Source organism: Elgaria multicarinata, chromosome 2 (genome assembly GCF_023053635.1).
Source record: "Elgaria multicarinata webbii isolate HBS135686 ecotype San Diego chromosome 2, rElgMul1.1.pri, whole genome shotgun sequence".
Classification (NCBI taxonomy): domain Eukaryota; kingdom Metazoa; phylum Chordata; class Lepidosauria; order Squamata; family Anguidae; genus Elgaria; species Elgaria multicarinata.
In genome coordinates, this window is record NC_086172.1 from 179,655,501 (window position 1) to 179,886,583 (window position 231,083).

The 231,083-nt window shown below is 47.9% G+C and overlaps 3 protein-coding genes across 23 annotated transcripts; 2 read left to right on the top strand and 1 right to left on the bottom strand.

Annotated features, from left to right (window-relative positions):
• The first annotated feature begins 1,309 nt into the window (after nucleotides 1-1,309).
• TRIM9 (tripartite motif containing 9) lies at nucleotides 1,310-89,144 on the top strand. 20 transcript variants are annotated; one of them, XM_063118260.1, is made up of 13 exons: nucleotides 1,310-2,200; nucleotides 41,043-41,138; nucleotides 45,792-45,914; nucleotides 59,736-59,846; nucleotides 62,555-62,708; nucleotides 68,106-68,263; nucleotides 72,330-72,468; nucleotides 74,784-74,789; nucleotides 81,963-81,998; nucleotides 84,816-84,839; nucleotides 86,618-86,921; nucleotides 88,254-88,416; nucleotides 88,942-89,144. In XM_063118260.1, exons 1-13 carry the CDS (start codon nucleotides 1,310-1,312, stop codon nucleotides 89,002-89,004), a joined length of 2,268 nt encoding a protein of 755 aa, XP_062974330.1. In that variant the 3' UTR covers nucleotides 89,005-89,144. The 20 variants fall into 20 exon arrangements, with proteins under 20 accessions (XP_062974330.1, XP_062974321.1, XP_062974328.1 ...); XM_063118251.1 differs by lacking the exon at nucleotides 74,784-74,789 and adding an exon at nucleotides 79,026-79,214; XM_063118258.1 differs by lacking the exon at nucleotides 74,784-74,789 and adding an exon at nucleotides 79,026-79,214 and having other exon boundaries at nucleotides 86,618-86,867.
• A 25,569-nt stretch (nucleotides 89,145-114,713) lies between these two features.
• On the top strand, nucleotides 114,714-177,234 carry PYGL (glycogen phosphorylase L). 2 transcript variants are annotated; one of them, XM_063118273.1, is made up of 21 exons: nucleotides 114,714-114,810; nucleotides 118,375-118,635; nucleotides 124,528-124,629; nucleotides 126,394-126,472; nucleotides 128,221-128,324; nucleotides 134,587-134,718; nucleotides 136,940-137,051; nucleotides 139,939-140,021; nucleotides 144,254-144,397; nucleotides 145,094-145,186; nucleotides 149,339-149,485; nucleotides 150,230-150,393; nucleotides 153,572-153,686; nucleotides 154,146-154,247; nucleotides 155,385-155,532; nucleotides 160,387-160,445; nucleotides 161,587-161,728; nucleotides 163,279-163,486; nucleotides 168,950-169,084; nucleotides 172,054-172,120; nucleotides 176,114-177,234. In XM_063118273.1, exons 2-21 carry the CDS (start codon nucleotides 118,393-118,395, stop codon nucleotides 176,312-176,314), a joined length of 2,580 nt encoding a protein of 859 aa, XP_062974343.1. In that variant the 5' UTR covers nucleotides 114,714-114,810; nucleotides 118,375-118,392; the 3' UTR covers nucleotides 176,315-177,234. The 2 variants fall into 2 exon arrangements, with proteins under 2 accessions (XP_062974343.1, XP_062974342.1); XM_063118272.1 differs by having other exon boundaries at nucleotides 114,715-114,810; nucleotides 118,382-118,635.
• A 2-nt stretch (nucleotides 177,235-177,236) lies between these two features.
• ABHD12B (abhydrolase domain containing 12B) lies at nucleotides 177,237-212,187 on the bottom strand. The gene is made up of 13 exons (XM_063118274.1): nucleotides 211,962-212,187; nucleotides 202,220-202,353; nucleotides 198,442-198,544; nucleotides 197,987-198,106; nucleotides 192,322-192,352; nucleotides 190,619-190,664; nucleotides 190,077-190,206; nucleotides 186,881-186,918; nucleotides 184,320-184,402; nucleotides 183,593-183,675; nucleotides 180,762-180,840; nucleotides 179,682-179,806; nucleotides 177,237-177,369 (listed from the first exon to the last, which is right to left on the bottom strand). Exons 1-13 carry the CDS (start codon nucleotides 212,072-212,074, stop codon nucleotides 177,345-177,347), a joined length of 1,110 nt encoding a protein of 369 aa, XP_062974344.1. The 5' UTR covers nucleotides 212,075-212,187; the 3' UTR covers nucleotides 177,237-177,344.
• Nucleotides 212,188-231,083: the final 18,896 nt, after the last annotated feature.

Here is a 231,083-nt window from a genome sequence, read left to right on the forward strand (position 1 = left end):
GTTTTTCTAGTCTTAGAATTATCTGCACTCTGCACATGCATAAATGCCTTGTTTACCATTGGTTACTGTATTGCAAAACTGTCTTATGATTGGTTTATTATATGAGGAAGTTCTGTTGTTGCTTCCGAAGATGTTACCCTATAAGTATCTTAGCGTTGCCTACAACTAGTGGGTAGTCCTTCAGATCCTCTAGGGCAGTGGTTCCCAAACTTTTTCAGGTAACTGCCCCCTTGGTTCTACAAACTCATGCCCAGTGCCCCCATCCTACACTATAAAAATCATTATTCAGAATGCCCTTTAAATGGGAAGCACCTGCCACAGGCTTGCCGAGGGAGGGAGGGAAAAGAGAGCGACCGCCTCTGTTTTGCAGCCGGCGTGGCGGGGCACACCAAGCAGGGTATGTCTCTTCATTAGTGTTTTGGTGCTTTTGAAACATTTCAATTCACCTTTAAAAGGACTCTTCTTAAATGCTATTAATACATGCGTGGATTCTTCCCCTATATGGCTTGGGACCAAACTACCTTCTCCCATAAAAGAATGTCCCTGGGTTTTAAGACCTTCTGGAGAGGCGCTTCTCGGAAAAGACCACCTCAACCGCCCCTCTGCCACCCCCTTGCCTCTTAACGGGGGATTGCCCCTTGCCTATGCAATCCCACCGCCCCCAAGGGTGGTTCCATTTTGGTTCCACTTTGGGACCCACTGCTCTAGGGTTTGCCGCCTTGCAGCACTGCAGGCTGCTCATAATAAAACTTTTCCAAGACGAGAGAAATCGTGCCTTGAGAGTCTTTGACCGCCACTCCGCGAACCAAGGGAACCTGCCCTTTCGCTTCCTCCCCACCGCCCCCGAGCTGCCTCCATCAGCCCAGATCCGAGGCTCTCTGCAGCTGCAGCAACCGAGCCGCCTGCCTGCCTGCCTGCCTTCTTCGGCACAGCCCGGGGAAGCGCGTGGGAAGCAGCAGCAGCCAGCTCGAGGAGGGGCGGGGCCTGGGAGCTGGCCTTCGCCCAATGGCGGCCGGGCACCGTGCGCGGGCGACCAATGGCGCGCGGGGCGGGCGGGGCGGGCGGGGCCGGGGCGCTGCGCGTCCGACGGCCGGGGCGGCGCTGCTGACTCGCTGGCTGGCTGGCTGGAGGCAGGCAGGCAGGCAGGCAGCAGGCAGCAGGCGCACCCCGCCGCCGACCCCGCCGCCGCCGCCGCGCGCTGTCCTCGGTGCTGGAGGCGCGCCCGCCCGCCGGCTCGCTGGCTGCCTCGCTGGCCGCCGTGCTGCTGGGCGCCGCCGAGGGCCCGCGCCCGCCGCGCCGCGCCAGCGCCATGGAGGAGATGGAGGAGGAGCTGAAGTGCCCCGTGTGCGGCTCCTTCTTCCGCGAGCCGCTGATCCTGCCCTGCTCGCACAACCTGTGCCAGGCCTGCGCCCGCCACATCCTGGTGCAGACGCCCGAGGCCGAGTCGCCGCGCAGCCGGCGCGCCTCGGGCTCGGCCGGCTCGGCCTCCGACTACGACTACCTGGACCTGGACAAGATGAGCCTGTACAGCGAGGCGGACAGCGGCTACGGCTCGTACGGCGGCGGCTTCGCGAGCGCGCCCACCACGCCCTGCCAGAAGTCGCCCAACGGCGTGCGCGTCTTCCCGCCGGCCGGGCCGCCGCCGCACCCGCACCCGCACCCGCCGCACCCGCACCACCTGCCGCCGCCCGCCAACGCCGCCGCCGCCGCGGCCTCCTCCTCCTCGCTGGCGCCCGTGCCGCGCAACGCGTGCCTGACGTGCCCGCAGTGCCACCGCAGCCTGATCCTGGACGAGCGGGGCCTGCGCGGCTTCCCCAAGAACCGCGTGCTGGAGGGCGTGATCGAGCGCTACCAGCAGAGCAAGGCGGCGGCGCTGCGCTGCCAGCTGTGCGAGAAGGCGCCCAAGGAGGCCACGGCCATGTGCGAGCAGTGCGACGTCTTCTACTGCGAGCCCTGCCGCCTGCGCTGCCACCCGCCGCGGGGCCCGCTGGCCAAGCACCGGCTGCTGCCGCCCGCCCAGGGCCGCGTCAGCCGCCGGCTCAGCCCGCGCAAGATCTCCACCTGCACCGACCACGAGCTCGAGAACCACAGCATGTACTGCGTCCAGTGCAAGGCGCCCGTCTGCTACCAGTGCCTGGAGGAGGGCAAGCACTCCAGCCACGAGGTCAAGGCGCTGGGGGCCATGTGGAAGCTGCACAAGGTCAGGCCCGGGGGGGGGGGGGCTGGGGGAGAGGCCGCCGGCGGGGGGGGGCGCTCTGCAGGGGCGCAGGGTTGGGGGGGGGGGACACGACCCGTGGGCTGGAGGGGAGAGGCCGGCGGCGGGGGGGGGCGCTCTGCAGGGGCGCAGGGCTGGGGGGGACACGACCCGGGGGCTGGAGGGGAGAGGCCGGCGGCGGTGGGGAGGCGCTCTGCAGGGGCGCAGGGCTGGGGGGGGACACGACCCGGGGGCTGGAGGGGAGAGGCCGGCTGCGGGGGGGAGGCGCTCTGCAGGGGCGCAGGGCTGGGGGACACACACACACGACCCGGGGGCTGGGGGGGAGAGGCCGGCTGCGGGGGGAGGGGCTCTGCAGGGCTGGGGGGGGACACACGACCCGGGCGCTGCTCCCCCCTCTCGCCCCGTCTCCTTGCTCGTCTTGCTTCCAAACAGCCTCCCCCAACCCAGCGCCGTGCAGATGTGTTGGGACTACAACTCCCAGAATCCACTAGCCTGGGAGATTCTGGCCCTTACAAGTCCAACACATCTGCTCCGTGCCGGGTTGGGGGAATGCTGCTCTTTAAAACAATCTCCACCAGCCCAGATGTTTTGGACTACAACTCCCAGCATTCCTGCCACACTGGCTGGTCTGATGGGCATGGAAGCCCAAAACTTCTGGAGGGCACAAGGTGGGCAAAGGTTGCTCTAAAGCCCTCTCCAGCCCTTCTTCCTTGGTCCTCCCATCTGCCTGACTCCCTCGAGCCGTTCCCCAACTTGGCTTCCCAGACATTGTAGGGAACTACAATTCCCAACATCCCCCTGCCAACATAGCCAAGGGTAGGTGTGATGAGGGTTGTAGCCCAGCGGTGCACCCAGGGGTGGGAGAAGGCTGCACCAGTGGTTCCTCTCTTCCTCCCTCCCTCCCTGCATCACTTGACTTCCTACCTTCCTATCTACACCCGCCATCCCCAACCTGGTGTTGTTTTTATCTGGTTGAGCGTTTATATTGTATTTTATATTATGGTTTTATACTGTTGTTTTATACTTTGAATGGTTTTAAAGTACAGAGCTCCGGCTATTGAGCAGTATAGAAATGCAATAAATAAATAAATGTGTAGGACCACAACTCCCACCATTCCCAACCAGCATGGGGATGATGGGAGGCCGAGTGCAGCACATCTGGAGGGCATCAGGTTGGGGGAGGCAGGTCTGCCTCCCCTTTCTCTGCTACTTCTCTCTCTCTCTGTCTCTGAGCATTTTATCCATCCAGGCAATCCGTACCTTTCCTACTCATCAGCCCGTTCCGCCTCTGCCCCTCCGGTCCTCTTGCTCACCTCAGCTGCCCGCCATCTCATTCTCCCTCCCCACCTCTAATGCTTCCGTTAATGCCACCCCCAGTCTTTGCTTCTCTATGGGCTTGCAGTGCCCCCCACTTTCCGAGGGGTCCAGCTGCTCATTCGGCCACCAGGGTATCCTTCTGCCTGGGTTCCCTCTGCCCCCCCCTCCTGCCACCACTGTCCTTTGTTGGCTGCCATTCAAGTCTTTGCACCAAGCTGCCTGCAGTAGCAAGCAGCACAGCGTTGTAGGTGGGGGCAGGGTGAATTTTACGTTGACAGATGAGTGCTGTGGGGGCCGACGGTCCAGGAGCAGGGCTGGCATGGGACAGACTGGGCTGCTGCCCCCTCTGCCCCCTCCCTTAAATCACCCCTAGCATCGCCCAGGCTTCTGTTGCCTTCAAATGCTCCCTGGCAGTGCCAGCACAGACGTCTCGTTTGCCAAGGATGCAGAGATGGAGGCTGCAGAGGCCGTGCCGGAGATCTGAACTCATAGAGGAGCGGCGGGGGCGGTGGGGGGCTCACGTTTGGCTCCGCTCCTCTCCTAGGGTCTGATCTGGAAACTGTGCTGCCTCCTTCCAGATAACAAAGGGATGTGTCATCTTTATTCTGTGCTGGGGGCAGGGAACACACTTTGCATATGCTCAGAGACGGTCTTCTGATGCTGGGACTGAACACAGGCATTGGGGGTGGGGGTGGGAGAATGTTCTGGGGTTCTGCCTGGCTCAAATTAAGCCCTTGGGTGACTGGCTGGTAAGGAGGGACCTTAGGGGTGAGGGGTGTTGAGCCAGTGAGAGATCTGGAGAACACTGGAGGCGGATGGATTTTTGGATTGTATGGGGAAGGCAACACTAGAGCAGATTTCTCTTCAGAATGCTAATCATCCTCTCTGCCGCTTTATAACGCACGTACCTTGGCAAAGCGAGCGCCTGAAATGGAACTGAAGAGATTTCGAGGCAAGAGCGGAGATTAAGGCTGCAGTTCCTTCCCACCCCCCAGCACCAAATCCACCCTCCCTCTGCCTAGCCCCACACCACCCACCTCCATCTAGCTTTCATCTGGGATCCGTTTGCACGATGGCGACCCTGTCTCTGAGGTAACTAGGGCAGAGGACTGACTGTGATGTGGCTGGATGTCCCCTCCTCCCCCACCTACCCTGATGGAACACGTAAGCTGCAGCGCATGGGTGCACATTGACACAATTGATTGCCCCATCCCCCATCCCTTCCCTGCGCTGTCCAGGCACGGAGCCAGGATGTGGCGCATACAACATGGCAGGGGGCGGGTGGTGGTGGCAGGGACCACTCAGGGACACGTTATCCCCGGAGTGGCTACAAAACTTCACAGAAGTGTAAGGATGATCAATATATGCACAATATATAAATGCACAGTTACAAGATGGGGGACGCTTGTCTCAGCAATACTACAAATGAGAAGGATCGTGGAGTGGTTGTTGGAGTTCACAAGCTGAATAGGAGCCAACAGTGTGATGTGGCTGCAAAAAAGGCAAATGCTATTTTGGGCTGCATTAATAGAAGTATAGCTTCCAAATCACGTGAGGTACTGGTTCCTCTCTATTCGGCCCTGGTTAGGCCTCATCTAGAGTATTGCGTCCAGTTCTGGGCTCCACAATTCAAGAAGGACGCAGACAAGCTGGAGCGTGTTCAGAGGAGGGCAACCAGGATGATCAGGGGTCTGGAAACAAAGCCCTATGAAGAGAGACTGAAAGAACTGGGCATGTTTAGCCTGGAGAAGTGAAGATGGAGGGGAGACGTGATAGCACTCTTCAAATACCATATTTCTTCGATTGTAAGACGCCATCGATTGTAAGACGCACACTAATTCCAGTACCACCAACAGAAAAAAAAACCTAAGACACACCCGCGATTCTAAGACGCACCCCATTTTTAGAGATGTTTATATGGGGAAAAGTGTGTGTCTTAGAATCAAAGAAATTGGGTGCTTGAAAGGTTGTCACACAGAGGGCCAGGATCTCTTCTCGATCATCCGAGTTCTTTCAGTCTCTCCTCATAGGGCTTTGTTTCCAGAGCCCTGATCATCCTCGTTGCCCTCCTCTGAACCTCCTCCAGCTTGTCTGCATCCTTCTTGAAGTGTGGTGCCCAGAACTGGACAAGATGAGGCCTAACCAGTGCCAAACAGATAGGAACCAGTACTTTGTGCAATTTGGAGGCTATACTTCTATTAATGCAGCCCAAAACAGCATTTGCTTCCCCCCCCTTTTTTTTTTTTTTTGCAGCCACACCGCACTGTTGACTCATATTCAGCTTGTGATCTGCAACAATTCCAAGATCCTTCTCACTTGTAATATTGTTGAGCCAAGGGTCCCCAAGGTAGTTTGTCCCCTAGGAGGCTGCAGGGTCTTGTCTGGGGCCACCCAGCAATTTTTTTTTCACTGCAAATAATGTTGTCAGCTTGCTCCAAGTTGCTCTTGGCAGTGTGAGTGGTTCTCTCCCCTTCTGTATCCTCACAACGACATTTTGAGGTAGGCTTAGGCTGAAGTATAGCAACGGGCCCAAGCTTATTGAGTGAGTTTCATGGCTGAGCAGCAAAACTGACCCCAGACCTCCCCAGTCCCAGCCGGTTCTCCCAACACACCCGAGTGGCATCACTTATCATAGAATCATAGCATAGCAGAGTTGGAAGGGGCCTACAAGGCCATCGAGTCCAACCCCCTGCTTAATGCAGGAATCCACCTTAAAGCATCCCTGGGAGATGGTTGTCCAGCTGCCTCTTGAAGGCCTCTAGTGTGGGAGAGCCCACCACCTCCCTAGGTCACTGATTCCATTGTCGTACTGCTCTAAAAGTACTGCTCTAACAGTACTTCACCGAGAGTAATGTCTCCAGCTAAGTAACGTCAACAGCAATGTGAGTAAAAGCCGCCTCTTGAAGTATGCTTTAGTTCTTCATTGCAAGTGGATTCTAAAGATCTTAGGAGATGTACTGAATTGCATTATTCTTGAGACCATCACTCATAATTTATAGATATATGAATGCTTGAATGGCCAAGTAATTGCTATTAAATGAAGTGTTTTTCGTCGGCAAGGGACCAAGCAAAAGTCTTGAGAGAGCGCTTTGGACGTGACCCAGGATCGTCATGCTTGCAGGGCCGGTGGTTTGAGGGATCAGAATTGCCAGGCACCTGCCAAGGCCAACCAGCCCCCAGTACCCACCCCCCACTCTGACACCACTGCTGAATCCTGAATGCTCCTGGCCCTGCTGTGGCTGCTCCTTCTTGCTGTCTTAGCTTGTTCTTGTGTTCTCTCAGAACGTGCAAGCAGTGGCAAGAGCCATGAGGGCTAGTAGCATCCTCTGGCCAGTTGTATGGACCAGGTCTCAACTGTAGGCTGACCCTATGAAAAGGAGGGCAGGGCCCCTGTATCTTTAACAGTTGTATTGAAAAGGGAATTTCCGCAGGTGTCATTTGTATATATGGGGAACCTGGTGAAATTCCCTCTTCATCACAACAGTTAAATCTGCAGGTGCCCTGCCATCTTTAAATATGGTCACTCTAGTATAGCTCCTGCACCTTTAACTGTTGTGATGAAGAGGGGATTTCACCAGGTTCTCCATATATACCAATGACACCTGCTGAAATTCCCTTTTCTATGCAACTGTTAAAAGATACAGGAGCCCTGTCCTCCTTTTCATAGGGTCACCCTACTCAAGGGAGAGGGAAGGTGAGTGGGCGATAGTAGAGTGACCATATGTAGGCTGACCCTATGAAAAGGAGGACCGGGCTCCTGTATCTTTAACAGTTGTATTGAAAAGGGAATTTCAGCAGGTGTCATTTGTATATATGGAGAACCTGGTGAAATTCCCTCTTCATCACACCAGTTAAAGCTGCAGGTGCTCTGCCCTCTTTTAAATCTGGTCACTATAGTATAGCTCCTGCACCTTGAACTGTTGTGATGAAGAAAGAATTTAACCAGGTTCCCCATATATACAAATGACACCTGCTTAAATTCCCTTTTCTATGCAACTCTTAAAGATACAGGAGCCCTGTCCTTTTCATATAGTCACCCTACTCAAGGAAGAGGGAAGGCGAATGGGCGATAGTAGAGTGACCCTATGGAAAGGAGGACTGGGCTCCTGTATCTTTAACAGTGGCATAGAAAAGGGAATCCGAACAGGTGTCACTTGTATGCGTGAAGCACCTGGTGAAATCCCCTCTTCATCACAACAGTTAAGGCTGCAGGAGTCCTGTCCTCTATTGCATCTGGTCAAGAGGGCAGGGTTCCTGCAGCTTTAACTGTTGTGATGAAGAGAGTATTTCAGAAAGTGCTGCCTGCATACAAATGGCACCTGCTGAAATTCCCTTTTCAATACAACTGTTAAAGATACAGGAGGCCTGGCCTCCTTTTCACATGGTCACCTTAGTGATGGTGAGGAGGAGGAGGAGGTGGAAGAGGTGGGCCCACTCCAAGGTGCACCAAGAGTACTCCATCAAGGGGCTCCCCAACACCTGGCCCTGCAGATAAAAATGTGAACTTCTCAGCCACTACACCCTGGTCCCACCCAGACTTTCCCATCAGTTGGAGAACTCAAAGGCCCCTAGGATGGCTCTTGGCAAAAATGCAGCTCAGTATTTTCTAGGCCTCGTTGACATGCTCTTAGAGTCGGCTTTTGCAGAATCCTGTTAGCATGCTTTACCCATGGGAATCTTCACGGAGCCAACGCAGGAACAAAGCTGTGTTTGCCTTGGCGAAGGACAATATTTGCTGCTAAGACAAGGCAGCTGGAAAAAAATATCCCTGTAATTTGCATCTGTCACCCCCCAGCCCAAGTCTTCTCCCAAGTAACGAACACTTTGCTCAGCTCCACCTTTGTCAAGTCTGGAGCATCTCTGCAATTCCCACAGCCTCGTATAATGTTTGTACATCACGCAAGGCTGAAATTGGTTACTAGTTCCCAGTTCCCTGTTCCCACTATGGGGTAGCTTGTTTTGGAGTACAGGAGCATATAAGCGTTGAGTGCACTAGCAAATAGTCCAAGCTCTGTTAAAAAGAAGGAAGGAAGAGAAAGAGGGTAGGAGGGAAAGGAAAGGAAAGGAAAGGAAGTGTTGAATATTTCTGTTCATCTTTCCACAGAAGTGCTCAGGGGAGCTTACATAAAAGTCATAAAGGAACTTAATGCAGAATTTTAAAATGCTCTCCAAAATGACAGTGCATAATCCAACAGCATCAAAGAGACAGGCAGAGCAATAACAAATAAAGAATACAGGAGAATGGTGCCTAACAGATCAGTGTGATGGCCAATGGAACTCTTCTAGGAAGGGAAGTCCAAAGGCAGGGTGCCACCATCGAAAAGGCCCTGTCTCCAGCCACCGCCCTCCTAATCTTTGAGGACTTTGTGTCACACACGGCAGGGTTTCTACAGGTAAGGCTATATGGGAGGAGTGGTCTTCCAGTTATTCCAGTCTCAAGCTGTTTCAGGTTCAGTAGATTAAAACCAGCACTTCCGATTGCAACTGGATACGTACTGGAAGGGGCTATGGCTCTTCATTTGCATGTGGAAAGTGCCAGGTTCAGTCTCCTGGGAAAGTCTCCTGCCTGAAACTCTGAATAGCTGCTGCCAGTCAGTGTCGACAATGCTGGGCTAGAAAGACCAAGGGTCTGACTCAGTAGAAGACTGGTAAAATCCTGTATTTAAAGTTCTCATGGCCATTGAAGTGGGTGTTTGTTAGCAATTTCACCACTATGCTCAAACCCTACAGCAGTATTATTATCCCTATATTCCAGAGAAGGCGGGATGGGGCCTGGAAGAAGAGCCACATTACTACTACTACTACTACTACTACTACTTCTCCTCCTCCTCCTCCTCCTCCTCCTCCTCCTCCTCCTCCTCCTCCTCCTTCTTCTTCTCGCTCACCCCAGAGTGCAGGACACGGAATAACAGGCTCAAGTGAAAGGAAGCCAGATTCCAGCTGGACATCAGGAAAAACCTCCTGACTATTAGAGCAGTACGACAATGGAATCAGTTCCCTAGGGAGGTTGTGGGCTCTCCCACACTAGAGGCCTTCAAGAGGCAGCTGGACAAGCATCTGTCAGGGATGCTTTAGGGTGGATTCCTGCATTGAGCAGGGGGTTGGACTCGATGGCCTTGTAGGCCCCTTCCAGCTCTGCTATTCTATGATTCTATGATTCTATTATTTCTTACCTGCCTCTCCCTCTGGATAGAGGTGGGGAACAATATTAAATACAATATAATACATGATAGAACTAGTTAAAAGAGCATATACAACCAATACAGTATTAAAATAACAATCACAACATCTTAAAAGTCTTAGGTTTAAAATTCATCTGGGTAGGCCTTAGACAGTGTATGTGATTGGAGCGGAAGACCATGATGGTGGCAAAGCTATAAAGTTCCCTTCAAGGTGATATTCTTGTAAGGATCCATCCTGCCCATAAAACTGCTGCTCACAGAAGCGCCTTTTGGTTTACAGCTTCCAGTTTATATGAAACCAGATCACGCAGGGGGCAAAGCAAACACTGCCCAGGGGAATATGCAGAAGTTGATAAAGTGCTAAAAAAAAACCGTTGGCGACTCAGCTTTGCGTGGCACTTGGCGAAAAGAAACAAAAACTCCCCGGGTGAAATTTAGCCAAGAAATCATTTTGCTTATGATGGAATGGCATCTCACATTTCAGGCTGGAACAAAATGCAGCGTAGGCACGGCAGCCCCCGTGGGCCTTCCTCCGTTCTCCCCCAGGACATCTGGTGCTACAAGAGACCAACATCACCACCCACCTGCTTCCTTACCCGCTCCCACACGGGTTGTCATTTCTCTGAGCGTGATGAGATCACGCCGTGCACTGTATGTGCTGCACTAGCATCGCAGTGTGGTTTAGTGGTTAGAGCAAGAGGAGGCCATGTGATGCCCACGGACACCAAGGCAACCCCAGACACCTTGCTTGGCACCCACCAAAGGGCTCTACCCCTCCCACTTTTTTTAAAAAAAAAATTGACACATTTTGCCACCTTTGGCTGGGATGGTTGTGAAACAGGTTTCTGTGGGTGCTGAAAACTAATAACCTAAGAACATCAGAAGAGCCCTGATGCGGGATCAGACTGAGGGTCCATCTAGTCCAGCACTCTCTTCACACAGCGGCCAACCAGCCATCGGCCAGGGACCAACAAGCAGGACATGGTGCAACAGCACTCTTCCACCCATGTTCCCCAGCAACTGGTGCACACAGGCTTACTGCCTCAGATACTGGAGATAGCACACGACCATCAGGACTAGCAGCCATGGATAGCCTTCTCCTCCAGGAATTTATCCAATCCCCTTTTAAAGCCATCCGAATTGGTGGCTGTCGCTACATCCTGTGGTAGTGAGTTCCATAATTTAACTCTGTGCTGTGTGAAGAAGTCCTTCCTTTTATTTGTCCTGGATCTCCCACCAATCAACTTTATGGGATGACCCCACTGGGTTCTAGTATTTTGAGAGAGGGAGAAAAATGTCTTCCTATCCACATTCTCCAGACCAGGCATAATTTTGTACACCTCTATCATGTCCCCCCCTTAGCCTCCTTTTTTCCAAGCTAATGCAAGCGGGCCAGAGTGGGTCTTATATGTTTGAACCTTCTGATTCCAGTTATCAATCTGGCCACTGCACTTTGCACAAATTGTAGCTTCCGAACCATCTTCAAAGGCAGCCCCACGTAGAGCGCATTGCAGTAATCTAACTTGGAGGTTACTAGACATTACCAGGGATGATGATGTCATCCTCCCCCCATTGTTCTGAGCTCTCCCTGTTGTAATGGAAAGTGTTTTGGGGTGTCTTCTTCTTGAATGGGCAGTTAAGACACATTTGCTTAACCAAAGGCCTGCTTCTGATGGCGAGGAAAACTGCTATAACTGGTTTGTTGAATAAAGGAACTATCCAAAGTATTGTGAAGCACCTTGGATAGCTCCTTTAGCGTTCACCACCCCACTGACATTGGAGCCACCAGCCTCCACTGCTTAGATGGCTTCAAAAGGGGATTTTACACATTCATGGAAGGAAAAGAGGAAGAGGTCTGTCCATGATGGCTGTACGAAATCTCCAGGTTCAGAGGCCCTTTCCCAGTGAATGCCAGTTGTTGGGGCGCTAAGAGCAGGCAATGGCTACTGTATTGTATTCATGTTTCGGCTATTGGGCGGTATAAAAATGTAATAAATAAATGCCCTTTTTGCAGAGGCATCTGATAGTCCACCGTGGGAAACAGGACACTGGATTAGATGGACCTATTGTCTGATCCAGCAGGGATCCAACAGCAAAAAGCTCCCCTCCCCACTTCAGTTGATTTTCAGGGAGTACTCTGTACTGGCATAAAAGCCTGAAATGGTGTGCACATTCAGAGTGAAGGCACTGTTGTCACTCTGAGTTGGCTTAATTTGTCATGCAGCCAAATCCGGCCGCATTGTGTCATGTTCGCCATATGTCATCTGATTGGCTGGGATTATGATTCCGAGAAGAAGATTGAGAGGTCTTTATTTGTTTGAGCATCTGCCAAAGCTGCAGCAGATCAAGAAACGAACAGGCAGGGAACACTATAGTGCTGGTGTGTGTGTGTGTGTTTGGGTTAGATTTTAGTTGCCCCCCCCATCTCTGTGTGAACTCCCTGTGGCTTTTGGTCAGCTGCCATTGGAAAAAGTAGGTTGTAGTAGGGAGACCTTTAATCTGATCTAGTAATGCAGTTCAGTAATGCAGTCCTTATCCTGGGAGGATTTATTCCATTCTTTCATTACTTCCCATCCCTCCTCTTCCCCTATCCCATCACCCACTAACTACCTGGCATAGCTTTTGACTTTCAAGTTCCTATACAGACTGGCCATCCCCAACTGGTGCCTTCTAAATTTATTGGACTGCAATGCCTATCATCCCCAGCAGCACGGACATTGGCTGCTAGTGGTACCCAAAACTGCTCTCTTCCTCCAGCACTTGCCTGGTTGGTGTTTATATTGTGAGTCAAATAATAATAATAATAATAATAATAATAATAATAATATTTCTTACCCGCCTCTCCATTTTGATCGAGGTGGGGACCAATAATAAGCAATAAAATACATAAAACTGAATTAAAACATAATATACATTGTTAAAAACATCCTAAAAACATCCTAAAACATTCTAAAAAAAAAGTAGAGTTGGAAGGGGCCTCTAAGGCCATCGAGTCCAACCCCCTGCTCATTGCAGGAATCCACCCGAAAGCATCCCTGACAGATGGTTGTCCAGCTGCCTCTTGAAGGCCTCTAGCCAAGCTGTGTGAAAGGGAACTCTCCTTTGGCACAGGTATCTTTCTTTAATTAATGCTGGATTCATCGCTTGGCAGTGTAGCCCACCCTGGACGCCAGAAGAAAAGCAGTTTCCAAGGGCTCTCTGGTCAGACCTGCTTGACCTTTTTGCACTTAGAATCAGTTCCAACTCTGAGCAGTTGAGACAAATCATCAGTAGGATGAATAAAATCACAGTTCATAGAGTTAGCGTGATCCTGGTTGCCCTCCTCTGAACACGCTCCAGCTTGTCTGCATCCTTCTTGAATTCTGGGCTCCACAATTTTGGGCTGAATTAATAGAAGTATAGCTTCCAAATCACGTGAGGTACTGGTTCCTCTCTATTCGGCCCTGGTTAGGCCTCATCTTGAGTATTAATAGAAGTATAGCTTCCAAATCGTATGAGGTACTGGTTCCTCTCTATTCGGCCCTGGTCAGGCCTCATCTTGAGTATTAATAGAAGTATAGCTTCCAAATCGTATGAGGTACTGGTTCCTCTCTATTCGGCCCTGGTTAGGCCTCATCTTGAGTATTAATAGAAGTATAGCTTCCAAATCGTATGAGGTACTGGTTCCTCTCTATTTGGCCCTGGTCAGGCCTCATCTTGAGTATTAATAGAAGTATAGCTTCCAAATCGTATGAGGTACTGGTTCCTCTCTATTCGGCCCTGGTTAGGCCTCATCTTGAGTATTAATAGAAGTATAGCTTCCAAATCGTATGAGGTACTGGTTCCTCTCTATTCGGCCCTGGTTAGGCCTCATCTTGAGTATTAATAGAAGTATAGCTTCCAAATCACGTGAGGTACTGGTTCCCCTCTATTCGGCCCCATTTAGGCCTCATCTTGAGTATTGTGTCCGGTTCTGGGCTCCACAATTCAAGAAGGACGCAGACAAGCTGGAGCGTGTTCAGAGGAGGGCAACCAGGATGATCAGGGGTCTGGAAACAAAGGCCTATGAAGAGAGACTGAAAGAACTGGGCAGGTTTAGCCTGGAGAAGAGAAGATGGAGGGGAGACATGATAGTTTTCTTTTGAAAAACCAAATGGCTACTTTGCACAAGCCCAGGATGGGTCACCACATAGAATCATAGAATAGCAGAGTTGGAAGGGTTAAAGATACAGGAGCCCTGTCCTCCTTTTCACATGGTCTTTCTCCCCCATTCAATTTTTTTTAAAAAAATCTTAATTACTTTCTCTCCTGCAAATGAAGAACTTTGCAAATTTGGTTAAATCCTTATTTATTTTAAAAAGCCTCTGCTCTTGGTAGAAGATAATATAACCCCCACTGCAAGATGCCATCTAGAGGAAAGCCTCATCGACAGTTCAGAAGTGCTGGTATTGGTAGGAACAGATTGACTTTTCTAGCTCTAGGACAGGGGTGCATTGGTTTTCATCTTGTGTAGTCTACTATATATTTTTACTTGCCTCCCTGTGGTCCACTGTTTCCTCTGTGTTAAATTGACCACAAAGCAAGATTGTATAGGCTCAGAATCACTTAATGATGAAATAACCCCCGTTCGGTAAAACAGAGTCTGCACTCTGGGTTAAGAAGTGTTGTGCTGGGTCAGACCAGGATACAGCCAGACCAGCATTCTTTGCAAGAAGTCCAGGAACTTGGAGGACCGTCAGAAATTAGCCCTTGATCCATCAGTGGAACATCATCCACCCTGTGCCCATCCCTGCTCTAAGCAGTATCATTGTCATGACTGACTGCCATTTTCCTTGATAGGAAGGTGGAATACAAATCAAACCAATCAATGCATTTGCAGTGGGACCTGGCCAGCATTGGGTCAGCCTTCTTCAATCTGATGCCTCCCAGATGTTGTGGAAGCGAAGGCTATCAATGGCTACTAGCCCTGATGGTTGTATGCTATCTCCAGTATTGAAGGCAGTAAGCCTGTGTGCACCAGTTGCTAGGGATCGTGGGTGGGAGGGTGCTGTTGCACTATGTCATGCTTGTTCATTGCTGGCCGATGGCTGGTCGGCCACTGTGTGAACAGAAGGCTGGACTAGATGGACCCTTGGTCTGATCCAGCATCAGGGCTCTTCTGATGTTCTGATGTTCTTAATTCCCAGCATTCCTCCCCATTACTAGATTTCCCTGTAACAAGTATGCACAATGGTCATATGAAAAAGACTGTTATTATTATTATTATTATTATTATTATTATTATTATTATTTATTTATATAGCACCATCAATGTACATGGTGCTGTACAGAGTAAAACAGTAAATAGCAAGACCCTGCCGCATAGGCTTACAATCTAATAAAATCATAGTAAAACAATAAGGAGGGGAAGAGAATGCAAACAGGTACAGGGAAGGGTAAGCAGGCACAGGGTAGAGAAAAACTAACAGTAGAAAGTAACAGTAGAAGTCTGCACAACATCAAGTTTTAAAAGCTTTAGGAAAAAGAAAAGTTTTTAGCTGAGCTTTAAAAGCTGCGGTTGAACTTGTAGTTCTCAAATGTTCTGGAAGAGCGTTCCAGGCGTAAGGGGCAGCAGAAGAAAATGGACGAAGCCGAGCAAGGGAAGTAGAGGCCCTTGGGCAGGCGAGAAACATGGCATCAGAGGAGCGAAGAGCACGAGCAGGGCAATAGTGTGAGATGAGAGAGGAGAGATAGGAAGGAGCTAGACCGTGAAAAGCTTTGAAGGTTAACAGGAGAAGTTTATATTGGATTCTGAAGTGAATTGGAAGCCAATGAAGAGATTTCAGAAGCGGAGTAACATGGTCGGAGCGGCGAGCCAAGAAGATGATCTTTGCGGCAGAGTGGTGAACAGAAACCAACGGACTGATGTGAGAAGAAGGAAGGCCAGAGAGAAGAAGGTTGCAGTAGTCCAACCGTGAAATAACCAGTGCATGAACAAGCGTCTTGGCAGAAGAGACAGACAAAAATGATCGAATCCTGGCAATATTATACAGGAAAAATCGACAAGATTTAGCTACTGCCTCAATATGAGGAATAAAGGAGAGCGAGGAGTCGAAGATAAAGCCAAGGTTACGAGCTTCCTTGACCGGAGTAAGCGTAACATCATTGACAGTAAGAGAGAATGAGAGATGAGGAGAAGGTTTAGGAGGAAAAACAAGCAATTCAGTCTTTGCCATGTTAAGCTTCAAGCGACGATGAAGCAGCCAAGCTGAGATATCTGAAAGACATGCCGAGATACGATCGTGAACATCAGGAGAAAGTTCCGGAGATGACAGATATAGTTGTGTATCATCGGCGTACAGATGATATTGGAGGCCATGAGATTGAATAAGCTTGCCCAAGGGCAACATGTATAAGGAAAACAACAACGGGCCAAGCACCGAGCCTTGCGGAACCCCTACTGAAAGGGGAAAGGAGGAAGACGAGCTGCCATTAGTCAACACGCTGAAAGAGCGACCCGCTAGATAGGAGGCAAACCAGTTATAGACAGAGCCACAAAATCCAAGGTCATGAAGGGAATCTAAGAGAAGATCATGATCAACCGTGTCAAAGGCTGCAGTTAGATCAAGGAGAATAAGAACGGAATAATGGCCTTTAGACTTGGCAGTAAGGAGATCATTGGTGATCTTAGTAAGGGCTGTTTCGGTGGAATGCAGAGGACGGAATCCAGATTGAAATGGATCCAAAGCAGAGTTACTAGAAAGAAAGTCAAGACAGCGAGAGTAGACCGCACGCTCCAGGATCTTTGAAACAAACGGCAACAAAGAGACAGGTCGGTAGTTAGACAGAGATAGCCTATCAAGAGTAGGTTTCTTGAGAATGGGAGAGACTGTAGCATGTTTAAAAGCAGAAGGAAATGAACCAGAGGACAGAGAAAGATTAATAATATGTAGCAAGGAAGGGAGGATAGCAGGAATAAGATTAATAAAGACGCGAGAAGGAATCGGATCACGAGAACAAGTGGAAGGCTTCGAAGAGCGCAGTATTGTAGACAGTTCATCCGCAGAGACCGAAGGAAACGCAGAGAAATTTGCAGGAGGAGCTGACAGATGAGGAACAGGAACTGGAAGAGGGAACAGGACTGTCCTGAGGAATCCATCCAAGTTGTGACCTTCTGTTGTGTGGCTATTGTGTGTATGTTTTTAAGTTCTTCCTTGAGTTCCTCTATCATTTGAGAGTCTGCTCTAGTCAAGGAAACACTCCTTAGGCATACAATCCAGCTGTGAGGGACACCTGTGGGTTATTATCTCATGAAGCTGTTCCATAGTCGATTCAGGACTGGCACCAAGCAAGGATTTCCTCAATCTGGTGCTCTCCAGATATGTTGGACTACAAATCCCAACATCCCTGGCCATGATGGGAGTTGCAGTCTAACACATCTGGAAGAAGGGCAACCCAGAGCATCATTAACCTGCAGAATCCCTCACTACGGGAGGTGGTGGCAGCCGTCCTCTTAGACTGTGTGAATGTGTGTTTTTAAAGCGTTAGACAAATTTATAGAGCTTTGGTCTATCAAGAGCTGTACTGTATGTGCTGAACGTCCATGTTCATTAAAAGCAGTATATCCTGAGTAATAGCCAAAAGATGCGGGAGACAAGCACCAAGCTATGAGGCCCTTCTTCTAAGCTCTGAGAAGCATCTCATCAGCTCTGGTGGAAATGTCCTGGTGGTACGTCCTAGCAAAGCATTTCTTATTTGCCCCATCTGGGGAGATATTGAAGGTGAAGCGCTCTCTCTCTCTCTCTCTCTCTCTCTCTCTGTGTGTGTGTAACTGAAAAGGCTCCCCTGATGTTATCTTCAGGGTCTAGATGTTTTTTCTCAAGAATCCCATCTACAGGGCTGCAATGTGCAACGGTAAATAGTTCTATTGGAAATAGCCCTGGATGTACAAACACTGGCAAGATTGATAAAGCTTATCACCCTGCACTTGCGAAGATGCTCACGAGTGTCTAACCGGTCAATAAATTTGTGGCTGAGAGTGCTGGCGAGATTCACTATTGATCTTCCTGCACAGTTGATGATTTAGGTATCCTATTGCATATGGGATTTGTGTGAGCATTCAGACCGTAAATTCAGCCCAACCCCCTCTCTCTCACATACACTTTGTCCTTTGTTTTGCTCAATTTCACTTGTGTTCACGTTTTCTTAAATAACGGTATTAACAGTTTCTTTTCCAGGCGCTGGGCTTACTAGATAAGAGCTAGTCCTTTGTTAAGACAGTTGCTCTTCAGTGGAACTGAGCCTTGCAAAACCTGAGCTCCTAGAGCACAGCACACACCCCTTGAAAGACCTCAACTGATTGGCAATTAAGAGAAACCGTGCTAAATATGAGCAAATAGATAGCTCAGATCTAAGCTCCTGGAAGCAATTGAGACTCAGTTCAACCAGCCTTACAGCACAGTTTCCAGGATGCATGTAGGAATATGATGTGAATGGATGCAAGTATTTTAAAATATACCCATAGTTTTTCTTTGGAGTTTTATTGTGAAGCCTTTATTTTCAGCATGGATCAAAAGACAGGGCAGAGTAGAAGGATTTCAACGTTGGAGAGAGATAAATCTTTCAGTGTCTTAAAAATTGGCAAATGCACAGAATGAGGTGCCTTTGTGCAATGCTGCTGTAGGTACTTTTGATTTTTTACAAAGAGGAATTTTGCGCCCAGAGAATCCAAATCAGAGCTGCAAACTTGCCCAGTGGGAAAAAGCACGGCCTCCTCTGCTCTGATTTGATAGTCCACCAAACATTCCACGCACATTTTTGCTGCAATGATGAGGACTAGGAACTTGTTTCTTTTAAAAACATTTTCAGTGCATTCCATTCTGCATCTCACACCGTTTTCTGTGCTTACAGAATATGTACAGGATTCTGCCCAGAGCAAATCTGTCTGTCTCTGAGCCCCTTGGTCAAATATCTTAAAACTCCCTCGCCACTCAGTGATGGGCCAATAAACTGAAGCTGAAACCTGGCAAGAATCTGAGGGCATGCTGAGATCAATTAGGTCTCCAACAGGAGGTTCTCTGCTAGGTGCATTGACAAGGCTTGTACCTCTTCTCAAACCTCTTAAGTGGAAAGCCGGGATGGTGTTAACAAAGTGTCTATTTACAATTACATCCTTATTGAGTAGTACCTCTCTGGCACTTAGGATTTTTGCAGCTATGTCACAGGAATCAAAGGTTACAATAGCACGGGCATTAGTATAGTTATAGAAAACAATCCTAGAATCCTAGAATAGCAGAGTTGGAAGGGGCCTACAAGGCCATTGAGTCCAACCCCCTGCTCAAAACAAGAATCCACCCTAAAGCATCCCTGACAGATGGTTGTCCAGCTGCCTCTTGAAGGCCTCTAGGGTGGGAGAGCCCACAACCTCACCAGGCAACTGATTCCATTGTCGTACTGCTCTAACAGCCAGGACGTTTTTCCTGATGTCCAGATGGAATCTGGCTTCCTTTAACTTGAGCCCATTATTCCGTGTCCTGCACTCTGGGAGGATCGAGAAGAGATCCCTCCTCTGTCTCCCCTCCATCTTCTCTTCTCCAGGCTAAACAGGCCCAGTTCTTTCAGTCTCTCTTCATAGGGCTTTGTTTCCAGACCCCTGATCATCCTGGTTGCCCTCGTCTGAACACGCTCCAGCTTGTCTGCGTCCTTCTTGAATTGTGGAGCCCAGAACTGGACAAAATACTCTAGATGAGGCCTAACCAGGGCCGAATAGAGAGGAACCAGTACCTCATGTGATTTGGAAGCTATAAATCTATTAATGCAGCCCAAAATAGCACCCAAAAGATATTCAGTTCTTTGAATCACACGTGTTACTGTTCTGTAGATTTTACCAAGGGGCTAGGAATGATCTTCTGAACCCCATTTTACAATCTTTTCCTGGTCACCCAACTGAATTCTTAATGTCTCTTTTACTTTGCAACTCAGACAAATCAATCACCGAGCAAGCGGCCAAGTTTTTGAACTTGGCCATTTCTATTAGATCCTCTATGATTACTTGTCTTTTTAATAGCTAACTGTATGCTCAGTCCTTTTGTATGTGATTTTTGTTGGAATGGTCTATTGACTGCAATAAACTGTTGTTGCTGAAACCTCGCAAGACAGAGGCCCTGGGGGTGAGTGGTTCCTTAGTGTGGAAGATAGGCTCATTGCCTCTTCTGGATGGAGTTGCACTCCCTCTAAAAGATCAGGTCTGTAGGTCGGAGGTACTCTTAGATCCACTTCTGTCCCTGGAGGCCCAAGTGGCCACGGTAGCTTGTAGTGCTTTTTATTAGCTTTGGTTGGTTCACCAGCCTCTCCAGGTCAGGGATAGCTTGGGCGCAATGGTACAGCCATTACTAACCTCAAGCCTGGATTACTGCAATGTGCTCTATGTGGGGCTGCCCTTAAGACTGCTCCAGAAGATGGAGCTAGTGCGGAACTCAGCAACTCTGCTGAGGGAACTGCACTGGCTGCCTATTCACTATTTGGCTTTGGTACTAGTCTACAAAGCCCTAAACAATGTGGAACCAGGGTACCTGAGAAAATGTCTTCTCCATTACCAACCTGACCGGTCACTGAGGTCATCTGAGGGCCTGCTCCTGGTGCTTCCACATAGACCTATGGCCTGTTTAAAGTCCACCACCAGGAGAAGAGCCTTCAGTGTGGTGGCCCCATTCCTATGAAATTCTTTGCCTTTGGATGTCAGGCAAGTGCCAACATTATGCTTCTTCCGCCTCCTCCTGAAACCATTGTTATTTTAGGAAGCCTCCCTTTAGTGATGGGCCGCGGTTTATCAAAACTCCATTTTATCAAAACTGTTTTTGTTTCCTTTTAAAAAATATTGATCATTTCAACATGGTTGTTTGTATTCTGCTGTTCATCCCTCCAAAATCTTTGGATACGGAGTAAATAAATGAATAAATAAATAAATACGAGATTTCACCGTGCCTCCTACGGGGCCTGTTCACAAAACCAAGATGAGATTCAGAGATTGTGATTGCCAGGCATTATTCCGGGATTGTCTGAGGACTCGGAGAGATTTCTGAGGCTTTGAGATTTCTACCCAATATGCGAAGAAAAGGCCATATAATTCACTAGGAGTACAAAAACCACCCAGGTGACCTCTTTAGGAATGGCTCTTTTAAAGGGGGCTGAGAGAGAGGCAAATACAATCTCCAGAGTTCTGTTGTGAACCACAGTTGGAGGCCTTTGATGCCGAAGAAAACCCATCTCCCCAGCTTCTCTCCTTTCCGTCTTCTTTTTGATTGAAAGAAAAATAGAGCTTTTGAATTTGACGGAACCATAGTTATCGCAGCTGCTCTGCAACATTTGCTAGTTCCACTTTCCCCGGGACACATACAGCAAGGACTGCCAAAGTTCTGTAATGTTGCATGTGTACCAATTTACCTTTTGCCATCCATAGAATCATAGAGTAGCAGAGTTGGAAGGGGCCTACAAGGCCATCGAGTCCAACCCCCTGCTCAATGCTGGAATCCACCCTAAAGCATCCAATAATGTATGAGTCTGAACGCCCACGTAAATTTATGTCCAGAACTCGCCTTCGAAATATGCACACACGATGCACTGGGTCTCTGATCCTAGCATGTTAGCCTTTAACATCCGGGCACTGCAAAACTAACTGCTGTACATTGACTGGGATTTCTGCATGATCACTTGCCATGCTGTTGTGAATTGATTTGGGAGCTCAGGACAGCGTCGGGAAGGAGAGCAGCTTTGGGGCACTCACATCCGCTTTGGAGGTTTCTGGATGCAGAAAGAAATTCCCACATTGTGCAATTAGTTCAAAGCTTTGATCCCTGTGGATTTTGACTGTGTCCTAATTAAGCTTTTAAAAAATGTTTTGGCAACACAAAGGCACGAGGGAGGGGCAGGGAGAATAGTTAATTCATGCATTCTCTTCCCCTCCTTATTGTTTTATTATGATTTTATTAGAATGTAAGCCTATGCGGCAGGGTCTTGCTATTTACTGTTTTACTCTGTACAGCACCATGCACATTGATGGTGCTATATATATAAATAAATAAATAATAATAATAATAATAATAATAATAATAATAATGAGAACAAGCTATGCCTGCATTAACTGGTGTTTGCCAGACATATATCACATATAGGGATGGATCCAGGCTTAGTCATGCTTAGGGTAGACCCACTGAAATCAGTGGGGCAAGTTAGTTATGACTACCTTAAATGCCAATGATTTCAATGAGTCTACTCAAAGCTTGGCTAAGCCTGGATCCAATCCGTACGGTTGCGTGCCCAAAATGTTTATGGACTTTTTGAATTTGGAGAAGTTCTTAACAATAATAATAATAATACTCTATGAACATTTATTTATTTATTTATTTATTTTCTATACCGCCCAATTGCTGAAGCTCTCTGGGCGGTTCACAAAAATTAAAACCATGAAGAGCATAATAAAACAACCAACAATTTAAAAACACAAATACAAAATACAATATAAAAGCACGACCAGGATAAAACCACACAGCAAAAATTGATATAGGTTAAAATATGAGATTAAAACATATTTAATGTTTTAAATTTAAGTTAAATTAGGTGTTAAAATAGTGAGAAAATGAAAAGGTCTTCAGCTGGCGACGAAAGGAAAACAATGTGAACCTCTCTGGGGAGCTCGTTCCACAGCCGGGGTGCCACAGCAGAGAAGGCCCTCCTCCTGGTAGCCACCTGTATCTCTTCCTTTGGCAGGGGCTTGCGGAGAAGGACCTCTGAGGATGACCTTAGGGTCCGCGCAGGTACATATGGTAGAAGGCGTTCCTTCAGATAGCCTGGCCGTTTAGGGCTTTAAATGTTAATACCAGCACTTTGAATCCGGCCCGGACCTGGACTGGCAGCCAATGAAGCTGGAAAAGGACTGGCGTGATGTGGTCTCATTGGCCAGTCCCTGTTAGTAATCGCGCTGCCCTGTTTTGTACCAGTTGAAGTTTCCGGACCGTTTTCAAAGGCAGCCCCACGTATAACGCATTGCAGTAATCCAAACGATTGGTTATCAGAGCATGGATCACTGTACTAGGCTATCTCTGTCCAGATAAGGGCGCAGTTGATATATCAGGCTAAGCCGATAAAAGGTGTTCTTTGCCACTGAGTTCACCTGTGCCTCAAGTGACAGTTCTGGATCCAAGAGCACCCCCAAACTACAAACCCGATCCTTTAGGGAGAGTGCAACCCCGTCCAGGACAGGGCAAACATCACCTCGCTGGACAAATGAACCACCCGCTAACAGTACCTCCGTCTTGTGTGGATTGAGTCTCAGTTTGTTAGCCCTCATCCAGTCCATTACCATGCCCAGGCACTGGTTCAGAACAGCCACTGCCTCACCCGCCTTCTAATATGTCAGAGCATTTGTCCTGCTAGACCAATATTATCTGCTCTGACTGCTAACAGCTGTCCAAGGTCTCAGTAAGAAATTTCTCCCCTGATCCATTTCTAGCGTGCCCCAAATACCGTGGCCCACTGCCTTTTTGGTGCCTCCAGGTAGAATTCTTTATTTCCTCTGGCTGCCTCCACTGCTGGGTACATCTTTAGGCAGTGGAGGGGAATGGTTTGGCTTTTAGTTGTGGGCTGGGTCACCCAACAAAAAGAGAGATCACAAATTTTAAACAACAATTTTTTAAAAGTGCACTGAAAGGTATTATTGTTATTTTTATTATTGAAAAGGTTTTAACATCTGAATGGTTACATCACACAAACACAAAACTAAAATCATAAGAGCAAAATGGTAAAAGAAAGTAATTAGGGTTTAATGCATCCAGCTAAATTTAACTAAACTGTCCCTGTTTTCTCTAAATCCTTCCCTACAGTATCTTACCATGTGAGTTCTCAGCTGTCTCAAAGCACTCAGCTTCTCCCCAGGAGCCCTCTGTTTTTTCTCTCTTTCTGATTCTTCATTCCTTCCAATCATTCTCTCTAACAATTCTCTTTTGGGCCTCCAGTTTTTATGTGTTAAAGCTAGCCTATGTTCTTGTAACTCTGACCAATCAAGAGGGCTCACCTTTAAGCTGAATTTCTTCGGCTGAGCTCTTTGCACACATTTCTGCAAAACTGAAACTACAAACCTTTCAGTGCCACAAACCCTTCCAACAGGCTCTTTATCATAGAATCATAGAATAGTAGAGTTGGAAGGGGCCTACAAGGCCATCGAGTCCAACCCCCTGCTCAGTGCAGTAATCCACCTTAAAGCATACCTGACAGATGGCTGTCCAGCTGCCTCTTGAAGGCCTCTAGGGTGGGAGAGCCCACAACCTCCCTAGGGAATTGGTTCCATTGTCATACTGCTCTAACAGTCAGGAAGTTTTTCCTGATGTCCAGCTGGAATCTGGCTTCCTGTCATTTGAGCCCATTATTCCATGTCCTGCACTCTGGGAGGATCGAGAAGAGATCCTGGCCTTCCTCTGTGTGACAACCTTTTAAGTATTTGAAGAGTGCTATCCTGTCTCCCCTCAATCTTCTCTTCTCCAGGCTAAACATGACCAGTTCTTTCAGTCTCTCCTTATAGGGCTTTGTTTCCAGACCCCTGATCATCCTGGTTGCCCTCCTCTGAATACGCTCCAGCTTGTCTGTGTCCTTCTTGAATTGTGGTGCCCAGAACTGGACGCAATACTCTAGATGAGGCCTAACCAGGGCCAAATAGAGAGGAACCAGTACCTCACGCGATTTGGAAGCTATACTTCTCTTAATGCAGCCCAAAATAGCATTTGCCTTTCTTGCAGCCACATCACACTGTTGGCTCATATTCAGCTTGTGATCTACAAAAATTCCAAGATCTCTCTGGCCATGTGTTCAACTCCTGCTCACTTCCTTTACCTCTTCAGCTTTTGAACACTTAGAAGCACCAAGGCCTGACCTTTTGACCTTTTGTTTTAGTACACACAGAAAGGAAATTTAACCCTATGATATCCAAACTTAATTATATACAAAATTAGGAGACGTTTCTATTCCTTCATCTCCCCCAGCTCCAAGATCTTCTGGGTGAGATCCTTTTAACAGAAGATACCCAGGGTTTGAAACTGGGTCCTTCTGCATGCAAAGCACGTGCTCTACTGTCAACTTATTTGCCCACATTTTGTCTTTGGAGTGATTTTTCACAGTGGCAAGCATTTTATATGACCGACAAATTGCAGATGAATTTATTCACCAGTTTGGAATATTTCTGAGTATGAATAGTCTTGTTTACATCCTTTCCCTTTAGGCACACAACAGGAAACTCTTACAGGGAGAAACGTCACACGTGTCCTTCCAGATCCAAGACATGAATGCCTCGTTTCTTCTATCTGCATCATTTCTTTGACCGTTGCTTCCATCAGGCCTGTTGCCAAATTTGGTGGCCTCTGAATTTCACTACTGATTTGGGTCTTCCATCAAAAGAAGAGCCCTGACTGAAATAGAACCCAGGCTTATTGGAATGTGCTGAACCCAAGAAAAGGGCCACTTAGTCCAGAATCCTGTTTCAAAAAGAGACCAGACGGGTGCGTTTAGGAAGCCCACAGATAGGGCATAAAAGAAATCGCCTTTCTCCTGCTGTGGCTACCAGGCAAGTGATCCTGTTGCCAGAGCACAGAATACGGTTCCTATATCCTCCTAACACCACCCCTGGTCGGACTGTTGCATGCATGATGGAGATTGCACTCTTGCTTTCATCCTGACTGCCCCATGGAATCAATGAGGCGGAGCAAGCAGAGTGTGCGGGTACTGTTTGGATGCTATCACAGAGGCACAGACTTCTTGACACCATGAGAAATGTGTTCCCCATGTGCTGAGAGGTCACCAGGCCCCTAAGTGGGCTGTCACTTGCACTGTGGGGATTACCCCCACTGTGCTGCCACATCAGCTAGGGCACCATAGAAGACGTGGTGCTCACCCACCTGTTTGGATGCTTCTATTACAAAGTGGAAGCCATAATTTATTCAAATTACAAATCTGTTACAGGGTGGAACAGGCAGGTCCTGCCCCTTCTGTGTCCCCAATTCTAGTGCCTTCTTGATAGCAGAAATGTGATGCCAAGGACATTTCACAACTTGTCTCAGCGCAGAGTGTTCCTACATTGACACAAATGATCTTGGCCACATTCCTTGCAATGCGAGAAGACGAGATGTGACCCATGAGTTGCTTGTGCAATGATTGTAGCTGGGTGCTAATTGCTGCAAATTACCTCCTCCAGTGTCAATGCCCCCCCAGCCCCCAAAATCTCTGGAGATTTCAAAGATAAAAGCAACAACAATGCAGCTCCATGAAAACAGCCTACATCCCAGTGTGGAATTAAGAATACAAAGGAAATTAGACCTGGCTGGTGACAGAGGCCTAGCTCTCATGGAGGTGGAAAACCTGTGCCTAGGGCATTTCAGGTTGCAAGTGTTGGCTCATATGTGTGAATGCTGGACTAGATAGACTTATGGACTGGTCCAGCGAGGCAATTCTTACATTTAAACAAGTGATGGAAGGGAAAGAGACAGGCTGCTAAAGAACAGGGTTGTGCCATATTCTCCAGTGTTACAAATACGCTTGTCCTGTTCTGTCTGAGAAATAGAAACCAAAGGCACAGTTACAAGATGGAGGATACTTGGCTCAGCAATACTACAAATGAGAAGGATCTTGGAATTGTTGTAGATCGCAAGCTGAATATGAGCCAACAGTGCGATATGGCTGCAAGAAAGGCAAATGCTATTTTGGGCTGCATTAATAGAAGTATAGCTTCCAAATCATGTGAGGTACTGGTTCCTCTCTATTCGGCCCTGGCTAGGCCTCATCTAGAGTATTGCGTCCAGTTCTGGGATCCACAATTCAAGAAGGATGCAGACGAGCTGGAGCGTGTTCAGAGGAGGGCAACCAGGATGATCAGGGGTCTGGAAACAAAGCCCTATGAAGAGAGACTGAAAGAACTGGGCATGTTTAGCCTGGAGAAGAGAAGATGGAGGGGAGACAGGATAGCACTCTTCAAAGACTTAAAAGGTTGTCACACAGAGGAGGGCCAGGATCTCTTCTTGATCCTCCCAGAGTGCAGGACACAGAATAACGGGCTCAAGTTAAAGGAAGCCAGATTCCAGCTGGACATCAGGAAAAACATCCTGATTGTTAGAGCAGTACGACAATAAAACCAGTTCCCTATGGAGGTTGTGGGCTCTCCCACACTAGAGGCCTTCAAGAGGCAGCTGGACAACCATCTGTCAAGGATGCTTTTGGGTGGATTCCCACACTGAGCAGGGGGTTGGACTCGATGGCCTTGTAGGCCACTTCCAACTCTGCTATTCTATGATGCTATGATCTGCAAATGAGTCAAGCAAAAAGGCACAACACGAACAGGCAACTTCATTAGGAGTAGTTTTAGTTTCCAGGGCCTGCACCCACAGACCAGACCAGGACTTGGAGTTGGTTTCAGGACCCTGGAGAGCAGCCCTGCAGCAATTCTACAGGGAAGTTACCCAGCATTGGCTGGGAGCAACAGGCAGGGATTTCGAGCCCTCTGCCTGGCCAGCTGCCTTCTTCTGTGGGCTTCTCCTGGGGTGTAAAGGTTGGATGAGTGAGGAGCCAGTTTGGGGGTGGCTCCTCATGGCCTGCCTGTTCACTAAAGGAGTTGTTGGTCCACTCCTCCGAGTCATGGGGCAGTGGCACCTCCTGGGATTAGCATGGATAGAGTATGAGATCTGAGGTAGTGGGCCCCAGTTCAGAAGGACCAGGGACTGGCTCTGGTGCCTCCTCAGAGTCACAACCGCTAGAAGCTTCCATTTCCCAGACCTCCCAATCCTGGGCCACAACAATGAGAAAGAGGCAGGTACAGACGGCATGCGTGTCAACGACTAACCAAATCCCATAATGAGCAGCCAACTCCATCAGCCAGCACCCCTCCATTGTGAAAGGCGCCAGCTGTCCACAGCGTTGCCTCTTTCTCTTGCTCTCGCTACCAGGTATTACAGCGTATCTCTGCAGGCAAAAGTCACCTGCCTGGGTAAGCTGGCTTCTTTTCAGCCTGTGCCCCGTGTTGGGTAAATATTTTGACAGCTCCGTTGACGAGGCCTCCCTGGGGAAGAAGTTCATCCCTGGCAAGCTGTGCTGCATCGGCTGCCCTTCTGCCCTGAAGTTGCTCGGGTGAGACCCGAGAACTGGCAGAACAGTTTGCATGTTGTCAGATCGATTCCTTTCCACTTCCTGAACTTAGGTGAGATGAACCCGCAAAGAAACAGAAGCAAAAAGAGAAGGAGGAGGCGGAGGAGGAGGCAAAACGTGGGACTTCAGGTTCCTGCACAATTTGATGAGGCTGGTACAGGCGAACTCCTTGGTGGAATGTGCCCAGCCTTCTGGAACTGTGGGATCTTTGAAGAAATTATTACTCATGCTGAATTTAGTAGGGCTGTTTTTTCCCCCTGGAGTGTATGGGAAGAGCACAATACCGGCCCCCTTTAAATAAACCAATATTAAATGTGCAGGTTTGTGTAGCTGAGAGCAATAATCACTGACACAGAACAACTTTTATTGTTGTTATTGAGGTCTTGAGCAACTGAGTTTTAATAAATCTGACTCTGCTAAGCTAAGATGCTTCCAGCTTCCTACCCCAATGACGGGCCTAATAAAATATTTTATTTACTTATTTATTTATTTATTTATTTATTACATTTATATATCGCCCCACAGCCGAAGCTCTCTGGGCAGTTTACAACAGTTAAAAATGGTAAACATTAAAAAGTATTGAGGGGAGACCTGATAGCACTCTTCAAATACTTGAAAGGTTGTTACACAGAGGAGGGCCAGGATCTCTTCACCATCCTCCCAGAGTGCAGGACACGGAATAACGGGCTCAAGTGAAAGGAAGCCAGATTCCATGTGGACATCAGGAAAAACTTAGAGCAGTACAACAATGAAACCAATTCCCTAGGGAGGTTGTGGGCTCTCCCACCCTGGAGGCCTTCAAGAGGCAACTGGACAGCCTTCTGTCAAGGATGCTTTAGGGTGGATTCCTGCATTGAGCAGGGGGTTGGACTCAATGGCCTTAGAGGCCCCTTCCAACTCTACTATTCTATGAATCTATGATATTACAACCCTTCTTGTATTGATACAGATGATAACAAGAAACATGCAGTGTGTTATTTACCCAGAGAACACATACCCAGATGCACCTGCTCGTTGTTCATGGCTCATCTCACTTCGATTACCAAAAGGTTGCACTTTTGGGGGTCGTTTCCATTTGGAAGATGGTCTTTGAAACCCCACTGGTTTAGCTTTTCCCAACCTGAGCTAGGGAAAGGAGGGGTCAAGGAAGAAAGAAGGGGGAGGGGGAACTTCCACAACCTCTGTGCTGCTGATGGGACCGGGAATATCAAAGCCATGTCTGGGTTGTGGGTAGGGTGGTCATTTCCACATTGCCAAAAAACCAGGAAGATCACCTCTGAAAAGAAGGCAGAAAAAAAGAGATAGATTTGCGTAATGTTTGCATGTGCGAATGTATAGATGCCGCTTTAGAAATCATTACTGTAATTTTAAATAGAAATTAAATAACTTCATCTCACTATAGTGTGGAAGATGTAGTTCAGACTATTTTTGTTTTAAGGTCTTCCTCCACGGGTTATAAAAACATCTGCAGACATTCCTATAATAATGTCTCTTACTAGAATTCACTGGCCTCTGTGCCTGCCGCTCAGTCCACTGTCCGGGTGTGGCTAATGATTCCTGGGTAACTTGGAGGGTGTTCTTCTGCTCCCCCCTCTAGAGGTTCTTTATCTTTACCAAGGAGATGGAACTGTACAGCCCTTCAAAGGCAAGACACCGTCAAACAGAGCAGCCTTCCCCAACCTGGGGCCCTCCAGATGCGTTGAGGTTGAGGGGACCCAGGTTGAGGAAGGCAGATCTGGAGGCTTCTGTACCCTAGGAGATGGAACTGGCCACTCTACCCTTTCCGGGATTTCACCAGCCCTTGGTTCAGAGCATGTATAGGGAGTTGTCACTGCCTACGCCTCCTCTTTGGCTAGATTCACACACGCTAACCCACCCAGTGTAGGGTATTGTTGAACCATGGGTTATCATGTTGTCTGAACGTGGCCCTTTTTCTGCAGCGTGGGTTGCCATGTTGTCAGAATGCAGCACTTTTCCTGCAGTGGGGGAAAGGGTTAACTGATCAGATTCGGCATGTGTGAAGCTACTATTTTTTTTGCTTTTCAGCATCCTTTGTGGGATTTTTCTGTTTTGTTGAATTCTAATTGTGCTTTTGGCCTTAAGATTCCTTGTCCAGTCCAGTGGTAGAAGGTATTGCAGGACATTATTTCATGTCCTGCACTCTGGGAGGATCGAGAAGAGATCATAGAATCATAGAATCATAGAATAGCAGAGTTGGAAGGGGCCTACAAGGCCATCGAGCCCAACCCCCTGCTCAATGCAGGAATCCACCCTAAAGCATCCCTGACAGAGGGTTGTCCAGCTGCCTCTTGAAGGCCTCTAGTGTGGGAGAGCCCACAACCTCCCTAGGTCACTGGTTCCATTGTTGTACTGCTCTAACAATCAGGAAGTTTTTCCTGATGTCTAGCTGGAATCTGGCTTCCTGTAACTTGAGCCCGTTATTCCGTGTCCTGCACTCTGGGAGGATCAAGAAGAGATCCTGGCCCTCCTCTGTGGGACAACCTTTGAAGTCTTTGAAGAGTGCTATCATGCCTCCCCTCCATCTTCTCTTCTCCAGGCTAAACATGCCCAGTTCTTTCAGTCTCTCTTCATAGGGCTTTGTTTCCAGACCCCTGATCATCCTGGTTGCCCTCCTCTGAACACACTCCAGCTTGTCTGCGTCCTTCTTGAATTGTGGAGCCCAGAACTGGACGCAATACTCTAGATGAGGCCTAACCAGGGCCGAATAGAGAGAAACCAGTACCTCACGTGATTTGGAAGCTATACTTCTATTAATGCTATCAGGTCTCCCCTCCATCTTCTCTTCTCCAGGGTAAACATGCCCAGTTCTTTCCATCTCTCCTCATAGGGCTTTGTTTCCAGACCCCTGATCATCCTTGCTGTGTAGCTGGGTGGTGTTTGGGTGAGGAAGCAAAGGGCAGAGGGAAGGCATAACAGGTACCCGAAACAATCACATTCCAATGTATACAGATCAAGATGTTATGACCCTCTGTCAAAGGCAGGAAGAGCACCGTCAATCTCTCTGGAACAAACTAAAGCATTCTGTTCTCCGTTCAGCTTCTCTTTTGCATGTGACGTTGGGGGTCTGGGCTGCAGTGACTGCTGCTGTTTCTGACTAGTCCTCCCCCTCCTGCTTTCTCCTGCTCTTCCTTCTTCTGCCTCCTCCTCCTCCTCCGCCTCCTCCTCCTCCTCCTCCTCCTTCATCTTTCCCTCCTCAGAGGCCTCTTCGCTCTGCTCCAGTAATCTCATTTCTCCCTGAAGCAGCACTTGGCATCCAGGCACAAAAGATGGGCCGCTAATTGCAATCTGGGTGGCTTCCTCCCGAACCCACACCCTCCGGCCCACAGGCACGCAAGGCCTTCTGAGTCCTTCGCTGCTTCAAGGTCATCTGAGCTCATGGATCCTTTGCCAGCAGTTGCCAAGGAGTTCCGCGCTCCCTGTCCTCTGTGCCGGAATCCCTTAATGCAGTCTTCCTCAACCTGGGGCGCTCCAGATGTGTTGGACTGCATCTCTCAGAATGGGGCATTCTGGGAGATGCAGTCCAACACATCTGGAGCGCCCCAGGTTGAGGAAGGCTGCCTTAATCGTTTGGAAAAGGCCAAACAGAAGAGGAGGAGGAGGAGGAGGAGGAGGGCAGCTTAGTGGATGTCTATGCAAGTATAATAATAATAATAATAATAATAACAACAACAACAACGGCCCAGCAGGCCGTTTTGTCTCCCTGGAATGCTGCGTGAGCCACCCACTCTTTGGAGCAGCTGCCTGAAAAGGCCGCTAATCCTCCAGAACATGGAGCATCACGATGGAAAGCTGCTTGCAGAGAACAGGAGCAGGCCTGCAAACGTTTCAGAGGCTGACGTCATGCCGAGTGTGCACTCTTGAAGAAATAATGTACTTCTTGCCCTCTTCCCTCCCCACCCCCGGCGTACGTCATAGCAGCCTGGCTTCCAACCTTTCCATGACTTACTTAACCCCAGAGGGTCATTTCCGAGCCTTGGACATGGGGTTCCTGCCTCCTGGGTTCAAATCCATTGCTTAGGCACTTGCTCACTGAATGGTCTTTCCTGAAAACAGTGCAGGCTGGTGGCTCCGACGTCAGTGGGGCGGCGAATCCGCTCCGGGTTTCAATCCGAACAAGTCAGAACTCTAAAGGAGTTCTTTGGGGTGCTTTGCGCTCTGCCTCAATCCTGCCTCCCTAAAATGGGCCTATCTCGTCAAAACACATCCTGACAAAGGCCAGAGGAAACTGGGCACCCTGGCTTCCACGTTTATATATTTATTTACAGCATTTTTAGTTTACCCTGCTCATTCAGCCAAAAAAAAGAAAAAAAAAAAAAGAAGAAGAAGCCACCTAGAGATGCTTACACAGATTAATAATGAGACCATCCCTGCCCTCAGTCTTACAATCTAAAAGACACGGCACAAGAGGAGAAACGGTTAGGAGGGAGGATGAAAAAAGAGAGCAAAACTCGGTGTTCTTTCTGAGAGAGGGGATGTGTGAAACATGTTTGCTGCAGCTGCTCCCACTCTGGCTGATGTATTTTATTTATTTATTTATTTATTTATTTATTACATTTTTATACAGCCTAATAGCCGAAGCTCTCTGGGCAGTTCACAAAAGTTAAAACCATAATAAAACAACCAACAGGTTAAAAACACAAATACAAAATACAGTATAAAAAGCACAACCAGGATACAACCATGCAACAAAATTGATATAAGATTAAAATACAGAGTTAGAACAGTGAAATTTAAATTTAAGTTAAAATTAAGTGTTAAAATACTGAGAGAATAAAAAGGTCTTCAGCTGGCGACGAAAGCAGTACAGTGTAGGCACCAGGCGGACCTCTCTGGGGAGCTCCTTCCCCAGCCGGGGTGCCACAGCGGAGAAGGCCCTCCTCCTAGTAGCCAACTAGGTCCCAGTATGGGACCTAGTTGGCCTCCCTCTTGCCATGATGTTCTTCCTTGGAGGCAGGGGGTGAAGCGCCCAGGATGTTTTGTTGCTATTCCCACCCCACAACCACCCCAGATTTTCACTTCTTATATCCAGAGCTCCAGGATGTCTTGGGAGATTTTAGCCCTGAAGCTTCCTGAAAATCTCCCCCCTCAATTTTTTCTGTGTTACTTGTGGGGGGGAGGGAGGGAAGGCAAGGGCACAGGACTGATAAGTGGTGTCATTTTAATTAGAGAACGATCCGTTGATTAGCTCTCTGTCTTAATGCTGCTGCAATAAATTATCCAGGAAAGGAGGGTGATCGGGGTTGCATTAAACCCTTCTGCAGAGGCAACAGAAAAATTTTCCAGTCCATTAAGCTTCCCTCTCTAATCTCTCACACACTGGATCCATTTCCAGGATTTGGGGGTGTGGGAGATGAATTTCCAGCCTCTGAGCACTGGATGATCTTCGCTCCTTCTCCACATGTTTTCCCTGCCTCCTGAAGTCAAACAGAAAAGAGGGGGTGGGGGTGAACACAACAAACCCTCCAAAGACTAGGATGAATATTGTATTGGGGGGGCAGGGGAAGCTCTTTCCTTTAGGTGTTGTGGAATCTTCATCAGTGGCGTTTTTGAAGGGAAGGTTGGCCAGTAGAGGCTGGTGGCTCCGATGTCAGTGGGGCAGTGAATCCGCCCCGGGTTCTAGTCAGAACCAGTCAGAACTCTAAAGGAGCTCTCCGTTTGCAGATTTGTAGAGCAAGGCCCCTTCTCTTTGGCAGCCAGAGTGGCGTGGCCCTTCCATTTCTCTCTCTCATTGTTAAAAGCGTAAACGTCGCATTGCTGGCACAGCCCAGAGGTCCATAAAATCCCGTTTTTCTGCTTCCAAAAGTGGCCAGTCATATGCCTGTGAACAGTTGAATGCATGCAGTTGGTGGGCTTCCCATTCTGAGTGTCCCAAGCTTTTGGTATCCAGAGGTACAATGCCCCTGCTGGTGGAGGTTCCATTTAGCTATCATAGCTGCGCTAACAGCTGTTCATAGATCTATGATGGATAGGGTGGATTCCAGCATTGAGCAGGGGGTTGGACTCGATGGCCTTGTAGGCCCCTTCCAACTCTACGATTCTATGATTCTATGATTCTGTCCTCTATGAATTTGTCTAATCCAGCTTTTGCCAATCCACTGCTCTTCAGATACAATGCACTACAACTCCCCAGCCAGCTGGGGATGATGGAAGTTGTAGCCAAACTTACCTGGAGCGCGCAAGGTTGGGGAAGCTCTTTGCCTATCACCACATCCTGCAATCGTGAATTTTGTACGTTCATTACAGACGGTGTATAACAATGCCCTGGCCGGATCTACACTACTGCTTTAAAGCGCTTTATAACAGTTATAAAGCGCTTTAACTGCTTTAAAGTGCTATAAAACTGTTATAAAGCGCTTTAAAGCAATAGTGTAGATCCAGCCAGGCCTGTCTCTTGTGTGTCCTAACTCTGTGGCCTGTTTGGGGGACCCTGCCTGTGATGCATCCAAGTGATGGACAACAGACAAAGCAAAAAAGCACAAATGCAACGAGGATGTTCTCCGCAGTGGGTCGCTAGGGATGAGAAGGATGAAAAGGAGGATGAGGATGAGGATGCTTGGCTGTGTGAATTCCACCCACCCACCTTGTTTTGCACACAAGATCTTAATGCCTCTTGATTATCTGTGCAATGGGAGTGGCTGGAGTGGGAGATCATCAACCAGGATGATCAGGGGTCTGGAAACAAAGCCCTATGAAGAGAGACTGAAAGAACTGGGCATGTTGATCCTGGAGAAGAGAAGATTGAGGGGAGACATGAGAGCACTCTTCAAATACTTAAAAGGTTGTCACACAGAGGAGGGCCAGGATCTCTTCTCGATCATCCCAGAGTGCAGGACACGGAATAATGGGCTCAAGTTACAGGAAGCCAGATTCCAGCTGGACATCAGGAAAAACTTCCTGACTGTTAGAGCAGTACGACAATGGAACCAGTTACCTAGGGAGGTTGTGGGCTCTCCCACACTAGAGGCAGCTGGACAACCATCTGTAAGGAATGCTTTAGGGTGGATTCCTGCATTGAGCAGGGGGTTGGACTTGATGACCTTGTAGGCCCCCTCCAACTCTGCTATTCTATGATTCTATAATGTTGGGTTGTGCTTTTGTGTGGTTTCCCCTTGGCCCCATGTCACACTCATGATCTTAAAGTTCTTATGACTCAGTTTCCCCTTCCTGTTTTATTTATTTATTGGGGCCCAAGTTCAGGTATTATGAGCAAAGGGGAGAAGGGGGGGGACTTCCCCAGTGTCCACTCTGTCCGTGCCCTGCACTTGCTTCCATACTGGGCATCCAGATCAGCACTGGCAAAACCTGTGCCCTGCAGCTTGCCTGGCGCTTCCTTGCCTGTGCCTGCGACGGGTCCGTGTGATGGAACAGGCCATGCAGAAAGGCACAAGCGCGAGAAGCATGTTCTCCACAAAGGGTCAGAAGGGATGAGGATAAGGATGAGGACAACGCTTGGCTGTGTGAATTCCACCCACTCACCTTGTCTTGCACACATGATCTTAAAATCACTTGATTATCTGTGCAGTGGGAGTGGCTGGAGTGGGAGAATGTGGGTTGTGGTTTTGCGTGGCTGTGTGGGTCCCTCCCCCACCCAGCCCTGCTTTGCACTCATGATCTTTAAGTTCATGAGCCTCAGTATCCCTTTTCTGTGGTATCTATCTATCTATCTATCTGTCTATCTCTATCTATTTATTACAATTCTAGTAGCATTCTGACCAGTTCTTCACTGCCCCACCATCATAGGAGCCACCAGCCTCCACTGTGAAAGACTGTAGAATCATAGAATAGTAGAGTTGGAAGGGGCCTCTAAGGCCATCGAGTCTAACCCCCTGCTCAATGCAGGAATCCACCTTAAAGCGTCCCTGACAGACAGTTGTCCAGCTGCCTCTTGAAGGCCTCTAGTGTGGGAGAGCCCACCACCTGCTTCCATTGTTGTACTGCTCTAACAGTCAGGGAGTTTTTCCTGCTGTCCAGCCGGAATCTGGCTTCCTGTAACTTGAGCCCGTTATTCCGTGACCTCTGCCCGAGACTGTGGAGGGTCAAAGGTGCCAGTGTAAGGCAGTCCCATGTGTTCTTTGCCCTAGGCACGTTCCGATTCTGCTTGCATGGACGTCATCCTAGGAGCTGGGCTAGGCTGCAGCAGATACAGCTCATATTCAGTTCGTAGCAATGTGCATTCAGGAAGCTGAGAAGAAAAGAGGTTTCCCAGAAATTTCATTGCAGAGACGCGTCTCCCTAGAGCAGCCAGGCCCAAGAGGGTGACCTCTAGAAGTGTTGGATTACAACTCCCATCATCTCCCACTTTGCCTGGCTGGGGATATTGGGAGTTGTAGTCCACATCTGGAGGGCGCTAGCTTGGGGAAGTCCAACCTGGAGATGGGACAACGTAATGGAGGAGCAGATGAAGAAGGTTAAGAAAGCCTGATCGTTCTGACGGGAAAGGTCAAAGACCGCCAATTGATTCACTCTGCCTAATGGCTTCTGCTTCTGGGCTGCTCTTTATGCGCCTGCAATTCCCTGGAATATAAATCTCCCCCCCCTCCCTTGTCACGGAAAAGCCTCCCGGTCTGCATCAATGCACCTCTGGAATCAGCCACGCACACCAACATCCCCTCGGTGCCCAATTTACATAATGGGGGAGCAATCGATTGCAAGGAGGCGCCGCTTGCGCGTTGCACCCATGAGTAATTCACCCGGCTTGCTGCCTCCTTGTCTTTCGCTCCCGTAGTCAAGGCACCAGCCCTGACGGAAAGAGCATTTCTGCTGCTCAGGGTGTGCAGAAACTAGGAATCATTCGCAGCTCTGAAGTTGCTGCCTTCTTCTCAGGAGGGTTTCCAGCTTGAAATGTCCGGGGCGTGCAGAAGAATAGTGTAGTGTGTAGAATCATTTTAGCATTTTGGATTTTTCCCTGGGTGTCCCAGTAGCCGGGCTTTCTTTCACATGCCCTCTTGGGGCCAAAATCATGTTTCTTTTGGCCCCAAGAAACATTTTTTTATTCAAAACATTTTTTGAATAAAAAAAGCACATTCCAACAGGTCCACAGATGTATTCCTAGTACTGTCAAAAAGGAGACTGTCCCTTTAAGATGCCAAGCTGGAAGGGTGGGGAGAGGGGACAGCCACAAAGCTAAGAAAAGAGTCACCCTTGCTATGAAAATAAGCCAGCCTTATTTCCAGAAATGTCTTTGGAGTGCTGAAGTGCAACACGTCTGCCTGCAAATGGGCTCAAGTTAAAGGAAGCCAGATTCCGGCTGGACATCAGGAAAAACTCCCTGTTAGAGCAGTACGACAATGGAACCAGTTACCTAGGGAGGTTGTGGGCTCTCCCACACTAGAGGCCTTCAAGAGGCAGCTGGACAGCCATCTGTCAGGGATGCTTTAGGGTGGATTCCTGCATTGAGCAGGGGGTTGGACTCGATGGCCTTGTAGGCCCCTTCCAACTCTGCTATTCTAGGATTCTATGATTCTTTTTCCGGGAAAGGGTTGATGTCAGTGGCAAATTTAGCTAGATTTCCCTTTCTTGCATTCTGAGGTGTATGTGGCGTTGGAGATCTCTAGAGAGAAACCCCAAAGGTTATTTCCAGCTGCAGACAGAATCATAGAAGAAGGGGCCTACAAGGCCATCAAGTCCAATCCCCTGCTCAGTGCAGGAATCCACCCTAAAGCATCCCTGACAGAGGGCTGCCTTTGAAAGCACACAAATGCTGTACTTTTACTCCCATTTTTAAACAGGCCTGTTATCATCTTCTTTCAATTTTTGGTGAAATACAGTTATTCAGGCTTGAATAAAATAATAATAATAATAATAATAATAATAATAATAATAATAATAATAATAATAATTTCTTACCCGCCTCTCCCTCTGGATCGAGGCGGGGAAGAACGTTAAATACAATATAATACATAAAACAGGTTAAAAGAGCATATAAAACCACTACAATATTAAAATAACAATCACAACATCTTAAAATTCATCTGAGTAGGCCTGCTGGAAGAGACTAGTCTTTATGGCTGTCTTAAACTCAGAGAGTATTAAGCTGATGAATCTCCTCTGGCAGGCCGTTCCAGAGAATGGGGTGGGGGGGGTCAGCAGAAGAAAAGGTCCTCTGGGTCACAGTTGTCAGCCTAGTTGTGGCTGACTGGGGTAGAAGGCAACCCCTCATTAGTTTGGTTAAGTTAGGGTGACCCTATGAAAAGGAGGACAGGGCTCCTGTATCTTTAACAGTTGCATAGAAAAGGGAATTTCAGCGGGTGTCATTTGTATATATGGGGAACCTGGTGAAATTCCGTCTTCATCACAATCCCATCAGCCATTGCTGCAAAAAAATCCCGGCAGCTCTCCTAGAGCGGCACTCCCTCCTTTCACCGCTCTTGCCAGGAAAATCTGTAGCCAGTCAACTCAAAAGTCAATGCAACGCAATGGAAAACTCCAACACAACACTAGGGTGACCCTATCAAAAGGAGGACAGGGCTCCTGTATCCTTAACAGTTGCATAGAAAAGGGAATTTCAGCAGGTGTTGTTTGTATATATGGAGAACCTGGTGAAATTCCCTCTTCATCACAACAGTCAAAGCTGCAGGAGCTATACTAGAGTGACCAGATTTAAAAGAGGGCAAGGCACCTGCAGCTTTAACTGGTGTGATGAAGAGGAAATTTCACCAGGTTCCCCATATGTACAAATGGCACCTGCTGAAATTTCCTTTTCAATACAACTGTTAAAGATACAAGAACCCTGTCCTCCTTTTCATAGGATCACCCTAATTAAGTTCTCGGCAGCGGTTCACACGTTAATAAGGTTTGCTTGCCCCATTAAAGCCTATGGCAGCAACTGCTGGCAAAGTTATGCCGTGCATGCTCAGTTTCATTCCGAAGCAAGAATGCTGCCAGTACTCCACTGCTTGCTGAGAGAATGTATATTGCGGATCCTGTATGCAGTGCTTATTCCTTGGGTTATGGAATGTGACCACTCAGGGTCACATGACATATTGCTATGTGTGTGTGGAAGGGTAGGGGTAGATTTAGAAGGCTTTGATCTTTTGCCCTGCCCCTGCTGTGGTCCTGATGTTTTTCTTGCCCCATGCTTGCAGTTTACATTGCTAGGAAGTGATAGCGCTGTGATATAAATGGGAGGTGCAGGTTTTCCAGTCTGGATTGGGACCAAAATGGGGACCAATGGGATAAAGCTCCCCTATACATCCCCAGGCTAGGGTCCGGATCAATATTGGGTCCCTTGCATTTTTGAGAAAACAAAAAAAAGGCATAGCTATTACCTACATCTTTAATATAATAATAATATAATATAATATAATAATATAATATATTATGAGGAGCCTCTAAATTTATTGGAGATAACTAATATGTAAGATAACTAAGATTATATCGCTTCGGATTAAATATGTTGGAAAGTCTGGTGTTAATTACAGGAGAGTTGCCTTATATAGAGGAAGCGTGGCAGCGCAGCATTTATTATTATTATTATTATTATTTATATAGCACCATCAATGTACATGGTGCTGTACAGAGTAAAACAATAAAATAGCAAGACCCTGCCGCATAGGCTTACATTCTAATAAAATCATAATAAAACAATAAGGAGGGGAAGAGAATGCACCAAACAGGCACAGGATAGGGTAAAACTAACAGTATAAAAGTCAGAACAAAATCAAGTTTTAAAAGCTTTAGGAAAAAGAAAAGTTTTTAGCTGAGCTTTAAAAGCTGCGATTGAACTTGTAGTTCTCAAATGTTCTAGAAGAGCGTTCCAGGCATAAGGGGCAGCGGAAGAAAATGGACGAAGCCGAGCAAGGGAAGTAGAGACCCTTGGGCAGGTGAGAAACATGGCATCAGAGGAGCGAAGAGCACGAGCGGGGCAATAGTGTGAGATGAGAGAGGAAAGATAGGAAGGAGCTAGACAGTGAAAAGCTTTGTAGGTCAACAGGAGAAGTTTATATTGGATTCTGAAGTGAATCGGAAACCAATGAAGAGATTTCAGACATGGAGTAACATGGTCAGAGCGGCAAGCCAAGAAGATTTTATTTATTTATTTATTTATTTATTTATTTATTTATTACATTTCTATACCGCCCAATAGCCGGAGCTCTCTGGGCGGTTCACAAAAAAAAGAGATGATCTTAGCAGCAGAGTGATGAACAGAAACCAACGAACTGAGGGCAATATGCCCAAGCTACAGCCATTTATATGTATCTTCAAAGAAGGCTAACTCTACTTAACTACAACAACCCCCTAACCCTGGGTACTACCCTTTCATTACTATTCCTGTTATAATATAAGACACTTTTCTCTATATATACTTTTATGGTCTGGGGCCTCTGAATCTTGATATGGCTTAGGGCCTCAGTATGTCTTGATCCGCCCCTGTACACATCACCTTTGAGCCCAAGGGTTTGGTGCCATAACCTGCCTGGAATTCTGAGGATTAGCCCCGGTACAGGTGTGAGAATGATAGTGCTCTCTGAGCATGTGCAGAGTGCATGGCCGAGTAACTATAATTAGGGTGACCCTATGAAAAGGATTATATAGAAATTATATCCTGTATCTTTATAGAAAAGGGAATTTCAGCAGGTGTCATTGGTATATATGGGGAACCTGGGGAAATTCCCTCTTCATCACCACAGTTAAAGGTGCAGGAGCTATACTACAGTGACCAGATTTAAAAGAGGGCAGGGCTCCCGCAGCTTTAACTGGTGTGATGAAGAGGGAATTTCACCAGGTTTCCCATATATACAAATGACACTTAATGAAATTCCCTTTTCAGTACAACTGTTAAAGATGCAGGAGCCCTGTCCTCCTTTTCATGCCCTCCTTATTGTTTTACTATGATTTTATTAGATTGTAAGCCTATGCGGCAGGGTCTTGCTATTTACTGTTTTACTCTGTACAGCACCATGTACATTGATGGTGCTATATAAATAAATAATAATAATAATAATAGGGTCACCTTACTAAAATCATTTTGTGAACCGCCCAGAGAGCTTCGGCTATTGGCCGGTATAAAAATGTAATAAATAAATAAATAAATAAAAATACCACTGTTGTTGTTGTTGTTATTAACATTTATATACCGCCCCATAGCCAAAGCTCTCTGGGCGGTTTACAAAAGTTCTATCAGAATAGGAACTTTTCTAACCCACCTTCCTTCCTTCTTTCCTTCCTTCCTGCAGAGCCAGCTTTCTCAGGCACTGAATGGACTCTCGGACAGAGCAAAAGAAGCCAAAGAGTTTCTGGTGCAGCTCCGGAACATGGTGCAGCAAATCCAGGTACCGGCTTGAATCTCCCAAACGCCTAGTCCGTCTCTCCTGCCCACCCCTATCACCCCACCCCCGTGTGCTGTCCTTTGTTCAGGCCTTGGTAACTTGCTTCTGGTGAGTAGAGGATCACCTTCAGGCAAGCAAAAGGGGGAGACGTTTTCCACACATGAAAACATAAAATACAAACAATAAAACAATGAATATAAACAGCAACGTAATAAAACCGAGATAAAACCAAGAGCAAAGAGTAAAATCACTCCAGTACATAAAACCTAAGTAAAACCAGCAGTAATAGCAATGATCTAAAAGCACTAAAAACAGTTCTTAAAATGCCGCGGACAATCGAAAGATCTTCACCTGGTGCCGGAGAGACCATATGCCTCCAGTATCCGAGGCAGTAAGCCTGTGTGCACCAGTTGCTGGGGAACATGGGTGGGAGGGTGCTGTTGCACCACGTCCTGCCTTGTCGGTCCCTGGCCGATGGCTGGTTGGCTGCTATGTGAACAGAGTGCTGGACTAGATGGACCCGTGGTCTGATACAGCATCAGGGCTCTTCTTATTTTCTTATATTGTGGGTGCCAGACAAGCCTCTCTGGGTCTCGGATGATGACCTTAGGTAAATATGGGAGGAGAGTCTCCTTCAGGTAACCTGGGCCCCAGCTGCTCATGGCTTTAAAGGTAAAAACCAGCATTTTGAACTGGGCCCCAGAAACAGATTGGCAGCCAGTGTAGATGCAGAAGTATTGGCATAATATATTCACATCATCCATTTACTTATTTTATGTATAAGAATATTTTATATGCAGTTTTGGGCTCTCAAAAGGGCCTGAATCCCCTCATATTAAAATAATCAAAACATAATAAAAAAATATGTTGTTAGCATAGGCAAATGGGCTCTTAGCCTGGTGTGTGTGTGTTGTGCCTGTGCTTTCTTATGGGCTAGTAACTTTAAGAGATGTTACTGCCTGGCTCCTACACTGTACTCCTTTCGTCGCCAGCTGAAGACCTTTTTATTCACTCAGTATTTTAACACTTAATTTTAACTCAAATTTAAATTATACTGTTTTAACTCTGTATTTTAACCTTATATCAATTGTGCTGCGTGGTTTTATCCTGGTTGTGCTTTTTATATTGTATTTTGTATTTGTATTTTTAACTTGTTGGTTGTTTTATGATGGTTTTAATTTTTGTGAACCGCCCAGAGAGCTTCGGCTATTGGGCGGTATAAAAATGTAATAAATAAATAAATAAATAAATAAATATACTTGCTTGCAAGCTCTCTTGATGGCACTCCCAATTTTCCCTCTCCTTGCCTCACGATATTACAGGGCTGTAGCCAAAATGGGACATTCCAGGCCCTTTAAAGAAAGTTCACCTTTCTTGATTTCTTTCAATCTTTCATTTATATCCCGCCTTCTGCCCCCTCAAAAACCCAGTATTCATTTCAGCCAACAAGTGCAAAGCCACTACAACAGCTTTCAAAAACCTAGTGCCCTCCAGATGTGTTGGACTACAACTCCCATGCTGACTAGGGATGATGGGGGTTGTAGTCCAACACATCTAGGGGGGAGGCACTGAATTGGGGGAGGCTGCTGCAGAATAACTGACCACTGCTCCTTTACTTGTTTCAATAAAATTAACATTAAACCGATCCGCATTTGACACCATGAAATTGCTTCCCAGAGATTCGCCTCCCTCTACTTCCTTCGCTTCTGCCTGTTCTATATCTATCCTCTCCCCTCCCCCGTGCGAAACCTCTGGCTGGCGGCACGGCAGCCTCCGCGGGAACACGGCCTTTCTGGGAAGGGGAGGGAAATGTGGGGGCTGAAGCTCTGGCATATGCAAGATGACTCTTCTCTTCACAGCCCCCCCCCCTCGCATCCCCCGCTGAGCCTGATAACACCTCAGTAAATACGCTCGCTGGGTTAATGCCTAGCAACCCCTCCGGCAGAATCTGGGCTCTCAGCTGGGATTGATTGAAAGCGTGGCTACTCCACGGATGCTTTGCTTTTCAGCAATGCTGGCTCTCCAACCCCCCCTTCCCCCCCCCCCCATGGCAGCTTTCCGAATGAGCTGGAGTGTAATCCATCAAGCCAAGCCAGTGCTGATGCCAAATTAAAATCCCCGGTTCCTTCCGCACCCCCTCCCCACACACACCACTCTGCCTCTAATCAGCACATCGCTTCTTTATTCAATTCCTCCCCTAGAAACGTATTTCCCTGCAAGCTCCTTCACCCCCACTTTGCAGGCGCTCGATGTAAATAATCCCTCTGGGGACCCATGATCTCCCCTCCTCTTGCTGCCCGACATAGCAGCCTGCAGTGGATGGAGGCAAGCAAGAGCTTCCATCACGGGTTTGGATTCCCAGGAACGTCTTCAGAAAGCGGGCCGGCCTGAGGGGGCCTCTTGCTTTCTGTACGGCATTTTTGCCCCACTCTTCAGCCAAAACGAAGAACATCAGAAGAGCCCTGCTGGATCAGACCGAGGGTCCATCTAATTCAGCGCTCTGTTCACACAGGGGCCAACCAGCCATCGGCTAGTGGACTGAGGTATCATCAATATGCGGATGATATATAAGTGCAATAAATAAATAAATAAAAAGGAGGAGGAGGAGGAGGAAGAAACCGCCCAGAGAGCTTCAACTATTGGGCAGTATAAAAATGCAATAAATAAATAAATAAATAAATAAAAGAAGAAGACGAAGAAGAAGAAGAAGACGACCACCCCTAAAAATATCAGGGCCACAACACATTGGACTTTATTGAAAAGAAAGTTATATTTTCCAGCATCTTGAGATTTATTTATTTATTTATTGCATTTTTATACCGCCCAATAGTTGAAGCTCTCTGGGCGGTTCACAAAAACTAAAACCGTTCAAAGTATAAAACCAACAGTATAAACACATGATAAAAAATACACATTAAAAAATACACTGATTAAAAACATTCCATACATGATTAAAAACATCTTTAAAACATCCTAAAAACATTCTGAAATTTCACTGGATAGGCCTGCCGGAATAGAGATCCGTTCTTTCCGTGTGGATTTATGGCATGAGCGCCCCAGATTCTTTATATTTGTCCTCTGTGAAGGAAGACAACTGGGCAAGCTCTCTCTGGGTAGCCCTAGGGGCTGACAAACCAAAATGTGTCACAGGAGAGGCAGTGGAGGAAGGCAGATGGCAGCAGCAGCGAACAGGGCAAGAATATGCCTTGAGGTGCAAGCTTTCTGCTTTTTGTTGGACTACCGGGAAACGTTGAGCAGTTGGACAGATTTGGCTCCCTGCCATCCCCCGCGATCTATGGAACGGGAGAGCAAAGCTATCCGGGGGAACGGAAGGAGACCGGGGTGGGTCAAGGACTCCACAGCTCACCCAGCCACGAGGCTGACGAGGCGCTGCTTTAGCCTGCACTGTGGCTGCGACTGACAGCTGAATAGGAGCCAACAGTGCAATATGGCTGCAAGAAAGGCAAATGCTATTTTGGGCTGCATTAATAGAAGTAGAGCTTCCAAATCACGTGAGGTCCTGGTTCCTCTCTATTCGGCCCTGGTTAGGCCTCATCTAGAGTATTGCGTCCAGTTCTGGGCTCCACAATTCAAGAAGGACGCAGACAAGCTGGAGCGGGTTCAGAGGAGGGCGACCAGGATGATCAGGGGTCTGGAAACTAGGGGTGTGCATGGACCCCCCAATCCGCCTCGTGGCCGGATCCGGAAAATCCGGATCGGGCCCGATCCTCTTCGCGCCGCTCCGCCCGTCTCCCGCTCCGCTCCGAGGAGCGAGATCCGGCTTCGCCACCGTCACTATATGGACGGCGGCGGCGGCGCAAGAGAAACCAACCAACCACCCCGCCCCCTTACCTTCCTCCGTCGGGGATTCAATTGAGGCCCCGGTTGAAGCCGGAAGAGGCCTCGGCCTTCACTTCCGGCTTCAACCGGGGCCTCAATTGAAGCCGGCGACGGAGGAAGGTAAGCGTCGCTCCTCCCTGCTCCCTTACCTGGTGCTGCCGCCGCCGACGCATGGATGGTGGCGCTGGCAGCGCCAGATTAGTCCCCCTCCCCCCCCACTTACCTTCAGGCGAAGCTCCGGATTGAGGCGATCCTCTTCGCCTCGATCCGCAGCCCCCCTGACTCTCTTCGCCTCTGCCTTAAGGGTAGGCGAAGCCCCCCGCTCCACTCCTGCTTCTCCGGTTCGAGGAGAAGCGAAGCACATCCCTACTGGAAACAAAGCCCTTTGAAGGGAGACTGAAAGAACTGGGAATGTTTAGCGTGGAGAAGAGAAGATGGAGGGGAGACATGATAGCACTCTTCAAATACTTAAAAGGTTGTACACAGAGGAGGGCCAGGATCTCTTCTCGATCCTCCCAGAGTGCAGGACACAGAGTAACGGGCTCAAGTTAAAGGAAGCCAGATTCCGGCTGGACATCAGGAAATACTTCTTGACTGTTAGAGCAGTACGACAATGGAATCAGTTGCCTGGTGAGGTTGTGGGCTCTATTCCCACACTAGAGACCTTCAAGAGGCAGCTGGACAACCATCTGTCAGGGATGCTTTAGGGTGGATTCGTGCATTGAGCAGGGGGTTGGACTCGATGGCCTTGTAGGCCCCTTCCAACTCTGCTATTCTATGATTCTATGATTCTATGACAGGCGTTTCGCCCTACAGGAGAACAGCGTGGAGTTCGAAGCCTGCCTGGTTGCCCAATGCGACGCCCTCATCGACGCTCTCAACCGGAGGAAAGCCCAGCTGTTGTCACGGGTCAACAAAGAACATGAGCATAAGCTGAAGGTTAGTTGGGGACGATGCAGCACAGCCTTCCCCAAACCTGGGGTCCTCCAGAGGTGTTGAGACCACAACCCAGCCAGCTGGCTGGGAATGATGGGAGTTGTGGTCCCAACACCTCTGGAGGACCCCAGGTTGTGGGGAGGCTGGTGCAGCACACCGGGGTGTCTTGTCCAGGAATAGGTGATGGATTGGGGAGACGGTGGCAGAGAAGTTTGGGAGGGGGGTCTCCTTTGCTGGCTGCATTCTCAGGTGATGCCCTGCTCTGGCAGCCCAAGTCTCAAGTCCGGCCTGTTGACATGTCTGGCCTTGCTCCATGTGCCACCCTAGCAGCGGGTGAACGGGCTCCTGCTGCCGTGATCTCCATCCCGCCCCCTTGCAAATGGCCAGAGGATGCTGTTGCATCTCTTGCCACAGCAGAGATCCTGCTGTTGAAGAAGCCGACGGCCAGAATCACTCTCCCGGCACTTGACCCGGCTCTGCCCCTCCGTCTTACCGGGGCTGAGGGCTGCACTGTTTTGCTGCTTCAAGAACCTTTACTTTCCCTGGAGGGAGTTTTGCTTCTGCAGCAAAGCATTTGACAGGTGGGTGGGGATGCGAACCTCTTCCAGCCCAAGGGCCAAGCTCAGTTTTGAGGATGCTCTCGGGCGCTGCATCCGAGGGGTGGGTGAGGTCGAAAGCAAAGGGGTGAAGGCCCCAAGGCAAAAGAAGAGGGGTCAAAAATACCAGCATATTTTAGCCGAACACTCTTACTGCCAGTGGCCTTCGGACAGGCATTTCAGCATTTTAGAAATGGGGGGAAATCACACAAAATCAGGAACACACATCAGTGGTTTGGAGAAAGGGGTAGGGCCAGGGCATAGGGAAGGGGGTGTGGGTCTTTGGGAAATGGCAGAGGGCTTGATTAGGGCTCAGGGAAGCCGGGTTTGGCCCAGGGGTCTAGGATACAGCACCCTGACTGACAGTGTGTGGCTCACAAAATCCCCCCTAACCCTAACCCTTCCCCTGCCATGTAAGGAAATGACTGTTCCGGTTTTGTGCAAAAATTCAAGAAGGACGCAGACAAGCTGGAGTGGGTTCAGAGGAGGGCAACCAGGATGATCAGGGGTCTGGAAACAAAGCCCTATGGAGAGAGACTGAAAGAACTGGGCATGTTTAGCCTGGAGAAGAGAAGATTGAAGGGAGACATGATAGCACTCTTCGAATACTTAAAAGGTTGTCCCACAGAGGAGGGCCAGGATCTCTTCTCGATCCTCCCAGAGTGCAGGACACAGAATAACGGGCTCAAGTGACAGGAAGCCGGATTCCAGCTGGACATCAGGAAAAACTTCCTGACTGTTAGAGCAGTACGACAATCGAATCAGTTACCTAGGGAGGTTGTGGGCTCTCCCACACTTGAGGCCTTCAAGAGGCAGCTGGACAACCCTCTGTCAGGGATGCTTTAGGGTGGATTCCTGCATTGAGCAGGGGGTTGGACTCGATGGCCTTGTAGGCCCCTTCCAACTCTGCTATTCTATGATTCTATGAACTTTGCAAATGCCTCTTGCGTTTTTGAAGGTTGCTGGAATTCTGCTTTCAGTCCTGGTTCTCCTTAAACTCTGGAAGTTATTAAATCTCTAGAAGTGTGTGTATGGGGGAGGGCTGCAGGGCTGGGGTGAGTGGGGGCGTGGCCAGCTCTATCCTATCTCATGTAAATGCACATGCAAGAACATTAACAACCAGGTGGGTCCAATCCTGCCTCTGGCATTATGCTAGCAGGAAAGAGCCCACAGTAACTCAGTGTTTGAGGCCCTGCTTTGCCTGCAGAAGGCTCCAGGTTTGATCTCCGGCAGCATCTGCAATAACATATTGCACAGGAAAAAATGTCTGACAAAAACAACATAAGATAAACAGGCCAAAAGTATTTCAACACAAAGTCTTCGTCACTGGCCAATGCAGGCTGCTGTATGCTCCCTGGAAATTTAATTGGGCTGACTTTACAGTTCCCACAGTAGTGTGGTTGAAGGTGTCACTCCCACTTGAACATAGTACAGGACCTCAGCCCTTTCCAAAACCTCCTGGGTCGTAGTCTTTAGATAAATGGTTTTTAGGACGAACTCCCCCCACAACGTGTTCTAATGCCACCGTTGTGTGACTGTGGGCTACTGTGGTGTTGAATCAATTCCATAGTGATGTTTGATTGACAGTTCCTCCACCTTCTCTCCTCCTCCGGTCCTCTCGATGGTATCCCATCAGCCATTGCTGCGAAAAAAATCCTGGCAGCTCTCCTAGAGCGGTACTCCCTCCTCTCGCCGCTCTTGCCAGGGAACTCTGTAGCCAGTCAACTCAAAAGTCAATGCAACGCAACGGAAAACTCCAACACAACAATAGGGTGACCCTATCAAAAGGAGGACAGGGCTCCTGTATCCTTAACAGTTGCATAGAAAAGGGAATTTCAGCAGGGGTCATTTGTATATATGGGGAACCTGGTGAAATTTCCTCTTCATCACAACAGTTAAAGTGCAGGAGCTATACTAGAGTGACCAGATTTAAAAGAGGGCAGGGCTCCTGCAGCTTTAACTGTGGTGATGAAGAGGGAATTTCACCAGGTTCTCCGTCTATACAAATGACACCTGCTGAAATTTCATTTTCAGTACAACTGTTAAAGATACAGGAGCCCTGTCCTCCTTTTTATACGGTCACACTACACAACAACCAACACAATGGTTGTGCAGGAGTTCTCCTCTGCACAGCGTGGATATTCTGCATAGAGTGTTTTTTTAAAAACAAACAAACAAAACTCCACCATTGCGTGGAGTTTTCCTGCCAGAGAACACATTTCTCAACGGTGGTGTAAAAACTCAACTGTGAGGTTCTAAAACGTGTTGTCTGAACTGAGCTGCCCTCTCTGCTTTTAAACGATTGCAAGACGGACTTTGTTGCCGAGCACATTAATAAAGCAGGCGGCATGTAAAGAAGAGCCTTTAGCAGTGTGAAAGCGTGTGTGTGTCTGTGTGTGTGTGTGCTGCTCAAGCAGTGGCGGCTGTTAGCTCTGATGTCAGTGGGGCAGTGAATCCATTCCGGGTTTCAGTCAGAACCAGTCAGAACTCTTAAAGGAGCTCTCCAAGTTGTGCATCCAGGTCCATCTGTGACAGCAAAACAGCAAACATGAGTTGACTTGTCCTTAGAGACGCTCATGCCTACCGTCTCTATTTGGAGGGCGTGCTTTACCTGGCTGGCCTTGCACCATCTCTCTGGGATTGCCCGTTCGTCTGACACTTTGACTGGACTCCTTAACTGGTTGATCCAGGTCCTCCACCTCCCTGCCTCCCCCAGAGATCCCCTTAGCCCAACAGAGGTAGGGTAGACTCAGTACACGCAGCAACCATGATTTCAGGACTGGGATGAATTAAGAGAAGATACAGCAGGCCACATGTGGGAGGGGCCTGGAAATTGCTATGGCGACAGTTGTCATAGAAACACCTTAGGAGGGAGGGAGGGACGGCAGCGTGGCTTGCTATGGACCGGCGACAGATAAGCCCAGAGGAATGACCTTGAAGGGGGAGGGGGCGGCTGATGGACAGCTATACAGTTTCCCGGCGAAAGGTTATGACTCCCTTCTAGGAGGTGGTTTGTGGCTGCACACAAGAGTTGATTGAGAGGAAATTGGCTGGAGGAGGAAGGAGTGTGCCATCTCTGCCAGATGTTGTAACGGCAGCTCTGCAAGACGGGCGAGGCAAAGGCAATTGGTTGCTCCAAACTGGGTCGGACTGAGCCAGAGGTCCTTCCCTGGGATTGCAGAAGGCAGCCATACGGGGCTTTCTGGTCCAGTTAACCCAGAGACGTTATGTCTACTCAGCAGAAAGCAGCTTTTCCAAGACATTTATCTGCCTCCTTTCTCTGCACGCATGGAGGCATCAGCCGTGGCACTTGGGGCGAGCCAAGGAATGTCCCCTGGCCTTCCATTTGGCCACTAGCGCCACTGGCTTTTTCAGAGCAGAACTGAGCCCGCCTTGCGCTGGAAGACAGTCAAGCCGGGTGGAAGTTTTTATTGCTGCCCTAGGTGCAGCGGGGCAGAGTAAACTGAGCATGTCCAAGATCACCATGCCATAGCGGAAAGCATTCTGCATGGCTTGCGGTCCCTGAAACCAGACCGGCCTAAGCCCACTTGAGGAATTTCTGGCTAGGCTGACATTTCACTCAGGGGTACCCTGGACCTTGCAGATCACAAGTCACAATGGTAGAAATTCAACAGGTGTAGCTGTCATAAAAAAAAACCTTCTGCCACCTTTAGGCCTTCCAATATGCAGCAGAGCATTCGGATGAGGATAAGACTCAAGACTAGTACTCAGTGCCTAGTTCAGGGCCCTTGAGGCCAGAGGGCGCAGCCCTGCCATCATCCCAGGGCTCAGATTAGTCCCTGGCAGGTGGACTAATGGGAGTTGTAGTCATAGAATCATAGAATCATAGAATAGCAGAGTTGGAAGGGGCCTACAAGGCCATCGAGTCCAACCCCCTGCTCAATGCAGGAATCCACCCTAAAGCATCCCTGACAGATGCTTGTCCAGCTGCCTCTTGAAGGCCTCTAGTGTGGGAGAGCCCACAACTTCCCTAGGTAACTGGTTCCATTGTTGTACTGCTCTAACAGTCAGGAAGTTTTTCCTGATGTCCATCTGGAATCTGGCTTCCTTTAACTTGAGCCCGTTATTCCGTGTCCTGCACTCTGGGAGGATGGAGAAGAGATCCTGGCCCTCCTCTGTGTGACAACCTTTTAAGTCTTTGAAGAGTGCTATCATGTCTCCCCTCCTCTTCTCCAGGCTAAACATGCCCAGTTCTTTCAGTCTCTCCTCATAGGGCACATCTGGAGGGCACCGGGTTGGCAGAGGCCGTGTGTGCACGTCTTTTGCCTGCAGTTAAATCCCCCCCTCCCGGCTCATTAGCTAGCTTTATTTTCTTGTGCGAATGCCAAGGAGTGACTTGGTGCCCATGCCCGCGCCCCCCACCCATTTTCGGACGGGAATAAAATGCTCCCAGCATAGGCCTGACGAGGGAAGAGAGCAAGAACATCTTCGTCCGCCCAACGCCCCTCTCCTCTTGCCCACCGACAGAGCTGGCTCTGCTCCCTCCCTGGAGAACAGCGCTTCTGGCAACGGTCCCATTGTGCTTCACAGCCAGAGTCCTGTTCAGTGGGATTAGCTAGCTGGGAATTCAGTCATTAATCATCCCCCCCCCGCCACCCCCCTTCACAGTTCCATACCTAAGAGAAGCTCCTTGAAGATTGCATCAAGTCCGCCTGGTAGTTAAAGGTTGGGGGGATTTGCAAGGGAGGCCGGAGGGATGGCAAAGGAGGGAGGGGCCGCCCCTCTACAGCAGCGGTGTCGGTAAAGTCACAGCCCCCCCCCCAGCCACACTCCCCAAGAGAATCCAGCAATGCAGGCAGCTGCATTGACCCGTATCAATTCTGGCAGTTTTCCTCTCCATCAGCAGCAGGATTTTGTAAAGCCAATAGGTCTTAATGGTACATTCAAGACCAAAGTACTTTGCACGACATCAGGACACGTCAAAACGATACCCTGTTGCTGCAAAATCCCTCTCTCCCACCCCCAGTTACTGTGAGGATTGCAGCTAAGTTCAGAGGGAGAAGAAAGTCTGAGCCGGGTGAGGTTCCAGTTGACATCCGCATCCCTGCTAATAATATTATAAAAAGTCCCGAGGCTGCAGCCCTGTGAGCCCCGAGTAACTCAGGTTCAGCAAAGGGGCATTTCGGAGCACGTGGCTTTCCTCCGGCAGAGCGTTCCGAACAGAGGCACAACATCAACCAGAAGGATGGATTGAACAGTCTATGATTCCACCCTCAGCTCGCTCTCTTCCACTTAGCATTTTGTTTTCCTTATATGCATATATTATTTTACCTTGGCTAAAATTTGGTAGACCTGCCAGAGTAGGGCGACCCTATGGAAAGGAGGACAGGGCTCCTGTAGCTGTAACAGTTGTATGGTAAAGGAGTTTCAGCAGGTGTCATTTGTATGCATGGTGAAACCCCCTCTTCACCACAACAGTTAAAGCTGCAGGAGCCCTGCCTAGCATGACCAGATACAAAAGAGGGCAGGGCTCCTGCAACTTTAACTGTTGTGATGAAGAGGGGATTCCACCAGATGCTGCCTGCATACAAATGACACCTGCTGGAATTCCCTTTTCAACACAACTGTTAAAGATACAGGAGCCCTGTCCTCCTTTCTATAGGGTCACCCTATGCCAGGAGGCAACAAAGATTGTCTCCAAGGCTGGATTCAATCCGTATGGTGCTAGCTGGCCACTCCTAGGATGAATGCATGAGTCATTGAGGTGCCCTACAATACCAACCAGGCTTGCTTTAGGCATGGGACAGGCCGATCAAGCACCAATTTAATAATAATAATAATAATAATAATAATAATAATAATAATAATAATTTATTTCTTACCTGCCTCTCCACTTGGATCAAGACAGGGAACAAAAGACCTCTGCAAGTTATCAGTTCAGGCCAGGGATGGGTGAGAAATTCGTTGAAACACAAACTTGCAGAATTTGCACTTCCTGAACCTAACCACAAGCAAGAATGAATTTAAGACATTGGAAACTGTACTTTCCTGATGTTTCTGACGCAGTTCACAGAAGCAAAATGTGTACATAAATGCGCATGTTTCAAAATTAATAGAAGTATAGCTTCCAAATCGCGTGAGGTACTGGTTCCTCTCTATTCGGCCCTGGTTAGGCCTCATCTAGAGTATTGCGTCCAGTTCTGGGCTCCACAATTCAAGAAGGACACAGACAAGCTGGAGCGTGTCCAGAAGAGGGTGACCAGGATGATCAGGGGTCTGGAAACAAGACCCCTGGAGAGACTGAAAGAACTGGGCCTGTTTAGCCTGGAGAAGAGAAGATGGAGGGGAGACATGATAGCACTCTTCAAATACTTAAAAGATTGTCACACAGAGGAGGGCCAGGATCTCTTCTCGATCCTCCCAGAGTGCAGGACACGGAATAACGGGCTCAAGTTAAAGGAAGTCAGATTCCAGCTGGACATCAGGAAAAACTTCCTGACTATTAGAGCAGTACGACAATGGAATCAGTTACCTAGGGAGGTTGTGGGCTCTCCGACACTAGAGGCCTTCAAGAGGCAGCTGGACAAGCATCTGTCAGGGATGCTTTAGGGTGGATTCCTGCATTGAGCAGGGGGTTGGACTTGATGGCCTTGTAGGCCCCTTCCAACTCTGCTATTCTATGATTCTATGAAAAAGCATGCCCTCCAAAATGCATACATTTGAAACAGTGTGTGCAAAAAGTGTGTGGCGGTGGTGGTGCAGACCCTGCACAAATTGATTTATCCAATAGAAAAACCATTTAAAAAGATGTGCACACAAATGCATACATTTAAAAAATATGCTAAAAAATTGCATGCATTTTGAAAGATGCGCACAAAAAATATGAATGATTTTTGTGCAGACCGGAAAAAACAATACTTCCCAATCTGCTGAAGAAACGGGACGGAATGAACTTCTCAATGGAAGAAAGAACCTGAGGAAAAGCAAGATTGACAGATTTGCCTGTGCTAAATTCAGCCCTCTGGCAAGGGGGATCCGTAACAGATCTCACACGGAAGGGTGATTATTAGATGACATTTCAGGTTCCTTCTAAAGTGATGGCTGAATTCCTAAGAGACATTTAAATCTTTTTTCCCTTTCTTTTTTGGAAGTATATAATGGGCTACACCGGTTCAAATGCTAACGTTTTCATGCTCTTAGTAATTCCACACCTGCTATTTACGAGAGAAGAAAAGGCCGCACACCACACCGGTCCAAAGAGCTGTTATGCGCCTCCGTATCACAGCAAGAGATCAAAAACACACATTCATCCTGCTATCCTATTTCATCCTATTTCATTTTTTAATCTATTAAAAGATTTATATCCCGCCCTAAATCACAAGGATATCAGGGCAGCATATAAATAAAATCATACATCTAAAATAGAACGATAGATTTACAATTCTAAAACAAATTAAACCATTAATATGTTAAAAACCAATATGAAATTTTAAAACAGTAAAATCCAATTAAAACAGGACAGTGTGCAGGCTGTTAAATTTAGCCATACACACCCCTCAGAATTACCTGTTTCGTTTGAGCTTAGCTGCAATTCTCGTAATAGCTGGGGAAATGATTTTAAAAAAAACCAGGAACAATATATTGTCCCCTATTGTAATACAAAATATTTGGGATGGTTTGATCATGAATGGGGGATTAAGTGTCCTTACGTCCATCAAATCTGGGAATGAAATAGCTACTTTTCTAAGACCTCGGACAAGTCATTTCACAAAGACTATCAGATACCATCTGAGATTATTATTATTATTATTATTATTATTATATACCGCCCCATAGCCGGCGGTTTAAAAAAGTTAAAAACAGTGAACATTAAAAACAAATATACAAAATTTAAACCATAAAAAGCACAAAATACAAACAAAAACAGACAATATCTGTTTAAAACAACTATTCTGCGGTCAATTAAAAAACTCAGCATACGCTGTTAAATGCCTGGGAGAAGAGAAAAGTCTTGACTTGGTGCCGAAAAGATAACAGTGTTGGTGCCAGGCGAGCCTCATCGGGGAGATCATTCCAAAATTGAGGGGCCACCCCTGAAAAGGCCCTCTCCCAGGTTGCCATTCTCCGAGCTTCCCTCGGGGTAGGCACTCGGAGGAGGACCTTAGATGTTGAGCGAAGTGTACGGGTAGGTTCATGTCGGGAGAGGCGTTCCGTCAGGTATTGTGGTCCCAAGCTGTGTAAGGCTACCAGGAGGAGGGCCTTCTCTGCTGTGGAATGAGCTCCCTAAGGAGGTTCGCTTGGCACCTACATTATATGCTTTTAGATGCCAGGTGAAGACCTTTTTATTCTCCCAGCATTTTAACAGTCTATAAATAAATTTTAACTTTTCTGTTTTAAATTTGTAATTTTGCATTGCTGCTGTTTTTATCTGGTTGAGCTTTTATATTGTATTTTATAGTATGGTTTTATACTGTTGTTTCATACTTTGAATGTTTTTAAATTTTGTGAACCACCCAGAGAGCTCTGGCTATTGGGCGGTATAGAAATGTAATAAATAAATAAATAAGGCTTTATAGGTCAAAACCAGCACCTTGAATTGGGCTCAGAAACATACAGGCAGCCAATGCAAGCAGGCCAGAGTCGGTGTTATATGTTCAAACCTTCTGGTTCCAGTTATCAATCTGGCCGCCGCATTTTGCACAAGCCGCAGCTTCCGAACCATCTTCAAAGGCAGCCCCATGTATAGGGTGACCATATGACTGGATTTGCCCGGATTTGTCCGGGTTTTTGATGGCAAAACCGGGGGGGGGGGGGAGGGAAAATCCGGATTTTGTTTCAAAGAGCAGCTCTAATGGGAATTAACAAAAATGCTTATAACTCTGTCATTTTTTAAGATAAAGACATGAAACTTGGCACAATGGTAGCTCTTAGGAAGGGCTTTAGTCATACCAAATTTGAAACTGATCCGTTCATCCATTGATTTTTTAGGATTTTTTTTAAAATTGAGGTTTTAAAATTATTATTTTTAAAATCATCGGTTTTAAATATAAAGAGATGAAACTTTGTACCATGATAGGATTTAGGTAGAGTTTTAGCCACACCAAATTTGAAACAGATCCATTCATCCATTGATTTTTTTGGATTTTTTTTAAAAATGAGGTTTTAAAATTATTATTTTTTAAACTGTCATTTTTAAAGATAAAGTGCTGAAAGTTGGCACCATGATAGCTTGTAGGTAGAGCTTTAGCCATACCAAATTTGAAACAGATCTGGGGCCAGTAGCAAACCCTGTTAACAACAACAGCAGCTTGCAATGAGTGAAGATACAGTCAGAAAAGATATTTGAGGGAAGGGGAGAATGTAACACACAGAGTATAGCAAAAGCTTCAAAGTACAGCAAAACCTACAAAAGTAGGAGTGAGTGAAGTTAATTTCAGATACATTGAATCTCTCACTTGTTCTTCATTTTATGCGCATGATCTATCCAGAGTGCAGCCTCTGTTTTTTGTGGCTCAGGGGTTGTTATTCATTTTAATCCAAAATATATGCAGCCCAGTTTTTAACCCAATAGGGCAGGGGTGGGCAACTTGTGGCCCTCCAGAGGTTTTGGCCTACAGTTCCCATCATGCCTCACCATTGGAAATGCTGTCTGCGGCTGATGGGAGTCGTAGGCCTGGAGCACAACTAATTGGTCCCTCCAGCCATAGAGCTAGACCTATGATGGAAGAGATGAGGAATGCCAAAGGTCACACATACAATCCTTTAAGTCGATTAAAACACTCATCAAACTTGCTCAAGGAAATTAAGAGCTCAGTGGGCGCACAGCCTCATGTTCTGTCTTGTGCCAGAGCGATTTATTTGAAGTCATTTGGAGACTTTGCAAAACAAAACAATTTTATTTATTGTTACTGGTACAATAAATAAATAGCGAGGTACTGGTTCCTGTCTATTCAACCCTGGTTAGGCCTCATCTCGAGTATTGCGTCCAGTTCTGGGATCCACAATTCAAGAAGGACGCAGACAAGCAGAGCGTGTTCAGAGGAGGGCAACCAGGATGATCAGGGGTCTGGAAACAAAGCCCTATGAAGAGAGACTGAAAGAACTGGGCATGTTTAGCCTGGAGAAGAGAAGATGGAGGGGGGACATGAGAGCACTCTTCAAATACTTAACAGGTTGTCACACAGAGGAGGGCCAGGATCTCTTCTCGATCCTCCCAGAGCGCAGGACACGGAATAACGGGCTCAAGTTAAAGGAAGCCAGATTCCAGCTGGACATCAGGAAAAACTTCCTGACTGTTAGAGCAGTATAACAATGGAACCAGTGACCTAGGGAGGTGGTGGGCTCTCCCACCCTAGAGGCCTTCAAGAGGCAGCTGGACAAGCATCTGTCAGGGATGCTTTAGGGTGGATTTCTGCATTGAGCAGGGGGTTGGGCTCGATGGCCTTGTAGGCCCCTTCCAACTCTGCTATTCTATGATTCTATTTATTTTATTTAAAATGTTTCTTGCCCGCATTTCAGGGCAAAGCCCTTACAAGGCAGCTTACGATAAAATGCCCATAATGTACTATTAATCCTGCTTAATGTACAGGCAAGTTGGGCTGAAGGCAGCCCCGTTGTGGATGATAGATCAACTGCTGTATTCTCACTCTACTACTGTGCCCAGAGGTTTTGGCTGCTGCAGGAGTCCTGAGCATACAGTATTTATTTATTTATTATTTATTTATTGCCAAAGGACCTAGCTGTGCAGCGGTGGAAAGAGCCCTTCCATTGACACATTGAAGGGAAAAATGTGTGCGGATTTGCATGTATTCGGGGCAATGTGAACAAAAATGCTTAAGAATTTTCATGCAAATGTTTTTAAAAAACAAACTTTTGACATTTAGGATGAACCAAATTTAAGACTGGAGAAATTCTCAAAGTTTGAGACGAAATTGACAGATCCATTCATCCCTACTTGGTGATTTTAAAGATGTTCTTTGCGTATGGTCAGAGGCCCTTTGGATCATAGAATCATAGAATAGCAGAGTTGGAAGGGGCCTACAAGGCCATCGAGTCCAACCCCCTGCTCAAGGCAGGAATCCACCCTAAATCATCCCTGACAGAGGGTTGTCCAGCTGCCTCTTGAAGGCCTCTAGTGTGGGAGAGCCCACAACTCCCCTAGGTAACTGATTCCATTGTCGTACTGCTCTAACAGTCAGGAAGTTTTTCCTGATGTCCAGCTGGAATCTGGCTTCCTTTAACTGCAGCCCATTATTCCGTTATGGCTGAGGGTGTCAGGGCTTGAGTCACTGGCTACAATTCTGCTCCCCCACAGCCACTCAGTGCTCAAGAGATCTCTCACCCACCCACTGGGACCGGCCTTGTACTGGCCCCAGTGTGCATACGCCAAGATGATGAGCGGGGATTGAATTTTCTGTGTCCTTGACGCACTTGCCTTAACGCACCTGCAAGAAATCGGCTGGCACCCTCTGATTTATAGAGCTAGGGCTCTGTGGACCAGATGGCGGCTCCTTCCATAATATTCTGAAAACGTCAACTTTGACCGGAGAGGCAAGAGATTTCATTATCCAGAGAGAGCCAGAACCTCTGCTTAAGCTGTAAAGAAGATAAAGAGATAAAAGATTTGTTTTCCACAATCCTATATTTGTGATCTTACATTCCAACACAGTGCTCATCTCCTAGAGAAGCATCCCTGGGGAGACTTGCAATGAAAGAGGAGACACCCAGTGCCTTGGTTATGCACTTTTAGACTGGAGATTTCACAGGAACATTGAATCGTAGAATAGTAGAGTTGGAAGGGTCCTATAAGGTCATCAAGTCCAACCCTCTAGTGTGGGAGGACGCCTCCCATGGCTCAGAAAGAAGGGGCAGCACGCTTTTGGTTCAGCAAAAGCGATTCAGAACATTTCATTGGAGAACCAATGAAAATCAAAGGACCAGTAGCTGGGTTTCTGATTGGACTGAATCTGACCAATTGCATCCTTTTCAGATCAGGTTTCGAACTGAGCGGGAACAAATATTCAGAAATTTGCTGGACTTTCGCACTTGTTGGCAATTCTTGATGGCATTGGCTTCGGCTGGCATCAAATACAAAATCTCATGAGTTGCCCACTGCCAAAGACGGCAACCAGCACATGCTATCTTGCAGAAGCTGTCAGATTTGTTATTACAGGTCAGCGATCGGTATTGTCAGATGTTAAAACAGTATTGCACAGCTCTTATCAAATATTGTCAAATACATGGTGGACAAACTTGGAGTTTCCTTGGAAGCTGATTTGGGGTTCATCGAAGAGAATATCAGTCCTGGGCAGACGGGCTTCTTGTTTCCAGGAAGACAGTTTATCTTCCACTCCTGATCTTCCTTTGCAAGATGCAGCCATTATGGAAAAGTTTGGGTGTGTTCTACCATGCCCAAGAATCATAGAATCACAGAATCATAGAGTAGCAGAGTTGGAAGGGGCCTACAAGGCCATCGAGTCCAACCCCCCTGCTCAATGCAGGAATCCACCCTAAAGCATCCCTGACAGATGCTTGTCCAGCTGCCTCTTGAAGGCCTCTAGTGTGGGAGAGCCCACAACCTCCCTAGGTAACTGATTCCATTCTTGTACTGCTCTAACAGTCAGGAAGTTTTTCACGATGTCTAGCCGGAACCTGGCTTCCTGTCACTTGAGCCTGTTATTCCGTGTCCTGCACTCTGGGAGGATCGAGAAGAGACCCTGGCCCTCCTCTGTGTGACAACCTTTCAAGTATTTGAAGAGTGCTATCATGTCTCCCCTCAATCTTCTCTTCTCCAGGCTAAACAGGCCCAGTTCTTTCAGTCTCTCTTCATAGGGCTTTGTTTCCAGACCCCTGATCATCCTGGTTGCCCTCCTCCGAACATGCTCCAGCTTGTCTGCGTCCTTCTTGAATTGTGGAACCCAGAACTGGACACAGTACTCTAGATGAGGCCTAACCAGGGCCGAATAGAGAGGAACTAGTACCTAGTTTGATATAGGGAGATGGTGATGCTCATGTGCTGCAACCTATGAGACAGCCTTGCTTTTCTGATGTGTTGATGTGCAACTCTCATAATTACCAGCCGACGTGGCCAATAATGAGGAGAGTTGCAACACATCTGGAGGGCATGAGGTTGGGAAAAGATGACCTAGGACCTGACCCACATCCTCCAAAGCAGATGCAGCGTTTCCTTGACAGAGACGTGGATACGGGGAGCCGTTTCTGAACTGCCAGCTCTGAATGCTTTTGCCATCTCTGTCTCTTCTTGCAGGTGGTGCGAGACCAGATCTCCCACTGCACGGTGAAGCTGCGTCAGACAACGGGACTCATGGAGTACTGCTTGGAGGTCATCAAGGAGAATGACCCCAGTGGATTCCTGCAGGTTGCTGGTTGATTCTTCCTATTCTCTGTTCTTAGGGAAAGTTTGAGTTTCCTTTTCTCATTGCTGCACGCACTGCGTGTGGCTCACTTTCTTGTGTAATATATTGGGGTGTTTGTGATGGATCCGTTCCATGATTGCATTCCCGCATTCCTCTTTAAGCAACTTGGGGCTAATCAGACTGAGGTCGGACTACCAGAATGCCCGTTATTTTGACAGCCGGTTGGGTGCTGGGTGTACAGATGGAGAACCCATATACTCCAAGCACCTCTGACGGCATACTCTCTGCAACATATGGGCCCTCCTGTCCTGCTGTGACAGGGTTAAGCTCAGGCAGGCAGAGCTCGGAAGCACAGCATTACCGTTCAAGAAGAAGGGCAGTGCACAAGCAGAGTCTGAAGCAGAGCCGAAGTCAAGCGCAGGCAAGGAGTCTCAGACAAGCATAATCCAAGATACAGGGTCTTATCAGGAGTCAAGAGATCAGACTAAAGATGAGTCGGGATCAGGAAAGCAAAGGTACAAGGTACTGGGAGCTGAAATAAAGGTGTTGTCCTTGCCTTTGAGGCTTATATGCTGGAGCTTCCACAGCCCCACTCAGGACTCAGCTGCAGCATATCAGAGGCTTCTAAAAGAAGTCCTCCTCGTGAGCCTTCCCTTGTAAACAAGCACTCCTTCTCACAGGGGTGGTTCTGGCCTGCCTTTTGAGACACCAATGCTCTCAGGTGCTATGTGGTCCTCCTCTTGTGGGGACAGACCTGCGGCACAAGAGATCAGACTAAAGATGAATCAGGGTCAGGAAAGTGAAGTTACAAGGTACTGGGAGCTGAAATAAAGGTGTTGTGGGGATGGCCCTGCGGCCATCTCCCCTGAAGCTCCTCCTGTTCTGCTTCCCAGTCTTCTGGGATGGGCTGTTCCTCCATGCTGTTTGTCTCTGGGAGCCCAAGCTCCTCCTCCGAAGATAATTCCTCCAGCCCGGGGTGCGGGGAAGGGCATGACACCCGGGTTGTCTATCTAGCCTACAAAAAGAACTAAGGAAGGGTTGGCTGTATGTTTGCATGTCGCCAGCCTTTGCCTTCCATTGGGAATGGCCTTGTGTGGCGCAGAGCGGTAAAGCAGCAGTTTCTGCAGCTGAAACTCTCCCCACGGCCTGAGTTCGATCCCAGCGGAAGCTGGTTTCAGGCAGCCAGCTCAGGTCGATTCAGCCTTCCATCCTCCCGAGGTCGGTAAAATGAGTACCCAGTGAGCTGGGTGAAAGGTAATCACGGCCGGGGAAGGCAATGGCAAACCACCCCTCTATAAGGCCTGCCAAGAAAACGTCAGCGAAAGCTGGCGTCCCTCCAAGAGTCAGTAATGACTCAGTGCTTGCACAAGAGGTTCCTTTCCTTTTTTCCAGAGCTCAGTAACTGAGCACATGGACTTTGCACATGGGAGAACCCACGTCCAGTCCCTGGTGGAAAGATCCCAGGCAGAGGGCTGAGTCCTTGGACAGACCCTTCCGGTCACAGGAAAGGATGCTGGGCTTGCGAGCCCAGTGGTCCGAGGGCCAAGCTAGATGTGACATTAAACGCAAAGCTTGTGGGCCTCACCCTAGCGCAGCCTTGTTCAAACTGGCACACCCCTGATGTGCTGGACTGCAACAGCCCTGTTGGCTGGGGTTGATAGGCGTTGCCATCCAAAACATCTGGAGGCCACCAGTTTGGGGGAGGCTGTTCGGGCCAGCATGTGCTGTGGCAGCAAATTCTGTAAGTCCTGTCCTGGTTTTGTGCCACTTTTCGTGGAACAAACCTCTCCTTTGGCCAAGGGAGAGGCATTGCTGCAAAATACTTTGGGATCTCTGGGCTTTGTTCACAAAGAATTAAATTAGATACATCGATAACGTCTGCAAATGGATTTTCTTTGATTTATTGGTCTTTTACCTTCGCTGCTACTCTCCTCTCTCAGGCGATAGGGATGTTGGAGGAATCCAGCTGTGGGTGGAACACAATGAGCTCTCATTGGCTCAGCCCTCTGGACTCTGTTCTGCCTTCTACCAGCTGGGCCGACCGGGCCCACGGGGAGACAAGCCTAACTGGCAGGTTTTCCATACCGTTTTTTTTTATCACCGTATTTCTTCGATTCTAGACGCACTTTTCTTCCCCATATAAACATCTCTAAAAACGGGGTGCGTCTTAGAATTGCGGGTGCGATTATTATTTCTTAGAATCAAAGCTTTTTTTCTGTTGGTGGTACTGAAATTAGTGGCGTCTTACAACCGATGGCGCCTTACCGTCGAAGAAATACGGTATTTGCGCATATATATTTGTGCATGAATTGCAGCTGCAAATTGTGTAATTTGCAACATTTTTAGCCGCAGATTGCGTAAATTGACAAAATGTGCACCAATTATTGAAACTTCAGCTGCGATTTATGCAAATGTCTGCTTCCACAAATTAAAACAAAACATAAAGAGTCCCTGGAATTCAGGGGAAACGCACCGCTCAGCTCCTAAACGCAAGCGGCGTCGGGTGCGTTGCGAAAGTCCAGGAAGCCCCAAAGTGCCAGATTTCCCCGTGACAGATGTCCCTATCTGTCATGTCTGCTCTCCCTGAAAAGCAGTTTCAGCATCTTGACTATCAAGGCTAGCCCCCGCCCCCCCCTCCAATAAATCTTGTCCGTCGACATATTTATACACTCGCAGCACGTGCCAATTCTCTGCTCTCCTCTGCCTTCAGATTTCGGATGCCCTGATCCGAAGAGTCCACCTGACCGAGGACCAGTGGGGAAAAGGGACGCTCTCCCCACGGATGACCACCGACTTTGACCTGAACCTGGACAGCGCCCCCTTGCTGCAATCCATCCACCAGCTCGACTTCATGCAAATGAAAAGTAAATGCATTCATTTGTGCTCCGCTCCTTCCAAAGCCGAAACGCGACAGGCTAAAAAAAATATCTTTAAAATAAATACAGATTAACAGCAAAAAGAACAGCAAAAGCAAAAAGCAGATTTAAATTGTGAGGAGGGCAGAAGGGGGGCCTAGGCATCGGTCCTGCCCCATATCCTTGCTGGCCCCGCCCCCTGGAAAGTCAACGTTCTAAAATGCAGGTGTCCCACCACAGACCTTCAGCCCCAGCCTGTGGATAGCAGGGAGTTGAGCTGGCAGGAACACGATGGACAGGGTGGGGTGAAAAAGATAAAAAGAATAGAGCGTGATATTAAAATGATTCTAAAAACAACAACAACACATCAACAGAGTGGCAATAAAACCGTGGCTTGCCTACCAAAGGAATCCTGGAAAAGAGGACTGGGATCTCCAGAGGCAGGGAGTTCTGCAGCAAGGGGGCCACCACACTGAAGGCTCTTCTGTGGGTGGACTACATTCAGACCAAAGGTCCATGTGGAACCACCAGGAGCATGCCCTCGGGTGACCTCAGTGACAGGGCAGGTTGACAGGGGAGAAGGCGCTCTCTCAGGTATCATAGAATCATAGAATAGCAGAGTTGGAAGGGGCCTACAAGGCCATCGGGTCCAACCCCCTGCTCAATGCAGGAATCCACCCTAAAGCATCCCTGACAGATGGTTGTCCAGCTGCCTCTTGAAGGCCTCTAGTGTGGGAGAGCGCACCACCTCCCTAGGTCACTGATTCTATTGTTGTACTGCTCTAACAGTCAGGAAGTTTTTCCTGATGTCCAGCTGCAGTCTAGCTTCCTTTAACTTGAGCCCGTTATTCCGTGTCCTGCACTCTGGGAGGATCGAGAAGAGATCCTGGCCCTCCTCTGTGTGACAACCTTTTAAGTATTTGAAGAGTGCTATCATGTCTCTCCTCCATCTTCTCTTCTCCAGGCTAAACATGCCCAGTTCTTTAAGTCTCTCTTCATAGGGCTTTGTTTCCAGACCCCTGATCATCCTGGTTGCCCTCCTCTGAACCCGCTCCAGCTTGTCTGCGTCCTTCTTGAATTTTGGAGCCCAGAACTGGACGCATTACTCTAGATGAGGCCTAACCAGGGCCGAATAGAGAGGAACCAGTATCCTAGTCCCTGGTTATTTAGGGCTTTGTACACTAGTACAAGAACCTTCAACCTGGCCTGGTGATGAATAGGCAGCCAGTGCAGTTCTCTCGGCAAAGGAGTTGCATGCTGAGAAGGGACAGCTCCCGACAACAGCTGAGCTTCTGCATTCTGCACTTGCTCCAGATTAAGGAGCAGGTTTAAGGGCAGCCCCGCATAGGCCATAGCTAGAAGGGGCGAAATCCCAGGGTGATCCCCGGGATCATCCCTTGTGAGCCCACATGACGCACAGGGGATCCCGGGATCAGGGAGGGATGATCCCTCCCTTGGCCCGGGATCTCACCCTCCCCTTCAGGCCCGTTTTTTCTGCGGTGAGCCTGAGACTGTGGAATATGTGGCCGGGTGCCACGGTTTATCCAGGCTCCTCATGATTCCTTGGCATTTATCCCTATCCCTAATAGGGATAAATGCCAAGTTCTACATTTGGGAAATAGAAACCAAAGGCACAGTTACAAGATGGGGGATACTTGGCTCAGCAATACTACAAACGAGAAGGATCTTGGAATTGTTGTAGATTGCAAGCTGAATAGGAGCCAGCAGTGTGATATGGCTGCAAGAAAGGCCAATGCTATTTTGGGCTGCATTAATAGAAGTATAGCTTCCAAATCACGGGAGGTCCTGGTTCCTCTCTATTCGGCCCTGGTTAGGCCTCAACTAGAGTATTACGTCCAGTTCTGAGCTCCACAATTCAAGAAGGACGCAGACAAGCTGGAGCGTGTTCAGTGGAGGAAAACAGAGGCTGTGAGGCACACACACACACACACACACCTGGCACAATATTCAGAGGAGGGCAACCAGGATGATCAGGGGTCTGGAAACAAAGCCCTATGAGGAGAGACTGAAAGAAGTGGGCATGTTTAGCCTGGAGAAGAGAAGATTGAGGGGAGACATGAGAGCACTCTTCAAATACTTGAAAGGTTGTCACATAGAGGAGGGTCAGGATCTCTTCTCGATCCTCCCAGAGTGCAGGACACGGAATAACAGGCTCAAGATAAAGGAAGCCAGATTCCAGCAGGACATCAGGAAAAACTTCCTGACTGTTAGAGCAGTACGACAATGGAATCGGTTACCTAGGGAGGTTGTGGGCTCTCCCACACTAGAGGCCTTCAAGAGGCAGCTGGACAACCCTCTGTCAGGGATGCTTTAGGGTGGATTCCTGCATTGAGCAGGGGGTTGGACTCGATGGCCTTGTAGGCCCCTTCCAACTCTGCTATTCTATTCTATGATTCTATGACCCACGCACGGGGTGCAGAGCTCCTCGGGAGCACTGTGCCCATCAGGGGTAGGGTGGGGGGAGCAGGGAAAATAATAATAATTTTTTAAAAAATTACTTACTTTTTGAGCACAAGCGTTCATGCGCTGCTGGCCCTTTAACCCCCCCCCCAAATGGCGGGCGCGACGGCTCTCCATCTGAGGCCATCGCGCGCTGCGTGTGAACTGAGGGGGAGATCTCGCGATGAAAAAATCGCGAGGTCTTCACCCCTCCCTCCCGCTAGACCGCTAGACCTAGCTAAGGCCATAGAGCGCATTGCACTAATCCAGCCTTGAGGTTACCAACGCCTCTACCATCGTATCCAAGTTATCGCTGTCCAGAAGAGGCCGTAGCTGGTGAGTCAGTAAAAGGCACTCTGAGCCACCGCGGCCGCTTGGGCCTTCATCGACAATGATGGATTAAGCAGTCCCTCCAAACTGCAGAGCTGACCTGTGAGAGGGAGTGCAACCCCGCCTTGAACAAGCAATGAGCCTGTCTCCCAGACTTGGGAACCGCTCACTCGCAGGGCTTCTGTCTTGCCAGGATTCAGCTTCAATTTATTGGCCTTCATCTAGCTCATTACTGTTCAGGTACTGACCCAGGACTTGCTGAGCTTCTCCTGATTCAGATGTCACAGGGAGACAGAGCTGTGTGTCATGAGCGGACTGATGGCATTTTGCTCCAAACCCCCTAATGACCGCCCCCAGTGGCTTCGTCTAGATCAGCCTTCCTCAACCTGGGGCGCTCCAGATGTGTTGGACTGCATCTCCCAGAATGCCCCAGCCAGCTGGCTGGGGCATTCTGGGAGTTGTAGTCCAACACATCTGGAGCGCCCCAGGTTGAGGAAGGCTGGTCTAGATGTTGAACAACGTTGGGGTCAAGATGGTACCCTGCCACACCGCATGCCCCCATCTCTCTCTCTCTCTCTCTCTCTCTCTCTCTCTCTCTCTCTCTCTCTCTCTCTCTCGATAAAGGTCATCCACCAGGGCGACCAAGGCTGATTCAGTCCCGTAACCGGACAAAACCCAGATTGCAATTATGGGCATACAAAATACACTCAGCCCTGATACCACGTTAGAGACAGAGGGAAATAAGCCCAATGCGGACATCGAGCATTTGCCATGCATTTCAAGAGATGTGCTTCTGAATTCATACCAAGTGCGAAAGCAAGGATAACCCCGCAGGGGAGTAAAAAATAGCCAAAGGCAAGGGTGGAACCAAGTCATCTTCTACAATAATATTATTAGTAAAAGTTTTATTAAAGTGCCAGCTGCCTTACGCATTTTGAACGCGGTTGCGTTCTTCCTCAGGGCTTTATAACGTTAGTTCAGCTGTCTGCAGAAGCTGCTAAGGTTCCCTCTTCATCACCACTGTTAAAGCTGCAGGAGCTATACTAGAGTGACCAGATTTAAAAGAGGGCAGGGCACCTGCAGCTTTAACTGGTGTGATGAAGGGGGAATTTCACCAGGTGCTGCATGCGTACAAATGACCCCTGCTGAAATTCCCTTTTCTATGAAACTGTTAAAGACACAGGAGCCCTGTCCTCCTTTTCATAGGGTCACCCTAGCCTGGCTGCCTTGACCCTGACTCTTCTGCTCATCTTTGTCAGCTCTGTTGCATTTCTACCCAACTAGCGAGCAGCAGAGGCTGTTTGTGGGGTGCCCCATCTGCACCCCACCCCACCCCACCCCACCCCACCCCACCCTGTGGCATTTTGCAGCCTTACAAGGCAGAGAAATCCAGGACTCTCCCTTCAAACATGCAGCTGTAACCAGCAGGGTGTCTGACTGGGAGGGAATGGCAGTCTTCTGGTGAGGGAGTGACCTCAAGTGGCCTTCCGGAAGAACTACAATTCCCAAGGTCCCTTTGAGGGACACCGTGAAGCAGTTTATTGGGTGAAGTTTGTAGTAATAATAATCGCATTTATTGAGCTTTTAAAAAACCTGTTCAATGCACTTCCGAGCCAGAGTTTTAGTATTATGAAAGGGTTACCCCAGATCTTTACGCCAGATCGGATAAAATGTGGGGAAAAAGGAGAGTTTTAGCTTGTTTTCTCAGAGTTACCAGGGAACGAGGCCGGCACACTTTCTGTGGCCGCTCATTCATTAGAGCAGCCTTCCTCAACCTGGGGCGCTCCAGATGTGTTGGACTACAACTCCCAGAATGCCCCAGCCAGCTCTGGCTGGGGCATTCTGGGAGATGCAGTCCAACACATCTGGAGCGCCCCAGGTTGAGGAAGGCTGCATTAGACAAAGGGCTGTGGCTGAGCTGAGATTTGGCCTCGTGAGGGGTAATCTGGCAGGGGCGTCCACCTTTTCTCTCCCAGCAATACCTCTGGAAGGATGCGTCATCCTGACACAGCATCATGCAAGCAGAGGCATTGCAGAGGAGAACTGCTCCAGGGAATTTCAGTTTTGCCATTGTTGTTTATTAGGGTGACCCTATGAAAAGGAGGACAGGGCTCCTGTATCTTTAACGGTTGCATAGAAAAAGGAATTTCAGCAGGTGTCATTTGTATATATGGAGAACCTGGTGAAATTCCCTCTTCATCACCACAGTTAAAGCTGCATGAGCTATACTAGAGTGACCAGATTTAAAAGAGGGCAGGGCACCTGCAGCTTTAACTGGTGTGATGAAGAGGGGATTTCACCTGGTGCTGCATGGCTACAAATGACACCTGCTGAAATTCCCTTTTCTATGCAACTGTTAAAGATACAGGGGCCCTGTCCTCCTTTTCATAGGGTCACCCTAATTAAATCCAAATGTAGGTTCTTGCATGGAGTAGGGGGTTGGACTCAATTGCCTTATAGGGCCCTTCCAACTCTACTATTCCACAATTCTAGGGTGCTAATCTCTTCCCCCCCCTCCCCAACCGCAGATGCTTGCAGCCAAATGCTTGCAGAAACGGGAGGCTCGCATTTCCTCCGTAGCTGGCGGTAGAAGGGGTTACACTAATTTCTGTTTAGCTTCTTCCCCAGTGCCGGCACCCCCAATCCTTCAGCTGGAGGAATGCTGCACCCACAACAACAGCGCTACCTTGTCCTGGAAGCAGCCCCCTCTCTCCACGGTGCAAGTGGAAGGGTACATCCTGGAGCTGGATGATGGGAACGGTGGTCAGTTCAGGGTGAGTATTGTGGGGAGGCATCCCTACGGGTTGGAGGTCAGAACAGGAGCGCTCCGTATGCACAGAGTTAGGCATCAGTTTTGGATGCAAGATGATATCTGTGGGATGATGAGCGCCCATCCTCTTGGAAATGTCCTACAGATGTCGGACCTGGCCACGGTGACACATGCCTTACTTACATCCCGATTGGATTACTGTAACGCGCTCTACGTGGGGCTGCCTTTGAAGAGTGTTCGGAAACTCCAGCTGGTTCAAAGAGCTGCAGCCAGAGCATTGACCGGGGCTGGTTACAGGGAGCAGACAACTCCCCTGTTAAAACAGCTCCACTGGCTTCCAGTCTGTTTCCGGGCACAATTCAAAGTGCTGGTTATGACCTATAAAGCCCTATATGGCTTGGGTTATTTGGGTCCAGGTTATTTGAAAGACCGTATCCTCCCTTATGAGCCTGCCCGTGCTTTGAGATCTTCTGGAGAAGCCCTTCTTTCAGTCCCACCTTCTTCACAGGCACGCTTGGTGGGAACATGGGAGAGGGCCTTCTCGGTGGCTGCTCCGGTGCTCTGGAACACTCTAGACTGGCTCCCTCCTTGATGGGCTTTCGGAAGCAGGCTAAAACTTGTTTTTTCAAGCAGGCCTTTGGAGAATAATCCAGCCCTCCATCTATGATAATGTCTTATAATTTTGTTGTGTATTTTTTTAATTGTTTATGGTTTTGTTTCCCTCCCCCCCCCCCAATGTATATTTTAAACTTTGTAAGGCAGCCTTGAGGCCCAGCATTGGGCAAAAGGCAGGATACAAATAATAATAATAATAATAATAATAATAATAATAATAATAATAATGATGATGATGATGATGATGAGGGAGTCAGCTTGGTGGTCTCCTCGCTCCTCTGAGCACTACAAGTTCCAGGAGTAGCCACTGTAGTAGGCACGAAATGCAGCCTGCTGGCCACAAGTGGCTACGCAAGCCTCGCCTGCTGTGGTGGCGCTGTCACGTTCCAGGGCGTGGGTGGCAGGGTCCCTAGGCAGGAATGCCGGGGCCGGAACGGACGGAGATGGAACGGGCTTGGGTGGTTGGAAGACTGGTGGAGCAAGCTAGGAGTGAGGCACGGCTCTCGGGTGGCAGAATCCAACAGAGAGGCAGAAGGCAGATCCAGGAAACAGGTACAAGGTCAGACACAGGTTCAGAATCCAAGCAGCAGCCAGAGGCAGAAGAGAAGTCCAGTCCACAAGTAGGCAAGGGCCAGGCAGGGAGCAAGGCAAGAAGCAGAGTCCAGGAGGAACAGAATCCAAGCAGGGGCCAGAGGCAAATGTCGATGGTCAAAGGCAAAGCAAGGTTCAGGCACGTACCAGGTAGCGAAGAGGGCAGAGGCATGGTTGAGACAAGCAAAAGGTCCGGCAAGGCAAGATCTGCAGTAGCAAATGGTCAGGAACCAGCTGCAGCTAACATGACAGACCATGTTGCTATGGCAAAGGCTGAAGGTGAAATGCAGCTTTTATATAGGCCCTTCCTGGCAGCTCCCAGCTGTTCTGCATGAGGCCACCTGGGAATGCCAGCTGGTCTGGGCCTGAACCCTGCAAGGCTTTACCAGCCAGGGCTCGCATCCTGTGAAACCCTGCGGCTGCTTATATGCCAAGCTGCCGCCAGACGGTGCTGCAGGACAGATCCTGACAGGCCCTCAGACGCCCAACATCTGCCCACACCTAAAAAAAGGAGAAAAGGGCTGGGGGGACCTGTTCTAGGAACAAGCTCTATGATGCGATAGAAACCTTGTCCCTGGAATGTCCTAGAAAGCCCTGCTTAAAGGCTCCAACCAGTTTCCTAGGATGCTCTCAGGTGCTCTAGGAACAAGACTTTTATGGCAGGACCCATAGAGCATGTTCCTAAACAATTTCCCCCTTCTTTTTGGGTGATCAGCTTGGGGTGGCTGGAGAGGGAAGGGGGGCTTCAACGCCTTGATGCTATGACACAGAACAGATGCTGTTGCTACAAGACCAGGATCTGTGGCTCCTGGAGTGTGTGAGGGTGAGTGAGTGGTGTGTGCGTGATTGTGTGTAAGTGAGTGTGATTTATCCAGGGGAAAAAGGCTGAGCTGAAAACTTCATCTCAGTCCTAAAACCAGCAGAACATGAGCTGCCTGTGAGCATTTTAAGCATGTTCGACAAGAACTAGGTGTGTGCCACATACCAGGAGGGTGGAAATATTTTAAGAAGAGCCTTAATGCTGGATCAGACCAAGGATCCATCTAGTCTAGCTCTCTGTTCACACGGGGCCAACCAGCCCTTGGCCAGGGACCAACAAAGCAGGACATGGTGCAACAGCACCCTCCCACCCATGTTCCCCAGCAACTGGTGCACCCAGGCTTACTGCCTTGAATACTGGAGATAGCACACAACCATCAGGGCTAGTCGCCATGGAGAGCCTTCACCACCAGGAATTTATCCAGTTTTGTTCATCTTCCAACCCCTTCCAAGCAGTGGTAGACACTGTTAAGTTTGGAAGACATTGGTCACTTGGTGAAGACTTTTGGCAGAACCATGATTTAACATGAAGACTTCCTGGCTCACAGCCGCTGCACTCAACTACCGTGCTACACCACCTCTTGGCTGCATCACACCAGCTCTCCGGAAAAGGGCCTATTACTTTTTGACCTGTTTCTAAACAGACTCAGGGCCCGCTAATGATTTGCAAATGTGGAAGGCGAATCCGTCCGCAAGGCTTTTGAGCATCTGATGCAGCCAAAGTTGTGCTTGACGAGAGCCGTAGCTCAGTGGTAGACCTGTCCAGAAGTCCCAATCCGTGGCATCTCAAATTGAAAGAATTGCAAGTAAGAGGAATTGCAGATCCCTGATACCTCGGACTAGAATCATAGAATCGTAGAATAGCAGAGCTGGAAGGGGCCTACAAGGCCATCGAGTCCAACCCCCTGCTCAATGCAGGAATCCACCCTAAAGCATCCCTGACAGATGGTTGTCCAGCTGCCTCTTGAAGGCCTCTAGTGTGGGAGAGCCCACAACCTCACCAGGCAACTGATTCCATTGTCGTACTGCTCTAACAGTCAGGAAGTTTTTCCTGATGTCCAGACTAATAACACTACCAGTCAGAGCAGGGCCGGCCCTACCATGAGGCAGAGTGAGGCAGTCGCCTCAGGCTGCAAAATTTGAGTGTCATAAAAGGGCAGCAAATTGTAAGTTATTTTACCTTGTGTTTCTACTGCCACGGAGGGCGAGAGGTGATTATGGCGGTTTCTGCCACATGTTCTAAAATGCTTCTTCTAACATTAGGCATTGTGTACCTTGATTGCACCTCGGACAGGAAAATGACTTGCTCTAGACCTGAGTCAGAGAAGTCAGGCACAGGAGCAGGGTCTGTGGCTAAGTGGTGGAGCATTCGCTTTGCATGCAGGAGGCCCCAGGTTCGATCCCTGGCGTCCCCAGGTAGGGCTAGGCAAAAATCCTGCCTGAAAGCTGTTGCTGCCAGTCAGGGTTGGCAATACTGAGCTAAGATGGACCCAGGGTCTGGATCAGTCTAAGGCAGCTTGCGATTTTCCTAAGGCAAAATAAATTGGGACCACAATACCTGACGGAACGCCTCTCCCGACGTGAATATACCCGGTTGCTACGTTCAACATCTAAGGTCCTCCTCTGGGTGCCTTCTCTGAGAGAGGCTCGGAGTGTGGCAACGAGGGACAGGGCCTTTTCGGTGGTGGCCCCCAGACTGTGGAATGATCTCCCTGATGAGGCTTGCCTGGGGCCAACGCTGCTATCTTTCCGGCGCCAGGTTAAGACTTTCCTCTTTGCCCATATGGCGGCACATCTTAATCACCCACATGTTTAGTTTTTTAACAGTTTTTAATGCTTTATGTATGTATGTTCTGTGTTTTAGAATTTAAAATTTGGTATACTTGTTTTTATCTCAATTTTAGAATTTCTGTAAACCGCCCAAAGAGCCCATGGCTATGGGAGCGGTATATAAGTGTAATAAATAAATAAATAAATTCTTGGGTGGATGGTGGACCAGTGTTCTGATTCTTGCTAAGATGGCCGCCTGTGTGTTTGGTGTTTAGGAGGTGTACGTGGGAAAGGAGACCATGTGCACCGTAGATGGACTTCACTTCAACAGCACCTACAGTGCTCGGGTCAAGGCCTTTAACAAGACTGGGGTTAGCCTGTACAGCAAGACGCTGGTGCTGCAGACCTCTGAGGGTAAGTCATGGCTGCACAGATCTTCCTCAGAGAAGTGGAGAGGCATTTACACACACACACATACACACACGACCTGTTCAGATGACACACTAAGCCATAGGCTGCTAACCCTTGTGCAGCAAATGGTGTTTGTGAGCGTGTTCAAACCCTGGTTAAGTAGCCATCATGGTTAGGAATGATGCACACAACCTGCTATGTCGTGGTTCACACGACACGCTGAGCCATAAGGTTTAGCTCAGAATGCCTAACCCCCATGGCTTAGCGTGTCGTCTGAACAGGGTCACCGTGTTTGCAGGAGGGGCAACTTCATATGGCCGATTACTGTGGCCGCTTCGGCTAATTTGCCTTTCCAAACTAGAATCCCCCCTCAGTCCCACACCTGGGAAAGAATGGAAGCCAAGTTGCTAAAGAGAGCCCTGGTCGTTTTTGCCTCGATTCTTAAAAGACGCTGCACAATTGGCTGTATTTTCCCGAGTATGCAGAAATTGTCTCAAGGTCCACAGAGGCTTTATTTATTTTTTACCCTTGGGTGGAAAACGGCCCTGCTTGTCTTTCTTGGCCCTCCTCTGCCCCCTCCGTGATGCAATAAGGGTGGGTCCCTGGGAGAAGAAGTCCGTGGCCTTGCGGTCCGGGAAGATGCTAAATGACCAGCCAGAGCAGCCTTCCTCAAGCTGGGGCGCTCCAGATGTGTTGGACTACAACTCCCAGAATGCCCCAGCCAGGGCTGGGGCATTCTGGGAGATGCAGTCCAACACATCTGGAGCGCCCCAGGTTGAGGAAGGCTGAGCCAGAGAGTTGTAGTTGACGGCCCAGTGCCTCTCTCTCCCTGGATATACACCCACATTCATCTCTATATCTATAACTATATTGATATCTATATCAATATAGATATAGCACTCTTCAAATACTTGAAAGGTTGTCACACAGAGGAGGGCCAGGATCTCTTCTCGATCCTCCCAGAGTGCAGGACACGGAATAATGGGCTCAAGTTCAAGGAAGCCAGATTCCAGCTGGACATCAGGAAAAACTTCCTGACTGTTAGAGCAGTACGACAATGGAACCAGTTACCTAGGGATGTGGTGGGCTCTCCCACACTAGAGGCCTTCAAGAGGCAGCTGGACAACCATCTGTCAGGGATGCTTCAGGGTGGATTCCTGCATTGAGCAGGGGGTTGGACTCGATGGCCTTGTAGGCCCCTTCCAACTCTGCTGTTCTATGATTCTATGATTCTATGATCTATCTTTCTATACACATACATACGTGCTTAGGGATCAGCCGCTGGGCAATCCCCCAAAGGTATTCATTTTATGATTTTTTACTTTTAGAACATGTTAGGATGACCCTATGGAAAGGAGGACTGGGCTCCTGTATCTTTAACAGTTGTATTGAAAAGGGAATTTTAGCAGGTGTTCTTTGTAGGCATGCAGCACCTGGTGAAATCCCCTCTTCTTCATCACAACAGCTAAAGCGGCAGGAGCCCTGCCTGGCGTGACCAGATACAAAAGAAGGCAGGGCTCCTGCAACTTAAACTGTTGTGATGAAGAAGAGGGAATTTCACCAGGTGCTGCATGCCTGCAAAGGACACCTGCTGAATTCCCATTTTCTACACAACTGTTAAATATTCATGAGCCCTGTCCTCCTTTCTATGTGGTCACCCTAGAACATGCCCTCCTTTTCTTGAAGCTTATGCATAAAGCACCAAAGTCAAAAGAAGCTAGAGTGACCCTATGAAAAGGAGGACAGGGCTCCTGTATTTTTAACAGTTGTATTGAAAAGGGAATTTCAGCAGGTGTCATTTGTATATATGGGGAACCTGGTGAAATTCCCTCTTCATCACAACAGTTGAAGCTGCAGGTGCCCTGCCCTCTTTTACATCTGGTCACTCTCGTATAGCTCCTGCACCTTTAACTGTTGTGATGAAGAGGGAATTTCCCCAGGTTCTCCATATATACAAATGACACCTGCTGAAATTCCCTTTTCTATGTAACTCTTAAAGGTACAGGAGCCCTGTCCTCCTTTTCATAAGGTCACCCTATCAGAAGCAAATTCCATTTTATTCCTGTAGCAACGGTGGTGCTAAGATTTAAATGAGATTCAAAGGTGGATTCCTGCATTGAGCAGGGGGTTGGACTCGATGGCCTTATAGGCCCCTTCCAACTCTACTATTCTATGATTCTATGAAACACAAAACTGCACTTGCTCAGAGTATTTCTTCTTTAAAAACAATAACAACAAACAGTCAGGATGTGCAAACAGGATTTTGTTTGTTAGCTTTATTTTGCTCTATCATCAGAAATGTAGAAGCAGTTGTAAAGGATGTAGTGGTGGGCAGGAAAAGAAAAAAATTAGTTGTGTGCTTCACAATTGAAGTAATGCACATGGCTGTATAAAAGGCTGCACCCTGTAAGACCATGACGTCCAGGGTCAAAAATTACCTAGCTGCATCTCTCCTCCCCACTTTCTTAATAATATCTGGGGCTGCACTCCTATGCATGTCAAGACAGAAAAAGTCCTACAATCCTATGCATGTAGAGATAGAAAAAAAAAGTCTTATAACTCCAGCCAGCTATGCTGGGTGTTATAGGACTTTTTTTTCTGTGTGAACATGCATAGGATTGCCCTCTAAATCTCATCTTCCTGGTTTTTGAACTATGAGCTTTGCTCAAAATAACACAAAGACAGTTCGTGGAAACGTTCTTAATATGACTTTCCTATCATACACCTCTGTACAACTCGCAATGACGTGGGTCGAACCCTCCCACCGAGATGTGAGTCAATAAAGAGTTTTGCTGTGTAATCCAAAATAAAAGTTTATTCAGTAAATAGACACCTCTTCACATCTGAAGGGAGTGTGAATGCAAGGAGCCATCCTCTAAGCTTAATTAGCCTAACAAGGGAAGGCAGTTGGCTATCAACTAAATGGATGGTTTCCCGTTGTGTCCAAGAGGCTTTTACCAGACTCCTCCTTCAGGGAGGGTCTTCAAACTGCAACCACGGGAGAGTGGCTAACCTAGTGGACTGCCTCCCACCTCGTCTAATTCCGCCTGTTTGACCCTGCAGTGGACTTTGGGATCGATCATTTCTGATGCTCCCTCCCTCTCTGACAAAGACTGAGTTCCCAGAGGGGTGGGAGAGGGAGAGGAAGATCTCTGAGCTTAGGCCACCTGTATGATAAGCTCCTCGGAAGATTCCTCCTTGACTCCTGGAGAATCTTGGACAATTTCCTCCATTGCTTCATGTCTTGGCTCGTTTTCTCCTTCTTTTGCCTCCAAGTCAAATTTGGAATCCACACCAGGGAGACTGGGCCTTATCCTGACCTAGGGTGATTATGGGAGCTGTACTCCCAACCCTCCTCTGAAGGAGGGCAACCTCCTTCAGAGGAGGGCAACCAGGATGATCAGGGGTCTGGAAACAAAGCCCTATGAAAAGAGACTGAAAGAACTGGGCATGTTTAGCCTGAAGAAGATAAGATGGAGGGGAGACATGAGAGCACTCTTCAAATACTTAAAAGGTTGTCCCACAGAGGAGGGCCAGGATCTCTTCTCGATCCTCCCAGAGTGCAGGACACGGAATAACGGGCTCAAGTTAAAGGAAACCAGATTCCAGCTGGACATCAGGAAAAACTTCCTGACTGTTAGAGCAATACGACCATGGAATCAGTTACCTAGGGAGATTGTGGGCTCTCCCACACTAGAGGCCTTCAAGAGGCAGCTGGACAACCATCTGTCAGGGATGCTTTAGGGTGGATTCCTGCATTGAGCAGGGGGTTGGACTCGATGGCCTTGTAGGCCCCTTCCAACTCTGCTATTCTATGATTCTGTGATTTAGCCAACGTCAATCAATATATATATACCAGCCATTCCCATAATGGGTGGCAAAAATGACTGGGACCCTAAATTATCTCACTTCGTTGAGCACGACAGGCCCTGGGCCAATTAATCCATTCCTGGCAGAGTGTGGAGATGGTTTTCCTGGGGCTGCATGAAATGATGCACCAACGACAAGCCACGGGAGGAGTGCCCACGCTCATGCTGCCTTTCCCTGGGCGTTGACAGCACTGGTCTAATCCCTTCACTTGTCCTGTTCCAGCTGAGCTCCAAGTTGCCTGGAGCTGGGTGAGGTTAATGGAGAGAATCAGCTGCAAGGAACATCAAGCTGGAAACGCCGGGATACTGTATGACCACGGACAGCTCCATGGGGCTCCAGTGCTGCTCCTTGCTGATCCCTGCCCAATTCTGCCCCACAAGCAGTGGCAAGGAATCTCAAGAGACAACATTTTTAAGGTGTCTTCTGAACGGGCCGACTGTGTAGTTCACATCACAATGCCTGCTCTCTGCCTTCTCCGGTGGGGAGGAAAACTTATTCAGCCCTAGGAGGTTGTTGGGTTGAGTCAGGCTCCTGACCTGGAATTCCTGAAGTCTACCTGTGCTCCCACTTCTAGCATCAGAGTCTGGTAACTCTTCCTCCCTCCCTGAGAATGTAGAACCACAGCTAGAAGTGCATATCCGAGCAGCACCTGGGTCGAGAGCAAACCACTCTGGCACCAGGCTTGGATGGTGCAATCCTGCCCCAAGTTCTGCCACCCAAGCCTAAGGCAACGGTGGAACCAGGGAGACCAGCAAAGGGATGCTGAGGCAGCAAAGGGAAGCCGTGGGCAAGAAGGGCGGATGGATAAATGACTTTCCATGATTGGAATTGTACATTTTGTGAATCTGGTTTTATTATTTATTATTTATTTGGAGTCTCTTTATCCTGCTCCTCAGCCCCCAAAAGGCTCCTGGAGCATTTTACAATCAATCCAGACAAAGACAGTCCCTGCCTGCAGGCTTACAATCTAAAAAGGCACGGCATACAAGGAAAAGGAGAAGGGGAGGGAAGAGGAAAACGTCTTCCATGGAGCAAAAAGCACACTCAGCAGAGTGGAAGGCAATTCGAAACCCCATCAATGGGGTGGGGGAAGGAAAATAAATGACACCGAGGGGGACATGGTTTTGAAATGGGACAGTCTGCTGTTGTGGCGTAAGCCACTGGAAAACGCAGTACCACCCCCACCCGGCATCACAAACGCATTGCTGTTGTGAGCCCAATCTGGGTTGAACTTGAGGGACTAGATATGGTCCCCACCATATAGAGATATGGTCCCCATACATCTTTAGGGCTGCGCTGTGGAGAAATGCTTTTTTATTTCTGCACAATGGGGGGCTAGGAAGTTGCTCAGTTAGTAAAACAATGGCAGAGGGCTAGCTTGGGCAGTTCGGATCACGCTCTTGTGACTAGAGAAAATCCCTTGCAGTCATTGCACAGCGGCTAACATGAGCTCGTGGGATGTATTTGGCGACTGTGCCGAATTCCTCTCTCACGATCCTTAACTTGCAGGCTGCGAGATCTCTAGCCTTTTATGGGAGTTTCTGTAAGGAAAACGGGTTGGTGGGAGACGTCCGTGCGATGAACAGATTATGGAGACGAAAAGGAACTCTCTGCCCAGAACAATGGAGAAATTGCAGTCAGAATAATGTATTCAAATTGGTCGTGGATAAAAATAATAATAATAATTAAAAATGATGTTCTGTTGTTTATTTATCCACCAAATCTCCTGTTTCTACTCCTTTGGCCAAATACTGGAGCAGGACATGGGGAAAGCCGCCAGGGACTTGTGGCCGTGGAGAAAACGGTGGAGGAGAACCCTACGCCAATTATTGTCTCTTCTCTTCTTGGCAGCATTTGAACACATGTCTGTCGAGTTATTTCTGCTCATTAAGGGCTAGGAACTCGCTCCATGACTAAAAGAACAGCGGGGAGGGTGGCGCCCCCTAGAGGCCACGTGCTGTGCTGCAGAAGCCTAGCCTTGCATGCTAGTTGGTAGGGTAGGTCCCTCCATCCCAGTGAAGGCTGGTGGCCCCCATACCAGCGGCAGGGCCGGTGCCAGACTATTTTGCACCCTAGGCAAGTGAGCTGCTTTCACCCACTCCCACCCCCACCCCAGTGTACCGGGGCACGGGGTGCCATCTCGCCCACCCAGCCAAAGCGAAGCCAGGACGATGGGGTGGGGGGGGCGGCTTCGGAATGGCGTGCCCGGCCGGAAGCCACTCTGGGAAAGCGACTTCCAGGCACGCTGTTCTGAAGCCGCTGCCCCACCCCCCTACCCCAGCATTCTGGCTTCGCTTCGGCGCCCACCCAGCCGAAGCGAAGCCAGGACGCTGGGGCAGGCAGGCGGCTTCAGAACGGCGCGCCCGGAAGCCGCCCTCTCAGAGCCATTGTGGGAGAGCGGCTTCCAGGTGCAGCGTTCAGCAACCCCCTTACCTTGGCGCTCTAGGCGGCTGCTTGAGTGGCCTCTATGGTAGCACCAGCCCTGACCAGCAGGGCAATGAATCCGCTCCAGGTTTCAGTCAGACCCAGCCAGAACTCTAAAGAAACTCTGCATGGAACCGCCAGTCTCCTCTGCTCCACCCCCTTGCATTTATACAGGTCCAGACTTCCGTGCCTCGCTGGAATCACGTCTCAGGTAACCGCCTACAAACGGAGCTCTGACTCTGGCTTTGCCTTGATCTTGCATTTAGACTCCGAGCCTGAGGAGCAGGCCCTGACTTTCCCCGTGCCTCTGGAAAGGCTGCAGCTGCGTAGAGCGAGTCCCTTCTCTTCTACTCTTAACCTGCAGAACAGCTTTCCGGGGAGGTCCTACTTTGAGCTCAGATCCTCGTCCCACCAAATGAGCTTGCACTCCTCTTTGCAATCTCTGAATTCGGCCGGTGGGTGAGCCCAGCACGCCTGGCGTTACCGCTTGGGCTGCGCTTCTGGACGTCCCCCCCCCCGTTCTTGTTTTGGGCTCCAGTTCTTGTTTTGTGGCTGGTTTGCTTCTGCTTCTCCTGTTTGGATTATTTTTTGGCGGGGGTGTCCCCCTCCCTCCCTCCCTCCCTCCCGTTCCCACCCCTCGCCACCCATGACGTCCGTGTGAGACAAGAGCGAGTGTTCTGTGTTGTCAGCGTTCCGCTTTCCGCCGTGGAGGAAGCTCCAATGACGTAGGCGTGTGACATGTTTGTTTCTGTATAACGAGTTTGTAGTCTTGTCGAAGTGCACGGACAAGCAAAGGCCTGGGCTTTGACAGGGGGGCAACTGCTACTGGCAGCCAGTCTTTATGGCCATGAATCCAGAGTTAGTATAGGTTAGTCTTTGATCCAGCAAAGGGATTTTTTTTTAGAAGATCGTTGAAACTATTACTAGATCCGCTATTAAAGCTATGGATTGATATCATAACAGAAGATGCAGAAGTTATCATTGTATTACCCATCATACATCCAGGGCAATGTGTCCTCCCGACCTGTAGGGGGCGCACATTTGCTGTAAGTCCAGCAGCGCATGGATCCTGCCCAGGTATGATTTAATCTGTGGAGAGCAATCGCTTCCCTCCTCCAATCTCGGCAGGTGACCTTGCCCGTTTCTTCTGCTTTCTGCTTCCCCCACGGAATCCCCATGGCTGCCATTAACATCTATGGGAGAGGGTTACAGGTCTACCATTGGGAAACTGTTGAAGTATGGCAAAAATGGCTCCTCACCCTTGGTACTGTGGTCACCAGCGTCAAGGGGCAGGTGTTGACCCCAACCCAACAGAAGCTCTGAATGCCACTTCCTTTCTTTCTCCCACAAAAGTCAAGGGCAGCCATCCACGGTTATGGGTGAAGTGCAGCCCATCAAACTGGTGGGTGTTTCATTAGCCACAGATGCAGGTCAGATTTCAACACACACACACACACACACACACACACACACAAGAAATCTAAGTTGAAGTCCTCATGAGAAATCATTTTCAGTGGGCTTGCATCTGTGGAATGTCCAGTCCAGCTGTGGCCAACCTGGTGTCTTCCAGATGTGTTGAACTACAACTGCTATCATTCCCATGATACAGTCTGATGCTGCAACTGGAGGGCACCAGGTTGGGGAAGGCTAAGGTAGAAAGTCTTGTGCCCCAAGGCAGTATTTCCACCATGGATGAACCCACTTCCCCTAGACCAAGGGTGAGCAGAAGGTAGATCTCCAGATGTTCAAGATTTCATCTTCCAAAAGCCCCTGCCAGCATGGCTAGAGGTAAGGAATGCTGGGAATACCACTCTCATCATTGGCCATACTGCCTGGGAATGATGGGAGTTGTTGTCTGACACATCTGGAAGGCACCGGGTTGGGGAAGGCTGTTCAAAAAAAGCTGATTAGCACCTGGGGCTGAAATCACAACCTCTGACTTGCTTCTGGATTTTGCAGCATTGAATCTTAACTCACGGCTGCCCCTACCATGAGGCAGAGTGAAGCAAATGCCTCAGGCGGCAGAGGCTGGGAGGAGGCAGCAAGGTGTTGGGGGAGCTGTGGGCAACATGGCTGGCTCTGCACCTCCTAAGCTAGCCTGCTGCTTTCAGATGTGGGGAAGGAGGTTTTCCCATCAGCGGTGTTGAAGAAGACGTATTGGCCGGCCTGTGGCTTTTCTACATGGAATCAGAGAGGGCGCCATTTTGTTCTTTTGCCTCAGGGCTGCCTTGAGCCATCTCGTTCTTAATCCCTGCACAGGGGCTGCCTCGGGTGGCATCGACGCCTCTCAGCCCTTCCCATCCCACCTATGCAACATTTTTTACCTTCCCTTTTTTTTCAGATTCTCCCATCGCCACAAGCTTACGCTGGTGTAAACCCCATTGGCATCTGCCTGACACCAACGTAAACTAAAGGAGAATAACCCTGACATATACTTTTTTGTTCCGTCCACCCCATAATTTGGAATGAGGAATGACGCAGCATTTAGGTTGGTGCGCTACACCAAGGGGCCACGATCCCCGCCTTTCTTCTTCTTCTTCTTCTTCTTCTTCATATTTTCCCCATTGTGCTTTATGGGTTCCACATCTCATTGCTTTCGTGCGACTGGCTTTTGATATTTCCCGTTTCTGAACGTTTTGATCTTGTGTCCAGTGTACAAAGAGTTAATGACTCTGCCCTGCTTCCTTGTATGTGGAGTTTGTATCTTTGGAGTACGCTGGTCCTAAGCTTGAGTATGAGGGTGGGGGAAATACTGGAGGGCTGGAGGGGAAGCCGAGACCGCGCACCCCAACTTTTGCTCCCCTGTGGGATATTTATGGAGAAGTTGTATGATGGCAGAACACCCAGATTGTAAAGACTGCAATTCCTGAAGTTGCTGAAAGCCCAGTTTCATTTAAAAGGCCTCTGCTGAAACCCAGATGAACGGAGCGGCGTGCATTTCTCGCATCCACAGGTAAAATTCTGAAACCAGAATCCACAAATTTATGCATCTCATCCACCAGCGCTCTTCTGAGGGTCTTTAACCCAGAGCCCCGTGGAATATGCACACGGCTCTGCTTTCACGCCAGCCTTCTACTATTTGAGTGACTTGGGCAATTGTTTTAGGCAGCTCCCGTCCACAAGCGCTTTTGCCTTATTTCCGTCACATGAGTCCAGTTGCCGTTTCTTAGTGCCGAAGTGTGAAATGTAGTATCTCTTTATAGGTTTTGAGACCCAGTCGGGACCTTTCTCCCAATTAGGCAAGTATTTCCCTTTGACTTCAGTGGTGTTTCCTTTGTTTTCGGTCACCCGTTCACCCCTGACTTTCTTGTGTGTATCTGGCAAAGAGAAGCACGTAATGTTCACTGCCAGAAGACGTCTGTCCTGGTTTGTCCAGACTTGTTTGTAACAACCTTTGAAGTAGGGAGAGACACAACCCAGGAAGTTCCAGGGAAGTGATGTCAAAATGAGAGAGGCTATTTATAGCTGCAGGCCCCAAGGATTGGTTCAGTCGACAAAGAAGATGCTAGGCTCCTATAAACACACCGTATGCTTCTACGGTCTTCTTTACTCATTTCAATGGAGGAAACTCCACACATGCCTCTCTTTGCATTCATGGAGCTTCCACTGTGCTGTTTTGTGCTTCCCAGAAGAAAGGAACCAAATCTCTGCAAATTAGGACCCATTTTATTGAGTTGGTCTGGTCAAGGCAGTTAACCAAGACTGGGGTCAGGCAACTGATAGCTCGGAGTGCAAGGAGAAGTCTACACCGATCTAGACAGAGAAACAGGTATTGAGGGAACGAATGAGGAACTCTGTAGGGGAAAGCCTATGCAATCAGGAAGCAAAGCAGGCAAAGGCAAGGGCAATCAAGGATCCAAGTCTGTGAGCAGCATGCAAAAAAGTGTTCTGTAACACAAAGTCTGTGGGAAGGAAGGGGAAGTTTATATACTGATGGGAAAAGAGCAGTGACCAATCACAAAGCAAAGAGCCACTAACGTTTCTCGACCCTCAAGAGGTCTAGGTGGTTTTCCACAGAGGGGCAGCTGCTCAAGGCTCCAGCTGAGCATCGTTTGAGCCAATTGCCCATAGCTGTGAATGTGGAAGCACCCTTCGCTCAAGGGGAGTCATCTAATATTCACGGATGTCTCATATTTATATCCTGCCTTTCTGCCCAGTGGCTCAGGGTAATATACATGCGCTCTCGGACAGACAGAAGGCTGTGAGTGTGGAATGCTCTGCTTATTCTAGGCCCTGCTGGCAAGAGCAAGGCAGGGCAGGAGACGGGCAGAGCAATTTCACCTCTGTTCCCCTGTTTAGATCACAAAAAGCTGCTAGGCAGGCCTCTGAATACATCTAGCGGGCTTACATTTCATTGGGCAGGGAGGGGACCGGAGAGGCCATAAGATTCTGTGTATGGCAACCTTTCCCTTCCCCACAGTGCCCCACCCCCTTTTTCTCCCTCTCCAACTTGCAGTTGCAACCTTCTAAGAGGAATTTTCTGCAGCAGCTGGGGATGGGGATGGGCATCACCCGCAATCATTTCTCCTTCATGTTCGTAGCTCTGTCTACCAGCGCAGAGGAGCGAATCCATGGCATCCTGGGGGTGCCACAGATTTATGGGACCCAGCTGGGGGTTGGACTTGATGGCCTTATAGGCCCCTTCCAACTCCACTATTCTATGATTCTGTGGCACTCCAGATGCTGCCTGGAGGTCATTGGACTTCTCTCTAAAAGCCTTATATTAGGGTGACCATATGAAAAGGAGGATACAGCTCCTGTATCTTTAACAGTTTATTTATTTATTGCATTTCTATACCGCCCAATAGCCGAAGCTATTGGAGAGAAAAGGGAATTTCAGCAGGGGTCATTTGTACGCATGCAGCACCTGGTGAAATTCCCTCTTCATCACAATGGTTAAAGCTGCAGGAGCCCTGTCCTCCTTTTCATATGGTCACCCCATGTATATACCACTTAATACAATAAGATCTCTGAGCAGTTCACGTACAGATATTAAAAAATCACATTTAAATACACTATGGGCATGTCTAGAAGGGGCGATATCCCGGGGATTGTCCCTGTGCGTCCACGTGACGCACAAGGGATCCCGGGACCAGGGAGGGATGATCCCTCCTTTTCCCCGGGATATCACCCTACCCTTTATTCCTAACTTTTCCCGCGGCCTCGGGCTGATCCCGAGACCACGGGACGTGTGGCCGGGTGTCCCATTTTCATCCCTGCTCTTCACGAGTAACTGTGAGGAGCCGGGGCACAGGGCGCGGAGTTCCTCAGGAGCTGTGTGTAGACAAGGGGGACAGTCTCGCGATCATCGTATCACGAGATCATCACCCACCCTGCACACCTCTCGTCTAGCCATGCTCTATGAAAAACCATTTCAGTTGCAATAATAATACCAAACAATACAAGGAACAGCAAGATGGAGCAGCATATGATTCATGGTAATGAATGACATACTCTCTAAGCCTAGGCTTAGAGAGTACAGCCAGCACAGCCCCCCCCCCCCCAGAGAGTGTTATGGCTTAGTGTGGATTTGAACCCCGTTCTCCCTGATCGACATCCACCACACCTGCGCTGCAATTATTACAGCGCAGGTGTACGTTGGCGCCTCTGTACTCTGGATTGCCGGATTCAGTCATTGATCTAGGGCAGTGGTCCCGTAAACCTAGTTTGGATTCCGCCATTATAATAAGTGAAACCTAGGCCTGGTTTTGCTTTTTTCCTGGGTGTGGGGAGGCAGAAGTGTGTTTACTTGTTTGGTTTCTGTTAGAGTTGTGGGAAGGCAAAGCCATCCAAAGAATCACTTTGTCCAGACCCTTCCCTCCCCGTCTGTATGGCTATGTAGTCTTCGGTGCGCATTATGTATAATTACTCAGGGTTTCCATTAACACCAAATGGATGTACCGGCTTCAGTGGAGGGAGGAAAGGAGGGCGGCTGGCAAACAAATCCATGAGCGGAAGCTGTAACGCTCACAACCGGAGCTTTCGGTCTCTCATATAAATGCCTATTTTGCTTCTCATTTGTTCTCCTTCATGCATTGCGCTTGGAATGACAACAGTTGATATTAAAAAACTGGTAGCAGGTACGATGCCTTTGGGTGCATGGGGGAATTGGCGGGCCCGTAAATCACAACGGCTGGTGTAGGGGTGTTGTGTGTGTTTTCCTAAATCTGTATAGCGCATGCATCAGAGAAGCGTGCTTCCTTTGTGTGTTGTCAACAAGGCGAGGTCTCATCATCGAGCCAAAACCATGCCGTTGGAGTTTGCATGTGCCCAGATTGCCACCCCGAAGCGCCACAGGTTCCCAGTGCACCCAGTGAGGCTCAGCATTCACATGGCCTCCTCCGTTCTCTTTTGCACTGGGACAAGATGCAGCACACCCTACAGGGAATACCTGCTTCATATAGTGTGTATGCAGCCTGGGTTGCCACCACACCGCTGTAGAGTTGTGGGGAGACAGGTGTATGGGAAAGAGTGGGCAGGAGAGGGTTGAGACCTCCCCGCTACCTGCCACTTCTCGCTCACAAGCAAGACCCTCCAAATATATACACACACACACACACAGATGCACACACAGCCATCTCTGTTGGCAATGGTTGAGCTTCTCAATTCTGCTGCCAAACATCTAATACAACTTTCTCCAAACTGATGACCACTAAATGAGTTGGACTACAACTCCCATCATCCCAAGCCAACATGGCCAATGCACATGCTGCCCGGGAGTGATGGGAGTTTGTAGTCCAGCACACCTGGAGGGATGCTGGTTAGGAAAAGCTGGACCTAGTGCAACCCCGAAATTCCGAGAAGGCCAGAATTTGCTCCAGCCGTCTGGCACGTGTGTGGGATATACATAATGGTCTTTTCGCCTTGCTGTCTGTGTGCACATCTTTTGCTGGGGAGAGCCAGAATCCTCAGATGTAAATTGAAATGTTGATGTAAGGATTTATAGGCCCAACTTGGGTGTGCACGCACTGCCTAGGGCAGCCTTCCTCAACCTGGGGCGCTCCAGATGTGTTGGACTGCATCTCCCAGAATGCCATTCTGGGAGTTGTAGTCCAGCACATCTGGAGCACCCCAGGTTGAGGAAGGCTGGCCTAGGGGCTGCGTTGTGGGCAGTGTGCGCAGAACCCTCTTTGGGAAGCATCCAGACACTGAAGGGCATCCATGCGTCGACCGTCATGTGTGCTCACTGCACACATGCTGTTTTCTGCTGCCCATCTCTGGTGCTTTTCACACGGAGAGTTGCACAGTATGTACACAGAGGAGGGCCAGGATCTCTTTTTGATCCTCCCAGAGTGCAGGACATGGAATAATGGGCTCAAGTGACAGGAAGCCCGATTCTGGCTGGACATCAGGAAAAACTTCCTGACTGTTAGAGCAGTACGACAATGGAACCAGTTACCTACGGAGGTTGTGGGCTCTCCCACACTAGAGGCCTTCAAGAGGCAGCTGAACAACCATCTGTCAGGGATGCTTTAGGGTGGATTCCTGCATTGAGCAGGGGGTTGGACTCGATGGCCTTGTAGGCCCCTTCCGACTCTATTATTCTATGATTCTATGACACACACGGGCTCAGTGGTTTCCACTCCATTTCAGTCATTCCATCCACTGGGGCTCTAAACCGTTTAGCCGGACTGCTCTGAATAGACGTGTCTTCTTTTAAGACAACCAATCCCACGCCTTCCTTTAGTTCAGCCCCAGAAGCACCCGGAGAACGCCCCCTTGACTGAGCTGCAGATCCAAACACCCCTCCCTGCATGGCAGCATGCGACCCTTTTCGTACCGTCTGCGTGCCCCCGCCTACCCGGGTCCGCCCTTCCGTCCACGCGGATAACCGCTCCACCTTTCGTGTGTCTTGCAGTGGCCTGGTTTTCGTTCGACCCCTGCACTGCTCACTCCGACATCATCTTCTCCAATGACAACCTGACCGTCACCTGCAACAGCTATGACGACCGTGTCGTGCTGGGCAAAACCGGTTTCTCCAAAGGCCTCCACTACTGGGAGCTGTCCATCGATCGCTACGACAACCACCCAGACCCGGCCTTCGGCGTGGCCCGCGTGGACGTGCTCAAGGACGTCATGCTGGGGAAAGATGACAAGGCTTGGGCCATGTATGTGGACAATAACCGGAGCTGGTTCATGCACAACAACTCACACACCAATAGGTAGGTGGGACCAAATCAGCTCCTAAGGTTAAGCAACAAAGATGATTTCCTGACCGATAAAAGCCCAAGGAGAATGAGAGAGAGCAGGACAAACTGCAAATCTTGCACACAGGAAACAATAATATAATCAGTAGGGATGTGCACGGACCCCCCGATCCTCTTCACTCCCAATCCGCAAATTGCGGATTGGGCCCACTCCGCCCCGCCTCGATCCAAATCGGAGCTCCACAGCGGCAGGGAGTGGCGCCAGGTAAGGCCCCTCTCCCTCTTCCCCCTTACCTGTGTCCGTCCCGTCCCGTCCCAGCTTTACTAGAGCCCGCGGCTCAACCAGGAACTGTAGGCCCCAATTGCGGCCTACACTTCCTGGTTGAGCCGCGGGCTCTAGTGAAGCTGGTGACAGGCCGCGACAGACGCAGGTAAGCCCCCCCTCCCCCTTACCTGGCTCTGCGGTGGTGGCGGTGGTGGCAGGGCGAGGTAAACCCCCCTCCCTCCTCCCCCTTACCTGCATCCGTCCGCAGACCCATGGCTGCTTCAACTGAGCCCGAGGCCTCAACCAGGAAGACTGGGGCCAAGGCCTCAACCAGTTGCGGCCTAGTCTTCCTGTTTGAGTCCTCGGGCTCAGTTGAAGCAGCTGCAGGTTCGCGGACGGACGCAGGTAAGATCCCCCTCCTCCTTGCCCCCTTACCTGGCTCTGCTGCCGTCACTGCATGGGCGGCAGCGACAGCGGCAGGGCCAAGTAACCCCCCCTTACCTTTTTTGCGGAGCTCCGGATCGAGGCAAAGGATCCGCCTTCACCTCGATCCGCTCCGCAATGCTCTGCTGCTCCCCCGATCCTCTTCGCCTCTGCCTTAAGGGGAGGCGAAGCCCCCCGCCCCGATCCGCTTCTGCTTCTCCGGTCCAAGGAGAAGCATCCCTAATAATCAGCAAGTTTATTATTCCAGACTATAAAGCAGGCATAAAATAGGGCTTAAAAATTACCCGGCAGAAGGTGCAAGTGAGAAGCAGTAATACAATCTGTAAAACAGCATACAATATTTATATGAAAGGGGAGATTTTTGCAGCAAAAAGTGCAGATCAAAACGAAACCGTTTTTGAACCAACTACTAAAAGATATACCAGATTTGTGAGGACAGACAAAACATGGGTTGGCATTATATGCAGACTAGGCCACTCTCATTCAAACTGACCTACCTCACAGGGATGTTGTGAAGAGCAAACGGAAGGAGGGGAGGAAAAAGAACCATATATGCCACCTTGCGTTCCATGGAGGAAAGGCAGGATAGCGATAGAATTAAAAGAAGGAGAGCAAGGCTTGCTTTTTCTCCCTGACAGGACTGAAGGAGGCATCACCAAAGGGGCCACCGTAGGCATCTTACTTGACCTGAACAGGAGGACCGTGACCTTCTCCATCAATGAGGACCAGCAGGGGCCGGTGGCCTTTGAGAACCTGGAAGGTGTCTTCTTCCCTGCTGTCAGCCTGAACAGGAATGTACAAGTAAGGAGCGGGAAAGGACTTGGGCCGCTGGGGAGAGAGAGCAGGAGGCTGCCATCGCGTGGAATGGGGGGCTCACATCCGTGGCTGGAATGGGGGCAATGTAGGCTGGGAGGCAGGACTGGAGGTGGGGCCGCAGAAATGCAGGAACCATGGGCCTAGGGCAGGTGTGGATGGGTTGTGGCCTACGTCAGCCTTTCCAAACCTGGTATGATGGACTGCAAGTCCCATCATTCCCAGCCAGCATGGCCATTGGCCAACGTAGTCTGGCATGTCTGGAGAGTCCCAAGTAGGGGAAGGCGGGTCTACATTTTAATGCATGTGCCTGTTTCATAGAATCAGTGATCGTTTGCTGGGTATCTAGAGCCTTTTGGGTGAGGCTGATATACAGTATGAAACGTGTCTATGGTTTGGCTTTCTTTCTGTGCAGGGGTGGGGGTGGGAGGGAACCAAAGCACCCCAGCTGTTGTTATGGGATGCGACATGCCACCAGGGTTGAACACTGTACTAAGTGGTCTTTGGTTGTAGGTGACACTTCACACTGGCCTGCCGGTCCCGGACTTCTATAATGCACGGGGTTCCATGCAGTAAAGAGGAAGTGGGTGCCCGCTGGCTTTTTCTCAGGACACATCGAGAGAGCTGCAATGGTTTTCTTCAGGAATTGACCTCGTAGGAGCAAGGAGGAGAATATCCGGTCGTCTGGTAACTCCAGGCCAGCAAAAACCAAATTTCAAAAAAAGGGGGAGGGGGGCGTGGGAATCTAGAAGAAGAAAAGACAAACCAGGTTCTGCACCCTCACGGGGTTGTGGCGACCCCTCTTGGCCTCTTCAACACCCATGTGCTCTGTGTGCGTGTGTGTTAGCTTCGCTCTTTTTTGCTCTTTTGGCTGATAGCAAAGTTCCCGGAGAGCCCGCGATACGACTCTCTGTCAGCTTTTTGGTTTGGTTTTATTTCTGTTTCGGATCCGCCCTTTCTCCTAAATGTGAATCAGATCCCAAGGACGCAACGGCTGCTGTCGGGCCGCTTAGATGCCCCGCCACAAGGGACGGATGTGCTCGGATCACTGCGGATGGAGTTCGCGTACAGCAAACCAAGCGCTTTTAGAAACCGGTGGGCGAGTGAGAATGGCTTCCTGCCGAAAAGGTTGCTGAGTCCGATTGACTTTACCTCCACCATTTCACTCCTCGTGGCCTTTCTCGCTGTATAATATCTTCAAAAACATTGGCCTTGGATTACCACTTACTCTACATACAAAGCCATGTGGAACCACAGGCATGAGCAGCACATTTCATTAGGATGTGCACCCAGGGAATTTTTTATTTTTTTATTTTTAAGGCCCTAATTGGAGTGGAAGCACACGTTCTGGGGTCTCTGGAAAAAGAGTATTTCAAATGCCATTAGTATGGCGGGGGGAAATATGCACTTTCCGGAGACCCCAGAGACATTACGATGTGCCTGGGCACACCCAGCACACCCCGAACACATGTCTATGTGTGGAACGAATAGTCTTGGGGAAACAAGCTTTTCTTTTTACCAGTCAAAGCAGATGGGGGAAACGTTGTGTGCTTTCCACAGACATAGCACAGAGGTTCTTATACTGGAATTGGGGAGTTCTGACAACACCTCGTGACATTACAGTGTTTCATTTTTCTTTTCTTGTTTAAATTCATGAACTACTTTTTTAGGTCAGGAGGATGCTTAAGGCATCACAAACCGCAGAAAATAATAATCTAATCAATACTGGAAAATAATAATGTTGCTTATGAATGACAAGAGCTTGGTAAGGATTCCTTCGAGGCCTAGTGATTGAGGCCTAGTTCTCCTTTGTTTTACAAGTGTCTGCCAGGTGAATTGGGGAAGGGGTCTATATTTGACAAGCAATTTTTGACATTGTGGAGGGGGGAACTGAACCTCTGGCTTCCCCCCTCCCTCCTTGAATCTCTGTGCTTCAGGAAATTTTCTTCCAACCAAGCTGGAAATGAGTCAGATTGGAAAGAAATCGTTTCGAGTGATGGGATACAGGAATGTAAAGTGGAGGTGTGAGGGGGATCCTCATTCCTCCAGTGTGTACCTTTTGAGATACACACACACACACACACACACTGATTTTAGACATGGATGGGGCAGACACATCAGTAAACAAAGATGGCTGCTCCCATCACATGTAGTTTGGTTAGCCCTGAGGCTGTCCACCTGTGTCTGGGCTGTACTACTTCAGATTTCAGGTGAGGGTTCACAGAGATGAATATGACATCATGCAAAATATACATATGTAATCCCTGCACGTAGAAAATTGGGGTGTCAGGGAGGACCTAAGCTAAGCTCTTTCTGTCTGACATGTTCATTTTCTTGTTATTGTATGGAGGAGCATTCTAACGTGTGAATGCCTCCCCTCCCCCCACTCCAATACAGGTCATATACAGGTCTACCACCTGAAACTAGACCTGGGATGAATTTGGGGTGGGGAGCAGGGAGCCATGGGCTATGCTAGGGTGACCCTCTGGAAAGGAGGACCAGGGCTCCTGTATCTTTAACAGTTGTATTGAAAAGGGAATTTCAGCAGGTCTCATTTGTATGCATGCAGCACCAGGTGAAATTCCCTCTTCATCCCAACAGTTAAAGGTGCAGGAGCCCTGCCCTCTTAACCAGATACAAAAGAGGGCAGGGCTCCTGCAGCTGTAACTGTTGTGATGAAGAGGGAATTTCACCAGGTGCTGCATGCGTACAAATGACACCTGCTGAAATCCCCTTTTCTATGCAACTGTTAAAGATAAAGGAGCCCTGGTCCTCCTTTCCAGAGGGTCACCCTAGAATATGCATTCAGATTCACGAATGCATAACATTTTCACATTTGGAATTCCACTTGCAGATGTTGGGATTTGGATTTTGAGTGAATTGTTGCTTTGGAAGGGATGAGGTAATTCCACTTTGGAAGTGGGGTGTCTACCTGAATGTGTGGTGACCAGATGTGAACTTCAGTGGGTTTTGAAACTCAAATACTATTTTTTACATTTTCAACGCCTCCTCAAAAACAAAACAAAGCAAAGTATTTCGGAAATATCCTATCTTTTTTTCCGATCACAGTGGATTGTTAGATTAAGCAGATAGCTACATTTTGAATGTGAAAATTCTCTGGCTCAGGTTAACTAGGTGTTAGTCAGAACCATTTGGGCGCTACAACTTCTACCACGGCGGACGGAGAACAGAAGGAAAGGAGAAACCTTTACCCTTGGAAGCCTGGAATCAGACTTTGTATGCCTTTGCATGTGGAAGAGGAAGAAAAAGTTTTCTGTGGTCTGAAATCAGGCCTCGTTTACACCATCAGCACTCCCAAGATGGCAACTCCCATAATTCACTTCTGTTTCTCATTTGTTCACATGGTTTGTGGTTACTCTTTTGTGCCATCATTGAAAGTGGGGTAAGGTTGGACGAGACCCTGGGCTATCTGGGTTGCTTGACGTACATCATTTTCATCACAACATGCCAGGCCGAAGCCAGACTTCCCACTAGGGTAGGGTGACCATATGGAAAAGGAGGGCAGGGAATTCTTTAACAGTTGCATAGAAAATCTTTAACAGTTGCATAGAAAAGGGAATTTCAGTAGGTGTCTTGAAGGCCTCTAGTGTGGGAGAGTCCATGACCTCCCTAACAAATTGGTTCCATTGTCGTACTGCTCGAACCATCAGGAAGTTTTTCCTGATGTCCACCCGGAATCTGGTTTCCTGTAACTTGAGCCCATGATTCCGGGTCCTGCACTCTGGGAGGATCGAGAAGAGATCCTGGCCCTCCTCTGTGTGACCTTTCAAGTCCGTGAAGAGTCCTATCATGTCTCCCCTCGGTCTTCTTTTCTCAAGGCTAAACAAGCCCAGTTCTTTCAGTCTCTCCTCATAGGGCTTTGTTTCCAGACCTCAGATGAACAGATTGTGTGCTAAAGATGTCAGACTCAAGCAATTGTGTGGTGGTAACATTTTGGAGTACAGTGCCCCAAGGACAGTCCAAAAACGTAGGCAGCTGTTTTGATCCATATCAACAAACTAGTTCTAGCACTTTTCATATGTGTCGGGAGCAGCCCTTTTGTAAGCAAACAGTTCTTCATTGCCTAAGTCACACCCCACCCCAAATACTTTACATTACAATAGGGATGTCACCCAGTAATATATTGTTGCAGCTACTGTGAAGACTACAGCTAAGCTCAGAAGGAACACAGAAGGCTGAGGAGGGAGTGGGGCGGGGGCAGCAGTCAGTTCTGGTCACCACACCTAAAAAAGGATATTATAGAGCTGGGAAAAGTGCAGAAAAGGGCAACTAAAATGATTAAGGGGCTGGAGAAACTCCCCTACGAGGGAAGGTTACATCAAGTGGGATTGTTTAGCTTGGGAAAAACGAGACTAAGGGGAGACAGGATAGAGGCATACAAAATTATGCCTGGGGTGGAGAATGTAGACAGGGAGACATTTTTCTCCCTCTCTCAAAATACTAGAATCCAGGGTCATCCCATGAAACTGATTGATGAGAGCTCCAGGACAAATAAAAGGAAGGACTTCTTCACACAGCACAGAGTTAAATTATGGGATTCACTACCACAAGTTGTAGTGATGGCCACCAATCTGGATGGCTTCAAAAGGGGGTTGGATCAATTCCCGGAGGCAAAGGCTATCAACGGCTACTAGCCCTGATGGTTGTGTGCTATCTCCAGTATTCGAGGCAATAAGCCTGTGTGCACCAGTTGCTGGGGAACATGGGTGGGAGGGTGCTGTTGCAGGTCCTGCTTGTTCATCCCTGGCTGATGGCTGGTTGGCCACTGTGTGAACAGAGTGCTGGACTAGATGGACCCTTGGTCTGATCCAGCATCAGGGCTCTTCTTGGGTTCTTATGTTCTCTGCTAATCCTGGGTGCTTTGACCCTGCCAGCCTCATCCCCAGTACAACACTGGAAGCAAGCGCCAGGCATTTTTCTCATACAAACCAGCTCTTAAGCTTGTAAACTACCCAGAGAGCTTTGGCTATGGGGCAGTATATAAATGTAAATAATAATAATAATAATAATAATAATAATAATGCCCATAGACCTTTCTGAGAAATCCCCGATTGTCAATTCTAGATGGAGAACAGCTGCGGGGTGGGAGAGAGGACTTCTTGGGGTATTTTAAAATGTTTATTTTGTAAGCAAGCTTTCTGTGGCATGATGCCACGTTCCTGGCCCGCATACTGGTGCTCACCACATGCCTCCCCTTATGCACGCGAGTGTGTGTGGGGGTATTTGCCCGTTACCATTTTAGACATCAGCATTTTGCCTTAAAAAAGGCCACTACTAGGCAGATTTAGCATTCCTTTGTGGCTAATAACATGTAGGAGAAAGAAGGAGAAAAACAAGGCCCCCCCATCCTCCTCAGTACACCCACATTCTCAGGAAATTAAATAAGCCATGGCTTACCTTTCATGGCCACCTCCTCCCTGGTTTGAAACTGGACCAAGCAGTGTTCCAGCATCAAAATGCACAGCATTATCTTCATGATTTCCCCCTTGATCATCGTCATATTATCTTCCCTGCATTTTGTTGTACTGCTAACTTATGTATTGTCCATGTTCTTATCAGAAGGAACAACATTGCAATGGGATACTCCCTCTACCTCCACCACCTATCCTGGAAAAGAACCCACACTACGGCCATCTCTAACTGCAATGCCAAGAGGTTTGCAGCATGGATGTGCATCGCAGTGGGGGGGTGCCACAGGATTAGATGCTCATTTGACCCCTTCCAGAGAGAGTGCATACATGGCCTTATTAGGAGGCGGTTGAACATTTGCATGCATTTCAGTGAATTAGTTTGTCGTCCTCTTACACTGGGGTAGATCCATTGGGTTTGCCTTAAGGAGATTGACCAGGAGCAGGATTACACCAGCTAGGAAGCTAAGTAGTAAAGCAGCAGGTGGCAGTACCTGGGACAGCTCCAAAGTAGCAGAGATGTTGTTCCAGCAAGAAACAACACACCATTGAGCCCTTCTACCTTGATGAGGCAGGCCTGCATTTTGCTGAAGCCCCATCACTCGGCTGAGAGAAGAAAGAAACTGAAAAGCCCTAAACTCCACCATCGGCGTTTGTTCCCGACTTGGGACTGGCTGGCAATTCAGACTAACATTATGTACATAGTTCAAGGCCCACGGCCATCCAACGTGGCTTCTGCCACCGCATTCTCTCAGTGGTCTGCCCTACAGACGGCATGCTTGTCTTGCATTTCCTTTTGCTTTCGGTTTGGTGAAAGACAGTTGTGTGGAGAGTTGAGATGCTCTTTTCTTTGTATTATTATTATTATTATTATTATTATTATTATTATTATTATTGTCTCAGAATTAAATTATTAATCATTTGCTTTAATTGATTTAACCAGGAGCGGAGACAAATTGGGAATGGGCTGGAGAAAAAGATGATATGTTATAACTTTACAGCAAAAAAACTAAAAATACAAAAAAGCAACAACTCTGAAACAAAACCACGGCAGAGATGTCTGTAAATACGTACTGGCTCCCATGTAGCGTCCCCTCCCCTTAGAACAGATTTTATTTCCTGTTATGAGGATCTTGTTCCAGCATTACATTTATTTAATTTATTGAATGGGTGCTAATTCCAGGTTTGTGCTATTTGTTTTTTCTCGGCTGCAGAGGAGCCGGGTTGCAGGGTGACGCGGGTCTCCGTGTGGCTTCCGTTTCCTAGGAGGCCCGTGGCTGGCCCACTGGCGCCTGGTTCTCCACAGACATCGGCCCTGCTTCTTTATGATGTTTCTGATGCTTAGACTAGGCTCCTCGTGACTCGTGACATGCTGTTGGCAACGTAACGCGATCGTTAGCTGCAGAAAGCTGCCCTTCAGGCCCAAAGGGGTCCTGCGTGTTGTTCTAATAAAAGACTTTAGTCAGACAATGGCAAAGGTTTCCGGCTGCTTTCTTGGATTTATTTATTTATTTATTTTATTAATTACATTTTTATACCGCCCAACAGCCGAAGCTCTCTGGGCGGTTCACAAAAATTAAAACTATAATAAAACAACCAACATGTTAAAAGCACAATTACAAAATACAGTATGAAAAGCACAACCAGGATAAAACCACGCAGCAAAATTGATATAAGATTAAAATTCAGAGTTAGAACAGTAAAAATGAAATTTAAGTTAAAATTAAGTGTTAAAATACTGAGAGAATAAAAAGGTCTTCAGTTGGTGACGAAAGGAGTACAGTGTAGGCGCCAGGCTGACCTCTCTAGGGAGCTCATTCCACAGCCGGGGTGCCACAGCGGAGAAGGCCCTCCTCCTAGTAGCCACCTGCCTCACTTCCTTTGGCAGGGGCTCACGGAGAAGGGCCCCTGTAGATGATCTTAAGGTCCGGGCAGGTACATATGGGAGGAGGCGTTCCTTCAAATAACCTGGCCCCAAACCATTTAGGGCTTTGAATGTCAATACCAGCACTTTGAATCAGGCCCGGACCTGGACTGGCAGCCAATGAAGTTGTGAAAGGACTGGCATAATGTGACCTCGCCGGCCAGTCCCTGTTAGTAAACGGGCTGCCCTGTTTTGTACCAGCTGAAGCTTCCGGACCGTTTTCAAAGGCAGCCCCACGTATAACGCATTGCAGTAATCCAAGCGAGAGGTTATCAGAGCATGGATAACTGTAGCTAGGCTATCTCCGTCCAGATAAGGGTGTAGCTGGTATATCAGGCTAAGCTGATAAAAGGTGCTCTTTGCCACTGAGTTCACTTGTGCCTCAAGTGACAGTTCTGGATCCAAGAGCACCCCCAAACTACGGACCCGATCCTTTAGGGAGAGTGCAACCCTGTCCAGGACAGGGCAAACATCACCTCGCCGGACAGATGACCCACCCGCTAACAGTACCTCCGTCTCGTCTGGATTGAGTCTCAGTTTGTTAGCCCTCATCCAGTCCATTACCAAATGTTTGGATCTGGGAGGGGAAAGGGCAGAGTGCTGAAATCCGGGGGGAGGGGGGGATGAATTTCTAAACAAAAACAAAAACCTTCCCCCACCTTTCTCTTACCCCCCACCTTGATCTGGCAGGTGAAAAACTCAAAACTTTTGCAAGTTGTGTACGCAAAGTCTAAATGAAACTGTAGACTTTGTACACTGACAGGGCAAAAGAGACAAACCGCCTGCCTTACAGGCATCGAATCAGAAACACGTAAAAAAGAGGAGACCTAAACATTTCAGAATGACAAGGTACTAGAAGATTAGCAATGTTAAAAGCTAGATGGAAAGATTTTGGGGGAAGGGGGCAAGGCAAACTCTAATCCACAATGATGCAGCAGGCAAAAAGTGCTAATTGAGAAAATGTAATAACACACATCTTTTTAAAAGTTTTTTTTAAATGCAATTCCAGAGGTACAGTGCAGTCAAAGAAAGAGATGGAAGTCAGCAAAGTGGAATGGGAGACACTTAAATGAAAGTGGAATGGAATCAGTGACCTAGGGAGGTTGTGGGCTCCCACACTAGAGGCATTCAAGAGGCAACCACCTGTCAGGGATGCTTTAGGGTGGATTCCTGCGTTGAGCAGGGGGTTGGACTCGATGGCCTTGTAGGCCCCTTCCAACTCTGCTATTCTATGATTCTATGATTCTAAGTACCTGAAGAACACCAGAAGTATCTTGGGAAGTGCCAGCTTCCTCCAGACATCTTCCTCCAGGTGTTTTAGACGTTAACTCCCATCAGCCTGAGCTGGCATAGTCAATGGTCAGGCCTTCTGGGAGTTGTAGTCCAGAACATCTGGAAAACACCAGGTTGGGGGAGGCTATACTAGATGATAACATCAGGAAGCCAGGAACCAATTCTACTGAGTTGTCACTTTTTCTTCTTTTTTCCCTTGCTGGGTTTCTCTGTCTTGAAACAGCTATGTGACAAGCAGAAATCCAGATGTGATGCTTTTCTCAGCACGCAGAGATATACAGAGGTACATACTGGGGACCCAAACTTTGTATATGTGGATATTTTGAACTGCTTCATTTCAGCATTTCTCCAACATCAAAGGCCTACAACATTCCACCAGTACGAAGAATGAGACATGTGGGGGAAGGAGCTCACTTATCCGAACTCCTGGAAATATTCTTCTGGCAAACTCTTTCTCTCATTAACGACTCCTCTACAGAACTTGGCTCTCCATCACCCCCCAGACCTCCATGCACACAAATAACATCCTAGAGCTCTTTGACATGACAGAATAGTAGAGTTGGAAGGGGCCTACAAGGCCATTGAGTCCAACCCCCTGCTCAATGCAGGAATCCACCCTAAAGCATCCCTGACAGATTTATTATTACAGGTCAACTATCAGTAATGTCAGATGTTAAAACAGTATTGCACACCTCTTATCAAATATTGTCAAATATATGGTGGGCAAATGGTTTATTCCAACGGTCTTCCGCGGAAACCTGGAGTTTCCTTGGACGCTGATTCATCAAAGAGAATATCAGTCCTGGGCAGACGGGCTTCTTGTTCCCAGGAAGACAGTTTATCTTCCATTCCTGATCTTCCATTGCAAGATGCAGCCATTATGGAAATGTTTGGGTGTGTTCTAGCGTGCCCTAGAATAATTGAATCATAGAATAGCAGAGTTGGAAGGGGCCTACAAGGCCATCGAATCCAATCCCCTGCTCAATGCAGGAATCCACCCTAAAGCATCTCTGACAGATGGTTGTCCAGCTGCCCCTTGAAGGCCTCTAGTGTGGGAGAGCCCACAACCTCCCTAGGGAACTGATTCCATTCTTGTACTGCTCTAACAGTCAGGAAGTTTTTCACGATGTCCAGCCAGAATCTGACTTCCTGTAACTTGAGCCCGTTATTCCACGTCCTGCACTTTGGGATGATCAAGAAGAGATCCTGGCCCTCCTCTGTGTGACAACCTTTCAAGTATTTGAAGAGTGCTCTCATGTCTCCCCTCAATCTTCTCTTCTCCAGGCTAAACATGCCCAGTTCTTTCAGTCTCTCCTCATAGAGCTTTGTTTCCAGACCCCTGATCATCCTGGTTGCCCTCCTCTAAATATTGTGGCAGGTGTGTGTGTGTGTGTGTGTGTGTGCCTCACAGCCTCTGTTTTCCTCCACTCAACACTGTGACCAATTCGCTAAGACATTCAAAAGGATTTACAGATCCATGAGTCACTTACGTCTCATGAATGACAGAAACACTAAGCAGCCAAGGTCTTTCCCTCTTAAGAACCTCAGGGTCCCTGAATAACACACCAGCCAATATTCAATTTAAATGCTACATACGTGTTTGGATCCAAAAGGGGGGGTTTCCTCATTTTAGAATGCTAAGGATGGACAAAAGACTTTGCATGTGGGTGTGAGTTTGTTCAGGATAACATCAAGAACAGTGAGCTGAACATCTCTCACCATATTTCGGCATATTGTTAATGCACAAGACAGTAGAGAAGGGAGTAACTTTAAAAAACTAGATGTACATCCCAGCTGATGCTCATTCTGCATCCGCATTGCAAAGCAAGAAAAGAAAACTCTGTTTTGGTGAGACCAGCCAATGAGCATCAAGGCTTGGCAAAAAAAGGAAGTGCTTGGAATTCGTAAATGTGAAAGCCAGGCACAAGTTACATGGGAACAGAGGTCAGCCATTCATTTAACTGGGAGAGCTAATCACACACTCCTTGCCTTTCCATGCAGATGATGGGGACGCCACACGGTCAGGAATCATGTCCACAGCCTGGTTTCATTTATAAGTAACCCTCCATATGACTACTCCTTGGATTTAGACAGCGGATGCTGGTTTCACCCATCAGTCATTCGAAGCTCCTCCCCCTGGATTAGAAACCACACCCATTGAGCCAGAAGCTCCACCCCCAAACAGGAAGTGGGTAGGAGGTAACTTACTCACAGACCAAAAGTTGTTTTGGGGCCCTTCCACACGCCGTACTGAAGGCGCATGCATGCGCCCCAAGTACAACCCCAAAACGATAGTGTGGACTACAGCCAGAAGAGACGGAGGAGGCGGCTGGGGAATCCAGGCGCGTCCTTGCCGCCGCCGCCGCCTCCCCACCAGCCTCCTGCTGCCGAGGTGAGAGCGACCCAGGTCGGAGAGCTCGGCGGAGGCGGAAGCCGAGCTCTCCGACCCGGGTCGCTCTTACCCAGGCAGCAGGAGGCTGGCGGGGAGGCGGCGGCGGCAAGGATGCGCCCGGATTCCCCAGCCTCCTCCTCCTCCATCTCTTCTGGCTGTAGTCCACACTATTTTTGGGGGGTCGTGCTTGGGGCGCATGCATGCGCCTTCAGTACGGTGTGTGGAAGGGCCCTTGGTCACCTCAGTACCACAACTCCCCCCCCCCCAAATAAATCCCACAATCAAAGATGCCAAAAGATTTTTTCACATGAGGGCCCCAAACCTTTCAAAACTGAATAGTTGGGTGTGAGGGCAGTAGTACCACCATCCAGCCCCTTTCCTTGGGCTGAAGAAAAGAGCGAGGGTCACCACAGTCACCCACCACCACCAATGCGCTCCTCCATGCCATTTCTGATTGAACCATGGTTATTTCTGGTCAAGTGGCCAGAGCAGGGAGGTGCTTCAGGAGCCCATGAACCATGCTTCCCATCCCCCCTGACAGGGGTAAATATATTTACAAATGCAAACACCCTCCCTGGAAAACTCATGATCTCAGATGTCCCATTTATATTTCATCCTACATTTCTGAAGCTAACCCAAGACCCTTTTGCTGCACATCATGATGCATAAAACAATGCGTCACGTATCCAGGATCATCCACAATGACAACAGTGGCTAGCAAGACACAGTTCGTGGACTGATGCGCCATTTTAGAGAGTTGCTTCCCAGCATCCTTTGCAACAATGGAAAGGACTCCTGAGACGCAACTCTCAAATCAAATGCTGGTTCATTGCTAGACTTGCCAGCTTCCGCACCTTGGACAGCTCCTTTAGAGTTCTGACTGGTTCTGACTTCAGCCCAGAGCAGTTTTGCCACCCCGCTGATTTCGGAGCCACTAGACTTAGAAGAATCATAGAATAGTAGAGTTGGAAGGGGCCTCTAAGGCCATCGAATCCAACCCCCTGCTCAATGCAGGGATCCACCCTAAAGCATCCCTGACAGATGGTTGTCCAGCTGCCTCTTGAAGGCCTCTAGTGTGGGAGAGCCCACCACCTCCCTAGGCAACTGGTTCCATTGTCATACTGCTCTAACAGTCAGGAAGTTTTTCCTGCTGTCCAGCTGGAATCTGGCTTCCTTTAACTTGAGCCTGTTATTCCATGTCCTGCACTCTGGGAGGATCGAGAAGAGATCCTGGCCCTCCTCTGTGGGACAACCTTTTAAGTATTTGAAGAGTGCTCTCATGTCTCCCCTCAGCCTTCTCTTCTCCAGGCTAAACATGCCCAGTTCTTTCAGTCTCTCCCCATAGGGCTTTGTTTCCAGACCCCTGATCATCCTGGTTGCCCTCCTCTGAACCCCCTCCAGCTTGTCTGCGCCCTTCTTGAAGTGTGGAGCCCAGAACTGACCCAATCTCCACTTCCTAAGTTAGATTGCTGAAAAACAACACTTGAGGGAAGTTAGGAGTGGATCTTTGTGTGAAAGGCCTTGTTTTGCTTGGTTCTGGGACCGATTACAAATTCCCGGACTAAGCATGTGCTCAGAGCGAGTCTGTTTCTTAATTCCTGGCGACCCACTTGGCCCACTATTCTGTGCCTGGCTCTGATTAATGAACCTCAGGGTTCCAGTAAAAAATCTTTCATAAGATTTGGTCTCCAGGCCCTGCACCATTTTTGTCACCCTCCTCGGGGCATGTTCCACTTTGTCACTATCTTCATCTGCAGCAACTAGTAGATCCTGATAACCCAGCTCTGTGCCCCAGAAACACCTTGAGCAGAGGTTACAGCCAAGCCAGTTGAGAAATTGACGTCCCTCTTCAGTGGTGCCTCCAGAAACATGGACAGCCCATTCAGAGAGGCTGTAATGCAGTCCGTCCAGTCCTGAATGATTGATCTAGATCTGGATATTGATATGGTGCCGCTTTTATGTTCGTAGCAAATCGGTTCAAGCTCTGGTGGAAAGCTCTGTAAAACAGCGGGCGGCATCGTTTCATCACAGCCCAATTTAATTTTGAAACAAGCCAAAGATTAGGAGAGATAGTTGCTTCTTGCTTCCTAGAATCATAGAATAGCAGAGTTGGAAGGGGCCTACAAGGCCATCAAGTCCAACCCCCTGCTCAATGCAGGAATCCACCCTAAAGCATCCCTGACAGGTGGTTGCCCAGCTGCCTCTTGAAGGCCTCTAGTGTGGGAGAGCCCACAACTTCCCTAGGGAACTGATTCCACTGTCATACTGCTCTAACAGTCAGGAAGTTTTTCCTGGTGTCCAGCTGGAATCTGGCTTCCTTTAACTTGAGCCCGTTGTTCCGTGTCCTGCACTATGGGAGGATCGAGAAGAGATCCTGACCCTCCTCTGTGTGACAACCTTTTAAGTATTTGAAGAGTGCTCTCATGTCTCCTCTCCATCTTCTCTTCTCCAGGCTAAACATGCCCAGTTCTTTCAGTCTCTCTTCACAGGGCTTTGTTTCCAGACCTCTGATCATCCTGGTTGCCCAGGATGATCCTAGAAAAAAAGCGGGGTTCATTCATTTGCTCATCTTCCAATGTAACGTATGACATGTTCTGACAGCAATGTCCTTCTGCATTCAACACAGGGCAAACAGGCAATATTAAAAATAAACAAAAAAACCCAGTACCTGAACACTTCAACCTCCCTGGACACTCTGCCCTGCCCTTAAAGTGACCACTTCACTGCTCATTCCTAATTTCAGATCATTGTGAAACAAGTTGAAAAGCATTTTTCCCTCCAAATAAAGATCCCTGTTGGACCCAGATATTTACTTTAAGGTGCTCCTCTATTTGGCACTGGTTAGGTCCCATCTAGAGTGTTGCGTCCAGTTCTGGGCTCCACACTTCAAGAAGGATGCAGACAAGCTGGAACGTGTTCAGAGGAGGGCAACCAGGATGATCAGGGCTCTGGAAACAAAGCCCTATGAAGAGAGACTGAAAGAACTGGGCCTGTTTAGCCTGGAGAAGAGAAGATGGAGGGGAGACATGAGAGCACTCTTCAAATACTTGAAAGGTCATACAGAGGAGGGCCGGGTACTCTTCTCGATCCTCCCAGAGTGCAGGACACGGACTAATAGGCTCACGTTACAGGAAGCTGGATTCCATGTGGACAACAGGAAAAACTTCCTGACTGTTAGAGCAGTATGACAATGGAACCAATGACCTGACAGACAGCTGTCCAGCTGCCTCTTGAAGGCCTCGAGTGTGGGAGAGCCCATGACCTTCCTAGGTCATTGGTTCCACTGTCATACTGCTCCAACAGTCAGGTTACAGGAATCTGGCTTCCTGTCACTTGACCCCATTATTCTGTGTCCTGCATTCTGGGATGATAGAGTGCAGGACACGGAATAATGGGCTCAAGTGAGAGAGCCAGATTCTGGCCAGATATCAGGAAAAACACCCTGACTGTTAAAGCAGTACGACAATGGAATCAGTTCCCTAGGGAGGTGGTGGGCTCTCCCACACTAGAGGCCTTCAACAGGCAGCTGGACAACCATCTGTCACAGATGCTTTAAGGTGGATTCCTGCATTGAGCAGGGAGTTCGACCTGATGGCCTTAGAGACCCCTTCCAGCTCTACTATTCTATGATTCTATGAAGATTGTTGCTTTTCCCAGAAGATGGCGCTATAATCATGTTTTATCCATAAATTATTTTTAGTGGTGTGACACAATTCCAATCCAAACAGCGAAGAATCTTGTGATACCTTAAAGTCTCACAGATGGCCAATTCGTAAGAATTTAAGACGAGTCATGCTGGATCATAGCCAGTGTCAATCTAGTCCAGCACTCTGTTCACACAGTGACCAGCTACCCATTGACTAAAAACCCACAATTCTCTGGACACTACAGACCTCCATACCTTCATAGAATCATAGAATAGCAGAGTTGGAAGGGGCCTAAAAGCCCCGGCGCCTGATGTATCATACCAGGTGCCCACAGGTGCCATTTTTGCATAGCGCCCACGGGCGGCCAGCTTGCCATGGGTTGTCACGTCATGCAACCCCCAAGTAACCCATGGCCTGCTGTTGGGTTATTTGAGAGTTACTTCCCCCTCAAACGCAAGCCATATTATTATTATTATTATTATTATTATTATTATTATTTATTTATTTATATAGCACCATCAATGTACATGGTGCTGTACAGAGTAAAACAGTAAATAGCAAGGCCCTGCCGCATAGGCTTACAATCTAATAAAATCATAGTAAAACAATAAGGAGGGGAAGAGAATGCCAACGGGCACAGGGTAGGGTAAACAGGCACAGGGTAGGGTAAAGCTAACAGTATAAAGTCCGCATAAAATCAAGTTTTAAAAGCATTAGGAAAAAGAAAAGTTTTTAGCTGAGCTTTAAAAGCTGCGGTTGAACTTGTAGTTCTCAAATGTTCTGGAAGAGCGTTCCAGGCGTAAGGGGCAGCAGAAGAAAATGGACGAAGCCGAGCAAGGGAAGTAGAGGCCCTTGGGCAGGCGAGAAAAATGGCATCAGAGGAGCGAAGAGCACGAGCGGGGCAATAGTGTGAGATGAGAGAGGAGAGATAGGAAGGAGCTAGACCGTGAAAAGCTTTGAAGGTTAACAGGAGAAGTTTATATTGGATTCTGAAGTGAATTGGAAGCCAATGAAGAGATTTCAGAAGTGGAGTAACATGGTCAGAGCGGCGAGCCAAGAAGATGATCTTTGCGGCAGAGTGGTGAACAGAAACCAACGGACTGATGTGAGAAGAAGGAAGGCCAGAGAGAAGAAGGTTGCAGTAGTCCAACCGTGAAATAACCAGCGCATGAACAAGCGTCTTGGCAGAAGAGACAGACAAAAATGATCGAATCCTGGCAATATTATACAGGAAAAAACGACAAGATTTAGCTACTGCCTCAATATGAGGAATAAAGGAGAGCGAGGAGTCAAATATAAAGCCAAGGCTACGAGCTTCCTTGACCCGAGTAAGCGTGACATCATTGACAGTAAGAGAGAATGAGAGGTGAGGAGAAGGTTTAAGAGGAAAAACGAGCAATTCAGTCTTTGCCATATTAAGTTTCAAACGACGATGAAGCAGCCAAGCTGAGATATCTGAAAGACATGCCGAGATACGATTGTGAACATCAGGAGAAAGTTCCAGAGATGACAGATATAGTTGTGTATCATCGGCGTACAGATGATATTGGAGGCCATGAGATTGAATAAGCTGCCTGGGTTCACATGACACGACAAGCCACGACTGGGAAGGTAATTAGGCAAATGGTGCCTGGCACGCATCATCAATTGGATCGTGCCAACTGGCTGTCTGTCTGCCCTTTCTTCACACCAGACCAGGGCTGCCACATTAGGGGAGGCAAGAGTCAGGGTCCATTGTTAAAACCAGCTACCCTCCTTAACAAGAGGGCAGCCAATTGGCCAGCGTCTTCAAGGTCGTCTCCAGCAATCCTACAACCACTTTGACAGAACCCAATTTTACGATCAAGAATCACAGTGCAGGAAGGGACCCCCGAGAGATCATTTAAACAAGGGGTGTTGAACCTCAGGCCCGGGGGCCAATCCTGGCCCTCCTGGGCCCCCAATCCTGCCTCTGGTTCCGCACCCTCTTACCTTTCCCGCACCCTCTTACCCTCAACTGCCAATCAACATCTAAAAGGCTGAAATGCCTCTTCTGATGCTTCATTGCTGGCAGTAAAGGGCTTTATGCTGGCATTTGGGGCTCTGTCCCTTTTGCCTTCAGCCGTGCTCTCCTCTGGAACGCAGCCCTGAAGAGCTTCTCTGAAATGGAATCCAGCCCCGGGGGCTGAAAGAGGTTCGGCTCACCTCCTTTAAGCCAAATCCCAGCCTCCGGGCAATAAATGCCAGCATTGTAGAGAGATGTCACAGATCTCGCCTTTCATGGCCTTTGGGAGCCCACAAACTTCTTATCTGTCCGTCTTTATGATGCCACCCAAAATGATCAAGGGGACGGAGCAAGTCCCCTGAGACGAAAGGTTACAACGTTTGGGAAACTTTTCGCTTAGAAAAAAGGCAAGCAAGAGCTGGAGGGACGTGATAGAGAAGTATGAACTTATGCATGGTTTTAGAGCAATCTTCTCCACCATGGCGCGCCTCAGGTGTGTTGGGTTCCAGGCGGAGACATCTCTCAATGTTATTATTATTATTATTATTTATTTATATAGCACCATCAATGTACATGGTGCTGTACAGAGTAAACAGTAAATAGCAAGACTCTGCCGCATAGGCTTACAATCTAATAAAATCTAATGAAATCATAGTAAAACAATAAGGAGGGGAAGAGAATGCAAACAGGCACAGGGTAGGGTAAGCAGGCACAGGGTAGGGTAAAACTAACAGTATAAAGTCTGCACAACATCATGTTAATGGGTCTGTGACCACATAATAATAAAAGGAAATGAAAAATGATTTTCAATGGCTACTAGTCGATGGCTAGGTGCTACATCAGAGGCAGTAAGCCTGTGTGCACCAGTTGCTGTGGAACATGGGTGGGAGGGTGCTGTTGCACCCATCTCCTGCTTCTTCATCCCTGGCTGATGGCTGGTTGGCCACTGTGGGGACAGAGTGCTGGACTGGATGGACCTGGTCTGATCCAGCAGGGCTCTTCTTATATTCTTATAAAAGTATGCATGATGTAGAGCAATCTTTCCAAACTAGTGGTCTCCAGCTGTGTTGCTTTACAACTCCCAGCATCCCTCAACCAGCATATCTTGGGAGTTGTAGTCAAACACCTCTGGAGAGCACCAAGTTGGGAAAACTGGCATTAAGTGAAAAGGGAGAGGGTTTCCCCCACCGTCCCCTTCTCATAATACTAGAACCCAGTGAGGTCCTCCCATGAAGCTGATTGCTGGGAGATTCAGGACTGACCAAAGGAAGGACTTCTTTACACCTTGCAGAGTTAAACTCTGGAATTCAGAGCCACAAGATGTAGTGACGGCCATCCGTTTGGATGACTTTAAAAGGGGATTCAGGGCACGGTCCTATGCATGTTTTGACACAAAAAAGGCCTACAGCTCCTTGCATGCCATGTTGTAGACGTTTCTTCCGTCTAAATATGTATAGGGTTGCGCCTTAGGATAAAGATGATCAATGGCTATTTGTTACGATGGCTATAGGTGACCTCTATTTAAGGCAGCGGACCTCTGAGCACCAGTTGCTGGGAAATGCAAGGAAATGGTTGACCACTGTGGGAAACATTGAGCTCGGCTAGTTTAGTCCGGCCTGTGCTTTGATCTGATCCAGCCACAGGGCTCTTTGTATGGTTTTGATGTTCTAAGCTAACAACTACAGATGATGGGGGTGGTGCGATTCACAGGGCCAAAGGGGAATGAAGGCTGCACGTACTGACCTCTCCACCATATGCATTCAGAGAGTGCCTAAGCATTAGATAAGGTGGCCACTTAATGGAACTAAGAGACTTTGGCTGCATTCAGACAACATGATAGTCAACACTGGGTTAAGAGTCAACTCCACGATTGATTACTGAGGGGGTACTCTCCACATGACATGATTATAATCAACCATGGTGTGGATTAAGGCCAGCGTCAAGTTGACTATTGGTCAACGACGTGTTTGATTGACACATCCCCCACCCTGTCTCCCTCCCCTCAGTACTCTAGAATACCCTAGAATAAGGGCTTGTGGGAGGGAGGAGACTCAAAGCAATGAAGGGAAGCAATTCAACACACATATCAACAAACTTTCAAAATGTGAATCTGGGGGTTTGCATTCTTTAACTTATTTTCAAGATTTAATTTTAAATTTTCATTTTGAGGAACATTTAAAGAAAGAATAAAACACCTCACACACATATACAATGCTCCAAAACTGTTTCAGCACAACCTTATGCATGTCTACTCTGAAGTAACTCCCAGTGAATTCAGAGAGCTTACGCCCAGGTAAATGTAGGACTGCAATTTAGGCTGATTATTAACTTGCCAACTTTGAATGTTCGACATCCAGTTTTCCTTCTTTCAAAAATCGAAGACTATCCACAGCTAAGAATGTTGTTAGCAAGAACCTCTATCCCAGAGATCCTTTATGCAAAGTATTTGCAAGTATGAGTTAGGAACATTTTCTTGTTAAGAATGCATCCCAGTATAGATCTGAGTCATATATCGATAATTTCTATGGTATCTGGGAGTCATTTATTAATTATACTAATATCGATAAGGACATTACGGTACATCCATCAACTCATGGAACATACTGGAAAAATCTACTAGGAGAAGTGTTCGGGGGAGAAATTGTTTTGATATATTTTTCTCTAGCTCTGAATATATTACAATCAGTCCACTGCATCACCTGATTAATTTGATTCGATGATGATCGTATGTATTAAGGATATGCCGTGTTTGATTATTGTGTTTTGTTTGATGTGATTGGATGTTACATCTTTTTGTTATAAATGTAAAATTCAATTAAAAAAAATTAAAATCGCATTCCCACCTTCACGATCCATTTAATCTTCTGATGAGATTCTTGCAGCCACACTGGGATTTTTCACCATATTCCAGGATGCTTTAAATCGAATTCAGCAGGAATTATTATTATTGCACGTCACAGCAACATGCTTATACGAATTATCTGATATTAATAAGAAAACAATAGAGTTTTCTTAAGGATGGATTTCAGTGGGAAATTTAAGCATGCGCTTAATGTCCCTGTTTGCCAGACTTCCACTTGCTTACACATTTCCCCTCATTTAAATTTTACACCTCAAATGATCAGAAATACCAGCTCTCAGGGGAGACAAGTCAAGTTTTCTGCAAGGGCTATTGCACTTTGCATGCCTCCTTCTAAAACAGAGGTTCCCAGATGCATTTCTCCACTGTGGCACCCCGGCTGTGGAATGAGCTCCCCAGAGAGGTCCGCCTGGCGCCTACACTGTACTCCTTTCGTCGCCAGCTGAAGACCTTTTTATTTTCTCAGTATTTTAACATCTAAATTTAAACTTTACTGTTTTAATTCTGTATTTTAATCCTATATCGATTTTTGCTGCGTGGTTTTATCCTGGTTGTGCTTTTTATACTGTATTTTTTTGTATTTGTGCTTTTAACCTGTTGGTTGTTTTATTATGGTTTTAATTTTTGTGAACCACCCAGAGAGCTTCGGCTATTGGGCGGTATGAAAATGTAATTAAAAAAATAAAATAAAATAAAAATAGAGTGTGTTGGACTACAAATCCCAACTTCCCCAGCCAGCATGACTAACAATCAGGGATGATGTGAGGTGTAGTCCAAGAACACCTGGGAAGCCAAAGTTGGGAACCGCTGCTGAGTCTAACAAGAAGGCCTGCCAGGATCAGTTAATCATGGAGAGAGGTAGCAGGCACCCTCCTCTGTGAACGGGCACTTTGGACTCACACAACACTGGTCCAATTAAGAGCACTTCACTTTGGTTCGATTCTGTTCTTCTCCTTGGCAGGTATGAATGATTGGATAATTGCTAGACAGTGGATTAAGCAAGCTGTTCAAAGCCAGGTAATTCCTTCTACAAACAATCACACCCATCTCCCAGGAGGTGGGCCTTTATTTCTCCTCCCTCCTCTGCTTGGTGTTCTCGGCCTCTCTAGCGCTGCCCAAGATTGATCATGCCAGCCTTGTCAAGAAGAGGAAAACGCAGCTCAGTTGTCGCCAGCACACCGGGTCTTCTCAAGGGAATACGGTGCACTCTCCAGCTGTACAACCAGCTGGAAAAGTCAAAACACACAGCCCACCCCGACAAAAAGAACCATGATCTGACACGCGCAGCACCAGAGCACAGCGTGAAAACCAATAGGCAATGCTTAACAGCCAGTGAAACGCTTGTGAGTCATGGCAAATTTGGGAGAAAGAGGGTCTATAAACTGCCTTTTATTTATTTTTGGACTTTGTGTCCCGTCTTTCTGTTAAGATAAGCAGGGCTGCAAGTAGAGGAATGCTAAACAATCATGCAGCAATCTAAAAGAAAATTATAACCAAGCATCAAAATAAAACACAGATCAACAACTATCAATCAGCCATTTAAAACAGCAGCAGTCTAACCTAACCATAAGAGGCAGACCCAAAGGAAGCTAAGAACTAAGAAGAACCCCACTGGATCAGACCAAGGGTCCATCTAGTCCAGTATTCTGCTTACACAGTGTTGACCGAGGACTTTCAAACAGGAAACGGTGCAACAGCACCCTCCCACCCATGTTCCCCAGCAACTGGTGCACACAGGCTTACTGCCTCGGATACTGGAGATAGCACACAGCCATCAGGGCTAGTAGCCACTGATAGCTTTCTCCTCCAGGAATTTATCCAACCCCCTTTTAAAGACATCCAGGATGGTGGCCATCACTACATCTTGTGGTAGTGAGTTCCATAGTTTAACCATGTGCTGTGTGAAGAAGTCCTTCCTGTTATTTGTCCTGAATCTCGCACCAATCAGCATCATGGGATGACCCCGTTGGGTTCTAGTATTACGAGAGAGGGAGAAAAATGTCTCCCTATCCACATTTTCCTCTATCAGGTCTCCCCTGAACCTCCTTTATTCCAAGCTAAACAATCCCAGCTGTTGTAACCTTCCCTCACAGGGGAGATGCTCCAGCCCCTGGATCTTTTTAGTTGCCCTTTCTGCACTTTTTCAAGCTCTACAATATCTTTTGTTAGGTGTGGTGACCAGGACTGTACACAGCATTATTATTATTATTATTATTATTATTATTTATTTATATCCCGTCTTTTGCCCAATGCTGGGCCTCAAGGCGGCGGCATCACAAAACATTAAAACATATGCATTAAAAACCTATAAATAGAGATATACAAAAGTTAAAAGTATATTAAACGTATTCCAATATTAAAACATTTAAAATGACAATTCTAAGTGTGGTCGCACCACCGATTTGTACAAGGGCAGTGTGATACTGGCAGTTTTATTCCCACTTCCTTTGCTAGCTCCTGGGAAATATACATTTTAACAGTCCACCAAAAAACTGACCAGTGATGGACCAAAGACAAGTCCCTGCCCATCAATACTTCTGAGAGCAGAGGGATACGTGGAACAGTGCCTTCTTGACGGTGGCACCTACATTTTGGAACTCTCTTCCTTGGATGACATTTACTGGTGTTTTTACTGTGTATTTTTTTTAAAAAAATCTGTATGCCATTTTGGGGGGGGGGCTATTGACTTAAAAGGATCCCCCAAATAAACTCGAGCAGGACATTCCATTAGCATCACACAGACCCACATCAGAACGTGCATGGTGTGCCCCTATGCACATGCCTACGCATCATGTGCCCCAATGCACCAGCATGGACAGCTAAAGAAACAGGCACACCGCTGCATGACATCTACACTTGCTGCGTTTGCTGCAAGAAAGGCTGCTCTTAACGCCTGCAATGTCTTACAGCCATCATAATTTGGGAAGCTGCCCACAGACTGGAAGCCACCGGGAAAGACCCGTGCCACGTCTCTGTTCAGGAGCAGACAGAGGCTGGCTGTGCTTTGGCGGGTCGCTCTTCCACCACGGCCGACCTCTCCGGTGCAGCCAAAACCACCTGCTGTTCCCAAGCTGAACCATTCATGTCTTTAATCTCTCCCAGGCCCAACATCAGGAAACCCGCGTTTCTCCTGTCGCCTCTAATATCACGGCCTGCGGTCGACCCTCTAAAGCAGAATTACCGCGGCTGTTAAATGCCGGCGGCGGCCAAAGGACACCCTCTCCTTGACATCTAAATTCCATTTGCAACGGCCTCTTCTGTCTGGAGTTAGCAACTCCTTGATGGGCAAATGGGATCTAAGCTCCCCTTCAGACTATAATCCTATCATTGGCGCTTTGTTCCATTAGGAACGGCGGGGCAGCAGATTCACCTGTGTCAGCTCAGGTGGGCAATTACAGCCCAGGTCCCAACCACTGGGCTCCCTGGAGCAGCGCCCAGCAATGGGTTCATTTATTCTCCCTGGTCCGTTCCAGAGGGCCAGCCTCTTTGGAGTATCCTGCCCTGTGATCCTTAGCACGTTTACTCAGAAAGAAGCCCCACAGAGTGCAATGGGACTTGCTTCCAAGGAAGTGTGCAGAGGCTTACACAACCTTAACCTCAGTCGGATTTATTTATTTTATTTTTTATTACATATTTATACTGCCCAAAAGCCTAAGCTCTCTGGACAGTCTACAGCTAAAACCGGATGCCGCACAGGCAGCCCTATTTCGCCCACCCCAGTACAACCAACCAGGTACAGCAACACCCGATGGTAGTGTTTAAGGTGCCACAAGGCACTTTATTGTCCTTATGGCAACGGACTAACGTAGTTAAACCCCTCTACAATTGTATTCTTTTTGTCTTTAGGAAAGGAAAGGAAAGGAACCTCTTGTGCGAGCACTGAGTCATTACTGACCCTTGGAGGGACGCCAGCTTTCGCTGACGTTTTCTTGGCAGGCCTTATAGCGGGGTGGTTTGCCGTTGCCTTCCCCGGCCGTTATTACCTTTCCCCCAGCTAACTGAGTACTCATTTTACCGACCTCGGGAGGATGGAAGGCTGAGTCGACCTGAGCCGGCTGCCTGAAACCAGCTTCCGCTGGGATCGAACTCAGGCCGTGGGGAGAGTTTCGGCTGCAGAAACTGCTGCTTTACCGCTCTGCGCCACACGAAACTCACCTACTCACTACCACAAGATGTGGTGATGGCCACCAATTTGGATGGCTTTAAAAGGGCGTTGGATAAATTCCTGGAGGAGAAGGCTATTAAAGGCTACTAGCCCTGATGGTTGTGTGCTATCTCCAGTATTCAATGCAGTAAGCCTGGGTGCACCAGTTGCTGGGGAACATGGGTGGGAGGGTGCTGTTGCACCATGTCCTGCTTTGTTGGGCCCTGATTGACAGCTGTTGGCCACTGTGTGAACAGAGTGCTGGTCTAGATGGACCCTTGGTCTGATCCGACATGGTTCTTCTTATGTTCTTAAACTCTTCATTGTTTTACCTTTATTATTTTTAATTCAACCTAGTTACTATTTACTATTTACCTAGTTACTATTCACTATTTACCGTCTACCCCCTTAATACTGCCTCCTCCCTTTCTACTATCTAGACATTAGTTCCCCCCTTATTACAAACTACTTAATCAGTCCCTTATCATTATCTCTTCCTACTACAACTAACTGGCTATGGTATTTAACTTCCACTTAAGTATATCTCTTCGTGCCTTACTGCTGCTCTTCCTTACTCCTCTAAGTAAATATATTATCACCCCTACATTACAACTCATTCATTTTTATGTACCGCTACTATTCCTTTACTCCTATTAGTAATGTAGGGTGACCCTATGAAAAGGAGGACAGGGCTCCTGTATCTTTAACAGTAATGTAGGAAAGGGAATTTCAGCAGGTGTCAATTGAAGAGGGTGAAATTCCCTCTTCATCACAACAGTTAAAGCTACACTAGCTGTAGTAGAGTGGCCAGATACAAAAGAGGGCAGGGCTGCTGCAGCTTTAACTGTTGTGATGAAGAGGGAATTTTACCCTCTTCAATTGACACCTGCTGAAATTCCCTTTCCTACATGGCTGTTAAAGATACAGGAGCCCTGTCCTCCTTTTCATATGGTCACCCTAAATGTGTCAACTGGCCCTAAACCCACGCATAGACATTTTTCTTTAGGCTGCTGATCTTCCTGCACTTATGGAGAGTCAAGTGAGTCAACGGCTGAGTTCTGACAACAGGGTTGTTTCCCATTCTGTTCCTATTACCTCCCACCCCACAGTTGATTCGCTTGTCGACCAAACTCAACCACATGCCCTAAAATCCACTCTTTCCAAGCGATGGACAGCCATGCCGCCATCTTTCTCCTGCTCCCAACAGAACCCTTAACAGGGCCAGAAGAAACGCAACCTATCTGCAACTGCCTGGAGGCAGACCTTCCAGCGTGGGCCACTTTTGCCTGCTCTGGCCGGCAGCAAGTCTGTAGACGGAGCCCCCCCCCTTTTTATTATTATTCTGCAGGTGCTGTGGGATGAACCTGGGTCCTCGTGCATGAAAAACAGGTGCCTTTCTGCCATCAAGCCGTGCCCGCCCCCAAAAGAGCTGCAGCTTTTACCATTTTATTTATTTATTTATTGCACTTATATACTTTGAATGTTTTAATTTTTGTGAACTGCCCAGAGAGCTCCGGCTACTGGGTGGTATAGAAATGTAATAAATAAATAAATTACATACCGCCCCCATAGCCAGGGCTCTCTGGGCAGTTTACAGAAATTCTAAAATTAAGATAAAAACGAGTATACCACATTTAAAATTTTTAAACACAGAACATACACACATAAAGCATTAAAAACCGCTAAAAAAAAACTAAACATGTGGGTGATTAAGATGTGCCGCCATATGCCTGGGCAAAGAGGAAAGTCTTAACCTGGCAGCGGAAAGATAGCACCGTTGGTGCCAGGCGAGCTTCATCAGGGAGATCGTTCCATAGTCTGGGGACCACCACCGAAAAGGCCCTGTCCCTCGTTGCCACACTCCGAGCCTCTCTCGGAGTAGGCACCCGGAGGAGGACCTTAGATGTTGAATGTAGTGACCGGTATATTCACGTGGGGAGAGGTTGAATCCCTGGCTGAGTTCAGACGACACGCTAATCAACGGCTGTTTCCCATTCTGTTCCTATTCCCCCCCACCCCAGTTGATTAACATGTCGTCTGAACTGCTAAGCTGCAAGCGCTGGGGCGGGGTGGGGGCGGCGCGGGCAACTGCTGCGCTCCGCCGTTTGCGCGTCTTCCCTGCCTTGCGCCATACTCGCTGCCCTTGCAGGACGTCGCTGGGCCCCCGCGCCCCACTTCTCCCTCCCTTTGCAAACTGCTCTTGCCGGTTTCCGCTGTCACGTCCCCTCCTGCCCTGCCTGCAGGGCACGGCGAATTCCTGCCGGCGCCTCCCAGCGCGAGCAAGCAAAGGCAGCATCGCCCAAACGGGCCAGGGGCCAGCATCTGGGCGAGGGCGGGGAGGAAGTGCAAAGGGGGGGGCTGGATTTTGCGGCTGGGGGCGAGCAGCCCAGCCCCTCCCCTCCCCTCCTCTCCTCTCCTACCCCCCCCCCCCAGCGCAGTTCCCCTTTCGCGGCGCTGGGCGGCCGTGGGGCAGGGGCGGGGCCCTCCTCGTTCCGCTCCCCCCCCGGGGGCAAGAAAACTTCCCTGCCCAGCGAGGAGGAGGCGGTGCCTGCGCGCGGAGTGGCGTGCGCCCTGGCGAATGGCAGCTTATAAAAAGAGGGTGGGGAGGCGGGCTTTGCTCTTTTCCGGGGAGGCTCGGAAAAGCACCTTGGTTGCGATCGAGCCCCGAAGGGACGGGGGGAAACTTTGTCGCCCCAGGATCGAGCGCAGGTAAGGAAGGAGAGTGAGTGAGTGGTAGTGGTGGGTGGGGTGGGGACGGGCATTTTCTCCCCGCGGGGGCTTCCCCATATATCCAACTCGGGGTACGCTGATGGGAAGTGGGCGAGGGGGGCTCCCGAGGGACGCGCCCCGAGGCAGAAGGCGCTTCTCCGCCACTTGTAGGCGGAAGGGCTCCTTTGCGAAGCCGGCGCGCAGGACCCGGGGTAGAAGCGGGGTAAGGGGCAGCCTCCGAACTCTGCTGGGTAAAGAGCTCCGCCACCCCACCCCACCCCCTCCGGGGTAATGAAGGAGAAAGACTTGCTCCCCCCGAAGTACTCCTACGGCTGAACGTTCATCTCCCCTTAGGAATGTTACCCACCCCCCGTCTATAATATCCACACTGATGGAGCGGGTAGCGAGGTAAAAGGGTAGGTAAGTGGGATGTGACTCGGATCTTCTAACTGGACCCAGGGTAACCCTCCTCGCCAGCCTCCTTCCCCGCTCTTCCCTTCATCTAAGTTAAAAGTCACCGTTCACACGTGACACTTAAACAAGCGTTGGCGTTTCCCAGGCCTGTAACACAAGCGTGAAAGCCTGCTGGGCTGTCAAGGAGTTGCGTTTTTCCTCTACGAAAATGGCTCCCACCCACTGTGGGACTGGCCCACGTTTCCCAGACGGAGGCTGCAATGATCCTTGTGTGCACGCACTTACTGGAGAGTAACCCTCACTGAGCACAGTGGGAGTTACTTCTGAGTAAATATGCATAGAGGCAGGCTACAATCCCCAACCCGCTTCACTAAGGAGTAAACCCCTCTCTTTGATCTCAGTGAGATTTGCTTTGGAGTAAAGGTGCCTGGGGTGATATCGTTGCACAGGTAAATTACACGGGAACATAGGAGTCCATCTAGCTCAATCTTGTCAGCACTGACTGGCAGCAAAGCAGGGGCTCTCCCGCTGAGCCACGCCCCCTTCCTCCCAACACAGGGCGGTTTCTGATCCAGCCTTCCCCAACCTGGTGCTCTCCAGATGTTTTGGACTGCAATTCCTATCAACTCTAGCCAGCATGATGGGAATTATAGTGCACAAGATCTGGTGGGTGCCACCAGGTTTGGGGGGGGATGGGTCTGTTCTGATCCACAGAGCAGTTAAGCTGGTGTAGTCTTGAACATTTTCAGACCTGAGGAATGAACTATTTTTTTGCATTACCTGCAAATCAGCCTTCTGTCTCACGGGCTGCAGTCTTTGGCTTCTGCCGTTCTTGTGTCCAGCCTCTTGATTGTGATAGATTTTGGATTTCTCTTTCTCTCTCTCTCTCTCTCTCTCTCTCTCTGCCACTTTCTGTCTCAGGTTAGCAACATTTGCAAGTCTTGTGTATCAGAGTGAAAAGTGGCTTTGGATCCAGTGTGTATCATGCACCATTTGAGCAACTCTCTCACGGTGTTCACAGAAGCGCTGTAGTTCCGTGGGAGAGCCCCTGCATTGAATGCAGAAGGTCTCAGGTTCAACCCTTGTCTATACACCCTGTGCAGCCCCTTCTGGCTGCGCAGCAGTGCTGCGTTGTTTGTACAACACAGCCATCATGGGCTTCTCCAAAAAAAAACCCTGCATTTTAAAAGTGCTGACATACCTCAACTTTTTCATAGAATCATAGAATAGCAGAGTTGGAAGGGGCCTACAAGGCCATCGAGTCCAACCCCCTGCTCAATGCAGGAATCCACCCTAAAGCATCCCTGACAGGTGGTTGTCCAGCTGCCTCTTGAAGGCCTCTAGTGTGGGAGAGCCCACAACCTCCCTAGGTAACTGATTCCATTGTTGCACTGCTCTAACAGTCATGTCCAGCTGGAATCTGGCTTCCTTTAACTTGAGCCCGTTATTCCATGTCCTGCACTCTGGGAGGATCGAGAAGAGATCCTGGCCCTCCTCTGTGTGACAACCTTTCAAGTATTTGAAGAGTGCTCTCATGTCTCCCCTCCATCTTCTCTTCTCCAGGCTAAACATGCCCAGTTCTTTCAGTCTCTCTTCATCCTTTGCACCAAGGTTGCTTCCTTCTTTCCACCATCTGTCGGTGGTGACCTAACTTTGGGTTGAGGCTAGGGGTGTTCACAGAGGCGGATCAAGGCCCAGGGCAGGGCAGAGATCGGTCCCAAGGAACTGAATGGCCACCGGTGTGCTGCGCCTTTTTCAGCCGGATAACCCGTGCTTCCTCCTGCCATCAGGATTTACTGTTCCCACCCCACAGTTGTGATGCTGCGGGATTCCGAGGGAACAAAGACGCGTAGTAAAACCACCCTCCAGGTAGGGCAGGAAAAAAATCTCCTGCCTGAAGCCCTGGAGAGCCGTTGCTGCCAGTCTGTGTCAACAATACTGGGCTAGGTGGACCAAAGGTCTGACTCAGTACGAGGCTGCTTCCCGTGGCCCTGCGTTTGTGCTGTGTGGATGTTGCCACAAGGCAGAAGAGGAAGGAAATGGGTGTCTCCCAACCGATGCCAGGTTTTTCTCAAAGCGCAATTTGATCTCAGTGTTGTGTGCAAAAAAAGCCCCAAGGAAGTAGGATCCCTTTCTGATCCCTCTCTGAATCTAAGGTGGACGGGGGTTGAGGTGGGGGCATGGGAGAGCTAAACCTTCGCCCCTCTCTGTCTCTCGAAGAAAAAAACTAATCTAGGCCCACTTTCTGCCAGGCACACTCATTTTCTTTTTGCAGAGCAGAAAATGTGTTTGCAAGAGCGTTCCGTTCTGCGAGCCCCATCTGCAGTCAGAAGCGGTAGCCACACAGAGTCGGGCTTTTCTTGCCTTTTTGAGAGTTGCCTGGCCGACTTGGTCAGTTTCCAGCCGGCTTTGCCTCTTTTAAAGGGCCATGCCACTCCCTGCCTCTTCAAGGGTCTTTATTTAAAGTCTGTTCCATCCCCTTCTCCTGTCTGAAAAGGAAGGTTGCATAAAGTCCCTCCTCCTGCTCCGTGTCCTTGTGTTTGGGACAGACAGCAAGACCCAACCTCCGTCTCTCTTGTTTTTTCTTTTCTTTTTTATTTATTTAAGCATTTTTATGCCGCCGTTCAGCCAAAAAAGGCTCTCACGGCGGCTTACAAAAGTATTTCTTGACAGTCCCTGCCCACAGGCTTACAATCTAAAAGACATGACACAAAAGGAAAGAGGATTGGGAGGGAGGAGGAGGAGGGGGGGAAAGGAAAGCAAATTCAGGCATTACAATCTTAGAGAGAGGCAGCGCTTGGCCAGCACCGATGGAGGCTGGTGACTCCGATGTCAGTGGGGCGGTGAATCCACTCCGGGTTACAGTCAGTACCGGTCAGAACGCTAAAGGAGCTCTCCAAGGTGATTCTGATTGGTTCTGACTGAAACCTGGAGCGGATTCACCAGCCCACTGACATCGGAGTCACCAGCCTCTACTGGCTTGCACCCTTGGGTGCCCTATTTAACCTGAGGTCCTTCCGCTCCAGACTCCTCCCCTTCGTCAGGAAGGTGGGAGGGAGGCTGGAGCTGGCTGGCTGCAAGCAAGCCCCAGGGGTCAGTGCCTTCCGGGCTGCTGTGCTTAGCGTCTGAGCCCGATCGCTGTTTCTCCAGCCTGCAGCCTCGGCAGCCATGTCTCGGCCTCTGACCGACCAGGAGAAGCGGAAGCAGATCAGCATCCGTGGCATTGTTGGCGTGGAAAACGTGGCGGAGCTGAAGAAGGGCTTCAACCGGCACCTGCACTTCACCTTGGTCAAGGACCGCAATGTGGCCACCCCGCGCGACTACTACTTTGCCCTGGCCCACACCGTGCGCGATCACCTGGTGGGCAGGTGGATCCGCACCCAGCAGTACTACTATGAGAAGGACCCCAAGGTGAGACACGTGAGGTGGGAGGGGTGGGAAAACCGGCTCGAGAGGTGGGTTTTCTGTTGGGCCCCATGGGGCAAGTTTTGGAGTCTCACAGAGCTCTTTATTCTGCATGGTGAAAAGTTCTGTGGGACCCTAAACCTTTCGTGCTCTTATGCTGGGGCCCCTATAGCATATTTTATGTATGACTTCGTGTGTTTTGGGGTTGGCATTCTTTAGTTTGGGGGAAACCCTGACAGGGAGGCAAGTAATGATGGAAATTTATAAAACACATAAGCCTTTTATAACCCAACACCTTCCAGATGCATTGGACTACAAATCCTATCATCCCCCAGCTGTGGTGGGTGGGATTTGAAATCCAACACATCTGGAGAGTGCTGGGTTTTACGGAATGACCATGCTGGCTGTGATGATGGGATTTGTAGTCCAAAACAGCTGGAGGGTGCTGGGCTGGAATCAGGCTGCTACAGATAGTCAGAGCATGCAGGTGGCAGCTTTTCTTCCCAAGTCCACGTAGCACGAGAGCGGAACACCCAGTGCAGGTAACTGGCAATAGATTCAGAACAGACATAAGCTATCCAGACAATAAGAGGGTTCTTTCTACCCTTTTTACATCTCTGTGAAACAAAGTCCCTCCTCCCTTTCCAATCACACCATTCCCCACTCCCACATGGATGTCAATCAGTGTTTTGTGCTACTTTCCCCTTAAAGACTTTGGGGTGTCGGCTACTACCTCCCCCTTGTATGTGGATGATGATGTTTGGCTATAGCCCAATAGGGAAGACTTGAATCAGAAAGAATGATTCATTCTTTCAACCAGGATGATCAGAGGTCTAGAAACAAAGCCCTATGAAGAGAGACTGAAAGAACTGGGCATGTTTACCCTGGAGAAGAGAAGATTGAGGGGAGACATGATAGCACTCTTCAAATACTTAAAAGGTTGTCACACAGAGGAGGGCCAGGATCTCTTCTCTTTTCGATCCTCCCAGAGTGCAGGACACGGAATAACGGGCTCAAGTTAAAGGAAGCCAGATTCCGTCTGGACATCAGGAAAAACTTCCTGACTGTTAGAGCAGTGCGACGGTGGAATCAGCTACCTAGGGAGGTTGTGGGCTCTCCCACACTAGAGGCCTTCAAGAGGCAGCTGGACAACCATCTGTCAGGGATGCTTTAGGGTGGATTCCTGCATTGAGCAGGGGGTTGGACTCGATGGCCTTGTAGGCCCCTTCCAACTCTGCTATTCTATGATTCTATGAGAAGAGATGCAGGACTAATAAAAGCAAGTCCTTCTTCACACATTGCATAGTTAAGTTATGGAACTCACTACCACAAGATGCAGTGATGGCCATCAATTTGGATGGCTTTAAAAGAGGGTTGGTTGAATTCCTGGGGGAGAAGGCTATCCAGTATCCATGGCTACTAGCCCTGAGGGTTGTGTGCTACCTCCAGTATCTGAGGCAGTAAGCCTGTGTGCACCAGTTGCTGGGGAACATGGGTGGGAGGGTGCTGTTGCACCATGTCCTGCCTTGTCGGTCCCTGGCCGACGGCTGGTTGGCCACTGTGTGAACAGAGTGCTGGTCTAGAATCATAGAACCGTAGAGTTGGAAGGGGCCTACAAGGCCATCGAGTCCAACCCCCTGCTCAGTGCAGGAATCCACCCTAAAGCATCCCTGACAGATGATGGTCCAGCTGCCTCTTGAAGGCCTCTAGTGTGGGAGAGCCCACAACCGCCCTAGGTAACTGATTCCAATGCCGTACTGCTCTAACAGTCAGGAAGTTTTTCCTGATGTTCAGCTAGATGGCCCCTTGGTCTAATCCCAGCTTTGCACGCAGAAAGTCCCAGCCCAGGTTCAATTCCCAGCGCCTCCAGTTTGAAAAAGGCCTTGTGTAACGGGCTGGAAAGGTTTCAGCCACCGCTAATCAAAGTGGGCAACCCTGGAAGGAAGGGGGGGGGGGGGAAACTAAATCAGCGGCAAAGAGCTGACCGACTGCCTTGAATTGGATTGACTTAATGATCTCTGCAGACCTTTTTTCTTTTCTTTTTTTTTGGAAATGGCCTTTAATGGAGCTTTAGCCTGGCAGATTAAGGAATAATCCCATTTGTGACATCAGTTGGAAGCCCTTTTCGAAGTGTTGCTTCCTGGTTCCCTGCTGAGAGCTTCACCCGTAATCTGGTCTCTCTCAAACTCTCCCTTGGATTTAAGAGTTAATTTCTTCTGAAACTCTCTTTCCCCAGCCCCATGTTCAGTTAAGAAAACCCCCAATTCTTGCCTCAGTAGATGGAACCATCTACTGAAGAAAAAATTGTGAGTTTTCTTAACTTGACGTGGTGGTGGGTGGAATAGAACCATCTACTGAGAGAACCGGTGTGATGGTGTAGTGGTTAGAGTGCTGGACTGGGACTTGGGAGATCCACATTCTAGCCCCCACTCACTGGTGCAGCTCACTGGTTGACTTTGGACCAGTCCCTGACTCTCAGCCTAACCTCCCTCACAGGGTTGTTGTGAGGATCCAGTGAAGAGGAGGACCATGGTAGCCACCTTGGGTTCCTTGCAAGAGGGAAAAAGGTGGCTGCTTCTTCTTCTTCTTCTTCTTATTATTATTATTATTATTATTATTATTATTAATAATAATAATAATAATAATAAGAAATAATAATACAACCACTATCAAATGGTGATTCCTTATCTGGTTTTATAGCTCCCAACCAGGAAGCATGAGGGAATTACTTCTCCCATCTACAGAAAAAGGCAAATGACATTTCTCCTGGGAGTGAACATAGGATGAGAGTGAACATGGTCCCAGCCAGCTATGTGGGCCAGTGGGGGACAAGGATGGGTAGACGTGCCCCCCTGGAGATGTCAAAGGGAACCAGCTGAATTCCCCCCAAAGTATTTTCAGAGAGGGAGAAACTTTTCTCCCTCTCTCAAAATACTAGAACCCAACGGGGTCATCCCATGAAGCTGATTGGTGGGTTGTTGGTCCCTGGCCGATGGCCGGTTGGCCGCTGTGGGAACAGAGTGCTGGACTAGATGGACCCTTGGTCTGATCCAGCATCAGGGCTCTTCTGAGGTTCTTAAGTATGGGTGACTTATTTAATATGGGCCTTGCTTTCTCATGCAATCATATAAAACCAATAAAAGGCAATAATAAAAAATTGCACAAACCTGCCTGGTAAAGTTGGAAAAGTGAAAATCAGAGAGAGGGATTAAATCCTTTCGTTTTCATGGTCTTTGCAAAGTTTCCTCCTGCCTTGAGCCTTAATGGTTTATAAATCTACATTGAAAATCTTTTCTCTAAGTTGTGTGTGGTAACATCTAGTAAAGGGACACAGAGTTAAGGGAGGAAGAACCCCCCAGGCGGATTCATCTGCTTCACTGCCATCTTCATACTGTTTTTATAAAGTGGGGAGCCCACACTCCTCCAATGCTGGACCTCTCTGCTAAGTTGAGCTTCTGTGGTGGTGGAATTTTGTGTGCTGTCTGTCTGTCTGTCTGTCTGTCTGTCTGTCTGTCTGTCTCTCTCTCTCTCTCTCTCCCTGCTATCCTGAGCAATGAAGAGTATATTCAAGCAGAGCAAATAAACACTCCTACAGCAGGCCCTGCATCAAATATTTATATTTATATACCCATTTTCTGCAGCTATAAATGCAACACTATTCTATAGTAAGCCCTGCCCCCACCCATCCCAAGAGGTCCTGATCCCAAGGCACCAAAAGCCAGTGTGGTGTAGTGGCTAGAGTGTCGGACTAGGAGTCGGGAGATCCGAGTTCTAATCCCCACTCGGCCATGCTTTAGGGTGCTTCAGGGTGGATTCCTGCATTGAGCAGGGGGTTGGACTCGATGGCCTTGTAGGCCCCTTCCAACTCTGCTATTCTATGATTCTGTGGAAGCTCACTGGGTGACTTTGGGCTAATCACAGACTCTCAGCCCGACCTACCTCACAGGGTTGTTGTTGTGGGGTTTAAACAGAGAGGAGGAAGATTGTGTATGCTGCCTTGAGTTCCTTAAGGAGGAAAAAAGGTGGGCTATAAATGCAATGAATGGATGAATGATCTGAAACTGTAACTCTGGCCTCACATTGATTCTCTGCCTGGTGAACTCCAGATGTGCTGACTGCAACTCCCAGCATCCACTAGCTCTGAGAGGCATCATCTTCTTAGGGCTAGATTTCCAGGCCGTTAAGAAAAAAAAACACGCTGCAGTGAGTCATTAAGGACAGCTTAATGGTCACTTTGTTAAACGGCCTGGCTGTTCGCTCACTCTGATCAGGTGAAAACGTGGAGCATTACAGTCCCCAGCTGGCTGCAGGGCCCTAGAGAGGGTTGCTGTGTGTTGAGCAACGAAACTATTTGCCCACAAATGAAGAAACTGTTGTCGAGCCAAGTTGGGGGAACCATTCTTGGAAAGCCGAGCACATGGCTGGCACAGAATGAATTGGGTTTGATTTTGCTGGCTCAATCCTGGCTAGTGAATTCTAGGCCAGGTGTGGGCGGACTTCGGGGTCTCTAAATAGTTGGGCCGAAGAGCTAAGTGTCCCTGAGGTTGCTCCCTTCCGGGATCAATCCAAGGCCCGTGCAGCCCGGCACTCTGTGAGTCACCCCCAGCGGGGGCTTGGGGGCTGAACAGTCATTCACCAGTGGCTGATGGCAACACATAGGATGCTCATAGCTGCTCAGGCTAGCTGTCCATCCCAACCAGTATAGGCTCCTTCACCTTTCCCCAACCTGGTAGTCTCCAGATGTGTGGTACTACAATTCCCAGCAGCCTCCTGCATTCTGGATGCAGGATGCTGGGAGTTGTAAGAACGTATGAACATAAGAAGAGCCATGCTCGATCAGACCACGGCTCCATCTTGTCCAACATTCTGTTCACACCCTTTGGTTGTAGTCCAAAATATGTGGAGACCATCAAGTTGGGCAAGGCTGCCCTACTCTAAGGGAGTTTTCCCATCACCTGCTACCTCATCCTTTGTGCTGGAGATGCTGGGATTGAACCCGGAACCTTCTGCATGTGACCCACAAGAGCAATGACCCCAATCCACCTTCAGCCCTCTGCCTCATCAGGACACTTAGAAGCATAGAATAGCAGAGTTGGAAGGGGCCTACAAGGCCATCGAGTCCAACCCCCTGCTCAATGCAGGAATCCACCCTAAAGCATCCCTGACAGATGCTTGTCCAGCTGCCTCTTGAAGGCCTCTAGTGTGGGAGAGCCCACAACCTCACCAGGCAACTGATTCCATTGTCGTACTGCTCTAACAGTCAGGAAGTTTTTCCTGATGTCCACCTGGCATCTGGCTTCCTTTAACTTGAGCCCGTTATTCCGTGTCATTCCTTTAACTTGAGGCCCTCCTGAGGCATTCTATTAGCCCTATGGGAGAAATGCCTCTGTGGCTGGTTTCACACAACACGCTAACCCACCCAAGAGGGGTTGATGTCAAACCATGGGTTATTATGTTGTCTGAACGCAGTGCGTTTTCTGCAGGGTGGGTTATCATATTGTCTGAATGCAGCATTTTTCCCACAGGGTGGGTTATCGTGTTATCTGAATGCAGTATGTTTTCCATAGCATTGCTCGTTAACCATGCAGTGTGGCTCGTTAATCACCCTGAACAACCCAACAACAAGCTGTGGGTTCCCAGGGTGGCTTGTTCAAGAAAAAGGAAACACGCTGCGTTCAGACAACACGATAACCCGCCCTGCCAAAAAAAAAGCACTATGTTCAGGCAACATGATAATCCATGGTAGGTTGGCGTGTTGTGTGATCCCAGCCTGCGGGTTCATCCCCTGGTGCAAACAGAACTTTTATGTGGGTTTTTGTGGCACGGGCAGGTCCTGGTCCGGGACTTGGCACCCCAATCCCAGCAGGGTTTAATGGTGGTTTCCGCTTTCTTTTCCAGAGAGTTTACTACCTTTCCTTGGAGTTCTACATGGGCCGGGCTCTGCAGAACACCATGATCAACCTGGGATTGCAGAATGCCTGTGATGAGGCAATTTATCAGGTAAAGGGGGGACCTGAATTGTGCCTTCTCTGGAGCTTAAGGGGGTCTGTCCACTCACCCTAACAGGCAACCAGGGGTGGATCTACACTACTGCTTTTAAAGCGCTTTAAAGCACTTTGAAAACGTTTTGAAACCTGTATATGCAGTGTGTCCTGGGCCCCAACAGTTGTCAAAACGGTTATAAAGCGCTTTAAAGCAGTCGTGTAGATCCCCCCCCTGTTCAGGCACCCTCTCAGCGGCAATTAAGAGGTTGTAGTGGCACTTTTGCTTATTTATATTTTCTTATAATTCTTTTCTTCTGCTTGATCTATTAAAATACCTCCAAAAAGCCCAAGCAGTTCACATTAAAATACAATGTAACTATACATGAACTCCAGTGCAACCAATACATGCCTCCAGTACATGAACATGAACTCCAGTGCACCCAATACATGCCTCCGGTGCACCCAAGAGAAAGTTGCCCCTTGCATATTTTTTAAAAATAGGTTATGCAGGCTGGTGAGGCCCTGTACCTTGGGCCGCTTACAGCTGAACAGGATGTTGTGTTTCGCAAAGTATAATCTGCAAGAAGGCCTTCCTGCAAAAGGTTTTTAGCTTCTCCTTTAATGTGGGGACACAATGGTGGATTCAGAAGGTTGCACCTATTCCCACATTTGTCTATATAGATGGGGATGTATATTTTGCAAATTTGCATATTATGTTTTTAATGTTTTCTAATCTTTGTAAACCGCCCAGAGAGCTTCAGCTATGGGGCAATATAAAAATGCAAGAAGTGAAATGAAATGAGCCAGTGTGGTGTAATGGCTAAAGTGTTGGACTGGGTGTCAGGAGATCCGGGTTCTAGTCCCCACTCGGCCATGGAAACCCATTGGGTGACTTTGGGCCAGTCACAGACTCTCAGCCCAACCCGCCTCACAGGGTTGTTGTTGTGAGGATAAAATGGAGAGGAGGAGGAGGAGGATTATGTATGCCACCTTGGGTTCCTTGGGTTCCATAATAAGCACCCAGAGAGCTTCAGCTATGGGGAGGTATATAAATGTAAATTATTATTATTATTATTATTTATTTATATAGCACCATCAATGTACATGGTGCTGTACAGAGTAAAACAGTAAATAGCAAGACTCTGCCGCATAGGCTTACAATCTAATAAAATAATAGTAAAACAATAAGGAGGGGAAGAGAATGCCAACAGGTACAGGGAAGGGTAAGCAGGCACAGGGTAGGGAAAAACTAACAGTAGAAAGTAACAGTAGAAGTCTGCACAACATCAAGTTTTAAAAGCTATAATAATGATAATAAATAAATAAATAAATTTGGCACAGTATGGATCTGCTTCCATGACTGACTAATTCCGAGTCTGTTCTTGAAACTTCTTGATTTGGCAACTTTCTTGGAAGTGTTGCACCCGGGTCTTAACCAGTTCACACCATTTGGGTCTTTCTCCCCTATTTGGCAAGAAGGAATATCCGAAGCAACAGCCGCTAGACAGCTCTGAAAATGTGCAACATGCATGCAGCTTGTTTTACCTGTCCAGAGCGTTGGGCTACTCTTTCCTTGCTGCTAGACTTTATTTCCATTACTGGCACTTTTAACAATTCAGTGAAATCGGCAAATGTTGGAAGTCCTGGACTTCCGAAGTGCAAATGCCGGCGTTCCCATCTTTGCAGCTCGGCGATGGTTGGGATTTCTTCACCCTTCGTTTATGGCCCAGCCTGAGCTCTGAGAACATTTGCTTTATTTTATCTCCATGTGGCTCTTTAGCTTGGCCTGGACATAGAAGAGCTGGAGGAGATTGAGGAGGATGCTGGCCTGGGCAACGGAGGTCTCGGCAGGCTCGCAGGTACGTGAAGAGCAGGCTCCGTGGAGGCTCTGCTGGTGCGGCCCAGATAATCTCCCACTGAATAAGCTGTATACTTAGAGCCAGTGGAGGCTGGTGGCTCCGATGCCAGTGGGGCTGTGAATCCGCTCCGGGTTTCAGTCAGAACCAGTGAGGACTCTAAAGGAGGGATCCAAGCTGTGAAGCTGGAATTTCCATTCCTCAGCGTCAACCCCTGAGCTAGGGTAAACTGCCCAGAGAGCTTTGGCTATGCGGTGGTGTGGCGACACCCACCTTTCTGTCCCTTAGGTATGTCTGGGGTTTGTATGTCTAGTGAGTGCGGAATGTTTAACTGAGTGGGTGTGGCTAGTGATGCGGGGAGAGGGGGAGGGGGGAGTATAAATAGGTTGGCTGAGGGGATTGTGAGAGTTAGCTGTTTGAGGTTTTGTTTTAGTCTGGGAGTTTTTGTCTGGCTTGTGCTTCGTGAGAGTGTTTGATGTGAGGAGATAGAATTTTAAGGGACTTGGGATTGTTGTTTTGAATACAAAAATTGAACTAAATTAAAATACTAAAGATTTGTTAAATTTCAATAAATTTTACTTTGTGTTCTGTTACCACAAACCACGCGTCAGCTCGGATTTATTACCTGCTATAGTACACAGTGTAAAAACATCTGAGAATACACCTGCCGTTCAGTAACTCAGTAATAGAATCTATTTGCCAAAACCCTTTACCTTGCTCCCTCACATATAGGGGAGAGGTGTTGTTTTTACCCTTTCCTCAGGCTTTTCAAGAGGCTTGAGAAGGGCGTGTTAGCAAGGCCTTCTGTATAAGGTCGGTGCGGTCACAGGTGGTATATGAATCTATCTCTATAAAAGCCCAGACTGCTCTTCCAAGCCAGTTATAGTTTTTGCCCTCTGGCGCCAGCTAGCGATATTCCTCGGAACTGCGGCCTTCTAGGGAAGTTCCAAGTTCTGAGAAATAGTTTTTGCCCTCTGGCGCCATCTAGGGATGTTCCTTGAAACTGCAGCCTTCTAGGGAAGTTCCAAGTTCCGAGAAATGGGTTTTGCCCTCTGGCGCCACCTAGAGACGTTCCTTGGAATTGCAGCCTTCTAGGAAGTTCCAAGTTCCGAGAAATGGTTTTTGCCCTCCGGCGCCATCTAGGGACGTTCCTTGGAACTGTGGCCTTCTATGGAAGTTCCGAGAAATGGGTTTTGCCCTCTGGCGCCATCTAGGGATGTTCCTCGGAACTGCAGCCTTCTAGGAAAGTTCCAAGTTCTGAGAAATAGTTTTTCCTTCTGGCGCCACCTAGAGACGTTCCTCGGAACTGTGGCCTTCTATGGAAGTTCTGAGAAATGTTTTTTGCCCTCTGGCGCCATCTAGGGATGTTCCTCAGAACTGTGGCCTTCTAGGGAAGTTCCAAGTTCCGAGAAATGGTTTTGCCCTCTGTCGCCATCTAGCGACGTTCCTCAGAACTGCGGCCTTCTATGGAAGTTCCAAGTTCCGAGAAAGAAATAGTTTTGTCTCCTGAGGGTAAATTTGATAGAAGGATGGGAAAGAACAGGGGAAGTTGGTTCAAAATTTTAGAGAAGTGTATACCAAAAATATTGTATTCAAAGAAGTGCTAACAAAATAAATGCACCTGTCGTATGACAGGCTTTTTTGCTAGTGTAATCAATCAATCAATCAAAATCAATCAATCAATAGGGTGCTGTTGTCGTTGTTGAACCCCTGTGGGGCAAGCGAGCCCTCTTCTGCTTCCCTTCCAACAGCCTGCTTCCTGGATTCAATGGCCACGCTCGGCCTCGCCGCCTACGGTTACGGGATCCGCTACGAGTACGGCATCTTCAACCAGAAGATCCGAGATGGATGGCAGGTAACAGCGGTGCCTCGATGTGCCTGAAAGATAATGAGGGGCTCTCCGTACACGTGGGTTTGCCGCTCTGGGTGCAGGGAATGACGTCTGTGCCGCTCTGGGTGAATGTCCTATGCGTGGAGGTTTCCCTGTGCGTCTTCGCACATGGGGGAATGTGGTTGTATCCCTTTGGCCCCTTAATGAAACGGTGCGCCCCTAAGGCCCAGGGGTTTCTGAAAGGCCGAAATCTGACATTCCTGCATGTGCAGGAGAAGGCGTGGACAGATCTGGCTGCAATGCCAAAAACTTTGTTTCTTCTGGAGCATGAAAGACCTGCTTGCAAGTTTGAGAATAAAAGGAGCTGGTCATGACTTGTGTGTATTGGGACTTCGCTGTGGAACAGGCGAGGTAGTAGTAACAGGACTAAGTGCTATTTTGGGCTGCATTAATAGAAGTATAGCTTCCAAATCACGGGAGGTCCTGGTTCCTCTCTATTCGGCCCTGGTTATTTATTTATTTATTTATTTATTACATTTTTATACCGCCCAATAGCCGAAGCTCTCTGGGCGGTTCACAAAAATTAAAATCATCATAAAACAACCAACAAGTTAAAAATACAAATACAAAATACAATATAAAAAACACAACCAGGATAAAACCACGCAGCAAAATTGATATAAGGTTAAAATACAGAGTTAAAACAGTATAATTTAAATTTAAGTTAAAATTAAGTGTTAAAATACTGAGTGAATAAAAAGGTCTTCAGCTGGCGACGAAAGGAGTACAGTGTAGGCGCCAGGCGGACCTCTCTGGGGAGCTCATTCCACAACCGGGGTGCCACAGCGGAGAAAGCCCTCCTCCTAGTAGCCACCTGCCTCACTTCCTTTGGCAGGGGCTCACGGAGAAGGGCCCCTGTAGATGATCTTAAGGTCCGGGTAGGTACATATGGGAGGAGGCGTTCCTTCAAACAACCTGGCCCCAAACCGTTTAGGGCTTTAAATGTCAATACCAGCACTTTGAATCGGGCCCGGACCTGGACTGGCAGCCAATGAAGTTGTAAAAGGACTGGCGTAATGTGATCTCGCCAGCCAGTCCCTGTTAGTAAACGGGCTGCCCTGTTTTGTACCAGCTGAAGCTTCCGGACCGTTTTCAAAGGCAGCCCCACGTATAACGCATTGCAGTAATCCAAACGAGAGGTTATCAGAGCATGGATAACTGTAGCTAGGCTATCACTGTCCAGATAAGGGCGCAGTTGGTATATCAGCCTAAGCTGATAAAAGGTGCTCTTTGCCACTGAGTTCACCTGTGCCTCAAGTGACAGTTCTGGATCGAAGAGCACCCCCAAACTACGGACCCGATCCTTTAGAGAGAGTGCAACCCCGTCCAGGACAGGGCAAACATCACCTCGCCGGACAAATGAACCACCCGCTAACAGTACCTCCGTCTTGTCTGGATTGAGTCTCAGTTTGTTAGCCCTCATCCAGTCCATTACCGTGCCCAGGCACTGGTTCAGAACAGCCACTGCCTCACCTGGGTTTGATGAAAAGGAAAGGTAGAGCTGGGTGTCATCCGCATATTGATGACACCTCAGTCCACATCTCCGGATAACCTCCCCCAGCGGCTTCATGTATATGTTAAACAGCATAGGGGATAAAATAGAGCCCTGCGGAACCCCATGGCTTAGGAGCCACGGCACAGAGCAATAATCCCCCAGCACCACCTTCTGGAATCGGCCATCCAAGTAGGAGCGGAACCACTGCAACGCAGTACCTCCAACTCCCAGCTCAGACAACCTATCCAGAAGGATACCATGGTCGATGGTATCGAAGGCCGCTGAGAGGTCCAGGAGAACCAACAGGGTCGCACTCCCCCTGTCTCTCTCCCGACAGAGGTCATCCCACAGGGCGACCAAGGCAGTTTCCGTTCCAAAACCAGGCCTGAAACCCGATTGAAATGGATCTAGATAATCCGTTTCATTCAAGAGTGCCTGGAGTTGTCCTGCAACCACCCGCTCAAGCACCTTGCCCAGGAAAGGGATATTAGCCACCGGCCTGTAGTTGTTAACCTCCTCCAGGTCCAGATTAGGCTTCTTCAGGAGTGGTCTAATTACCGCCTCTTTTAAAGGTTAGGCCTCATCTAGAGTATTGCGTCCAGTTCTGGGCTCCACAATTCAAGAAGGACGCAGACAAGCTGGAGCGTGTTCAGAGGAGGGCAACCAGGATGATCAGGGGTCTGGAAACAAAGCCCTATGAAGAGAGACTGAAAGAACTGGGCCTGTTTAGCCTGGAGAAGAGAAGATGGAGGGGAGACATGATAGCACTCTTCAGATACTTACAAGGTTGTCCCACAGAGGAGGGCCAGGATCTCTTCTCGATCCTCCCAGAGTGCAGGACACGGAATAACGGGCTCAAGTTAAAGGAAGCCAGATTGCAGCTGGACATCAGGAAAAACTTCCTGACTGTTAGAGCAGTACGACAATGGAATCAGTTGCCTGGTGAGGTTGTGGGCTCTCTCCCACACTCAAGGCCTTCAAGAGGCAGCTGGACAACCATCTGTCAGGGATGCTTCAGGGTGGATTCCTGCATTGAGCTGGGGGTTGGACTTGATGGCCTTCTAGGCCCCTACCAACTCTGCTATTCTATGATTCTGTGATTCTATGACTCTTATGCATGTTTAAAGTTCCGGTGAGTAGCCCCAGCATGTCCCCACACAATGGATTAGAGGTGGGTTTTTTTTATTTCAGCAAGGTTTTTAGGGGCTGGATTTTATGCATATTCTGCGTCTGCGTGTTTTACTTGCAAATTCTTTCTATAGTGGATTTTGTCTTGTTTTTGATTATTATTTTATTTTAATTTAATTTTATTTATTGCATTTCTATACCACCCAATAGCCGGAGCTCTCTGGGCGGTTTACAAAATTAAGACAATTCAAGTATAAAACAAAAGTATAAAACCATAATATAAAATACAACATAAAAGCTCAACAAGATAAAAACCGCAACAATGCAAAAATACAAATTTAAAACACAGAGTTAAAATTAATTTATAGACTGTTAAAATACTGAGGAAATAAAAATAAAATAAAATAAAAATAAAAATAAAATTTGATTCGAATTAATGTTTTTGTAGCTGCCTTGTGTCTTTTGATTTTGTTTTTGGTTTTTTTAAAAAGGCTGGATATTAATGGGTTTATTTATTTATTTATTTATTACATTTCTATACCGCCCAATAGCCGGAGCTATTAACTGTTAACGGAGCTATTAACGGAGGGTTAACTGTGGTGCTCCGGATATTGTTGGAATTACATCTGCTGTTATCCCTAACTAATGGCCATGTCGGCTGAGGATGATGGGAATTGGAGTCTACCAATATCTGGTTCCCCACCTCTGGTATAAATCATAAAAACAAGTCATTGTACATGACTTATTTGGGGTCCCACTTTGTGCATTTCCTTCCCATATCATCAGCAGGTGGGCTTTTGTTGCAGGGAGCCAGGAGGAGAGGAACCGCATGTCATGTCAAATTCTGAGGTGCCCCTTGGTGTCACCGTTTCCCCACTGTACCTATGTCCTAACCCTGTTCACCATATTTTTTTTTAGTAAAGCCTCTTGTAGAAACATATTACTTTACAGGTAGAAAAGTATGGATTTACTCAGATACCTATCAGTGTTGCTGTGTCTGTGTGCACATACGCAATTCAACGATGCATTTGGTGTGCCAGTCATGTGTACACTCGATCCAGAGGGAGAGACGGGTAACAAATATTTATTTATTTTTATTTTATTATTTATTACATTTTTATACCGCCCAATAGCCGAAGCTCTCTGGGCGGCTCACAAAAATTAAAACCATGAAAAGCATAAAAACAACCAACAATTTAAAAACGTGAATACAAAATACAATATAAAAAGCACAACCAGAATTAAAACCACACAGCAAAAATTGATATAGGTTTAAACTATAGAACTAAAACAGCAAAGTTTAAAGTGTTAAAATGCTGAGAAAATAAAAAGGTCTTCAGCTGGCGACAAAAGGAGTGCAGTGTAGGCGTCAGGCGGACCTCTCTGGGGAGCTCATTCCACAACCAGGGTGCCACAGCGGAGAAAGCCCTGCTCCTAGTAGCCCACCTGCCTCACTTCCTTTGGCAGGGGCTCATGGAGAAGGGCCCCTGTGGATGATCTTAAGGTCCGGGCAGGCACATATGGGAGGAGGCGTTCCTTCAAATATTATTATTTTATTATTATTACACTCTATCAGGAAAAAGGGTATCTCGGACTGGAAACCAGCAGGGGAGAAATAGAAAAAGACGCATTCTGCATCTGTTAGTTGGATGGGGAGTGAAAGAGGGGTGGGTCTGGTTTACACACGCAGCAGCGTGAAGTGGTAGAAACGACTGTACCACCTCTGACTTTTACGTGGGGCGATGTCACCTTTGAATGCTTCACAGAACAAAAATTCCTTGGAAATAAAAAAACAGACGGCCCCATCAGGAAGACGCTGTAGCCCAGTCCGTTCCCTGATCGGCTCCTGTTCTTCTTAAAAGGGGTTTTGCATGCAAGGAAGCATTCAAAAGATGTGATCTCCAGCCAAACGTCTGAAGGGAGTCCGCCACCTCATCACAGGGTGTGTGTAGGTGTGTGGGTAAAAGAGAAACTGGTCAACAGCCAGGTTTGTGAGATTTCTTTCTTTCAAAGGCTTCCAACTGGTGCATCAGGACAATGATTAACAAAGAATAATCTGATGAATCGATAACTTGGGTTCAAGGCAGAGATTGCAGAACAGAGGTGCCTGGTGGGGTCTGGACAAGTGTGATTTCCCCGGGCTTGGCTCTCAACTCTGACGGGGAGGGACGCAGCGATTCCTGTTGCGTCACTTCCACGCACACAGCGGCGCAAAGGTGTGCTCAGTGCAAAGGGCAGGTTGTCCCTGGTTGGGTTGAGTGAGGAAGGATCATAGAACCATAGAATAGCAGAGTTGGGCCTACAAGGCCATCAAGTCCAACCCCCTGCTCAATGCAGGAATCCACCCTAAAGCATCCCCGACAGATGGTTGTCCAGCTGCCTCTTGAAAGCCTCGAGTGTGGGAGAGCCCACAACCTCCCTAGGTCACTGGTTCCATTGTCGTACTGCTCTAACAGGCAGGAAGTTTTTCCTGATCTCCATCCGGAATCTGGCTTCCTTTAACTTGAGCCCGTTATTCCGTGTCCTGCACTCTGGGAGGATCGAGAAGAGATCCTGGCCCTCCTCTATGTGACAACCTTTCAAGTATTTGAAGAGTGCTCTCATGTCTCCCTCAATCTTCTCTTCTCCAGGCTAAACATGCCCAGTTCTTTCCATCTCTCTTCATAGGGCTTTGTTTCCAGACCCCTGATCATCCTGGTTGCCCTCCTCTGAACACGCTCCAGTTTGTCTGCGTCCTTCTTGAATTGTGGAGCCCAGAACTGGACGCAATACTCTAGATGAGGCCTAACCAGGGCTGAATAGAGAGGAACCAGTACCTCTCGCGATTTAGAGGCTATACTTCTATTAATGCAGCCCAAAATAGCATTTGCTTTTTTTGCAGCCACATCACACCATTGGCTCATATTCAGCTTGTGATCTACAATTCCAAGATCCTTCTCACTTGTAGTATTGCTGAGCCAAGTATCCCCCATCTTGTAACTCTGCCTTTGGTTTCTTTTTCCTAGGTGTAGAACTTGGCATTTACCCCTATTAAATTTCATTCTGTTGTTTTCAGCCCAGCACTCCAGCCTATCAAGATCACTTTGAAGTTTGTTTCTGTCTTCCAGGGTATTAGCTATCCCACCCAATTTTGTGTCATCTGCAAATTTGATCAGCGTTCCCTGCACCTCCTCGTCCAAATCATTAATAAAAATGTTGAAGAGCACTGGGCCCAGGACTGAGCCCTGCGGTACCCCACTCGTTGCCTCTCCCCAGTTTGAGAAGGTTTCATTGATAAGTACTCTTTGAGTCCGATTCTGTAGCCGACTGTGAATCCACCTAATAGTTGTTCCATCTAGCCCACTTTTAGCTTGTTTGCTGATCAGAATGTCATGGGGCACTTTGTCAAAAGCTTTGCTGAAGTCAAGATATATTACATCCACAGCATTCCCACAGTCCACTAGGGAAGCTACCTGATCAAAGAATGAGATCAGATTAGTCTGGCAGGATTTGTTCTTCACAAATCCATGCTGGCTTCTAGTAAATGCTCAGCCGTGGGCACTAGTCGTGGTGGCATTTCATGCTCCTTCCTGATGCTCAGTGTGTCAATTTTCCTCGTTACAGGTGGAGGAAGCCGACGATTGGCTAAGGCACGGGAACCCCTGGGAGAAAGCCCGGCCGGAGTACATGCTTCCCATTCACTTCTATGGGAGAGTGGAGAACACCCAGACTGGCGTGAGATGGGTCGATACTCAGGTATCAGAGGAGTGCCCTTCCAAAGTGTTACTTGTGAGGCAGGGGACTTGGGTCCTTGCCACCTAGCAGTATGGTTGTGTGGAGCAGCGGAGACCCGTGTATTCCTCCCCTGAGCTCTTTGGGCAAAGGGTGAGGTTCAACTGGGACCCCGACAACATCTTTCATTGGTGCGATATGTTGGCTGCCTTCAGGGGAGCTTTGACAAAAACTGGGCCTTCCTTTGGTTCTACAGGGCATGCCCTGCGACACCCTGGCCCCCAAATGAGGGGGTCACAAGGCCCCTAGAGGAGGAAGGAAGTCATCCATCCAGGAATTCCGGGGGTGTGGGACCTTAGGGACATTCCAGCCTGCCTGGGGTCCCAGCCTGGCCCTCCGGGGTGCCCCAAAAGGCCACGCCCCTTCCCCAGGCTCCACCCCTGTTCCCCTGACAACCTATCATTGGATGGTTTCCTGGCTTTCGCTCAGTTTGTTTATTTATTTTATTTACAATATTTGCATACCGCTCCATATCTAAAACCGGTTCTAGAGCGGTGAACATAAGAAGTAAAACAATAAAACATAAAAAGAGTAAAACAACATATTATTTCTTAAAAACAAAATGCCAATAAAAACCGTGGCTGTCCGTCAAGGAATGCTTCCTGGAGTAGAGCTGTTTTCAGGGGGTGCAGGAAGCGACACGGTGTCGGCGCCTGCCTGACCTCCCTCCAGGGGCAGGGCGCTCCAGAGAAAGGGGGCCACCACGTTGAAGGCTCTTCTTCCGGTGGCTTCCACTCAGGCTATAGGTCCATAGGGAACCACCAGGCGCTTGCCCTTTGATGAGCGAAGTGACCAGGCAGGTTGGCAAGGGAGAAGGCACTCAGGTTCCCCACCCCACATTCTGCAAGGTTAAAACGCCTCTTCAAAGGCTCAGTTCAATGCAGGCTGGTGGCTCCGATGTCAGTGGGGAGGTGAATCCGCTTTGGGTTTCAGTCAGAATGTTAAAGGAGCTCCTTTAGATTTCAAACTAGGAGTGACTGAAACCCCTAAGTGGATTCACTGCTCCATTGACATCAGAGCCACCAGGCTCCACTGGCTTAGTTACTGACAGTAAGAGCTTAAAGCTAAAATAGATGCGAGTATTTTAGGAACACAAGAAGAGCCATCCTGGATCAGACCGAGGGTCATAGAATCATAGAATAGCAGAGTTGGAAGGGGCCTACAAGGCCATCGAGTCCAACCCCCTGCTCAATGCAGGAATCCACCCTAAAGCATCCCTGACAGGTGGTTGTCCAGCTGCCTCTTGAAGGCCTCTAGTGTGGGAGAGCCCACAACCTCACCAGGCAAGTGATTCCATTGTCGTACTGCTCTAACAGTCAGGACGTTTTTTCCTGATGTCCAGCTGGAATCTGGCTTCCTTTAACTTGAGCCCGTTATTCCGTGTCCTGCCCTCTGGGAGGATCGAGAAGAGATCCCGGCCCTCCTCTGTGTGACAACCTTTTAAGTCTTTGAAGAGTGCTATCATGTCTCCCTTCTGTCTTCTCTTCTCCAGGCTAAACAGGCCCAGTTCTTTCAGTCTCTCTTCATAGGGCTTTGTTTCCAGACCCCTGATCATCCTGGTTGCCCTCCTCTGAACACTGGGTCCATCTACTCCAGCACTCTGTTCACACAGGGGCCAACCAGGTGTCAACCAGGAACCCATAAGCAGGACACAAGTGCAACAGCACCCCTCCCACCCATGTTCCCCAGCCACTGGCGTACTGCCTCAGATACTGGAGGTAGCGCATAACCATCAGGGCTGGTAGCCATTCATAGCCTTCTCCTCCCAGGATTTATCCAACCCCCTTTTAAAGCCGTCCAAATTGGCATCCGTCACTACATCTTGTGGTAGCGAGTTCCATAGTTTAACTACGCGCTGTGTGAAGAAGGACTTTTTATCTGTCCTGAATCTCCCACCAATTCGCTTCATGGGATGACCCCGTTGGGTTCTAGTATTTTTGGCCTCGCCTCCTTTGTAAGCCGCCTTGTGAGGGCTTCTGCCCTGAAAGTCGGCCAAGAAATGTTTAAAATAAATAAGACCTTGGCCCCGCCCACCACTGTAATCCAGCCCCCCCCCCCCCCGAAAGCTTCTCTGGAATGGAATTTGGCCCTTGGATGGAAAGACCTCCCCTGCAGTGATGGCTCCTGCCTCCTTTGTAATAATGTCTATGCCATGCTGATGTGACTGGGCCTTCTTTGTACGCAGGTAGTTCTGGCTCTGCCCTACGACACGCCTATTCCCGGCTACATGAACAACACGGTCAACACAATGAGGCTCTGGTCTGCCCGGGCCCCCAATGACTTCAATCTCCGTGACTGTAAGCAACATCGATGGATATAGGAAATGCCTGAAGCGGTTCGGCTTCCGTTTAATTTGTTTTTAAGTTTCTATTTTTATTATTTATTATTATTAATTACATTTCTATACCGCCCAATAGCCGGAGCTCTCTGAGGGGTTCACAAAAATTAAAAACATTCCAAGTATAAAACCACAGTATAAAACCATACTATAAAATACAATATAAAAGCTCAACCAGATAAAAACAGCAGCAATGCAAAATTACAAATTTAAAACACCGAGTTAAAATTTATTTATAGACTGTTAAAATGCTGGGAGAATAAAAAGGTCTTCACTTGGCGTCTAAAAGCATATAATGTAGGTGCCAAGCGAACCTCCTTAGGGAGCTCATTCCACAGCTGGGGTGCCACAGCAGAGAAGGCCCTGCTCCTGGTAGCCCCCTGCCTCACTTCCTTTGGCAGAGGCTCGCGGAGAAGACCACTGAGGATGACCTTAGGGTCCGGGCAGGTACATATGGGAGGAGGCGTTCCTTCAGATAGCCTGGCCCCAAGCCGTTTAGGGCTTTAAATGTTAATACCAGCACTTTGAATCGGGCCCGGACCTGGACTGGCAGCCAATGAAGCTGGAAAAGGACTGGCGTGATGTGGTCTTGTCAGCCAGTCCCTGTTAGTAACCGCGCTGCCCTGTTTTGTACCAGTTGAAGTTTCTGGACCGTTTTCAAAGGCAGCCCCACGTATAACGCATTGCAGTAATCCAAACGAGAGGTTATCAGAGCATGGATAACTGTAGCTAGGCTATCTCGTCCTGTCTGCTCCACTTCTGATGCAAACCTGAAGTGGGGAGGAGAATCCGCCCTCCCCAAGTTGGTGGGCTTTCCAGCTATGCTGGATTACAAGTGTGCAGGGTGGGGGTTCTGTGTGTTTGCCCCACACGTCTCGAGGGCCCCAGGTTGGAGAAGGCTGAACCACATGTTGGGGAAAGACACTGCTGTTAAATGACTGGGCTATCCAAAGGCGGAGAGGCTCCGCTCCAGCACCAAGGCAATCCTGACTGGCATCTCTGGTATTAAACAGAAGGACCCCATTAGGATGAGAAATAGCTGGCCAGCAGTGTCCCTCGGCCTGAGCTTACATCAACAGTGCACCCACCACCAATGGTCCAAGGACAAAGATGCATAGAATCATAGAATAGCAGAGTTGGAAGGGGCCTACAAGGCCATCGAGTCCAACCCCCTGCTCAATGCAGGAATCCACCCTACAGCATCCCTGACAGATGGTTGTCCAGCTGCCTCTTGAAGGCCTCTAGTGTGGGAGAGCCCACAACCTCCCTAGGTAACTGATTCCATTGTCGTACTGCTCTAACAGTCAGGATGCCTCAAGATGCATCTAATGCCTCAAGGCTCATGGGATGTTCTGGTTCCTGCCCGTTTGTCCCTTCAGTGTAAACCCAGTGGTAGGGCACCATTTGCAGGGGTGGCACTTAAGAACACAAGAAGAGCCCTGATGCTGGACCAGACCACGGGTCCATCTAGTCCAGCACTCTGTTCGCACAGGGGCCAACCAGCCATTGGCCAGGGATGAACAAGCAGGACATGGTGCAACAGCACCCTCCCACCCATGTTCCCCAGCAACTGGTGTATATAAGTTTACTGGTTTGGACACTGGAGGTAGCACACAACCCTCAGGGCTAGTAGCCATCGCTAGCCTTCTCCTCCAGGAATTTACCCCCCTTTTAAAGCCATCCCAATGGGTGGCCATCCCTACATCTTGTGGTCGTGAGTTCCATAATTTAACCACACGCTGGGCATTTCTCTGCTTTCACAATTGTGCTCCTCCTGGAGTAACGTTTAAAATTTATTTATTTATTTTATTGATTGATTGATTGCACTTATATACCGCCCCCATAGCCAGGGCTCTCTGGGCGGTTTACAGAAATTCTAAAATTAAGATAAAAACGAGTATACAGGATTTAAAATTCTAAATCAGTTGCCGGCCTGTAGTTATACACATTTCCCGTGTGATGCGCGTTTGACTTTCTTTCAGCCATCTCTCGGGCTTCTCAGAATTTAGCGGCTAGGTCCTTCAAAGCATATCTTCCCTATCGTAAGGGGCTAGAAAGTTGTGGCTTGTCTATATGCTCTAATGCAGGGCAGGGGGCAGAGTCTGCAAGGCTGGTAATGGCCCCCATGGCGGTTTTAAAATCTGGGGAACGAAAGTAAGGACAGTTATGATGAATATCGCATAAGTTCAGTGAGCTGTAGCAGCTCACCTGCACTGCTGCGGGCTTTCAAAGTTGCGCAGAGTTGCCAGAAAACCAAACAAAGAAACCACAAGATGTAGTGATGGCCACCAATCTGGATGGCTTTAAAAGGGGGTTGGATAAATTTCTGGAGGCGAAGGCTCTCCATGGCTACTAGTTCTGACGGTTGTGTGCTACCTCCAGTATTCGAGGCTGTAAGCCTGTTTGCACCAGTTGCTGGGGAACATGGGTGGGAGGGTGCTGTTGCACCATGTCCTGCTTCTTGGTCCCTGGCCGACAGCCGGTTGGCCACTGTGTCAACAGAGTGCGGGACTAGATGGACCCTTGGTCTGATCCAGCATCAGGGCTCTTCTTGTGTTCTTACGTCCTTTGCGATTTTTGGTCCACTGATATTTGCTGCTTGCTTCCACCACCTGACACTGGCGCTGCGATTTTTCCTGCCTGGATAGCACGCGCTCGCTCCTGCCATATAACCTATCGCTGCCGGGATTTGGGGGGAATGCGTACGCAAAGCGTCGTCGTATAGTCGAGGCCTCGGTGAGGGAGTTTGAAACCAAAAGCTGGGATTCCGCACTCCGGCCCACTTTGCGTGCCTCTTCTGTGGCCGTGTGATGACATCGTGTTTTTGTCAAAACTTCCCTTTCTAGTTAATGTCGGCGATTACATCCAAGCGGTGCTGGACAGGAACCTGGCGGAGAACATCTCCCGCGTCCTCTACCCAAATGATAATGTAAGTCGCTGGGAATTAAGACTGAGAACTCCTCTTGGGAAGATTGGTGTGTGTGTGTGTGTGTGTGTGTGTGTGTGTGTGTGTGTGTGTGTGTCTCCAGGCTGGGCTGTGTGTGTGTGTGCGGTGACATGTTTATTGCCTGACGGGGGGCACCATGTCAGCCATTCAGACCCAAACAAGGAAGCAACATGACCCTTCCACAGGCTCATAACACCGGAGAACTGTTTACATGAATCGTGCCAATAGAAGTTCTGGGAATGGCTTTTTTTCACTAGGTTATTGGCTGTGCATCGGTCAGAAGCAGTGAACCTGTCTAAAGCATTCTTTAAAATGCTGATAGCCAAAGGAGGAAAAGGGATGTTCTATATAAACAGCTACCGGCCTATCCCTTCAGCTCTGACCTTTTCTTTAACAAAGACTACAGCTTACAGAGAGCTTCGGCTATTGGGCAGTATAAAAATGCAATAAATAAATAAATTATCTCCCAGGTCTTGACATCAAGTTGAAACAAAGCTTTGTTACCTACTGATTCATCTGTGGCACCCAAAACATGGTTTGGGCTTTCATGAACGTGCCTCATATTCTCTCCTCCTCCTCTCCCATCTGTCATGCATGCTCTGCTTTAATCCATTTACTTCATAGAATCATCATAGAATCATAGAATAACAGAGCTGGAAGGGGCCTACAAGGCCATCGAGTCCAACCCCCTGCTCAATGCAGGAATCTGCTATTTCTTCTGCTATTGTGGGCGGTATTGCATAAACCGCAGTGTGCCGCTACATCCCAGCTGGCCAACTGTGGTTTGCCAAATCCCTCCGCACAAGGATTGCAAACCATGGTTTGCAGTCCCGGCTTTGGAGGGATTGTGCTAGCCACAGGTTGCTGGTTCAGATGTGTTAGCAAACCATGTGCTAATTCATCACTGCCACACTCATGGAAAACCTGAGCACACAAACAGGAGGAGAGTTACATGAGGTCAACGCTCGCTTGTGTAACGACAAACCACGGTTGGGTGTTGCACGTGAACCAACCCTTGGGTTTTGCATTTGACAATTCGCCCTTCGTTTGCATTTGTCTCTCCCTGGCTGCCTTTGGTACTGTTCGTGGCCTTTCCGTATCGTAGCGGTGGTCAACTTGTGGCCCTTGAATTGCAGCTCCCATCAGTATAGCTAATGGTGAGGGAACATGGGTGCTGCAATCCAACAACCTCCAGAATTCCCTAGTTGCCAGTCCCTGCTCTGTCCTCTTACCTTTAGATTGTAAGCTTCTCGGGGCACAGATCTGTAATGCCCAAGTACGCTCATTGTATTATATACTGTACTATAAATATTTTCAGGGTAGAAAATCTGTCCTGGAGGTTTTTTTGAGTGGGAAAAAGGTTGCTTGAGGAGCCTCTTGTGGCGCAGAGTGGTAAGCGGCAGTTACTGCAGCCGAAACTTTCCCCACGGCCTGAGTTCGATCCCAGCGGAAGCTGGTTTCAGGCAGTCGGCTCGGGTCGACTCAGCCTTCCATCCTCCCGAGGTTGGTAAAATGAGTACCCAGTTAGTTGGGGGAAAGGTAATAACGGCCGGGGAAGGCAACGGCAAACCACCCCGCTATAAGGCCTGCCAAGAAAACATCAGCGAAAGCAGGCGTCCCTCTAGGAGTCAGCAATGACTCAAGTGCTTGCACGAGGGGTTCCTTTCCTTTTTCCTACCATTGCTTGGGGATCCTTTTAAGAAGAGAAAGTTCATCATGAAATAGGCAGTGATGGTAGTTAATGGTCGGCCGCTGCATATGGTGTCCTGCCTCCCAGGTGTGCAGTGGGCCTTACTGGCTTAATCTTTGCCTTCGCGACGACCCATTTTAGAAATAGGAATGCAAGCAGAGATTAAATGATGTGCCCAAGAATGCTCGGAATGGGTCTGAGGGCTGCTGTGTCTAACCGTCATGACATCAGATGAGATTATAGACGCATAGAATTGTAGAGTTGGAAGGGGCCTATAAGGTCATTGAGTCCAACCCCCTGCTCAATGCAGGAATCCACCTTAAAGCATAACTGACAGATGTCAGTTGAATGCCTCCAGTGTGGGAGAGCCCACAACCTCCCTAGGTCATTGGTTCCAATGTTGTACTGCTCTAACGGTCAGGAAGTTTTTCCTGATGTCCAGCTGGAAACTGGCTTCCTTTAACTTGAGCCCGTTATTCCGTGTCCTGCACTCTGGGAGGATCAAGAAGAGATCCTGGCCCTCCTCTGTGTGACGGAGGTTCTTTTGCCTCCTGGGGTTTTGTTTCTGTGTGAGCACCACCCTCATCATTTCATGAGGTCTAGAAACGTAGTGCCTTCTATAACAGAAGGATGCGTTTTTTAAAAGACTCTCTGTGTGTATGTGTGTGTGAGTGTGTGTGTGTGTGATTGCCTACTACTTTCTCAGCCCATCCTGTTTGAGGCATTTGACCTTGTCTAATCTGTACTCTTGCAGCCTGCATACTTGGTGAGGAGAGTTCTCTGTAGATCTGTAATTTTAGTGCTGAGTGTGGCAGATTCGTTGGCCTTTCTTCCCACCCACTGACCCTCGTGTGTGGAAGTCCTTCGTGTTTCCCAGAAATCGTTTTTGTTTAAGCCTTGCTGCCAAGCAGTCTCCCTTAGTTTCTCTCTGGCCCAGTTCTTACCGACGGACTAAACCTGTTTACCCTGGAGGGGTAAGGGCCCGCATGAAGGAATGCTCCTCCAAACTTTAAAACAAATCCCTTCATGTAGAAAACCAGCATCTCAAGGAGCAGCGTTTTAACTTAACATGCACTGGCCCGCTTCTTTTCTAGTTGCAGGGAATTTTTGTTTGTAGAGAAGAGCATTCTGAAGTAGTACTGTCCCTGCCTGAGTTTGCTGCCTCTGTGAGAACGTGGCTAAATGTCCTTCCGTGCTTAAGTTTTCACACCCATGCCATTGCTTAGTTTAGTTGCTTTGATGGTAGAACAAATATCCAGTGGAAATAGTTCCAAACCTTCACGCACACCCCATGAATTTGGAATAGTCTGTCTAGCTTTCTGGGGCAGGGGAGGCTGGCAGAAGGTAATTTGCATTCATGTAAATTTCTGGTTGGGGGAGAAATCTGGATTTCATTTCTTGGACAAATGGGTTAACTTCAAAAGGGAGCACAGCAATTTCTTACCCTATGCTAGGCGTTTTTCCAGCCCAAGGGCCGAATTCAATTTTGGAGAAGCTCTTGTTTGGTGAGGGAGGGGCTTTATTCCAGTGGTGGGCGGAGCCAAAGGGGGTGGAGTCAAAGCACTAGTGTATTTTAGCTTCAAGCTCTTACTGCCAGTATCTCAGCCCTCCAGCTTTTCGAATGGAAGAAAAACTCCCCAAAAGTTGGGCAAACCACCCAACCACCAGCAGCTGGGAGAAGGGCGTGGTGGCCATCAGGGGGAGCCTCTGAGGGTTGCATTGGCCCCCCAGGAGTCATGGATTTGGCTCGCAGGCAGAAGGTTCCGTTTATTTTAAAAGGCTCTTACACAGTGCCGACCACATTTTGAAAGTTGGTACAGCTCCACCGGTTGGGTGCGTGTGATAGATTCCCGCCATGTCCTCACTAGTGCTCAAAGACAAACCTGCCTCAATTCAACGAATCTCCCACATTTCGAAATGGCCACCTTCTCTGTGAATCTCAGGTCCTTAAAATAATGTCTCCGTAAGATTTTAAGTCTGACGTTTTTGATTTTGTTTTGTTTTTTTGTAACCTGGCCTGCTTTGATGGCGTTTGGGCTTATGTTTTCAGTAGCTGTCGATTTCAGCTCTAGCTGTGTGCGTTTTCCCCCCTGCTCTCGAAACAAAAGTTGAAACTGCCTTTGGTGAAGCAGGATCTTGTGCGGTTGGTAGTTCGATTGGCCCATGGACCAGTTCAGGGGGTGTCAGAAGGGTGGGGGGGACCAAGACGGTCCCTCCATCCCACCCAGCCCTTGCTTGCTGATGCCAATAGACTTCTAACTGGCTGAAGGAAAGAGTCTTGTGCCTTTCCTGTAGAATGGGGCACAGAAACTCCTGTAAACAGGCAACACAATTCAGCCTATGTGTTTCTCTGAAGCCAACAGCAAGGGTTTGGCTGTGCCTAAAATGCTTCTCCCAGCCACCAGTTCGTCAGCCCCAGAGGCTGGGAGACGCCCCCTGGCCTGCTTCTCCCTGGCCCACGCGCGGCCTACGAGTCGCTTTGCTTCTCAGTGCTCCTGACCTGCCCCGACTCTCCGCCTTGCAGTTTTTCGAGGGCAAGGAGTTGCGCCTGAAGCAAGAATACTTCGTGGTGGCCGCCACCCTGCAAGACATCATCCGCCGGTTCAAAGCCTCTAAGTTCGGCAGCACCGAAAGTGTCCGGACAGCTTTTGATTCTTTCCCAGACCAGGTAATTGCTGGCTAGTGGCGCTGACACCCGAAATAGTGTCTCCTGGGAGGCTGGGTTTGGTTACGGGATCCATCTTGCCGCCTTCCCAAGCTGAGGACGGCCAGTGCACTGCTTTGGGGGAATAAGCTGAGTGCTAGTGCAGTTTTGCCATGAATCATAGAATCATAGAATAGCAGAGTTGGAAGGGGCCTACAAGGCCATCAAGTCCAAAGCCCTGCTCAATGCAGGAATCCACCCTAAAGCATCCCTGACAGGTGGTTGTCCAGCTGCCTCTTGAAGGCCTCTAGTGTGGGAGAGCCCACAACCTCCCTAGGGAACTGCTTCCATTGTCGTACTGCTCTAACAGTCAGGAAGTTTTTCCTGATGTCCAGCTGGAATCTGGCTTCCTTTAACTTGAGCCCGTTATTCCGTGTCCTGCACTCTGGTTCCAGCCCAGGACGTCTATTAGAGGGCTTTGCTCTGAAGCTTTAGGAATGGTTGCCTCTGAACAAAAGCAGAGAGCTTTCCCCACCCTGAGAACCACAGCCATTGCTTGTGCCTCATAGATTAGGGGACAGAATTCTTACTTGGTTAGGCATCGTTTTCCCCCAGGCGGACCGAAGTCCCATCTCTCAACCAGCCTGTTCCTGGCTCCAAATCACTCTTCCTGTTCTCTCTGCCTAACCGTTTTTCACCCCCTTCCTGCTGCTGTTTCAGGTTGCAATCCAGCTGAATGACACCCACCCCGCGATGGCTATTCCCGAACTGATGAGGGTGTTCTTGGATATCGAAAAGCTGCCGTGGGCCAAGGTTTGGAACCCGTTACCGGCTCTGTTTCCGGGGATCAGTGTTTCCAGTCCCCGGCTTTCCAGTGCTTTCATTTTGCTCACCAGCTGCCTCACTCTGCAGGATTTTTGTCTCTTCCACACGTTTTGGTCTCTTTGTCTGCGTTTGCTTCCTCTTTCCAATATACAAGCACATCCACATTTCATTTGCATGCAGTGGAAGTTTCAAATTCCCAAATTTTGGGGGACGCTGGTGATGGTGATATTAAGTGTGCCCCCACCCACCTCAGTCCCACCCCCATACTTGGATGCCTTTATTTCCTTGTCTTTCTCCCTGCATTTTGAGGAAACCAGGAGGAGGCAAATGAGACCCCTGAATACTTTGGTTTTCAAAGGCGGCCGGGGCAATAACAGTTATCTCTCTCCTCCAACATTATGTGAGGCCTGTATAGATCGAGCTATTTTGGAAGCTTGCAGGACTGTTGTATAATACCAACAACAACATCAAACAACCTATATCATACTATACATACTCACCCGAAATGATCTTGGAAAATGCAGATTATAAAATATACTGGGAAAGAACAATTCATACGATCAAGACAACACCTTGCAACCGACTAGATCTAACAGTTACAGGCATAAAAGAAAAAACCCACTTACCTCATTGACATAGCAATCTTTAATGACAAAAATGTTATAGGAAAGGAAGAGGAAAAGAGAGGAAAATATACACCAATGGCCATGGAAGTTAAAGTACTATGGCAACAGGAAAAGGTTACAGTTATTCCATTTGGCACATCAGTCACCGACATCACATCAAAAAACTATACGGAAAACCTACAGAAACTGGGCCTACCAAAATACATCCACACCAACATCCAGAAAGCAGTCATAATTAAAACATGTTCAATAGTCAGGAAATTCCTGAATCAGTAAAAGACAGCATGACTTGGCAAAGCCTGTCATGTCTGTCTAGAAAAAAACACCACGAGCAAGAAAAGAATTGATGATGATAATACATTTCTTATTAACAACACCAACAATTTGAAGGCGTCTGGATAAGGAAGAGAAGGGGAAATGGGTGTCCTTCTTGCATATCAGCAGCTGCATTTCTGTGAGAAGGTCCCATATTTTTGGCAGGCTCTTAACCTGTGCTTTCCTTGTGGAATGTCCTAGGCTCATTCTCTGGCATTTATCTTAAAAGAATCTCGGGTAGTGTACCAAGGAGAGAATCATAGAATCATAGAATAGCAGAGTTGGAAGGGGCCTACAAGGCCATCGAGTCCACCCCCCTGCTCAATGCAGGAATCCACCCTAAAGCATCCCTGACAGATGCTTGTCCAGCTGCCTCTTGAAGGCCTCTAGTGTGGGAGAGCCCACAACCTCCCTAGGTAACTGGTTCCATTGTGGTACTGCTCTAACAGTCAGGAAGTTTTTCCTGATGTCCAGCTAGAATCTGGCTTCCTTTAACTTGAGCCCGTTATTCCATGTCCTGCACTCTGGGAAGATCGAGAAGAGATCCTGGCCCTCCTCTGTGTGACAACCTTTTAAGTATTTGAAGGGTGCTATCATGTCTCCCTGCCCGAGATCCTCTGGAGCTCCCACCAGCTGGAGCAGCCTTCCCCAAAGTGGTACCCTCCACATAAGACGGAATACAACTCCCATCATTCCCAGCTGGCTGGCTATTTAGAAAGGACACCCCACCCACAGGCAGACTGAGTTGAGGCGTTTCACAATGGCACCACCTGCTGGTGACTGGTGTTTGGCATTGTTTAGGAATAAAATGTGTGTGTGCAGGTGCGAGAGAGTTTCTCAAATGTTGCGTTTTCATGTGGAAACGTAGACACACAGAGACTCCCATTCTGTATGTGGCTGTCCCAGAATTTGTCATGCCTGGATGTTAGTATTTGGAAAGATCTGAACTAAACCACTGCCTTTCGGTTTCTGGTGAGCCAGACTGGGGCGGACGGGCAGCTTTGCTCAAATTCTGGTAACAAAAGCGAGACCGTTTCTTCTGAAACCGGGGATAACCGCAAGAACTGCACTTGCACCCGGGGCCTTGAGTTGCTTCTGCTGGGTCCCCTTGGGATGCTGTACCAAAATCGGTTTGACTTCCACCTCTGTGGCCTGTGAAAGCCGGGGTTTCCAATGTCACTTCCTGCAGGGATCAATTTTGGGTTGTCAGGTCCCCAAGATAAACAGGAGGTACCTTGTGGGTCAGAGCTTGGAGGTTCCCTAGGAAATGTATCTGTGCCATTTTGAAGCCAGAAGTTTAAAAACACAAGTTGAGAGAAAAAACTGACCCAAAATTATACTTTCTAGAGGTCCCTTGGGGGGGGGGGAAATTTGAATATTTAAGCAGACGAGGCAGGGTGTAGCACCAGGCACCCTAAATTGACGTGATTGAGGGCAACGCCTCTGCTTTAGAGCAGAAGGGGGGATCTACACTACTTCTTTAAAGCGCTTTATAACAGTTTTGACAACTGTTGGGGCCCAGGACACACTGCATATACAGGTTTCAAAACGTTTCAAAGCGCTTTAAAAGCAGTAGTGTAGATCCCCCCAAGGTTAGGGTGAGCAGAAGGCAGATCTCCAGCTGTTTGGGACTTCAGTCCTCAAACACCCCTGCCAGCATGGCCAATGGTCATGGCTCTACCTCAGGGGCACTCCCTGCCACACTGCCCTCAAAAAGATTTTTAAAATGTTCCTGTTTATGAGGAAAATAACATCTGGAGCACTACAAAAGGCCAGAAAAGTAAAATCTGACTTGCAAACAAGCTAAAATTGGCATTTTGGGGACTCCTTAATGTTCTGGACACCATTTTTCCCATAACGTTTTTAATATACATACATTTGTAAATATCCATAGCAATGAATACACATGTAACGCATGTTATATGTGTGTGTGTATGTATATATAATGCAACTTATTAGCTATTATACCTAGGTCTCAACCAAAGCAGACCAGATACCCACACAAGTATCCATATGAAGGTGACGTCTATATGCCACCCATTCAAATGTACAACGCGTTGTAAGTCCCTCAAATCATTGCATTATAGCAGGTGAATGTTTATCTTTCCAGTGTCGTAATATCAATCTTTTAGCTGTCAAAAAGGTGGAGGGGTTCCATTTATGCTGACCATTTGTTAACGTCCATGGTGAACAATTTAAAAGTGCAGGAACATCCGTGAATGTTAAAGACTATTCCAGTACAAAATTTACCTGTGTAAATAACCTCCTCCCCAAAAGAAGCAACTCGTGGTCATTGACAAAACATACGTTTAAAAGAGGCTAATTAGCTGAATTAGACATTCCGTTATTAAAGAGACATTGCAGTGTTCAAGAGTCACGGAATGTTTTTGCTGGATATAGATAGAATCATAGAATCATAGACTCATAGAATAGCAGAGTTGGAAGGGACCTACAAGGCCATCGAGTCCAACCCCCTGCTCAATGCAGGAATCCACCCTAAAGCATCCCTGACAGATGCTTGTCCAGCTGCCTCTTGAAGGCCTCTAGTGTGGGAGAGCCCACAACCTCCCTAGGTAACTGATTCCATTGTGGTACTGCTCTAACAGTCAGGAAGTTTTCCTGATGTCCAGCCGGACTCTGGCTTCCTGTAACTTGAGCCCATTATTCCATGTCCTGCACTCTGGGAGGATCAAGAATTGATCCTGGCCCTTATTGACACGTCAGGTAGGCGCGGAAGTAGCGATCCACTGATTAGGCAGAATGGGACAATGCAGTTCCCCTTTCCATTCCTGCATAAAGCCCTGTGTATCCCGTTTCTTCACCAGTAGCAAGTATTTATAGACCTGGATCGTGGGTTGCTTTGCCTGACCAGCCTCAGTAAGGGCTTCCCATCATGATGGAAACACTGAGGCTATAAAAGTGGCCAGGCTAAATCTACATACTAACAAATGCTGCAATTGCAAGTATTTGTTAGATTTTGCTACGTTCATTGTTCGGGAGACAGTGGCCCAGGGAGAGGGTGGGGGGTGTCTGGGGATAGAAATCCCCCCCCCGGACCTCCTGACATTGCCCACCCCTGCCCCACCTGGGGCCTTCAACGTGAAAGGGATGTGCGTTCCCACTGAGCCCTGGACTTCATCGCCCTGCCTCTGCGTCCTCTGATTCACTTGCCCTAACTCTCTTCCCCTGCACCTCCCAGGCCTGGGACATCACCACTCGGACCTTCGCCTACACGAACCACACGGTTCTCCCTGAAGCTCTTGAGCGCTGGCCAGTGGAGCTGGTGGAGAAGCTGTTGCCAAGGCACCTTCAGATCATCTACGAAATCAACCAGCGGCACCTGGATGTAAGTCGGGCTGTGCAGCGTTCTCTCCCTCTGTCTGGTCTTACGTCCAAACCCTGCCTTTTTGGTGGGGTAGAAATAATTTCCCGAACAACCATTTGATTGTACACATTTTTTAATGGTTTGCCCCACTTATTATTTTTATTTATTTATTTAGCACCATCAGTGTACATGGTGCTGTACATAGTAAAACAATAAAATAGCAAGGCCCTGCCACATTGGCTTGTATTCTAATAAAATTGGGAATGATTGTATCACTTACCAGAGATCTCACTGACACTCTTAGTGGATGCCGTTTTTTAATCTTTTCGTTATCCGCAGGGTGCCCAGGTGAGGCCAGGAAAGGTTTGCCCACGCACGGATTTGGCTTCAACTGTCATTTTGTAACCAATGAAATCTGAAGCCAACTCTGAGCCAACCTGAAGCCAACTCTGAGGGAGGGTAATGTCTCCTGCCCTCACTCTAGTACAACCTTGCCCAGCCTGGTGCCCTCCAGATGTGTTGGACTGCAACTCCCAGAATCCCCCAGCCAGCATGCTGGTCGAGGGATGCTGGGAGTTGTAGTCAAACACATCTGGAGGGCACCAGGCTGGGCAAAGGTGCTCTAGTATCAGGTGTGTTAACTCTTTGCCAGATGTTGCCCTGTTGTGCGGAGACGCCTCTGGCACGCATTCCTGACCTTCTCTGGCATTCTTCCAAATGGAGCATGTAACTGACGGGTCTTTTCCACTCTCGCCACGCGCTCAGAGAGTCTCGGCGCTGTTTCCGAAGGATCTCGACCGCCTCCGGCGCATGTCCCTGATCGAAGAGGAAGGGGTCAAGCGCATCAACATGGCGCACCTTTGCATCGTCGGCTCGCACGCCGTGAACGGGGTTGCCAAGATCCACTCGGATATCGTCAAATCTCAAGTGTGAGTAGTGGTGTGTGTTTTTCTCCGCGCGCAAGGGGGTGGGAATGTAGCTGGTCAAAATTGCGGTCTTGGGCTCTTGATTCGGGTTTCGTAGCTGGGGCTGACCTCCAGATGGCCTTGAGTATGTGGCGTCTCTCTCTGTTTGCAGCAACTTCTTTCTTTTTATTTATTTATTGTGATTGCTTATATGATATCTTTCAGGATACAAACGGGCTCAAGTTAAAGGAAGCCAGATTCCAGCTGGACATCAGGAAAAACTTCCTGACTGTTAGAGGAGTACGACAATGGGACCAGTTACCTAGGGAGGTTGCGGGCTCTCCCACCCTAGAGGCCTTCAAGAGGCAGCTGGACAACCATCTGTCAGGGATGCTTTAGGGTGGATTCCTGCATTGAGCAGGGGGTTGGACTTGATGGCCTTGTGGGCCCCTTCCAGCTCTGCTATTCTATGATTCTATGAAAATGACTTACTTAATAAACAATATTAGCAAATTAAAAATAGCACCATGTCCTGCTTTGCTGGTCCCTGGTTGACAGCTGGTTGGCCACTGTGTAAGCAGAATGCCTGACTAGGTGGACCCTTGGTCTGATCCAGCATTAGGGCTCTTCTGATGTTCTTAAGTTAACAACATCAGGATCCTTCCCTCAGGGCAGCTGGTGGAACATGGGCCTGGGGAGGGAGAGTCTAGTTCATAGGATCATAGAATCGTAGAGTTGGAAGGGGCCTACAAGGCCATCGAGTCCAACCCCCTGCTCAATGCAGGAATCCACCCTAAAGCATCCCTGACAGAGGGTTGTCCAGCTGCCTCTTGAAGGCCTCTAGTGTGGGAGAGCCCACAACCTCCCTAGGCAATTGATTCCATTGTCATACTGCTCTAACAGTTTTTCCTGATGTCCAGCCGGAATCTGGCATCCTTTAACTTGAGCCCGTTATTCCGTGTCCTGCACTCTGGGAGGATCGAGAAGAGATCCTGGCCCTCCTCTGTGTGACAACCTTTCAAGTATTTGAAGAGTGCTATCATGTCTCCCCTCAATCTTCTCTTCTCCAGGTTAAACATGCCCACCCAGTTCTTTCAGTCTCTCTTCGTAGGGCTTTGTTACCAGACCCCAGATCATCCTGGCTGCCCTCCTCTGAACACGCTCCAGCTTGTCTGTGCCGTTCTTGAATTATGGAAGAGTAGAAGGAGCCCAGCATCAGCTTCATGTACCTCCCTCTTTCTCTCCTGGAATTCTTCCCACAGGGCTCTTGAGAGTAGCTTCTTGTCTGGGAGGAATTGCTCCTTCGCTGTGCCTTGATTGATACAGTTAATACTGTTTCTGCTGCCATTTTCAGCTTGGCAGCACCGTGCAAAATGCGCCCTCTCTCCCCGATTTCAGTTTGTTTGTATTTTGGAGGAACTTTTTAATTTAATATTACATTTATATCCGCCTTTGTCCTTCCAAGCAACTCAAGGCAGCTTGTATAATCCTCCCCCTCCATTTTATCCTCATGACAACCCTGTGAGGTAGGCCAGGCTGAGAGGCCCAAAGTCACCCAGTGAGTTTCATGTCCAATCGGGGATTAGAACCCAGGTCTCCTGAGTCCCAGTCCAATGCTCTAACCACTACACCGCACTACCTCTCTGTAACCACTACACTAGCTCCTGCAATAGTCACGTATATAGTACAGGGGTGTGTGTGTGTGTGTGTGTGTGTGTGTGTGTGTGTATAGCACCCTTCCTCAACATGGTGCCCTCCAGATGTCTTGGACTACATCTCCCAGCAGTCTTAGCCATACTGGCTGGGGCTGAAAGCAATTGAAGTCCAAAATATCTGCGTGCCACCTAGATATTGTGCACCAAACTTGCACCATCTTCCACCCCTCTATTTATTTATTTTTATTTATTTATTTATTCCCTTTTTATACCGCCCAATAGCCGAAGCGCTCTGGGCGGCTCACAAAAATTAAAACCATCATAAAACAACCAACAGGTTAAAAACACAAATACAAAATGCAGTATAAAAAGCACAACCAGGATAAAGCAACGCAGCAAAATTGATATAAAGTTAAAATACAGAGTTAAAACAGTATAATTTAAATTTAAGTTAAAATTAAGTGTTAAAATGCTGAGTGAATAAAAAGGTCTTCAGCTGGCGATGAAAGGAGTACAATGTAGGCGCCAGGCGGACCTCTCTGGGGAGCTCGTTCCACAACCGGGGTGCCACAGTGGAGAAAGCCCTCCTCTATGACTACATCCGTGGGCAAACAGGTGATCCACACAACCCTGCTCAGATGACATGCTAAGCCCTGGTGGTTAAGCATTTTGAGCTAAACATTATGGCTTAACGTGTCGTGTGAACCATTCCTAACCATGGTGGCTACATAACCAGAGTTTAAATACACTCACTAACCATCTGTTGCAAAATGGGTAGTGGCCTAACCATGGCTTTTAGCATGCTGTCTGAACAGTCCCACAGGGATGGCCAGGGAGAATTCTTGTGCTACACATATGACGGATTGTTTTAATTGCTTCCCACATTGCCTACATGAAATCTAAAGCATGATAGCACTTTTCAAGGACTTGAAAGGTTGCCACACAGAGGAGGGCCAGGATCTCTTCTCGATCCTCCCAGAGTGCAGGACACGGAATAACAGGCTCAAGTTAAAGGAAGCCAGATTCCAGCTGGACATCAGGAAAAACTTCCTGACTGTTAGAGCAGTACGACAATGGAATCATTTACCTAGGGAGGTTGTGGGCTCTCCCACACTAGAGGCCTTCAAGAGGCAGATGGTCAACTCTCTGTCAAGGATGCTTTAAGGTGCATTGAGCAGGGGGTTGGACTGGATGACCTTAGAGGCCCCTTCCAACTCTACTATTCTAGGATTCTAGGATTCTATAAGGGAGGTGGTGGGCTCTCCCACACTAGAGGCCTTCAAGAGGCAGCTGGTCATCTGTCAGGGATGCTTTAGAGTGGATTCCTGCATTGAACAGGGGGTTGGACTGGATGGCCTTGTAGGCCCCTTCCAACTCTGCTATTCTAGGATTCTATGTTTGGCAAAATATACCTTTGCAAAGCATGTGAGTTCTGGGTGAGTGTGGGTTGGGAAGTCAGTGCAGCCTGTGGAAAGCCGTTTGTATCAGCTTTCCCTAGCCAAGAACTCTCGACATGAGCTGTGAACTTGGACGTGCTTCTTATGCAGGTTCAAGGACTTTGCAGAGTTGGAGCCGGAGAAGTTCCAGAATAAAACCAACGGCATCACTCCCCGGCGCTGGCTCCTGCTTTGCAACCCGGGACTTGCCGAGTTAATTGCAGAGGTAAGAGGTGGCCGGCGGGTCTCTCTGTCTTGCAAAACAGTTCCCACTCGTAAGTGGTTTAGGGGAAATCACACTGCTTGTTTTTAAGATAAATTGTGCCCTGATGTGATGGAGGCAATAAGTTAGAGAGCCTCCCATCTCTCGGAGATTGGGGATCATTACGTGTGCTGTTGGATTCTCCTACTGTTGCCTCTGGTTAAATAGGTTCGTGGGTGCACTTCAAGAACCTGCAGCACCTGCTTGACAAAAGGCAACAGTGGCCGTGGAAGGGGATACCTCCCTTAAACCACTTTTTGACTCTTTTCAACAGAAGATTCTCTGTGTCCAGCCCCCAAAAGACCTTTTAAAAGGCTGATGTAAAGCCATTGCTTAGGAGAGGGCGGAAGAAGGGGGTCTAACAGTGAGGGCTGCATATCTTGAAGGTGCTGGATCGGTCCCACCTCTGCCTTCCTTCTGCAGAAAATCGGGGAGGAGTACGTGAAAGACCTGAGCCAGCTGACCAAGCTGCACCGGTTTGTGAACGACGAGATTTTCATCCGGGAAGTGGCCAAAGTGAAGCAGGTAAGCGGAAGGAGGGGAGGCTATGTGCGGGCTGGGGATGATGGGACTTGCAGCCCAACACATCTGGAGCAATACTACAAACGAGAAGGATATTGGAATTGTTGTAGATCGCAAGCTGAATATGAGCCAACAGTGCGATGTGGCTGCAAGAAAGGCAAATGCTATTTTGGGCTGCATTAATAGAAGTATAGCTTCCAATCACGGGAGGTACTGGTTCCTCTCTATTCGGCCCTGGTTAGGCCTCATCTAGAGTATTGCGTCCAGTTCTGGGCTCCACAATTCAAGAAGGACGCAGACAAGCTGGAGCGTGTTCTGAGGAGGGCAACCAGGGTGATCAGGGGTCTGGAAACAAAGCCCTGTGAAGAGAGACTTAAACAACTGGGCATGTTTAGCCTGGAGAAGAGAAGATTGAGGGGAGACATGATAGCACTCTTCAAATACTTGAAAGGTTGTCCCACAGAGGAGGGCCAGGATCTCTTCTCGATCCTCCAAGAGTGCAGGACACGGAATAACGGGCTCAAGTGACAGGAAGCCAGATTCCAGCTGGACATCAGGAAAAACTTCCTGACTGTTAGAGCAGTATGACAATGGAACCAGTTACCTAGGGAGGTTGTGGGCTCTCCCACCCTAGAGGCCTTCAAGAGGCAGCTGGACAACCATCTGTCAGGGATGCTTTAGGGCGGAGTCCTGCATTGAGCAGGGGGTTGGACTCGATGGCCTTGTAGGCCCCTTCCAACTCTGCTATTCTATGATTCTATGATTCTATGCCAGGGTAGGGAAGGACGATGCAGAATACTCTGTCCTGGACCCTCTGAGCTGCTTTCTGCCTTGTTATAAAAGCGGTCCTACCAACCGTGGTGCTAAATGAAGATTCTGGGCATTTTATAGTAGAGGGCAGGCCGCCTGCTCGCCTCCAGATGTTTTTAGACTGCAGCTCCCATGAGCCCCAGCCAGCATTGCCTGTGGTTAGGGATTATGGGAGTTGTAGTCCAAAACAACTGGGGGCACCAGGTTGCCTCCCCGTTTTATTGATATCCCACCTTTCCTGCATCACGGGACTCCAGGCGACTTCCCAGGCCGTCTCCCCCCCAGGCACTGCTGCTGCTTTAGCGATCACGTCTCCATCTCCTCTCCCAGGAAAACAAAGTCAAGTTTGCCCAGTTCCTGGAGAAAGAATACAAGGTGAAGATCAATCCGTCTTCCATGTTCGACGTGCAGGTCAAGAGAATCCATGAGTACAAGCGGCAGCTCATGAACTGCCTACACATCGTCACCATGTACAACCGTGAGTAACTGCTGAGTATGCCTGGACACCCCAAGCCGGTGGCGGAGCGTGTGTGGTCCCCCAGACGTGGACGGAGCACAATGCCCATCAGGCCTTGGGCCGCTGCACCGTCTGCAAAAGCAGGGCAAGCTCTGTCCAAGGCTGGGGCGGCGTGGGAAGAGGCATGGTGGGCGACTCTCCCCTGTTTGTGGGAAACCCAACTTAATTCCAGAGGGGGCCCGGGCCTGGCGGCTTTGGGCCTTAGCATGCGCCTGGAGACGACGTCATTGGGTGTCCTGCTGGGCCCAGAGTCCTCTGGGAAGGTGCTGCAGGCCTCTATGAATGCTGATCAAATTTGCAGATGACACAAAATTGGGTGGGATAGCTAATACCCTGGAAGACAGAAACAAACTTCAAAGGGATCTTGATAGGCTGGAGCGCTGGGCTGAAAACAACAGGATTAAATTTAATAGGGATAAATGCCAAGTTCTACATCTAGGAAATAGGAACCAAATGCACAGTTACAAGATGGGGGACACTTGGCTCAGCAATACTACAAACGAGAAGGATCTTGGAATTGTAGATCACAAGCTGAATATGAGCCAACAGTGCGATATGGCTGCAAGAAAGGCCAATGCTATTTTGGGCTGCATTAATAGAAGTATAGCTTCCAAATCACGGGAGGTACTGGTTCCTCTCTATTCGGCCCTGGTTAGGCCTCATCTAGAGTATTGCGTCCAGTTCTGGGCTCCACAATTCAAGAAGGACGCAGACAAGCTGGAGTGTGTTCAGAGGAGGGCAACCAGGATGATCAGGGGTCTGGAAACAAAGCCCTATGAAGAGAGACTGAAAGAACTGGGCCTGTTTAGCCTGGAGAAGAGAGGATTGAGGGGAGACATGATAGCACTCTTCAAATACTTAAAAGGTTGTCACACAGAGGAGGGCCAGGATCTCTTCTCGATCCTCCCAGAGTGCAGGACACGGAATAACAGGCTGAAGTTAAAGGAAGCCAGATTCTAGCTGGACATCAGGAAAAACTTCCTCACTGTTAGAGCAGTACGACAATGGAACCAGTTACCTAGGGAGGTTGTGGGCTCTCCCACACTGAAGGCCTTCAAGAGGCAGCTGGACAACCCTCTGTCAGGGATGCTTTCGGGTGGATTCCTGCATTGAGCAGGGGGGTGGACTGGATGGCCTTAGAGGACCCTTCCAACTCTGCTATTCTATGATTCTATGATTCTTTTGGGCCCTCTTTCAAAACTGGGATTCCAATGTGCCCAACCTAGTAGTAGCAATAATAATAATAATAATAATAATAATAATAATAATAATAATAATAATAATGTAATTAATAATAAGTTATTTCTTACCCGCCTCTCCATTCTGATCGTGGCGGGGAACAACAATAAATATAAAATACTGATTAAAAACATAGTATGCATTGTTAAAACTGTCCGGGAAAGCTGCGAAAGGCCGACTATAAACAAACAGCTAAGGAGTTGTCAGAGATAAGGACAGTGTCCAGGAAATCTGCCAACTTTATTGCAACAACCAAGTAATTAGGGCTAGGCAGATAATAATCAAAGTTACAGGCAGAATTCAGTCTCTTCGGAAGCGGCCAAATGCAGGCAAGGGGACACACAAAGAATAGTCCAGGTCACAGAGCTAATAGACAAGGCTTACAGCAGGCAGGGTGGTCCAGAGCCAGTCCGTGGTCAAACAGGATTAGCAGGCAGCGTTGTCAGGAACAGGTCCGTGGCCAAACAGGATTAGCAGGCAGCGTGGTCCAGAGCCGGTCCGTGGTCAAACAGGATTAGCAGGCAGCGTGGTCAGGCACAGGTCCGTGGCCAAACAGGATTAGCAGGCAGCGTGGTCCAGAGCCGGTCCGTGGTCAAACAGGATTAGCAGGCAGCGTGGTCCAGAGCCAGTCCGTGGTCAAACAGGATTAGCAGGCAGCGTTGTCAGGAACAAGTCCGTGGCCAAACAGGATTAGCAGGCAGCGTGGTCCAGAGCCGGTCCGTGGTCAAACAGGATTAGCAGGCAGCGTGGTCAGGGACAGGTCCGTGGCCAAACAGGATTAGCAGGCAGCGTGGTCCAGAGCCGGTCCGTGGTCAAACAGGATTAGCAGGCAGCGTGGTCAGGAACAGGTCCGTGGCCAAACAGGATTAGCAGGCAGCGTGGTCCAGAGCCGGTCCGTGGTCAAACAGGATTAGCAGGCAGCGTTGTCAGGAACAGGTCCGTGGCCAAACAGGATTAGCAGGCAGCGTGGTCCAGAGCCAGTCCGTGGTCAAACAGGATTAGCAGGCAACAAGGCTGAGCAGTCACAGGCAACAAACACCGGAGCTTTCACCAGGGAAATCAGATAACCTCTGACAAACGCTCCCCAGCTCCCTGAGGCATATATGATGCAAGTCACTGCTGCCCCTAGGTGCTGCTTGATGGCTTGGCGTTTCAGATAAAGTCTCTGGGAGCGGCGTCTGGCTTCCTTTCCTGCTCTCTGCTGGCTGAAAGGCAGAACGGGGACGTTTGGTTCTTCCCCCTCTTGGCTCCTTAGGTTGGCAGGACCCCCTCCTGGCACAGGTTCCACCCCCCTTGAGCTGGACTCTTCAGCAACGGCTCTGGGTTCCTCCATGTCCTCCTCCCCTGACCCCATACCTACACCGGGTATGACAAAAACACCCTAAAAAGACATCCTACAAAGTTTCCAGTTCCCCTCCCTGCCCAGCCCCAAATCCAGCCCTGAAAGATTGACTGAGGCTGTGTGCAAGGGGGGGGGGGGGGGCAGAAGGGTTCTCCGGCAGAGGAGGCACAAGGAAAGCAGCGTCAGGCTGGGGTCGCTCGTGAAGGAGCGGTGCTGAAATCGTGGGCCTGTTAGATCAATGTTCTTCACCCAGGGACAAGATCCAATCAGCCCCTAAGCACGACTCCACACTTCCAGCGACAGCGGGTTCAAAAGCGCTTCATTGATTAGTAATCGAGGTCTGGTCTCTTGAAGGCGAGCAGTCAGACAGAGAATAGGGAATTCAGCACAGCACTTGAAGCTTGAAAGGGGCAGTGCCCAGTAGCAGCATGAGCCAATCAGAATGTAACACTGGAGCATAGCTAATTTATGTTAAACAATCCCCTTTGCTCTACTCTAAGCAAAGTTACTGTAAGCTAACTTTTACACTGGAGCCGAGGCTCTCTGTTTTCATTAGATAAGACAGACACAAGGAGACGCTCTCGCGTACGTGACACTTCGCTTGCTGTATAATGGCTACTTCATAGCTTCCTTTAGAAAATGGAGGCACCTATGCTAACAGGCCCGGCGCAGAACCTCAGGCCCACAAGCCAAAGCCGGGCCTCTGAGGTTCTCTAGGTGGCCACGCATCCTTCTCCCCCTTTCACTCGGGGGTCTCCCGGCTTTTTCTCATGTATTCCCCTGTTCTAAAAGGTTGGGACATCTCTGCTACGGGCTTAGTTACTAGCTGCATGAGCTTGGAGCAAAATGACGCTGGCATGTTTTGGTGCTTGGTTCCGAGGGCCTTTTGCCTGAGGCCCCTCCCTCCACTGGAACGTGGCCCCCCAAAACTTCTCCGGAATGGAATTCGGGCCCTCGGGTTGGAAACGGTTCTGTGCCCAGGCCAGGTGTCAAGGGTCGGCGTGGTGGGACCCGTGCTGAGGGCCCACAGCCGGCAGGGTCCCACTGACGAGCGCCCCCTGGAGTTGCTCTTCCTCCTCACCATGGCGACCTGCTTGCTCAGCTGCCTCTAGGCAAGGGCCTGGTGAGAAGGAGCTGCAGGAGACACCACGGCCTCCTGGCTCCCTGCCTGTGTGGCAAGCAAGTAATCGCAAGGATAAGGAAGAGGGGGGATGAAGAGCAAAAGCAGCTGCTGAAAAGGGCGGCGAAAAGGTAGACTCACTGGGACTGTTCAGAAGGCACCCTAAACCATGGCTTTAACCATGGTGGTTATGCCAGAAAGCCAGGCTGTGTTCAGAAGACACCTTAAACCATGGCTTTAACCATCATGGTTAAGCCAGAAAGCCAGGCTGTGTTCAGAAGGCACCCTAAACCATGGCTTTAACCATGGTGGTTATGCCAGAAAGCCGGGCTGTGTTCAGAAGACACCTTAAACCATGGCTTTAACCATCGTGGTTAAGCCAGAAAGCCAGGCTGTGTTCAGAAGACACCTTAAACCATGGCTTTAACCATGGTGGTTGAGCCAGAAAGCCGGGCTGTGTTCAGAAGGCACCTTAAACCATGGCTTTAACCATGGTGGTTGAGCCAGAAAGCCGGGCTGTGTTCAGAAGACACCTTAAACCATGGCTTTAACCATGGTGGTTAAGCCAGAAAGCCGAGCTTTGTTCAGAAGACACCTTAAACCATGGTTTTAACCATGGTTGGTTAAGCCAGAAAGCCGGTCTGTGTTCAGAAGACACCATGGCTTTAACCATGGTGGTTAAGCCAGAAAGCCGGGCTGTGTTCAGAAGACACCTTAAACCATGGCTTTAACTACGCTGAATAAGGCTTTTTCTTTATTCACCATGGTTAAAGCCGTGGTTTAAGGTGTCTTCCGAACACAGACCGGCTTTCTGTGGTTAAAGCCATGGTTTAAGGTGTCTTCTAAATGGGGCCAGCCAATGAGGGAAGGGGGTCCTCAGAGGAGGTCTTGCCCAAAGACTCCCACACCTGGAGCTGGCACCATCCCACCCTTGGCCTGGAAGGAGGGAGGAGAAGGTGGAGGCATTTCCTGGAAGGCAAAGGGAAATGAGGAGTAGAAGAGAGTGAAGAGCAGGGGCCGTGCCTTGGTATTGCAGCGAGCGGTGCACCTGGACGCCGAGGGCTGACGTGTCTGGGTCAAAGATGATGGCCTGCTGCTTCTTTCTCCTCTGCAGGCATCAAGCGAGACCCCATGAAGCTGTTTGTCCCCAGGACAGTGATAATTGGAGGCAAGGTGAGCGGCCCGTTCTTTGCACCTGGGATCTTCGGCACCATCGCTGGCGGTGATGCTGAGATGGCACCTTTGCGCTTGCCCTTGGGAGATCTTCCTTCTGTGGATTTGCCTAAACCCCTTTTCAAGATACCTCAGCCAGTGGTCATGGCCACCTCGGGTCATGTCACGGGCCGTGTGTCTGTCCTGAATCTCTTGCCCACCCGCTTCTTTGGATGACAGACTTCTAGGGTTAAGAGACAGTGGACCCATTCGGAAGGCACCTTAAACCATGGCTTTAACCATCGTGGTTAAGCCAGAAAGCCAAGCTGTGTTCAGAAGACACTTTAAACCACAGCTTTAACCATGGTGGTTAAGCCAGAAAGCTGAGCTGTGTTCAGAAGACATTTTAAACCACAGCTTTAACCATGGTGGTTAAGCCAGAAAGCTGAGCTGTATTCAGAAGACACCTTAAACCAGGGCTTTCACCATAGTGGTTAAGCCAGAAAGCCAAGCTGCGTTCAGAAGACACCTTAAACCATGGCTTTAACCATGGTGGTTAAGCCAGAAAGCCAGGCCTTGTTCAGAAGACACCTTAAACCACGGCTTTAACCATGGCGGTTAAGCCAGAAAGCCGAGCTGTGTTCAGAAGACACCTTAAACCATGCCTTTAACTATCGTGGTTAAGCCAGAAAGCCAAGCTGTGTTCAGAAGGCACCTTAAACCACGGCTTTAACTACAGTGAATAAAGCTAAAAGCCTTGTTCACCATGGTTAAAAGCTGTGGTTTAAGGTGTCTCCTGAACACAGCTTGGCTTTCTAGCTTAACCACCATGGTTAAAGCCATGGTTTAAGGTGTCTTCTGAACAGGGCCATTGGAGGTGGGGGGGGGGAGGCAGAGAGAGAGAAATGCATCCCTCTATCTGCTTTCCCCGCACCATGTATATGATGCTCCGTTCAGTGGTCAGGCATAACAGCAGGTATTCCTCTGTCCAGGGCTGGGGAGGGCAGGGCCCGCCGTGGGCCTGGGGGAAGAAGCCTCCATGGTCCAAGTGAGGCCCCAGAGACTGAACGTTTCCCGCGCCTGTTCTGGGGTGGTGGTGGAGGAATTGGGGAGTTCAGTCCAATGGCCACTCCTTAGCCCTCGCATTGTGCCTTCCTCGTAGGCTGCTCCTGGCTATCACATGGCTAAAATGATCATCAAGCTGATCACCTCCGTGGGCCACGTGGTGAATAACGACCCCGTGGTCGGGAACAAGCTGAAGGTCATCTTCCTGGAGAACTACAGGGTCTCCCTGGCCGAAAAGGGTAAGGCCGGCTGTACGGTGGCAAACCACAATAAATCATTGAAATCCGGCATAGCGTAAAAACCCAAGCAGCATGTAACCAGAACAGCACAGTACAATGCAGAAGTGATTTCTGTACTTCTTATGAAAACAAGTGTGTTAAAGAGATTTCCAAAAATCATAAACAATATACCCATCAAAACCATTCTTAAAATGGTTAGTGTTAAAACATCTGTTCGGTAGAGCAGAGAGCATCAGGTCAGTCTTGGCAGAAGTTGGCCTTGTCTTACCTCCCAAAAGTCCAGATGAAGGGGAGCCATGTGAAACTCCCATGGAAGTGCATTCCCAAGCTCCAAAGCCACCACCAAAAAGGCCCTGCTTCTTGTGAAAGCCAGTCTAGCGTTTCAAGTTACGGAGAACCTGCAGCTCAGTCTCATTGTGGAGTGTGTGGGAGGGTGGAGTGGGGGGATCATATGTACTGGACCCTACTCAGCTAGGTTAGGCCTCATCTAGAGTATTGCGTCCAGTTCTGGGATCCACAATTCAAGAAGGACGCAGACAAGCTGGAGCGTGTTCAGAGGAGGGCAACCAGGGTGATCAGTGGTCTGGAAACAAAGCCCTATGGGGAGAGACTGAAAGAACTGGGCATGTTTAGCCTGGAGAAGAGAAGATGGAGGGGAGACATGATAGCACTCTTCAAATACTTAAAAGGTTGTCACACAGAGGAGGCCCAGGATCTCTTCTCAATCCTCCCAGAGTGCAGGACACAGAATAACGGGCTCAAGTTAAAGGAAGCCAGATTCCAGCTGGACATCAGGAAAAACTTCCTGACTGTTAGAGCAGTACGACAATGGAATCAGTTACCTAGGGAGGTTGTGGGCTCTCCCACACTAGAGGCCTTCAAGAGGCAGCTGGACAACCATCTGTCACGAATGCTTTAGGGTGGATTCCTGCATTGAGCAGGGGGTTGGACTTGATGGCCTTATAGGCCCCTTCAAACTCTACTATTCTATGATTCTAAATGGACCAAGGGTCTGGCTCTTCTAATGCAAGATCTGGGGCCCTTGCCCAGGTGGGCCTATCTCTAACAGCGCCCATGCTCAGGCAACTTCACATACCCATACTAATGGGAAACTCATTTTCTGACTACCGAATCTTACGTAGTCAAAATGGCACCATCCACACACCAAAGAAAGGTGTCTGCATGCTTTGGGAGAACCCCCAGATTTGCGGAACTACAAAGAAACTTTAGGGAGGGCAACTCAGGCAGGCCCTCTCCCAAAACAGCCTAGTGAGGGCGGAGCATGCTCAAGACGGGCTGTCGCAGGTGGGCGGGAATGGGATGGAAGATCACGGAAGAGGGAAGGGCTCTCTGTTTGGGACCCTGAACAGAAGCGCCCCGTGCTGCAACATTTCGTTGCAGGCCTTGCTGGTATAGCTTCATATTTTATTTCACAGGAGGGCTTGTAAGTGTGGGGGTTTGTTACCTGCCTTCGGGATCGGGGTGGACCCAAATGGAAATGATTGAAAAGCGTTATTGCAGCCACTACTAAGACCACGTCCTCTTGGCAGTGATCCCAGCCACGGATCTGTCGGAGCAGATTTCCACGGCAGGCACCGAAGCCTCAGGCACCGGCAACATGAAATTCATGCTCAACGGGGCGCTGACCATTGGGACGATGGACGGGGCCAATGTGGAGATGGCGGAGGAGGCCGGAGAAGAGAACCTCTTCATCTTCGGCATGCGGGTGGAGGATGTGGCGGAGCTGGACCGGAGAGGGTGAGTGTGGCGGGGAGGCCAAGTCCCCGCGTGTGTCCACATCTGGAACTAAAGTGGAACGACCACCTCAGCTGGAAGAACCATCTGTCAGGGATGCTTTAGGGTGGATGGAAACAAAGCCCTAGGAAGAGAGACTGAAAGAACTGGCCATGTTTAGCCTGGAGAAGAGAAGATTGAGGGGAGACATGAGAGCACTCTTCAAATACTTAAAAGGCTGTCACACAGAGGAGGGCCAGGATCTCTTCTCGATCCTCCCAGAGTGCAGGACACGGAATAACGGGTCAGAAGCCAGATTCCAGCTGGACATCAGGAAAAACTTCCTGACTGTTAGAGCAGTATGACAATGGAACCAGTTACCTAGGGAGGTTGTGGCATCTCCCACACTAGAGGCCTTCAAGAGGCAGCTGGACAACCATCCGTCAGGGATGCTTTAGGGTGGATTCCTGCATTGAGCAGGGGTTGGACTCGATGGCCTTGTAGGCCCCTTCCAACTCTGCTATTCTATGATTCTATGGGTGGTGGGGAATCCCACCCATCCCTCCGGTCCTCTTTGGCTTGAATTCGCTTCCAAACCCCTGAATGGCACAAGGTTTGCCCAAGGGCATGAGCACCCTTCTTTAGTCATGAAGGGAAGATCTGGCAGTCCTTCCGCTATGTTTTTAAATGAGTTGGACAAAAATATATACATTTAAATTATTTTTATCCCACTCCCTGGCCAAAAAGTCTCCCGGAGTGGTTTACGAACCGTCAATTAAAGTAGACGGTCCCTGCCCGCAGGCTTACCGATCTACAAAGACACGACACTCGAGGAAAAAAGGAATGGTATGGGAAGAGGAAGAGGAAAAAACGAATTAGTCTTTCTGCCCAGAGAGCTTTGGCTATTGAGCGGTATAAAAATACAATAAATAAATAAATGACGACCCCACTTCCTTTCTCTCAGGATGCCTCTGTGCTGCCTGCTGGAATGGCTGGTGGCAGCAACAGTTACATAATGTTGAGTATATTGGAACGAATACTGTCAGTGTTGTGAGCTTGACAACACTCATGTATGTCCACACACCACCCTGAAAGGCCTGATCTAGAAAGCTAAGCAGGGTTGGGGGTGGTTAGTACTTGGATGGGTGGCCACCTGACGATCCCAAGCGTTACAGGCCTTTGGGCCTTTGATCTATATTGTATTACAAACGCTAATACAATTTGCTGGATAAACAACAAATTGGGGTTGGATAAATTCCTGGAGGAGAAGGCTGTCAATGGCTATTAGTTGTGATGGCTATGAGCTACCTCCAGTATCAGAAGCAGTAAGCCTGTGTGCACCAGTTACTGGGGAACATGGGCGGGAGAGTGCTGCTACGCCCAGGTCCTGCTCTGTTGTTCTCTGGATGATGGCTGGTTGGCCACTGTGTGAACAGAGTGCTGGACTAGAATCATAGAATAGCAGAGTTGGAAGGGGCCTACAAAGCCATCGAGTCCAACCCCTGCTCAATGCAGGAATCCACCCTAAAGCATCCCTGACAGATGGTTGTCCAGCTGCCTCTTGAAGGCCTCTAGTGTGGGGGAGCCCACAACCTCCCTAGGTAACTGGCTCCATTGTCGTACTGCTCTAACAATCAGGAAGTGGATGGACCCTTGGTCTGATCCAGCATCAGGGCTCTTATGTTCTTATGTTATTGCCTTTACAAAAGATGGAAATTAAATGCTGAGAATACAGATACCAAGTATGCACGTGAGACGTTACTAAAAGCATCCAAAACTAAAATGCATGTGGGTTGAAGTTGCTTAAACAACCCAATTATGTCTTCTCACTGTAAATGGGGATGTTTTTTTTTTTTCTATTACTATTTTGCCTGTCTTGCTATTGCACCCTGGCATATAATTATTTAGGGGTGTGGTGGCGTTCCTCTGCCTCCCTCTTTTTAATTAGGGCTTTGTGGTAGTCCGGAGGGAGAGAAATGAGGGTGGCGATGGGGTGAGGATAAAATATAAATGCACATAATTATGACGCGCAGCCAAGCACCTCCAAGGCCAGGCGCTCTGTGATTAACTTCAGGAGGACAAACTCTGCCCTTGAGCATCAAGTCTACAGAGAGGCCTCTTAGAGAAGGAAGAGGAGGGTAGTCCTTTTGGAGTTCCATGCTTTCAAATGCTGATTCAGCACTTAGTGTGGATTGTGAAAGACCAGCCCATCCAGAGCTGCTGGGACTTAGGCAGTGTGGCCTAGTGGTTAGAGTGTTGGACTGGGAGTTGGGAGATCCGGGTTCCAGCCCTCACTCAACCATTGAAGCTCACTGGCTGACTTTGGGCCAGTCACAGACTCTCAGCCCAACCTACCTCACAGGGTTGTTGTTGTGAGGATAAAAAACGGAGCGGAGGAGAAGGATTATGTACGCCACCTTGGGTTCCTTGGAGGAAAAAAGGCGGGATATAAATGCAATAAAATAAATAAAAATAAAATGTCGGTGGGGCGGCAGAGTGGATTTATTTATTTATTTATTGCATTTTTATACTGCCCAATAGCTGAAGCTCCACTGCCTCCCCATGACATCACTCATCACTGCCCCCCCATGACATCGGAGCCACCAGCTCCCACTGATCCCGAGAAAAGGGGCAGAGACTGGCATGACATGAAAGCTTTCATGGTTTGTAATAGTTTGATATAGTGAAGTAAACTTATGCATCTGTCAAGAGTTGGACCCATGTGTCCACCCCATCTATCAAGAGCTGGCACCCTAGGCATGGTCCCTGCCATGGCGGTGCACCCGTATCGCCCCCTGAGGGAGGCGTCTACCCACTCCATTCCCCCAAGGGAGGCTGCCCCATGGTGGTTAAGCCGGAAAGCCGGGCTGTGTTCAGAAGACACCTTAAACCATGGCTTTAACCATGGTTGGTTAAGCCAGAAAGCTGGGCTGCCCCATGGCAGGAGGGAGGGAGGGACAACCATATAACCAGTGGCGTCACAATCAATTTTGAAGTGCAGGCCCAGATCACCACAGTCCAAATAGCCTCGCTCCAGGAGAGTCCAAAAATGCAGTCCGTATTTTTTATCCGTATCAAGGACCCAGTTCTCCCAGTTTTCCTCTCCACTGGGCCCAAGTGTCTTGTAAAGCTTTATTGCCCCTTCAGGACCAAGCCATCCCCAAATACTTTGCATTACAACAGAGAATATATTATTGCAGGGAAAACATATTTGCCCTCCTGCCAGGACTTTCAGCTAAGCTCAAGGAATTCGGGCCTGAGTTCGATCCCAGCGGAAGCTGGTTTCAGGCAGCCGGCTCGGGTCGACTCAGCCTTCCATCCTCCCGAGGTCGGTAAAATGAGTACCCAGTTAGCTGGGGGAAAGGTAATAACGGCTGGGGAAGGCAACGGCAAACCACCCCACTATAAGGCCTGCCAAGAAAACGTCAGTGAAAGCTGGCGTCCCTCCAAGGGTCAGTAATGACTCAGTGCTTGCACGAGAGGTTCCTTTCCTTTTTCCCCCTGCTAATAAAACAGGCCTGATGCTGCCTTGTTCTGAGCCGTAGCTCTACTACACCACTGCACGGACCCGGCTTCAGGAAGCATGCCACCTAGCCTTCAAACACAAAGACTCATTTATTTATCAATGTTAGGTTACTAACCAGGACTGGCCGATAAGATAGGGTGACCATATGACCGGATTTGACCGGATTTGTCCAGGGTTTTGATGGCAAATCCGGGAGGGGGAGGGGAAATCTGGATTTTTTCCGAAGAGCAGCTCTAATGGGAATTAACAAAAATGCTTATAACTCCATCATTTTTTAAGATAAAGACATGAAACTTGGCACAATGGTAGCTCTTGGGAAGGGCTTTAGTCATACCAAATTTGAAACAGATCCGTTCATCCATTGTTTTTTTAGGAATTTTTTAAAATTTGAGGTTTTAAAATTATTATTTTTAAAATTGTCATTTTTAAAGTAAAAGAGATGAAACTTTGCACCATGAAAGGATTTAGGTAGAGCTTTAGCCACACCAAATTTGAAACAGATCCGTTCATCCATTGATTTTTTAGGAATTTTTTAAAAATTGAGGTTTTAAAATTATTATTTTTAAAATTGTCATTTTTAAAGTAAAAGAGATGAAACTTTGTACCATGATAGGATTTAGGTAGAGCTTTAGCCACACCAAATTAGAAACAGATCTGTTCATCCATTGATTTTTTTGGATTTTTTTTAAAAAATAGGTTTTAATTTTTTTTTTTAACTGTCATTTTTAAAGATAAAGAGCTGAAAGTTGGCACCATGATAGCTTTTAGGTAGAGCTTTAGCTGTACCAAATTTGAAATAGATCTGGGGGCAGTAGCAAACCCTGTTAACAACAGTAGCTTGCAATGAGTGAAGATACAGTCAGAAAAGATATTTGAGGGAAGGGGAGAATGTAACACACAGAGTATAGCAAAAGCTTCAAAGTACAGCAAAACCTACAAAAGTAGGAGTGAGTGAAGTTAATTTCAGATACATTGAATCTCTTTATTTCAGTGATTTTAACATTAAGATGTTATGTGGAACCGATTTGTCTTAAATGTGTGCTGTAAAATCAGACATGTGACCAAGGCTATGTTTGGGTGGGCATGCCCCCTTGGTACTGGACACGCCCCCTTGGGGGCGACCATGTTGTCCTCCTTTTTGGTTTCCAAAATATGGTCACCCTACGATAAGATCATGTAATTCTGGTGCTTCGTAGGCCGCACTGGCTTCTAGCCCAAGCCCCATTCGAAGTGTTTGTGTTGACCTTTAAAGCCCTAAAGCAGCCTTCCTCAACCTGGGGCGCTCCAGATGTGTCGGACTACAACTCCCAGAATGCCCCAGCCAGCTGGCTGGGGCATTCTGGGAGGTGCAGTCCGACACATCTGGAGCGCTCCAGGTTGAGGAAGGCTGATCTAAAGGAACATCCCATCCCGTAATATGTACCTGCTCAGACCTTAAGGTCATCTTTGGGGACCCTCATCCAGGTGCCCTTGCCGAAGAAAGCTAGGCCTTCTCAGTGGTGGCTCCCATTTATGGAACGACCTCCGCAGAGAGGTTTGCCTGGTGCCTACATTGTTAGCTTTTGGATGCCAATGCAAAGATATTTCTGTTCTCCCAGGCACTTCAGAGACCTCATTCTAGATTTTTATGGCTGTTTTATCTGTTCCTGTGCTGTTTGTTTTATAATGCATTGTATTCTTTTGAATATTGGTGTCGTAGATTATATTTTTTTTACCTGCATGGCACTGCAGTCTTTCAGTTGTTTGCAATCCGCCCAGAAAACGGTGGTTATTGGGTGAATTAAAAATACAATAATTATATTCATTTTAAAAACTACATTTAGCATTAAATAAAGGATGTTGCTCTTGGAACGACAAGATGGCTGTGGAGGCTTTGTGATTGTGGCTTCAGCCGCACATGCAAGCAGGACATCTGAGATACATATTAAAGATTTTGCACCCCCAACCCCTTTCTCTACCAGGTACCTTGCTCAGGAATATTATGACCGGCTTCCTGAACTGAAGCAAGCTATCGATCAGATCAAGAGCGGCTTCTTTTCACCCAAAGAACCTGACCTCTTCAAAGATCTGGTCAACATGCTGTTCCACCACGACCGGTGAGTGGGCGTTAATTCTGGTTATGGCTTTGGGTTGGGACACCATCATTGGCCCCCTCTGTAACTTGCCGGACTCGGCGTGCCGAAGCTGGCTTTTCCCGGCCATCTGGCTTTGCCGAAGTGCAAGTTGTGAAAAGCCCTTCTCCTGTGCAACAGGCTGCTTCTCCATCGCGCCCAAGGCACACTACTACACAATATATATATATACGGGGGGAAATAGTAATTGTTAACCTTATTTATTTACAAATATACCTGATGCATCACCTGCACGATCATAGATGGCAACTCTGCATACAATTTACTCATAAGACAATCCTCTTTTTACAATAAATACTTTCTAATACACTATATAGGGGAGCCTCATGTGGCGCAGAGCGGTAAAGCAGCAGTTTCTGCAGCTGAGACTCTCCCCACGGCCTGAGTTCGATCCCAGCGGAAGCTGGTTTCAGGCAGCCAGCTCGGGTCGACTCAGCCTTCCATCCTCCCGAGGTCGGTAAAATGAGTACCCAGTTAGCTGGGGGAAAGGTAATCACGGCCGGGGAAGGCAACGGCAAACCACCCTGCTAGAAGGCCTGCCAAGAAAACGTGAGCAAAAGCTGGCGTCCCTCCAAGAGTCAGTAATGACTCAGTGCTTGCACGAGAGGTTCCTTTCCTTTCAATACACTATATACATATATCACAGTCACAGTTTTAAGATACAGTCAAGTGCTGGTAATGACATCAAAGCAGTACTGTTTCAGCTATATTTCTAGTACAAGATTGCGTTTGTTTATTTTCTTAATTCTTATCAGCGTTATGAACTTACATTTCTACTACAAGATTGTGTTTGCCATTCGCGTTTCTCCAGGCTTGAGGCATATCGGCGGTTGTTCATTTTGGAGGCTTCAACCCTACAATAATCTTTTGGAGGTGTCTAATCCACAATAGTTAACTGGGTTCAGCTGACTCGTCGTTGGTTGTGTTTCTTCCGTCAAAGCTATTGCGAAAACAGGATAATAATCCGGAGACCTGTCAAGTTCATAATGCTGATAAGAATTAAGGAAATAAACAAACACAATCTTGTACTGAACACGTGTTCAGCATGTTCGGAGCGTGTTCAGAGGAGGGCAACCAGGATGATCAGGGGTCTGGAAGCAAAGCCCTATGAAGAGAGACGGAAAGAACTGGGCATGTTTAGCCTGGAGAAGAGAAGATTGAGGGGAGACATGATAGCACTCTTCAAATACTTAAAAGGGTGTCCCACAGAGGAGGGCCAGGATCTCTTCTCGATCCTCCCAGAGTGCAGGACACGGAATAACGGGCTCAAGTTAAAGGAAGCCAGATTCCAGATGGACATCAGGAAAAACTTCCTGACTGTTAGAGCAGTATGACAATGGAATGAGCTACCTAGGGAGGTTGTGGGCTCTCCCACACTAGAGGCCTTCAAGAGGCAGCTGGACAACCATCTGTCTGGGATGCTTTAGGGTAGATTCCTGCATTGAGCAGGGGGTTGGACTCGATGGCCTTATAGGCCCCCTTCCAACTCTGCTATTCTATGATTCTATGAAATATAGTTGAAACAGTACTACTTTGATGTCATTACCAGCACTTGACTGTATCTTAAAACTGTGACATATGTATATTGTGTATTGGAAAGTATTTATTGTAAAAAGATGATTGTTTTATAAGTAAATAGTATGCACAGTTGCCATTTATTTATTTATTTATTTATTTATTACATTTCGATACCACCCAATAGCCAAAGCTCTCTGGGCGGTTCATAAAAATTAAAACCATTCAAAGTATAAAACAACTGTATAAAACCATAATATAAAATACAATACAATCTATGATATTTATACAATCTATAAATAGACATTAGATTATTTATACTACTGCCTTCCTTCTTTTTGTATGCTTCTCCATCGCAACGTCTTGTCACTCGCCAGTGGGACCCAGAGTGGAGGTTACCAGGGGATGGGGGAGGGGCTGTTCAGGGAGGATCGGATCCTGTATTCCATGTGCCCGGAATCGTATTGTGTGGGCACCGCATTTCCAGAAGAACATCGACTGGTTAGAATGGGGTCAGAGGAGGGCAGAAAAGATGATCCAGGGACTTGAGGACCTGCCCTGTGAGGACAAGCTGAAGGAACTTGGGATGTTCAGTCTGCAGAAAAAGAGACTGAGGGGAGACAGGTGAGCAGCGTTCAGGGACATAAAAGGGTGCCACAGGGAGATGGTCAAGAATTATTTTCCATGGCCACAGAAATTAGGACCCAAAATAATGGGTATAAGTTACAGCTACTTAGATGTCGTTTAAATACAAGGAGGAACTTCCTGATGGTAAAATCTGTACAACAGTGGAAGAGTCTCCCTACGGAGGTTGTGGGCTCTTCTTCTCTGGAGGTTTTTATGAAGAGGCTGGACAGCCACCTCTCATGGATGGTGTAATTGGTTTTCCTGAAAATTGCAGAGGGTTGGAATAGATTATCCTTGAGGTCCCTTCCAATTCCACAATTCTATGGACCCAACCCGACCCCTCCAACACAAGATCCCTGGGTTTCATGGCAATCCCTGGGATGTTGAGATGTTCTGTACGGTGGAGTACAAGATGTTGTGAATCAATAGACAGGTGTAAATAAAAATACATCATGGGCAACCCCAACCTTCCTCAAAATGGCGCCCTCCAGATTTGTTGGGACTGTAACTCCCAGAATCGGAGATTCTGGGAGTTACAGTCCCAACATATCTGGAGGGCGCCATTTTGAGGAACGCTAGGCTCCTTGTTGTCTTCCCAACAGCATCTGCCTGGCTCCTCTTGCAGCCAAGCTCTGGACATGATGGCATTTGGCATAATCCAGCAGTCAAGAGAGCCCTGTTGAGGATCCAGTATTTTCTGATGTTGGACTTCAGGCCCCTTCTAACTCTCTGAGCTGGGTGTGCCAACCTTTTCAACCTGTGTCTGGCTTCTTCCCTTCACTTCCACATAGATTTAAAGTCTTCGCAGACTACGAAGCTTACGTCAAATGTCAAGACGACGTCAGTCAGCTCTACATGGTAAGCTGGGTGTTGCAAATAAGAAGCCACACAAGCCAACGGGGGCTACCATTGTTGCTTCACCTGAGCCTTCACTCGGGCGTTGGGAGTCAGAACGAGGGAGAGTCACGTCATTTTTAAGCTCCTACAATTTGCAGGAGGTTCTGGGGGCAGAGAGAAGACACGAGACCAGGTGTGTGCCAGTGGCGACAGGAGGAAGGGACCCCTTGTGAGGACGCCCAGGCGCCTGTGACTTTCACAACTGCCCTTTTGGACAGACGGACGTGAACCAAATGGGGCAAATTGCAGCTTTTGAGAGAATGTATTTATTTATTTATTTATTTATTCCCTTTTTATACCGCCCAACAGCCGAAGCTCTCTGGGCGGTTCACAAAAATTAAAACCATAATAAAACAACCAACAGGTTAAAAGCACAATTAGAAAATGCAGTATAAAAAGCACAACCAGGATAAAACCACGCAGCAAAATTGATATAAGATTAAAATACAGAGTTAGAACAGTAAAATTTAAATTTAAGTTAAAATTAAGTGTTAAAATACTGAGAGAATAAAAAGGTCTTCAGCTGGCGACGGAAGGAGTACAGTGTAGGCGCCAGGCGGACCTCTCTGGGGAGCTCATTCCACAACCGGGGTGCCACAGCGGAGAAAGCCCTCCTCCTAGTAGCCACGTGCCTCACTTCTTTTGGCAGGGGCTCACGGAGAAGGGCCCCTGTAGATGATCTTAAGGTCCGTGGAGGTACATATGGGAGGAGGCGTTCCTTCAGATAGCCTGGCCCCAAGCCGTTTAGGGCTTTAAATGTCAATACCAGCACTTTGAATCAGGCCCGGATCTGGACTGGCAGCCAATGAAGTTGTAAAAGGATTGGCGTGATGTGTTCTCACTGGCCAGTCCCTGTTAGTAAACGGGCTGCCCTATTTTGTTCCAGCTGAAGCTTCCGGACCGTTTTCAAAGGCAGCCCCACGTATAACGCATTGCAGTAATCCAAACGAGAGGTTATCAGAGCATGGATCACTGTAGCTAGGCTATCTCCATCCAGATAAGGGCATAGTTGGTATACCAACCTAAGCTGATAAAAGGTGCTCTTTGCCACTGAGTTCACCTGTGAAGGGAGATTTTCTTTGGGATATGGCATTTTGGGGTTTTTTAAATTCCTCTCCCTGGCGTCGTGATCCTCAGGCAGTTGCTTTTTTAACCGCCTTGAATCCCAGCACTGGGGAAAAGGCAGGATGATGACGATGATGATGATTTCAAGGAGGCAATCCAATCACAGATCTCCAACCTATTTTTATGAGCTAACTTGCCCCACCAGTACCTGCGTTTAGCCATTTGTGTCCTGAAAGGAACCCACTTTTGCTGCCTGCTTGGCTGCCTGGAATTTTGTTCATCATGATAGGTGAACAAGTGAGCAATTGTTTCAGCGTTCCTGTAGCTTCCAACCATCTCTGTAGGTACAGTCTGTTCTCATCCATCCATCCATTTTGAGATTCTGTTTAAAGATTTGGAAACGGCAGGCATATTTTACCCCACCCCAGATCTTCCAACGTCTCTGGTTTTTGAATAGTGCCTCATTTCCTTTGTTTTTCTTCAAATCAAATCAAATCAAATTAAATTTTATTAAGGCAACCCAGCATGGGTTTTAGCCAGATACACTTTCCCTAGCATCAGCCTCTTCTCCAGGGTGTCCTGTCTTCTCATTATGTGGCCCAAGTACTTCAGTTTTGCCTTTAATACCATTGCCTCAAGTGAGCAGTCTGGCTTTATTTCCTGGAGTATGGACTGGTTTGATCTTCTTGCGGTCCAAGGCACTCTCAGCATTTTCCTCCAACACCACAGTTCAAAGGCATCTATAGTTACATATATATATTTTGACCAACCTGTAATAAGAAAAAAGAAGAAAGCCCAAGCTGCAAAACTGCAAACACAGTTCGCTTGATTAAAAAGCCTCCGTGTTTGTGGTGTGTCCCGATATCAGAACTAACAAATGGACCAGGGGCTTGCTCACACAACCCAGAAAATTAACTAACTATTTAAATTTCCTCAGTTTACTTCCGGTTATGCCTCAGCCTTCCTCAACCTGGGGCGCTCCAGATGTGTTGGACTACAACTCCCAGAATGCCCCAGCCAGCTGGCTGGGGCATTCTGGGAGATGCAGTCCAACACATCTGGAGCGCCCCAGGTTGAGGAAGGCTGTGTTATGGTCTTAACAGCTAATGAAGCAGTTTAAAAGAAGGACTAGAACGTATTACATGTTTGAAAAAGAGTAGTTTATGAATTTCAGTTTGTTGTGTATTACTTGTTTCTTAAATATACTACAGGTAGTTTTTAGATAAACGGCAGTAGATAACTAGCTTTTATCAAGTTTTTTTTTAATTAAGAATCTGCTCAGTAGGAGCCAAGATTGATAGATATGCATAATATTGTAGCTACTCGAAGAAAAAATTATAATATCACAGATATCCAAATTTCAATTATATTTGCATGGGTGTTGTTCTTGTTCTTAACCTTGTATATTAAATAATGGTTTTGTAATCTATTTGTTTTAGCTCCTGAGGAAGGATTCCTCAGAATCTGAAACGTCGAGCATTTTCACATCATTACCAAAAAAAAAAAAAGTTCATTGTTTATCTATACCAGAACTCGTCTCTCTTTTCTCCACCTTCCTACTGGTGCCAGTTCCCTTCATCTACCAGTGTCCTTTGAAAGATCACCAACAGCGGTCCCCAAACATTTTGGGCCAATGGGCAAATTTGGAATGTTGAGTGTTGTGGGTGCTCTCACAAAATGGCTGCCATGAGTGTGGAGGGTGGCTTGCCCATTCCCAAAATGGCTGCCATGGTGGGCCTGACCAGTCACAAAATACCGCATACCCACACTCCGTGAACAAAACCTAAAGACCTAAGGTAAAGTTCACATACCAGGAAAAATCCACAGCAGGCCACAAAAAAATGTACATTAAAAAGCAGGCAAATCATCCTCCATACCAAAATGAACAAAGTAGCTAAGTACGTAGAGTGACCATATGGAAAGGAGGACAGGGCTCCTGTATCTTTAACAGTTCTATAGAAAAGGGAGTTTCAGCTGGTGTCATTTGTATACATATAGCACCTGGAGAAATTCCCTCTTCATCACAACAGTTAAAGTTGCAGGAACTCTGCCCTCTTTTGTAGGCTGACCATATGAAAAGGTGGACAGTGCTCCTGTATCTTTAACAGTTGCATAGAAAAGGGAATTTCAGCAGGTGTCATTTGTATATATAGAGAACCTGGTGAAATTCCCTCTTCATCACAAAGCTGCAGGAGCTATACTAGAGTGACCAGATTTAAAAGAGGGCAGGGCACCTGCAGCTTTAACTGTTGTGATGAAGAGGGAATTTCACCAGGTTCTCCATATATACAAAGGACCCCTGCTGAAATTCCCTTTTCTATGCAACTCTTAAAGCTACAAGAGCAGTCCTCCTTTCCATAGGGTCACCCTATAAGTACACACAAAGCACATTCAATAAAATACAGGCGCGCGCACACACATAATATAGGTAGAACACCTGTCTAGCCTATTAGGCCTCTTCTTATTTACCACTACACTTTACATTTTTGTTTTTTTAATAGCTGGCTGGGCACACTTCAAAACAAACCAGTGCCCAATTTTATTTTCTAATAATCCCTCTGGAGCCTATATGAGGAACAGAGACATTCTTAGAAATAAAGATTTGCAGGAAGCCAGCCTTCTTGTTTTTAAAAAAGAATTCTTAAAAATAATTATAAAAAACCTTTAAAAACCAGGAGGGGCAGAGAGCCTGGACCAGGAAGGTAGCCGTGGCTTAGGGACCTCAAATTAGAATGTCAAATTATGCCTCAGACACCCCATCCCTCAAAGACTTGAAATGAATTGGGGCCTGGCACACAGAGTTGCTTTAGGGCCGACAATGCCTTTGCCTGTGGAAGGAAGACCTTCAGGATTCCAAAGCCAGGTTCTTGACGGTTGTTTCCTTTACAGAACTCGAGGGAATGGACCAAAACGGTCATCAGGAACATCGCTGCTTCTGGAAAGTTCTCCAGCGATAGGACCATCAAGGAATACGCCCGGGACATCTGGAACATGGAACCTTCCGACCTGAAGATCCCGCCACCCAACGTGCCCCGGGATGTTGCCGACGAGATGCTGGCCAACGACACGGCTGAAAAGATGCACGTGTGAACCCGAGCGGACCCCCGAGGGCTGGCTCCACTTGTGTGTAGTGCGCTGTACTGTATGCGGTGGGTGACGCCCGCCCACCATCATTTAACAAAGTACCAGTAGTAAAAGATCTGGGCTCTTCTTTTTCTTTTTCATTCTAAGCGTTGAGGGTGATTGGCGTTGCCTCGCAAATTCTGCAGAAGTGCGAACTAGTTGGGGCGTGTGTCCTCTACCAATGTGAATGCCGTGACTTCCCCCTGGAACTCTGGGAACTGTAGTTCCGCAGAGCCCTTTGGCCTCCTCTAATGGGAACGTTAAACGCTCACCCGAGGGCACGGCCTCCATTTTGGGAGAGGTATTAAAATTGTTAGCAAACCAACAGGACTTTTAATGTTGCTCTCACAGCTATCTAAGTGTCAAGGGCTGAGCGTTGGCTCCAATTTACTTATAATCGGTTCCAAATAGCCGGATCAAAGTGCTTTAAAGGTTTTAATTTCTTTTCTTTTTTTTGGCAGTGTCCCAACAGGTGCTATGTTCGGTGCCCCACGGCGCTAGGGGTTCTTCCTGTAACCTGGTGCCCTCCGGAGGTGTCGGACAACAACTCCCATCATTCCCAGCCGGCTGGCTGGGAATGATGGGAGTTGTTGTCCGACACCTCCGGAGGGCACCAGGTTGCAGGAAGGCTGCCCTACATGCCTGAAATTGCTACACCATGACTACCAAGCTGCACTAAGAAGAGGAAAGCGCGTTCTGCTCAGCTCGTGCTTAAAATACCCATGTTTAGATGCTTTTAGTACAAAACCAAACGTTTTTGCAAGGCTTGAAAGCATCTCTCTGTATGAGCATGAGATGATCCGCCCCGCACCCCACCGGCTGTGTTGCGTCCAGTCCGTGCTTGTTCATTCCCGAAAATTCGCACAGCAAAATAAAATGAAACCCACGCTTCCTTTTCCGCCGTTTATTTTATTCTCTGTGGCAAACCAGTGCAAAAAGTGGGTGGGAATCTCTTCGCTGGTGGTCCCCACGTCAGCGGGCTCCTTTGTTGCTGATGTCACTTGATGCCCTTGAGGAAAGTTCTGTTTGCAGGGAGGGGGAAGAACGGAGAACAGACGGTTTAGAATTGTTTGATTTGGCACCAGCGTGAAATCTACTTCCTACTAAAGTCACTGGGTTCTCTTTGTGCAAAATGGGTCCTGAAATATGTGCACCCCACATCTGAAGGTCACATCAACCCCCTTGGCATTTCATTATAAGTGTATTGGCAATTGTATTTTAAACTCGGACAGAAACTGGCCGCCTGTCAGGACATCTCCTTCCATTAATGGAAAAAAATGCACATAGAATCACAGAATAGCAGAGTTGGAAGGGGCCTACAAGGCCATCCAGTCCAACCCCCTGCAGGAATCCACCCTAAAGCATCCCTGACAGGTGATTGTCCAGCTGCCTCTTGAAGGCCTCTAGTGTGGGAGAGCCCACAACCTCCCTAGGTCACTGGTTCCATTGTCGTACTGCTCTAACAGTCAGGATGTTTTTCCTGATGTCCAGCTGGAATCTGGCTTCCTTTAACTTGAGCTCGTTATTCCGTGTCCTGCACTCTGGGAGGATCGAGAAGAGATCCTGGCCCTCCTCTGTGGGACAACCTTTGAAGTATTTGAAGAGTGCTATCATGTCTCCCCTCAATCTTCTCTTCTCCAGGCTAAACATGCCCAGTTCTTTCAGTCTCTCTTCATAGGGCTTTGTTTACAGGCCCCTGATCATCCTGGTTGCCCTCCCCTGAAGACACTCCAGCTTGTCTGCGTCCTTCTTGAATTGTGGAGCCCAGAACTGGACGCAATACTCTAGATGAGGCCTAACCAGGGCCGAATAGAGAGGAACCAGTACCTCACGTGATTTGGAAGCTATACTTCTATTAATGCAGCCCAAAATAGCATTTGCCTTTCTTGCAGCCATATCGCACTGTTGGCTCCTATTCAGCTTGCAATCTACAACAATTTCAAGATCCTTCTTGTCTGTAGTATTGCTGAGCCAAGTATCCCCCACCTTGTAACTGGGGTTTCGTCTTCTGGCGTCTTTCCATGTCTAGGATGGAATTATACTGCCATGCCAGCTTTACTCACTAAGGACACCCCACAATCATTTTAAATAGTGCAGGTTACTGGGGGGAGAAGTGCAGGAGACATCCTGGGGCTTGCCAATGTCGTGTAAAGGTCCCACTAACGTCCATGAGTGTGCAATAAATCACATGTGTAGAGAAGCCCTAGGGAGGGATACACAACTCCAGACTCAGGACAAATGTGGGCCATCTGTTCTGGTCTCTAGGTGGCCAGCTATTTCCATAGTATTTCAGCAATCTTTGGGGGAAAAGCAAATTGTGGCTTTCTACGTAAGTAATATTTCGTTGCGACCTGCTGCTATTATGGGATTGCTATTGAATCCAGATTCCATCCTACACAAGCAGAAGGCATGTTGTGGAACCACAATACCCTTTTCTCCCCACTACACAATAGAGTAGACCTACTGAAATCTATGGGAGTTGACTAACTTAAGCCCCACTAATTTAAATGAGTCTCTCCTACGTATGACTAAGTCTGGTTCAAACCCTGTATTTTATATAGTTAACCCACAGCACAAGTTCTCTGGGCGTTTCACAAACAAATGCAACATTAAAACACAGTCTAAAAGAATAAGACTTAAAACATATTTTTTTAAAAAAAAATCTAAGTTATTTAAAAGACGTGGGTGAAGAAAGAGGGTTTTTTTTTCTCCCCTTTTTCCAATTTGCTTTTTAATTTGTTGCCAGCCAGCCTGCAGTTTTTTTTAAAGCCTGTGTTGTCTGGGGCATAAGTTGAAACCGAAATGTAATAGAGTCCCTGCCAATTTTGGGTCAACGGGGCTTCAGTTGATCCCAGCAAGACAATGGTATGGAAATCCCAAATGCATCTGGGCTAAATGCAGCAGTGGGCTTAAAGAACCCCTCCCTCCAGGGTTGAGGGAGGTCAAGGGCTACGGGCTGGCTCAGAAACAACCAAGAGACCACAGACATGTGCAAAGCAGGGGTGGGCAGGGTCCTCTGTGATTAATGCAGGGACTCCTGGGCTCTCTCCCCACTCTTGGCATGGGGGAGGCTGTGGGAGAAGACCCCAAAATGGGCTTCATATGGACTAGCTCCTTTGAGACAGCGCAGGGCTGGGCTGGCTTTGCTCTTGTGCGGCTCTTCAGAATTCTGCCTTCTACCCCTCCCACTGGATTCAGCCAGCCAGGGGCTGGTGGGCTGTCAGATGACAGGCGTGGAAAAGCATCTCCAGCGGCCTAGAGCAAGGGGAACCGGAGGCCGAGACCCGTCCACGCAGCAGGGCCGCCGTGGCTCCGCCGTTCTGGTTGTGCTTACTTCAAAATGGAAGCGAGATCCGGGTGCGAGGAGATGTGGTCGTGGTTTAAACCCATGGCGGCAGGGAAGGAAATAAACTTGACGTTGTCTTTCTTCGCAGAGGCGTTGTGTGCAATCTCAAAGAGCTGCGTGCAAAGGAGGAGGGGAAAGGAATGAAACGCTGGCATCGGATCTTTTAAACCAAGCTAAGCGCAAAATGGTTTTTATTTATTTATTTATTATTGCATTTACATCTCGCCTTTTTTCCTCCGAGTAACCCAAGGGGTCCATACATAATCCTCCTCTCCATTTTATCCTCACAACAACAACCCTGTGAGGTAGGCTGGGCTGAGCGTCTGTAACTGGCCCAAAGTCACCCAGTGGGTTTCCATGGCCTAGTGGGGACTAGAACCCGGATCCCTTGAGAACTTCCGTCACTAAATTGGGCAAAGGGTTTGGAGACTGCTTATTTCAGCCGTAGAGTATTTATTTTGGTCAGGTGTGTCAGTTTCAAATTATTTTGTTATCCATCTTTAATCCAAGGTGCTCAGGGGATTCCAATGCTCTCCCCAGCTCCCATTTTATTCTCAGAACAGTCTTGTGAGATAGGATGGGCAGAGAATGACTTGCCTATGGGTCAGCATTCAAACTTGGGTCTCCCTAATACCTGTCTTACTTCTCTAAGCAGTGGAGGCTGGTGGCTCTGGTCTCAATGGGCTGGTGAATCCCCTCCAGCTTTCAGTCAGAAACAGCCAGAACTCTCTAAAGAAGCTCTCTAAGGTGCATTTCTTAGTAGCTACTCGTCTAGGGCGAAGAGGAAGAATCAGCCTGATGACCACACAGGTAACTTTTGCAAATGGGGGAAAGAATCCGTTCTTGCCCACCTTCTTTCGCCAGCAAAATATATCCCAAGTGACAAAGACGGATATATGTGGACACGTGGGCTACTGAATTTTGAAGCATGGAAAGACCCGACCCTGTGCTTTGGGGAAATAAAGCCTCCCAAGTGAGGTCATGCAATCAGTCGTTTCTATATCCGGTAACTTCCTACTTTTTTTTCTTTACCAGCCTTTTTAAAACAGTAAAATGCTTCTCCGCTACCTTTCTTCCCTGCTTTATAGGTATGACTCCATCATCTTCTGAATGTAAGATTAAGAACGGGTTGGTCAGCACTTTGACACTGTGGATGGGGGGGAAAAAGCAGAAAGTTCAACCAAACACTTCGTTTATTACACCTCTATCTTGCTTTTCAGCCCCAAAAAACGGCTTCCCACATAGCTCATAGCAGTAAAAGTGAGGTTTGTCATCTGACTCCATCTGAGGGCAGTCAGGGCACAATCCTATGCATGTTTAGATAGAAAAAAGACCTACAATTCCCAGCACTAGCAGAGTCTATAGAGCAGCCTTCCTCAACCTGGGGCGCTCCAGATGTGTTGGACTGCATCTCCCAGGATGCCCCAGCCAGCAGAGCTGGCTGGGGCATTCTGGGAGTTGTAGTACAACACATCTGGAATGCCCCAGGTTGAGGAAGGCTGCTATAGAGAGAGGCAAGATGCCCAGGATAAACAGTGATGTCACTGGTGTCATTTGGCCCATGAAAAACCCAGTGGGAGGAAAGGAGCAATTTGCCCCTCTCCCCCCCACACTGAAAACCTGTTACCATGCCTCCTGGATCGAATAAACAAGTTCCATATCTTACTGTTGCCTCATTATTTCCCTCTTTGTACATCACATGCAAATATATACCATCACAGAATAGCAGAGTTGGAAGGGGCCTATAAGGCCATAAAGTCCAACCCCCTGCTCAATGCAGGAATCCACCTTAAAGCATCACTGACAGGTGGTTGTCCAGCTGCCTCTTGAAGGCCTCGAGTGTGGGAGAGCCCACCACCTCCCTAGGTCATTGTTTCCATTGTCGTACTGCTCTAACAGCCAGGAAGTTTTTCCTGCCGTCCAGCCGGAAAGACGCATGATCTGTATGTAATCGCTGCTCCTGAGCGCATGGGCGCCATTACTTTATTACTGGAGAGACTGAGCAGAACTGGGCATGTTGAGCCTTGAGAAGAGAAGACTGAGGGGGAGACATGACAGCGCTTTGCGAGGACTTGAAAGGTTCACACGGCGCATGGTTACATTATGGAACTCACTACCACAAAATCTAGTGATGTCCACCAATCTGGATGGCTTCAAAAGGGGGTTGGATAAATTCCTGGAGGCAAAGGGTATCCATGGCTCCTAGCCCTGAGGGTTGTGTGCTATCTCCAGTATTTGAGGCAGTAAGCCTGTGTGCACCAGTTGCTGGGGAACATTTATTATTTATTTATTTATTACATTTCTACACCGCCCAATAGCCGGAGCTGTCTGGGCAGTTCATTTCCTCGCTCTCCTTTATTCCTCATATTGAGGCAGTAGCTAAATCCTGTCTTTTTTTCCTGTATAATATTGCCAGGATTCGATCATTTTTGTCTGTCTCTTCCGCCAAGACGCTTGTTCATGCATTGGTTATTTCTCGGTTGGACTACTGCAACCTTCTTCTCTCTGGCCTTCCTTCTTCTCACATCAGTCCATTGGTTTCTGTCCACCACTCTGCCGCCAAGATCATCTTCTTAGCCCGCCGCTCTGATCATGTAACTCCACTTCTGAAATCTCTTCATTGGCTTCCAATTCACTTCAGAATCCAATATAAACTTCTCCTGTGACCTACAAAGCTTTTCACTGTCTAGCTCCTTCCTATCTTTCGTCTCTCATCTCACACTATTGCCCCGCTGGTGCTCTTCGCTCCTCTGATGCCATGTTTCTCGCCTGCCCAAGGGCCTCTACTTCCCTTGCTCGGCTTCGTCCATCTTCTTCCGCTGCCCCTTACGCCTGGAACGCTCTTCCAGAGCATTTGAGAACTACAAGTTCAATCGCAGCTTTTAAAGCTCAGCTAAAAACTTTTCTTTTTCCTAAAGCTTTTAAAACTTGATTTTGTTCTGACTTTTATACTGCCTGTTTGGTGCATTCTCTTCCCCTCCTTATCGTTTTATTATGATTTTATTAGAATGTAAGCCTATGCGGCAGGGTCTTGCTATTTATTGTTTTACTCTGTACAGCACCATGTACACTGATGGTGCTATATAAATAAATAATAATAATAATAATAATAATAATAATAATAATAATGTGTGAACAGAGTGCTGGACTAGATGGACCCTTGGTCTGATCCAGCATAGCACTTATGTTCTTATGTTGTCACAAAGAGGAGGGGCAGGATGATCGAGAACTTGATGGCCTTATAGGCCCCTTCCAACTCTACTATTCTATGATTCTAAGAGATCCTGGCCCTCCTCTGTGGGACAACCTTTCAAGTCCTTGAAAAGTGCTATCATGTCTCCCCTCGGTCTTCTCTTCTCCAGGCTCAACATGCCCAGTTCTTCCAGTCTCTCCTCATAGGGCTTTGTTTCCAGACCCCTGACCATCCTCGTTGCCCTCCTCTGAACCCCCTTCCTCCTCGTCTGCATCCTTCTTGAAGTGTGGTGCCCAGAACTGGACACAATATTCAAGATGAGCCCTAACCAGTGCTGAATAGAGGGGAACCAGTACTTTGCGCAATTTGGAAGCTATACTTCGTTGATTTTAATAAGACTTACTCCCAGGTAGGTGGGAATCGAATGGCAGCCTAAAGGACTACAAAAATGTATAAGACCACTGAATAGAGAGGATAAAGGAGTGAGCGTCCCCATGGGCAACCTTGCCTCTATCAGGGCACCCTCAGCAGTGCTCCGGGAAAAAAACTGCCCAATGTATTGTCTGGTACCAGCACAAACCCTGTCATTATTGGACAACACCGCGCAGGACTCCAGCTCTGCTCTGGAGCAAGAAGAGAACGTCATACGGTCTTATGTACAAAAGCAGGATCAATTTGCTAAAGCTTCCGCACCCTCTGGACTCACTTTTTGTCATTAGGAAAATACATGTCAGCTCTTGCCATGGTGTCCAAGACTAAATACTCAAAGCCGGGAAACTTGCGGTAGATCTGGCCCGAGGAAAGAAAGGAAGGAAGGGAGAGCCGCGTTAGAAGGTGTGCCAAAAGGGAGAGGCTGGAAGAACGGACCGTTTCCATGGATGGAAATTCCTCGGTGCAATTGCCACTGTAAAACAGCTTGACATCACCAATATGGAAAACTCAAACCCTTGCATTGTTCTCTGCACTCTAAATTACACGAGGATTACGTGGGCGCACAGATAAAATCCGTGCTGCTCAGGGAGTCTTTTTTCCACTGGAACATGGATTTCAATGGGACAAACTTTTCCTCTGAGGAAGGTCTTCCACACCAGGGGCAAGCAACTTGGTGCCCTCCAGGTATTTTGAATTACAACGCCCATAAACTCCAGGCAGCCACAGTCAAGGGTCAGGCATTGCAGCGTGGCTTGGCTCACTTGCTTGAGCTCCGTAGGGACCTTGAATTGAGTGCTTCTACTGAACCAGCAGTGAACTGGACTGAAGTGTGTGTGTGTGTGTGTGTGTGTGTGTGTACAAAAGAGAAATGCTTGAGGCAACTTGATGTCCTCCCTATAGGGCTCAAGCAAGTGAGCCATGCCACTTGCTTGTAAGTGCAACTCAGACTGCTGTCACATAGACAGCCTTGGACAGATCTGTGAAACTAAAAGAAGACTTACTTTCGTAAAGGGGATGCTGGCAGCCGCATCCCGAATGTTTGTATACGGAGATTCCAAAACTATGGCATCCACGATGGTTCCATCTGGGGTCGGGAGGAAAATAAGGTTAAAGTGGAAACATCCTGGCCTGGTCCCTGGAGAAAGGCCGCTTACATTTGTTTTGGTGGGTGAAAAGCTAGAAAATATAAGAACCAGCGGAACAAGACACTCTGGTCTAGTAGAGACAGAATACACAAAACCCACCAGGCTGAGCAGCCTTGACAACTTGCAACATTGGATTAAGGGGGGGGGGAATTAATCTTCCAGGACAGCCCCTAAACAGATTCCAGTGAACCAGAGCTGGGCTTTGTGGCAAAGTATAACATGGATTGCACTTTCATCCCATTTTTCCTGAGAGCTCAGGGCTCCTGCTGGCATTTAGGGTTCACCTTCTTCCCCTCCCTCTGAACCAGCCTGCCCCAACCTGGAGCCCTCCAGATATGCTGCCTGGAGGATTCTGGGTGTTGTAGTCCAAACCATCTGGAAGGCACCAGGTAGGGCAGAGCTTTCCAAACTGTGTCGCGACACGTTAGTGTGTCGGCTGCAGTGTGTAGGTGTGTCGCGTGAACGTAACGAGAAGCACGGAATAACAGGCTCAAGTTAAAGGAAGCCAGATTCCGGCTGGACATCAGGAAAAACTTCCTGACTGTTAGAGCAGTACGACAATGGAACCAGTGACCTAGGGAGGTTGTGGGCTCTCCCACCCTAGAGGCCTTCAAGAGGCAGCTGGACAACCATCTGTCAGGGATGCTTTAGGGTGGATTCCTGCATTGAGCAGGGAGTTGGACTCGATGGCCTTGTAGGCCCCTTCCAACTCTGCTATTCTATGATTCTATGAAACCTCTGAGTCTCTGTGAAATAAGCAATACCAACTTGCATGCATCAACTTGCGTGCCGATCAGTATGGTGCACTAGTATATTCCCCTTCTGTCATATCCGTGTATGCACACTACGGTCGAGGGATCATACAGGAACTGCATATGCGCAGTATGCATAATCGGGTCGAAGCAGCTGATTCCGCGTCACTTCCGGTGACGCAGCTGCACCTGAAGTGACGCATTCGAGAAATTCCCTGGGTCCAGTTTTTTGATAGAACACCGTCTCAACCGCCGCTCGATCGCAGCTCGACAAAATTGGTTCAATGTGAAAAGTCTTGGAAATGTATGTTACTATCTTACAAATCATATAGTTTTAAAATATAAATGAAAGGTTTTCATGAGATACATTGTGTCCCCATACATTTTGTTATTACAATTTATGTATGTGTCCATATCTCTTATAAGGGGTTAGTTTAACCTCCGGTTGGCTAGCAAAACTGAATTACTGTGTCGTGAAATGATGCATGTCTAAAAAGTGTCACCAACATGAAAAGTTTGGAAAGCTCTGAGGTAGGGGAAGGCTGGTCTAAATCATAGAATCATAGAATAGCAGAGTTGGAAGGGGCCTACAAGGCCATCGAGTCCAACCCCCTGCTCAATGCAGGAATCCACCCTAAAGTATCCCTGACAGATGGTTGTCCAGCTGCCTCTTGAAAGCCTCGAGTGTGGGAGAGCCCACAACCTCCCCAGGTAACTGATTCCATTGTTGTACTGCTCTAACAATCAGGACGTTTTTCCTGATGCCCACCTGGAATCTGGATGCAGGGACAAACTATGTCTGACCTTTGAGTGAGGAGAAGTGCCGAGGGGATGCTTAACCCCTTCCCTATTTTTCTACTCTAAGTCGGCCGGAGTGGGAGAAAAGCACACCGTAATACACCAGGGAGCAGCAGAAGTAGAAGTCAGAGAGAGGGAGGGGGAAACCCAGCGTGGGGGCTGCCATTTTAGTCGGCAGCCTCGCATTCATTGCGACACGGTTCTAGCCCAGCGCACACAAATGGCTTAAGCGAGAGAATGTGGACAGGCAGAAGCCATTCGCAAGGCCTTTCTAAGGAGAGGAGACTGGGGACCAGTTCTCACTTCATCTAGGACAAGAGCCACCATTTGCAACTCCTGGCCACGTCTTTCCACTGGTGAACGAAGGAGGAGCACACAAGCATCAGAGGGGGAGTGGAGCTGGGGGAAGGGGTCAACCCCACCCCTCCCACATGGGTTTTGCGTTCACATGTTAACAGAGAGGCATGAGGAGCGCCTCAGGGAACCAGGAGGTGGACATTGAGTTGAGCAAGGGGAGGAGGGTGTCCTCTGCAGATGCTCCGAAGCACTCTTGATTACCGTATTTCTTCGATTGTAAGACGCCATCGATTGGGAGACATACACTAATTTCAGTACTACCAACAGAAAAAAAACCCCTACGACACACCCGCGATTCTAAGATGCACCCCATTTTTAGAGATGTTTATATGGGGGGGAAAGTGCGTCTTAGAATCGAAGAAATAGGGTAATAATGGAAAATGCTGAACCATGACATTTAAAACAGATTGGGGGGGATAGACCCTGGCTTTCGTTCATCCTGACCATGCAAAGGCGCCTGGCTCACTTCCAAACGAAAAACTAAAATAGCCCCAGAGAACAGCTCCTTACCTTTTTCTTTCAGCTTCAGGGCAGAATTGGTAGCAATTCTACAAGGAAATAAGAAACAAAGACACTCTCAGGCACAAAAGCTCCTTCCTGAGGACATCTTTCTCACCAAGTATTAAACCTCTGTACGGTCTGTATCTTGCCGGATGGGGGTGGAGAGAATTGATTACGTGACATCAGTCCGTTGGTTTCTGTTCACCACTCTGCCGCAAAGATCATCTTCTTGGCTCGCCGCTCTGACCATGTTACTCCGCTTCTGAAATCTCTTCATTGGCTTCCAATTCACTTCAGAATCCAATATAAACTTCTCCTGTTGACCTTCAAAGCTTTTCACGGTCTAGCTCCTTCCTATCTCTCCTCTCTCATCTCACACTATTGCCCCGCTCGTGCTCTTCGCTCCTCTGATGCCATGTTTCTCGCCTGCCCAAGGGCCTCTACTTCCCTTGCTCGGCTTCGTCCATTTTCGTCTGCTGCCCCTTACGCCTGGAACGCTCTTCCAGAACATTTGAGAACTACAAGTTCAATCGCAGCTTTTAAAGCTCAACTAAAAACTTTTCTTTTTCCTAAGGCTTTTAAAACTTGATGTTGTGCAGACTTCTACTGTTACTTTCTACTGTTAGTTTTACCCTACCCTGTACCTGTTGGCATTCTCTTCCCCTCCTTATTGTTTAACTATGATTTTATTAGATTGTAAGCCTATGCGGCAGGGTCCTGCTATTTACTGTTTTACTCTGTACAGCACCATGTACATTGATGGTGCTATATAAATAATAATAATAATAATAATAATAATAATAATAATAATAATAATAATGGAACAATCCTCTAGACCTTGAGAAGAGAAGGCTGAGGGGAGACATGATGGCACTCTTCAAATACTTGAAAGGTTGTCCCACAGAGGAGGGCCAGGATCTCTCCTCGATCCTCGCAGAGTGTAGGACATGGAATAATGGGCTCAAGTTCCAGGAAACCAGATTCCAGCTGGGCATCAGGAAAAACTTCCTGACTGTTAGAGCAGTACGACAATGGAACCAATGACCTAGGGAGGTGGTGGTCTCTCCCACACTGAAGGCCTTCAAGAGGCAGCTGGACAGGGATGCTTTAAGGTGGATTCCTGCACTGAGCGGGGAGTTGGACTCAATGGCCTTATAGGCCCCTTCTAATGCTACTATTCTATGATTCTATGAAAACTCCACACCCTTAACACAGAAAATGAGTGTGTCAGGGAGAAGGGTAGACTAGAACTCTCCTGCTGATATGCTAGCTTTCTACATGAAGGGATGGATTGTCTGATTTCCTCTATGGAGGAACCTTCCATCGTGGGAGCCCTCCCACTACACTCCAAAGTGATACAACCCAGTTAGAAGTCTACAACCTCAATGAAAATGTGGTTGTTGGTGTCGATGCAGTTTTGACAGCTTTCTTGTTAAACAGCATCCTTTAATTACTCTGCATACCCATCTACAAGGGAAGAAGACCGAGATCAAAAGATATAGGCCCTGTTCAGAAGACACCTTAAACCACAACTTTAACCATGGCGAGTGAGGCAAAAAGCCTTATTCAATGTGGTTAAAGCCTTGGTTTAAGGCAGCCTTCCTCAACCTGGGGCGCTCCAGATGTGTTGGACTACAACTCCCAGAATGCCCCAGCCGCTGGCTGGGGCATTCTGGGAGATGCAGTCCAACACATCTGGAGCGCCCCAGGTTGAGGAAGGCTGGTTTAAGGTGTCTTCTGAACAGGGCCACAGAATCAATCATTACACTGTCAAAACCTCCCCAGTTTTCGCACTCAGCATTCCAGCTGCAAAATGGGAACAATCCTACATTGTCTTCAAGTATTGTGTGGGGCTGGGTGGAGAGAGGGCAGCCGGCCAAAACCAATCCAATGCAGTTTTGCGGTGGAGCAAGAACTTCAACCGGGGCTCCCTGACCCTACCACACATTGGGTCTCGTGGTGACTTGCCTTACAGGAGAGTTGTGATGATAATAACTTACGTGAAATGCCAACTCTCTCAAAAGTACTATATAAGCTTTCTTGTTCTTTCTTTCTTTCCAGTGTTCCTCTTTTAAAAAGGTATCCGATGCAGCTAGGAAAACACACATAATATTGCACAACAACCCACAAAATGACACCAAAAAAGAAGATTGGGCCAAACGGCAGTTAAAGACATATTGTCACAGCCAGAAAAGGCTTTTCAAAAAACCTCGATAGATCTTAATTAAAATACAGGCTTGTCCAGCCTACACCAATCTTGGGCCTTCCAACTACAACTCCCAGAATCCCACAGGCAGCTAGTCAAGACCAGACTAGTCAAATGGAAGGGGCCTACAAGGCCATGGAGTCCAACCCCCTGCTCAATGCAGGAATCCACCCTAAAGCATCCCTGACAGAGGGTTGTCCAGCTGCCTCTTGAAGGCCTCTAGTGTGGGAGAGCCCACAACCTCCCTAGGTCAATGGTTCCATTGTCGCACTGCTCTAACAGTCAGGAAGTTTTTCCTGATGTCCAGCTGGAATCTGGCTTCCGTTAACTTGAGCCCGTTATTCCGTGTCCTGCACTCTGGGAGGATCGAGAAGAGATCCTGGCCCTCCTCTGTGTGACAACCGTTCAAGTATTTGAAGAGTGCTATCATGTCTCCCCTCCATCTTCTCTTCTCCAGGCTAAACATGCCCAGTTCTTTCAGTCTCTCTTCATAGGGCTTTGTTTCCAGACCCCTGATCACCCTGGTTGCCCTCCTCTGAACACGCTCCAGCTTGTCTGTGTCCTTCTTGAATTGTGGAGCCCAGAACTGGACGCAAGACTCTAGATGAGGCCTAACCAGGGACGAATAGAGAGGAACCAGTACCTCACGTGATTTGGAAGCTACACTTCTATTAATGCAGCCCAAAATAGCATTGGCCTTTCTTGCAGCCATATCACACTGTTGGCTCATATTCGGCTTGCGATCGACAACAATTCCAAGATCCTTCTCGTTTGTAGTATTGTTGAGCCAAGTATCCCCCATCTTGTAACTGTGCATTTGGTTTCTATTTCCTAAATGTAGAACTTGGCATTTATCCCTATTAAATGTCATTCTGTTGTTTTCAGCCCAGCACTCTAGCCTCTCAAGATCACTTTGAAGTTTGTTTCTGTCTTCCAGGGTATTAGCTATCCCATTAAATGCATATTGAAAGCCCACCGCGTTCAAAGTGCCAAACGTACCCCGTGCCGAGTGAGTGTCCCCAGAAGATCACCTGACTGTTCCCGCTCCGCGCTTTCACCCAGTCATAAATAAACAGAACATCCGCTGTGAAGCCGTTCTCACTGGGATCTCCGGTAGAGTCAGCATAGCCTAGGAAGCAGCAGATCACAGGTCAGAGGTAGGGTGACCCTATGAAAAGGAGGACAGGGCTCCTGTATCTTTAACAGTTGTATTGAAAAGGGAATTTCAGCAGGTGTCATTGGTATTCATGCAGCACCTGGTGAAATTCCCTCTTCATCACAACAGTTAAAGCTGCAGGAGCTATACTAGAGTGACTACATTTAGAAGTGGGCAGGGCACCTGCAGCTTTAACTGTTGTGATGAGGAAATTTCACCAGGTGCAACATGCATACAAATGACACCTGCTGAAATTCCCTTTTCAATACAATTGTTAAAGATACAGGAGCCCAGTTCTCCTTTCCATATGGTCACCCTAGTCAGAGAAGAACCCCACCAGCCACATTATTTGAGATCGAGACTTTATTTCTGCAAGGAAACTTACCCCTGTAGTCCACAGCCAACACATGAAAGCCACCGTCACTCATCGTCTGTTTGAGAAATGATTTATTATTCATTTATTGCATTTGTGTCCCACCTTTTTTTCATCCAAGGAACCCAAGGCGGTGTACATAATCCTCCTCCTCTCCGATTTATCCTTACAACGACAACCCTCTGAGGTGGGTTGGGCTGAAAGTCTGCGACGGGCCCAAAGTCACCCAGTGGGCTTCCACGGCTGAGTGGGGCCTAGAACCAGGATCTCCCGACTCCCAGTCCAACACTTTAGACACTACACCACACTGGCCCCCCGTTCAGAAGACACCTTAAATCACAGCTTTAACCACGGTGAATAAGGCCTTTTTGTCTTCTTCACCGTGGTTAAAGCCATAGTTTAAGGTATCTTCTGAACAGGGCCCACTGGCTGACCTGTTTGAGAAATTAACCAGCATGAAACAAACTTAAAACAAACAAGGCTTTTTTATTTTTAAAAGGAATGCTAAAAACAAAATCCGTAGCTCACAAAGCACTTCAAGCAAGCCTACTTATCACAGAATCATAGAATAGCAGAGTTGGAAGGGGCCTACAAGGCCATCGAGTCCAACCCCCTGCTCAATGCAGGAATCCACCCTAAAGCATCCCTGACAGATGGTTGTCCAGATGCCTCTTGAAGGCCTCTAGTGTGGGAGAGCCCACAACCTCCCTAGGGAACTGGTTCCATTGTCATACTGTATATGGCACATACAGGGTAGTAGACAGGGTAATAGAGCAGGTAATAGACAGTTGCCAAATCTCAACAGAGCTGGTGTGGCGTAGTGCTTACTGTTGGACTGGGACTCAGGAGACGCGGGTTCAAGTCCCCACATGGCTAGGAAGCTCACTGGGTGACTTCGGGCCAGTCCCTGACTCTCAGCCTAATCTACCTCACAGGGTTGTTTTTGTAGTGAGGATAAAATGGAGAGGAAGAGGACTACAGAAGCTGCCATAGTTCCTTGCAAGACGGGAAAAGGTGAGACATCATTATCATCATCATCATCATCATCATCATAATTTTTATTTATTTAAAACATTTATATCCCACCCTGTATCATTAAGATCTCAGAGCAGCGTACAGATAAAAACATACAGTATAAAACAATAAATATGCACAGTTAAAAACAAATTAAACCATGATCCAAGTGAAAACAATATATAATTTAAAAGCAGAAAAAGCAGCTAAATCAATGTGCCAGTGAATTTAACCGTTAAAGGCTTTGTTAAAAAGCCATGTTTTACTTGGCGCTGGAATAAAATCAGCATTGGCGCCAGTCGGGCCTCCAAGGGGAGGGCATTCCACAGTCGGGGTGCCACCACAGAGAAGGCCCTCTCCCTTGTCCCATCATAGCGTATACGTTGCGCTGGTGGGATGCGGAGAAGGGCTCCTCCAACAGATCTAAGGTCTCGGGCAGGCATATATAAGGAGAGGCGCTCTCTCAAGTATCGAGGTCCCAAGCCGTTTAATAATAACAATAACAATAATACAACCATCAACATGCAGCATTATTTCCACCACTGTCAACGCACGTATGCCTAAGAACAGCCCCCTGCCCAAGACAATAAAAGTATACAGAACAGAAGGTGGTGGGGCCCAGCTCTGTGAAAGCGTGGAGCAGCACAGCCCCACAGGAGAGGTTCAAAGACATCCCAAAAGGGCCCCCAGAGCACACCTACCTTTGCGAAGTTAACTCTGTGACACGTGGCCCTGAAAGAGAGTGCAGAGATTAGATGCCTCTGAATCCCAGCTGCCCGTGAACACTGCAGAATAGCACTTGGGCACTCATGTCCCAGGTAGCTGGGTTGGACTGCAATTCCCATCATCGTCAGCCAGCATGGCGACTGATCAAGGCCATCATGTGGCATATATGAAAAATCCTAGATTGTGCCTTTTTTTTAAACATGTTTCATGAATTGCAGTGCAGCCCTTCAAAGGTGTTTCTAGGGCACTTTACATAGGGTGACTGTATGAAAAGGCGGACAGGGCTCCTGTATCTTTAATAGTTGCATAGAAAAGGGAATTTCAGCAGGTGTCATTTGTATGCATGACAATTTAGGGTGGATTCCTGCATTGAGCAGGGGGTTGGACTCAATGGCCTTGTAGGCCCCTTCCAACTCTGCTATTCTATGATTCTGTGAAATTTGTATAAAAATATACAAATTTGTATGAAATTCCCTCTTCATCACCACCTTTAAAGTTGCAGGAGCCTTGCCCTCTTTTATATCTGATCACAAGAGCAGGGCTCCTGCAGCTTTAATGGTGGTGATGAAGAGGGAATGCCTGTTAATCTGGTGCTAAAAGGGTTAAATTATGCTGCAAGAAGGCAGGCTACTTCAAGTGAGATATGGATGATCTGATCTGGAATGGGGTGGCTTGAGTGAGGGTTTTGGAGAGATTTACAAGAAGAACCCCTAAAAAGACCCCAGACTCATATCTGAAATCGCCCCAGAAGTATATTCCAGACTCCTGAGCCATGGACATGAAGACCTTGAAGTATGATTCTATGCTACCCTATTTCTTCGATTCTAAGACGCACTTTCGCCTCCATATAAACATCTCTAAAAATGGGGTGCGTCTTAGAATCGCGGGTGTGTCTTAGGATTGGTATTTTTTTCTGTTGGTGGTACTGAAATTAGTGTGCGTCTTACAATCGAAGAAATACGGTAATCAATGTTATACCAATAACTAAGACTTTAAAGACGTGCAGGGCTGTCTTTGAAGAAGGGGGGGGGAACCCACAGTGGACATTTTAAAAAGCAGCATCTCAGAGTACGGTCAAGGCCACAGTGTGCTCAGAGAGAGTGTGTGAGTGTGCTGGCAGAGAGCGGAGCATGCTCAGATGGTGTCCACTAGGAGGGAAAGTTGTTTTGAAGTCTTGTGGTAGCACCTGCTGATAAGAAATGTCCTAACTCGAAGTTGGGCATGGGAAGTGACGTGTTACAAGGTAGCTTCTGTGAGCAGTACTGACTCCATTTTGAAACAACCCAAAAACCCACCTACAGACTGAGAGCATTCACAAAAGGCCTGGGTCGAGTCACCACTTCCTGATAGACTTCTTCAAATGCCTTCCCCAGAGACAAAGGTAGGGGTAAAACTAAGCAGAATATGAATGCTGGATGGCAAGAGTCATACCTGGTCATACACCTGCTAATGCAGCCCTGTTGCTGAACTCCAGGCTGCATCAAGTACAGCCATCATCCCAAATCACCCTCTTTTGTTCCCATACCAAGTAGATCTTTAGATAAGATCATACAAAAAGCCTCAAGTTTGAGGGAAGTAGCAGGCTAGCTCTCTCTCTCCCTTTTGAACCAGAAACACAGAGCATACTACACATTCCAGCTTGCATGAGCAAGCTGCCATGGGTGAATGCTTTGCCTCGCTGTATTCTTTTCCTCTTCACCTAAGACCAAGAGTTGCAATGCTCCCCAGTTCCAGTTTACAGGAAAGGGCTGCAACCCAAGGAAAGGTGTATTGACTTTAAAGATTCCCTCTACTCTTTCCCCTGCTGTCTGTGTGTGTATGCTCTTAAGTCTCAAAAAGTCTATTTTTCAGTCTTGAAACTGCTTCTAAGCCTCTACTTGCTCAGCTAATTTCCCCAAAACTAGCTTGTGCATTTGTATCTGTTTCAACCTCAATAAATGTGCCATTGTAGCGTTATCTCTTCAGTGCTGGAAGTTTCTTGAGTAAGAATCGCCTTACTTAGCCACAGGCGCTCTATTGCCAATGTCAAAAGATTCCTTATAAGCGGGTATAAGTCTCATTAGAACGTGTGCAAGTTTGTACATGGGTCTAATGAGAGCACATCACGTAACAGACAATACTGAGCAAACAGGACACCTGGAATATGACCTAGTATGACCTAATGAGGAACACGAGCTCAAAGAAGATATCTTATACGCCAATCAAGATAAGACACCCATATAGCAGCCATGTTGTCTAGGACCCCATGAGTATAACACGTGAAATTTTGGGAAGGGAGAGACACGTAACATCTGATTGGTGAATGGGTGGTCTAATCACGTATTCATGCCATTTGTGATTGGAAGATGGTGGTCTCATCACTCATTGACCCCCACCTTTGAGCCAGAACAAGTGTATAAAAACGCAGGTAGCAGAGCTGTAAGTTTAGAATTTTTTATTTTATTTTCAACCTCGTCTCGGACTGGAACTTGACGGAGCAGGGTCATTATGAATCTCTTTACAATTTTAGAAGTTGGGACTCAGAGTATTTTCCTGAAAGTTGGGACTTCGAGTACCATTAGCCTCTAAGACTTGGATTTAGTTTCTGAAGCTGGAACTTGGGAGTTATTTCCAAGTCTTAGAAGTTCTCTGACTTTGACTTTTACTCTTTACATGCCTAGAGGAACTTTAGCATAGCTTTTAGATTCAGATAGTAAGCTAAGAGAAAGCATAGAGAAGGTTGACTATTGTGTTTTAGTATAGTTGAAAGAGTTTAGTTCAGCTTTAAACCGCAAGTGGTAAACAGAAGCGAATAATGAGAGGAAGTCATAATAATGCTCAATCCGTTATCTTATTAGCTAAATTTGTAATATCTGCTTTTGCAATTGCAATTCTTGTACTTAATCTGATATTTACATTTTACTCTCTTTTCTTGTAACCAGAGAGAGAGAGAGATTGTATACTTATATAACCACCATGCCAATTTGTTTAATGTTGCAATTTTTAAAATAAATAGATTCTTATTTACAATCATGTCTGTGGTGTTGCTTATCGGCCGGCATTAAATGTTTGTCTATTTGGATTAGTACTGGTTACCCACTGGGGTGTTTCGGACCCATTTAATGTAGGTCCTGAGGTTAAAAAGGACCAAATTTACAATGCCTACAAAGGACACCTGCTGAAATTCCCTTTTCTATGCAACTGTTAAAGATGCAGGAGCCCGGTCCTCCTTTCCATATGGTCACCCTACTTTACAAAAAAACTAACGCAATGCTAAAAAGATGGTATCATAAATAAAACACAATCACAACACAGTAAGGAAACAAGCATTAAAAAGAACAGTTAAAACTTTTGCAAACTATTACAAAAAAATCAAATTAGTAAAACTTGTTCAGGCTAATACCAGCAACAGAATGAGCAGGTACAGTGAGATAAGCAGGTTTTTGTTTGTAGACAGTGGATGACTAACCACCATTCTCCTTTTTGTTTCTTTTAAAAACGTTGGCCATATTAAAGAATACATTGAAAACACACACACCCCCAACCCACCTGGGCTGTCATTCCCTCCCCGTGTAGAGGAGCTGAGGTCTTGCAGAAGTTCTGCTTCTGATCCTACTGCTCAGCTCCTGCAAAGTGTTTTCTTGCTAAACGTGTTTGTCAACAGGGCCCTCGCAAGGAAGAAAAAACTCTGCAGAACATTCTATGCAACTAATAAGATGTTGGAACAGAAGGATGAATCCTTAGTGCTAACATTTTACACAATTTGGCTTTAGACTTTGTTTACCCAATTCCAGGGAGTGTCAGCTACATACCTTTGCACATCCAGGGGGCTGGACTCAATGGCCTTTGCACAACCCTGGATGTGCAAAGGTGAACCGCCCAGGTGAACCTCTCTTGTGAACCGCCCAGAGAGCTTCGGCTATTGGGCGGTATAGAAATGTAATAAATAAATAAATAAATAAATAAATAAATAAATAGGCCCTTCCAACTCTACTATTCTATGATTTGATGATCCTCTTGGGTCACTGTGTATCCCTAGGCAGTACAGCCAACTCTATCTTTTGACATCCATGCTAGCTTGATCATTCATTCTTGATCACATTCGCCTACGCAGGATTAATCAAACGCATATTCAATGGGATTCTCCCAACCACTTTCTGAAGAGCTTCTAAGAGAAGCCACAAAATGTTCTTCACCTACGGGCTTGTAATCTGCATATGCACGATTCCCCAGACTGGTCCAGCTTCCAGGGCCACGCATGCATGGCACCGGATCAGAAGCTGGCACCGAAGCGATGGATTATGAAAGAGTGGGCTCTTTCATCAGAGGGGTGAGACTCAGTCCTAACAAGCTGAACAGAGAATCAACTAATACGTAGGTGATGCAATGTGCAAGGCACAGCCAGCTGTGCAACCAGCTCATACATTTATAGATTTATGTTTTTTAAAAAGCAAATGAGCGTCTTAGCATGCATTGCTAAGCTTATCAGCTGAAATGAAGGGAGGTTGTGCTGTATTATACTGAATTTTTTTTCATATTTTAAAATTTGTTTATATATAATCATAAATTTTAGGGTTTTTTTAAAAAAAAATCTATATATTTATGAATTGGATGCTTTGCTGGTGGTTATTTATTTTCTTTTGAAGTTGAACACTGCTTCTGCGGTCAGTTTTGGTCTTCATCTCACCTTCCACCGTTTTGGGAGTTTGACTCTTTTAAAGCAGGGCTGGCAGGCTTATTTATATGTTCTTCCTTTTGCTTTTCAAAACAGCAATATCCATTAATGGGTTAAAATAAATACTTGAAAAAAACTGCTTTGTAGATGATAGGGAGAGCCGTTTGGATGGTGGAGCTCAGGAAGTTTTTGCAGCATGTGGTTTTTCGGAGAGGTGTGCAAATCGTGGTGTGCAAATTGTGCACCATTTGCACAAAATGGTGTGTAAATTGTGCAAATCGCAGCCATAAATAGTACATGTCAATGGTCTAATTTGCACAAATTAGACCATTTTCACCTGTAAGTTTGCAGAAATTGTACTACTGACAGCTGTGATTTTGCACAAATTGCTCAACTCAAAACTGCAAACAGAGTCGCATGGATCCATCGGGCATGAAAAGAGCCAGAATTCCTCACGATGGACAGTCCATAAGGAGAGGTGGGTTGGGTTGGTAACATCACAGTTGCTAGCCAATTGGTACCTTCCAGAACTGTCTCTTCCCTCCAGTTCAAACTAGGAATATAGAACAGTTTTTTTCTCATCTCTCTCTCTCTCTCTCTCTCAGAGGTGAAAAAGGATTATTGCGCTAAATGTAGGTGCTTCCAGACTGCTCTAAAAATGTTACAACTTTCTTCACCCTGTCTTGGAACAGCAGTTGTACATCATCTTGTTCCTTTGATGCAGAAAATAATCAAAGTATTTTTAATACATACATACATACATACATATATATATATATATATATATATATATATAATTATGTTGAGACAAGTAGGGACTCATGATAAAATGGCGGGGGGGGGTTAGCTTTGCCCCTCCTGTGCACTGAAAAAGCCCATCTCTTTCTGATCGGGTCTGCCTCTGCTGCCACCCCAACCCAGACAACGCATGCAGGATAACAACAGGGGCCTAATACTGCCTTTGTGCTTTTCAGTGCTCAACTCACCTGCTACCCCCATTGCCATGGAGATAGATTATGATGGGATTATCATCCGCGAGGGCCTCTTCGTACCAGCTGCGGTCCTTGCCTTCAGCTTCCTTCCGTCTATTGTCGGGGATAGCGTGCCTAAGAGAAGCAGCAAAGCAGCAGAACATGGGGCAGACGAAGAAAAGAGGCTGGCTGCAGCTGTCCAGATCAATGAACCAACAGAGCCCCAGATAATTGCCTTTTTAAAATACAGATTTGCACTCTCTCTCTCACTCTCACTCTCTCTCTCTCTCTCTCTCTCTCTCTCTCTCTCACACACACACACACACACACACACAGCAAAGCAAAAATGGGAGCAAGGCTAAGCCAGCTGCCCTGCTCTGTTGCAAGGTGGATCCCAACGGGCCCAGCCTCACCGGCAGACCTGCACATCCATAGCCAGCACCATGCAAAACAGCCATGCGCTTGCTCACCAAAAGCCGAAGGTGACCTCCGGTTCGGGGGTGAGATAGAAGTTGGTCGTGTGGTTCAAATATACGCCGGGGTTCTGGTAATCCACCCAAAAGGGATAAGTCACTGCAAAAGAATTGCACTTTGAAGTTTGCTATCTGGTAAAGGTCATCACGCTGCCCTACAGGGCCGAACAGAGAGGAACCAGTACGTCACATGATTTGGAAGCTATACTTCTATTAATGCAGCCCAAAATAGCATTGGCCTTTCTTGCAGCCATATCGCACTGTTGGCTCCTATTCAGCTTGTGGTCTACAACAATTCCAAGATGCTTCTCGTTTGTAGTATTGCTGAGCCAAGTATCCCCCATCTTGTAACTGTGCCTTTGGTTTCTATTTCCTAAATGTAGAACTTGGCATTTATCCCTATTAAATTTCATCCTGTTGTTTTCAGCCCAGCACTCCAGCCTATCAAGATCACTTTGAAATTTGTTTCTGTCTTCCAGGGTATTAGCTATCCCACCCAATTTTGTGTCATCTGCAAATTTGATAAGCGTTCCCTGCACTTCCTCAACCAAATCATTAATAAAAATGTTGAGGAGCACTGGGCCCAGGACTGAGCCCTGGGGTACCCTACTCGTTGCCTCTCCCCAGTTTGAGAAGGTTCCATTGATAAGTACTCTTTGAGTCCGATTCTGTAGCCAACTGTGAATCCACCTAATAGTTGTTCCATCTAGCCCACTTTTAGTTAGTTTGTTAATCAGAATATCATGGGGCACTTTGTTGAAAGCTTTGCTGAAGTCAAGATATATGACGTCCACAGCGTTCCCACAGTCCACAAGGGAGGTTACCTGATCAAAAAATGAGATCAAATTAGTCTGACAGGACTTGTTCCTGACAAATCCATGTTAGCTTCTAGTAATCACTGCATTGATTTCGCCCATCTAGCAGTGGCATTTCAGAGGGGGGGAGGGAGGCCAGAGGAAACGCCGTATGATTGATACCCCAGTCTTCTCCCCTCCTCACCACCTGGAAACGCCCTCTTTGCCCTTCTCCATGCTCCGTTTCTGAGCATGGAGACATAGCCAATTTCTGGGCTCAAAAGTCAGAGTCCTGTGTCTGACCTTGGAGCCCAGAAACTGAACAATCCTATATCCCCCCAGAGGCTGTATGTGGGACATAGGTTTGCTCCCTTAGGGTGCAACCCCATGCATGTTCAGACAGAAAACAGTCCTATAAGTTCCAGAATTCCCCAGCCAACCAGCTGGGGCATGCTGGAGCTATAGGACTTTTTCTGTCTACACATGCATAGGATTGAACCCTTAAACTGTTTTAATGGTCATGTTCTCTGCCCAGAATTTGTAGCTTTGTGAGGGAGGCTAGGGTTCTCTAAAATTTCAGCACACTCACCAAATTACCATTCCCAGGATTCTTTGGGCAGTCAAAATGGTATCAAAGAGAGATATAGAAGTTTGCCATGTAGATATGACAGGGAGAGGACTGCTGAGCTATTTTCTTTTTAAAAAATAGGGGTGACCCGATTACACCAGTTTTAAAATCTCTTCACTGGCTGCCAATTAGTTTCCGGGCGAAGTATAAAGTGTTGGTTATCACCTTTAAAGCCCTACATGGTTTGGGTCCAGGTAACCTGCGGGATCGCCTTCTCCCGTACAATCCGCCCCGCACTCTCAGGTCCTCTGGGAAGAATTTACTTCAGTCAGCAAAAACTGGATTGACAACTGTTACTCAGAGGACCTTCTCTTCTGCCACTCCGTTTGTGGAATGGCCTGTCGGAGGAGACTCGTCAACTTAACAGTTTATTAGCATTCAAGAAAGCTATAAAGACTGATCGCTTCTGGCAGGCCTGTCCAGTGGAATTTTAGGATGTTTTTAGAATGTTTTTAGGATGTTTTTAGAATGTATTTTATGTTTTAATTCAGTTTTATGTATTTCATATTTACTAGTGCTGTGCACCACCTTGGGCCTGAACCCTGAATCTGAATGAGATCGGGGTGATTCGGAACCTCCCGAACTGGATCTGAACCGGCTCGGGTGAAGTCCGAGGCGGCCCAAAGCCAATTGGCTCCAAAGCTTCAGGCTGCTTCGGAGGCGGCCTCACCCCCCCCCCCAGTCTCCTTACCTGCCTCCACCACCCGCCGATGTCCGCGGCCGTCCTTGCGTCCAGCAGCTTCCACTGCCGCAACGCATAAGACAGGAAGTAGGTCGCGCAGCCTACTTCCGGTCTTCCCCGTCGGCAGCAGTAGAAGCCATCAGATGCAAAGACAGCAGCGGAGCAGGTAAGTGGGGAATGGGGGCATATTCGGAAGCGATTTTGTCCCCCTTTCCCCACTTACCTGCCCCCCCATCCACCACGGAGGCAGGTAAGTGGGGGCAAAATGGCATCTGAATATCGATCCGGACCTCCGGATCTCACTCTGGATCCAGTTCCGGAGCAGGTCAGGGGGCATCCAGATCAACTCAAACTGGTTCAGGCCCGATCCAGGAGGTCCGGATCAGGATACAAAGTGGTACGGGGTGGGTGTGTGCACAGCCCTAATATTTACTGTTGTTCCCTGCCTCGATCAAAATGGAGAGGCAGATAAGAAATAAAATTATTATTATTATTATTATTATTATTATTATTATTATTATTATTATTAAAATGCCAGGGATTTGCATCAACAAAAGGATGGGTGCAAAAACGCTTTGAGAGGACTCCTAAAATTTATTTATTTATTTATTTATTTATTACATTTTTATACCGCCCAATAGCCGAAGCTCTCTGGGCGGTTCACAAAAATTAAAACCATCATAAAACAACCAACAAGTTAAAAACACAAATACAAAATACAATATAAAAAGCACAACCAGGATAAAACCACGCAGCAAAATTGATATAAGGTTAAAATACAGAGTTAAAACAGTATAATTTAAATTTAAGTTAAAATTAAGTGTTAAAATACTGAGTGAATAAAAAGGTCTTCAGCTGGCGACGGAAGGAGTACAATGTAGGAGCCAGGCGGACCTCTCTGGGGAGCTCATTCCACAACCGGGGTGCCACAGCGGAGAAAGCCCTCCTCCTAGTAGCCACCTGCCTCACTAAATAAGATGTAGATCAACCTTGTCTTTTGGTCACAGCATGAACTGCATGATCTGATTTTTCCTCCTACACCAAGAGAGATCAAACCAGCCTAATTTGAAAATAAAGATCATAGAATCATAGAATAGCAGAGTTGGAAGGGGCCTACAAGGCCATCGAGTCCAACCCCCTGCTCAATGCAGGAATCCACCCTAAAGCATCCCTGACAGATGGTTGTCCAGCTGCCTCTTGAAGGCCTCTAGTGTGGGAGAGCCCACAACCTCCCTAGGTAACTGATTCCATTGTCGTACTGCTCTAACAGTCAGGAAGTTTTTCCTGATGTCCAGCTGGAATCTGGCTTCCTTTAACTTGAGCCCGTTATTCCGTGTCCTGCACTCTGGGAGGATCAAGAAGAGATCCTGGCCCTCCTCTGTGTGACAACCTTTTAAGTTTTTGAAGAGTGCTATGTCTCCCCTCCATCTTCTCTTCTCCAGGCTAAACAGGCCCAGTTCTTTCAGTCTCTCTTCATAGGGCTTTGTTTCCAGACCCCTGATCATCCTGGTTGCCCTCCTCTGAACGCGCCCTCCTCTGACCTAAATGGATTCCGAATGGATCCTGGAACGGTAATTAATTTGTGAAGTGTAGCTGATGGAGAAATTTTCTGATGGGGAAATTTTCTACTCCATTTACCAACTAGCATAGATGAGCAAAATGAACACTTACCAAAATTGAGATAGACAAACTTTCGTAACAACGGAGGAAATAATCGGATTGCGATAGGGAGAGAGGCATACAAAATAAATACGTTCAGTAATAGCTTCTTGATTCTACTTGTTTGAAGCCATTCCAGAAGAACCCTATAAGAGAAGGAGATAAAGTCCAAATTGTTTTATTATTTATTATTAGTTTATTTATTTATTTCCTACATTTACATACCACCCAATTGCTGAAGCTCTCTGGGCGGGTGACAACAATTAAACCCATAAAATATAAGACGAAAAAATACATATGAAAATGCCAAATTTTAAAACTACAGTATAAAAATAAGAACCAAATAGGATCCAGGCACAATACAAAGATACAATACAATACCAGAAACTGAGACACTGAAATGCTGGGGGAAATAAAGAGGTCTTCCCCTGGTGCCATAGAATCACAGAGTAGTAGAGTTGGAAGGGGCCTATAAGGCCATCGAGTCCAACCCCCTGCTCAATGCAGGAATCCACCTTAAAGCATCTCTGACAGATGCTTGTCCAGCTGCCTCTTGAAGGCCTCTAGTGTGGGAGAGCCCACAAGCTCCCTAGGTAACCGATTCCATTGTCGTACTGCTCTAACAGTCAGGAAGTTTTCCCTGATGTCCAGCCGGAATCTGGCTTCCTGTCACTTGAGCCCATTATTCCGTGTCCTGCACTCTGGGAGGATGGAGAAGAGAGCCAGAAAGAGCAGAGCTGCCAGGTGATCTTCTCCGAGAAGTTCATTCCAGGAAGTACATTCACAGGGCTCTGAATGTTAATACCAGCACTCTGAAATGGGCCCTGGCTGGCAATCCATGCAGGTGGAAAAGCACCGGCATAATATGGAACAGTGCCAGCTGGGCTTCTCTGAAGAACGCAGCAGCTCAGCTGTCGTTGGGAGATCCCCCTTTCCAGAATGCAACTGCTTTACTGAGGGAACTGCACTGCCTATTCGCTACATGGCTTTGGTTCTTGCGTACAAAGCCCTAAACAACTTGGGACCAGAGTTCCTGACAGAGCACCTTCTCCCTTCCCCACCTGCCCGGTCACAGGGGTCATTAGAGAACATGTCCCTGGTGGTTCCACATGGCCCAATTGGAGTCTACTAGGAAAAGAGCCTTCAGTGTGGTGGCCCCCTTTCTTTGGAACTCCCTGCCCCTGGATGTCAGGCAAGTGCCAACACTGTGTTGTTTCCGGCACCTCCTGAATACACTTCTGTTCCTGGAAGCATCCCTTAAACGACCATCCGTGGTTTTCATTGGCATTCTGTTGTCAATCATTTTAAAATGGGGGTGTTTCAATCTTTTTACTATTGTGCTTATGTTTACTGCTCTGGAATCTGTTAGGTATGGAGTGATGTGCAAATATTGTAAATATATAACGATTTTTAAAATCTAGATAATTCATTTCATTCAAAAGTGCCTGGAATTGGCTAGCAACCACCCGCTCAAATACCTTGCCCAGGAAGGGGACATTAGCAAAGGGCCTAGAGTTGTTAACATCTTCTGGGTCCATATTAGTTTGTTTGTTTTCAGGAGTGGCTGAATAACTGACTCCTTTAAAGCTGCCAGCACCATGCCTTCTCTCAAGGAGGCAGGGATAACTTCCTGGACTCAGCCAGGCATTCCTAAGCCATGCCAGGCAAGGGTGGTTAACTGCACTTGGCCAAGCATCCCTAAGCCATGCCAGGCAAAGGGGTGGCCAAAAGAGAGAAAAGGGGGTGGCCGAAAGAGAGAAAAGGGGGTGGCCGAAAGAGAGAAAAGGGGGTGGCCAAAGAAGAGAAAAGGGGGTGGCCGAAGGAGAGAAAAGGGGGTGGCCGAAGGAGAGAAAAGGGGGTGGCCGAAAGAGAGAAAAGGGGGTGGCCGAAAGAGAGAAAAGGGGTGGCCGAAAGAGAGAAAAGGGGTGGCCGAAAGAGAGAAAAGTTTGGCTTGGGCTGCAGCTCAGCCCACAAATTACATGCACACACACCCAAGAGAATGCGGCTCACCCAGCTCTGCCTTGTACCATTGTTAGGCAAGGCAAGTTCAGACCAAAAAGTACAAGTGATTGAGTCACAGAACATTATCCTCCTGCCCCGCCGCGCCGCCTTCTTCCTAGGCTTCTGATGGAAGTTTACCCAAGGGGACCACAGTGCTAGCAACTCGGGATTCTGATGCAAGAGTTGCCTCAGCAAAAGTGTTGCCCATGCAAACCGCAGCTGATTACCCAAGGCTTTCGTAAGAGGGTGCTCAGAGAAGACATCTAAACACACACACACACACACACACACACACACACACACACACACACACACGGGGCAATGTCTCCACAAGGGTCAACAACAAAAAATTAAAAATCAGGATCTAAACACACAGGAGTGTGTGATGTTTTCCTATTGGCACGTAAAACTGGCAACACTGCTTCCATTATAACTTCAGAAGAGCCCTGATGCTGGATCAGACCAAGGGCTGTAGCCGACTGTGAATTATTATTATTTATTTATATAGCACCATCATCTAGCGCACTTTTAGCTAGTTTGTTAATCAGAATGTCATGTGGTACTTTGTCAAAAGCTTTGCTGAAGTCAAGATATATGATATCCACAGCATTCCCACAGTCCACAAGGGAGGTTACCCGATCATTATTTATTTTATTATTATTTATTTATATAGCACCATCAATGTAGATCAAATTAGTCTGACAGGACTTGTTCTTGATAAATCCATGTTGGCTTCTAGTGATCACCACATTGATTTCAAGGTGTTTACAGATTGACTTCTTTATAATCTGCTCCAGAATTTTCCCAGGGATGGATGTCAGACTGGCTGGTCTGTAGTTCCCAGGTTCCTCCTTTTTGCCCTTTTTGAAGATAGGGACAACGTTAGCCCTCCTCCAATCCTCCGGCAGCTCACCCGTCTTCCATGATTTTGCAAAGGTAATGACAAAGGTTCTGAGAGTTCTTCCGCTAGCTCCTTCATTACTCTAGGATGCAGTTCATCGGGCCCTGGAGATTTGAACTCATTCAAGGAAATTAGGTGTTCTTTGACCATTTGTTTATCAATCTCAAACTGCAATCCTGCCCCCTCAACTTCTGCTTCACTTTCTCCAGGGGGGTCATAGACCTGCTTTTGGGAGAAGACTGAGGCAAAGTATGAATTGAGCACTTCTGCCTTTTCTTTGTCATCTGTTATCAATTTGCCATCCTCATTAAGCAGTTGAACCACCATTTCTTTCCTCTGTCTTTTACTACTCACGTATCTGAAGAAAGCCTTTTTATTGCTTTTAGCATCCCTCGCTAATCTCAGCTCCTTCTGAGCTTTAGCCTTCCTGACGCCATTTCGGCACTTCTGCGCCACTTGTCTGTACCCTATTGACCAATAGGGATGACTTAGTGGATAAAGTGGCAGTTACGGGAACTCTGGGAGAAAGTGACCACGTCATACTTGGAAGACAGAAACAAACTTCAAAGTGATCTTGATAGGCTGGAGTGCTGGTCTGAAAACCACAGGATGAAATTTAAGAGGGATAAATGCCAAGTTCTATATTTAGGAAATAGAAACCAAATGCACAGTTACAAGATGGGGGATACTTGACTCAGCAATACTACAAACGAGAAGGATCTTGGAATTGTTGTAGATTGCAAGCTGAATATGAGCCAACAGTGTGATATGGCTGCAAGAAAGGCAAGTGCTATTTTGGGCTGCATTAATAGAAGTATAGCTTACAAATCACATGAGGTACGGGTTCCTCTCTATTCGGTGCAGAATGCCTTCTAGTTCTTCTGCTCCTAACTGTCACTCTTTTCCAGGGAGTTTCCTCTTCATTGGCTTTCCTCCCCTCAGCATACTCCACTTCTGCTTCAGCTGGCTGTTGCTCTTCAATCTCGTGTGCTTCTTGTTGCTGTTGCAGTTCCACCGTTCGGTCTAAGAACTCCTCGACTTCTCTTATCCTTTGGAGGGTGGACACTCGCCACTCAAGTCCTCTCACTTTTTCTTCCAAAAGTGCCACCAGCTTGCACTTGTTGCAGGCATACGCCATGTTGAGCTCAGGCAGAAACACGAACATTGCACACCCTTTGCAGGGACTCCTTTCCATCCATATTGTCGATTTCTGCTTTGGTTTTTTCCCTTTCTGATTATAGTGGAATTGCCTTTGCTTTGTTGTGTCCTCTCTGAAGGTACACAACTATATGAGGATGTTTTAAGAGAAAGTAAGATCTTTTGGTGTGTGGTTTGTTTTTTGTTTTGTTTTTTTGGTGGTTTTGTGTGGGGGGGTTCTCTTTATGTTTTTCTTTGTTCCCCCCCTCTTTTTTTTTCTTAGAGGCCTCCCCCTTGACCTCCCCTGCCGAACTCCCCCTGTCAAACTCCTGTTTGCTCTTCCTGTTTGCTCTCTCTCGCTCTGGGAACTGGCTTACTTTTCTAGCTTCTACTTGAGCTGGGCCAGCTGCTCTTCCCTGCTTCTGCTCAGCTCCAAGTCAGGAGACAGAAGAAGGAGATCATGTATTCCACCTTGGCCCCTTGGAGGAAAAGCAGGATCTAAATGAAACAAACGAAGGATAAGGCCATGGTGCCCATATAGCGTAACACTGGGCTCATCTACACCAAGCAGGATATTCCACTATGAAAGTGGTATGAAAGTGGTATATAAAAGGCAGGAGCCACACGACTGCTTTATAGCGGTATTGAAGTGCAGTGACAACTGTTGGGGCCCATTGACACATACCGTAAACCGCTTTCATGCCACTTTCATAGTACTATATCCTGCTTGGTGTAGATGTGTCCTGGGCCCCAACAGTTGTCAGTGCACTTCACTACCACTATAAAGCAGTAGCGTAAATCCTACAGTGCACTTCCATACCGCTATAAGGCAGTCACGTGGTTCCTGCCTTTTATATACCGCTTTCATAGTGGAATATCCTGCTTGGTGTCGATGAGCCCTGGGTTTAGGGTTGAGATGGGGCATTCCTGGATATACAAAGCCAGATGTGAAGCAGAAATGATGAGTGCACAGAAGGCAGCACACTCACGCACTCCGGTACAGCTATGGCTAACTATAGGTTGTTTAACCCATAATCAGCCAATATGTGCAAACCAAGTCAATATATCTACTTAATTTTGTTTAAAAATATTCCTTTCTCAACCATGCACAACCCTTTTTCTTCTCTTTTTTATGTTCACACTGCAAGAGAATTGTTTGCAAGGTAATGGAAAGCAGACGGCAACCCACTGAAACAGAATGCTTAAAGAAAACCTGGGACCCATCGAATTAGCAGCCTTTTTAATTTTCCCTGGTATAACTAAACACCAATTTCCACAGTCTGGAAACTGGCAGTCCATTTTATACCTAGTTTCCCCAAAATTCATAATACAACCCAATATGATTTTAATTAGTTATAATTATGTCTTCATCTCATTATACAGGCATGCCTATAATCATATATAAGGGTTTATAAATATTTGTTATTTCTGCCATATTTATTTATTATTTATTTATTTATTACATTTTTATACCGCCCAATAGCCGAAGCTCTCTGGGCGGTTCACAAAATTAAAACCACAATAAAACAACCAACAGGTTAAAAACACAATTACAAAATACAGTATAAAAAGTGCAACCAGGATAAAACCATGCAGCAAAATGGATATAAGATTAAAATACAGAGTTAAAACAGTAAAATTTAAATTTAAGTTAAAATTAAGTGTTAAAATACTGAGTGAATAAAAAGGTCTTCAGCTGGCGACGAAAGCAGTACAGTGTAGGCGCCAGGCGGACCTCTCTGGGGAGCTCATTCCACAGCCGGGGTGCCACAGCGGAGAAAGCCCTCCTCCTAGTAGCCACCTGCCTCACTTCCTTTGGCAGGGGCTCACGGAGAAGGGCCCCTGTAGATGATCTTAAGGTCCGGGTAGGTACATATGGGAGGAGGCGTTCCTTCAGATAACCTGGCCCCAAACCATTTAAGGCTTTAATTGTCAATACCAGCACTTTGAATCGGACCCGGACCTGGACTGGCAGCCAATGAAGCTGGAAAAGGACTGGCGTAATGTGATCTCGCCGGCCAGTCCCTGTTAATAACCTTGCTGCCCTATTTTGTACCAGCTGAAGCTTCCGGACCGTTTTCAAAGGCAGCCCCACGTATAACGCATTGCAGTAATCCAAGCGAGAGGTTATCAGAGCATGGATAACTGTAGCTAGGCTATCTCTGTCCAGATAAGGGCGTAGTTGGTATATCAGCCTGAGCTGATAAAAGGTATATCAAGTAAAAAGATATATTTATGCATTGTGATGTTTTACATCAGCCTTCCTCAACCTGGGGCGCTCCAGATGTTTTGGACTACAACTCCCAGAATGCTCCAGCCTGGGGCATTCTGGGAGATGCAGTCCAACACATCTGGAGCGCCCCAGGTTGAGGAAGGCTGTTTTACATGAATAAGATTCTACATGCATATACGGAGAAGGGAGAGAGTGCTCAGAGCATGTACTAAGGGCCCTGCCCACACTAATGTGTCAACACAATCATGTCCACTCCTCATCTTCTGGAATTAGCCAACAGATGTTAGATGGAGAGAGCGGTCAGGGACCAATAAAGGGGTCAAGAGGCTGAGGGAAAATGTGTGAGCACTCTGCACATCCTCAGAGGCACACACAAAGACTGCATGTGCCTGAAACTGAGCATTAACCCTGAAACGTGGTCTTTGGCCTGACTGCCCTGCATTTGCAAGCTCAGCTTCGATGCAGGTGGCAGATTAAAATACGGAGAATGGAGCTGCGTCAGAGGCGGCAACCCGGCGGATCCTTGTTGCCGCACGGCATAAAAGGACAAGTTCCTTGCCTGGAGCGGCAGGGCACGGCCAGAATTCCCAGGCAGCCAGGCAAAACACCCAGGGCCCACTTGGAAAGCTGTGTCTGAAGCACAGCCTTTGGCCCATTGGGCAATGAGAAGTCTTGGAAGGGGCCTCCTTCATGGCTCAACCCAGGGGGAGACAGCCAGGCAGGGGAGGGATGCCAACAAGGGCGGAGGGGGCTGGCGGCCTTGGTCTTCCCCACGGAGTCTGGGGGTCTGGCTTGCTTCCTGGGAAGATTTGCATAACTCTGAGCATGCAGCAGTTCCAGCCACCGGGTTGCCACCCTGTTTTAATCACAGGCTCCCAAACGAGGGAACCCTTTCAGGGAGTGTAAAACACTTGTAGGGCAGCAAACAACCTCCATTATGAGAGGAGGTGTCTGCCTGATCTTGTTCCCATCGGTCTAGCTCCAGCCGTGAGCTTCAGGTTGTGAATCTGACAAAAGTAGTCAGACTCACAAGTTTGCTTACAAGGGGACTAATTGATAGGCTTGCTTATTTATTTATTTATTACATTTTTAGACCGCCCAATAGCCGAAGCTCTCTGGGCAGTTCACCAAAATTAAAACCATAGTAAAACCACCAACAGTCTAAAAACACAAAATACAGTATAAAAAGCACAACCAGGATAAAACCACGCAGCAGAAAGTGATATAAGATTAAAATACAGAATCAGAACAGTAAAATTTAAATTTAAGTTAAAATTAAGTGTTAAAATACTGAGAGAATAAAAAGGTCTTCAGCTGGCGACGAAAGGAGGACAGTGTAGGTGCCAGGTGGACCTCTCTGGGGAGCTCATTCCACAGCAGGGGTGCCACAGCAGAGAAGGCCCTCCTTCTAGTAGCCACCTGCCTCACTTCCTTTGGCAGGGGCTCACGGAGAAGGACTCTGGATTGTCAAGAGTGTATTCCAATAAAAGTGGACCGGACTGCGAAAGCTTCCTGCATAAAAGACCCTTTGGCAAAATCTGGAGTCAATATATCTACTTAATTTTGTTAAAAAATATTCCTTTCTCAACCATGCACAACCCTTTTTCTTTTCTTTATGTTCACACGGCAGCAAGAGAATTGTTTGCAAGGTAATGGAAAGCAGACCGCAACCCACTGAAGCAGAATGCTTAAAGAAAACCTGGGACCCATCGAATTAGCAGCCATTTTAATTTTCCCAGGTATAACTAAACACCAAATTTCCACAGTCTGGAAACTGGCAGTCCATTATATACCTAGTTTCCCCAAAATTCATAATACAAGCCGACATGATTAAGCTTACGTGATTAATTGCATGGGATTAATAACAAAGCAGCTCTTCTCATCATAAGAATCTATAGCATAAGTCTACAATGTTGTTGATAAACAAGGCACTACTTGGCATTTCATTGGCACACGTAACCGTCCCCTTCACCCAGGTGCACTTACTAATTGGATGGCAAGCCTGGAATGTCAGCTCCTTAGAGCCTCCAGATACATAGGTAAGACACCTGCTGTTCTCATGATCTCATGAGAACCCATCTTTGACCTCTCTTTCCCATAACACAAAGAAATGTTGCTGACTGTTACAGAAGGCGATAACAGTTTGCTAGCTTAAAGCAGAAGCAGCCATTCACCCAGAAGCCTTTGCAGGCAGCCATGGTTTGCCAGCCTCCAGGCCATACAGAACTTTCCTGTTGTTTTTGATCCTCTGGAGATCAACAGCACGATCCTACGCACAGTTACTTGGGAGTAAGTCTCCCTTGAGTCCAGTGGGTGCTCACTCCCAGAGAAGAGGGGGCCCGGAATTCCGGAAAGATCAGGACTCCTATCTCAGCATGCCCAGAGTTGGGCTAGAAAATGCAAAAAGGCAGGCGTCTCATTTCTCTCTCACGCCCCCAAAACTTCCAGCTAGCATTTTGCAAGGTGGGTCATAGAATCATAGAATATCAGAGTTGGAAGGGGCCTACAAGGCCATCGAGTCCAACCCCCTGCTCAATGCAGGAATCCACCCTAAAGCATCCCTGGCAGATGGTTGTCCAGCTGCCTCTTGAAGGCCTCTAGTGTGGGAGAGCCCACAACCTCCCTAGGGAACTGGTTCCATTGCTGTACTGCTCCAAGAGTCAGGAAGTTTTTCCTGATGTCCAGCCAGAATCTGGCTTCCAGTAACTTCATAGAATCATAGAATCCAGTCCATCTGGTCCAGCACTCTGTTCACACAGTGGCCAACCAGCCCTCGGCCAGGGACCCAGTGCAACAGCACCCTCCCGCCCATGTTCCCCAGCAACTGGTGCACCCATGCACATAGCCATCCGGGCTAGTAGCCACTGATAGCCTTCGCCTCCGGGAATTTCCCCGACCCCCTTTTCAAGCCATCCCGATTGGCGGCCATCAAGAGAGTGCGCCCATCTTGCCGGGATCCACCTTCGGCTTCTTCCACGGCAAACCTTCCCCCAGCCTGGCTGGAAATGATGGGAGTTGCAGCTGCGACACAACCGGAAGGATCCGGGTTAGGGGAAAGGCTGTCTTCCCCGGTTTTTCCTGGATTTCTTCCCGTGCCCCCGCCCACTTGCCCATCGCTGCCCGCCGCCACCCCGTGAGCCCCCAATAATGCTCGATCGGAAAGGCGCTTCAGGCCGCTCGGGAAGCAATGGCCCAAAGGTGCACGTGGGAATTCATTGACTTATTGATTGATTTAAAACATTTCTATCCCGCCCGAGATCACTAAGATCTCAGGGCGGCGTACAGATAAAAACACACAGTCTGAAGCAAGAAATACGCACAGTTAAAAACAAATCCGACCATCTGCTTCCTTGCTTCTGTTGCCCTCCGTGGTCGCGAAGGCGGGATGGACCCGGCAGCGAGCCCAGAAGCGGGGGAAGAGAGCCGAGGGGGGCGATCGGAGGCCCGAGGCGGGGTGAGGGGCGCAGGGCGGGCGGACTTACCCGGCAGATTGCTGGGCGGACTCTGCAGTGGACGCGGCCTGACCCATGGCGGAGGCGATCCCCTTCCCCTCGTACCCCGGCGGCGCTGGCACCTCTCGGCCCCGGCGCTTCATGCTCCGCCCGCAAAGCAGCAGCGCTTCTAGATAAGCCGGGTGCGCTGGCGGCGCCGGTTTTCCACCTCCGCGAAGGGGCGGGGCCGAGCAGGGGCCACGCCCGCCGGCCCGGATTTCCCACGGTGAACGCCCACGGGCCACGCCCCCGCAGCCCCCGCCTTGTAATCCAGTGAGCACCAGCCAGGTCAGCCGCCCCACGTGAGCCTCTGGCAGTTCACGCGGTTTGAATTACGACCGCCATCCTTCCATTCCTGGCTGTATCCTTCTGTTGTTGTTCACGTTTCGAGACACTGTGTGTGTTTATTTATTATGACTATTAATTAGGGTGACCCTATGAAAAAGGAGGACAGGGCTCCTGCATCTTTAACAGTTGTATTGAAAAAGGAATTACAGCAGGTGTCATATGTATATATGGGGAACCTGGTGAAATTCCCTCTTCATCACAACGGTTAAAGCTGCAGGTGCCCTTTGTTGTTTATTTGTTCAGTCACTTCTGACTCTTCTGACTTCATGGACCAGCCCACGCCAGAGCTTTCTGTCGGCTGTCGCCACCCCTAGCTCCCCCAAGGTCAAGTCTGTCACCTCCAGAATATCATCCATCCATCTTGCCCTTGGTCGGCCCCTCTTCCTTTTGCCTTCCACTTTCCCTAGCATCAGCCTCTTCTCCAGGGTGTCCTGTCTTCTCATTATGTGGCCAAAGTACTTCCATTTTGCCTTTAATACCATTCCCTCAAGTGAGCAGTCTGGCTTTATTTCCTGGAGTATGGACTGGTTGGATCTTCTTGCAGTCCAAGGCACTCTCAGCATTTTCCTCCAACACCGCAGTTCAAAAGCATCTATCTGCCTTCGCTCAGCTTTCCTTATGGTCCAGCTCTCGCAGCCATAGGTTACTAAGGGGAATACCATTGCTTTAACTATGCGGACCTTTGTTGTCAGTGTGGTGTCTCTGCTCTTAACTATTTTATCAAGATTTGTCATTGCTCTCCTCCCAAGAAGTCAACGTCTTCTGATTTCCTGGCTGCAGTCAGCGTCTGCAGTAATCTTTGCGCCCAGAAAGACAAAGTCTGTCACTGCCTCCACGTTTTCTCCTTCTATTTGCCAGTTATCAATCAAGCTGGTTGCCATAATCTTGGTTTTTTTGAGGTTTAACTGCAACCCAGCTGTTGCACTTTCTTCTTTCACCTTCGTCATAAGGCTCCTCAGCTCCTCCTCGCTTTCAGCCATCAAATTGGTGTCATCTGCATATCTGAGATTGTTAATGTTTCTTCCTGCGATTTTAACTCCAGCCTTGGATTCGTCAAGCCCAGCACGTCGCATGATGTGTTCTGCATACAAGTTGAATAGGTAAGGTGAGAGTATACAACCCTGCCGTACTCCTTTCCCAATCTTAAACCAGTCCGTTGTTCCGTGGTCTGTTCTTACCGTTGCCACTTGGTCGTTGTACAGATTCCTCAGGAGGCAGACAAGATGACTTGGTATCCCCATACCACCAAGAACTTGCCACAGTTTGTTATGATCCACACAGTCAAAGGCTTTAGAATAGTCAATAAAACAGAAATAGATGTTTTTCTGGAACTCCCTGGCTTTCTCCATTATCCAGCGGTGCCCTGCCCTCTTTTAAAACTGGTCACTCTAGTATAGCTCCTGCAGCTTTAACTGTTGTGATGAGGGAATTTCACCAGGTTCTCCATATATACAAATGAAACCTGCCGAAATTCCCTTTTCTATGCAACTGTTAAAGATACAAGAGCCCTGTCCTCCTTTTCATAGGGTCACCCTACTATTAATTATTTGGGTGATTTGTTGCTGGGACAAGGTGGAACCAAATAAATTACTAATAATTTGATATCTAACAATACAACATTAAAAGCAACCAAGGGAAATTCTTATGTCACCTTAAAGACTAACAGATTTGTTCTGGCATACATTTTCATGGATACAGCCAACTTCAGCAGAGGCTTAAAAGTGTTCTCAAGTGGCAGGTGTATATATATATGCTGGATTGTAAACAGTGACATCAAGAGGATATTGAAATGCAGAATATATTTGTTAGCCTTTGTGGTGCCTGAAGACTCCTTGTTTTTGATCTGGAAACAGCAAAAAGTACAGAGAGGAACAAGTCCTGTCAGACTAATTTGATCTCATTTTTTGATAGGATAACCTCCCTTGTGGACTGTGGGAACGCTGTGGACGTCATATATCTTGACTTCAGCAAAGCTTTTGACAAAGTACCACATGACATTCTGATTAACAAACTAGCTAAAAGTGGGCTAGATGGAACAACTATTAGGTGGATCCACAGTTGGCTACAGAATCGGACTCAAAGAGTACTTATCAATGGAACCTTCTCAAACTGGGGAGAGGCAACGAGTGGGGTGCCGCAGGGCTCAGTCCTGGGCCCAGTGCTCTTCAACATTTTTATTAATGATTTGGAGGAGGAGGTGCAGGGAACGCTGATCAAATTTGCAGATGACACAAAATTGGGTGGGATAGCTAATACCCTGGAAGACAGAAACAAACTTCAAAGTGATCTTGATAGGCTGGAGTGCTGGGCTGAAAACAACAGAATGAAATTTAATAGGGATAAATGCCAATTTCTACACCTAGGAAATAGAAACCAAATGCACAGTTACAAGATGGGGGATACTTGGCTCAGCAATACTACAAACGAGAAGGATCTTGGAATTGTTGTAGATTGCAAGCTGAATATGAGCCAACAGTGTGATATGGCTGCAAGAAAGGCAAATGCTATTTTGGGCTGCATTAATAGAAGTATAGCTTCCAAATCATGTGAGGTACTGGTTCCTCTCTATTCGGCCCTGGTTAAGCCTCATCTAGAGTATTGCATCCAGTTCTGGGCTCCACAATTCAAGAAGGACGCAGACAAGCTGGAGCGTGTTCAGAGGAGGGCAACCAGGATGATCAGGGTTCTGGAAACAAAGCCCTATGAAGAGAGACTGAAAGAACTGGGCATGTTTAGCCTGGAGAAAAGAATATTGAGGGGAGACATGATAGCACTCTTCAAATACTTAAAAGGTTGTCACACAGAGGAGGGCCAGGATCTCTTCTCGATCCTCCCAGAGTGCAGGACACAGACTAATAGGCTCAAGTTAAAGGAAGCCAGATTCCAGCTGGAGATCAGGAAAAGCTTCCTGACTGTTAGAGCAGTACGACAATGGAATAAGTGACCTAGGGAGGTTGTGAGCTCTCCCACACTAGAGGCCTTCAAGAGGCAGCTGGACAAGCATCTGTCAGGAATTCTTTAGGGTGGATTCCTGCATTGAGCAGGGGGTTGGACTTGATGGCCTTGTAGGCCCCTTCCAACTCTGCTATTCTATGATTCTATGAATTACCATATTTAGAGTGGCCACTCACAAAAGAGCTGTTGAGTGATAACACGGACATCCTTGTATTGTTGATGGATTAACATGAGTAGCATGATTAAAGGCCTTTGAAGAGATGGCATGATTAAGAACCAGAGCCTGCATATGATCCATTTGCCAACTCTCCCCATATCTACTCTGGCAACACTATAAAGGGCCCAATGTTGCCACCCAGAACACCAGGGGTTCATACACCTACTCACCTCCCAAGGTAATATATATGCCAGCAGGGCCGGTGCCAGACTATTTTGCGCCCTAGGCAAGGTGTGCTACTTTCACACACACACACACACACACACACACACACACCAAAAATGCCAACTTTGATTTTTAGGAACATATGTTTCCTGGAAAAAATAAGAAGCACAAAACTTGAAAGTGCTAAATTTATTTTAAAGTGCAAGAAATACGTCATGCCAATTATAGCAAACAAATTGGAAAGAAACATCTATGGGTCTAAAATGCATTATTTAATAGGAATATCACCTCCAAATCATCCCCCCAACTCACACACACGCGCGTACACACACACTCAGCATCACTCACTCCAAACAAACACATGCATGAACACATGCGTTCACTCAAAGACCCCATTCACCCATACATTCTCTCTCTCTCTCTTCCGGGCGTGTTCCGGAAGTCCAAACATGGAGCCGCCCCCACCACACCCCAGCGTCCCTGGCTTCGCTTCGGCTGGGTGGGTGCGGGGCACCATCTTGCCCGCCAGGCCCAGCTGAATCCTCGGGCCGGGCTGGCTCACAGCCAATGCGCATGAGTGCTACGCTGCGCCCAGTGCCCCTCTTAGCTTGGCGCTCTAGGCGGCCGCCTGAGTGGCCTCTATGGTAGCACCAGCCCTGCTTGAATGCCTCTCCCACACTCGAGGCCTTCAAGAGGCAGCTGGACAACCATCTGTCGGGGTGCTTTAAGGTGGGTTCCTGCATTGAGCAAGGGGTTGGACTCGATGGCCTTGTAGGCCCCTTCCAACTCTGCTGTGCTATGATTCTATGAAGAGCCCTGATGCTGGATCAGGCCAAGGATCCATCTAGTCCAGCTGCCACAATGAGAAGCCCACAAGCAGCACTTGAGAACAACAGCACCCTCCTACCCATGTTCCCCTTTCTCTGATACTGGGGTTGATAGATAGCCACCATGACTAGTAGCTATTGATATGCCAAATGGAAGATAACACAAATGTTTACACTATAATATATTTGTTCATCTTTAAGGTGTCACAAGATTCTTTGTTGCTTCAGTGATCTGAGTACAAAAACCAGCCCGCTCCTGACATTCTGTCACTGTGAGGTATGTGACCAAGAAACGGGGCCCAACCCAGGATAGGACTGTGCCAGCAAGAGGGTGGAGCTATGTAGATAGTAGCAGGTGTGATGCTAACAGGGCTGGGGTTTCTGGGAACAAGGCTGGTGTTTAAGCTGCCTGCCTACCTCCACCCCAGCGGTGTTCCTTTGATTGTTTAATTTTTCCTGTAAGTGAATGATTGCGTTCACTCCTATGGAGACACTGTTGCAACAAAAAGGCCAAAGTCAGCCCTCCGCTCTCGATACATGGTGTCAAAGGAAGAAGCTGCAATGTCCCTTTGTATCAATTCCTTCGTGGTCCAAGCAGGGCTGTTGCTAGGCGTGCAGGGATTCTGGGGACAGGGGTGTTCCAGCGAGTGGAGAGGGAAGGGTTAACTCAGGGATCCCCAGTCGTTTTGTATCCTTGGGTACATTCAGGGCCGGTGCCAGACTATTTCGAGCCCTAGGCAGGTGAGCTGCTTTCACCCACCCCTCACCCCCACCCCAGCATACCTGGGTGTGGGGCGCCATTTTACCCGCCCAGCCAAAGCAAAGCCAGTATGCTGGGTGGGGTGGGCGGCTTCCGAATGGCGTGCCTGGCCGGAAGCCGCTCTGGGAGAGTGACTTCCTGGTGGCTGTTCCAAAGCTGCCCCCTCCCCAGCATTCTGGCTTTGCTTCAGCTGCGCGCCCACCCAGCCAAAGCGAAGCTAGGACGGCGCGCCTGGCCGGAAGCTGCTCTGGGAGATGGATTTCCAGGCGCGCCATTCTGAAGCCACCTGCCCGCCCCAGCGTCCTGGCTTTGCTTCAGCTGGGCGCCCAACCGAAGCAAAGCCGGGACGCTGGAGTGGGGGGGACGGGCGTGGCTTCGCTTTGGCTGGGGGGGGTGCCCAGCTGAAGCAAAGCCGGGACGCTGGAGCGGACGGGTGGCTTTGGAACGGTGCGCCCGGAAGCCGCCCTCTCAGAACCGCTGTGGGAGAGCGGCTTTCAGTGCGGCGTTCTGCGCCCCCCTTACCTTGGCGCGCTAGGCGGCCACCTGAGTGGCCTCTATGGTAGCACCAACCCTGGGTACATTTGGGGATTTGAGAAACTGCTGTGAACACTGACACAAAATGCCTGATTGGAGGATCACGTTGGCATCTACCAGTCACGTCTATGGATCTTAGGTTGCGTCTTATTCAGCAAAAACTTTCATGTTTCTTTGTTACGGCAACGTCTCTGTAATAAATCTCTCAAGGTACTGGTTCCCCTCTATTCAGCACTGGTTAGGCCTCATCTTGAGTATTGCATCCAGTTCTGGGCACCACACTTCAAGAAGGATTCAGACAAGCTGGAGGGGGTTCAGAGGAGAGCAACGAGGATGATCAGGGGTCTGGAAGCAAAGCCCTATGAAGAGAGACTGAAAGGACTGGGTATGTTAAGCCTGGAGAAGGGAAGATGGAGGGGAGACATGAGAGCACTCTTCAAATACTTGAAAGGTTGTCCCACAGAGGAGGGCCAGGATCTCTTCTCGATCCTCCCAGAGTGCAGGACACGGAATAACGGGCTCAAATGACAGGAAGCCAAATTCCAGCTGGACATCAGGAAATTGTTGTGTCAGTGTCAGAAATGCCAGGCAACCCTGCAGCTAGAGAGGAGATCATAGAATAGCAGAGTTCGAAGGGGCCTACAAGGCGCCATCGAGTCCAACCCCCTGCTCAATGCAGGAATCCACCCTAAAGCATCCCTGACAGATGGTTGTCCAGCTGCCTCTTGAAGGCCTCTAGTGTGGGAGAGCCTTGGATAGATCTATGCAGGCTAGAACTCACTCAGAAAGAGCTGTTGTCTCAGCAATGTGCAGAGGCCTTATGAAGACTCCATCTCCTCTGAGGATCCATCTGTTTCTTAGGGCTATTGGCCAATTCTGCAGCCGCTGGCTCCTTCTGAATGGCAGCAAGTGAGGACCTCATCAGAGGAGTGCAATCTGAGGATTTAAAAGCACATTTTATTCAAAAAAAAGTTTCTATTAAATTCTAAAAGTGACCTATAAAACATTCTGATTCATTATAACATTTTCCAGAGGGTAGCCATGTTCTTCTATTGCCGCAAAACCGAAAAAAGTCTTGTGGCTCCTTAAAGACTTACACTTTTCCCCCCTTGCATTCCATTTTTGTGGACTATAGCTCACTTTATCAGATGCAGGTTTTGACTCATTATATTGATATATGAACTTATGGATAAAATGGCAATCTGCACAGATTGCATAAAATGAACTGAGCAACGTTTTGTTTGCAGAGGATATCCACAGTTGACAGCACTCAGTCTGGTAGGCTTCACTATAAACAAGCTCTATTTCCTGCCAAGGATAGTTGCCAGACCTCAGGGTAAGACCAGAAGGGCTGTGGCTTTAATATTCTGTTCTCGATATCTTCCTCTGAAAGCCTGTACACATTCATTTGGCATGATAAAGGTGATAACACTCAACCACAAAAGTACTTAGAAATGTAAAATAGACGCAATATATTAGAGATATTAGTGATATATACAACATATATACAGTTTGTAATCAATCTACAGAACAAATTCTCATGGCTGGTACAAATTCTTAAATCCCTTTAAAACAAATCCACCAGTGCAAAACCTCCACAATAACAATTAGTAAGGAAAACAGAAACAGAAAAAATGTCCAATGTTACCAGCATTGAAGTTCACAGTAGCATTTTACGTTTTTACAAAACTGCCTAAGAGCAAAAAATTTTAAATAAATAATTCAGAAGTATATCACTCATGCACAAAGACAGGTGTATAGATGACATTCATAAGGTGTCTAGCAAACATTTGTAATGAAGCATCTAATAAATAGAGCATCTATTAAACATTCATGATAAGACATCCAATAATTTCATAATAATGCATCTAATAAATAATTTCATAATAAGGCGTCTAATATTAACAGTTGTCCGGTACATGTCCTGTTTCGAAAAATCTTCGTCAGTTGGACGCAACTTGTTCACAAAGGGAGCTGTGGCTGTACATTTAAGGTGGAACCCTCCAACATTGTCACCATATCATTTACACGTTTCAAACCGCCAGATAATGCTCTCCACCACTTGAAGAGGTTTCAAAAGCTCCCGGTTCTTATAAGGTGTCGTTATTCATTTGGGCCAGGGCCAACTCCAGGTTTGGGAGAGGTAAATCACCGACATTACAGAGATAAGCAGGCGGGAAATGTCAATAAACAGTCCGTAGTCAAAAGCTGAAGTATCAGTCCGAAACTGGGTCAACAATACTGGAATCAGGAAAGTGTCAAAGCATAGTCAATGTCAGGTTAGGTCCAGGGAAGATTCAGGAGCTGGCCAGCAAGGAACAAGGGCAAAGGCAAGGAAGAACAGCCATTGCTTCCAGCAAACCCCACAACATCTCAGGCTTTCTTTATATTTTGCTGATGATACCTGAACGAGGCCAGCTGTGTTGGATTGCAGCCAGCTCCTGTGCAGGGCTCCTCCCCAAACTCTCTCAGGCTCAGCTGTTCAGCACTTCCTCCTCTATCCCAAGCAGAGGCAATCAGAGACACAACAGGTTCTCTCTCGCTCGCTCCCAGTAAGCTACTTTAGGTCCTCTTTCTCATCATTGCTAAACTTGCTTGCTTGACAAGCAGAGATGCAGAGAGCCAAGAAGGCGGTGGCATCAGTTGCTCTTTTTCAACACCTCCACTTTCCAGAGCACCCAAACAGGTTGCAATGGTAAAGAAGAGGAGCAAGTTCAGTGTCGTGTTTCTCAGAACCTCCCGCCTTCGTGGGAGACAATGATGAGGCCTGCTAAGTACTCCACAAAGCTTTATTCAAGCAATAAACATCTCTTCCCACCTGAAGAGAGTCTAATCTCTAAGTACTTTCCCGCTAGGCAAAACCATGCAAACTAAGCGAAACAATTGTCCTTTCAAAAAGAATGGAAAGCCCTTTCCCAAGACGCATTAACTTCAGAGAGACTAGCTGTGATGCGGCTTCTGACGGGATGCCAGCCGGGCAGACTTTCTCTCGCCTTCCCTTAGCTCCGCCCATTTTAGTCTGCGGCGTACTCTAGGATCGGCTAAGCTCTCCATGCTCTCCCCTTCAGAAGAGTATTGGCTTCCCACTGACTGTGTATTGTTTGCCCTTGAGAGGATAAGCTCTGGAGAGGGTTCACTCTCAGCTGGTGAAGAGCCCGTGAGAGTTTTCTCCCCCACTGGTCCAGGGCTGGCCTGTGTCTGGTGCCAACTCTTCTGACTGATCACCTGAAACACTTTCTTCCAACCCAGCGGGAGCAGGACTAGACGTGACATCCAGGCGGGCTCTTGTCTGTGAGCTCCTGCTGGGGTGTGGTCCCTGGGCAGCTGCCCGACCAGGCCTACCCTTGATGCCAGCCCTGCATAGGGTCAAGGAGGTCACTTCAGAAACATTTAAGCCCCAATCCAGGAGGAAAGATCAGCGCGCACGAGCACCATTTTTGTTCACATTCTCAGTGCACCTTGGAGGAATGGATGCCCTGTGTTAATTGCTTGATCTCTTGCTTTCGCTTTGTTTTTATACTGCATGTTTTTAATTATTTTTAAGCCAACTCATCTACATCAGTAAAAAGGCAATAATAATAATAATAACTACAACAACAATAATGATAATAGTGCCCACAACAATGACTGGTTTTGGCCTATCGGCAGCCTTCCTTCCTAACCTCATCTTGTCATGGAAAAACACTCCTGCCCATGAAATTCTGCAATTAATTGCTCCCTGAATGCTCTGTGCACGTTCTCATTTACTTAAAAGATCATCAAATTACAAAGGGGGAAAAACCCGTCTAATTATCATTTAAGCAAATAAGAACGTATTTTAAAATAATGCAACCCCATGTTTAAGCAACAGGGGAAAGTTGCAGCCGTGAAAGAGCTTATCTTTCCTGTGCTGGGTGGAAAGTGTGCAGTCAATGTAAATGACGTATTGGCTGGGGAAGATGGGCGCTGTAGTCCAGCGCATCTGGAGGGCGGGCTCCTCACTTCAGAAGCTTCCCAGCAGCAGCTCTATTCTGTTTGCTCTCCGTCATGAAGCACCGTGGCCGTCCCAGAGCGCCTCTCGCCCTGCGCATTTTCCGTCCTCCGCCTGCAGCAGGGCTAATGAGCATTCCCCTGGGCTGCAAAAGGCAGAGCGCCTGGCACCTCTGAGGTTGGAGCGTGTTAAGGAAAACACTGGGCTGGGTCTCTGGGGACCCAGGCCAGGATGGGAAACACAATAACACGAGAGGCTTCTGATCACGAAAGGACGTGCCTGGATGGGAGCAGGAAAGCAAAGAGGGCCCCTGTTTGCCCCCAGGCATGGTACTGGGGATCTGGAAGTGAGCTGGAGAACCTGTTCAGATATGGAGCGGTATATAAATGCTGGAAAGAAAGAAAGAAGCTGAGCAGACCCACAAACTTGCTATTTATTTATTTATTATTGCATTTTTATAATGCCCAACAGCCAAAGATCTCTGGGCGGTTTACAAAAGTTAAAAACAAGGACTCCATTCAAAATATAAAACAAACAGTACAAAAGCATAATATAAAATACAATGTAATAAAAACGCAACCAGGACGAAATCGAGCAGCGATGCAGAATTTAATTCGGATTTAAAATGCAAATTTAAAAGAGCAAAGGGGCTTTGGGAGGTCCCCTAGTGCTGTCAATCAGAAATCACCGAACAGCAAATTTTCCCCCAATTTATTTTTTTGACGTAAGAAAAAAGTTGGAAGAAGCTGTGGGAAATCACGGAAAGGTGATGCATGAACGACAACATCTCCCCGCCCCCATACAATTCTGTGAATGGGGGGGGGGGCTGTGACTCAGTGGTAGAGCATTTGCTTGGCATGCAGAAGGCCCCAGGTTTGACACCTGGTGGCATCTCCAGGTAGGACAGGGAAAACTCCTACTTGTCACCCTGGAGAGACACTGCTGCCAGTCAGTGTCAGAAGTACTGGCCAAGATGGAACAAGAGTCCATTGCCCTAGGGCAGCCTTCCTCAACCTGGGGCGCTCCAGATGTGTTGGACTACAACTCCCAGAATGCCCCAGCCAGCTGGCTGGGGCATTCTGGGAGATGCAGTCCAACACATCTGGAGCGCCCCAGGTTGAGGAAGGCTGCCCTATGGGAACCATTATCTGTCAGCCCTGACCTTTAAGAACATGAGAGGAGCCCTGATGCTGGATCAGACCACGGGTCCATCTAGTCCAGCACTCTGTTCACACAGTGGCCAACCAGCCGTCGGCCAGGGATGAACAAGCAGGACATGGTGCAACAGCACCCTCCCACCCATGTTCCCCAGCAACTGGTGCACACAGGCTTATTGCCTCAGATACCGGAGAGAGCACCCAACCATCAGGGCTAGTACCCATGGATAGCCTTCTCCTCCAGGAATTTATCCAACCCCCTTTTAAAGCCAACCAAATTGGTGGCCTTCACTACATCTTGTGGTAGTGAGTTCCATGGAAAGATCTCTGAAGAAAGAACATGGACAGAATGTGACACTTCTAGTCTATACCAGTACAGGCTGGTGGCTCCAATGTCAGTGGAGTGGTGAACCATAGAATAGCAGAGTTGGAAGGGGCCTACAAGGCCGTCGAGTCCAACCCCCTGCTTAATGCAGGAATCCACCCTAAAGCATCCCTGACAGATGGTTGTCCAGATGCCCCTTGAATGGTTTCAGTCAGAACCAGGCAGCTGTCTAAAGCAGTGGTTCCTAATTGGGGGTCTGCGTAACCCGCCCAAGGGGGTCCGTGGCACCATTCACCTATTAGCTCTGCAAGGTCCACATTTTAATAAAAGAAAATACGCCGTCTCCCACGCTCCGTTTGCTTCGACGGTGACGTCATGCGCAAAAGCACCTGCGTGATGTAGCAACTAGCTTCAGAGATTCCTTCCCTGCACCTAATCCTGAAAACTCATGGAGAAGGAATCCTTTTGAACGTGGTGATGTACAACTAACAACTCTATCTGCGGAAGAGCAAGATGCACTTGTTGACATGACTTGAGATGGTTCACTGAAATCATTTTTCAAAGAATACAGACTAGACAAATTCTGGGTGAAGGTTTTTCCTGATTATAAGAAGTTAGGTGAAAAAGCTTTGAAACATCTAGTTCCCTTTTGTTCCACATATCTTTGTGAACGAACATTTTCAACATTTTGTTATATGGAGAACAAGCATAGAAATCGGATCGATGTTGATCCAGATTTGAGATTAAAAGTAGGAAATATTGGACCGGATGTGGAAGGGATTGTTCAGGACAAAAAGAGGCATGGTTTCTCCCATCACATTTAGGTTTAGTAGCTGCTAGACATGTCATAATTTGTTCAATTGTAAACTAGACGTTAGTAAAATTAAATTCGTCTTTATATTCCTAACTAAATCATTGTCATTTTTGCGTGGTAATATCACAAATATCACAAATTTTATGGTCTGTTTTTTAGTATCCCTAAAATCCTTTGCTTATTAGGGGCCACCGCTTACATTCTCCAAAAATTGCTTCACACAAGTAACTACCATAGAGATAACAATTTTTTCAAAAGGAGGGGGTCCTTGGTTTGGCATTTGAAAAACAAGGGGTCTGCAGTATTTAGCTACTTGGGAACTACTGCTCTAAATGAATCATAGAATCATAGAATAGCAGAGTTGGAAGGGGCCTACAAGGCCATGGAGTCCAACCCCCTGCTCAATGCAGGAATCCACCCTAAAGCATCCCTGACAAATGGTTGTCCAGCTGCCTCTTGAAGGCCTCTAGCGTGAGAGAGCCCACCACCGCCCTAGGTCATTAGTTCCATTGGTCATACTGATCTAACAGTCAGGAAGTTTTTCCTGATGTCCAGCCGGAATCCGGCTTCCTTTAACTTGAGCCCGTTATTCCGTGTCCTGCACTCTGGGAGGATCAAGAAGAGATCCTGGCCCTCCTCTGTGTGACAACCTTTTAAGTCTTTGAAGAGTGCTCTCATGTATCCCCTCAATCTTCTCTTCTCCAGGCTAAACATGCCCAGTTCTTTCAGTCTCTCTTCATAGGGCTTTGTTTCCAGACCCCTGATCATCCTGGTTGCCCTCCTCTAAACACGCTCCAGCTTGTCTGCGCCCTTCTTGAATTGTGGAGCCCAGAACTCTTTACACCTTGGGGAGCCAGGGCCAAAGAGGAATGGTAGCAGACTCCCCATGGCCTTTCTGTGCTGGGTACAGAGAACAGGGTAAAGTTAGCCTCCAAGGGCTGATCTGTGCCAGTGGTGACTCCTCCTGAGCAGTTCTGATTGCTACCAACAGATGGCAGTGTTGTATCAAACCTACATAATTTCTATAAAACGGTGATGATGGGTATTGTTGTTGCTTAATAAAAGTTTAAACTCTAGAGAATCCTCACGAGCCCTGAGTAGGGGAGTGGGGGAAATGCAGGTGGATCCTCTAGTACTGAAGACACTCGACAAAGCACACAATAGTTGTAACTGAAGATAAAAACTGAATGGAGCATTCTTTATACTATTTACGCCAACAGTTGTCTAGCAAAGGGAGTTTCAGTGATGTCTGATGCAGGTTTATGTTTATACGGCACAGTTTTTAAAAACATTTTTAAAAATAATTTTTAAAAGGAAGGGAAAACAAAGCATTTCATAATCTATAATCAAACACATTAACAGACATACTGTTGCAAAAAGCTAATTCTTGTATACCAAAAGCTGCTTGAGAAGTTTATTTATTTATTTCATTTTGATTGTTCATTGCACCATGTCCTTGGGCAACAGCTGGTTGGCCACTGTGTGAAGAGACTGCTGGACTAGATGGACCCTTGCTCTGATCCAATTTGGCCCTTATGTTCTTGAAAAGAAAAATACACAATTGAATAATATATAGCAAAAACAGTGGCAGCTCCAGATTTTTTGGGGGGGATGGGCAAGGGCAAGACACCCCCTCGCTCAGTGAGTCTCCCTTCTCACCATCAATGTCACTTGCTTCTCAACATCTTTCTTATCATTGCCATCCCAGAGTGCAGGACAAGGAATCATCGGCTCAAGTTACAGGAAGCCAGATTCCGGCTGGACATCAGGAAAAAATGTCCTGACTATTAGAGCAGTACGACAATGGAACCAGTTATCTAGGGAGGTGGTGGGCTCTCCCAAACCAGAGGCCTTTAAGATGCTGCTGGACAGCAGAACCGATCAAAATCCCAGTTGAAAGAGCAGATTAAAAAAAAATTCCATAGAATCATAGAATCATAGAACAGCAGAGTTGGAAGGGGCCTACAAGGCCATCGAGTCCAACCTCCTGCTCAATGCAGGAATCCACCCTAAAGCATCCCTGACAGATGGTTGTCCAGCTGCCTCTTGAATGCCTCTAGGGTGGGAGAACCCACAACTTCCCTAGGTAACTGATTCCATTGTCGTACTGCTCTTACAGTCAGGAAGTTTTTTCTGATGTCCAGCTGGAATCTGGCTTCCTGTAACTTGAGCCCGTTATTCCGTGTCCTGCACTCTGGGAGGATCGAGAAGAGATCCTGGCCCTCCTCTGTGTGACAACCTTTTAAGTATTTGAAGAGTGCTCTCATGTCTCCCCTCCATCTTCTCTTCTCCAGGCTAAACATGCCCAGTTCTTTCAGTCTCTTTTCATAGGGCTTAGTTTCCAGACCCCTGATCATCCTAGTTGCCCTCTTCTGAACACGCTCCAGCTTGTCTGCATCCTTCTTGAATTTTGGAGCCCAGAACTGGACGCAATATTCTAGATGAGGCCTAACCAGGGCCGAATAGAGAGGAACCAGGACCTCACGTGATTTGGAAGCTATACTTCTATTAATGCAGCCCAAAATAGCATTTGCCTTTCTTGCAGCCATATCGCACTGTTGGCTGATGTTCAGCTTGCGATCTACAATTCCATGATCCTTCTCGTTTGTAGTATTGCTGAGCCAAGTATCCCCCCATCTTGTAACTGTGCATTTGGTTTCTATTTCCTATGTGTAGAACTTGGGATTTATCCCTATTAAATTTCATTCTGTTGCTTTCAGCCCAGCACTCCAGCCTATCAAGATCACTTTGAAGTTTCTTTCTGTCTTCCAGGGTATTAGCTATCCCACCCAATTCTGTGTCATGTGCAATTTGATAAGCGTTCCCTGCACCTCCTCGTCCAAATCATTAATAAAAATGTTGAAGAGCACTGGGCCCAGGACTGAGCCCTGCGGTACCCGACTCGTTGCCTCTCCCCAGTTTGAGAAGGTTCCATTGATAAGTACTCTTTGAGTCCGATTCTGTAGCCAACTGTGAATCCACCTAATAGTTGTTCTATCTAGCCCACTTTTAGCCCGTTTGTTAATCAGAATATCATGGGACACTTTGTCGAAAGCTTTGCTGAAGTCAAGATATATGACGTCCACAGCATTCCCACAGTCCACAAGGGAGGTTATCTTATCAAAAAATGAGATCAAATTAATCTGACAGGACTTGTTCCTGACAAATCCATGTTGGCTTCTAGTAATCACTGCATTGATTTCAAGGTGTTTACAGATTGACTTCTTTATAATCTGCTCCAGAATTTCCCCAGGGATGGATGTCAGACTGACTGGTCTGTAATTCCCAGGTTCCTCCTTTTTGCTCTTTTTGAAGATAGGGACAATGTTAGCCCTCCTCCAGTCGTCCGGCACCTCACCCGTGTTCCATGATTTTGCAAAGATAATAGACAAAGGTTAGACTTGCTGCTATTGCTCCTCAACCTCTTTCCCATCATTGCCATCCCAGAGTGCAGGACAAGGAATCACCTGCTCAAGTTACACGAAGCCAGATTCCGGCTGAACATCAGGAAAAACTTCCTGACTGTTAGAGCAGTACGACAATGGAACCAGCGACCTAGGGAGGTGGTGGGCTGTCCCACACTAGAGGCCTTCAAGAGGCAGCTGGACAACCCTCTGTCAGGGATGCTTTAGGGTGGATTCCTGCATTGAGCAGGGGGTTGGACTCGATGGCCTTGTAGGCCCCTTCCAACTCTGCTATTCTATGATTCTATGAAATAACATCCAAGGTCACTTTAAGTCCGGGGGATGTACGGTATGTTCTCTAAGTTTACAAACAAAAGAGTTCCTTCACCCCAGGACCAACCAAACTTTGTACTTACGGCATTTCTCAAATTGTTCTACAAAGAATGTCATCTACATCATTATCTGTCCATGTGAACTATTGAGGAAGCCAGATTCCGGCTGAACATTAGGAAAAACTTCATGACTGTTAGAGCAGTACGACAATGGAACCAGCGACCTAGGGAGGTGGTTGGCTGTCCCACACTGGAGGCCTTCAAGAGGCTGCTGGACAGCAGAACCGATCAAAATCCCAGCTGAAAGAGCAGATTAAAAAAAACCCAGCCTGGGCAAATTAAAAGGTTTTCACCTGGTGCAAGGAAGACGGGCACTGAAGACAGCCCCAAAGCGTTTTGCTCAGAAGCAGGCAGAAATCCAGGCTACCTGTTTCAAGACTCGTGAGAAGTGCTCCGTTACATCCAGTTTGCTGTCAGCGGCAATCTCTCCTGTCCCATTTCAGAAAGGAGCAGCTTGACAGAGACCCAACCATCAGAGCTGTCCTCAATAGCAGATGATCACTATGTATTAGAGCAGATGAAACAACTTAATAGCCTCTAATCCTCCTTCGCACACGCCCCGCATCACCGGAATTAAGAAGCAGAGCAAGGCGGCCAAGGCACTTCCTCTACGGTAGTGAGGGGCAACTTCTCTCTCTTCTCTACATGCAGGGGCGTAGTGGAGGCAGCGCTCACAGGGACGCAGCACCTGAACTTTATTGCTAGCAGGGACACTGACATCATTTGCCACCCCACCCCCTCTGCAATCGTCACAGTACTCCGATCGTCACAGTAGTTGCAGTGGGTGGGTGGGAGGATTTTTTTCTCTGCAACAATATCTTGTTCAACAAACTATTTTAGTGTGGCTGGGTCAGTTAAGACCCATACGCTTTAAAAAGGTGGAGCTACTAGCCCTGTTCAGAAGACACCTTAAGCCACGGCTTTAACCATGGTGGTTAGGCCAGAAAGCCGGGGTGTGTTCAGAAGACCACGGATTTAACCATAGTGGTTAAGCCAGAAAGCCGGGCCGTGTTCAGAAGACACCATAAAGCACAGCTTTAACCACCTTGGTTAAGCCAGAAAGCCGGGCCGTGTTCAGAAGACACCTTAAACCACGGCTTTCACCATGGTGGTTAAGCCAGAAAGCCGGGCCGTGTTCAGAAGACACCTTAAACCACAGCTATAACCATGGTGGTTAGGGCAGAAAGCCAGGGTGTGTTCAGAAGACACCTTAAACCACGGCTTTCACCATGGTGGTTAAGCCAGAAAGCCAGGCCATGTTCCGAAGACACCTTAAACCACGGCTTTAACCACCTTGGTTAAGCCAGAAAGCCAGGCCGTGTTCAGAAGACACCTTAAACCACGGCTTTAACCACGTTGGTTAAACCAGAAGGCTGGGCCATGTTCAAAAGATACCTTAAACCATGGCTTTAACCACGGTGACTAAAGCAAAAAAGCCATATTCACTGTGGTTAAAGCCATGGTTTAAGGCAATGGTTCTCAAACTTTTTCTGATAACCGCCCCCTTGGTTCCACAAACTCATACCCAGTGCCCCCTACGCATGGCCTCTTTAAATGGGAAGCACCCACCGCAGGCTTGCCGAGTGAGGGAGGGAAAAGAGAGCGAATGCCTCTGTTTTGCAACCGGCGTGGCGGGGCACACCAAGCAGAGTATGTTTCTTCATTATTGTTTTGGTGCTTTTGAAACATTTCAATTCACCGTTAAAAGGACTCTTCTTAAACGGTATTAATACACGTGTGGATTCTTCCCCTAAATGGCTTGGGACCAAACTACCTTCTCCCATAAAAATATCCCTGGGTTTTAAGACCTTCTGGAGAGGCGCTTCTCAGAAAAGGCCACCTCGAGTGCCCCCCTGCCGCCCCCTTGCCTCTTAACGCCCCCCTATGCAATCCCACCCACCCCAAGGGGGCAGTACCGCCCACTTTGGGAACCTCTGGGTTAAGGTGTCTTCTCAACACGGCCTGGTTTTCTGGTTTAATCAAGGTGACTAAAGCCATGGTTTAAAGTGTCTTCTGAACGGCGCCACTAAGTGCTAGAACTGGTTTCTTGATCTGTATGAACACAGCTGCCTGCATTTATGGATGTTCCTTGGGGGTGTGGCAATGGGGGACCGGCTGCACTTCAAAAGTTACCACTGTGCCACTGTCTATATGGATCGGGGCCTGGAGCCATCTTTCCCCTCTCTGACACAGTCAGAGTAGCAGTAGGGACTTTTCAGTTACCCCTGTATTGGGATCACATGAGATCATGAAGGGGTGGAGGAATGAGGAATACATTTGCTTCGTGCAAAATCCTCAAAAGGCTGACAGGCAATGCGGCAGACAGAGCTTTGGCCCCAATCCATCTTTTCGTCTTTAAGGGCTGGTTTTTGCTTCTCTCTCTCCACCCCCCCCCCTCCATCTTTGAAATATGCAGGCTGGCTGCCTTTACTTAAAAGCATCTCAATTTTATTTTTACTTTATTTAATGTTCACTTACGCCTCTTCTGTTGCTTTAAAGAGAGGCCACAGAATAATATTTGGCTTGAAACAGGCGCTTTGCAAGCCTGCCTGTGCTACAGAGCGCCTGCCAATCTGAGTTCCCCCTGCAATTTCAAAAAGCAACACAGCTAGCCAATAGCAATCGTCTTAATCCATGCAGGCTTTACTTGAAGTTGGCAACCGTTCAAAAAATGCTGGGAGGCCGGAGATGTGGGGAAATGAAACTGACTTGTCTCAAAAGCGAAAGTGACTGGGTTAGAGCCCCACCTGAAATGGGATTCCTAAACTGGACTCTGGTAGAAAGCTTCAGGGACGGCCTTTTACAAAGCGGCGTTGTCTACATAAATCTAAGTCAATCATAGAATAGCAGAGTTGGAAGGGGCCCACAAGGCCATCGAGTCCAACCTCCTGCTCAATGCAGGAATCCACCCTAAAGCATCCCTGACAGAGGGTTGTCCAGCTGCCTCTTGAAGGCCTCGAGTGTGGGAGAGCCCACCCCCTCCCTAGGTCACTGGTTCCATTGACACAAATGAGCAAGACACAATCCTATGCATGTGTAGACAGAAAAAATAAACCAACAACTTGAGTTAGTGGCCTTTTTTCTGTCTAAACATGCATATGATTGAATGATTTTAATTTTTGGAACCGCCCAGAGAGCTCCGGCTATTGGGCGGTATAGAAATGTAATAAATAAATAAATAAATAAGATTGCACCCTTAATCTTCCTTTTATTTGCACAGGGAAACATACTTTCCTTGTTCTTAG

Bases quoted from the DNA above. Each gene is read 5' to 3' on its own strand.
- PYGL (XM_063118273.1), top strand. From the start codon at position 118,393: ATGTCTCGGCCTCTGACCGACCAGGAGAAGCGGAAGCAGATCAGCATC. The intron at 154,248-155,384 runs GTAAGCGGAAGG...CTCCTCTCCCAG, and splicing joins AAGTGGCCAAAGTGAAGCAG to GAAAACAAAGTCAAGTTTGC. The intron at 160,446-161,586 runs GTGAGCGGCCCG...CCTTCCTCGTAG, and splicing joins CAGTGATAATTGGAGGCAAG to GCTGCTCCTGGCTATCACAT.
- ABHD12B (XM_063118274.1), bottom strand. From the start codon at position 212,074: ATGAAGCGCCGGGGCCGAGAGGTGCCAGCGCCGCCGGGGTACGAGGGG. The intron at 192,353-197,986 runs GTGAGTTGAGCA...ACTCTCTTTCAG, and splicing joins CATGGCAATGGGGGTAGCAG to GGCCACGTGTCACAGAGTTA. The intron at 180,841-183,592 runs GTGAGTCCAGAG...CCCCATCCACAG, and splicing joins TATTTTCCTAATGACAAAAA to TGTCAAAGTGCTGACCAACC.
- TRIM9 (XM_063118251.1), top strand. From the start codon at position 1,310: ATGGAGGAGATGGAGGAGGAGCTGAAGTGCCCCGTGTGCGGCTCCTTC. The intron at 72,469-79,025 runs GTAAGTCATGGC...TCTTGCATTTAG, and splicing joins GGTGCTGCAGACCTCTGAGG to ACTCCGAGCCTGAGGAGCAG. The intron at 81,999-84,815 runs GCAAGTATTTCC...GAATGACAACAG, and splicing joins GGGACCTTTCTCCCAATTAG to TTGATATTAAAAAACTGGTA.